At 45.1% G+C, this 243,793-nt stretch overlaps 12 protein-coding genes across 28 annotated transcripts; 8 read left to right on the forward strand and 4 right to left on the reverse strand.

The window, feature by feature from the left end:
* Positions 1-13,295: 13,295 nt before the first annotated feature.
* On the forward strand, positions 13,296-50,328 carry gipr (gastric inhibitory polypeptide receptor). Its single transcript, XM_088627403.1, has 14 exons — positions 13,296-13,853; positions 34,987-35,156; positions 36,379-36,475; positions 37,435-37,542; positions 38,166-38,281; positions 40,251-40,357; positions 40,688-40,835; positions 41,378-41,537; positions 42,045-42,105; positions 42,299-42,368; positions 43,661-43,749; positions 45,783-45,921; positions 46,697-46,738; positions 47,614-50,328. Exons 2-14 carry the CDS (start codon positions 35,097-35,099, stop codon positions 47,962-47,964), a joined length of 1,548 nt encoding a protein of 515 aa, XP_088483529.1. The 5' UTR covers positions 13,296-13,853; positions 34,987-35,096; the 3' UTR covers positions 47,965-50,328.
* A 2,905-nt stretch (positions 50,329-53,233) lies between these two features.
* LOC148672071 (cytochrome P450 2M1-like) lies at positions 53,234-94,510 on the reverse strand. The gene is made up of 10 exons (XM_088627408.1): positions 94,382-94,510; positions 64,501-64,762; positions 61,213-61,375; positions 60,697-60,846; positions 58,052-58,212; positions 57,475-57,651; positions 55,828-55,969; positions 55,121-55,308; positions 54,521-54,662; positions 53,234-53,784 (listed from the first exon to the last, which is right to left on the reverse strand). Exons 1-10 carry the CDS (start codon positions 94,417-94,419, stop codon positions 53,600-53,602), a joined length of 1,608 nt encoding a protein of 535 aa, XP_088483534.1. The 5' UTR covers positions 94,420-94,510; the 3' UTR covers positions 53,234-53,599.
* clip3 (CAP-GLY domain containing linker protein 3) lies at positions 70,599-105,358 on the forward strand. 4 transcript variants are annotated; one of them, XM_088627404.1, is made up of 16 exons: positions 70,599-71,093; positions 76,895-77,044; positions 79,113-79,252; positions 89,483-89,576; positions 90,799-90,960; positions 91,426-91,533; positions 91,987-92,058; positions 94,405-94,523; positions 94,941-95,177; positions 96,741-96,876; positions 97,311-97,457; positions 97,775-97,909; positions 99,173-99,296; positions 100,096-100,160; positions 101,003-101,075; positions 101,563-105,358. In XM_088627404.1, the coding sequence occupies exons 2-16, from the start codon at positions 76,915-76,917 to the stop codon at positions 101,615-101,617; spliced, it is 1,797 nt and encodes a 598-aa protein (XP_088483530.1). In that variant the 5' UTR covers positions 70,599-71,093; positions 76,895-76,914; the 3' UTR covers positions 101,618-105,358. The 4 variants fall into 4 exon arrangements, with proteins under 4 accessions (XP_088483530.1, XP_088483531.1, XP_088483532.1 ...); XM_088627405.1 differs by lacking the exon at positions 91,987-92,058; XM_088627406.1 differs by lacking the exon at positions 91,426-91,533 and having other exon boundaries at positions 70,600-71,093.
* Positions 105,359-105,984: 626 nt separating this feature from the next.
* On the reverse strand, positions 105,985-108,383 carry dharma. Its single transcript, XM_088627409.1, has 3 exons — positions 107,553-108,383; positions 107,162-107,325; positions 105,985-106,837 (listed from the first exon to the last, which is right to left on the reverse strand). Exons 1-3 carry the CDS (start codon positions 107,851-107,853, stop codon positions 106,682-106,684), a joined length of 621 nt encoding a protein of 206 aa, XP_088483535.1. The 5' UTR covers positions 107,854-108,383; the 3' UTR covers positions 105,985-106,681.
* Positions 108,384-109,737: 1,354 nt separating this feature from the next.
* alkbh6 (alkB homolog 6, nucleotide demethylase) lies at positions 109,738-117,315 on the forward strand. Of its 3 annotated transcripts, none has more exons than XM_088627422.1 (7): positions 109,778-109,854; positions 110,472-110,545; positions 111,618-111,686; positions 112,253-112,313; positions 115,039-115,190; positions 115,300-115,404; positions 116,277-117,315. In XM_088627422.1, the coding sequence occupies exons 2-7, from the start codon at positions 110,489-110,491 to the stop codon at positions 116,547-116,549; spliced, it is 717 nt and encodes a 238-aa protein (XP_088483548.1). In that variant the 5' UTR covers positions 109,778-109,854; positions 110,472-110,488; the 3' UTR covers positions 116,550-117,315. The 3 variants fall into 3 exon arrangements, with proteins under 3 accessions (XP_088483546.1, XP_088483548.1, XP_088483545.1); XM_088627419.1 differs by having other exon boundaries at positions 109,853-109,891; XM_088627420.1 differs by lacking the exon at positions 111,618-111,686 and having other exon boundaries at positions 109,738-109,854.
* A 2,769-nt stretch (positions 117,316-120,084) lies between these two features.
* Positions 120,085-140,082, forward strand: LOC148672075 (uncharacterized). 7 transcript variants are annotated; one of them, XM_088627416.1, is made up of 13 exons: positions 120,087-120,444; positions 131,860-132,194; positions 132,649-132,799; positions 133,173-133,355; positions 133,829-133,966; positions 134,693-134,887; positions 135,358-135,601; positions 135,885-135,988; positions 136,071-136,146; positions 136,381-136,571; positions 136,995-137,183; positions 137,573-137,631; positions 138,702-139,075. In XM_088627416.1, the coding sequence occupies exons 2-13, from the start codon at positions 131,881-131,883 to the stop codon at positions 138,934-138,936; spliced, it is 2,079 nt and encodes a 692-aa protein (XP_088483542.1). In that variant the 5' UTR covers positions 120,087-120,444; positions 131,860-131,880; the 3' UTR covers positions 138,937-139,075. The 7 variants fall into 7 exon arrangements, with proteins under 7 accessions (XP_088483544.1, XP_088483542.1, XP_088483543.1 ...); XM_088627417.1 differs by having other exon boundaries at positions 137,576-137,631; XM_088627414.1 differs by having other exon boundaries at positions 120,088-120,444; positions 137,573-137,637.
* Positions 140,083-144,687: 4,605 nt separating this feature from the next.
* On the forward strand, positions 144,688-155,055 carry LOC148672076 (uncharacterized). Its single transcript, XM_088627410.1, has 2 exons — positions 144,688-147,935; positions 151,356-155,055. Exon 2 carries the CDS (start codon positions 151,541-151,543, stop codon positions 154,295-154,297), a length of 2,757 nt encoding a protein of 918 aa, XP_088483536.1. The 5' UTR covers positions 144,688-147,935; positions 151,356-151,540; the 3' UTR covers positions 154,298-155,055.
* A 2,783-nt stretch (positions 155,056-157,838) lies between these two features.
* tmem87a (transmembrane protein 87A) lies at positions 157,839-174,395 on the reverse strand. Its single transcript, XM_088627423.1, has 21 exons — positions 174,177-174,395; positions 172,484-172,556; positions 172,011-172,102; positions 171,290-171,409; positions 171,015-171,071; positions 170,139-170,189; positions 169,614-169,703; positions 169,049-169,157; positions 168,735-168,796; positions 167,815-167,998; positions 166,741-166,840; positions 166,040-166,133; positions 165,609-165,680; positions 163,054-163,162; positions 162,374-162,432; positions 161,625-161,728; positions 160,888-160,958; positions 160,387-160,448; positions 159,628-159,680; positions 159,170-159,200; positions 157,839-158,154 (listed from the first exon to the last, which is right to left on the reverse strand). Exons 1-21 carry the CDS (start codon positions 174,309-174,311, stop codon positions 158,113-158,115), a joined length of 1,770 nt encoding a protein of 589 aa, XP_088483549.1. The 5' UTR covers positions 174,312-174,395; the 3' UTR covers positions 157,839-158,112.
* Positions 174,396-177,712: 3,317 nt separating this feature from the next.
* On the forward strand, positions 177,713-191,096 carry capns1b (calpain, small subunit 1 b). The gene is made up of 11 exons (XM_088627431.1): positions 177,713-177,868; positions 182,326-182,423; positions 183,031-183,067; positions 183,336-183,428; positions 185,696-185,753; positions 186,114-186,178; positions 186,357-186,425; positions 187,483-187,561; positions 189,741-189,857; positions 190,538-190,596; positions 190,876-191,096. The coding sequence occupies exons 2-11, from the start codon at positions 182,377-182,379 to the stop codon at positions 190,900-190,902; spliced, it is 651 nt and encodes a 216-aa protein (XP_088483557.1). The 5' UTR covers positions 177,713-177,868; positions 182,326-182,376; the 3' UTR covers positions 190,903-191,096.
* Positions 191,097-194,684: 3,588 nt separating this feature from the next.
* On the forward strand, positions 194,685-216,351 carry LOC148672079 (synaptosomal-associated protein 25). 2 transcript variants are annotated; one of them, XM_088627433.1, is made up of 8 exons: positions 194,685-194,848; positions 204,223-204,300; positions 206,459-206,500; positions 207,507-207,555; positions 209,093-209,204; positions 212,241-212,378; positions 212,817-212,961; positions 213,787-216,351. In XM_088627433.1, exons 2-8 carry the CDS (start codon positions 204,229-204,231, stop codon positions 213,850-213,852), a joined length of 624 nt encoding a protein of 207 aa, XP_088483559.1. In that variant the 5' UTR covers positions 194,685-194,848; positions 204,223-204,228; the 3' UTR covers positions 213,853-216,351. The 2 variants fall into 2 exon arrangements, with proteins under 2 accessions (XP_088483559.1, XP_088483558.1); XM_088627432.1 differs by lacking the exon at positions 209,093-209,204 and adding an exon at positions 208,194-208,311 and having other exon boundaries at positions 194,688-194,848.
* An 816-nt stretch (positions 216,352-217,167) lies between these two features.
* LOC148672080 (uncharacterized) lies at positions 217,168-223,769 on the forward strand. 2 transcript variants are annotated; one of them, XM_088627429.1, is made up of 5 exons: positions 217,168-217,357; positions 218,932-219,125; positions 219,682-220,239; positions 220,841-220,894; positions 221,262-223,769. In XM_088627429.1, the coding sequence occupies exons 2-5, from the start codon at positions 218,990-218,992 to the stop codon at positions 221,699-221,701; spliced, it is 1,188 nt and encodes a 395-aa protein (XP_088483555.1). In that variant the 5' UTR covers positions 217,168-217,357; positions 218,932-218,989; the 3' UTR covers positions 221,702-223,769. The 2 variants fall into 2 exon arrangements, with proteins under 2 accessions (XP_088483555.1, XP_088483556.1); XM_088627430.1 differs by lacking the exon at positions 217,168-217,357 and adding an exon at positions 217,385-217,795.
* A 2,824-nt stretch (positions 223,770-226,593) lies between these two features.
* On the reverse strand, positions 226,594-242,584 carry klc3 (kinesin light chain 3). 4 transcript variants are annotated; one of them, XM_088627427.1, is made up of 15 exons: positions 242,032-242,268; positions 241,405-241,531; positions 238,506-238,573; positions 238,079-238,360; positions 237,586-237,816; positions 237,370-237,445; positions 236,807-237,032; positions 236,160-236,247; positions 235,685-235,786; positions 235,370-235,543; positions 234,812-234,911; positions 234,348-234,397; positions 234,077-234,207; positions 230,306-230,372; positions 226,594-229,965 (listed from the first exon to the last, which is right to left on the reverse strand). In XM_088627427.1, the coding sequence occupies exons 4-15, from the start codon at positions 238,295-238,297 to the stop codon at positions 229,879-229,881; spliced, it is 1,551 nt and encodes a 516-aa protein (XP_088483553.1). In that variant the 5' UTR covers positions 238,298-238,360; positions 238,506-238,573; positions 241,405-241,531; positions 242,032-242,268; the 3' UTR covers positions 226,594-229,878. The 4 variants fall into 4 exon arrangements, with proteins under 4 accessions (XP_088483553.1, XP_088483551.1, XP_088483550.1 ...); XM_088627425.1 differs by lacking the exons at positions 241,405-241,531; positions 242,032-242,268 and adding an exon at positions 242,275-242,584; XM_088627424.1 differs by lacking the exon at positions 241,405-241,531.
* Positions 242,585-243,793: the final 1,209 nt, after the last annotated feature.

A 243,793-nucleotide genomic window follows, 5' to 3' on the forward strand; every position in this document is an offset into this window, starting at 1 on the left:
TGAACTGAAAGTCAGCTGTCTCTTGATCAGGACAGGTGGACAGGTGAACTGAAAGTCAGCTGTGTCTTGGTCAGGACAGGTGGACAGGTAAACCGAAAGTCAGCTGTCTCTTGATCTGGATTAACTAAAGTGTATTTAGCTCGCAAGCCAAAACCCTCCTGCTACTGCTGGCAATATCATCTCTGTTTCCTGTGGAGCCGCTGAACTTTTGACAGGGTGCACTATGCATCTAGAAGCACACACTGGACTCTGAAACTGCTTCATTTTACATTTATATTTTGCTGGAAACAGGATAAAGGACAGTTTGTGATACAGGTGAACTATAAAAACAATACACTGCAATTAAGCTGACAGTACAGATTGTATCTCCTCTGTAAAGCAAACACGTGCTTGTTAATGCAGTTTCCTCGGAAGGACATTTCAGTGCACAGCAAGGATCAAGTAAGATAAGATCACTTTATTGGCCATATACAATTTCTTGAATTAGGAATTAGTCTTTTCGCATACCCCAACTTGTTCTCAATGAGACACACAGACAGGGAGAGAAGCTTGGGGTCAGAGTGCAGGGTCAGCCATTTATATGGTGCCCCTGGAGCAGTTGGGGTTAAGGGTTTTGCTCAGGGACCCAACAGAGTAGGATTCCTCTGCCGGGCACAGGATATGAACCGGCAACCTTCCAGCCACAGGCGCAGATCCTGAGCCACAGAGCCACCGCCAAGATGCAGTGGTGACATACTCAGCACTGTACAGGTATTGTGCAATGTGCCATTTGTGACGGGGAGATACCTCACCCAGGTTGGAGAGTGGAGAGATCCTGCAGAGTTCTGAGTTCTAGCTAATACAGAAGAGCAAAATCACCATTCCAGCTGGCACAACAATTGTGCAATGCCCTTTCAAGAGTCTGATTCACTTACTGTATTACATGCAAATAATGTCAATTGTGTTGTGCCAAGTCTCATTTCTATTAAAATAAACAGTTCCATGGGGCTTTTTTATTTTTTATTAAAAAATAATTATTTCAACTTATTCATAGTGTATTTTGCTTGCACTGCCACAAAAGTGCTCATTACCAGCTGCCTAATGATCCTTCATCTCTTCCCTTACAGTTTGGAGAAAATATTTACCTTGGTTTATCAGGCCACCAGATTCTTCCTTGAACCAGGTTTCAGTTCTGTAATAACCTTCAACACAGCTGAAAACCAGAAAAGGCTGGTGCTGCATTTTCTTCAAGTAGGACCCCAAAAGCAGACAAACCTTTTCTTTGACAAAGCATTAAACTACAGATGCTGGAGATGGTGCTTCAAAGCAGACTTGCTGTGAACCAAAAATAACAATTAAATTGTGGCTACATGTACATTATATATTTTATGTGAAATACCTCATTATTGTTTTTTTAATCTGATTTGAAAATCAATTTAATTTACTGTATGCAATTCAACTCTGAACTTTCGTGTTTCAAAGATCAACTGGGAAACAAAAGATATGTTAGCATACATTATGTTTAAGGAAAATCAAACTTTTAAGTGCTATTAGTCAAATACATTCAGGACATGCTACAGGTCATGTCATTACAGGCCAGACTACAGTCTCAGAAGGACATCCCATAAAATGTAGAATTCTCAGAACCTGCAGTGAACATCAGAAACTAAGATGAAATAAGGTATTTATTTAAAAACAGAGAGCTGTTTGCAAGCCCAGGTTATTCCTGTGGTCACTTGAAAAAAGCTTTTATTAATATTCAGAATTACATATCCTCTTCCATCACAGTTTTGAGCATTGCATAATCATTCTAAACTTTCCCATCCTCTATATCCTTCAAACTTAAACTGATTAAGAGACGGAAAATTAGAAGGTTTTTTTTTGACAAACTGCAGATCTCCTCACTGCCATTTGCTTTTGGCTTAGATCCATTAAGATCAAGATTAAAAAAGTTAAAAGCTTAACTTTAAAAGCCCAGTGTTAAAATTATGAGGTGGTGTAATGTTACACAATGACATACCAAATGCACAGCATCTGTCTTAGATGGGAAATCATTTCTAAAGAGCTGAAGAAAAATTGAGTCTTTCTTCACTTCTAATCACTTCTCTGTTAATCGAGCATATTTGAACCCCTGAATCTGAAAGATCATGAGAGACACACCTCTGAGTGCCAGATGCACACAGGCTAAATGGGCATCAGATCTGCTATACCACAAGACAGCGCCCCCTAGTGCTATAAACCCACTTGGGACCAGGGATCGTTTCAGCTGGGACTTTCCAGGTTTGAAACTCTGCGTTTGCACTTTTAAATAAAAAAAAACGGATTACACCCAAAGAAAAGCCTGAGTATTACAGTCTCCTTTCCTTCAAATATAACTGTCATATAAATGTAACGTAGTGTTGACGACCACAGGTAGTTTATAAGGAGGCTGTAATTCTCCGGCTCTTTTGTGAGGGCTGATGCTTCAGCTTAAGGTGTACAAGGGTTTAATATACGGTCAATCAATGATCACTTTTCTATTGATTGAGGTTCTCTAGAATGACAATAAAACATCCACAGACATAACACATCTGTGATGTTATAACCCTACTGTAGCTTAACAATTACAGAAAATTGATTATTAGCAGGAAAATGATTAAATACTTAGGTATACAATGTCAAACATTATCAAAGCTTCTTCTGCAGCGGGCTGGGCTGGTTTAACAATGACGAAAGGGTGTCGCTTCACCATCGGAATTTTCTCTCATGGAAAAAGACCTGAGCGAAAACCAGCCAGGCCTTGTGTCCCAGTTTGGGTCTTTCGGTCTGGCTGCTGCTGCGTTTCGCTGGCACCTGTCCCATTCTTGCTCTAAAACCGTTCCCTGGAGAACCGTTTCAAGCCCAGAAACCCGGAGCACTGGAGTTTTGATGGCCATCAAAAACTGCCCTGTCCTTAAAAAGGGATGCTGTTTTAATACTTGGACTGTGAGTCACAAGCACCAGGAGTGTGTTTACAGGGGTTTACAAGACGCAGTGCCCTTGCTCACTTGTGACAACCCAACAGTATTAAACAGTTTAAATAAGCAGCCTCAGCTCTAGAAAAATCTCTGGTTTTGATTATAGAGGAGGATAAAACCTCCAGTAGCCTCAAGTAATCTTGCATATTTAGTAACAAAGCAATATAGAGGCACGGTTTAAACCGCTGTGAAACGTGATGTGTGCTGTATGTTTTCATCACGTGAATACAGAGGTGTATATACTGTACACTTCTGCCATGTTTAATCGAACAATTAATCTCCAATATTCAAAAAGAAGAATGGCATATCCAGCCCAGGTCTAATGTCTCCAGGTTGTGGGAAGAGTTCCAAACACAGAAACAAAATTGACTTTTACTGGGGACCTGTGTCCTAGTTTTGTAACCTGAATTTCAGTCCTGCAACCACAAGATGCCGATATAGTCTCTTCAGTAAGCTACCAATTGAGCAATAACTAACAGTCATCCTATCTCAGTGCTTTAATTTTTTCAGATACTCTTACTACTACCAATTACAGTATGTACCCTATTGCCTTATCATGATTAAAAGTGTGGTGTCATTGTTATATTGCACTTTTAAGTTTAAGTATCATTCCGCACTAATAGTATGTCACTATAGTATACTATAGTCACATATAGTATGGACATAAATTTCTTTCAGCATTCATGGAACTGATATACTGTATACAGCATACATTTCAGCCTGTTTGTGACAAACTAGGAAATAATTATTTTAACATTCAAACACTATTAGTGATGATGTGATTAATATGATATGTACAATGCAATATACAGTATGTTTTATTTTGAGGCAATTTCAGGAAGATAGGTATATTAAATCATATTAGAATAAAAACATACTTTGTGTTCAACCCAGTGATTTCAAGTATGGCAGACATAGTCACTTACGGAGAGCCCTTGATTTTATATCCTTCTGAGTCAATAACTGTGCGACCCACATCTGGGACTCTTTTCCAGGCATTTTCTGCTGCCACTTTTTACCTGTTCTGACTTCATTTTTTCTTTAACATGTGAAATACATGTTCAATTGTATTTCTATCTGGAGATTGACATTGTCAATCCTAACTTAATTGGCAAATCTCAGCCAACGTTTCTGGCCAGTCTTAAGATTTTCCACTTTTTATCAGCATAAAGTCTAGTGAAACAATGTAATACTATTCTTTTGTAAAGAGCTGTAAAAAGCATTTAAAACTGTACACATCTACACAATACACAGTACTTGTTTTCAGCTTTTCTATTGAATGGTAAGGCCAACTAGACTATTCCCTACAGCTCTAATGGTCTGATCTAATCACAGATCTGTGCTAACAATAGATAAATAGAAATAGAAAAAGGCATTTTCTTTATAAACAAAGTAATAGATATTAAGATGAATTCCTGCAAGCTTAAAAAGCACTTGATAACCCTAAACAGCTGTATGTCTGTTCACTGTTCATCGCATTTAGATAAAAATACTTAAGGAAGGAAAAGAAAGCTGGTTTTGTTTTCCACCCAGCCATTGGTATATTAATATGGCTGCATTCTCCTCAGCATTCAGTTACTATAGATACTACTGACTTCTGCCTTATCTTAAGACACTCTCTCATGTTTCACAGCCTCTCTGTGTATGTTAAGGTTGTTCGGCTGGAAAAGAAGTTTTCTACTTGTTTTCAAATGAAGTAAATACTTGCAGATAATATGGCTTCTACCCAGATTTCATTCTTCAAAACAATTTCTGTTTAAAACGGCCTGCCCTTGACTGTTCAGGTAGGCCCCACCAGCCACTGGTGGGAGAGGAAAACACGGAGCTGCACCTAACCTCAGAGAGCTCGAACGGCGTTTTCCCTTCTGCCTGTCTGAGCATTCGAAACACAGAGACCCAGTCCAGTACAGAGGAACCAATATCAAAATGTCAAGCATGAGGGATGGTGTTGACCATGAATGAAATAAGACCTGTTGTGTTAACCCGCTCGGCCGTGGGAAGAAGGACAAGGAAGATACACAGAAGGAGATGGGGAGGAGGGGTGAAGAAAGGCAGATGCGAGAGAAGGCTAACTGTGGTATTTATCACTTGTCAGGAAGAAACATCATGGAGGATTATGAGTTAGAGGGGCAGATGTGAGGGAGACTGAACTTGTATTAGAAACTCCATGTAAAATGTGACACATCACGTTGTGTAGCGCTTCACCCAGGGGTAATAATCATGGAGGCAGAGCTCGTGAGACAGACAATGTGCAAGCAAAAGACCGAACCTAGTGAACAGAAAGGCATGCGTTATCGCTGAAATGGGAGTGTTTATTTACAAGGGACCGCAGGCGCTGTGAAAGCCCTGTAAACTACAGCAGGAATGTAAAAATACCATGAAATATTTCCCAAGAAAAACACCCGCAGGAGCATGTAAACTTCTTTTCTCTTCTGGTCATCCTTTGCAATCACACTCCATTACAGGAAAACTTGCAATAGCAAAGAGAAATTCTACAGCGAAGCAATCCCAAAAATATTTAGCTGCTATTATGAGCCAACGTAAATTCTCCTAGCTCACATCAAATGTACTGTCAATAGCTCAGATAAAGTGGGTAAAGAGAAGCAAACAGATCTGTTAGAAGATCCCTGCACTGTCATACAAAGCAGAGAAACTGCCAGTTCAAGGTCTTTATCACCCATTATGCTGCCCTTTACTGTATGACCACACTTCTTTTGATGCCAAACACAATTCCCATTCATCCTGGAAGAAAAAGGCTTCATTTCATCAGCATCTTTTCTTGTTTCCAATGTTTGGGGAAATTTACTTCTAGAAAAGAAATTCATTACAGTTATGAGTAACAAGTTACAGTTGCAAGTATTGATACGGTCAACCTAATGAACGTCTTCAGGACCAAGAGTGTGAAGGTAAAAGTGCATTAAAAACTGAGAATGGGAGTCATGTTTTAACACAAAGGGTTGTAGGAGCATGGAACGAGCTGCCCATTGTTGTTGCTGAATGTTTATACCTTGACGTCTTTCAGGAAATGGCAGGATGGCTTCTTCCCATCGATCGTCCAATAGCTGGACGGCCTACATCATGTCCAGCCTGTCGTCTGTTCTTGCTGTTTCATGCACAATTGCTGCACTCAGTAAAGGCACGGGCTCCTCACCTGGTACTGCAGGACACTCAGCCCACGTGACTGCCTGGTACAGGACAAAAACAGCAGCAGCTGTGTCTCTGGAGAGACGGGCAATTAGAGGTAATGAGCCTGAACCTGAAATTTCCATCTTTAAGACTGCTTAGCAAGAGCATGCAATACCAGACTGCTACGAGGAATTTCACTTCTGACCAACCTTAAGTTGAAAGATACACTTAAAAATAATTTAACATTGATGAATCATTTAAGAAGGCTGATCATGATGTCTTGCATTTTCACTATATTCACCTTTTGTGACTGCAGAACCCAAACCCCTCCACCTAGTCGTGTCTCCGCTAAGAGATCTGCAAAAAAAAGCTCTTTAAAAAATACTTAACAGTGCACTTACAGAATAGGCTCAGTAACCCAATATCTGTCTTCAAGGGATTTGATAGATATGTAGAGCAATATATTTAATGTAATGTAAGAAGCAGGTGTCATAACCTGAGATAAGAGTTTCTGTGTTACTATTCTATGTATTTTACAAGTCATTATTATGCAAAACTGTTATAGCGACTTTGCTGTTTTAAGACTCAGTGCTGAAGCATTCGAAAATGATTCTGTTGGGAAGTTGAGAGAGCAAGAAAGGACCCTGGCATTCAGAACTGGAGAAAGTCCAGGAGCCTGGAAGATTTCTATATAAGAAAGGAGAATTTGTTGAACCAGGTATTTACAGGCCATAAAAGACATTGAAGCTCATTTTCAAAGACATACTAGAATTATATCTGTACATCAATGTTCTTATTGGGGACAGTCAACATGGGTTTCACACAGGTGAAGATTTTGGTTAATGAATGTTACATAGTGTACAACATATCAATCATATACAGAAAACCCAGTCTGAGGGATAACCTGATTCTGCTTTGTATCACAGAACAAAATGCAAAATCCCAAATCCCAAACAAGATTTATTCCTGATCTGATTATCCCACCCCTGCAGGTTTTAACAACATAAAGCTTCTACATTCTTTCAAGCGCTTTCATACAATCCTGGAGGAATCTCCTTGATATTCCGTGATAACAAGGAAGGTGTGGCTTCCTCAAATAGTGCTGTACTCTCGGCTGTAACGGTTTCAAAAACACTCTAAGCCACCATTTTACGTGTAGAGCTGTTTTTGCTGATTATAAAGCTAAATGGATCAGTTTACATTTCAGTTTTAGTTGAATAAAATCAGTTTATATTTAAGCTTTTACTCCTCCATTTTCAATGAGAACAAACTCATGAAAAGGATATGTGCCCAGAGAGCTGCATCTTGGTCGATACATCGAAACTGGATTCGATGATTCCAGCCAATATTGAATGTCTACTAGAGTACGGATGAAATTAGGCATTGTCTGTGTTGCTTTGCATCAGCTGGCTTTGTGCCTTGCGGCCTGTTGCTTTCTTTTGTGTGATCAAACATTAACTTTACAGGAAGGATGGCATTTTTAAAAGCAAGACGACAGGGTTTATTTCTACATAACCAACAAAGGCAATTAAAGAAAATAAAACATTCAGGAGTTCGCATTCTTCATATTTTAGCTGATACACAAAGAAAGCTTCCTTCCTGTAAAACAGCAGTTACCACTGTCCACTGCAAGGCATGACAAATCAAAGATTATTTGATTAGATTCAAAAATGAAAGGAAACTCAATCATCCTCTGTAGTCTTTTCAAGGCTCATTCCATACCCAGATTAGACAAAAGTCAGGGTTTAAGCACATGAACGTAATTGTATTTACAGTCAGCCTGTCTCAGTCCATATCTACCTATTTTCTCAACTTAATGAGAAACTAAAATGTCTCTTAGTATGTGCTTGAACATGACTGCAGACATGGTTCATGCAGACTAGACATGCAGACTAGTGTATGTCTATTTATCTGGTTATGTTATTTGTGCAAGTAGAATTGTAAATGTAACTGCAATGAAAACATGCCATCTCTTTAGAATAACATATCTAACAGCCTATCTTAGGAGTGGTTTCAACCATACTATAGCCATTATTCCATCAGTGTTGTTTTTGTTACTACCTTTTAGGGAACTAGGTATAAAAATAAAAATAATAATAATAATAAAAATGGCTCACAGGGCTCATGATCATCTCAGCCTGAAAGGTGCTCGCTCTCATTGCATGTTGAGCTCTACCACACAAAACCTTGTGAGTTCAGTCTTGGTCACCAGAAAACTGCGAGTAAGGATCTCCAAGCGGTTCATGCGTTCAGCTGGGCTCTTGTGACTGTGTGTGAGACAGTGATTCCTCCAGCTTCCTGCCTGTGCTCCTGTAATCCCTCCTAACGTTCATACTCCTGGTGAAAGACTCTGCCCAACCTGACATGTGACTTCCAGCTGGCTTCCCTTCTCAGATCCTTTGGCAGGACGCAACGCAAACAGTGTTGGGACTGTGTGTATTTTGGGAGGATGGGGGGGGGGAGGGGGGTTCGTCAGATGGAAACAATAACAAACCAGTCAATAATGGTTTCCGCAGTAACGCAAAAACCACCTTGAAAGGGAGGGAGGTTGGCAGTGATGAGGAAGGAATACTGGAGTAGACAATAAATACGGTATGAAGACATATTGTAAATCAGCTGTTTCGCCGTTTTTCCCGGCGTGTCTGGTCTCACAGACGACTTGCTGCTCACGCCCACCGGTGCTGGTGAAACAAGCGCAGGCGACTCTCACTCTCGCACAGAAGCCCGTTCCCATGCTCAGTTCCGTTCCTGCGGCACGGTGAGAAACCCGGGGGAGCGTCAGGCCCGGAGACTGGAGGCTGGTCCCAGGGCAGCCCTCCGCACAGAGGGAAGCACATCTCCAGTGCCACCGGCAGGGCCAAATCTAGTGACTGGAGAGCTTCCAAGACACACTGTGGGGCCGCGCAGTGGAAACCCCAGCTAGGGTAAGGTGAGCCTTGCCACACTACACACATGTTTTCATGATCAGTGCTGGATTCTGGGGGCCAAGCCCGCTTTAGGACGAGTGAGAATTTCCTCCTATGAGCACTTTTATTTTTCGGAGACTTTTGCCTGCCAGTACTGTACACAGTATATGGCACCGTTCAGTGTTTGTATTCCAAAACTAAGGTAGTTTGAGCAAAACCGCTTCGCAGAGGTTAACACTGTAGTCAACATTCAAGGGTTCTCATAGCCCTAACCCTACACTGGTCTAAAATGAATGCTGGTTTCTGTACCATTATACAGCACATTCAACACATAGTACAACAGGCCCTGCCCCTGAGGATGAATTAAATGAAGAGAATAGAAGTGCAGAAAAATAAATTGAAAAAAATGTTTGTTTAACACCAAATACTCCTCTTGGGGTTTTATGATGGAGTGTTTGAAATCAAGCTCTTTGATTTAATTCCACATGATAAGGTGCCACTGGGCTGCTTATAGAAGATAAAATTCCCAGTAAGAGCTGGCTTCTTACTGAACACTCGGGACACAGGTGTAACATTTAACAATTTAACGGGAAATGGGATGGCGCAGTGATACAAAGCCCTGCGCAATTCAGAAGGAGATACTGCAGTTTCCAGGTTGAGAACTAGTTTCATCTCCGATTTCCTTCTATTCATTTGCTTCAACCTTTATTACAGCTAAAATTCAAATTGATTTCTCACGCTTAACAGCGTCTTTCAGAGGAGTTGGGATGAGATTCCTGTTGAATGGGCTTTGAAGGAAGATGGAAAAAAAATGAAAGTGTCCCTAGATGGGTTTATTGGAAATACATGAGCTTTGAAACGCACGTTTTAAATTGATGTAATTCATTTATTAAGACCCCAGGGTGAACTAACTGAATTAGCAGAAAGGTAATGCAATAATCCCACTTCTGTGTATTTAGCAGTGATTTGCACAGTTCTTTTTCCACCCAGTTACGAGGAACTGCCCAAACAGAAACAGGTTGTTGATTGATGGTTGAGAGCTCCCCAGAAGGCATTAAAAAGCTGCAAGATCATTGAAAGAAAACCTATAAACCTCCAATGGCAGTGATCTGAAGTTATCAGAGACAACAGGTATTCACCTCTCGTCATTACTTTGGTTGCAAATTCTCTGGAGACCCAGTGTGTCTAGGGGTTTTCTAGTTTTCTGGTTTTCCAGGTACCTGAAAAGATAGAAGCTGTTAAACATGTCCAATTCAGCTAATAAAGGTAATAAATGATATTCAGCTGAACTGACAACCTCTAGACACCAGCCTGCAGGACCAGATTTGGGGATATACATGTGTATAAAGACAGATATTTGTGATATTTGCTTTCCCTCCCACAGGTATGTCAGTTGGACCTCAGGCTAATCTTTTCATAATTGCCTTCGCGTTTCTTTCATCTAACTGGGTATGATAAGTTATAACATTACTATGTTATCTTTAAATCACTACTTCCTGTTCCACCCTTGTTGAGCACTCTCAGGGAGGAAGTCCTTTCCATTAGAACCTGACAGCATTTTCTAGACTGCCCAGCTGTTAGAGCCAGACAGAGCCTGGCAATGTTAGGACACAACCTGGGAGACCATGAATTCAGACACCATGCCCCACCGCCAGCGAGGTTCACATGCGATGGTCTGGGCCCTACAGAGCCACACTTGCTATGGATGGTAACCTGATGGCACAGCACTACGCTGGTCGGGTCCTGGGACCTCAGCAATGCAGACAAGGCTGAGTAAATAGTTTAATAACAGAATTGTTTGCATTTATAGAAGGGACACTGCTGTAAGGGGTGATGTACGACTGCAGCCCAAAGAGACATTAAACGTTGGTCCTGACTTTATTAAAGATAAAGTAGGTGTTCAAAAGAGTAGGTGTCATTCCTGGTGTCCTGACTAAATTCCACTCCATTCCACTGTGGCCTGTGGTCGGGGCTCATCCCAGCGGGACACCACATGTCTTCATGCTGATCCTGTAACCACAGATTCCTTGTAAGATAACAAGGTGACCGTTAAGCTGAAGTAAATAAATATCAAACAATTAACTCTGTACACATTGCTTCCAAGATGATAAAGCACACAGTCAAATGGCTCAGTGGGTAACACATGGCACTACAGTTTTGTTTTTTTTTTAAATCAGGCACCACAGATAAGGATGCATTATCCATTGTCTTTTTAATAAAAACCCTGAACTGATAATGTTCAGGGACTTGACATTTAACTAGCACTCAGTCATGAGAGGATGAGTGACAGAAAACCATATCGCTCTGGATTTGCACAGCTGACAGCCAGCAGAGCTCTTGACAAATGCAAAACGCTGCCTTGTTCACCACACCACAGCATTGTATGCAGTTCGGCTTGCGCTGCGACATACATCTGCCATTAATCACAGAGAGCCGTCGCCAACTCAAACACCATTAACTTTTTCAGGGAACTCCAACCCCCCTTCCTGCTGACCCTAACCTGAAGCAGAGGGAAAACATCAGTCACGTGGAAGCACTTCACTTAAAGTACTCCTTGCATTTGTCCACATTCAAACTCTCACCTAGTGCTGCAGAAGTGATACTGAGTGTACAGTGCCCTTAACGTTTAAACACACACTTACTGTATACACTGCTGTGCAGAAGTCCTAGAGATTTTACACTGTTTGTCTCTTGTAAAATGGTGGCATAACATCTTCACACAAAAGCACAATTCTGTGGGCATCTTGTACCAACGTTTAAGACCTGCTGTTGCAAGCTAACAGTTAGCTGGAAATTCCCACGGCCTCTGCTTGGTCACTGAGTGCAGGACCCCTGGGAGCATTTCTTCTTGACGGGGAACGAGCTGGGGCTCCAGGCTGGAGGCAGCTGTGGACAGTGCCTGCTGTGTGTGTCCCCACCTGTCGGACAACAGCAGCACAGGAATGAGAAGGACTTCAGGGGCCATAAATCACCATCCAGCGCCTTTTTCCCCCCCCACCCAATCTGTACAAATAGGCTATTCTGGCCACCTGTCTCTTGAGCCCTTTAGAATAGCCTATCTAGCAGCACTCTAACAAACAATTGGAGAATGAACATGCAGGAACATTGTCTAAGACCTCTAAGACCAGGTACAAGGATGCTTCCATGGAGATCCCAGAATCCGTTTCTGGTGATCGTCCTTTGGCACAGGATCGTTAGGCAACGGTGAAGTTATCAGAAAACTCATCTGACTTTGGAATTCTTTGCTTTGTTCTAGGTCCTGCAAAAAACCTGGACAAACTACAGCCAGTATTTTATTTCTTTAAACCATACTAACTATACAGCGGAAGTCCTCACTGGTTGTGGAGACTGCTCTCTAGTTCTTGAAGTGTTTCATCAAGTATGTTCTCTCTGAAAACAAATGATGTATCCAAAGTAAGGCAGTAAACTGAAATCTACAGAAATCTGATGACCCATTTCTCACATCCACTTTATTTTAAATGTTATTTCCATTCTGTTTGTGCATCTAAATATTTGTACATTTTTATAAGAACAAAATCTTGAGATGTCAAAGTCAAATGTCTTGAATTGTGGAAACGGCTGAAAAGATCATTGCAGCCTCCCTCCCTTCCATTCCTGTCATCTGTCACAAACGCTGCTCCCACAGAGCCTCCAGTACAGTAGATGACCCCTCCTACCCTCTGGGAAAAGATATCCCAGTGTACAGGCCAGCTCCACCAGACTCCCTGACAGCTTCTTCCCCCAGGCTGTCAGGCTCAACACCCTGGAATCTACTTGTACCCACCCCGATTCCAGAAACAGGGTTTAAATCCTCCCAGTGCGTTGTGTATATTGTACTATGTATTTACCTTGTCATTTGCACTATTGTGTACCCTGTCTACATCAGTGTCCTGTTTGCATTTGCACCGCGGACCAGGAGGAACGATATTTTGTTCCACTGTATACTTGTACAGTATATGGCTGGCATGACAAATAAACCTGAACTTGATCTCGAAAAGACACCCACAAACTTTCATTAAACCTTGAACAATTATTTACTCTAGACAGAAATCCTACACTGTGACAGAGCCACTGTAGACAGAAAATGTCTTCAGCTTTTAGTTTCAGAAATGGTTCTTGCAAAAAGTAAAAGTTATTTTTCACCTTTCAAGGACTCCTGATGCTACAATAAAAGCAGTAGATGTGCACTCACTTACAGGACATGGAACAGCAAACACACCAACTTCCTAAAGAAAGCTTTTGATCATTTTAAATAATAAATAAATATGCATTGTAGCATAAAGAATATACATAATCACATTAAAACTCTCCTATCTGGTAAGTGAACTGTTTAAATGGAGCCAACATTTAGTGTTAACCACGAATGGGCTAACCTCAGCTGATCAGGTTAGACAACATGATGCAGAACACAAGGGTGAACCAATTCAGAGCGAAGGCGGTCTTCAAAATGAAAAGGAGAGAGAGCTGGCAAGCTTTTATAAGCCCGGCTCGCGTCGGGCCGCTCGGGGGAAAGAGCTCGAGGTGCGCGCTGCAGCTTTAAGAGCCTCCCGCGGCCGCTCGGGGATGCTGCGCGCGCTCCAGGTGGCGGGGTGCTTCCCCCGTGCAGATGTGCGCGAGCGAGAGCACGCGAGGCAGTGCACCGGCGGGTCCCGAGCGCCTCGCTGAAGCAGCGCCCCCCGGGCTTTCCGCTTGAACGACACGGACTGCGGCCCCCGGCGCCGGCTGATACATTTCTTCAGAGTGCGGAGCTTTTTTTTCCCCACCCCTACCTCGGACGCCTGTCCTGTCGCAGACTCCGGGCATCTTCCTACGCGGTGCGCGATGTGAGAGCCGGATTCTCCTCACGGTAAGCAAACCTGGACAGTGAATTAATGAGCAAAACACGAACTGGGCACAGCGCGGGTAATTGTATACCAGCGGGCATACGATCAAACGAGGTCATGAGAGAGTTTGCAACTACAGCTCCACGCGTGTTAAAATGAAATATTCATGCTTTCCCTTTCATTTCAACGCGTCAACGAAATCTGTTGCCGTTTGGTGAAGAATTTCAATGCTGTAACAATTAGCCATTGAGTTCAGAAACAAGAAGGTCTCCGCACGCAGTTTTACGTAACAAATCAGACATACCTGTAAGCGATCATTCGTTTAAACACGTGGATTAAAACATTTATTTTTTTTCAGCGAGAAGGAAAAAGGTATATGTACGCAACACAAATGATGTTATCCAGATATGTGCCGCGCTAGGCTTCCCCTTTAAGGAGAAATTAGCTCTTCACGAGAAAACAGAACTCGGGTACTGTACACAAATGTGTCGTAGCAAATAATCAACTTCAGAAGAATGTGTGAGATTTTATGGGTCGATATAATTCTGCTCAGCAGAACTAATAAAACGAACTAGTGTCAGTAGTCAATGTTTGTTTAAAACGAAGACTTTGTACTCAATGCTTGTTCCTCTCAGAAGTTATTTTAGGCCTCCTACACTCTTACATGTGTCATTTACAAAAATAAGCTTTTTAAAAATGTTGTCTTGTATTCAAATAGGTAAAAGACGTTGCTTCTGGGTTATAGTACACCCTAGACATTTGTTTAAATGGTACGTCAGTCTACGTTAAATGCTTAATCAATTTAGTTCAAGTTATAACTAAAGAGGTTTCAAGTCAATACATCCAAATAAGACGTGTTCAAAGCCGAGAACCGAGAAAACAGCGCTGTCACACTCTCTCCTGGTTACTGTCCCATCATCAGATGCTCAGATAAACTCTTGCCAGAAGGAACACAGGTTGAACAGTCAGAACTCCACTCTCCATCATAAGACCCCGCCAGAACCGCTCGGAATTCCGACACCTCTACTGAAACACCCGATCCTGACGAACCGAGGTCCGATTGCAAAAGTACCCGACCTAAAACGTTAAAAACGTAAGAACACGTACAGAAAGGGAGACGGGAGCTCATGAGAGATTATTCTGTCCAGAGAGAAGCCAGGGTGCCGGCTCAGGAATGCGTCCGAGCTTCCGCAGAAGTAAACACGCGCGGACTGTTATTCTGCGCGAAACGCGCCTCTGCGTAGTTTCCACCTGCGCCTGCTAACTCTGAAGAAGCCCAGCGCCCGACTTCGTCACCGGCTCTCCGGGTGTTCATGACTTCAGCCAGGTCCCTGTGCGCTCGTCTCTGTTCCAGCGTCAGGCGGTTCAGCTCCAGCCTGCCCGTGGGAGTGAGGACAACCCCTGATCCCAGGAATGTTTCTGCTCGCTCTCCTCTGGACTCGCTCCAGGGCAGCGCCATCTCTTTTCTACCTCGGTGACCCGAATCGTACACAGGGCTCTGAAAGGTATTCCTAGCGCATTGGCCAATTTAAGCACCGCTTGACCTGGGATTTTAGCCGTGTCCCTCCACCTTCTCCTAGGAGATACAGTCGCCCTCTGTTCCCACACTTAACTGAATTCCAGGCATTCCCACCCACCTGCACGTTTCCTTCCAGCCGAGCTTAATAATGACTTAATTAAAGCTTAATTGTGAGGTTAATGAAGCTGCTTGACTGGAACATTTGCAAGTTTGTTTTTTTACTCGAATTTGTAATGTTACCTAACATTTTGAAATGCAAGAGTTAAAAGGAACCTCCCCCCCAAACAAGTCCAAGAGCTGAAAACAGTTCGAGCCCCAGATTCCAGTGAGTTTTAAGATTAGGCGGATTTAGGGGGCAGGCTGGCTGGAACAGAAGGCTGTAGGTGTGAGAGAGTGAGCCCCCGGACCCGAGGTCACTCGGCCCGGGTCTCCGGGTCTGGAGCGCAGGTCTGACAGGAGGAACCCACTGGGGGATTCTCACTCAGATCAACCCGGTCTGCTCGGGAGAGCAGCCGAGCAATCTTTAAGTCATAAAAACTATGACACTTTAAAATAGCGCCGTCTGCTTCGAAAACGTTAACGTTTGTCGTGTTCACGATGTTTGTTTCGGCTGCGCAGGGTTTTGGTGATCGAGTAGCATGTGTTTGCACTGCCCCGATTCTCATGTGTTAATCTGTTTCTTTCCAAAAGCCCTCAGACTGTGTCAAGGATAGAAAAAAACAAGAGCTCGAAGGTGTTTTTTCGTTGTCTGAATTTTCTTTCAGGCTAGAAACGGACGATCTCTCGTTACTTTCGTCTGCTTATGTTCCGCACAATGTTTTAAAAAAAAACTAAAGAAATTACTCTTCAAAGTTCCATGATCTCAAATCCAGGTGTTCATTTATGAAATCGCAGAAAAATGCGTATGGGGAGCGTCGGTAACATATTGAAATTAATGTTTTAAAGTTATGATATGATGTGACCGCTTCCACAGTGGTGTTCTCTGTATCGTGTATCGGATCCACCGAAGGCGACGTCGTGGAAGCGGTTCTATGAGTTATAACCGAATGTGATGCTGCACCTCAAAGCAAAGCGCACATCCTGACCGGTCCAGCGAGACTTCTTTTACCTGACCGTTACAACTCGGTTATTCAAAACGAGCGACTTGAGCTGCAAATACGCATTTTAAGAAACGGGGAGAGGAGAATTCAGTTTTAGTTCGGCGAGGAAATTGTCCTTATTCTTCGGAAAATCTTTTATTTCCGAATTGCCTAAACTGTCTTCAAAGCCCAGTTTATCAATATAAAAACGATTAATAAATGTCCGCGAGTCATAAATAGCACAGTAACACCATCTCTGAGCAATAAACTGCCCCGGCTGAACCTCGCGTTTCTGGCACGTACTGTACAGTACTCCGCAGGGAGTAATTCAGTCCCTGCGGGATTTGCGTGGTCGAGCTCTCGCGTACACTTGTTCAAACGAGCTTTCAGGCTCACAAGAAGTGAGAGTGCGCTTGTGGACCCAGTGAAAATGCCGAGATCAAAGGGGATCGAGCATTTTTCCTTTTAATGCCGCAGACCTACTGTATGTGCAGAACAGTAGACTGGAATGATGTGTTTATGAACGGAAACGCATTGCTGCCATCAAGAGGAAAAAAGTATTTCACGTGTATCTCGTAATTACGAGAAAAGATATCTCGTAAATACATGAAAATGATCGTGAATTATCTCGTTATTACGACATAATAAATTATCGCGTCATTACGAGACACGAATCATCCAGTTATTAGGAGATTGTAAAGGAGCTATTAAAAAGATAGTACACTATCGAGTAAAGGCACAGTTACCTATACAGTAAAGCACCTTGCAGCTTGGTTACAAGTACTGTATTACAGCTGCACAGGTACAGTAATTAAACAGTTAGAGCAAGTAATGATGTAACTGAAAACGGGTGGAGTAAAAACCTGAAGACATCAGGCTCCCCAGCAGCTCAGTCCGAGACACAGCTCGGCGCGTTAAGCTGCGTCTGTCTGTCTTCACGCGCTCATCACCACCGAAACCCGTTCAACAAGCCAGCCATTCGCCCACTGCGGTCCCTCCTGCTAATTCCAAACGTGGCCCATCACAGGCCCAGCAGGTTTCAGACAACGGGGAGACAGACACCCCGACCTTCTCTGGACCCTGAACGTCAGCCTTTTCCACCAAGGGGATCTTTAACGGAGCAGGATACTGTACTGCACCTAGATGACGGGCGGATTGTACGAGGGGAACCATCGTGTACAAGAGGGCAGTTCCTGTACTCTGTGTCTGATCTTTCACCACCCTTTCCCAGGACGCCCTTCATCACTCTTCATCACTGTTCCAGCACCTTTTATGCGTCAGGTTTGGGACTTTTCCTGTTGGTATGGACTAAGAGGCCACTGCTGCCTTGAGCCAGTTGAGGATAGACGTCCTTCTTCATCACAATATTTTTCATCACAACGTAGTTTTCTCACAGTATTTTTCCTAGAATTCAGTTGGAGTGCCAGTGCTCTTATCATTCCCTTTACCACCCACCAAAATTAAGATACAAAATGTGTTTTGATAGGGAACGTTCTGAGCTGTGATTTGATTATCGGTGGAGGAAAAAGGGGGTTTATTTGTTCCCAAACGAGAGCCAGTGTCCTTATTTTCTTCCGCTCATTAAGCCTGATCCTGTGACCATTCTGGATACCTGGATACCAGCTGTTGTTTAACACTTAATCACTTCGCTATTTATCATCGCTGAGCGGCCACAGCACGGAGCCACATTCAAAGTGAACCGAAGTCCCACAGGGTTTTTGCATAGCAAAACATTTCAGTGTCAAGCGGTGATTAATCTTCTGTTTGCTTGAAATAAGCCAGTAGGCCAAGAGGAATGGACAGAATGGGCTGTGTCTCCAGAGCCAGCACTGTTCTCAACACGCGCTGTTTATTGAACAGCTATCTCTGCAGGTGGAAATTTTCTTTCCACATATAGACCATTGTGCATTTTCTTATGAAAGCATTATCCTTTTTACTGACGTGTACTGCAGCAGTTTTACATGATTATTTTGAATAATACACGCACAGCCACATCTCACATTCAAAATCACCTTAATATTAGAAACACACAAAGGTTATTTAACAAATGCCTTGTTTAATTAATATTGACAAGAGTAATATTTTACAAGAGTTCCCCAATCTGTAGAAATTGGTGATTCAGGCAGATTAAAAGACTAGGTCTCTCAAGGATCAGGATTAGAGACCTTTCTTGCTTTGGATAATACCAGGCAAAAACTCTCATGTTAAGCACAGGAACAGATTGTCTTCAGTTTGTAATAAGAGGCAGGAGTGTTGATTATTATGGGTAGTGCAGTCTCCCTAGAGCTGCACTGCTACAAATGAATAATGCACATATAAACACGATGGGTTAATTCTTATAAATAATATTAATAATAAGAATAATAATTAGTCTGTACCAGCTTCCAAAATCTCATAAAAGACACAGAATCTTTGCCATTTGTGTTGTACAGTTCTATAAAATATTATGCAAGGCTTTGAGTTACTGTGCTGTTATTTTAGCTTTGTATTTAATGCGAACATGGATGCTTCAGCTGCCCTCATCCAGAATTTTACTGTGGAAATTCACAGTAAAAGCTAGTATATGACATTAGGAATGGCAAAATACAGTACAATCTACACCGTGGTAAAACTAACGAACTCAAGTTAGAGCAATGGAACATGGGAACCATGGTTAAGTTTGAGAAGGGTTTTCACACTGCACGTCCCAATATTCACAGCACTGCTAAAATAGGATCGGCGTGTTTCCCGCTGTGCTTGTGGCACAAGTCAATGCAAACTGCCCGTCAATAAAATATCTGTGCAGATTGTGCAGGAGCCCGCAACTCGTGAAACGTCAAGACATTTCCAACTGTGAGACAGTCCTGCTGAGCTCTGCTAAGCTTTCCTGCTCAGGAACACAAATGCTTGCAAATTACAGCATGTGTGCTGCACGTTAACACGAGCTTTTCTTCCTTGCACTCTGTAGTGCAGACCTGGCCTCACAATGTGGTCAGAGATGCACACTGCTGTGCATTTGTGTGCAGAACAGTTTGTCTTGTAGAGGGGAAGACTTGCTGTACTGCCCTGGAGTCCCCTCTCAAATGCATTTGGCGACAGGCACGCCAGTACCTCCTATCATGTCAGCAGCTGCAGTAAGACAAGCCCTTACCCCTCACCTTCTCTCTCTTCATGGGCCTGGCCCATGTGGTGTTAAAAGACAGCTATGTGCTGGGGGAGTGATGATCCATTCACCATTACATGCTCAAGTCACAAAAGCTGCAGGAAACTAAGCAAACGGGAACAACACCCTCTTTCAGCTTGTCAGTGGGCTGGTGTTTAAAAACAAGAGGCTCGGCCTGGCGGGGAACCGGTAATGACCCACAGCCTCAGTCCCCAGCTGCTGTGATGTATCTTTTAACACCCAGTTCTACCTTCGGTTTGTGTGGAAATAAGACCATAATGGGAGCAGCCTCTGGTGTTGCGCTTGTGGCATGGAAGCAGCTGGGGACTGGACCCTCTGGACAGTGCTGGAGACACAGAGGGTTTTCCTTTCGGAGAGGATGCTTGGTTTTCTGAGTGCGTGGGCCTGTAAAATATGTAGACAATCCCCAGGTCTGCCACTATTATGAAAAAGTAATACTGTATAATCTTATCTAGCAGCACACATACTGTAGATAACCGCTTTGATGTAGTGTTATTTTTGGCACATGTTTGGGTCACACTGCAGTGGATGAATACATTGGAGAAACGTTCCCTTACTAAATATAACATACCGGTGTACTTTCACCATTGCTTTACTGTTCGTCAGGCCTTCTCTTTGCTTAATGACACCGGACCATGGGAATATTGTCATGGTTGACCCACTGAGCAAACGGGAAGATGTGCCCTATGCGGTACCGTAGGGGGTCTAGAGATGAGGGAGAAGTTCCCAGAGGGAATGAGGGCTAGGCGAGAGGCGAGGTCAGTAACAAAAGGTCGGCAAGTAGGTTTCCAATCCAGGAGAGGGTAGGGCAGAAGGCGTAGTCAAAAGGCACTTCCGTGATTCAAGAGGTGAAGGTCAACGAGAAGGCTTCCAATCCAAAAGGGCAAGCCCTTTACCAGGCGAAGAGCAGAGGGTCCTGGAGGGTTTAATTATTGTGTGTGGAAGAAGATTGATGGAGCGCTGATTGATGGAGTGTCGTGGTTGGCTGATTGACAGGAGTGGTGTCGTTTGGCAGAAGTGCTCAGAGCTGGGGTGTGATTAGTGCGGGTGCGTTTCCGTGTGAGAACGTGGTAGGCAGAGGGCGTGACAAATATGGTAAAATACTGTCGAAGAAGCCGTTTGCTATTGTACACTGCAGTAACCTGTCCAATTAGACGTTTATCGTTTGTCACTGTGTCCAGATATGCATTGTAAACACTGAGTGCCACACACAAGAAATTGAGATTTTGGTTCACAACTCTGAATCTCAGTTTTCACAGAACAATGTTAGTCTTCAGCAGTCAAAGATTTAATAAACATTCTTTTTTTGCTGTTCTCAGTTTTCCAAAAAGTTAAACTGCATGCTACTGCAATCTCTCATTCTATAAATGGCCAGAGCACTTTGTCGAAATTCTTGTCGAAAGTCTGAAGGTCAGCAAAAGCTGAGCGGTGAATATAGAATTTCTGGAACAGAAAGCACAGCAACAGAGGGAGATTACTTGTCTTTGCATTTATGCAGTTTATATATCTCAGACGTATTCAATTACTGAAACACTCCCAGCATGCAACTGCATTTTTACACTTTCATCCTCTCCTGTCTAATCTTTTCTTTTGGCATAGATATGAAATCTTTGGGCTGATCTTCACCCACTCATACATTATCGCGGCATCCCTGCGTCTTCTCACTAACCCTGAAAGTCAGGGATTTTAACCAAATCCTGCCATCCTCCCACACAGCTAAATCAATGGAAATCTACACAAAGCGAGGCAGGTTGACTCATTCACTGACTCGCACTGGGCTGATGTGGGATGCTTCAGCTGAAACCGAGAAATCAACGAGAAATGCAGGAGAGAGCCAGCATGATCTTTTTCTCCTTCCTAGCAAGCCACCTTCTTCCATCCCTGTTAAATATCTGCTTGCTTTTGAGCTACGCAAAAATGAAACTTGCAAACAAATGAGCAGGCTGCACATTACCTCGTAGTATTTTGTGTTTCTGCAGCGTGGAAGTCAAACTCCTCTTCTGAAACAGTTTGATTGTGGAACTGCCAAGATGCTGAAGGGTTTAGGAAGAAGTTGAGGTCCTGGGAATTCCTGATGAGACTCAGGATTGATGCTGGCGGTAATGCAAGCAGTAAAACAGCAGACCGTTCAGAGAAAAGTGCAGCTCAAGCTTACAGAGAACTGCCCAGATTCAACCTCCAGATGTTGTCCCTGTGTAAAACACACCCATGCTTGTGAAGTGTGATTCATGGGAAAAGCAGTTGGTATAAAACAGCTACTTGAAGATGGTGTTGGGTTTTCCATCAGAACAAGGCTGGTCAGCAAATTCACACATCTCCCAGCGGGAGTGAACGGCAGACTCTCTTTGACTCTCCACTGCCTGGGATTTGCACGCATCATGACCACCCCAGGCGTGATCAAGATCAAATTCACCGAAGACCTGGAGTCTCTTACTGCAGAGATTATGAAAGATTGCAAACCCATCAATCACCCTTGGTGACCTGACTGATGGACATGGAGTAGATCAGGTGCTACTGGAGAAAAATGAATTTAGGAAATGTGCTGAATGCAGCCTCTTTATCAGCAAAGCACAGCAAGAGGTCCTAGAGGAACCTGTGGTCCAAGCACTGGCATCGCATTGGTTACATCATCACCAAGACAGGAGGTGGACAAGATGTCAGACTGTCAAAGGTCAGGGGAAGAGCAGACTGCTGGACGGTCCACTGGCTCATATTCTGCAAGGTGACTATCTGGAGCATCAGTAGATGAACACATGGCAGAAAACTACCTAGAACCTCAATCTCTCCAAATTAAAGCAGGAATTTGTTGGACTGCATAACCAATTAGTAACAATTGAGGTGACCTCCAATAACACTGAAGAAAGCTGGCAGTCCTCTCCACCACATCCAGTTCCTTCTGCACATAAACCTGAAGACCGGCTAGATGAAAATGTACTTTTAATGGAAAAAGATGGGCCAAAAAAGATAAAAAACAGAACATTTCATTTTCCTGGAAACACCATAAAAGATCATGTCTGCAGGAAGAGAAGAATAATAATATTTAAATTATTCGCAGGTCATGGAGTGAACACTGGTGTCTAGTCCCCTCGTCTCCTGTAAACACTCCCTACTTGCAGAATCTGGTATTAAAGACAGAACAATATAAATTAAGAGCTTCTTGGCTCGTGCTTCAATTTTCCAGGTTCTTATCTTGCACTTTGCTCCTACTCTCCTAATTTTAGGACACTCCACCCTTTCTCTTTGTTACCATTTTTAACTGATCTTTAAACAAGGAAAGAGCTTGATTGGAGTGTCCCTCTGACTGCCCACCCTGGTATAGAACACTCAAGTACTGTTGTGCAAACGGACATGGTGAAGGACCAAACCAGCAAGACTTTGGCCTGGTTTGGTATTTATGCAGAAACTGGACATGCTTCTGGTAAACCATGAGGAGAACATAGCCAACGGCTCAAAGCCTAGAGTAGCTGCAGTATATATTGCTTTAAATCCTTTCTCCTCGCTCAGATGACAAAACACCACTACGTCTCACAGACACCTGGGACATCAGGAATTAGATTTCCCATCTATCCTCCCCTAAACCAGGCTCTTCAAGCTCAATTCATTTTTATCCTCCTGATAAGTGCTAAACGAGATCTTTAAGGAAGCTTGATCTGATATTTAATGTTTTCTTTATTTCATAACTGTGGTCTTGTGAAGTATAGATTGAAGAATACAATCTGTCAGAATTTGTCAAAAGCACATACATGAGAATTATTATGGAGGAGAAACCTGTATTTTATTTAGGAATGACACTGAATATGCTGACAATGAGTGTGGAACATCAATTTTCTAATCCTGAAGGGCAGCATGCACATTTGAGCAATTTTACAGTACTTGTCTTTTTTTGTCACTTGTTTCCTGTTATCACAGTCTTGCTTCTTGGTTCTTTTTGCATTCGTGTTTCTGAGAAAGCAGATGGACAGGCCATCACTGATACCTGAAGAAAACAACACTGATCTGCATTGATTTTTCTAGGTGCTTAGGTTGTTAAAACAGCTTTGTAACGAGCGGCTCAGTATTTTATACCCTGTCATAGAAATTTAGTGAAAGGTACGCTATTTACATCACAGTTTTGTTTATCTTCTTCCTGTTAAGTGATTTGTTAGCATCCAGTGGTCAATCCAACCTAAAGGCTGATGGGTACTTAAGTTTGTGCACCAAGATGTGAGCTCCTATACAGTTAGAAAACAAGTCTGAACTCCCCAGAATTGGATAATAAATTAAACAATAAAATGTTGCAAAAGGAAACATTTTTTGTTGAAGGCACCGAGATTTAGCCAACTTATTGGGTTCCTAATTTTCTGAAAATTTCTGAAAAAGTGCCCCCTAATCAACAGTTCCTATAGGAGAGTTTGCAGTGAAAGTCCGAGAGGAGGACAAGACCCCAGTTCGACCGGTCAGCTGCTCCCTGATTAACAAGCTTTGCTCCAGCTTTCCTGACGATCTCTGCTCCACCAGCCCAGTCCTCACGCCCCTCCCAGCAGCCCCTGGGCTCCTCTCCCCTGGGGCACCAGACCATCTCCAGCCACGCCACACCAGTTAAAGCCCAGGTTAAACTCTAAGCCTCCTCAGTGACTCTATGGGGCCTGTCTGCAACTCATAAATAAAGCATTGGCAGTTGCTAAACCTACAGAAGAAACAGAGCAATCAGTTGCTGTATTCAATTTCAAGGGAATAAAAACAGAAAAAGACCATTTTTGCCAACTGTCAAACAATACAGCTGATCTCTTCAGAGTAGGCTGACAATGGTAGACACAAAAGATGACCTACTTTTAACAAGTCTCTAAACAAGTTGACCATCTCAACTTCTACAGCTCTTCAGATTAATAAAAATCTACGTCATAATCAGTCTCTTGTCATTTAGTTTGTTCAGGTGACAGAAGGCACTGCGTGTTTACATAATCTCATCTTTTAACACATCAGAAATTGTCAGTGCACAGAGATGCTATGTGCACATAGGTTTAAAGTCTTAGTGTACATTTCAACAGTGCTTAATAAATCTGATAGTACTGAAAGTTGATTATTCTGAAACAACTGCCTAGAGAAATAAATGCTGTAAGAAGGGCTCCTTCAGCTGAAGGAGATGGGAAAATAATTCCAGCTACCCTGGAAGTCAACACAAGCCTGCACAAAATCCAGAAAGTATTGAAAGGGGGATAACTCAAAGTTCAAAGCTTGCTAACACAACTCCAGAAGATGTCCTCAAGGCAGCAGCATCTTTGCTCACTGAATCCTCAATCATCTAGTTTTGGCAACTAAAGTCCTCAAGAGAAGAACAGGAGGAAGAAAATAAACTTCAATGACAGTTCTGGTAGGTGGAGGCTTCAGTACAATGAGACCTCCAATCAGATAGGTCTCCATGCCATTACATCAAAGTCACGTTCTGTCAAGATACAGTATGTGTGGAAGCTGGTGTGTAACACCTTTCTCACACACAGGCATCTTCCACCCCCAGCACATTGTCCAAGTGCTTTGGTAATCAGCTAATGGTGGAGGGAGCAGGATCATGATGTCAGGTTCCATAAGAATGTACAGCCTGGCATGGCATGGAGTGGGCTGTCACAAGAAGGTCCTCAAGCACTTGCTTTCTTCCCCGGTAGCTGGATTTGAAGCTGGACTGTTTTTCGGATCTGCTCTGCTTACCCTAAACATAGCCTGCCCCAATACTTGTGTTTGGACAGCTGCATCCAGAGGGATCACCTGTCTGCAGTTTAAAACACAAACCAGAGTATTATAATTCAGGACCAGGAACATCAAGACCCTGAAGAATGGTCCAGACAATGACTCTCCAGAATGCTGCAGCAAAATGTGTGACCCGAGAGTTCCAACGATATGACTTTGACATTACTACCCTGAATGAAGCCTTACAAGCCAGAGAGGGGGAACTTAAAGAATATTTGGCTGGCTGTACATTCTTATGGAACAGAAAATCAGAGAAACAAATGTATGGGGTAGGATTGGACATCAAGTAAGAAATCATAATTTCCCTTTGTAGCTTCCCTTTTCAAATTCAAGCAAATCATGACACTTCTCTTATTTACAGGGAATACACCTGTTTGCTTTGGACATATTCCCCTAATCTAGACCCAGACAATGAAACAGAAGAAGATTTCTATGTCAAGAGTGACAAATTCTTTGTGGGATCCCCAAGACGTCAATGCCTTTAGTATGGTATGAGATGGAACCACTGATAAGTAAGGAGCTGGAAGTATCAGCTCCAACTAGAATCCTTCTGAGTTGATAATCATAAAAACAACCATGATGCACACAATTAAATCATGAAGTGAAAACTGAAATGAAAATCTGGAGAATTTGTGAACTCTTTACACAAAGCACGGTGTGAGCACAGGCAAAATGTTAAAAATCCATGCTGGTCAACCCAATCAATCAGTCTCTGACAGCATGACAGCTTGAAAACCCTTCTCTTGATCAAAAGCAGGGTCTGTTATGTAAAGCTTTTATGTCTAACACACATTGCTAAAGGAATGTGGTACTGCTTAATAAGAAAATTGACTATTTTAGGGGGATATTTTTTGTTTTGTTTGGAGGAGCATTTGTTTGAGAATAATGCTTTTTTGTTGTCCTTGGCTGTTTCTTTTCTTTATTTTTCCTGGGAGGTTCATTGAGCAACACACTGGATGTCACAACACATAGAATCAGCAAGGAGGCAGCTTGACTCTTGTATAATATTTTGGGCTGCTTATCTGGTGAAGGAAATCTGCCCACGATACTCAAGTTCATTCAAATGGAGTGCCCACATGGATTACAGCCAGAAAGGAAGAACTGGAAAAAAACACCTTTCATCCTAATGAATACTGCAGTATATCTCTGCTGTGTTAAATGTAGTGCCATACTCCATCTGTCTAGTAACTAGGTCCAGTAGTGCTTCAGCCCCACTGACCATGATCTAGCCAACACCAGCAATTCTGCGTGGCAGGTTCTTAAAAGTAACCTTGATCTGCCTAGAACCAAGATAAGCAGGGACCCAAATAAAATTAAAGAAATCCAATCAGTAGAAATAATCGGCATTAGAGCAGCAAAGCAGCCAGCATGCACTCAGATATGCAGCTGTGGCAGCAGGGGGGTAGATTTACGGGAGGAGCAAACCCAGAAAGTGTGTGTGTGTTTGCACAGAGGTTCTGCAGGGGGATCCGGAACAAACTGTCCTTTCACCCTTTAGAGCAGAGTTCCTGATATCCTTCCAGGCGCATCTGGATACAGCACTCGGATCAGGCAGTTAAAAGAAATGAGCAAGGTGTGCCGAATGGCAGGGCTACAGGATTCCTGAGTGGCACCACGTGTTTGGTCCCACAATTAGCGACGATGGGGCCGAGATGTCAGCATGCATGCAGTACGCCTATTCGTGGACAGGTTTTCTACATACTGTACAGTATATGCACGTGCAGGAATACCCCTGTAAGCAGCGTATTCCAAAGCAGAACTTGTCCAAGACTGGTACTGGAAGTTTCCTGACCACATCCATCGATGAAAGAATTATGATACATGATCCATCGGGTGGGAAGCCTAAGTGCCAAAGTGAAGGATAATGGAAATGTGTGCATAGAGTACATTCATCTCTAGCCACTGCAGCAGCAGGGTTGTGACCACTGACAGTGTTGCAGTGTTGTGAAGACTTACAAAACACTAGAAATAAATCCTTGCATTTATACAGAGCTTTTCAACCCAAAGGATTGAGCGCTATTAGATGCAGGGACCATCTACCAGGAGACACACAGCAGCCACTCTGCACCAGCAGCCCCATATCACAGCAGATGCACTCGGGGTGCTAGAGGAGGAGAAACAAACTGCTTCACCAGTTCAGTTCAGGGGAACATTTACTGTAGGGAGACCAGGCAGTGTTCACAGTGGAATGGAGTGGAATTTAGTCAGGACACCAGGAATGACACCTATTCTTTTGAACAGGGCCCTGGGATCTTTAATAAAGTCAGGACCAAGGTTTAATGTGGGCTGCAGTAGTACATCACCCCTTACAGCAGTGTCCCTTCTATAAATGCAAACAATCCTATTATTAAACTATTTACTCAGCCTTGTCTTTTGAAGTATTCGTGCCATCTGTTCCCAAGTTGAGCTTGTGGGCTGACCGTGTCCCTGACGCTCTCTGATGGAGCACATAGTGGGCAGTTCACTGAGGCAGAATTAATTCATTATTGGTTCAATTTCCCTAGTTTGCTTTGAATGGACTTAAATTAATGCCATGTTTTTAACAAGGTATTTACATTGAATTGGAGCATCCGTGTGAAAGGTGATGGGAATGACTGTTGGGGCTCAGAGAAAAGGTGATCTACAGTAATTAAACACTGCAATGATTTTTGCAACATCAAACCTCCATCGCCCACATGACAGTAGTGAAAATAGCTGTCATGTCTGCCTGCCCCAACCATTGTTTTCACCATTGAGGTGTGCGCTGAGGAACATGTAAACATGCACAATTGTGTCCTTATCTGAATCACAATATGTCTTCTTATTGGCTAATCCTGAACCGGGAAACACGAACCACAGGGTCACAAGAAGAAACCATGTGGAAGTACACTTTTTTTACCCAGAGAGCTGTGAGAGTAAGGACCAAGCTACCCAGTCATGTTGTTGAAGTGTATACCCTGGCAAACCGATGTCAAACTGCGTCCCCCAGCGCAAGCAAGTCAAAAGATAAACAATATTGTTAGGTCACTGGTTTTGCGTCTTACTGTAAACCCTCTGCTGTTCACCACTTTCCATGTAACCACAAAAACCCTTTCATATGAAATATTATAAAAAAAACACCCAATTATTCCACAGCACCTCCATGGCCACCACACAACCAACAGGTCCTGCTTGATGCCAAAGGCCCAGTAGGCCAGATACAGATGTCTCATCCTGCTGCATTTTATGCCTGGGTTATTGCTGCAGTTGTATCATAAGTACCAGTGCTGCTCCTTGCATCCAGAAGAGGAACTTCTGCATATATTTCAGCACTATGAGCATTCTCGGCTGAGTGCCAGGGGAGGGGCTCTGGACACTTGGGAGAACTGAGGTTACCAGCCAAATTAAAAACCAATTATTTGGGGTGATCACTAGAGATTTACACGAGAAAGGAGATAAAAGACAAGTTTCATGTTCTGATAATAAAAACAGAGCAGTACATTTTTATTACTCTGCAAAACAAAATTTGAAAGCAATCAATTTCCTTCAAGACAAGTAAAGTACCAAGTTAGAAAACATGACTGGCATAGAAACAGAAACAGAAAGAGCTGTAGAGGGACAAATATAGAGTAATGGAAGACTGAAATGTATTTCCTGTAGACCTCTGGTGACAGGCTTTAGTTAATCAAAAGTTTATTATGTCAGAGTGATTGCTTGTTGTACTGTGTGACTTTCTCCTCTCCAGTAAAAGTCTCCCTGGGCTTTGCAAGGAGCTCAGTATTGCAGCTTCTACTTACTTGTCAAGATTCATCTCCAGTGATGTTTGCCAACAGCATTTCCATGTTCCTACTGTATGCCCTCAAATCCATCACCTCTGTCCTGTGTGCATGTTTAGCCATGGTTTATATACTGTACTACACACACTCCTCTTAATATAGAGGAAAACACCCAAGACAGTTAATGTTGCAGCTGTCCTCACACCTGAAGAAGGCTCCACAGCTGAAACGTGTTTTCAGCAGGAATAAACCCGTTACCTGTTCCTTTGCAGTCTACGCATGCTGAAGCAGCTCCCTACTTGAACTAATGTTACAGCTGCTGACAATCCATGCCAAGTAACTCTTCAAACACTACAATATGTGAGATTGTGTTGTGCCTTCTTGTGGTTCTTGTGGTTCGGTTTCTTCTCATGATAAAACCTTGATGCACCTCAATTATGTTGTGGACGTTGCAGCAACAACAGGTTTCCAGCACCTTCTTCTGCACTCAGTCTGGAGTTACATTGCAGTTTGCATATCGATTAGATAAGAGATCACTTTATTGGCCACATACAATTTCTTGTATTAGGAATTTGTCTTTTCGCAGACCCCAGCTTGCTCTCCATGAGACGCACAGACAGGGAGAGAAGCTTGGGGTCAGAGCGCAGGGTCAGCCATTGTACAGCACCCCTGGAGCAGTTGGGGTTAAGGGTCTTGCTCAGGGGCCCAACAGAGTAGGATTCCTTTGCCGGCCACAGGTGCAGATCCTTAGCCACAAAGCCACTTCACCACCGATTGCTCCGTTCACTAACTTACAACCTGCAGTCACAAGCACATTAGTAAAAATTGTTTCCTCTTCTAGATCATATTATGCTATAGATTGTTATTCATTTAAAAGAAAAAAAAATGAAAATGATCATTTGCACTGGGCTCAATTCATTAAGTCAGTTATGATCCTCTTACCAAAACTCACTAGTATCTGTCAGTTATTAACACTGGAGAAGTGCTGTATGATGTAATGTTGTAGCTGCTGTTTGGTTTGTGGGAGAACCCAATCGCATAGCCGTGCACACAAGGACAAACAAACCATGTTACACAATCACAGTGCTGGATGCCACTGACTGCTTATCACTTCTGGGGACCACCTTTTAAAACTCCTCAACAATCTACACCAAGACCAAACTGGATTTTCCATGATTTCTACATAAATCGGTGTGATTCATTTACAATTGGGTAACTTGTTATTTAAGATGTAAAACACTTTATAGTTAGGACTGGGAATTACCGTTTGCACAGAGTTTAAAAGGAGGTTGAGATGTTGCTGTAGGCTCTGGACAATCTACTGTATTAGGGATTTCATATTGTCCCAGCTATCCTTCTGAAATGAATGCGCTGAAAATGTAGCCAAATCAAAAGGGTTCTGTAATATACAGCATGAGCTAATCATTCATGTCTGTTTTAATGTCGTGCTCACTACAGGGATTTCTATGTAAAGGCAGTCATATCTCTGCCACCTCCTCTTTTTCTCATGCTCGGATGCTCCTGGATTTCTGACATTTCTGTTGGCTCCAAACAGTGGGGGTGGGTCCTTTTTACAAAAACTCTGTAAAGAGCCGAAACACATGAACTAAACACAGCAGATAACCACACTGCTCACTTTTGTGTGTATTTATACGAAGCCTTTATCCAATACGATATCTATTTGTACCGCTGAGGGGAACAATCTGGGCGAAGCGTCTTTGCTCCAGGATACAGCAGCAGGAATCTGACCCCACAGGCTCCCAGTTACAAGCCCAGAGGCCTGAGGTTTCAAGACGTCACGTAGACTCTGGAGAATCTGAACAAAGCTGACAAAGTTCTGAAAGTCCGTCAACGTTTGCATTTTTTCTTTCTCATATACTGCAGAGGCTCGTAGGAGCGAGAAGCACGTCAACACAGAGATATGGCGCAGCGCTGCGTGCAGGAAGAGCTGTGGCTGAGCTGTCTTTGGTTCAGCTTGTCTTTTCATCGTCCCGCCCCAACGCACGGTGCAGAGCCGCCACCAGTTCCAGCTTCCACGTTTCCGCTTCACAGCCGCCTGTTAATCTCGCAGAGCTGCTCTTGCTGTGACGCAAGCTGACCTTCCTTTCCTCTCACACCGTCGGAGGTGAAGACTTTATCAATCGGCTAGATCAGATCGCCAATTTGCATTTTCAGCAAAAGAGCCTGAATCCACAAACCACAAGCGCCTGTCTGCAGCCTGCCGCGGTCTGCTCTCACGGTCTTGACAGCGGATCAGCGTGTCCAGCTGCAGTTTCCTCAAGATGAGCACTTCAAAACAGGCAGTCCGTTCGCCGAGTAGCTCAGAAACCGCTGACTGGGGGTAATAGAAAACAACAGAAGCTGGGGTACAGTACAGAGTTCGGTTTACACCTCCCATCCTAAAACTGCTGCAGCTAAACGGACATCTCACTTGTGCTTGATGAGTTTAATTAACTGGAAAAAAAACAATTCCGCTTTTTTTCTGTTGTATGTTTGAGAACAACAGCATGTCCTGTGCCGGCCCTTCTAGATCCACTCACTTCCATTTTTCTTTTGTTCTTCTTAAATCTGGAGGCACCAGATCAAACAGGTCATTTGACTCTCTTGCATACTGTAACTAGTGGGGCTGAAGGACACCTACGCGCCCCACTGGAGGTGCAAGGCTGTGCCATCCAGCGCTCCTGACATGCATGAGCCCCACAGCACGTGCAGCAGAGCCAGGCCAGTCTCGAGCTGCCACTGCCCTGGCTCAAACTGTGCTCCAGTGACAGCACTACACTGAATCAAACCAGCAGCCCCCCTCTGTGACCAGGCCTGGGAGACACTGAAACACTGTGTCAGGTCACGTGAGGGGGCCCTGTTCTTCCTTGCATGTCTCTTTGCATCCCGCAGTCTAATCACAGGTCTGTTCACGTATGACTGGGAGAGACTGATTTCAAATCACATCTCTCTTACTCTTTTGTAAGAAGAAGGGTATACATGTGCCCTGTGTCAGAGAACTCTGACAGTGGCCTTTGCATTGTTAATGCTGGCTCTAAGAAGACTTTTGCCTGGAATCTCCATGCGATCAATTTCAGGATTTACTGAAACAATGACTGTCATGGGAAGGCAAACGTATGACAACATATAACTGTTGTCTTGTTAAGAAACGTCTCTCAGTGATTATTTTGACTTTTGGACGACAGGTATTTTCAATTATTTTTCATGTTTCAGAAATTAAAAAGCTTGTTTTTCAGAGCATGCCAACACACACTCACACTAAGAAATACTTCTGTTTCATCCAGGTTGCTTTCTGTTTTGTCGATGACAGAGCATGATTCACTGATAACTGATACTCAAATGCCAAGGTACTGCCTATGAGAGGCAAACACACGATTGCAGTAACACTCAGATATTGCACAACATATCAATTTGACTTGGTTTCTTGATAGATTATCATCCTCTCTATCCTCAGAGAGAACAGCAGAAACCTATATGACTGTTTAAATAACAATTTGGTGGGTCGCCATCAGGATCAGCATATGCTTTTGAAGATATCACAATTTTCTACATTGTTTCATAATTTCAAACATTTAACAGATAAAAGCAAAAACGATCTACATCAGATGGCAAAATGTACAGCAATTATCCCAAGTGAAGAACAGAGCAGTGTTTGTCCAAGGAGTTACAGTAAAGGGTTTTGGCCACAGAACAATGCTGCTGTGCCAGGTGATTAAATTGCCCGTAAAATGTCTTTTGACTGCCTACTAAATTTCCCACTCTATTGATTTGTCTTCTTATTCATGAGATTTGGTTTCCTGCCCGTCTGGCTCTCAGCAGAGGAATGATGTGCTGCAATTTCTGATATTCTATAGTTTTTCATTTGTATTGAACCTTCCTACTGATCAATAACTGTTTAAAAAGGGCCCAGGACTCGGAATAATAAAATCATTTTTGATGCAGTGCCCACCAGTAAAACCTCTGTTCTTCTTCCTTAAATTCAGTACAACCTCCTTATTGTGTGACAAATACATAACCATGCCAATGTGGTATGCGGGCTGTGGTATTGTGGTCGGAATGTATCCTTTGAAACACCATTTTCAGCAAGCGCAGATATGAACGTGAGCCGTTCCTACACCATTCTGAAACAAAACAGACACCTTGCTTGGGTGGGAATCTGGATCTCAGCTGATCGTACAGCCTTTAGTTTTCAGGTCGTAGTACACGGGAGCTTGAAATAGGAAGGTTTTTGGGCAGCCATGTGGGAATTGGATCTCATCTGCAGTAGAAGGGCAGTTCTAGACTCCAAAGTTTCAAAGACAGGTCCTAATGAGATTCTCTAAAGCTGAAGCATTCTTTAAAGCTGAATTCTCTAAATAAGTAATTCTGTATCTTACAATCTATAGTTATAACGCATCTGAGGTTTAAGGAACTGACACACTTCACTGTTTGGTGAAAGGGGTGTGAAAACAGATTTTGAGGCCCACTCAGTCTGCAGCCAAGGCTAAGAGCCACTGGCCACTGACCACTGGTCACTGGTCACTGGTCAGTCGTATTGTTGTCATTTAAAAGCAGCAAGAGTCCAGAACCACAACCTCTGGACCAGAGAGACCCACCCATGACCAGTCCGAGACCGCAATACCACCATACCTCAGACAAGACAAGACCTTGTTCATTTTCCTCATTGTCGCGAAGGCGAAGGACTTCCACTGAACTTCCATCACATTCAGGTCACCGGTTCGGTATCTAGAAATCTGCATCCTCTTTCAAAACACACGTATGATGTGGGAATCTCTCCTCCCCCCGCAGGGGCTCATGATGTGTCCGTGTGTGCTATACAGATTACTATACTATACAGAGATACAGATACTGACTCTCCAACTTGAAATTTCTTATTATTTTCCCCTAGAGAAATTTGTTCAACACAACACAACACAACATAACAAGCACTGTCAACAAAGGGGCTTCTGTCCTGAAAGTCTCAGGTTTAATAAAATACATAAGATACCATGCAGGATAATAACAAGAGGGATTTGCAGCCCTGTAGTTTAGTGAGGTCCTATGATACTGTTGTGGAAATCAAGCTGGGTGTGGGGGGGGAACAGGGAGTCTGTAGCTTTTGCAGGTCTCTTTAAAGCACCACCAGCTGGAGAACTGGGAGGAGTTACTAAATTGGTCCAATTAAGCCAATAACAAGCTGATGCAGTTCGTTAAACGCCCAGCTGTACCGAAAGCTTCCAGAACCGGGACTGGAGAATCTCTCTTACAGCAGATGTGGCTTCAGGCTCCCACATGTGCAGTCTTCTTTTTCGTTACCATGGTCACCATGGAAATTGATCTTTCTGAAGACCTTTGAACTACAGTCCTTTTCACGCCCCCCCAAAAAATCTGACACACTGTACTGCCTTGAGTGCACATAACAAAGGTCATCTTAACAGTTAACATACTTATCCAGTAAGAACCTGTGACTTCAGAGTGCGAGACACCTGACACTGTGAAATCTGTCCGGAGTATTCTCCACTCGTGACACGCCCTTTTCAAAACGTCTTCCCCACTCGTTTGGATTTCCTTTTATGACAGAATAGACATGATCCAGCTTGTTCAGCCTCACATAAATACAACAGCACACCGAACGGCACATCAGGCTAAATCAAGCAGCAGTCAACCGAGATGAATGTCTGAGGGGAAAGCCCTGCATCTGATTTTACTTGTAACGGTGATTTTTGTCTTTCAGATTAAGATTCATGTGCTTTTCCGAGATGAGGTTCACTTTCCGGCTGCTGACATTACAGAATGAGCAGCAGCAGGGTGATGAAATCTCAGGGTCTCTTGTTTTTAACGTAGCTGAAATCGCAGAGTCCTGCATCGTCCTGAGACCTCACACGTCCATCGCCTGAGCTGGGGAGGGTCTGCAGGGACTGGCATCGCCCGCCTCACGCCTGTCCCTCGGGTCTCTTGCAGCTGGGCGAGCTGGAGATGGAGCCCCGACTGGCCAGCTGGCCAGGGCTGTGGCCGCAGTGACCGGTCCGGCGAGGCAGTAGCCCCGAGGACCCCTGGCAGGAGTCTCAGCGATGTGTGGCGCCTTGGCCGCCTTCCTCCTCCTCACCGTCTCGGTCCTCTGGAGAACGGAGGTCAGCCCTTCCCTCTCTCTCTCCCGCTTCGTCTTTACTTTGGACACGTGCTGCTTTGGCCTTCACACAGCAAACGCAGGTCTGCGGTCAGTGTAATTCCTGGTTTAGTGCTCCGTGCTGCAGGCCGTCGAGGGAATGAGGCCAACAGCTGTACCACAGCTCTTTCCTGGACCTGGGCCAGCCGATTTCTCTTAAACTACCATCAGCTGGGAAGAGCGTTAAACTCATTCAAATAAGCAAATAGCTCAGTTCTGTAATTCATAGCTCAGCTACAATGTGAGCTGAAGAGCCTTTCACTGTGGACAAGGACTGTGCTCCCTGCTCTCACAGCAAACAGGAGCTGTGCCTCCAGCCCTGGTTTATTGCTGAGCCAGCTCCCCACCTGTGTTACAGGACAAGGTCACTTTTGGGCCACAGAGAAACAGCTTCAGGGAGCGATCACTTCAAAGCAGCTCATGCCATGCTGTTGAAGCCGATAGCCTGGCTTCTTTTAAGAAACGGCAGAATTCAGTGGCAACTGAATTCCACTTAAGGATTCATGTTAGTTGCATCTTAGGACCCTGAAGACCAAAGTATATGTGATTTCAAGGCTTATACAGTATGTGGGCGGTTGTTCTTATTTTTCTGAAATGAAAAACCTCGTGATTGTCTGGGGTGAAAAATATAAGCATTGTTTTTCTCTTACACAGACAGCTGTTGAAATTTATTGGAAAGGGGCTTCAGTCAGTATAGAAGAATCCCATGGGATCACTCATTGCTGGGCATTCTTTAGCTAGAGATCTATATAAACTCCTGACTTGAAGACCTCTTCAGTTTTTCATTGCACGGCAAAACCTCAAGGCAGTTATGAATTATCTGATCAACATGGAACGTCTCCGAATAAAATCAGAAACGATAAGAAATTAAGGAAAGATTAACAACCTCTTCTAACCTGTATCTCTTTTTAATTATGTTGTTGTTAATGTGTTTATTTTAAACTGTCATCAGCTGCTTAAATATCTCCAGTTCCATACTCCCACATCCCTTTGTGTAAAGATGTGCTTCAATCCTCTTGGAAAGGAAACAAGTATTAGATAAGAATCAAACCTCCGACCTCTTTGAGCTCAAGGTACTGACATAAACCTTGACTATAGACAGGACACACACTGCACTGAGCATCTTCTGACCGCCTCGGATGACAGACAGTACTGATAATACATCTGTTGTTTTTTGTGTTTCATAGTTCGCTTCAGGGAAGACCATGAAAGACACAGTGGAGGAATGGAACGCGTACAGGAACGAGTGTCTCAGCAAGATGAGAAGTGACCCCAGCCCCCAAGGTGCTCCCCAGAAACAGCTCCCAAGATCTTTCCCTGAGATGTGTAGGACATCTGGCATACACTAGCAGTGTAGCAGGAATACTGATGTACCCCATGTACACACAGGTCTCTATTTGAAATGAGTTCATTCTGGAAGCTCACAGAGCAGTGTAGAAGTATGCTTCCCTCCATGCTGTAGAAGCCAATAACTTGGTTTCTTTTAAGAAAGGGCTGGATGAGATCTGGGGAGTAATTAGCTACTAACTACTAAATGGGCTGTTGGAATTACTGGGTCTTGATTCTTTTGGGTTTTCGTTCCACTGGCAAACTGGAACCTATTTGTGTCAAACCTGTCTGTGCCCCCACAATTCATCCTTCACTATTTCCTCCTGCCAAGAGCAATTTGCTCATGTGTGTCAGGTGGGTGAGATCTTCCTCTTTTTTTGGCCACCAATTTTAAACCATTCTCCAAGCTTTGCCTTCTTGGGAAGTCTATGAGCCAGCTCTTGCACTGAAAGTAAATATTATATTTTTTATAGAAACACAATGCTAAGAAGCAAAAGAAATGCTAACATTGCCCAGTGAACCATTGAGATCTGATTTACAATTGTGTAGTTTTGGTCACTACATCATAAAACAGATACTGCTGTTCTGGAATCAGTGCAGAGAAGAGCAATCAGACACATTCCTGGGCTTCAAAGACTGTGTTACACTGACAGGCTGAAGGAGCTGAAAGTTCAGCAGAGATCATTACGAGGAGACCCAATACAAATACTCAAAATCCACAAAGATAAAGTCAACCCAGCAAAAACATTCAAATGAACAGTGAACCACGAAGCAGAGGGTACCAGTCGAAACCAAGAGTAAGAGTACAGTATTAAACAGAGAACAGGAGACACTGAAGCTGAAGATAAGGTTCAATAAGCTTTTTACTTCTTTAACTGGAGGTTTAAAATCTGTTTTTTTTTTTTTATCCACAGGCCTGGTCTGTAAGCGTATGTTTGATATGTATGCCTGCTGGACGGATGGATTGCCAAATACAACAGTCAAAGTGCCCTGTCCGTGGTACCTCCCGTGGTATGAACAAGGTATTATATCTGTGTCAGTAGGAATATGTTTGGATGTAAGAATTCCTCAGAAATGTTTGTCAGCCAGAAGCGGCAGATTAAATTTGTGGAGGTGAGCTGTGCTGGGCCATGCTTTTGTATCCAAGCCCTGAAAACTGATGAGAGTAACGTTAAAGTGGAATAACAAAGCGAAAGCATGTGACTGCGTGCTTAGGGTGGCAGCGTGGAGTAGTGATTAGTGCTCCACTCCACAGCCAGACGTTGGTGAGCTTAAATCACAGGTGAGGACAAAAGCTCTGCTGATACTACACACAGATTGTGCCAACAAACAGGAGTGTACAAATCGGAACCAAACTAACAAGTAAAAAAGATGAAATAGACATTGTCCTTGTAATCTTCAGATAAAAGCATCTGCCAATTAAAATACTAGTATACAGTAACAAGCGTATTCTGCCTGGAATAGCAGGCTTTCACTAAGAAGGAAATAATTTCATCCCACATTCCTGAGCACAGGTATCCCCCAAAAGTAATAATACCACCTTTTGTTAGAGTATTTGCTGTGTTACTAGAAGACTAACTAACGTGCCTGAGATGTTCACTGTGCGATGGTGGTGGGAGACTGAGCTCACTCTGCTCTCCTCCAGTCCAGAGTGGCTTTGTGCTGCGTGAGTGTGGGCCGGATGGGCAGTGGCTCACCAACAACACCAGCGCCACCTGGAGGGACCATTCCCAGTGTGACTGGGCTGACAGCCTGCAGCAGGTAAGCAGGGAGTTCTCAAAGGATGATCCGAAAACAGGGAGACATTGAATTCATCCCAGAATATTTTCCCTCCCCGTATCTATAAGAATACGATATTATACTCTGAACAAGCAATCCATTTGATTTCGTCTGCTGGTTTTGTGAAATCTTCACTAAGGCAAAGTTATCATTTACTAAAGTGATCGCATAAGAGGCGACACTTCAACCACCCAAATTGCAAGAGCAAAACAAGAAGAACCTTAAAAAAACACCGTACCAGTAAGGGCAGTCCTGGCTAAATTGTGCTCTGGGCTTGCACAATCTAGTCTAGTTCTTTCTAGCTAGGTCTTACTAAATTCAACTGGTGAGACAATGTCAGACTTCTCAGACTGATTTTTATTTAAAGGACACCTCAAAGACAAACAACAAGTAGCTGTAACATTTTATTTGGGCGATAAAAAAAATCTAATTTCTATTGAATATGCACCAGACCAAAAGTAATACGTTCCAAACCAATCAAGTGAAAAATGGCAAAGAATGGCACCAGTGCCCAGAGTCACACATGCAGCTGCTTAGCAACACAACACACTTCCTATCCACAGTTCAGAGGAGGGCAGCAGTGCAATCTCTCTATACCCTGTTCTCCTCTATACCACGGGTCTCCAACCTTAATCCGGGAGTCCCCCACTCCAGTCAGACTTACTGGTCACCATGTGTCACGGTGTTTGGGTTAGGAACACTTGTTCTACCAATCAAGCAAGTCATCGGCTAAGAGAGTTCCTCCAATGAAGGGAGCTATGGAGTGGTTAAGGTTCTGCTGGTTTCTGTCTGAAATAATCTCCGAATGACTCAATTAAAAAAGTGTCCGTTTAACCAATTGCAGTTAAAATGTTCCAGGTCTTCACAAACTGATGATTTAATGATGACCTTAAAACTAGATGGGCAGGAGCTTTTCAGGAGCAGGGCTGGTCACCCTGCTGCACGTCCCAGGATTCAGGACCCTGCAGCCTGAAAAACATGTACTGGTCTTCCTGAACGCCAGGCGCGCACAGTTCAGTTCAGCTCCTTCATTAACGTCTATCTGTCACTCACACCTGTGCTTCTCTTATTGCCCATTCATTCCAGCAAGGTACTATTCAAATAATCGTAAATTAACCTTAGAGAATTTCACACACACGCACGTGGGCGGAGCGATGGCTCTGTGGCTCAGGATCTGTGCCTGTGACTGGAAGGTTGCTGGTTCAAATCCCGCGGCCGGCAGAGGAATCCTACTCCGTTGGGCCCCTGAGCAAGGCCCTTAACCCCAACTGCTCCAGGGGCGCCGTACAATGGCAGACCCTGCGCTCTGACCCCAAGCTTCTCTCCCTGTCTGTGTGTCTGTGTCTCCATGGAGAAAATCTGGGGTATGTGAAAAGACGAATTCCTAATGCAAGAAATTGTATAGGGCTAATAAAGAAACATTATTATTATTATTATTATTATTATTAACACACACACACACACACACACACACACGCGCACACACACATTGTCTGAAACTGTATAATGCCTCTATTTCTTTTTACTTTGTTTTATGGATTCCAATGGATTTATGAATTAAGTTTCATACTGCAGTGGCCTTACATTTAAACACTGAATGTACTACGAAAATCCAGACTTGTTACCCAGACCAAGAGGTTTCTCTTTCTGTACTTTTCTCCTTTCTTCCTTTTTGGCCCAGCAACCGTGCTGTGAAAAGCAGAAACGGCCTTTTAAGACAGTGGTGATAAATCATGTGAGGACAGAGCAGTTCTCACAAACCTAAACAAAAACCGCCAGAGCCCTGGAAATATTTCTTCCAACCTCTTGTGAAGCAGGCGAGCAAAATTAACATTGCAATGTATTTGAGACCAGAACCACCGGATCATAGGAAGACAAAAAGGACAAAAACCAATCAGCAACAAGAACATGTGGGTAGGCACTGACCTGTGCTGTGTGCTCTGCCCCACAGGAGAAGCAGATGGTGATCTTGGCCTACTTCAAAGTGATGTACACTGTGGGCTACTCGCTCTCCCTCGCTGGCCTGACTCTCGCGTTTACCATCCTGCTCATCTTCAGGTGAGCTCTCTGCCCTCCGACTGCTCTCCTACACTCGAGCCTGGAGAGGGAGCTGTTGAGCTACCCCCCTCAGTTCTGTGCTGTTACTGCTGATGTCTCTGGCCAAGGAGCACATAAGAGAACGAACGGTCAAGTAGGTGGTAGTAGTAGTAGTAGTAGTAGCTGCGTCAACATGCGTAGGCTGCAAAAGAACAAGTAAAAGGTTTATTCTGTGACGAAAAGAGAAGATTTTTTTAAATCATAAACCGTCACATTAGCCAGGTCTTACAAATTACGTGGCCTCGATCCCATTTTGCCCCCTTGCGGAAGACCCTGTGGCATGTGTTTCAGGAAGCTGCGATGCACTCGGAACTACATCCACACCAACCTCTTCGCTTCCTTCATCCTTCGGGCCGTCTCCATCCTGACGCGGGACGCCCTGCTCATGAGGGAGGCCAGGGAATTCGGGGACAATCGCGATTTCGTGCTGAGCGACCAGGTAAACCACACACACACACGTGCACAAACACACACTCTCCTTAGCATAGCAGAGGTGCACAAAATCACATCCTCCTGTAACAAGTCAGAGTGCGGCAGACTTTGAGAGGCACAGCAACTTTTTAACTTGAAGGCCCCAGGTGCGAGGTGCAGTTCGTCTGGGACCCTGCAGGGGCAGTAGAGCAGTCCGAATCCACAATGAGTGATACTGCATGTTCCTGGAACAACCTGCTAGGAAACCAGGTTTCCAGCAGGGAACGTCTGAATATCCTTCCTGCTGGAATGTTTCCAGTTGCATGTCCTTGTTCTGCTGATGTAATCCTCTGGGAACCCCTCTACAGGGGCTTCTACTGAGACAGCCTTGTGCACCTGATTCTGACCAAACGAGTCCCAGAAATCGAGAGACAGCAGGACTCGAAAAAACAATCTGCCATTTGTCCTCTATTCCATGGTGAATGGCAGAGGACCGAAGCTGGACTGGACTGGGAAAATCCTGTGAATTGAAACATCCTCAGACTGATAGTCTCTCTCTCCCGCCTGCAGGCTCTCTCTGGCTGTCGGGTGGCCCAGGTCCTCATGCAGTACTGTGTGGGGGCTAATTATTGCTGGCTGTTAGTGGAAGGGCTCTATTTGCACAACCTGCTGGTGCTCATGGTCTTCTCCGAGAACAGCTACTTCTGCGGATACCTGGTCATCGGCTGGGGTCAGTATGCCTGTCTGGGTGACGGGACTGATGCCTGATGGGACTGAGGGGGTAGGACATATGGGATATACAGTGGGCACCTCTGGCTCACAGGTTCTGTGGATTTTTGAGGTACACTAGGCACAAAGAGCAATTAAATTATAAAACATGATCGCAGGTAAGAAATCGTGGTCCAAGGAATGAAGAAAGACCAACTACTTAAAGTTAGTAAGCTATCAATATTTGAACTTCGTGTCTCCCTTACTGCTGTAGCTCTGGTCCTCAGCTTGTTGTGCTGGTGTGACTGGTGTGCTCTGGGTACAGCCCTGCTCTGTCACAGCTGCTTACAGGCTGAAAGCACACACACAGCACCACTTCCTGGACATCCTGCTGTGCCAGAAGACCAGGCCCTGTCACATGGGAGAATCTGTCTGGGCTTTAAGGGGGGATGTCACCTCTGTAACATGCCCAGTGCCCCTGCCCACTGTTACACGGTCACCTCGTGATCACTGGTGTCTCTCTGCGCAGGAACCCCAGTGCTGTTTGTGGTGCCCTGGACTGTTGTCCGATATCTGTATGAAAACAAAAAGTAAGTAGCACGCTATATGTTACAGGAAGAGACATGTATGCATATATAAATACAGTACAGAAACCTTATTATCATACAATATTAAAGAGTTCATTATGTAGGCTCCTCTGACCTTATGCACCTTCTTAGTTCCTAATATTGAAAGCAGTTGACAAGAAATGAAGTAGAGATTAATTCTACTTTGGTCTTCAAGATGCTGGGAGATGAATGAAAACATGGCCTACTGGTGGATTATTCGCTCCCCGATACTGTTCTCTATTTTGGTAAGTCTTGTACAAGAAGGTCTTCTTTAGTGTTTTTAAAACTCAGTTTTGTTTTAAGAAGTGCTGGAAGTACTGTTTTTTTATTCATGATATGACTTTTTAATCAAATCCTACAATTTACCGTGCTTTTCTGCTCCCTAACTGCATTCCCCTCCTGATTTCTAGTCTCTGTGTAATTCTGATCCCCGCGGTTAGTGGTCACTCCAATGAGAATGAATTACTCCACTGCGATTCTCCGTTCACTGCCAGCTAGCCAGGCGCAGTTTTAAAGTGGGTGTCACTTTTACATTCGGGGGTTTGCAAGTTTGCAAGACAAAGAATACTTTTTATTTTAACTGAAGACCTGAACTGCAGGAAGAAGATATTTTCTTAAACACGTTTGTTTGCCTATTTTGGTGGACAAGCGAGTTTAAAAAAAGGCACCAGCTGTTAAGCTTTTAAACCTGGAGATCAATCAATCTTCGTGTTTTTATGCTACAAAACTATTTCAAGGGGAAAGCTTTCTCACAGTAAAAAGACCCAGATTAAACCGAGGCTGCTGCTTGCCTACCAGCTGCAGATGCTGAACATGTCTCTTCATGACAGCTGCCTCTGCACCAGGGACTTGTAGTGGCTGCTCAGCTGGAAGCTGGACCTCAGTGCTGGGTTGGAATTTGCGCCTGCCAGCTGGTTAGATGTCTTGATCTAACCCAGGCCTTCATTATAATCGTGTGAAACTGTATCAAGCTGACTGAGTTTTTATTGTGAAACAGTGGATTTCCAGTTTGTTGCTTCCAGATGTTAATGCGCTCGTGTTAGGCGGTTTGTGTCACATGGCAGTGCTGAGGAACGTCAAGAAAAAATGTGTGCATGGTTAATGTGAGGTTACTGTGAGCAGCAACACGTATTATTTGAAGGTCCTCTGAAAAGTTGAGCTAGCTCAGAGTGAATTGCTCAAATCCATTTTGTTCACTATTATTACTTTGATTGCAAATACATGACTGTGTTTTGTACTATGCCTTTCAGTATTTATTGATTTCTTACTATTGCTATCTCACATTTTTTCAACCACTGTAATTCTAAATGTATACAAATTATCATACACCATTAGAAACACAATAGTGCTCTTGTGACTGTTAGAACTGTTGCCAGGTAACTGTCCTTACACCCTGTTAGTTTATTGATTACCAAGCTTATTGACAATACATTATGATATTGACTTATTTCCCTGCTTCAGTTTATTGCTGCATCAAAGAATTCTCCTAGTATCTGTGTGCATTCGTGAACTCATCATTGGTGTTCCTTTATTCCAGATCAACTTTTTCATTTTCATTCGTATCATAAAAATCCTTGTCTCCAAACTGACGGCACATCAGATGAGGTATACAGATTACAAATTCAGGTAAGGGTAGTCTGCTTGAATTTTTGTCACTTCAAAATTCACATGGACGGACATCTAACCAAAGCAGTGCACGTCCTGTTCTACAAAAGCTGATGTCCGACAATGATCTCATGCCCTCTGTAAAGTTCACTGTCAAGCTAAACACATAGATAACAAGGATCAATAAAAAAATCAACTCAGCCTTTTAGAATGTGTTCCATCAGCTTTGTAGAAGAATCAAGACTGTTGTAGTTGCCAGTAAACACAACAGATCTGCTGTTCAAACAAGACTTTGGCAGGGTTGCCAAGCCAGGAGCTCAGGAAACTCTTTGAAGAAAGAATACTTTTCAAATATAAGCTATTCTTTGTGTATGACTGTTGTTTTATTTATGATCACTTGTAAATTTGTGAATACTGTTTTATTTGGCTTATACAGTATGTATCTTTTAACTCAAGCCCCTAGAGCAGAAAACATCATATCATAAAAATGAATCATATGATGTTTATCTGTTTATGGTTTTTTCATTTAGGTTAACAACGTCAATGAGAAGAAAGATGAGAATGAGATCTGTTGTTTTGTGTTCAAGGGCTGCTGAGTCTTTTGGTCTTTATTTCTGTGTGTATTGATCAATAATTTGTACACTGGTTCCAGTTATTAACAGAAAAGGGAGTTCTGTAGCTGTACAAAGCCTGCAGGAATCCTGTGCATTTGAAGTAGAAGAAAAATGTAGAGAAAAAATGTTCACAGATCACCCATACAAAATACAGTACTGTTGCCTAGGAAAATTAGTCAAAAGAGGTTCGTTTTCTAATTGATTAAGTTAAATGTACTGCTGTTAATTCACACAAACTAGTCAGCAACTAATTAATAACTTGTATGTTAGTAAAAAGGTGATGGTCATTGCCTAAGACAAGCTTTTTATTCCTTTCATAATAAAATGTGACTTTGCATTTTATTGTGTGCAAGAGCCTTTTTCTTCTTCAGAGCACCTTATACTGCCACTGAGAAAAGAGTCTAAGCAACAGCATCACATATACCCTCACCTTTTGTTTTAGCCTGACAAAAGTGGCAGTGATTCAGTATCATCAGAGTTTCGCAGTACATTCCTCTTCCTTCTGACTGTCCTCCCAGCTCAACTGCTATAACCCCCTGCAAAGTCCCTGAAGAGCTGAAGAGGACTTAGAGTTTTGCTCTGCCAAGTCAGTGCTCGTTTCTCACATCAGTAAAGGGCTAACAACGCTGTATTCGAGCTCATTTTTACCACAAAGTTCTGGTGTTCAGCGAGCACAGAAAACACACTGTTCAATTTAAGAGCCCGTCAGGAGCTGCATGCCTAAAACAAGTCAGTACATCTGAGAAGGGGAGATCAAGGGAGAGTAAGGAGAATTTGTTTCAGAAACAAATGGAGATTTATGCTATGTGCTTCTTTGTTTCAATAGAATTCTTTGTTCTAAATGAATTTCTTTGACCGCCCCCCTCAGGAGAAGGTATAATGTATCAGACGTGCATCATGCAGTTGTCGCTGCTGAGTGTGATGAAAATAATGCCAGGGAAATGTCTATGAGCTGCTCCCCAGGGTATGGTTAACAGTCCCAGTCTGAGACACAAGTCCTCAGGAGACTCAAAGTACAGTGTCAAAGAAACAGTACAAATGTCTGCTCCCCATCAGAACTGGAGACCTGGTGGAGAAATGTTGCTTTCTTCCAGGCTGGCAATGAACTACTAATTGCATCCCAAAGCCAGACTTTCATCCTCATGGCTGTTGCTAGTTGGAATTTAGAGTCTGTGTTCTAGAAAGAGAGGGCAGCTGTTGTCTTGTGAGATTTCAAGAATTTCTTATAAAATGTTAGCTTGGTAAACCCTGAAAAATTCAGCATGGAGAAATGGGATAAACAACGAAGCCAATCCTGTAGGAAACCACAGCAGTTCAAAGCAAATGCATGACACTGGTTTGGTAAACGCAGGGGTAAAAGATGCAAATATGCTGTACCTGCACATTGTGATCAGGGGATGTCTGAACTGACAGCTGTTCTTGCTCTGGTTTTGTGGGCAGGCTGGCCAAGTCCACCCTGACTCTCATACCTCTCCTGGGCATTCACGAGGTGGTGTTCGCCTTCATCACGGAGGAGCAGGCCGCGGGCACACTGCGCAACGTGAAGCTCTTCTTCGAGCTCTTCTTCAATTCGTTCCAGGTGACTGGTCTCATTGCTGCTCACTGCCCTGTCCAGACCCTTCGCTATAGACTTAGCACATCTGCCTCCAACACAGGCTGGCTCTTCAAACAGGACTACAAAGCGGACATACCTGTACATAAAGGCCTCCATTGCACAGCAGACCAATCAGAGTCATGTTTTACAGGCTACACAGCCTTTGTAAATGACAAAGCAATGTGCTGGATGTTGCTAACACTTGAGCAAATTTCCACACACATCCATGCAAAGTTAAAGAACACTCACTTTGTTGCTTTTCAGTGCCACTTGTGCTCAATGCCCAGAAACATGTCAGTAAAACCTGAAATGTATAAAATTGCTCTTTCCAGGAAATATTGCCTCTTCCTCCCTGCAAGGAGAAGCCCTGTTCTGATAGTACACTTGTGCGTAAATAGATACCTCTTCTGGTCTGTTGAATAGACGCTCATGACTGCTTTTTATATTTCTGTTCTGTTTCTGTTTGGTAGTATGCCAACAGTAGATACCAGTTAGCCTTTATAAAAAAACAGACTTGTAGAAAGATACACAAGTGAGAATCCCATTGCAGATTCCTTTTCCAGCAAATGTGCATGGAGCATTAACTGTAGATTTACAAATACAATAGAACAAATCTTACAATGTGTACAGTATGTCCCTTTCCGATGGGCCATTCGCCTCAGTTCTCTTTCCTCCTTCGTTTCCATAACTGTAACTGAACCTTGCACCTAATGCATAGCTGCTGGAGTCTTCACTGGTTTTTCCTTTTCTTGTTTGACAGGGTCTGCTTGTTGCTGTCTTGTACTGCTTTGTGAACAAGGAGGTAGGCAGACAAAAAAGGATTTCAAATAAAGATTTTCTGGTTTCATTTCTTCTGTTTTTTATTAAAATCAAGATGCACAAGTTATCTTCCCACCTGATTGACCTATCATCAGCCACATTTGTATTCCAGTTTTCCTTACATTAAGTACTGCTCCTTCTATTTACATTAAATATGGATGTTGTTGTGCTATGAATTGTGAAAATCCATAATTGAACACATAACTCCTCTGAGAGAAAGCATAAAGCAAAATAATTAGTTTCCTGATGATGTATGATTTTTATAACCACATAGCGAGTGTCTGTTTTTTTTTTCGTAAAACCAGTGGCAGTTTAACTGAAGTTCCTGTGTTGTGCTAACATTGCAAACAAAGTTGGAATTATTATTCATTTCCATTAAAGTGGAACTGTGATTAAGCTAAAACTAGAAGGAAAGTGTGCAAAATTGTGGGTGCATTGTATCATTTTTAATAGAAGATACACAAGTAATATTTTAAAATGTGGCTGTGGATATTAACGTGCAATGGGAGAGCATTGTGCAGAAACTAAAACTGAGCAAACTCAGTACTGATTAACAAAAAGTAGTCTCATATTTAAATATTTCAACTAAAACCACATATTTAAATGCAAATGTATTAAAAATCAGGAAATCGATATTAAATATCCAGCACCTAGTGTCTGGCGTTATTTGACAGCCTATAGTTTATATAACTTGAACTGCTTTTTCAGCGGGAGGCAATTAGTGTCTTCCCTGTAATGCGCTGTCACACAACACATTTTTTCAGCTTCAGAAAGATCTGTCTACAGCTAATCTGACATCTAATGCTACAGCTCTGTCCATTCCTTTGCTCCCCCCTCCTGCCCCGTGCCTGCCCACAGGTGCAGTCGGAAATCAAGAAGAAGTGGCAGAGATGGAAGCTGGGAATGAGCCTGCTGGAGGAGTACCGCCTCACCTGCAGCAACATGCCACAGGGGGGCGCCGGCAACAGCACAGGCAGGTGCCACTGCCACCTCAAGCCGCCAGGCCAGGGGGCAGCACACTGCAACGCCGGCTGCACCTGCTCTTCAGACAGCTCCTCCTGCAACCAGCATCTCCACCCCAGTGCCAAGATGGGCAAGTCTTACTGCTACTTTTCTGCCCACAAGCAGGCGCCCAGCAACCTGAACTGTAGCCCACAGGACAATGGCGGGGAAGGCGTTCTGGCTATGTACACAGAGAGCTACTGCTGAAAGGAAGTGGAGTCTAGATAAGATGGGCTTGATCTTCGTCTCACTTGCAGTAGGACTGTGCATTTCAGTTGAGTCTGATCATGCAGAAACCCAGTTCATAGGCAATGTATCACACAGCCCCTGAGAACCAGGAGTCCAGAGAGTGTGGGGGAAGGACTCTATGGAGACGTTGATCAGGGCTGAGGAGCGTGTTTTATCCCAGTTTTGGATTAGGACACCTCAGAACCTTTTTTCTACCTCTTGCACTATGTTCTTTACAAGACAAATGGGTTCCACTTTGCTAAGCGTGGATGCTCCACAACGGAAGAGCTTAAGGTATTGCTTGCAACTGCCAAGACATGGGAGAGTGTAAATCCAAGGAGATCAACTTACTTCAGCAAACGCCGAGTGCAGCAGGGAACTGCTCTTGAAGAAGGCTCCCTGATGAAGGGATACTGCAACAGTGCGGACAGGGTTTTGTCCAATGCTCTCAAAGAACAAGATATTAGCCACCTTAATCAGATCTGGGACACAGAGCTAAAATGAACTGCAATTATTAAACGGCCATGGAAAGACACAAGAAAGGGCATACGGGCACAGTGCCTGAGAGTTCAGAGAACGCAAGACACCCTTGGCAGAAGGTGCATGTGGGGCTGGCCACGCCCAGCGCTGCATCACAGCCCCTTCGGCTCGAACCCCTGAGCTGCTGAGTGGCCAAGTGCAGTGATGTGGGAGGCTGAAGGTACTGTAGCAAAGCAAAGCTGTCAGGAAAGAGTTCATGACAACAGGAGATTCGGCGGGTGGAATCCCAACTTCCATTTCTACACCTTAAAAACAATGTTCAAAAGAAAAACGAAAATAAAGATCTGCAACATTAAGTCTCTGCTCCATTGGTCTTTGATTCTCTGGCTTGAAACTACTTTTTACTTGGAGCCTCAGATTTTAATGCCCCAAGGGCTACAGAGGTGCTGCACCCAACCGTGCCTGCAAATTCTCCAGCCCTGGGGCTCTTGGTGACGGCACCTATCACTACTGCCGAACAGTCCACGTTGTATCCCCAGGAACAATGCATTCTGTCATAGCTCACGGTCTCCGAGAAATTCACTGAAGGGATCGCTGTTCATGCCATTGCCAAGCTCTACGGAGGAGATATTACTAAATGAAGCACAGAAGAGATTATTTAACGTATCCTTGGGAAAGGATTTAGTTGCATGGGCAAGAAATAGATATGAAATCAAATTTATGTCTCCAGAACTACTAAAATCTGAAATAGTTGAGGAGGTTCACCTCCTTTACAGGTATTTGGATTTCGAGTGAAGGGGAATTATAGGCATTGTTGTGGTTTCAATCAAATGTTCTCTTATAAAACTGTCCATGGATTAACTCCCCAGTCAGCGCAGTGTGTACATCAGAAGCCCATGTCTTTTTTCTTGTACAAGTCCAACTGTTGCTTCAGAGGTGGATTACTGTATGAACGTGGCACCATCCTTTATGCACTGCAAGTTCCCACTCAGCTGTAAAACATCACACAACTCCACTGAAAGCACTAGAAGTGATCCTTTGACTTTACTCCAGAATATGAAAAAAGTCTGTAAGTACTGTACTGTATTCCATCTAAAAACATGTACATCTGAGTTTATTTAAGGAAAATTGGAGACAGGACCCAATTTGAACCCCTGAAGGAGGTTCCACTCTTTCAAGAAAGGTTTGGCGGAAGAGAATAATATTCCTCATTCTTCTCCAGTCGTATTGCTGGTCCTTCAGTTGGGATTGGAAGATCGTCAATGTTCCTCCTTCCCCAGGGCTATATCACTTTATCCGCCTCCAGAGCATCACTGAACACTCCACACCAAAACCGCGGCACGTGGATCAGTCACGTGACAACCCGGGCAGTCGGGATGACCCCTCGTGTTATTTCATTGTCTCAGGATCATGTGGGGACGCAGACTCTGCCATCCTGGAGACTGTGAAGCACTGGAACTTTGTTTGGCCACGTTTATTTGCTTTTCAGATCCTACTTGAAGCACAACAGAAAAATGTTACATTTTGTTACAAAAACTTACATTTACTGTGATGATTGCAGACAAGGATCAGAAAAGCATCAGGTCAGGCCGCAATCCTCGTCTTCTGACAGTTACTGCGGCAAAGGAGCGCCCCCTAGCGGCGCTAAAAAGCCATAAGGCCAGCTAAAGGCCAAAGTAAAGCGAACACTGTGAGCTTTATGTCGTAAAACCAAATTGAAATTTTAAGTATTTTATTGAAATTTGAAATGTTATGCTTTTGTGATTTTATCTTTTTATATTTTGGCATTCGTTTGTGTTTCAAATGCAGAACTGTTAAATATTTTCTTTGCTTCATTAAATAAATCTTATTGCCAAAGTAAAAGTGCCCGGTTTGAGCCTTTAATAAATTGACAGGATGGTTTTGTATAGAAATCGATATGATATTGATTAAATTGATATGAATAAGATATGGTAGCACATCGTACTTCCGAGGCCTACTCATGTGCAGCTCAGCATGTTAAACATTAATTTCCCTTTTTAAAAACATAATCACTTTTCCTTTTTAAAAAAAGTACTTCTCACACTCAGTGAGAATATTTAAAAAAAGCATTTTACTAGAGCACCAGTCGCTCATTAAAAATCACTTCCTTCTTTTGACATTAAATTTCTAGAGAGACGCAAGAATAATAAACTTGCGATTAATCTAAACGCATCGGCATCGTTCACATCATGTTTAAATAGGCAGAGCTGTGCGCAGCCCATAGATACAGCAGTTCTAACTCAAGGTCACGACATGCAGCAGTTAAGTGCAATGGAGTGCAGAGCAGAGGAACAGCTATGGGTGTTCCGAAAAAGCACCACAAAACATTTTTCAGGGGGGGTTAATAAATTCATAACTGGAAGGCAGTGGGTTCAGATGAGGGTTGTGACCAAGCTACATTAGGGCACCCCTAGATCGCATCGCAGGTGGGGCTCTGCTGTCAGCACCCTGAGACGGACACGTCACCCATTAAAACACCCAGCTCTATAAATGGGGACAAAAGCATAAATCAAATAAATTAACGAGTACTAGTCATTTGAACTAGCCACAGATTACTATTAATACGCTCAGGAAGATGCCTTATTTCAAAAGCAACAGACACATTCAACATAAGACTTTCCCCTCATCATTCGTTACTTCATAGGTTTTCAGTCCTCTGGGTTTTGCACCAGCTGAGTTCCTTACCTCACACTCATTTATTTCCATCTTACATTTTGAAAGTAGCTTTTAAATCTTAAAAAGTTGAAGGCTACTTGCAAATGGTGCAGTATCAGCCCTGTACTAATCAGCACTCTGGAGGGCTGCGCTATGTGAGGTGTGTTGGACTTGAGCACAAGGGAAATTGCTCAAAGTGTGTTTGATACATGATTATTCCCACACGTGTATGTACTTGTCACCTATTAAAAGCATTTTTAGACAGAAATTAGGTAGGAAATTCTCAATTAGTAAGCTGAGGAGAGGGCGCATTATTTTTGCTGACGTTGTTGGAAGCCATGTACTTAACAAGAGTATTCCTGAAACCAAGGTGAGTTTGAAAAAAAGTCTAAACCAGCAAGCAGATCAGTTATAGGCATCAATTATATTTGTATACAATTATCAGTGCAGTTCACTAGTTGTTTTGTTTTGTATATAAAAGCTATCATTAAGAACTCTAGTAGAGAACTAAACTATGCCTAAATAGGGGGTCTCTGCATACGCTGGAGAATGCTGCACTATGTGCAATACCTAAATATGTTCAGCTTGTTTGTGTGAGATTATAAATCGCACATTGAACTTCTTGTTCAATTGAAGACTTGCTAGTTTACCTCCTAAGCTTTTTTCATGATAGACTTAAAAAAAGGCCTAAATTTTATTCATTGTCTGCCTTTAGTCCAACATCTATCATTTGGATTCATGATAAACATACAGGCATAAAACTGACTCTAACATAAAACATAAAAAATCTAAATGTTATACAGAGACTGAAATTGTGTTTGTCTGGAGCTCAGAGGTACAATGAAAGGACTGGTGATATATCGCAAAAAAACATCTCAGAGGAGAACAACAAACGCATTTGCAAAATCCTAAATATCTCAGGATGTCAGATGACAGAATGCTATGGTTTTCATCATCATCATCATCATCATCATCTTATAAGGATGCAGCAGACTCGAGAGATTATAATTAAAAAAATTATAAAACAATTACAGATTGTTAGATTCTAATGCAGTTTGTACTTTGTAACATCATCGATGTGCTGATAGCTCGAAACCCTACACAAGTGGACAGAAGGGGGAAAGAAAGCTCGTCCTTTCTTTTCTTTACTCTCATTTTGTTTATGCAAATATTGCTGAAATGAGAACTTACAAAAGCAGAGTTCCCCAGGGCTGGTCTTGTAGGCTCACACACCTGTTGGTTTTTGTTCTAGTCGAGCTCCCAGTTACACAACTGATTGATTCTTTAATTGACTAAATAGACTTCATTTGAAATCTTTGTGTTTAGTTCCTCAACATGTAGGAGGGTATGTAGTGCATTTCATAAGTCAAATAAAGTCAAATAAAATCCCAGCTGAAGAATTTAAGTAGAAAAAAACAGATGTTTCAGTCGAGCAATTTGTTAGTTCAATTAAACCTTCAATTAGAGCAGGTCATTAAGCCAGGATGGAATGAAAATTAGAAGGAAAGTTGGCCCCCAGTACCAGGATGGGGATCTCCTGCTGAACAGCTTCATACTTCCCACGATGATAAAACCCCACAAAGAGAGCAGCGAAGAAAACGCACAGCCGAAAACCTGAACGAGCAGCGTTCCGGCAGGCGTGAGCGTGGGGCGGGAGCAGGCATGTACAGGTCCTTTACAGACATGTGCACCGCCACGTCTTGTCCTTTGGCTCAGCTGAAGTGGGTGTCCCGTTCTTGTCACCTTTACACATGTCCGGCCTTCTACAGAGACATAAACTGATGTTTGGAACGGGGGCTTGCTCCCTGCACTCCATGCATTAACTTGAAATTCTAGGATCTCCGGGACATGAATTTGGGAGAACTGTGGATACTGCTCATGGGTGAGCATCCCATTGTAATGAACCTTTAGTTCCAACCAAGCAAATTCCTTCATTCCTGAAAACAAAGCTTACAATACTCAGCCAGATCTTGAATTATCTACTGTGTACTTTGGTTTCTGATGTTTTTACACATGTTAATTTATGTATTATTTGTTATGGGTTGCACTGTTACCATTATATATTTACTTTTTTGTAAAATCAAAAAACAACTTGTTTTTATTCATATTTGTGTAGTATTTATTGGTATTACTACTTCACTTTAAGTACATAATTAATTCTTGTTTTGCTCTCAGTATTATTTCCACTTTTTTGTGTGATTAATGTCACCACGTACACTAAACAATAGTAACTTGTATTTATTGGGGGACAGTTTCATAAGAAGAATGGTTAGTTTTTATAACATGATAGTGTGGGTGACACTTGTTTTTCTGTGATATTACTCCTGCAGTAAATGTTCTTGACTCGGAAAGGGCTCAAACCCAGGCTCGTTCAGGGAATTCTGGGAATGTGTGTGTTGGGAGAGAGGGTGTGTCAGCAGCCCACGGCGTGAGTGTGCTGCTGACACACTGAGCTCCACTAAGCCCTGAGCCTGGCGTAGCACTGGTAGGTGCGTGGCATCCTCCCGAAGCTGCAGTACTGGGGGTTGGTTTCGATCTGCTCCGGGGGCTCCATGCCGGTGAAGGTGAACTTCTGGAGAAGGGATGTGAAGAACAGGAAGAGCTCCATTCGAGCCAGTCCCTCCCCGAGACAGACGCGCTTCCCTGAGTCCGAGAGAGACACAAAACAGGGTCAAAACTCAACCACAGCTTCTGCTGTCACGCCTGAAATATAGAACCTCCTACATAATCCTGAAGGACCTTACTGTGTTGTCCAGCTGTCTTGGACAACAACGCTTTAGTGACTGCTCCTCCAGCTACCTGCTTTCCTTTTAACATCTGAAAAGGATTTGGCTTCCTGCTGGATGCCTTTCCCTCTTTTTCCCCTTTTCCTATCCAGGTAGATCTGGGAGACGCTCTTGAGCTCCATCTTGAAAGAATATTCTTTCCAACACTGTGGAAGCCCAAAAGCAGTTAAAGGACCACAGTGCTCTCAATCCATTCACCGCTAAGGTGCACCTATAATATGTAATTATGCACCAATAGTTCACTACACTCCCCCCTGCTGTCCAACAGTGCCCTGGGACCTTCAATGATCACAGGGGGTCATGACCTCTTTTTAAATACATTTAACAGGTCAGTGTTGGATCATCCTAGAGCAATGGTTTTGAGCAGGTTCTCTTAGAAACAGATGTACTACACTTCTGATGTTACTTTAGTCCTTGTGCTTAATCATGTCATGGAATTAAACACCTTCACCTGTGCGAGTGCTGTCTACACAGTCACACCCAGCCATGTGGCAGACTAATTCTGCAACCACTTAATTTAGGGTGTTCATAGGAGCACATAGGAAGATCTGTCCTTAGTCATGGCTCTGTGAAGTGAAATTGTAAAAACCTACCGAGTCCAAATGCAAGGAAGGCATCATTCTTTTTAAAGCTTCCCTTCTCGTCCAGGAAGTTCTCAGGGTCAAAGGTATCTGGGTGTTTCCACAGTTCGGGGTCAGACAACACCGAAGACAGAAGAGGAATGACCATTGTGCCCTGAACAAACACACATTCAGTTAATACACTGACATCATGCCCTGGACAAGCACACATTCAATAAACACAACACCACAGCAGGAAAAATAAACTAATTTAGGAGACTCTGCACCTTAAACTAACAACCACCAGAGGTTAGCTGTCCTCTGTACTGTAAGTGTTCTGGAAAATACCTGAAGTGCCCTGTCTATTACAATTGCATGTTTGAAACTCAGAAACCCTGAGAATAAACTGGAGAGTGGTGACAAATCTCCTAAACTCAGGAGCAGTAATAATCCAAATATTGTGCAGCACCCTGGGGAAAAATCTGTTAAAAACTTATTTCCTTAGCGCACCACAGTCAGCAAAGCAGTTTTTACATAACTAGGAATAGCAACTCCTGAATTCAGAATTCAGAAATCCTGCTTCAGAGTTCCAGTAGAGGGCCGGAGTTAACAGGCACATTTCGCGAAGGTCACCTGGGGAATGGTATAGCCTTTGAACTCAGTGTCTTTTAGCACTTTGTGGGGGACAGCGGTAGGCGAGAGATCCAAGGAGCGCTGGATTTCGTGGACAACGGCGTCAGTGTAAGGCATGTTCTGTCTGTCCTGGGCCGTGGGGCTACGCAGGGGGCCAATCACCTCATCGATCTCCTTCTGAATCCGCGCTTCAGGAAATGATACAGAAACATTAGATAGGATGTTCGCGAGACTGGGGTTCAAGCCTGCAATATTTGGAATACAGCTTTAGTATTATTTATTGTAACGAAACAGGCAAAGATATTTCAAGCATTCAGTAGTCCTTTTCAAAAGATCTTGAAATACATTTTAATAGAACACTTTAAAGCCCTTTTAAACAAAGAGTTGTGGGAGTACGGGATAAAGTGCCCATCCAAGTTGCTGAAGTTTTAAATTTAAATAAATTAATGCATGACTCCAAAGTTCCCTCTGTCCCTTTGCGTTTGAGCTAATTTTAAATCAGCAATGACACCAGTCAATCTCAATTGCAAAAAGGTAAATATGATACATCTATTGCAGTTAGAAGAAAATTCACTCCCTGCTGTGAGATGGCACATTGACACAGCTCAGTTGAACAACATTCCAAAGTAGATGGATAGGAAATTCAGGATTTTAGCAATATTAACCAATTTTCTGACAAAATATTCTCAATCAGCAGAGCAGGGTACCTTGAACATTGGGATACTTCTGCATGAGGAGAAGGGTGTGTCTCAGTGTGGAGGAGGTGGTCTCAGTCCCAGCAGAGAACAGATTCCACACGCTGCTCGTCAAGTTGTCATAGTTAAATGTAGAGTTCGGATTGTGCTTCTCCTGTTAAATAATTAGATTCTTAACGAAGTAAAATAATGCACACGAGCTCACAAAGAAAAAAACAAAGGAAGAGGGGGATGATCATGAAATATATTTCAAAAGGGAGAAAAAGGCCTCTGGCAGCAATGTCATCGTGCTTCCACAAGGGGAATGTAACGCAGCTGTATTTCCACAAAAACACAAACACAGTTAAAGCGTATCCCAGTCTCTGCACAACCACAAACAACTGATATGGCTCCAGAGAAGAATATCATCAAGGCTACATAACATTTCAGAGGGATCCACATCACCAGTGACAGCGCAGCCCTTTCAGTGCACAGACCATTACAGCAGCGATCAATAGATGGCACTGGTAACTACAGCCCAAACCTTCAACAGTGTAGCCCTACTGCACTTAAAGACCTACACTTTAACAGGTCATGTGGTGATGTTCTGGTTTTGAACTAATGTTGTACTGATGAGATTTAATTGCTTTCAACAAAGTTACACAAATTGAGAAAACAGGTTGCAAGATCAAGTAACCTAACGTCATCTATATGACCCCCCCCCCCCCAACCTCCTCTTCGCAGACCTCATGGGGAAAATTAGAATGGAAGCTATCCAATAGCGTGGCAGCTCTTTCTCAGACCTGTATTGTTCATACAGAGGGAGTTTTGTCAAGATTCAGTCCTCAAATCCCAGCATCCAGCATTCACTGGCACACATAGACCAGCAGAGCAAACCCTTCTCTGAGACAGATGTGACAGTGGAACACCCCTCCTACTCCACGGCGTGTGGGAATGCGCAGCTACCACACCGGAGGCTAATCAGGGCTGTGCTTTAAGATCCCCACGTGCCCGCAGACAGTGTTCAGCTTAGAATCGAATGTGTTCCCAAGCCGGCTACATAAAACTTGCGCTGATCTAAAGGACGATCTATTCTCCTTGTTCAGAAAGGATTCTCTTCTATACCGGAGAACAGAAACTTCCGCAGACGACTACAACACTGACACACCGCACAGAAATAACAAGCACTCTGCCGGTACTCAGGCAGCACCCTATCAGATCCGACACGATCACACAGAGCAGAACTGAGGAGCAGATTCCTTGCAGAGAACAGGAAGCAAGTCATTCCCAAAGGAATTCCCAAGCACCAGCAGGGAATGCCCCATGACTACACCTCCCTGTAACAGACGTGTAAGCACCAGCTGGACCACACAATGATACTGGGTGGCTCTGTGGTGTGGGATCACCCTGAGCCATCAGGGTTAGAAAACGTGCCTACCAGCAAACTGGACAATCAAAACACTTTCTCAACACAAAATGGAGATATCTACCCCAGTGTCAAGGCTGAATCCCTGACTGGTTTGGGAGGAATGACAGGTCCCAAGCCATTCTCTCCAGTTGTTTTGAATGACAATCATTCCCAATGGCATTCTTTTCACATTGCACCTCCTGCACCCCCCCTCAGTTCACAGTTCATTTGTTTGCTGCACCACTCTGGAGCTTCAGTGTGGAATACTGTACCTCCTGCATCTTGACCAGAAAGGCTTCTATGTAGTCTCGGGGCTCGTCTGCGTTCAGGTCGCCGAGGCGACGGAGGGCCTCCTCTCTGATGAGCTCTCTGAGCCTCCGGACCCCCCCGAGCGCCAGGTGATGAGGGCCTGGCAGGCGTTCGAAGACCCGGGGAAACATGTTGTACAGCTGCCAAGGAGAAGGATTGGCTGCAGTTACATTTATGAAACAGAAGACCATGGAGGATCCCTTCTAACTGGTCTGACAAGCTTCAGATAACAAATGAGTTCATGACATATTACTGTCGGCCTCACATGTGTCTTAGTGCAGTTTAAAATAAAACAAATTGGTCATATTAAAATGTACTGACATTTAATATGGGCTACTTGCTCTGATAAGTCTCTGATGAATATTTAATAATAATATTCTATTATGAACACAAAGGTATTTTGGTTTCCCTTTCTTATTAAATACTGTTTGTCGTTTGTGATAGCACAGCAGTAGAATAATGGGAAAAAAAGATTGAAACAGTGGAAAGCTGCTGAAAAAGCAAAAGAGCTTCTGACAGCTTGACAGATGACAAATGTACCTGCCCTCTGGAGCTGCTCAGGAAAGTGAAATAGTTGTCAATGACATTCAGAAGACTCTTGAACTGGCTGTCATGGTAGTCGAACCTCTTTCCAAAAACAATGGAGCAAACTACATTGGATACAGCGTTGCACAGCAGGAATTTAGGGTTGAAAGCTGAATCTGTAAAAACAGGAGAGGCGTCGAAGAACATTACACATTCTCAGGCTAAAAGGGATGTCCTACACCAACAGGCTGAAACACCTGATGTCTACATGGAGATCTGATCACAGTCTTCAAAATCATCAAAGGCACAGAACTCACAGAGGGCTCAACAGGAAACTACAGGGAAGTGCATTTTGAATTGTGAGCAGGAGGCACTTCTTTACAGAAGAGTTGTGGGAGTGTGAAACAAGCTACCCAGCCATGTTGTTGAAGCAGATACCGGGTTTCTTTCAGGAAACAGCTGAATAAGATCCCGGGATCAATTAACTATCAAATGTGTTGGATAGGCTGAATTACCTCTCGTCTCCAACAATTCTTGTGTTCTGCCTGTACAGCTACAAGTGATGATAACTCTCCTGAGAACTGAATTCCATTCTGTTTTTTTTTTGTGTAGGCGAATTTCTTAAATAGACTCAAAAGGGGTATAAAAAAGTACTATCATTGTCTTAGATTTAAAGGTTTGCTTTAAATCTAAAATGCATCTAAAATATTTTAACAATTGTTTGACACATTATTTTTATTTTTGAAAACGAAGCTAGTATAATTATAGCACAGCGGTGTGGTGGCTAGCATTGTTGTCTTGCATCGCTGGGGCCCTGGGTTCAATTCTGGACCTGAGGGACCTGAGGTACAGTACTATCTCTGTAGAGTTTGTATGTTATCACTGTGTTCGTGTGGGTTTCCTCTGGGTGCTCTGGTTTCCTCCCACAGTCCAACGACATACTGGTAAGTTAATTGGCTTCTGGAAAAGGTAGCCCCAGTATGAATGTGTGTATGTTTACTGTATGTCTGCCATGCAATGGACTACCCACGGTGTCCTACCCAGGGTGCACCCTGCTTTTACCCGTTGCTTGCCCCAGTTCCCCCACAACCCTTAACTGAATGAAACAGAAAATGCATCGATGGAAGTGAATATGAGTCTCTCTACTAGCTCTGCTGTGTAGGGTGGCAGTTTATACAGAACGCCAGAGGAATGTCATGCAGGAGGGGCTGCACTTCAGTGGTGGATGAAATGGATCCAGTCCTGTTTTTTAAAGTGCTTTGGGAACTTTCATAATTAAAAATACTACAGGGAATTGTAGGGAATAATATTTATCTTTATTGAATAGCATCCCAAGAAGCTTCTTTTTTCTGTTCACTTTTTCTGTCCATCTAGTGGCGACTTGCTTTTGAGTGCTATCGCAGACGGAAAAGTTCATGTGCTCTGGAATATAAAAAACGCTCCACAGCCTACCATGTATTTTGTTTTGTTCATTTAGAGGACACTGCTGCAGAGCATTTTGGGAAATGTCAGAATCGAGAAATGGAATTACTCTGGTATGTAAAGAACAATTGTTAACGGTTGTGTGCGACAGGAGAATAGCTATTCGATAGAATATACTATACATGTTTTGACTAAGAAATGGTATATCATTTCAGGTGTCAAATCTGAAATCTGAATCTGATTTGAGGTGTCAAATCAATTATATACAAATCAAAATCTGCTGTCAGTTTTGTGCAAGTAACTGGAACAGCTTTAATATGGTCCAGAGACAACTATCAAAATGTTAAATGTCAAAATGTTAACACCTAATTTAAAATAAGCTAAACATGAACTCATGTTATTGAGAGAATTTCAACATGATCAGAATAAACATTATTAAGAGTGAAAATGAAAACGATGGTTAACACTGGGATGGGAGACCAGAAGGAATACTAGTATACAGAAACACTGTACTATAGAAGGTTCTGTCCTTCGGATGACATGATAGAGATTGCTTGGCTATGAATGATCCCAGGGTGCTGTTCAAAAGAATAGGGGCATTACCCCGGTACCTTGGCCATCCCCACTCTGGGCTGGACAGTCTGGCTTACTTCAAGTTTCTCCTTAATTCAACTCAGCAATTAATTCATTATATTGTATAAATACTAAGAGCTTTTCCATCCATTGGAACAAAAGGCACTATATAAATGGAAGTAAATATTTGTATTAGAAGTCTGTTGTTTTAGGAACAAAGCAACATTAATGTGTATCATAATTTGGCACCCAAGCAATGTTTTCTTTGCTACTGTAGTTCTGGATTTTTAAGTGCAAGTCATCATGTATTCTATACAAAGAGTACACCAGGCTGCCTTGGCGTGTTTTTGTACAGAATGAATCTCGACAATGGACCGATATTCATTTAATCGTTTACTGTGAATTAAGACTTCTTAGACTACACATATTACTGCTATCTTACACGTGCAGAAGCATGGTTCTGTACCTCCTGGAATCCTGCTGTTTGTTTAGAAACAGAAACTGTTCGTTTTCAGTTTCCTTAACTGTTGCGCGAATGTCTGAAAGCAAAATACCTCTGAAGACAAGAAGACAAGAAGACCAAAGCTGTCTGCACCGTCTGCTTTTACAGAAAACTGTTCTTATGATTATCATGTCAATTTATGACAAAAACGTCACCCAAATACCCCCGTGCTCTGCAAAGGCATCGACAAGGCACTTGGCTTCCTCTTGGATGCGCTCCTCAATGCTGCGCCGCCCCATCCCAAAGTTTTTCAGCGTCATGATGGAAAATCTTCTGAGCTCCTTCCATCTGTCCCCACTGCTCACCAGCAGCCCTGGAACAGCAGAGACACAAAGACTGACATGTGTTGCTGCTGGGGGTTCTCCGATGATCTTACTTAGAACTTCATGAAAGATTTCTTCTGCTGCTCTGTAGAAATTGTGAAAAACACCAAGCCTAGTAAAAAGACTTAACTTGCACAATGTATTTAACTCCAATTGCTCCTGCCCAAACTGCTGGCACCTCGACAATAAAAATATTACACCAGAACTGTTGGTTAGTAGCCCTGTAGCCCACCCAAGGCAAGGTGACCAACTAACAGTAGAGACTCTGGGATACATTTGGCCTGGTGAGCTTTTCATCCGGCATCAAGAGAATTTTTTTCCTAGTGTTGTTGCCCCCGCCAAAAACCGAGACTCACCATATCCGTCCGTCACCTTCTGTAGTATAGGGTAGTTGGCTCGGCCACTGAACTCCTCGCCCTGACTGACGAAGGCGTCCCTCAGGGTCCTGTAGCCGGACAGCACCACCACTGGCTTGCTGCCCAGCCACACTGTGAACACCGGGCCGTACTGCTGGCTCAGCTGGGGGAAGAAACAAGCCGTCACCACGGGAACCGGCCCTTCGGCACCAGCGGGTCTACTGTCTCTGTAAACGTCATTCATAAATGACCAGCCTTTTTTAGGTCCAGCATGAGAAGACTCCGTACTACAACTCCAATACAAATACATACACAGACAGTGAGGTGGAGGATAAAGGTAAAATTTATTTTTAAACCCACAAATTGCGTTTGAATCTTTCCAAATTAACTTACATATGTTCTAAACATTGTAAGGCACAGCACAGATACACTGCCTGGTAGATATTGTTTCATCTCAGTTGTGTAACAGTAATAACATTTTTGCGAATTAATTAAGACTTAGAAGTTCAGAAATTGAAAAAAAAAGCGTTAAGAGCTAGCATTAACTGTAGTCTTAAAGTCTTACAAACGCTGGAACAAGGTGGGTTCCCTGTGTAGAATAGGGTGTCCAATGGAAGGACTGCAATGACTATGGTCGTCCGCTAGAGGCCGCCAAAAACCTAAATAGACGCTTTTAAAATGAGTTACACTCAGTTACGGAAAGGTTTATATTTCCATTAAAGGTACATGTAATTATGGGATTACTTCATTAAAAATGGTGTCTCCTTGTGGCAGTGGTCATTGGGAAGTAACTAGAGTGTGAGCAGACTGAAATGGTGAAAGTTTTAAGTGGAGTCCAAAATGTAGTGTTTGTTTATAAGTTAATTGTTAAAAGACTTACAGTGAAAGCAAGTATTAAGATAATCTTTTAAAAGCATTTGGCTTTATAGTATTGTGCTAAAACCTTTAAATAAACCCAGAAAAGCTCCTGGAACCTAACACAGCTCCCCTTGGCGTTTGATTTGTAAATGTCCTCTGAGCCACACTAGCAAAAGTGGGGATGTTTCTAAATTGATGAAAACTCAAGAGTGCTCCCTGAATTTTTACCAATGAATGAATTAAGAGTGACATGAAAGGCCAACAGGGATTTTGCTCTAAAGAAGACTGACCACTGTGAATATGGGCATTAAAAAGAGTTTGGATTTTGCAGTTCATAAAATATTCATCTTTATATAATAAAAACTATTTTCATTGCTGTCCCTCTTGTTGTCACATAGAAGCATTCACTCTGGTGATGGCAGCCCAGGTCAGCAGCCCAGGGGCTGCCAGCTGGCACAAGCTTTGCATCACCAAAATCTGTGTCAAGTCGGTGACCAGAAAGTGGTTTCTTCACATTTACCAGCTACATGAGATATTATCTTGGAAACACCTGAGAAATACTGTAATGCTGCGAATTATACACACGTCTGAGTTTAAAAAACAATTAAAAAAATATTAAACCAAGCTATCAGATGTTTCATTCCTATGTTGTACAAGGACAAAAATTCTTTAACTGAGTTCTTAACAGTTCCACAGGAAGACGACATCAGTGTGAAAACTCCGGCTTTGCCCCTCTGTAATCGCTCACCACCCACCACCGTCACAGCACCTTGCTCAGGGCACCTTATTTGCACATTCTGGTGTTATTACAGGTTAAAGCAAAAGACAGTCTGAAAAGTCTAAAGTCTAAATGTTCAGGTGGGCAGCTGTGTCAGCTTGTGTAGGCTGCAAAGGAACAAGTAATAGGTTTATTCCATGCTGAAAAGAGAAGAAAGAAAACACAACGTTTCGGCCGTGAAGTCTAAATGTACTGTATTTACTAATAAAAGCTTTCCCTGAAACTCCACCAACTCTAGAGAAATTCACTATTTAAACAATCACCATAATCTATTTATAACAATGTATCTCAATAAAAAAGTAATGACAATAGCATTTAAACTCTTTACATACAATACCGAACAATATGACTTCCATTCATCTGCTCTCAACAGTATAGTACCCATTTGACGCTACAACAACGCACTTTTACATTGTGATGCAAACATTAAAGTATATAAAGCAGCATTATACTGAACAATTTGGGGAGCTTGAACAAGACAGTTTATTTAAACATATTTCCTTTCAATCCATGTATAGAAAATGGTGTAAAATGTTTGAATGGTGAGTTGAATGTGTTAACATGCAACACAGGAACCCATCATTCTGCTTTGCACCTAAAATTTACATTTATATCTTTCATCATTTTTTTGTTGATTTTCATTCTGTAATTCATCTACACAGGAGACATGGTAGCTCAGACAGCAGGGGTGTCCGGCTCCTGACCGGAAGGTCCCGGGATCAATCCCAGGTAGGGGCAAGCGATGGAGCTCTTATTCCTTCCAGACGGCTCCCAGGTCACTCAGCCTGCTGAATGAGTACCGAGTGTTAATCCTTCTGGGGGTAACAGGCTGGCCGGAGTGTGATGCCGACCACATCACCTCCAGCGTCAGATGGCCAAGAAAAATGGAGGCATTGCCCCACATTCCCCCATGGGCCTTTATGGCCTGAAAAGGGGACCTAACCTACCTATAGTACCTAATCTACACATTTCCTAACTGCTTCATCCTACCAACAGGCACAAGGCAGGGTAAACTCTGGATGAGACCCCATGGCAGGGCACACAGACACTCACACCAGGACCTGTTTTCAAAGAAGCAGCTGCATGCAGATAGCACCCCAGATCCCCAACTGAACCCAGGACCCCAGTGCTGTGAGGCAGCAATGCTAACCACCCCTCATTCCTTAACAATTGTACTAAATTCTACTACAAGAGAAAAAATGTGTTGTATTTATTCTCAATCAGTACCAAACCTCCAAAACGCAGAGCTAAAACATTACTAATGTGCATTTATAGAATTAAAAACCCATCTATAGAGCTGTGACTTGACTCATGGTACAGTATATATTCAGGGACTACAGTCTATGCAGGGGACACGGAGCAGATTCACAAACAAACATGCAAATCCCTCTAGTAAAGTCCACAGTCTGTTCTGCAAATTGTAAAATAGTAATATAACAACCATACAGAATTTTTCGGCTTGCTAGATGTTTTGGAATGTAAAGTTTTAAGTTAGGCATTAACAGCAGCTTTATATAACATTTAATAGCATAAATCTTAAGCTATACAGTAACTAAGCCTTTTGACAATCAAGGTGTAAACACCCCCAGGTTCTGCCCACGGTCTGTCAGAGCCTCCTGTGTGTGCTGTGTGCTCCAGCAGTGGCCACTCACCTTAAGGTAGGACTTGTAGGGCTGCTTCAGGTCCACATGCAGCAGGCTGCCCACGAAGGGCCATGGAGCTGGCCCCGGGGGCAGCCTGCTCGGCTGGCTTTGCTTGCTGCGGCTCCTCCAGAGAAGTGCAAGGAACAACAAACTCAGCAGCAGAGTGAGGATGTTGCTCCCGAGGAAGGAGAAGAGTTCCATTCTCTTCAGCTGCAGTGACACCTCAGCACTGCACTGTGTGCTGATAGCAGGCACTGGCGGCAGCGCAGGTCTGTGAATTTTGAAACACAGTATACAGAATGAAAGTGGATATGTACTGTGCCAGGGAGGGAGGCACGCCTGGTAGCAGGCTCTCAGGTGACACAGGGAATAATTAAGCTCTGGGGGAAATATGAGCAAACTGCAAAAACAACAAAACTGGAACACACCTGTGAGCAGCAGCTGAGGCACGCTGTCAGAGCTCACGACGGTCGTGTCTCGCATGTGAAATTCTCCTCACAAGGCTGTTTAGATACCTTCCTATATTATTTCTATGTTATACCTTCTATACTTGTTACTGGACAGACGCCAGGGTATCGGCTTCAGGAACAGTACTCTTTAATTAGGACAGACTTTATTGCTCAATTACTATGATGCAAGCTAAATTTAATACATTGATTAAGCTTTAAGCTTAGTAAAGTTAATGGTTCTATTTTTAGATTATATTCAAGAAAATATTAATCATCATATATATTGCCATGTTACTTAAAGGTCTATTATACATCAAAGATAGGTTTTATAGGTGTAAAAACTAGTAAATCAAGCCAGTGATTTGGTTTAGAAATGTATTCTGAATAATACAATCGTTCACACCTGAAAAATATCTAGCTCAAATTATACATTATATACAATATTGTAATCAACATGTGGCTAATCATCATAAAAAACACAACTAGTAAACTTCAGCTACAAATTTAACCATATATGTATAATAGTCCTCTAAACTTATCCGTATAATAGAACCGTATAATAGAACCATTTATGTATAATGAACATATAATCATAAATGTATAATTGACGTATAAAGATATACGTTTATTAGAATTTCATTCTAGACGAATTACGGACCACTTTTATACGTCTAATTTATGCGTTTAATGGACGTATATTCTACATCTTTTGCCCACTGGCAGGGTATCGGCTTCACGAACATGTTCCAGAAAACCACAACCCTTCGGGTAAAGAAGTGTGTTAGGAATTAGTAGTGAGGACCCTATGCAGAAAACCAGGGCAAACTCCCAAAGGCGTAGTCGAAAGAACAATCGAGGTCAGAAAGCCCTAGGTAAACTAGCCGGTGCTGAAGTACAAATGACCAGAGCCGTAATCCTTAGGGAACCGAGAGTCGAAACCAGAATGAGAGCAAAAGTACCAAAACCGAAACCAGGTTGCAGTTTAGCACGGTAGTTTCTGGAGATCATCTCCAGCTCTGAGTTCAATTGCAGCGAAAAAACAAGCGGAACAAAGCTGGAGTTCAGTTGAATTTGAGCTTAACCCGGTTCCCAGGGCTCGGCGTTGTTGTTGTACTAATTAGCCCGAACTGCAGGGGACTGTGCATCAGAACATTTTCACAACTGAAATTTAAATAAAATGTAAACTCCACCTCAAAAGTACTAAAAGAGGGAGTATTATTGGACCTTTTGACTTATGAATATGAAATTAACCCAGGATGACTAATAAATGTATTACTGTATAAATAAATGTACTTTTTACAAAATTCCTCTTACATAGTACAACAAAATATCAAAATCCTTAATATAAAATCTTAGTATTCTAAATTTCCAGAGAATTGTCATGACGTGAATTGAATGTGCTCTGTCTGGCGATCTCTGGCGCAAAGGTTAGTGATTAACGAGTGGGTCAGGGAAGACGTAGATTACGAAGGATTTAACATGCTACTTTAGTAAAGATGGGTTTTGGGAAACACTCGTAAGTTAACGATAGATCTTAAGTTTACGATGTTCTTAACACTACGATGCTTTCCTGAAACTCACCCCTCTCTGTTCTCAATTGCAACGAACACAAAGCTGCTGCCCTCTAGAGATGACTAAAGTAGCGGACTAAGTTAAACCACCTCTTCAAATGGTTTAAACTTTAAGCGACTAAGTACCGTAATTAGAAGCACTAGAAGGCTCCCGAATGTCATGGAACTAATATCGTCACTACAAATTGCATTTATACATCCGTCGCTTAGAAAATTATTGCAATATTTAACTCAAATTGCTTAACACTCATACCACATTTTTATATCTCATATTTATTAATAATGAAGTTGAATAATAAGTGTGTATTAACAGAAGTGTAATTTACTAATAATAACATTTAATGTCAATCATTATTATTAGCTGTGAATTTTAAGATATCCTAGGGAGTAAAGAGAACAGAACTTAAGCAATAGTTATATAAACGGAGCGTGAGCCTTTAATGTGTTAAAGTATATGGGAGTCAACTGAATAGGGATGTTTCCCGAAAGCATCATAATGGTAAGAACGTCGTAAACCTGATCTTAAGATCTATCGTAAACTTACGAGTGTTTCCCAAAACCCATCCCAAAACCCACCAAAAAGATCGCCAGACAGAGCACATTCAATTCACGTCATAACAATTCTCTGGAAATTTAGAATACTAAGATTTTATATTAAGGATTTTTATATTTTGTTGTACTATATAAGAGGTAATTTGAAAAAAGAACATTTATACAGTAATAAATGTATTAGTCATCTTGGGTAAATTTCATATTCATAAGTCAAATGTTTTGATAATACTCCCTCTTTTAGTACTTTTGAGGTGGGGTATAAATTTTATTTAAATTCCATAAAGAATGTGAAAAATGCCAAAGCAAGGAAAACATTTGATATGTAAAAATATAACTTGGTTACATAAATATTTACCTCATTACCACTGGCAGTTAATTGTTTTTTATTCTGTTTATGTTTTCTTTTATCTGTATTTTCTCCTCTACTTGTATTTGTATGGGAGCGGCGAAAGCACATGCCCAGAGAACCCCAATCCGTTACAATACACTTAATTAAAAAAATAAAAAATGCTAAGTTTTATACTTGACTAGATATGATTTTCATGATGAAATGCAGCAATGCATTATGTAAGTTAAATCATTGGGCCGAACATGTATTTATAATGTAGGGCCATGCAGGGCGCTTTAGCCATGTGCACACAAGGCGGGCTGAGAACAGCACCTGGGGACTACCGGACTATATAGTGGGACGGAGGCTGGGATACAGTCTCTTCCCTTCGTGTTTGTGTGTGTTAGTGTAGGTGCAGCACTGTAACCCCTGTACCTGTGTGTGTACCTTTCCCGATTTGAGTTAATAAATGTGTTGTTCAGCCCCATTCCCTGAGTCCCATGCCTACTCCATTCCATACCGAAACCCGCGGTCGATACAATATTCAAAGTTTGAATACCGTTTTATGTTCTGTCGTGATTGTTGACAGCAAAGCTTAGACCTACTTGTTTTTAAATTTGATTATAGGTCCTTTATTTGTTGAGTGACACATGCCAAGCTTAGTAGTTAATTTTTCCAGATGTCATGTTAATAAGACCAATTCAAATGGAGTTCCAATACACCCAACAACTATAAATAACAACAGTATTTTCTCATGAAACACTGTGATTCTTAACAACGGCAACGCGCCAAAACAATCTTGCTTTAAATCAAAGACGTCGTACAGGACGCATACACTGTCCACGCAGTTAAACTTGGTTTTCTTTTACGGCATCTCATTTATTTTCTTTTCTCTTAGAAACAATAAGTGTCCCATTTTGTGCCTATCTATATGCTTTCGCTTAAATGGTTGTTAAATTATGATGTCATGTTTACTTCATATTCCTTTTCACAACTTTATTTCATCCCACTGAAGGACCAAAACCGACACCATATAATGGAAGTATTGTCAATCGATTGTTTTTCAATCAACTTGTGATGCTTTTTGCTAAGCGACTTCAGGGGCGGGGCTAACAAAGAAGTACTTTATACTCGCTCGTAAAATGATCGATTAAGAGGGGTTTTGGGAAACGCACGAAAAAGTAGCACATACGTTACGTATGTACATCGTAAAAGTGGTCGTTAGTCTCTAAGATTCAACGTTTTCGGGAAACTCATCATTCCAGTGATTTATTGAAAGAAGATGAGGCAGCTAGCATTAGCAAGAGAACGAAAGCAGTAGCAAGTGCAGCGATGCCTGTGTCATGAACAGTTCTTTCCAGGCCCTATGCAGACGACACAATCCGGAATAGTGAGAAAACACCGGGAGAAAAGTCATGCAGGAGACGGGAATGGAGACAGGGGACATGTCCTAGGTGTGCAGGTGTCCAGGGGAAGTGAGTCTGGGGCAAACAATCCCAGACGAAATCCAAACAGGAAACCAAAACAAAAGCTTAAATCCATGGCCAGGCGATTCATCCAGGGGATTAAAAACCAGGAACCGCATCGGGACCAGCAGGGGGGATCAGGAACAGAAAGTTAAAACCATAACGGAGCCAGACGCAGCAGGACCTGGGCTCTCACGAAACAGAATTCAATGAAGAGACTCGAATGACGTCTGCGTCTGGCTTTTAAGGGGGAACCGAAGAGGGGCTGGAATAAGGAACAGGTGCGGGTAATGGGGCCAAACAAGGAAGGGCTGGAGCACCCTTAAGAGGAGCAGTAGCGATCGTGACAGCCTGTCCAACAGACATTTGAAAATTGCAGAAAATTTGCCAAGGACAGTGCGAGGGCTAGGGCAGTCACAGACAAAATCATGGAGTTTGTCACTTGATGACCAGCCCTTCTCGACTGTGGAGGATCAAGGATTCCGTCAACTAATTGGGCGCTTGGAACCCCGTTACACTCTCCCAGGCCGTGCCGGCCCTGTATGATGTTGTTGCACACACATACTGTACACAACCTGATCGAAGCTGACGTCAGAGACATTAGCTTCACAACGGACACATGGACTTCTGACAATAGTCTGATGAGTATGCTAAACTTTACAGGGTTTTAGTTTTCTTGCCCTCATTACACACCAGCTGTGGATTATAGTGTGAACTTGTTTTAAAATGCAAAAAAGTAAAATTACCAATTATCAGTATCCGTATCGGCTACAACAAACTTATTGTCGGTTATCGATATCCGTATCGGCTACAACAAACTTATTATCGGTGATTTAATTTAAATTTCAGCCCTTTAATACGTAAAATAAAACATGAGCTGGCTGGCTGGAGAGAGATCTAGAGTGGAAGTTAATAAAATGAATATTCTACCGCGATTATATCTTTTTCAGTCTCTTCCTCTGGAAATCCCATCAGAGCAGTTTAATGAATGGGATACAATGATTCATGATTCATCTGGAATGAAAGGAAGCCAAGAATTAAATTAGAAACGGTACAACTGACCAAGGAGAAAGGTGGTTTAGGCCAGCCTTGCCTAAAGTCATACTACCAAGCAGCTCATCTTAGAACACTAATCTGCTGGTGTGATAGATATTGTACTGCAAAATGGAAGGAGATGTAGTCTTTGATTATAGGTGAATTTCCAATACAGACGGTCCTGGGAGATAGATCATTGGTAGAAACTATATATAAAACAGCTATACCCTGGGCAATTTTACCAATTAAAACTTGACTTAAGATAATAAAAGCCTACGACTTGGAGAGAGAGGTTAAAATATTAAGGTGGATAGCTTTCGATTTAGGATTTGGGCTACGAAAGGGATTACGACAATATGTACTATGATTAAGCACGATCATTTGAAAAACTTTGAAGATCAATCACAACAATGCAATATGGAAAAAAATATTTTAACAGATGTCTGGAAATCAGACATTATATAAACAGCAGGACAAAGCAACCACAAAAAAAGGAAGACAATAAAGTGCTTGATAATTTTAGAGCTGCTTTTCAGCATGGTAATTTGGAAAAAAATAATATCAAAGGTGTACCCAATATTACAGTAAGCAACCCACACAAACCACTCCTAACTTTCACTAATTACCTGTGATTAAACTCAAAGGATATACAACTACTGCCAAATTTGGTATATTTAATCCGTGGAGATTAAAGTCACAATGTCATCCAATACACTTAACCGAACATTCATCATCCCGTTAAGTCTTTTAAAAAATAACATTGAATGTGACTGATCTAAACTTGCCAAGCTAATTCCCTTAAGCTCCTGGCACCTCTGAAGAAAATTGAACCAGAAGAGGGCTCAATTAATTTAAAACTGCAGCTTTTGATTGTGGGCGGGTAGCTTTTTAAGGCGATTTTTCCAGGAAAGAGCCCCGCTTGCTCTCCCCAGCAGCCTGAGATTCCTTCTAGAAAGTGCAGCCCGCGACGCTGATGAGTGGCAGGCGCCGGTGAATGGAGCGCGCTGCGGTCCCTGGGTGAGTCAGGCTGACGCAGGCGGAGAGGGGAAGGGGAGACAGGAGACGGGCGACGGGCGCAGCAGCATCTACACAGCGCATCAGCGCCCCTTCTCACACGGGCACAGGACCAGCTCCCGCTGCGAGAGGAGAAGAGGAAAAACCACCAACACCAACAACAACAACAACAGGGGCTCGCCATTTGGTAAGTCTCGAAGAGGTTTGGTTTTTTTTTTAAATAAAAGATGTCGCACGATGACTGACTGGTTCGTGGCTGCTATCGTGATGTGAAATAAAACGCACTGCAAACAGGCTCGTCTTTTGCACGGGAATGTTTTCTGTTCTGGAGAAAGGGCAGGGCGATGGCTTCCTGCGCTTCCCAGCGAGCGAGGATGCTCCTGCTCCGTGTCGCTCGCGGAGGCAGAACAATAGGACGATGGAGAAGCGGAAGGCGCAGATGCACAGGATCTGGTGAAAGACGCCAGACAGAGGAGACCCCGTCTTTACCCGTCTTTTCTGAATTAATATACGCGATGCAGACGGGGAAAAAAGCCGTTTCAATTAAAAAAAAAATACTTAAACGATCACGTGACGTGTTCTAGAGGGATTTCGGAGCCTCGTATATTGATAAAATAGTGAATAACGACGTGTAGTTTTTAGCATTAAAGCACTAACGATAATGTGTCCGTTTTCCAATTTAACATTTCAGCTTCAGATGATGTTTTGTACACTGCAAATATATATTTTCCAGCGATTTGATTGTTCCAGCGACAATCAATTGGTTTCAGTCTGTAAAACAGTGTACTCTAATACCCCTCGAATACACTGCTCTATTTTGTTCATATTGTAAAGGATGTTTTTTACAATCTGCATTAGCTGACACAGCCGATGTCAGGTGCTTTCTCCTTTAAAACATTTTTGACGTTTACGTGGGATCGAAAGTCGCCCACAAGGTGGGGATTTAAGAATGTGACGTTTAAGAAAAAACAGGTGCGTATTTTTACATTTTGAGGAAGAGGCCAAGCTAACTTTATTCTGCATGGAAAGAAAAATGGTCTCGTATAATTTGTAATTAATTTGCAATTTAACCTCGCTGAGTTCGGGGTTTTGTTGTTTGTTGATGTCGTGCAATATAATTTTTAGTAAATCAATAATTCTATATTAGCATATTGTTTTTAAAAGACATTAGAGTAGTGCAGCTAACATTGCCTTTCCGCATTTTCTATCTCAAATGTTCTTTGATAGGGCGCAAAACGCTGATTGATAAACGTCATTTGCATGACTGTGAAGGTTAATAAACATTCATTCTTGGAAAGAAGAACATAATGCATCTAGAAAATTTTACCAACTCAACACACATGGCGTGAATGATTCTCTGCAAAACTATAGAAGACTAAAGTATTCCAGAAACAACAGATGTAACTGAAAGATTGAGAAACCAAGGGGTTTACAAGACTGCTTAAGTAAAAAGAGTAGAAAAATAACAATTGATTCATTCCCAATGACCAAGTAATGGCAACATTAAAACAGTACAATGTGTAACATATACAGTACAAATATGTACAGATCTTTTTCATACAAGGAGCGAATCCAAGCAGAAACTGTCAAGTGCTTGTGTAATCCCTTCATTGATCTTGCCTACCCATTTCATTTGCACTGTTACACACAAGCGCAACTTTTCAAATTCATTTATCCCTCTTGCACCTAGTGAAATGGAATAAACAAGTAATTTTGGGAGTGTACTATTTAACTGCTTTAAATTTTTACTGTAGACAGAACATTTTATGGTGTATAATGGGTATAATGGTAAATTAACAAGTAATAGGTTTCTTCTTTTTTCAGCATGGAATAAACCTATTACTTGTTCCTTTGCAGCCTACACAGCTACCCACCTGAACTAATGTTAAATTAGTTTGGTTGTGTTATCCCTTATTTAGAATCATCTCTCTTTAATGCATGACTTGTGGACTTCTGCCACAAAGACGTCAGAAACTTGGTATGAGTCCATCGGTTTCTTGGTGTTGTATGGAGGCCGGTCCAGGCTCCCGTGAAGCGTAGTTCAGGACCCTATGCAGACGGTATAATCCGGAAGTAAGTGGAGAAGGACAACAGGGAAGAGATGTAGAGGATCAAGACGGGTTGACAGACAGGGGGGCGTGACAGTGGTGATCCAGTGCTCGGGGGGCGTAGCAAAGGCAAACTGATCCCGACAGTCCAAGGGGGAAATCCGGGGGGCAGTCCAGAGTCCAGGAACCAGGGATCCATCCAAGACGAGACAAACAAGGTTAAAACCTGGAACGGTATCCGGAACAGGGACGGGAAATAAAACCAGGGTAATGAGGCCAGGCGCTCCGAGCCCCGGACCCAGACGGTCAGGATGCCGTGATGAAGCCTGTGCCGTTGGGTCTCTCCTGGACCCGCCGGTAGGTGGGCTTCCGGGCGTCCATCTCCCAATGCTGAGTCAGGAATAGCGGGAGCTATAGGCTTAAATAAAGACGGACAAACAGGGGACAGGTGCACGTAATAAACTAAAACATGAAAGGGTCAGAGCACCCTTAAGAAGAGGGATGAGGATCGTGACAGGTCTGAGTGCCTCCAGCATTTCAGTGTAGTGCCTCCCTTTGCCCCAGTGAGATTCTCTTCCCTCTGATGGTCGGAACATCACGTCTAAAATAGTCTTTTCAAAATACGGGTGAAAGCCTGACCAGTCATAAAGGTGGATGTATCAAGTTTGTGACTAAATTAGCTAAGAGAGACAGAAGACCCAGCCAGGTTTTGCACACTTTAAATTAGCTTTTTATGAACTCAGCCATCTTCCTTGCAGAGAAAAAGATCAATGCTATATCATAACACTGCCAGGTCAATATGCAAATCACAGGTCAAAAACAGTTGATGAAAATGCTGAGGCCTTTGTTGTATCTAAATAGGGAATTCCATTCTCTATCATATTGTAACACAAAGCACAGCTTTAAAGCTGTAAATTTAAAGGTTGCATCAAAACAAGCATTCTCAAGGAAAGGTGGATCTTCTAGATCGTAAAAAGTATTAAATCAATAAAAGTGACTGACAAAGACAACACATTTGTAGGGTAAAGGAACAAACACAAGACAGCTGTTGGAGTTTGAAACGTAGGCTACAGTTTACACAGATTCAAAAGACCAGTCAGCCCACCTGGCCTGTTTGGTAGTACTACTGTACGTTGTACTGTACAATAATGTAGGGGAGTGAGGAAAGCCGGTGGGGGGAGGATGGTGCTGTATTTCTGCCTTTCCACTCTTTTATCAAAGAAACATGACTAAATGGGAAAGAGACACTTGGCTTCCCCTGCAAAAATGATTCATTCACACTAATACATAGTGTGAAAAATACTAATGTTATCAAGTGCTGATGGAAACAAGCACAGCTGCTCCCTGGGGCATGTTGTGCTTTTGGGCCAAGCATGTGCTGAGCTTTTCAACAGCTATGGTACCTGGTGTTCCTCAAAATCACTTCAGCATCATGTCAACAGATTCGCAGAGCCTTGCGTTTTGTTTTGATCCTCACAAAAGACTGGCCCTTGTGAAAACCAATCAGGAATAACAGACTGCTGTAGAGGTTTGGGGAGTTTTGATTATTGTATGATGCCACAATATTTTTCTTGTACTTTTGAGCCTGTGGTTATGCGCAGCATACTGCCCAGTTGAACACCATGACCCGGTCTCTCCTTTCTTAGTCTTAATACCAAGGTCAGTCTAAACCACTGAAAATGTAAATATTTGTTAGACAATCAGTGTATCAGTGACTGCCAGAAATCAAAAGCCAACCTGTCTAATCTGCAACTGATGTGGTTCAGGTTAAAACAACAAATTACTGTAGACTCAGGGAACTTTGTAGTCTGCAACACTACAAGGATGTGAAGGACAGCGCAACTCAACTGCTGTGTTGGCTATGTAAATACATCAATGAACCCCTCTACTCAAAATAAGATAAGCACTGTACACACAGTATGTCTGATTTTGGTAGGGTCAGTCAATTTTTACTTGTTGTTTTATCATACTGTTGACGTTTGGCACAGAATTAGTTTTGAGGTATGGGCCAGGGTAGTGTCCCCTTGTAACCTTGGCCCCTGTGTTCCTCTGAACTATTTCAGTTGTATTTAAGGGCAGGTAGCAAGGTACTTCAGGTAAATTCTCTGTTTTATACTGTAAATGGGTCTCTTGGACTTCACAGTAAATAAGACGAAAATTCATGCTCCCCTCAACCTCATAACATACCATTTCACTATTCTTAATGCTCCATAAGTCTTAAATCAGAAGTTTGTATAAATAAAAGTTGTATAAATACAAGATGAAGTTGAACAACTATGAAAATGTCATCATACTAACATTAAAATGTAATAGATTTAAAACTATAAATTAAACAAACACATTGAGAAGTAATTTTACATGCTGCATATGTGAGATCCGTTTTAGTATGAATAATTTTGACAGGTCTGCTCCTTCAGCAGATGACAGTATCTCCTATTTCTGGCATAATGTTATACAAGAAGCACCATGTTTCTCTGCCCCACAAAACACAGCATAGCATACAGTGATCATCAAATTCATAAAAACATGAATAGAAAGGGTGCATTTCTATTCCCTTGCCCTTTGCTTGATATTAAGCAGCAGTTCCCAGTCCTGGTCCTGGTGACCCACACACCTGCTGGTTTTCATCCCAGCCCACCTTCATTAGATCACTGAAGCCTTAATTTATCTAGGAAGTTGCTTTGTTTGAATAATACTCTAGTCACAAGTTTGGAAATTAATTTCACTTACAAAACAAATGGTTAAAGCTCAAGCATGTTTAAGAGCTTTAACTCTATCTTACTATTATTAAGTCAATGAAAGGTTTGACTGTGTAACTAAGGGTCTGAATGGAACAAAAACCAGCAGGAGTGTGGGTCACCAGGACCAGGATTGGGAACCACTGGTGTAGAGTATCAATCACTTTAAGATCAACGCATCGCCATTTCATCACGAAAAAATAATGCTGAAACTACAATGTGTTATGTTTATATGTTTCAACATGTTTAGCGGGTTGTTAGAATGCAGCTCTGCCTGGTTTGGACACGAGCAAGACAGGGCTCTTCCCAGGAGTACAGGGTACAAGGAGAGACGAACACATGACTCGCGTCCTTCCGACCGCCATGAGGGTCCGTCAACTGCAGTCCCAGTTTCTCAGACTGGTTATTAAATCTTGGTAACAAAAGAAAGTCATTGACTGTATAGAAAAAAATTACAAATTTCCAATTAAGCACAAAACCTTGAACTTTGTGAAAGTATGGAAAGTCGCCATGTTATCGCAAACCTGTCAAAGGAGTTCCCATGAACTGTGATGTAATGCAGGCCCTTCCTCCTCACTAGTCACTGTAATGATGGAATGCATTGTATGAGCCAATAAGTACAGGTTGTGTAGCAGACCTTTCACTGCAGAAATGTTCCCATGTGATCTGCATGCAGATTTAACAAGTAGTATTTGTTGGCAAAACAGTCTCGAAGTCGAGAGCAATATTTCTATTGGATTAAAAGAGATGTATTCACAAGGCTGCATCTTTACAATGTAGAGGGGCCGCACCACATCACCGGAAGGTGTGTTGCCTTGTGAATTGCAGATTGTGGAGCTGCACATACCTGGAAATTTCATCTTATTTTTTAATGAAAATAGGAGGTTTTAGAAGTCACTGTGTACAATTTACTTTTATTGTGGTTTGAAATGCCCTCATCAATGCTTATTCTTTCTAACCCCGAAATATAAAAATAGTGTATCAGCTCGGCTTTAACAAAGGCAGCTATGAAACCTAGCAGGTGTAGCTTTGCTGGGGGAGGTAACTGGAGCACCTTGCAGAACACCATTATGGCCAGGGAGAACATACACACTCCACGCAGACAGACTGAACCCAGGGCCCTGAAACTGTGAGACAGCAATGCTGACGGCCATGCCCCCATGTCACTCAACTTGTCTCTCACATCGTTTTGTATTTCTCAGCCTGGGAGGACTCTGCCAGGATGACAAAGGAGGACACTGCCGAAGTGGGGGATGCCCAACCTACCTTGGAGTTTCAGAGTCCCGTTTCGGAGATAAGGAAAAGGCCCATGGTCCACCCCTCAGCTCCGGCTCCTCTTCCAAAAGACTACGGTAAACTACACGTTTCTTTCTTAAGACTATTTAGTTGGAGACAAGTTGGCCTGCTTGTGTATGTCGGTAAATCAAAGATGATGCACAGTTTCTTATGTTAAATTTGCTTCAGCTAGACTACAGGGGTCCACATGGTATTAATACATTTAGAATTGATTGATTGATTTAGAATTGACAAATATTTTGTTATAACTACCGAGTTTGGAATAGCTAATTGCATGTCTTTTCACAGTTCTGCTCACAACCATCAAGCTGTGAATACACACAGGAGAGACCAAAGAAGTGTATTGGCTATTTGTATGTTGTGTAATTTAAGATTAAGACCACTTTATTGGCCATATACAATTTTGTGTATTAGAAATTCATCTTTTCGCAGACCCCAGCTTGCTCTCCATGAGACACACAGACAGGGAGAGAAGCTGGGGGTCAGAGCGCAGGGTCAGCCATTGTACAGCGCCCCTGGAGCAGTTGGGGTTAAGGGCCTTGCTCAGGGGCCCAACAGAGTAGGATTCCTCTGCCGACCACGGGATTTGAACCAACAACCTTCCAGCTAGAGGGGCAGATCCTGAGCCACAGAGCCACACCAGCCTCAGAGCCACCACCATTTAAAAAAAAATGATGTAGGAATCATTTTGTATGCAGAGTTCAAGGGGTATCCTGAGCAGTATTTACGAAGTGTTTCTGCCATTATGAGCGTGGGCACCTGTGTGAAGTTTGCATGGTCTTCCTGCGTCCTCCTGGAGCTCTAGCTTCCTCCTACCTCCCAAACACATTCTTTGACTGTGCTAAACTGCCTGTTCTTGAGGAGCAGTTCCGACCCTCCCTTCTTAATCCACCCTGGCTGGAGCAGGTCTACTACAATACAGATGCCAATATTTGGGATAAGAGGAAAAATAAGTTGTTTTTTTAAAACCCTGTTATTCTGGTGTCTTTATCCCGTATGTTTTGTTATGGATCCAATCCAAAATTGCACAATCTTTATGTGATGCACCTGAGCTATAAAAGCCAGGCTAGGTATTGATGTGCCTTTTCATGTCTTAGTGTGAATAAATGGAACTTTTGTGAATCAGCTATAAGTGAAGTCAACAGCTGCTGGGAGCAGCCTGTCTTTATTTATGTGTTTTTTAATTCCACTTGGTTATGATTTACTCTGTCGCTGCTGTCTGCACTACACTGGGTTTATCAGGGGCTCGATTGTTCAATAGACTATGACAGACAGCAGAGGGGTATTGATCTCAAAGTGGGCAATATCCACCTCCCACTTGGCCAAGACTTCTACAGCAAGATGAATTGTGATGGCATGCCTCTGTGCTGTAAATATACCCCCTCTAGCAATGGGAACTATGTTTTCGGCCACAGACAGGCTCGTGTGCCTTTTGCATCGGTTGAAACCTTCCTGCAGCCCAGGAGCAGCAAACATACAACTGAACAACAAAAGAAAATGATAAACAAAAAGGACACATGTACTGTATGGACTAAAAACATCTGACTGTGATCTCATCCTCTAGCTCATTTGCTCTTCTGTCAGCCATTTTACAGGAGAACACAGCCTCTCTTCTGGGTCTTTTAGGAAGGAGAGAACACGGAAATGAGCAAACAGCACATTCTGCAACAAGAAAAATAAATACTTGAGAAACCAACTAGGGTAAAACCAGAAAATGCACACAACATCATGTGTGCATTTGGATTTTTTGGCAAAAAACATAAAATAAGCAACTACGCTGATATCAAATTCAATAATTAAAAACGACTACCCACAAAGTGGAGCAGCTATTTTGTACTATCCATACATACAAAAATCAGATTATGATTAAATTATGGTTAATCAAACACACATGGCTTTATAAACACATATGGCATGCAGTGCAGTGTTCACAAATTGTGATAAAAACAAATTATTCTGTCAAGCAATGCTTGGGTCCTGCCTAAATGTAAACTAAACCATGCTTCCACAGAATCTCTACGCTCACTGCTTGATCATGTGACTCTGACCCTGTGTACTGCAACAGTTTGTTCCAAATCCTTCTGAGCCAATTCTGACCTCCTCCCCTGGGGTTCCTTTCTTCAGCCTTTACTTTCTTCGATCCGAATGACCCGGCCTGCCAGGAAATCCTGTACGATCCCCGGACCACGATCCCCGAGCTGTTTGCCATCATCAGACAATGGGTGCCACAGGTGCAGCACAAGATTGACATCATTGGGAACGAGGTGAGTGACAGCTGGCACACTTCCTAAGTGCTCTGCATCCTAACCTGCTTCCAGTCCGTGCTGAATAAGAGCTGCTTAGTTCTGCTTTGTGCGCCCTTGTCTACCAAATCAGGCAAAAAGCTATGGAGAATGAAACCGCTCCGATTCCGTAGCTGTCTGAGCCTCATTAGATGCACAGAACCTACACAGCTATGTCATAAGAGCACAACTGCAGGGGATTTTAGAAATGTGGGTACATAAGGACTTTATTAGTCACATACAGTACATTAAAAACAAAGCAAAAAAGCTCTGGCCCATACAGCCATGTGTAAATGCCATCACTGCGCTGTTTGTTTTCTTAGCATTTTTCTTTGAGAGATGGAGAGCACCCTCCTCTTCTCAACTCTGTTGTGCTGTAAGCCAGTCTGTAAGAGTGTTACTTAGCTCAAAAAACAAACAGATAATCAATGCCTGTGTGTCCTGTCTGCTGCTCATACCAAAGGGCTTTGTGGTCAGTGGAGTGGATATATCAAAGCTGCAAGTTCCCCTGTGGAATGTGACTGACGCAAGCTGGCTGTGGGCACAACACTGCAGGAACAGGCTATCCTCCTGGTGTCTTTAGCTTAATTGTTCAACCATGGTCATGGTCTTTTCTCAAAAACCAATAAGGTTGTATCTTTCTCTACTGCCACATACATACAGTACATTAACTGGAAATAATCTAGAAATGGGCAGCCCAGCGATTAAGCCTGTGTCACACACAGAATTAATGATTTTCTTGGCTGTCCTTCATCAAGGACGTGAAAAAGGAATCACTGGATTCATGCTACTTTTCAGCACAATAACCTCCTTGATATCATTCTGGAGAAAATAGCAAGAACCTTCATGCACTTCACTGCAAGCGCAGATCAGAGCATTATAGTGGATCCTCTGTGGGGTCTGTAGTAGAACACTGGCAACAGGACAAACACCACCCATCAAAAATCCAAAATTGCTGGATTTGCCTAGAGCACAGTATTAAGTCGAAAAATGAACTTGCCGGATTCTTGGTTCAGATTAGAGGAATAAAGCAGTTTAATTCTTAAATTTGATATGCTCTCTGATTTGTTTTTGTAAAACTGAAAGGAAAACAGCTGGAATCTGGCTGGTCTACATTTTACACACATTGAAGCTTTAGTGCATTTGTCTTGTGTATGGTTCACAAGCTCTTTATTCTTTACTGATTATTCCTTATTGGCCAGACTGAATAATGTATAAGTGTTGCCAGGTTTGTCCATCTTTCTTTGAACCCTGGTTACCATACCAGAAGATCAGTTATGCACATAACTGATGAAGTTTTGGATCAGAACCATGAGCTGAATCTTCCTTTCCAACACACCTAGTCATGCAAGACTGAAGTAACTACTTCATTCTTCCAAGAATACACAGTATGCCTAAATATACGACTAAATAGAGTAAAGCCGATTCATACATTTTCCCAGACCTTTTGTCCCAGCTGTTCTAAATCATACTCATTTCTGACACTGTTGCTCAGTTATATGTATCGTATAACAATCTCCTTTTTGCATTTTGCCTCCCACATCCCTTCTCCATCCCATACCCTGACCTGTGCATCTCCCATAGGTTAAATCCTCTCTTTGCATGGTGGTCCTGGCTTCCTCATTCTATATCCAAGCAGTTTAAGCCAAATGTCATGACAGATATCCTCAAACACATCTAATTCTTGGGTGTCATTCCTTGTGGAATTATCTTTGTGCCATGACTACTTCTTTAATAATGACAGGCAGCTGTACTTTGAGGCTTTTTGTGATTTGAATTAATCTTAATGCTACGAAGGATATATTAAACTCTCACCGATGCACACTGGCCATAGACTGATCCTGCTCACCTCCTTACACCCATGATGCAATAATGGTATGTGAAGGAACATTTTTTAGTTCTTTAACAAAACCTGCAGTTTATCATTATAAACAGTTATTGGCTGAGTGGAGCATGTACAGCTGTATGCAAAAGTTTGGGCACCCCAGGCCAAATTACATGTTAAGTGTATTTTCCAAGTAAAAAGAATTTAACACAACCTCTGCAGCGAACAAACTTAAACTTGACAAATTTTAATCCACAGTTACTATTTATTTGCTGAATTCAACAGATTGAAAAAATAAAACCGTAAATATGGCATATGTGCAAAAGTTTGAGCACCCTATCAGTAAGTACTTAGTATTACCCCCTTTGGCAGAAATCACAGCCTAGAAATGTTTCTTGTAGCCAGCTAACAGTCTTGTGTTAACAGTTTTGTGTAATGCTTTAAGTTGAAAATTGAGGTGGATTTTGTTTATGATAAAGAGGATAAACTGGGATTATCAACAAATTGTAAATACGACGTTTACATTGGCATTACTAATTTTTCACTTGAGTGTATGGAGGATTGTCAGCTGTCACTGAGAGCAGTTCATTAAATGTATTTTTTTATTCACAATCAGACAAATGCAACATAAATTGTTATCTTTGTCTTCTAAGTATATTAATACACTTTCAGCATAGCTTTCTCCCCATTTAGATTTATTTTTCTTGGTATTTTGGGATCAAACGTGGAAAGATTAGATTAGTAATCATTTTAGAAAAGTGTAATCTATACTAAAAAGCTGTATTTATTTAATACCACTCGATACTTATATTAATGGAGTTTAGTTGATACTGTTTAAACTTTTAATTATTTTAAATTGTATTACAGCATTGTACACATGCTTAAAAGAGGAGAAAACGCAAGCCTTCTTCAGGTGTGAGGGTCTTCTGCTCAGAATGAAACGCTAAAATGTAATGTAGGCTCTGAATGGGTTCAATTATGATTTGGGCTTGATTAAGATCGCTGCCTTTCATCCAAAATCCTGCTTGAATCCTTCTAAACTAAAAATTAGACACGAGAAGGGGCTCTGGTGAAATTTCTCTTTTTTTCTTCGAAAAATATCTTACCCGCTGCAAACCGGGCACAGAAGGATTAAAAGAAGCCAGACAGGCAGGGGGAAGAGTGAGTTCTAAATAAAGAGGTATCCAGGTAACAGTGAAGGTAACAGCCGCAGACGTGGCCTACTTAGCCCGCCAGGGTTACCCTACGCTCCAGGCGTTCCTCTGGGCCCTGGCGCCGACTGAGGTGCAGCGCCACGTGATGCTGGTCGCGCTGGTCCTCCTGGAGCAGGCCCTGGCTCTGGCTGAGCAGGCTGATGCCGTATTCGAGGAGACCAGTGGGCACCAACGGAGGGGCAGCAGGTGGGTGGTTGCCTTGACTTGGGCCAGCGAGAGTTGGTGGGGCAGGGGGAATGAATCAGTCTCGCGGTAGGCAGGGCGGGAGGTGTCCGGGGTGTGTGGGATGACCGGAGCGGGAAGCGGAGGTGGCAGCGGCGTGCGTCGCCTGGGCCTGCCGGAGCCGCAGGTGTCGGGGCGAGCGTGCCAGAGCTGACTCCCAGTATGGTGAGATAAGCTTGCCCCTACCCGGTCTGTAAGGCACTCTGTGCACTGTGGGAGGCCTTGGAGGCGAGGGACGGGGTGCTGCGCCGGGGGTGGCAGGTGCCCTCCAGCGACGAGGTCACTGCTTGGCGGCCTCCGGCTGGCCGTGCACCGCTTGGAGAACTGCCCCAGGGAGCGACTGCGACACCACAAACTGCCACCTGACCTCGCCGCTGGAGGGTACCCGCCACCCCCGGCGCAGCACCCCGTCCCTCACGCCCAAGTCAAGGCAGCCACCCACCTGCTGCAACCAGTCCAACCCCAGGATACAGTACACACGGACTGGGGCAAGGTAGAAGGGGTGTTTCACCCTCGCAGCCCCAAAGTCCCAGCAGGGGGCGCTCACCCTCCGGTCCATGTGGGTCTTAATGCCCCACTATAGTGACGGGGACACTATACTGTAAACAGGCGCCGTCCTCCAGATGAGACGTAAAACTGAGGTCCTGACTCTCTGTGGTCATTAAAAATCCCAGGGCGTTTCTCGAAAAGAGTAGGGGTGTAACCCCGGCGTCCTGGCCAAATTTCCCATTGGTCCTTACCAATCATGGCCTCCTAATAATCCCCATCTATGAATTGGCTACATTACTCTGCTCTCCTCCCCACTGAGAGCTGGTGTGTGGGGAGCGTTCTGGCGCACTATGGCTGCCGTCACATCATCCAGGTGGGGCTGCACACTGGTGGTGGTGGAGGGGATCCCCATTACCTGTAAAGCGCTTTGAGTGGAGTGTCCAGAAAAGCGCTGTATAAGTGTAAGCAATTATTATTATTATAATTATTATTATTAAAGTGCACGGTGAGCGCCCTGGGGGTCCGGCTGCCTCGGTGCCGGCAGGACAGGGTGATGGTCGAACCGGTGTCGACGAGGGCCTGGCAGGGTCTGCCCTCGTCAGGCAGGGAAGGAATAAGCCAACTCTTCCTACAGCAGGCAGGGTGAAGCGCTCCATGCTTAGAATAGCAATATTATGGACAATCAATTGACAATAAACATAGAAAAGCACATATTAAATTTGGGAAATTCGGTTTCAAAAGTCCTCATATCAACGATGCCTATACTGTGTTCCTCTACAGTATGCTTATCTATTGTAATGCATTCGCCTCTCTCTTAGGCTGTGCAAACGATCTTTTAGATTTTTATAGAGAAATAGAGGCTGTACAGTATGCGTTACAATATAAACATTTACTGTCAACCTTTAAATCAACAATTAATTTAAAGACGATCTGTCAGAGCGCAATGAAACCTATTACTCGATTCTTATGGAGTTTTTATTTTTAAATAAATTTTAGCAAAGTCATGTATTTTAAAAATCTTAAGATTTCTTTATTTATGTCTTTATTTAGTGGTTTCATTAGTGACAAAGGCTAAACTTTCTTGGAAAAATGTCTTTTATGTAAACCATGTTTGCTATTAATTCATTTAGGGCTAGAATATGTTCATTGTCTTCCAATAAAGAAGGTTTCCTTTCGCTGTAGTCAGGTTGACATTAGAAGCTTGCCACGCCAGAAGCTTGTTACACCAATGCATTAGCATGTTAAAGCGATTTAATTGAGGAGCCTAGCTTTCTTAACTAGTAAGTACTGTACTTCCTTTGTTTTGGAGGGGAGGAGGTGTCTTTCGCTGGAAATCTCACCCCCTTCTACTTTGAAAATACCTGTGAAACTGGTTTAATTCGTCACAGCCAGCACTCCCGCTGGCCGCCCACGTGTTATGCTCTTTGTTAATGTCTAAGCCGGAACACATCATTATATCTCATTTTGTATTTCTTTTTTAAAAAAAAATTTGCCCAGCCTAACAGTATTGTTGTTATTGTTTTTATCCTGCAAAGCGCTTTGAGGAGCCAGCTTTAAAGGCGCCATATACAATAAAGTTCATTATTATTACTATTGTTAATTTGCTGGATAGAGAGGTGAACATTATTACGCAGAAGACAAAGATAGCGATTTACGTTGCATTGTGCATTGTGCTGCTGTAATACAGTTTTAAATAATTAAAAGTCTAAACAGTATCAGCTTTATTTATGGGTTTTAAATAAAGGCGATTTAAACGCGATTTAAATCAATATAAATGTTTATATTGTAACGCCTAGGTGACTATTCATTGTTATTAAAATGACTTAAATTCGATCATGTTGTGATATTTAGAATTATAAATTTGTTTGGTGCGAGTGAAGGTTTATTTAATCTTTGAGCCAGGGAAACGTTTTATTTTTTCAGAGAAATGTTTGTTAAAAAAAGTCATGTGGGAGTCATGAACCTAACCCACAGCGCCACCGGTGAGGTCACATGAGGACTGTTGAAAAAGCGCTACAAAACATTATGTAACAATTCTTGTGTTGCGGTACATGAGTATAATTATATCGTTATTAATTTCTTTAGATACGCGATTCCATATTATATTCCCTTTTAATCAAATTCTAAAAGTATGCTTGTTGACTCCGGTATCACGTTAAAGACTTCGATGCTTAAAATGTTTAGGGAGAAATGGAATACTGGTGTGTATGTTTTCTTTAAAGTACCGAGACCAGCCATATACTGTATGTTTATGTTCCAAAATTAATGGGTGCCCCTGTCGGTCAACCAATCACGTACCGCGGTATTTTGCATCGTGACACGCGAGGCCGTAGCCAATTACCTCCGGTACGTGTCTGTGCCGCGCACTTTGAATGGCTGCATCTGTAGATTAAGGCCTAACGAGTCAATTAATTTCTGAGACCTTACAAAAAAATAACACTAGTGCACATGCCACATTTACTGTTTTATTTTTTTCAATCTGTTAAATGTAGCAAATAAATAGTAACTGCATTAAAATTTGCAGAAATATGTCAAGTTTAAGTTTGTTCGCTGCAGAGGCTGTGTTAACTTCTTTTCACTTAGAAAATATACAAAACATGTAATTTGGCCTGGGGTACCCAAACATTTGCATACAACTGTATGATTTCTTTCTATATAGTGGATTTGAAGTTTTTTATAACTTGGTAGCATGAAAATTGCCTCTGCAAATCAGTGTATACAAAAAAGAAATTTGAAGATAAACATAAGGGTTTAGATTTTTGCACTTTCAAAAGCCCTGCTTGACTATAACTTGTTTCATCTTGACTGTACTGACAGCTACAAGTGACTGTGTACAAGTGACAGTTCACAGTTACAATTGTAACCGAATTCCTTCAATACCTATCCTCCGTTATCCCAAATCCAAGAAACAGGAATGGCAGTTCCACTTTTCGACAGAACCATTAGGATGGTAGCTATTATCTTCTCGGTGTGTTAACACATTATTCACTAGGAATGACAACAGGAATTAGGTGTATTAAAAGATTAATTGAGTATTTTAAGTTACAATAATTTGGTTTAACCAGCTTGGCTGAGGGCTGACCTCCTGGCCTGAAGATGAGGAGGCTGGAACCCCCCTGCTAAGAGAAGAGTGACCAAGTGGCAGACACAGGTGGAGATGGGATATAAAAGATTAATGTGAGGGAGAGAAGGGAGTTAGTAATTAATTATGTTTAACTGAAGAAAGGACATCATTAATATTGACAAATTACTGACAGCTGAGAATGACTGAACTTGGCTGTTGTCATCCCTCCCAAACCCTTGTTACAAACTCCATTTAGAAAAATCCCTAGGATGATTCCTACAAACCCTGCTGGCCACACACCCTGCTCACTCATTCTGATCTATCTAAATTTTACTCTGTCTGCTGTCCCAGGATAGCAGAAGCTCTGAATCAAAGTATATCTTGCACAGACTGGAAAGACTTCTTTAAAAAGGTGCAAAGGCAAGTTTTTGCCTTTGTTCTAGCAATGGGCCAAAGGGGAGAGACACTACAGCTGTATTATACTGTATATACAGTACAATCAAAGCTGGAGACTCAGAATGATCAAAACACAGTGTAAACAATTGGAACGAGGAGTATGGAGGCAGATGGTAGAAGCACTTCAGACTCTCCATATTAAAAAAGGAATTGTGTGCAAACAGGGGCACGTGCAGGAATTTAGAAAGTAAAGTGCCATTTTCAATCAGAGCTGTGATCAGAACTAAGGAGTTATGGAGAGGTGGCTTTCCCAGGGTGGTGCCTCCCAAGTGCTGTATTGATCACTGCAGGCAGTAAATTCGCTCTGTTGTCAGTTGTTATTCCTCAGTGTTCCCAGGAGCCAGAATACCACCAAGGATTGACTGTCGCAGTAATAAGCCTTTTCAATTAGGCTGGCTGGCCTGCATTAGCAGAGGCAGTAAATTAAACCATTGTCTGATCTGTGTAAGTGTCATCTGCTCCTTCGCGAAAGACCATGTTGATCTGACGGGATTTAGCTCTCCAAATGCTCTTGCTGTTGCTCCCAGGACAGGTGAAGTTTTTAAGATCAGTCTCCATTTTAGCTGCTAATATAGATTGTGTAGTAGGGTATTCTAGTACTGTCTTTGATTCAAGAAGTTAGAGGTGCTTGAACCTCCTTGGGATTCAGAATGAGCCCTGCTGTAAATTCAGAAATGAACATGAGGGGGCAGATCTAATAATAATAATAATAAAAATAATAATAAACTTTGTTTTTATTATTTACAGAATGACAACAACAATAAAAAAATACACAAGATATGCACAATGAGAGGAGACAGTAGACAGGGGTATTGAATACAGTAGGAGCAGAGGGGTAAAGAATGGAACCAGTTAAGTACAGGCTCTTCTAAAGAAGGTTTTGAGTCCAGATTTGAAGGAGTTTAGAGAAGGTGACTCTCTGATATCTTTGGGGAGAGAGTTCCAGAGTTTTGGGGCGCAGCAGGAGAAGGTCCTGTCACCCATAGAGTGTAAACGGGCTTGAGGGACATATAGGAGACCAGAATTAGAAGAGCGAAGGTTGTGAGGTTGGGAGTAGGGTGATAATAGTTCACACAGGTACTGAGGTGCCAAGCCATGCAGAGCCTTATAGGTGAGCATGAGAAATTTGAAGTCCATACAAAATTTGACAGGAAACCAGTGCAAGGACTCCATGATAGGAGTAATGTGCTCACTTTCATTCCACCTGGTCAGGATTCTGGCTGCCAAATTAACATCAAATGTAGTCTAGCGATAATTCTGAGGTGAAAGAAAGATGTTTTGACAATATGTTGCACATCAAATATCACCCCCAGGTTTTTCCATTTAGACTGAAGTTCAAATACAGTGCCATCCACAGAAAGGGTTACAGCACTGGCTTTACAAAGCCAATTGTATAACAACTCAGGGTTTCAAATTTAGCCTGTGCAAAAGATCATGAAACACAGCTACCACAGCTAAATGGTTTGAGAAATGTAACCATCATTAAATCTGAGATAAAACAACTCCTCTGTTTTTGGACTCCTTTAAATTGCAGTTTTTCCTATTGTTACCCCATGAAATGAAAAGACTTACGAATCTGGCTGAGTAAACATATTTTTCTGTGTTATTTCACGTGTTACCGAGCCAGGGATACCTGTGGTATGTTCAAAGTCTACTGATGAATAAGCATTGCATACTGTATACAAAGGCAGTTTGATCACTTTAAAGAAAATAAATGCCTGAGTTTAAACACTCCAGTGTTTAGGCGTCAGTTGCCAACATTGTTTACGCTTCCAGTACACAGTGACATTTTAAATGATTATCTTATCATATTAACCTAGTCAATTGACCTGCATTGCAAATTGGGATTTAGAAATTATGTAACTTCACTTGCCTTGCCTTTTCCTTTAATAAATATTTGTTTTTAAAAGTAAAATATTAAGTTCTTTAAAAATCTAAATTTCTCAGTTTTTATCTGATATTTTATTCTACTTGGGTGCATGCCAAGGAAGGTAAAGGTTTAAAGCATCTTGTACAATTCTGGTTTTGTCATCCATACAGTATGTCACACATCTGTTGTATGCATATGAGCAAGGCAATCCAGTGTCCTTCCTGTAAAAGCCCATAGAAGGAAATATTGTGAAACACTTAACAACATTTTTAGAAGGCTTTCATATGGTTGTATCTTCATTCCACGATGTGTCCCCTGCAGGCCCTGATTTAGATGTTCAATAAAAAATAAATCTGGATACCACAGGAGCACAACTGTTGTAGGAATACTAGGCAATTCCAATATACAATGTCTCTGCAATGTCTTAACATGGTGTGCAGTATTATAATCATTTGACACCCTAGCTCAGGCGTCGCAGACCTGTAACTCAAAATCATTCCATGGTGACCCCAAAGTAGTTTGTGCATAACTGCACAGAAGTGTGAAAACCGGCCACTCAATCATAAAGCAAAGATGCCGTAGAAAAAAATCACTTCTGCTCAGTGTTAGGTTTTGGTGCTGTAAGATCACCCGTGGGAGGGTCACCAACAACAGATATTTCCGAAACGATATTCTTAAAATACTTGACATATACCTGGGCAAGATGGCCACAAGGAAAAGTCCCCTGACTCGTTTACAGAAACACACACAAGAGAAAGTGTGTAGTTCGGCTGTAGTATGGGTGTAGTATAAGTATGGGTTGAATTTTCCGCATTTGCAATACGTTTTGACTACAATGCACGCATTTAGGGTGCTACTGTGCAAACGTTTTTGTCAAGGAGTTGTCACAAGCTGCGAACTGTACAGGTGGTGGCCTCTGCACGTTTCCACCTTTGTCATGGTGATGGCTGCCCCTAGTGGATTTCTATAAATACTCGTTTGAGAGCATGCCCAGTGTAAACGGGCCCGTTTTGCTCAGTAGAGAGGCGGGTTGGACTCACTCTCAATGGCCCTTGTCTATGTCTCACCTCAGATCTTGAAGAGGGGTTGTCATGTCAATGACAGAGATGGGCTGACAGATATGACCCTGCTGCACTACACCTGCAAAGCTGGAGCTCATGGAGTAGGTAAGTGGCAGAGAGAGGGAAAAGGAAAATCTACCACTTGCCTTCTGTTGACGTATAGCATTAATTTTTATCCTTTATACATTAAGGGAAAATATTTATTAGCATGTGTAAAATTCTGTATGATATAGTATTATCATTGGTATCAAATATATCACAAATGTCTAGTTAGACAAGGATGGAAATAAAATCACAGTGAGTGTGCTTTCATCAGTAAATCATTAACTGCCCTGATATGGACAGTCTCCATGAAGTCGTAAATCTATAGCCAGGCTGAAAAGTTCTATCATGTTTGTAATCAGGTGAATAACTTTGTAGTTGAAAGCCACTGATCCAAGATCCAGGAATGAGAAAGGGGCCTACAATTTTATGGTATGTATCTTTAAGAAAGAAATAATTTAATAAGGAATAATGAGGGCGGAAAGGTAAACATTTGGAGTTACTGGGAAGTGAAGAACATGATATAAGATAGAAAGTGGGGTCTAAAGGGCACCAGGCAGGTTTACTCTCTAAGACAATCTTTGCAAATTTCACAGGCATCCTTAATGTACAGGTACATGGACAGGGTGGAAGAGACCAAAGAAACCTGATAAGAATAAAGACTATACTGGAAAGGCACAGTGCTGAGAGTCAATGTGAGCATTAAGATTCTCAAAACCCAAATTCACCCTCCATTTTGAAACCACGAAAAAAGCAAGGAAAGAGAACTAATTCAAAAGACATTATCCTACTGCCGGTGTCCAATGTAAAAGTATGTCTTCTAGTGGCTTTAAGAAGTTTAAAAGCTAGATACTGTATTCAGATGACTTGACATCAGTAACAAGCAGGGATTTAAGACAGTACTGACAGGGTACACAAGTCATTCTGCCACCCTGAGAATGACTATGCCACAGATTAACTGAAGCATGAGTCACTGATTTCCTTAAAAGTGCATTTTTGAACAGTTTAAGCACTATATTTTTATTTTGTGGCTTTAAAAAACATATCTTGGTCACAGTCCATCTAAGCGACACAAACCAGGTTTGAACCCATGACATACGATCATGGAGTTGCACCTAACATCAGCAATTCCTCATGCTGTCTGTAGCAGAGCTGGCGTTGAATACCGTGCTGATGCAGCTCTCTCTGATGGCCAAGCCAGAAATCAGTGGTTGGTTCAGATCAAGGGAAAAGGACAGCAGGGTGAATTTCCACCCTGTCTGATTTCTCATGTGCTGTTCAACAGGTGATCCTGCAGCAGCACTTCGGCTGTCAAACCAGCTGATAGCCCTGGGAGCTGACGTGAGTCTTCGCAGCCGCTGGACCAACATGAACGCGCTCCATTATGCAGCCTACTTCGATGTGCCCGAGCTCATTCGGATCCTGCTTAAGGCAGCCAAGCCTAAAGGTACACTACAGAAAAGGGGCGCCTCTCATCTCAGCCAATGCATTGCAATCAGAGTAATGTAATGAATCATAAACAATCAGACGTAATAATATCAATATAGTTTATATACAGATCCGCAACTAACGAGAGCATTTATGGGCAAAATCTGTGTTTAGCTGATCCAGCTGACTGCTGTTCACATTACAGCTACAGACCAAAACTAATGTGCTGTTACATAACTTGCTTGTATGACGGAGCATAACATGACTATTTTTCTTTTAAAAAGCCTTACTTTGTGTGCTTTGTAATGCTGTAGGAATAATGTTCTTAAAGTCACTGACTTGAAATGCTACATGAAAGCTCAAGTGTGTCTTCACCTATACGCAGTGTATCTCCAGTGTTGGGTTCCTGTGATATCTTTCCCCTGAAACTGGATTTGACAGAGGAAATCTAAAGAAAAATACCTCATGTATTTATTGAATGCAGAATTGCTGGGGAACAAAAGACTTCAAAACAAGTTCAGGTTCCAAGCAGCAGCAGAAGAAGATCCACTTATGGTTTGTGCTTCACAGGAAGCTGAGGTTGAAAACAAAGGTAAATGACTGTCATTCCACACTCAGGATTTCTAGTCATGTTTAAAATCGTGAACAAATTCATCTGCACTATAAAAACAAAGACAGTACTTCTGTCGCAACAGATACAGAGATATAAGATGGCAAGGCAGGGAGTTCATTATGACACCAATAATTCTGTGTGCTCTAATCACTTTAACGATCAGTCTTGCCTCAAACATGCATCTTCCAAATGGACTTTGTTCCAATGGATGAAACAAATCTGGCAACGTGTTGCAACAAAATTCACGGTTGGGTACTCTTGTTCACAAAATGGGTGAAGTACACCTTGTTAAGATTCTTTTGTGATTCCTTGGCCTCTTAATGAAAGTTCTTTATCATTTATCCCATCCCTTAATAAGAAAAGACACTAGACAACCTCTCCACTGGACCATAGGTTAACTGAGCTCTTCCCATTTTCCATTTTTTATTTTAGATGTAGTGCCGGAGGCTGCAACCAGAGGAAGCTCCAATCTATTGCAGAAACACCCGCCACCCTATGCTCACGGTCAGATGCCCACTTTAAAACATTCAGAACCTCCTCTTTTCCTTCCCCCTAGACAGGCTGCAAAGAACCTGTAGCATTTTGAACTGATAGCAGCATGTGCAACACTGTTAAAGAGACACATTCAGGGTTGTGGGGAGTAGGGGAGGTCTACTGGTTAAAGCCTGGAACTTGTTGATTACAATTGACTGAAAACAATTTGCAATACAGAGAACAGGTTCTGTCTGATCATACAGACAACTAAAAAGTTTGAATGTTTTGTGAAACCCAAACAATCGCAATGAGCATTATGAAGTGAGATTACATATGTTACAGCCTGGTAATCCAGGTGCAGCACTGTACCCTGTGTGGTCCCTTCTACTAGTACAGAGCTTAGGACATAGGTTACTCAGACTGTGAGTGCCATTGTGGACTGTAGCACTGTGAACCATTGCTCAGATTGCTTTCATCTCCCTTTCCACATAAAACCAGACTTTCGCTGAGAGTTTTTTTGTACTGACTCAAAATGTTTTTTTCTAAGAAAACAGTTTGTACAACAGATTAATCTAATGTAGACCAAACTGAAACAGACATTCAGACAAAAGAGATGCTGCTCTCTTGATTCAACTGCGATGTGAATGGTTACTTCAGACAGGTGTGGGCAGAGATACCTGAAATTCCAGGATATTACATTCTTAATCCCCACGTCGAAAAACGAACTGCTGAACAGGTTTATAATCAGATTAGTGATGATTAAAGTACTGTTAAAAAGGGACTACAGTACCAAAACCTGTCAAGCAGAGGCTCAAATTATTTTCAGCTTTTTTGAAGTCTTGTGCATGAAACAATATATTCTGAAATGATGTGGTCTTAATCCACTGCATTGTAGCTTCAGGAAATTAATGGGCTTTGGTTTCAGGGTACCAGATCCAGTTACACACATCACTCAACATGCCCTCATCCTGTTGCAGTAGAGAACAAGAAAAACAAGATGTACTGATTTTAAATGATTAAATGTTTTTAGGTCACTTAGATGACTTGATTATTCATGACTGGCCGAGTGAATGTTACATAGACACTAAAACCTCAGTAGTGAGACAGCTGATTGGGCAGGTGATGAGGTGACATAATCTTCTAAATAGCAATCCTATTGAAAGATTGGTGGCATTAATATGTCCCGCTTAGCAAGAGCACAACACTTTTTTGTCTTTGTCATATTATGTTGCCTCTTCTAGACATGTCCATAATAGTTCTGAAAGTGATAATAAAAAGGTCTATATAGTCAACCATGATGGATGTTAGTGACTGTGGTGCACACGTGCAGAATGATACATTAACTATTTTGTACAAATCACCAATTAACATCCAAGTGTGACTGTCTGGGCAGGATCGTTTAATCACTAATGAAGTTGCATGTATGATTGATGGCAGCCAGCCACAATACACTGAGCTACACTGACTGGTCCAGGGACCTGACTTATTGCCCTTCCAGAAAGCTCACCCTGATGTGACGTCATTCCAGCAGGACGTCCTCCTGCTGCTCATGTAACCATGACCTTCTTGCAAAATGAGAATGTGACTCACCTGTCTTGAGACCTTCTGAATATTTGAGGAATGCTGTGCATCAAGCTTGACCAGCATTCCTTTGAGAGGAATGATTGAAAACACTCACAACACTTACAACCTGGTGCAAAGCGAGATTCACAGATTTACAGCTCACAGTGCTTCCAACACTACTAGCATGTGACATTCTCTTGATAATTAATCAACTGCAATCAGCATGATGAATTTACTTGTTATGCCCATTTAATAAAATATTAGTAGACCTTTTTTGTAATTTGGGAATGTGCTGCAGTTATAGGTGATTTTCTTTTGATGCTCAGTATATTGAATGCATCGTTAAGTGGTTTGGCAGTCAGTGCTGTGAATATGAAAAACGTGAACAGATCCCTTCAGATCCCAGAATGGGTTGAGAGCAAAAGGGATGCAGTGTCAGTACACTGCCACCGCTTCAATACCACGGCTAGGATGACAACCCTGCACTAGACTGGAACCTCATCCCTAAGTAAAGGCTAAGACTGCTGTGCTGAAAAACCCTCCTAAGGACACCAAACTAAGAACACTTCAAGCACGACTGACCTCTCACAGTAATCTTGTGTTCTACAGCTTTCCAAATGAAATGCATTCCTCTTTGTGAAATAATAAGCAGAGATCTGTACCACACATAATTCACTCTGAATCATTTAAAGCCACTGATGGATTGATGTTTGCCTGTATGCCCTATTTCAGCACAGGATGGGGTGCGGCTTTGGAGTTTCAAAAGATTTGGTGCAGGCACACCACTGACCTTAGCTTGAATTGTCTCCACAGTGCTGAACTCCACATGCAGCGATTTCTACCATGGCACAGCACTGCACATTGCAGCTTCAAACCTGTGTCTGGGCGCGGTGAAGTGTCTTCTGGAGCACGGGGCGAACCCCACTGTCAGGGTAAGGCGAGGGCCATCCCCCTGCACTTTCTGGGCTCCCTCGAGGCTGCTGGGATTCACCCTGCAATGTGGGAGGAGAAAGAAAAAAAAAACGTTTTTTCACTAATATTGCATCTCCAAGCTGCAAACTCCAAACAGCAAGGATGTCAGATAGATTGGATTGAAATTTATATATCAGCAGCTAATAACACCACCACTATAAAAAGAAAATGTTCCTTCCATACAGATATAAGCACCCCCAAATCTGGTGTCTAATCCTGGTGCATTGGTGCCAACTCGGTTTTGTGCTCGGAATGTATCACATTATTTTCTTTGCCATGACTGCTAACATGTAAGTATTTAAGAGGGCTGAACTGTTTATGTCCGCAAGATCAGGGTGTTTTCAAGAGCCATCTCCTTTTCTCTCACTCCTATACAGAACAGCAAGGGCCAGGGCCCTGCGGACGTGGTGCCCGACCCCATGGACATGAGCCTGGACAAGGCAGAAGCAGCCATGGTGGCCAAAGAGCTGAAGCAGCTTCTGCTGGACGCCGTGCCCCTGAGCTGCAACCTTCCCAGGGTCACCCTGCCGAACTATGACAACATCCCTGGGAACCTGATGCTAACTTCCCTGGGGCTGAAGCTGGGGGAACGAGTCATGCTCGATGACACAAAGGTATGGCAAGGGACAAGCTGGGGTAGCCCAGCTCTCCTTAAAGCAGCTGACATCTACTGGGCTGAGTGGTGGGACTGTGGCTCAGGATCTGCCCCTCTAGCTGGAAGGTTGCCGGTTCAAATCCTGTGGCCGGCAGAGGAATCCTTCTCTGTTGGGCCCCTGAGCAAGGCCCTTAACCCAAGCTGCTCCAGGGGTGCTGTACAATGGCTGACCCTGTGCTCTAACCCCAAGCTTCTCTCCCTGTCTGTGTGTCTCATGGAGAGCAAGCTGGGGAATGTGAAAAAACAAATTCCTACTGCAAGAAATTGTATATGGCAAATAAAGTGATCCTATCTATCTTTTCTTTTGACTGTCCTTCGGATGAGATATTAAACCGAGGTTCTGACTGCTAGGTCATTAAAGATGTCAAGGTGCTGTTCAAAAGAGGACGAGAGTTAAACCTGTGCCCTGGCTAAACTCTACTCTGGAGTTTTATAACCTTGCCTCCCTCAAGTACTCTTTTAATTCAGCTGGTAATGAAGTAGTCCCCAACTATATGTGAAGCATTTTCAGGACAGTGTACTTTGAGATGAAAGGAACTATATGTAAATGGAAGGAATGGTATATTTATTCTGCAGTAAGAATTTAAGTGTGAACCTGAATCTACTTTTCACTCTAACAAACTGAGCTCTAATATATGCACCTATTTTTACATGTTTTTGGAAACTTGCATTTAATAAGTTTGTATACAAAGTTACTTATTTTCAAAAACTACAGTATGTCCCCACCTATAAACCTATAGCTTCCCCAAAACCTGTGCAATGATGTCTCTCCTGTTCTGCTGGGAAGGGGGTGGTTTACACTGGGTGTTAGTTTTTTGCGATTAAAACACTTTATGTTAGTGATTCTCATGTTACCTTAGAAAACACCTGGACAGCTCAGACACCTTTTGTCTTTTAAAACACACACTACACAGAAAGTGCCCTTGCAAAGCTGAAAATAACAGATACTGCATACTGAAAGCAAAGTTCAGAGTATATAAATAAACAGAGATTAATTGGTATTATTGCCAGTTTGGTTAGAGTGCTTAAACTTTCTGTGTTAAGTGAATTCTAGAAACACTGTACTTTTCCCTCTAATTCAAAATAAAAATTGTCCTTCACCTTAAATCTTAGTTGAACTGCATGTTTCATCAGCATAAAAAGAGGTGGATAACAGATATAGAAAGTACTGTATGCTTGTGAGTTGAACTTTTAATCATTCCTGTTAGATATCATGTACCACAGTGAAAACCCAGGTGGGTAACTGCGTCAGCATGCGTAGGCTGCAAAGGAACAAGTAATAGGTTTATTCCTGCTGAAAAAAAGAAGAAAGAAAACACAACGTTTCGGCCGTGGAGCTTTTTTCACAGCCGAAACGTTGTGTTTTCTTTCTTCTTTTTTTCAGCATGGAATAAACCTATTACTTGTTCCTATTCTGGTAAAATTCTGGTCCCCTCTGAGCTGAGCTGATCGAGTGAAAAAGATCATGGTTTTTCAAGAATGCCTTTCTTTCATGCCTTCTAAAAGTCAGTTCCTCTTCTAGACTGGCACACTCCGTTTCTGTGGCACAACAGAGTTCGCCAGTGGACAGTGGGTCGGGGTGGAGCTGGACGAGCCGGAGGGCAAGAATGACGGGAGTGTGGGTGGTGTGCGCTACTTCATATGTCCCCCAAAACTAGGTACTCCTCTTCCTCTCCTGTCTCCTTTCATTGCATTCAGGATCAGGACCTTTATGAGTGTAGAATAAGAGACACAGACAAGTTGGAAGTTTAAATGTACTGTTAAAGACAAATTCTGCACAGAATCTCTTTGGGGTGAAGTCAATGACAGGTCTTCAGAATCCTCAAACCTCCTTTGAGTCCCTTGCATCTGGAAAAGCGCTGGCAATGCTGCTTTGGATATTTCATCCACCAAAAATAGACATGTTGATTTGTGATACTTGCAGAAATGTGTGTACATTGGTACATGCACATACAAAAGCAGGGTGTGCTTCCCCTCTTGTTCTTTCTTCTTTTTCAGAGGGAAAGGACTCTGTAGTTGGGCTAATTATATTGGGCTCCTTTATTCAGTTTTTTTTACATGCATGTATTTGTGTTACCTTCTTACTATCCAGGTATTTTTGCACCAGTATCAAAAATCACCAAAGCCCTGGATCAGACCCCCTCGTCAGTCACCTCCACCCCAAAAACTCCCCGCATGGACTTTTCACGAGTTACCAACAAGAACAAGAAGGAGAAGAAGGAGAAAGACAGAGAGAAAGGTGCGTGTGAAAAATCACAGGGTGTCGGGAGACACCATTTCCTGGACGAACTAAGTGCACTTCCTGATGTTACTGTACTTGTCAAGTGCCACCCCTGGCTCCAGCCCTTGTGAAATAAAAGGTGTTTGGAAACTGTGATAAAATCCCCAGTTTGACACCTGCAGTGTACAAGAGGCCAGGAACAATGTAGACAGATCCAGTAATTCTTCTTTGCTAGATCTTTTTAGCAGCAGTTGCTTGTTTACTGAAGGCAGAAAAATGCTGACTTTAAAAGCAGCACATGTTCAGTTTGTTGTTGTGCCGCATTGTCTTTTCAGCTCTGCGAAAGAAATCTCTGTCAGTGGGGAGTTTGGACCCCGATGGTGTGAAGATCGAACTCGGCGATCAGGTCCTAGTGGCTGGACAGAAACAGGGGATCATTCGCTTCTACGGAAAGACAGACTTTGCTCCAGGTACAGCACATTTCTTTATTCTCAATCCATCCACTTGAAAGCTCCCAGGACTTGAAATATATCCAACCTCCACAGTCTGCACACTCCAGGCACATGTTCAGATTCGAGGGTGTATTTAAGCACTGGGTTAGGGTTATTTAAAAGGTTAGAGCACTCTGCTGCAGCTGGAAAAAGGTCTCCTATTCATTCAGAAATACTGTGTCCTGCTAGAACCAGTGTAGTGATTCACCCCCGACTCCTGGAGATGTTATGTAAACCCACGTCTTTCATGTACACAGGCGTCTGAGGAACCATCCGAGTCTTATGTGACACTTAGGGCCCCAGGGGTACCGTGGGTAGACAACGTCAGATTTTCTCTCTGGCAACCTCATTTCCGCCTGCTGTGCAGCTTGTCATCCCCATTACATGCCTGCATGGAGCCTGCTTATGTAAGACAACAGTGCTCTGGTCAGGCAGGATGCCAGGCTCGCCCTTAAGGAGTTAAGGGCAATTAAGGCGGCTTCTGCTAGCCATGGTTGAATTCCCCTTGTGCTTCAAAGTAATATTCATATTATTTTAATCAAATAAGTCAGTTGAGAACAATTTGACCTGGCTCAGTATTAAACAGAAGTCAGAGCAATGGTAGAAAGAAAAGACAAAAGAACAAATTCTAAGTAACATACCTAACATACCAGGGCAGTGTTAACAAGTGCAGATGCCGAAAGAAAAGATTTAATCTTAAATAAGAAGAGGCTCAGAACTCATTTCTGTTGCCTTTTCTTCCAAGAGAGAGACAAGATCTACAACAGTTACTAGAGTTACTACAACACAGGGTGTTGAGTCAGGTGCTCTCAATTCCTAATTCATCCAAGGATCACAGTTTTCTTTGGAAAGGAGGGTAGGGACCCACAATTTGACTTAGTAATTCAGTCCTCCACTTTCTCTAGATCCGTTCCCCCATTGCCCTTGTGGTTATCTATTTTATTTATTTATCCTGTATTGTTCTTATTTTATCACACCTTTCTTATTTTTTCTTCTTCAAGCATAAATTGACATTTATGTTGCTTTACTGTATTACTGTAGATTCCTTTACAACTGAGAGTATAAATCTTAATTTTACATAAGATTTTATTTTTACACTTGGTTTGTAAAGCACTTTGAGCAGCTATTTGTATGAAACGTGCTCTATAAATAAAGTGTATTATTATTACTTTATTATTTCTGGAAAGCTCTTGTCCACACTGTCACAGATCAGTGCCCTTACCCCTTTCCCTGTTCACCCAGGTTACTGGTTTGGTGTGGAGCTGGACAAGCCTACAGGAAAACACGATGGGTCTGTGTTTGGGGTGCGATATTTCAACTGCCTGCCGAAGCATGGCGTCTTTGCCCCCCCGTCCCGTGTGCAGAGGTAAAGGGTAACAAAGTGCTCTTCCACGCTGCCGACTGAAAGCTGGTGCAGTTCTTTCTGCACCCAATTATTTCTCTCCTGCAGTCCTCCTGCAGACTCCTGTGCAATCCAGTGTGCATTAGCGCCACCTTCCTTTTGAATTGGTATTTAAAAGTTAAAAATAACCCCTTACTTAAAAATAAAGATTCAGTAAATTTACTAATATGTATTCTAAGCTAACAAGGTTACATTTCAGGTACTTTTGCAGTGTTTCAAATTCTCTTGATTAAAATGCTTTTAGTTCACGTTGTGTTCTAGGAGTTCTTAATTCTTGTGACTCGAGTAGAAAATTATTTCAAGGCTATGATGATGAATTCCTTAAACAAATAAAGTGCTTTTTATCCTGATGTATACCAAAGCATTTTAGATATTCAAAGTAAAGAGGAGAAGTATTTTATGATTTTAATTAAGATGGAGCTTTATGTGGGTTGGATTGTATAAGAATGGTGTAATTACATTAGGACTCAATGGTTAACTGGTTTTAACACTAGAATAAACCTGTCCATGGGGAAGTGTGCCACCTACTTGTCCATCAACACCAATTACAGCAGCACCCTTGTTTTCCTTAAGGGCTCTTTGCTTACCACCATAAGTGAGAGGTCACTGACACGCTTCACTCACTGTTGTATTACATAAAACACAGCATCTGCTTATTCAGTATGTCAGAGGAGACAATACAACCTGAACACGTCGCTAAGATGTAATAAGAGGAGGAATGAAACTGTGCTGAAATTGCTTAATGCTGCTTTTTATGTTTTAGGATTGGTGGGCCCAAAGACTCACAGAGCGACAGTACACTTGTGAAGAAGGTGCACCAGGTCACTAGTAAGTATGCCAATGAGCAACATGGCAGCTCTCTTGCAAGTGTTAAAAAAAAAACTGCAAAGTGATTTTCTCAACATGAATCTCCTTTATCTGCACTAAACTATTAACAGTTGTTTTGTGCTTTCCGTCTGATTTGTAATACTTGACTACAATGTTACAATGTATCATTGTAGTTTTAAGAAGGAAGAAAGATAACAACAAAATTAGGAAAGACTCTCTGACTGAGCTATAGGTTTCCTCACAGAAAAGTATTAAATTAACTTTGTAGATTTACCAGAGTAAAAATTAATAAGCACACTTCTCTATGACCACCTCTCATGCCACACAAATCAGACAACCAGCACCTGATTCCAGTATGGGCGCCCTTACCCAACACTCACACACCTTCTCAGAATGCAGTGCAACTTTCTATGGAGCAAATATGAGAGTCACTGAGAAGGGGCAGAATGTCCTTTGGTGCTGGTATGAAATGTGTCTGCCTTACATACACAACAAAAACAGTCCTGACTTGTTCCAAGCAGCTCTTTAACTTGAAAGGCCCTGCAACATGACATGAGCCGAACCACTTGCTGATGTTTTAGCTTTTTAAGTTTCCCTGCCTTAGACAAACATTTAAGAAAAGGATTGTTTTGGCAGAATATTTCCTATAAACGACAAGAACAAGCTCCTGCAATCATATTTCCTTGTTCAGAGGCAGGGCTTGGTGATGGCAGGGAGCTCTTTGGAAAGGAAAGTTTCAGGTTTTCTGTTTTATGAAAACTCCATATATTTTTGAGTTCCTTCTTTTCCCATTTTTGCTTGTATTCTTTCCAAAATTGTTCTTCTCTTCCTGTTTATTCCAGTGTCCCAGCCCAAACGTAACTTTGCCGCAGTGAGGACACCCAAGGACATCACTTCAGAGAGCTCTATATCCAGGTATTGTTTGTAGGAATGTGATTCCACCGTTTTGAAGGTTTCAGCTTGTTTTCTACAGTTATAAGAAGGACTCAACTTTCCTAGTCATTCTCCAGCTGTTCATTATGAAGTGATCTGTTTCAGTCTCTGTTGTACTGCAGTGACAAAATTAGTTCTCATTCTCCCTGGCCATACAACAACTCTTTGTAATATAAGTCTTTCTTCAGAGCTACATAAATTCTGACTTGTATTTGATAACGGTATTTAAAACACTAAGACATGTGTTCAGTGCACTCAACAGCAAAAATGTATTTTCTAATGATTACATGGAAGCTTCAGCAACATCCAGTATCTGTAAAGCAGCTTTGCTGTTCACATTTAAACAAAAGCAAGACGCAAATACAGGAAATGGAGTTCTGAATGCAGCCATAGTGCCTGTCTTTGCAGCAGGAGAGACCAGACTGCAATGCCGGTGCTGATCTCTTCTCTCTTCTGCTGCCTTTTCCAGACTGCTGTTCTGTTGCTGGTTTCCCTGGATGCTCCGTGCGGAGATGCAGTCCTAACTGCTTGCTGTCCTCACATCCATAGGTCAACTGCTCTCTTCCTCTCAGCACCTCTTTCATTTCCGCTTTTCTCTGAGAAACCAACCAGACTGCTGCCATAATTACTACAGTAGAGAAGAAAATACCCATGGTCGCAGTCCTATAGCAAACCTAGTGCCTTGTACCTTAACTAACGTCCCGCATCCCGTTTGTTACACTAACAAAAAAGACAAAAAACTCTATACCTGTATATGATGTTTTAGTTTTATAAGTTACCTGTTCTTGACATTTCCTCTCCAGTGTTGTCTCTTAAAGTCCCTGATTGCATAACAATTTGCCAAATTAATTTATGATGTTGAAAAGCAAGCAGGACCCCAAAAAGTCTTACTCGAGGCCATGTTGGGAGTACCAGGGTCTTACTGTCCCCATCATGTGCTGCTATATATTTTTTTTTTGCTGCTAACTCTATTTCACCTGTGTTTATCATTTTATTCAGTTTTTCCACTTTCGCATGTACAGAACGTGTTAGAGAAATGTATGGTGTAAAATTATCATTTAATATTTAGGCTGCATTAATGCTTTATTAGTATTTATTTCTTTTTATGCATGTCCAAACACGGGGTGATACCCCACTAACAATAATCAATACAAATTCTGTTATTAGTACAGATATTAGCACAGGCTGAACAAACTGTGTATGCAACATCTCCATTTAGCACCTGTTAGCCCACGTTAGCAGATTGTGAGAGGGGAAGTCCCCTGGTGGGAGTTCTGTGCACCATCTCCCTTCTTCCTAGCTGGGTGGTCTTCTCTCGGGTCTTAAGCCAAAAGTGTTATACACATGAGTCGGGGGAATGGGATAGTCCCTGTGTCGTTTCAATCTGAGTGAATGTGGCAGCTACCATGACTGTATTGGCAAACTGATTAACTTAGCAAAGGAGACGTCCATTTCCCAAAATCAAACATATACTGTATGTAACTGTCTCCTTGGAGACCAACCTGGACCACTGCCTAATTTGCAAAGCAAGAATGCCTTGGAGATGGAGGCCCGTCACTCCAGGGCCCCAGACAACTATCTTACTGCATGAGATCAGAAGCCGCCTTACTGCGCAAACAGAGCTACAGTTCGTTCAGAACAATATGATCTAGAGTACAGAAAGGCAGTAGAGTGAAAATCAGACAGTCAGTTGCTAGAAATGTAGCCTGTAGCCAGACCTAACGCTAGGCCACACTAGGCTGATAAGAGGGAGGAATGAGAAGTTACTTTGTGGACTGAATTAAGACAGAAATTCTGAGAGGCCAGACTGTACAAATCCAGAGTGGAATTTATTTAGCCCTAGTCTTATGAACAGTGCTAGGAGATCTTTCATGACCGAGTAGTCAGTGCCTTGGTTTAAGGTTGTATTCAAAGAGCAGTACCTCCTACAGCACAGTGTTCCCTGTCATCAATCTAGGCCATTTGTCCAGTGGAAGAGCACCACCTACTGGTCCACCCCAACACCACTCACAGCTGGAATTGTAGTTGTATATATAGAAATTTCAGCCAACCTCAGTTCATCTTCCTGTATCATGCTTACATATTTTGTCCATATATGGTCATACAAATGCCACAAAAGCCAAAAAAAAATCAGACAATGAACATAACTTAAAAACATCAAATGTTTCATCACCAAGGCTTTGCCTAATAGCTCTTCCTTGGTTCTAACCACAGATCACACTTAATGGACTTCAGTTTCAAAAAGCTGAAAACAAAAACATCTTAAAGACACCTTACTTACAGAATCTAGTGGGCACATGATTATGGAAAATTACAAATTTACAAAACAAGTCAAACTGCAGCAGCTTTCAAGCACGTTAAGGCACAGGAGTCGCAGTGGAGCTCAGGGCGAGGGCAGCAGGTTGGAAACGTGAGTTTCCTTCCAGTTTCCAAACACAACCATAATATTACACGAATACACGTCACTGAAAAACTGCACAGCGCTTTTCACCATAATATAAAGTCGATTACTACTAAAAATAGCTACCGTTAAAAAGAAAAAAAAACACATGAAATTGAATCGGACTTGATTTGAAAGTTTGTTTGTGTTTGTTTTTGCTTTCCTTCATAACGAGAAGATACAGATATACTTTCTTTTCACCTGAGCGGACGTTAGATAGTCAACGGTAAGAATAGTACCGCTGAAGTAACATCTACTTTCACCGCCCAAGTGGTTTTTTTTTTGCGTGTCTCAGTAAACAGACTTCGCAGACTTGAAGTAACACACGCCTGAAATTTAGGAAACTTAACACTTCAGAACAAAATGTCGTGTCTTACCGCAATATTGTTAACTGCTACAGGATACACGGAGGCTGGCGGCGCTGCTCTCCCGCAACGGCTAAACTGGCAGCTTCGCGTAACACAGCCAAAACACAGAAACAGACATCTCAACCCTCTGAAACCGCTTTTCTTCACACTACCTGAGAGGAGACTTTACGTTAATTCTTCTCCGATAAAAGTGTTAAAATCGATCAACGTCCAGCCGTTAAATTCCGTTTTTTCTCTCTCTCTCTCGCGCGACCAGACCCTGCCCCGCCTTCACACACGTGCATGGATTTTGCCTCGCGGAGTAGCCAAATCCCCCTCGTGCCAAACTTCTGCCGGTTGACGTCACTCAGCCCCGCCCGCACAGCTCAGCCAATGATGATTGACGATTCCGTCACCGAAGTCCCACCACTTGTCGCGAGAACTAAATTCGAGACGAGTAAACTACCGAGACAGTGAACGACCTGCTGCACAGCTTGCTTATCATGCCGCAGTGATGGGCGTTTGTGACTGTAGGAGAAAACAATATTGTAAACAAAACTATAAACATTTTTCAGTCCACTACCTTCAAAAGACCAGCGAACACGTTTTAGTCACGTTTCATGTTGTTTAATATGCGGAGAGGATAAACCCGCTAGTTGCAGCTAAGTGTGCGTCTCGCCGCGCTACCCCGCCGTGTTAATTTTGCTGCCTGTGACCTACGGTTTCGTTACCCCGCTCGGAAGCCCCTGTAAATCATAAAACGAGCGCTTTGCGGGCTGCCGTTTTCAATCCTTGCATTTCACTGCAGTAAAATCGAACGGAAATAAGTGAACGGACGTTCATGTAAATAGATCATTTTTCTCTGCACTTCAAGTGGTTTGTCTTTCGGTTGTTCGTATCCTAACTGCAGACAGCTTAGACTGCGCCGGAACTGACGATACAAACATGTAACACAAACTGTCGATGCTTCTCCGTGTATGTAGTGGAACACTCTCCTTGCGTTATACAGCGACGACTGTAAGTCTTGTTCTGTTGAGGAGATAGAATAGACCTGTCTTTGTGCTCTGAAAGTGACTTCCGTTACCATAAACCACCGTAACGTGTGCGGTATCTGACTACCGTTTGCTTAGTCGGTAATACGGACTTGAACTTTTATTTTCTTTAGTGAAATGTTTTAGCTGTTTCACAAAGTGTACTTTTTATGTTATTTTATTATCTCCAAGGAGATGGCAGACTTCCATGTTTGTTTTCTCATTCTCAGCTCTCACTGTTAAATAGACAGATTGTGGGGATTGTACAACCAATACTGATGTCTTTGACTTTATTAAGGAATTGTAAACTGTTGCATGCTCTTTCAGCTTTTTTTTTAAAGATTGTTTTATTTTTATTTTAAAAGTTGTATTTTAGCATGGAGATATTCATTAATACTAATACCACTACTATGACAAATAAAAATAATTTGATGTGTTTTATAAGTCCACCTGTCCTCAACTCATTTTCTCTTCCTTGTTTTGACCTCACAGGAATATGGAAATAGCTTAAGGATACCACATTCGGAATACTTCTGCTTAGTTCTGAAAGATATGTGCAGTGCAACAATCAAATTGATCTGCATATGCATGTGAAATACTACCAAGGCCATCATTTTGTAAATATGAATGAAGAGATTGGACAACAGAGCCTGCTATTGCTCAATATACACTCTGCATTAGCACAGATACAGTGTTTACCTTCAATACACTATTGGGACTCAATTGAGGCAGGGGCCGGATGTCTTCTGCTTTTTATTCCGACATGAGTAGCCAATTAAACAATTAAACCCAATTATTTTCCTACACAGACAGATATAGGATTTTACCGTTGGTTACTCAAGCCTTTCGCTTTGTTAAAAGCACAGCGAGCTGGGAGGCTATTGGGAACCTGGTTAGAGGAACTGCAGCTCTGTGGTTAACTGTCTGGACAGACCCACTGTGCAACGGAGAGCTCAGGTAGACCAAAAACACCAACTCCAGGAGCTCCAGGAGCTGATCCAGCGGGGGACTGGAGACCTAGTTCTTCTTCAAAGACCACCTGTTCAAAGCACAGCTGGGGCACTTACAGTAGGTCTTGGTATAAAGAAAATAACTTTAATACAACAACACATTTATGGTATGCACTTTTTTTAAAAAAAATGCTTTTACACCTTTGGAAAACACAGTACACAACAACCACAATGGCCACGTGAGAGAAAGAATAAATACAGTTATTTTATGCTCAGAGATCATGCTCAGCATTAGATACAAAAATTCAAGTGGACGGTTCTGAAGGTAAATGGACTGGCAGGCGCAGCACAAAAACTGCTTTCTGTTCTTATTTTGAAAAAAAATGTTTAAAATCCTTGTAAGAGTCAGAACATTACCCTTGCACAATGAAAGAAGCCAGAACAAGCCAGAATATACCAATTTCTTAAATGTTCGTAGTACAATAGTACTCCCACACATGTCTAATTTATGTTTTTTGGGTACTTTTTGTCAAGTAAATGCTCTTTGTCAAGAACTCCGTTTTATTTTAAGTCCACGAGCTAAATTTAACCACGCAAATTTTGCATGGTTGCCTTTTTTTTTTACTTATTCTATTGATAGCTGCCAATTCGCAAAAGGCGCCGCAGAATTTTTCATTGAAAAAAATATGTTCTGCATAAGAACCTTGCGTTTCCGAATACCATTACTCCTTTTTGCCCTGCCTGTGTGGACATTGCTATGGCCACAAGCAGCCCGATTCCTCTTGGGTCGAGTCCACAGCGGTGTCTCTGAGCACCTTCTTTAAGTCTGAGAGAGTCCCGGATGGTTCTCCTTGTCGGACCGCAGACCAGGAGGCCCGGGGGGGCTCTGTGCCGACGCTGCCCCCGCCGGCTCGCCGCTGGGTTTCTGGCTGTGCCCCTGTCTCTTCTTTCTGGCGCGACGATTCTTGAACCAGACCTAAAGGCGGAAGACAAGTCGCGCGTCAGACGCTGCCCTGCCCTTCCTGACACTGCAGCGGGTGTCTTGCCGTCGGCCGCGTCACTGCGGTGACACGGGACAGCCCAGCCGGACTGCGCCTGGAAAAACGGCGCGCTGTTTGAAACGTGCGCAGGCCTGGGCTTCCCCGGTTACCGGTTAAGAGTTTTGAAAAGTCGCGATGCGTATCTAATAAACATCATTAAAACACCACGAATGGGTTATTAAAAACGACAGTCTACAGATAATGTAAAAAAGCCCTTCGTGAAAAAAACCTAAGCGGTTCGCAGAGTTGGTTTTCCTCACCCGCACAGCTTCTTCCGAAAGGCCCAGTCGCCTCGCCAGCTCCTCCCGCTCCTGCGGGCTGGGGTAGTCGGCCCGACCGAAGACGCGCTCCAGCTGCTCGGTCTGGCTGCGGGTGAACACCGTGCGCCACCGCCGCCGCTGCTTGCCGCCGCCGAGGTCGCCGTCTGAGGAGGGAGAGAGGACAGAGGTCAACGGTTGCACACCCGAGTGGTTTGCACGGAGAAAGCGCCGTCGGTCTTGCATTCATTGCTAACATGTGCCCTGTTTTCGTGCACGATTTAAGCTTTTTCACGGGAGACCGCCCTGTTTTGTGAACACGGGTCTAGCCGGTTGAAGATTATTGGATTGTAAGGCGTGTATGAATCACCACGGTGGCCGTGCCGCCTCTTACCGGCTGGGCCAGCTGTCGCGCCGGAGTCCGGCAGCGCGTAGCTCCACGATCCGTATCCCGCGTAGCTCCCGCAGTGGCACACGCTGTAGCCCGATCCATATGGGCACCCACGCTGGAAAGAAGAGAGGGGGAGACCCGAGTCGTACCAGCGAGGGTACCCGCCGCCGGTAGCGGGACCTGGACCGAGCCCGGGACCGGCCGCGCGCTGCAGAGCTGGCGGGCAGCACGTGCCGCCGGGGGCCGCAGGCGCCGGAGACAGAATATTGTCGATGGTGAAGCCGAAAGACCGGATGATTTCCATGTTAGCCAACGTCGTTTAGCGCAAAATAAATCAATGTGGGTTAAAATAAATGAGTCCTCGGTTGCTCAACAAAGTAATCGGCCTGTCGTCCGTTTTGTCCTTAAAATGCGTGGTCTTGCGTCGTTTCGCACCCGATGTTTACGGCTCATCTAAAGCACAAATTGAGGAAAATCGCGATTTATCGTTCGCCCTGTCCTCTTGGAAGCAGTTCTGAAGAGAACTTCACCCCTCGTCTGAATTTGTACCCTCCCAGCCGGGCTGCGATCATGCAGTACACAAATAATCAGACACCTGATTGAATCCCATTACCACGCCTGTGGCGGTGCGGCAGGTCAATGTCCCAGCTAACGCGTCTGGGGGACTGGGAAGCGCTCATCGCCGAACGACGCCGCACGGAACGGAAGCGTATTTGAAGTGTCTGGTCCAAACACCAAACACACTTTTATTCCGAGATAAAAGATAAAAGAGAACGTCCGTGTTTGCAGATTTAAGAGACCTCCTCTCGGATAGATTAAAAAAGCGTTCGAGTTTGTCGTTCAGTATGACTCTTACAAGGTGTAAACGTTTTGTGACGCACAGCCCCCTCGACACGTCTGTGAGGCTTGAGGACAACGGCTGCAACACACCTGGAAAGGGTTGTGGGTTCAGAAAGACACTTGTGAAGTGTGTTTCTTTCTTAGGCAAAAGAAAAAATCGAATTACATACTTCAATACAGCTGAACGCAGCAGTGACCAGGGCCCAGACAAATACATTTTCACTATCAGGTGATGCAGAGTTTACTGTAAGATCATTTTTCAACAGCGTATATATGAGTCCCATCATACAGTATGTGTATGTAGCAACATTTGTCATTCACTGATTGCACAGTTCTGTTGTCTGATATGTGTTATTGTTATTGCACAAAAAGAATCAGGTCTGAGCTAGTGACCGGCTGACATTTATTTGCCCTGAGATCTGGCAGACACTTATTTGTGAACTACTTATCTTGTGGCCACAGTCTATCTGGCAGCAAGTCTCAGCAGCAGCTTATCTCAAATGTATCACTGCCCTGGAATCAGTCCTGAAAAGAGTGTCCAGCATCATTTCCTGTTCTGCATCTTTTTGAGTCTTGAACAGAGAGGATTGTGTGGGTCCCTGATCCTGTTATCAAAATCCTCAAAGACAAGTCAATGGACACAGGAACAAGTAATTGGTTTATTCCCTGCTGAAAAGAGAAGAGTGAAAACACAACGTTTGGGCTGTGAAGCCTTCTTCAGAGGGACACACGGGGACACAGGGACTCATGGACACAGTCAAGCCAGTGAATCACAACCATGGGGCACAAAAGAACAATATGGGATGTGCATTTAGAAGAGAAAATAGGAGATTATTTTTACACAAAGTGTTGTGGCAGTAGTGTGGAGCCCAGCCATAACAGTCACACATGGAGCTGAATCATGGTCTCTTTTTATACAGGTCAATATCATATGGGTTGCCACGGCCCAACTGGGAAAAGTGGCTAAACCAGGGTTTCCCAGTTCTGATCCTGGAGGAACCCAAAGCTACTGGTTTAACTGAAGTATTAATTGACTCAATAAAATAATTAATTACAACTGTTTGCTTTCAGCTCTTAAATTTTTTTGACGTTACCTTTTAGGGATTACATTTCGTTAAAAAAAATACCAGTCGCAAACATTCAGTCAGGCCACTCGTTAGTTTAGCTAAGGCTTTGATTTAGATTTTTAAATTGGGCTTGAACGCACACCAGCAGGTCTGAAGACCTCTAGCACAACGATCAGGGTAATTGCATTTCAAGCGTTATACCGTAAACGACCACCGGGGGGGGCAGTGTTCCAGACCTGCAGAGCTTGCTGTTGGGGCGGTGCTGTTTGCGCTAAGCGCCGCCTTCTCCGCAAATCTCAATTGGTTAGCAGCAGGACTTCGTCCGCTCCGATTGGCTGGCGCTGCTGTCTGTCTCGCACACCCGGAAGTGCGTGGTGCTCCGCCGTACAGTAACGCAGGTAGAACTGTATAAGCATTTAGTTTCTCACGATTAATGTAAATGCGTGTAAATTGTCATTTATTTCTATCTTAATCGTTTTTTTCTGTTTAGGAAATTATCATTTTCTGCTTTCTTCACATATCCTTGATTTCGTGGTCGCGCTCATATCTGGGTCCTGATCTATAGCCGGGGGATTTTTCAATAAATTAGGTTTTATAAAATACTCAGGTGTCTGAATAGTTTCGCAAGGCATGTCTCCGGATTTATTATTCACGGCGACACAATTACACTTCTTCATTATACAGCAGTGTTTAGTTTTCCGAAGCACTATGACACAGAAGAGTTGTGGTGACGCTAAGCGAGGTTGGAGGGCATATCGCAGATTGAAAATTTGTTCAAGACATTTTACGTTTCATTAACGATGCGAGGAATGTCCCTTTCTGCTTCGAGTCACCCCAAACAAACTAGCATTAGATATTTAAATGACTTGGTGCTGCACACATCTGTCACCGAAACTGAAAATAGGCTGTTGACCTCACCTGGAATGGTGTTAAAAAACAACAACAAATTGAACTGAACACATTGTAAAAATATTTTTACGTGTGTTGCTGTTTACTAAACGTGTTTGATTGGCAGATGCCGGCGGCAGCATCATGGAAGAGCCCCAGTCTCATGTCCTGAAGGAGCTGGAGTCGTACACTGTGAAGGAGGTAGGAGGATTCGCCAGGCTTTTTCAGTCAATATCTTTCGCCCCCGACACAGGAACCAGGTTGGGAATTTTCAGAGCCCCTTCTGTCGGGCCAGATGGCTCTGATATTAACTCGATATGGAGACCTCCTTCGGCGCTTGAGCAAACTCACAGTAACATCAAGAACACGCGCATTTCGAAGGCGATCGACATTAATCTTCCCACATTTAATTCTGATATATATATATGCAAATCCAATATCCCCCACCGGAGCTGAGAGTGCGTAGGAAGAGATGACGCTTTTAATTTCTGCATAAAATTTCCACGGTCCATCTTGCCGACACTTATTTCAGTAATAATTCTAGCGGTGTATCCTCATCTTGAATAAGTGCAGGGCTGTAAGTATACGAATAACAGAGAAAGGTAGCCACGAAGCGGCAGTGTTGTATCACACTTGACCCGACCTGACTGTTTTTCTACGGGGGAAGCAATTTTGAATGGTTTGACAACGACCATAAACTATGCTTTTATTTTAGGTGAAAAATAGTGTTTAACACCAAAACTTACCGTAGCTGTTTAAATCTCTTTAAGGAGCAGTAACCCCCAACAAGAACACACCAAGACATACCGCAGCACAGGTTCTGCATGTTACATTCACAAATGACTGTGTTTCCAGAACTGCGTCAAGTATTGTATTTTTGCCATCAAAGGGCTAGTGATGGGGTGAGGTTGGACGTCAGTAGCTCACAGAGCCCCTTGCCTGTTAGAAGCCTGGAAACACGGGCGGAGGTGCGAGTGATCTGGGAGGCGAGGTTGTGTCTGAGGTCATGAAATGCTCGTTTCTTCACCTGTGGTGTCTAGGGGCCACTTCTCCCAGGCCCATGAAGCGCCAGTACTACCACATCAGGCTTTTAGCAGAATTACTTGAATCATTTCTAATCAGTAATAACAATTACTGGTCATCTTACAGGTTTTAACTTTGTTATGCAACAAATCTCAGGCACTTTGATTTGTTACTGTCAGCGGAGGCTTGTAGACGAAAACCTTCGCATGTTTATCTGTAACACTTATTGTCCTTTTTTCTTTGATCTCAGGCCCCTCCGACTGTTTACTATGTCCCTGGGTTTATAACGGAAACGGAGGAGGCCTACCTCTTGCAGCAGGTCAGATGCGAGGGCGTTGGTTGACTGAAATGATGCACTGAGCGCAGTCAGTCACCTTTCGAAAGAGCCCAGACAGCTTGTACAGCTCTACAACAATGACTTGATAAGAGAATAAACAGGGCAGAATGTAAAAGCTTGGATTATCCTGTTGCAAAAACTAAAAATAAAGATTTTTAATGCTCCCAGTACTAGACTTCATACAAAGAAAAAAAAAAAGGGGAACCGTTTAAAGATGGAAAATATCAACTGAGAGCAACTCGGATATTTCTCACCACTCACTCTGCAAGCCTCTAATGAAAATAAAAGCTCTCTGATGAGCTGCAACTCTTAGGATAACTTGTCAAGTTGAAATGACATCTTTAAGCTAAAAAGAAGTATGTGATGTTGAGCTTTCTATTCCCTGCTGTGATATAGTGTAGCAGAACACATATTTGCTTGCAACCAAATTTGGAAATAGTTTTGTTCTCTCTGGATTGGAAAGGAGCTGTTATCTACACTGGTATTGCTCTGTGGTAGTCCAGGGTATCTGAAAATGTGATGCCCACTCTTATCTTTCTGCTCCTTAGGTATACAAAGCCCCCAAACCCAAATGGACCCAACTGTCGGGCAGACGGCTGCAGAACTGGGGTATCGTATCACAGTGAAACACTTCTGAATTTCCAGAGAAACGTCTCTCCATGGGACTTTGGAATGAGCTATTCTACAAATCCCTTTTTATTCGAAAATACGGCTATTTTAGCCTCTTGGTTGTATAAATGGGTACAGTGTTAATGACAAGGAACATCTGACAGCCGGGTCAATCAGATGTGATTGATAAGTGTGATGGATTAGTTGGTACAGCAGTTCAAGTTATTGCGATCAGGTTTCTGAAAACTCTGATCGTTGTGAATTAATTATTGTTAAATGTCAAGCCTGGTTGATTTTCACCCCTATCAGGTTATTAATAACATTGAAAGTTGTTAGAATAGTAGAAAATAGTCAAGAAAGCCTCTGAGAAAAGTGTTGATGCTCTTAACATACATTTAACGTGACTCCTCATTTAATCTTCAATCGATTTTAATTCTAGATTTTTGCACGAAGTACATGTTCTCTCTTTAGCTGTGTACCGTTAAAAGGTCACTCCTGCACATTTCACCAAGATAATATGCAAACCAGAGTAAACCGCGCCTACAGGACCGAGTACAGAAATCATCTGTGAAGGCCAAGATAGCAGACAGAGCAGTGGCCAGTCCTGCTTTCTCTCATGTCTTGGGTCCTGGGTTCAATTCTGGACTAGAGTGACTACTGTGTGGAGTTTGCAGGTTCTACATGTCTTTGGGTTTTCACTGATTCCCTTGGATCCTTTAAATCCTTTAATTCTTATCGGTTAATGGGCCCTGTGTGTGGGCCCTGCAGGGAACCAGTGTCCTGTCCAGGGTGTGTGTGGGCCCTGCGGTGGACCGGTGTCCCATCTGGGGCGTGTGTGGGCCCTGCGGTGGACCGGTTTCCCCTCCAGGGTGTGTGTGGCCCTGCGGTGGACTTGTGCCCCCTGTAGGTTGCTGTACCTCCTTGCACCCTGTGCCTCATCATGCAGATAATGGATGGCCAGGAAGGCCAATATCCAAGCATATCTGGGATCTGTCCAAATGTCATTACAGCATTTGCTTTCACCTTAGAATTTAATGACGACATACTGGTCATTTACTTTGATGTGTTTAAGATGTCTTTTCAATGAAATGTCTAAAAAGACCTGTGCGAATTGAAATTTCTAAAGATTAATTTAAGTAGCAAAGATCTGTGTGGCAGACAGGACGTGGCTCATCAAAATTCCTGTCTACTAGGGCATCCATCCATTCACCACCAAAAGGAAAAGTCCTGGAATGACATGAAAGCGTCTGTCTGTGACTGGTGACTGACGCACTCTTAATTTGGATTCACAGGTGTGACTCAGATACACATGTCCTTTATGGTAATTTAGGTTGAATGTGTATTGCCCCAGGGCACTCTCAAACTTTAGTTGAGCATGGTACAATAGGGGCAGTTCATGCACAGGAATCCTGTCTGGGGGAGCTGGTGAAAGAAGCTTTTGTTTTCTTAGGAAATGCCTTTTGGAAAAGACAGTTGCCACTTTGTTACTGTGTGTATTTAATCATGATCCGGTGTCCAAGCCTTAAGTTTTAGAAGACATCAAAAAGAGTAAGCAGGACACTTTCCAACCTTAAATGGTTTCCCCTTAGAGTCTGGTTGTGATGTTAACACTGTGTTACAGAGAGTGCAGAGAAATTTCCTGTTTCACATCTGTTCTCCTTACTTAAGATGGACTTTTGCAAAGTGCTCAGAGTTCCGCCTTATTCAGAAGATCGTATTCCTGTGCTATTTTTAATAGTCTTTCTTTTATACAGCTTAATCGCCACAGTAGTCATTGTGGTGATTAATATGAGCTTTCTCTTGAAGCAGATTTTAATGGAGTCGATTCAAAGCACCTTCACCAGAACCTGATGAGCTCTTATCTGTAGGTTTGCATAGTGAAGGGCTTAAAAAAAGATATAGTGCAGACAAATCTGCCTTTTCTATATCTTGGATTCTTTTCAAATGAAAGATGTGATTCTTAACAATGTCAAGACATCTTTGCAACACTGCTGTCCTAAATCAAGTCTCGGCTACTGCTCCCCAGCTTTTAGAACATAACAGACCTCTGGGGTTTATTGAACACTTTTACCCAAACTAGTTCACAAGTTACCCAAAAAAACATCTTCCAAAGATCCAAATATGGAACTAAAAGCATCAGCCTTCCATTTGTGTTTTTAAATCATTGCAGTTTGATTTACCCCTTAAACTTACAATGTTTATTTTAAATTTTGCATTGAAAATGTCTTTTATTAACCGGATTCCTTCTATAAGCCAACTAGAGGCCACTGATTTGCAACATGTGAGAAAGGAAGCTCACATAAAGATGAGTCTTTGAGACTTTGAATAGGAAAGTAATAAGAGCTGCAGTTTCTTGTGTATAAGGCAAGGCCCTATGCTGGATAAGGGTCTGTTGTAACTCCTATGCCGAGATAGACAATTTAAGTTAATATTAAAAACCTGTTGCTTTTTTGCATCATACATGAGCCTGCTGTGCAGTGGGAGTCTTATTTTTATTCTGATGGAACACATCCCAGACAGGAAGGAAAATCTGTTCCCTGTTTTCACACAAAGGGTTGTGGGTGTCTGGAACAAGCTGCAAAGCCATGTTGTAAAAGCCAGAACCCCGACTGCTTTCAGGAAACAATGACAAGATCCAGGGATCAAAGATCTACTAGCAACCAAACAAGCCTGATGTGCCGAACGTCCTGCTCTGGTTGGTAATCCTTCTCCTGTTGTGATCCAGGAGGGCTGCCTCATCCGAAGGGAATGCTGGTGGAAGAACTTCCCGACTGGCTGAAAACGTACGCCAATAAAATCTCCGCCCTTGGGGCATTTTCCAGAAAGACGGCCAACCACGTCCTGGTGAACGAATACAAACCAGGAGAAGGGATAATGGTAATGTGCAGAGCTCATTTGCCAAACCAACACGTTGGTGTGCTAGAAAAATGGGTTCATGTGGGGTGACGGGGTGCTAATGTGCACCTATCTGTTTTTTTCCTTCCAGCCTCATGAAGATGGACCCCTCTACTTCCCCACAGTGACAACCATCAGCCTGGGATCCCACACTCTCCTGGATTTCTACCGGCCCATTAGCACAGCGCAGGAGCAGGTCAGTGCCAACAGGGGGAGCCATAGGCCATATGCACTGCCACAGGCAAGTCATGCATATCCAGTTTACAGTGCACCGAAGAATAAGTTCAAGTTTATTGTCATTATACTCACACAGGTATATGGTCTAACGAAATGCTATTTAGCTAGCTCTCAGATGGTAAGTAGTACAAAAAAACAACAACTATACAATCATATAAGAAAAGAAAGACGGAGACAACAGGCAGTGTGCAAAAACAACAGTAACAGGTAATGTGCAAAACAACATCAGTTGTGCAAAATCATACATCAACAGAATGAAATAAAGGATAGAAAATTATGGGGAGTGAACTTCTTGACGTGAGGTGGAGGTAGATTTCAGTGTGTGTTTGAGTTTTGATGAAGAGAGAAGGCACTGTGAGGATTCAGATCGTAGGTAAGAGAGGCTGGGAGTAAAAACTGTCTCTGAGTCTGGTGGTCCCGGCCCGAATGCTCCAGTACCGTTTTCCAGATGGTAGAGGGTCAAACAGTCTGTAGCTGGGTTGTGTGGGGTCTTTGATGATGCTTAGAGCTTGCCTCAAGCACCATCTGTGATAAATTCCAGTAGCGTTATTGGAATAATAATGGTGCTGATAAACAAGGTGTGTGTAATTAAACTGGGGAGGCCATGCATGGGAAAATCAGACTGCATCCTTTACAAGATTGTTTTGTGGATTTAAAGCGTTCAAAGACTTTTTTTAGGATTTCTATTTCTAAGACCAAAAAGCTTGATATGGGCTTGGCATCCTTAAAGTAAGCAGAATCCAACAGGGATGTTGGCAGCACAGCAGGGAATGGGGGTAACAGGACAGGAACAGCCAGGGGGCTCGGCTGACTCTGCGTTGCTCCCCCCAGGAGGGAGTCCCGCAGACGGAGGAGAACCGCTACCTCCTGTCCCTGCTGGTGGAGCCGCGGAGCCTGCTGGTCCTGCGGGACGACATGTACACGCGCTTCCTGCACGGCGTCCGCGGCGTGGCGCGGGACACCGTCACCGAGAGCGTGGCCAACCTGCGGGCCGTGTCGGCCGAGCTGGGGGACAGCCTGAGCAGGGGGACCCGGGTCTCTCTGACCATCCGGCACGTTCCCAGAGTGCTCAAGACGGGCCTGCTGCTGGGGAGGAGGAAATGACACCGGCGCAGCACCCCCAACACTCGTGCGCTGGACAGGGTCCTGCAACGGGGGGGCAGTTTCATGGAGGCCGAGACAGACGGGTGACCTTCTGGCTGAAGCGGACAGTCGGTTCCACACACGGACTGCAGCGAGAGCCGCAGTGGAAACAGAGGAGCGACGAGTGGAGCCCAACACCGACAAGAACCGACAAGCCTGCCGAACAGAAAGCTTAGAAAAACCTGAACTCAGATTTCTTGGCCTTGACCGCTGAAGCAGTGCTGAAACATGTCCTGTTAGATTTATGGTTTTGGTTAAGTAATAATGATCCAGACGGGCAGTAAATGGTGCAGTCTGTACAGAGCTTCTTCTCTCTGTCAATCCCTCAGTAATCCACTTGGACTGGGAGTTTAAATCTGGACCTCGAGTATCAGCCTGCTGGAGTGTATACACACGGCTGCCAGGCTGGAAAATGAAAACTGCGCAAGAGCTGAGGCGTGTTCTAACTAACAGTCTTGACACTGAGACTACATGGGTGTGGCACAACACCAAGAACAAAATGGAGCAGACACAAACACTGCAGTATATGTTTGCTCGTCCTTACACATCAACTGATCGTTCAAAAGTGCAAAAGTGTTGTGAGAAATCTTGACAGTGCCCCATTACATCTGTGGAGTGCTTGCTTTAATGTATCCAAGCCATGTAGGTTGCCTACAGACTGCCTTGGCTCCTGGGGGTCTGTTCTGCCTTTAATAAAAGAAGTGGTCACACTGTTTCCATTAACAAATTTTACACTTAGCCCTCATTTCCTTTTGTCCTTTTTGATTACAGAAACCTAAAAAAAAACTGAATTTAGAAAGTTTTAACATAGTGTTACAATTCCATTATCTGTCTGTCATCATCAATTCTGTCATTTTAAGGTTCAGTTCTTTAACTGATTTCACAAAGCCACAGTACATGCAAGACTTGCCCTATACTGCAATTCACATATCAATCTCAAGTCCACAGAGACAGTGCATCTGGTAAGGTTTTACAGTGACAGACATTGCATTTTACAATTCTCTGCCTTCACTAATAGTAAATACAGTAAGTGTTAATCTATTTACTCTGCGTATTTAACAATCATTTATCTTAGGATTTGGGAGTTGCATTTTGTTGTGCTTTTGGCAATTTAAGAAAGGGTGTGAATACTTTTGTAGCTCCATGAGAGTTGACTTCACTCGGTATTGAATTACAAACAGAATTTGGAGTATATATAGAGTAAGAGATCAGTACAGATATATACAGTAACTTTAAGACTGCTTACTCCAGTGTATAAAGATAGATGTAATGAATGATACACTCATACATTAACACCCTTTGTTTTCTATAGTCCTGGCAAATAGAAGAGATGGTTTCTCATCTGCGATGCAGAACTTTGCAGGCACAGCCTTTCTGGAGTACACAGCAGAGCAAGGCAGGGACGCTCTGCAGTATCGTGCCCCCGGCGCTGATGAACGCCGTTATCCGAGGAAGCTTTGCTGCTCGTTAGTGTTTTCCCTCGCACAGCCTCTACACTTCATCTCAAAGGAAATTGCTGTTTTTTTTTAATTCTAACTTTTGTTAACAGCCAGACATTAGTGACTTCACCACCCGCCCCCTCCTTTAACACCCGTAAGACAAAATATTTGCCTCAGCTGCATGTTTAATGTGGTTTCTCCGTCAGGAATTATGCCGGCCCTAAGGGTCCGGCGCTATTCCTACATCCCAGCGATCCCACTGCAGCCGGAACAGTGCGACACTACTATGGGAGGCGGCCTGACATGTTGGGATCTTGTTGCACACAAGGCCATCGCTCTGAAGGATGGAGTGTGCACAGAAGGAACACAGGGGTGAGGTACAAAATCCATCCACCTTCTAACGGCTTCTTCCAATTCAGACTTGTGGTGAGCCAGCGCCTATCTCTGTGAGCAACAGACGAGGCAGGTACACCCTGGACAGAACACGTAGGCACAACACGCTCACAACTTTCCCAGGAGCCAATTCACCTACCAGCATGGCTTTGGACTGCCCACACAAACCTGGGGGGGACATGCAAACTCCACACAGACAGCGCCCATGGTCTCGAACCCAGGGCCCCAGCTCGGCAAGGCAGCACTGCTCACCGATGCACCACCCTGCCGCCTACAGTAGAAAATAGAAAGTTAAAATAAAGTGTGAATCCGAAACCCTGAGCTAAGCTTTGGCATTCCCCCACCCTCCTGGAGAGCATGACTGAATTTCTAACCCCCAGGGCTGCGTCGGTGACATTTTTTCAGCAGAAACTCCCCTGGCTGAGATCCTCCTACAAGCTTCTGGCTAAAGGGAAGGTCGCTGCACGATGAAGGTTCGGGAAGAAAGCAGACGGGCTACAGCAGAGCAAACAAACCGCAGCTGAAAGGGGAAAAAGTGTAGAAGGAGCCATTTCCTTGTGGGGTGCCGCTCAGGGGCTGATGGAAGATGAGCTCAAGGGTCACGCCGATGAAAGTCGGCTCTTTAGCTGGCCAGTCAGTAAAATCAGTAAAAAGAAAGAACATTAAGGGAGATGAACGCTTTCAGTCCCACACTTTTCCTGGTCCGTCACTAGCGTTGGCATTGATCAAGTCATTCAAGTAGTAGCTGCGTCAGGGGGACACCTGACGAAGGCCCCACAGACGAAACATTGTGTTTCTTTTCTTCTCTTTTCAGCAGGGAATAAACCCCTACCTGCTCCTTTGATAAAGTCAGCCCACTACACTAGATCCCCTCAGCATCAATAGTGTAAGGCCAGTCCCGTAGATCCCCTCAGGGTCAATAGTGTAACTCCAGCCCTGTAGATCCCCTCAGGATCAATAGTGTAAGGCCAGCCCTGTAGATCCCCCCAGGATCAATAGTGTAAGCCACCTGGAAACTGGACAGGTGTGTATTGAAAACTGAGGAACAGGAGGCCCCCTTTAGCAGCCTGGAACTAGCTGCACACACATGTGGGAGCTGGTAACCCTGGCGCCCTGTGGAAGTGCCTGGATGGGACCTCAGCTCAATTCGCTGCTAAACCCTAAACCAGCTGGGCGGGTGGACAGGAAGCCTGGCTGTGATCCCTAAACATTCTCCTGTGCTGAAGTACTATTTGATTAAACAATGAGACTCTGCTTTGCCAAATAAATAATGCACACAATGCCAAAGAGCAGCTCCCTGTTAACTGTGCACTCCTCCTCTTGTAGTCTTCACACAGAATTGATTTAAAGACAGCGACGCAAGGGTGTCGTTTTTAAGTTTGCGATTTTTGTTTACTGTTTATAAATCCTGAAGAATACAAGCAATATTTAGAGTTTTTTTTTCCAGATAAAGTCTCGGAGCTAATAATGCTGAAATTATAGTAACAGTGAAACTTTTTGGCTACTACGAACGGAGTCGTGAAAAATAAAGGGAATAAGTCAGTTTAAAGGAAAAGGCGATCCTTTCCACCTGGGCAGTGTTCATGCAGTGGCGCAGTGAAACGACCGTCTGAGCCCTCGCACCCCGGCGCTAGCGCCGAAGGTGTGGCCTCTGACGGGAAGGAGCATCAGATTACCTGTAGCCTCGAAACGCAGGCAAGCCGCCGAGAGTGCAGTGTTTGCTCACCTGTGGCGCTACTCAGAGCGACAGGTTGGTTTCTGGTCAGCACCACCCAGCCTCCTGCTTCTTTGGTGAGATCCCGACAGTTGGCTGGAAACGGAAGAAACGCCGGTCACCGATTTTCCGTCTGCAAGCAAGCCGGTGCGGAAGTCTCTTTATTAGTGTTACATATATACACATTGGGAAAGGTATTATGAGAAATGGACTGATCGGGTAGTGTACTGACCTCCCGTTACTGAGTTCCCCAACAAAGAGATATACAACAATTCTCTCCCTGGCTCTGGTATGAAGAGACAACAGGAGCGTAAGTTTTCAAGAGTTTAACTGTTTTTGTGTGTGTGTGTCTGTGACAGAGGTTTCTTCTAGCGTGTAGTTTCGTTTCTGTTGCATCTCGGGTGGCTTGTGCGTTTGCAGACTCGCACCCTCGCCACTCCTGTGCCGGTGAAATAGTTTGCATTTGTAACAACGTTTCCAAGTGGAGCAAAGACGACACCGGACGCGACACGCTTGAGATTGAGACTGACCTAACGTGGCATCTTGGGGAACACAATCCCGTCGCTGATCTGCGATCTATCTGATAGGACGGAAGCGAACTGATTGTGAGACACCTGCTCCAAAACACTCCGCTTGAGGACACAGGGCAGTCTGCCGGCCTCCGTCCGGACTGGGGCCACGAAGGTCACGTCGTGTCCAGTTAGTGTGAGGGGGGGCTTCAAGCGGTTCATGTCTCCGATCATAGCGAAGAGTTAAAAGTCATTTCGCTTTACAGCTGGTGGCGCTTTTCTCTGATTTACCGTTTGCGTACCGTCACCGCTGGTTTTACCTACAGTAGTGACTCAGAAATGAAATCGCGATTTCTGATCGCGATCAAGGAAGATGCCCACCATATGACTGGGAGACAAAGCCGAGGCTGGGACTGTAAGAGAGTGTTTATCAAGAGAGCTCGGGTCACGAATCTGCACCAATTTTTAAGGTTTATGGCGCAGGATACAAAAGTAGTTTTCTTTTTCTCCGTGCTAGTCTGTCAGCGGTCATGTGATGGTGACGAGAGGCAGGGCCATGAGCGTGTGAGGGCCTCTAGTAAACAGTGTGTAAGCAGCCCTTGGGCCGACACTCGAGGCGTTGCTTAAGAACCGGTTTTTCCTTCGTTTCGCATTAAGGTTATGCCAATAAGTTAAATGAATCACAAGTTACTTTAGGGACGCGCTTTGTCACACCCGCAGGGTAGGGTATCTGGAATAAAAATACAGAAGTGTGTTGTGGAATCTCAAGCCAAGCCCATAGTATAGAGGTCTTCTTGAGGTGTTGGATTAACAGAGTACTATGAGTTGAGTTCGATATTGTGGGGTTTGTTTTCATGGCTTTCACAGTCTCATTTACGTTCCAAATGATGAGCCACATTGTTCTGGCACCCCCAAAAAACCTTCTACATCAGATTTTACTACAGAAACCCCCCGTAAACGCGAAACAGCGTCGGAATATCTCCAGAAATGCAAATGAGTCTCCGAGGGGCCAAACAGAAACACTCCTGTTCTTGGGTTTTAAACTTCAGTGTCTGGGTTTAGAATATTCCCCTGAAGGCGTAGAATTGTTTTAATTTGTCCCGGGGGGCTCGTCCTGTGTGCATGAGAAGTCACTTGTTTCTCTGCTTCACCTGTGGAACCGGCCTGCCTTAACGCTGACGTCTTGTTTTGCTCTTTAACAAAGATGTGGAATCCATCGTACTTCCTCAACCTCTGCTCCCTGATTCAAAGCCGCTCCAAGCTCTCTTATCAACAGGCTGCGGATAAATAATCTCTTTCTTGCCAGTCCCTGCCCCTGGACAGGAGGTAACTGCTGCTAGTAGGGTAACAGCCCCAGGTGTCAGAAACATGAGCTGCTGCCAAGCTGTGCTGCAGTATTGATAGCCCCAGTGAGGGTCTAGTACTGGAGGCTCTTGCCATGCTGGTATTCACACACTGCTTGTCCCCTTTTTTGCAGAGGACAGAATCACGAAATTGAAATTGCAGGGGGAACTGTCCTGGGAAAGCTGAAATAAAGGGTAGACTGGTGTCAAGGCATTAAGGGTCTCCTGGAGCAGAGGGTGACATCCAGCTGTGTGAGAAAAATAAGAACGCGTGTGTTGTGAATGAGCTCAGGTTTATTTTTATTTGTGCTCTAAAACACCTGCGGTCTTGCAGGTAGTACAAGCACTAGAGACAATAAGGGTTAAACAAATGGATAATTAAATGAAAGTACGCTGAGTGGCAGAGGTTTCTGGAATGTTTAATTTAAGGATGATTTTGTGTTTCAGAAACTCCAAAAAGAGAACATAGCCGAGCTTGTACAGCATAATCAGGGCACAGTTCACATCTTTGTGAACCTCGGTAATGTCTGGGTTCTTAGCCTGTATACTGTTCCAGGTCACTTGTATTAGAGATCCTATTATTGAAAAGGTCACAATGTTACAGGAAGGTCTATGGGGAAAAATCTATTACCTTGCAGTAAAATTAAATATTAACAAGTAATACAAATAATTTGATTCACTTTGTATAGGAACTGTTTTTTTTTCCTTTTTTATTACAAAAAAAACCCTCTAGAATCACAGTGTTTCTTTCAATCCTAATGACAGCTGCTGAGCTGTTGATAAAGAAGACTTCTGTGCCTGTCGTGAGTGGTTTCCATAAGAAAGGACTGGCACTGGCATAGGCTAACTTTCTTGTCCTTGTCCTTTGCTGAACATCTCTGCTTATTTATCCTCATCCTGATCCGAGCAGGCAGTACAGAGCCCTGTTTACTGCTTCTGTCGCGGCGTTTTTCCAGGAAGTCGGTGCTCCGGGACACTGCCATCAGGGACAGCTTGCTACGAATAAGTCGGGTCCCAGCGCGATGCTTTTCGTCCGTACAGCAGCTGTCAGTTGATTGAAAACAAGATGGCTGCTGCTGGGACTGCACATTTGCAGCGAGATGTGCTGCAGCAGAAAACAGAATAGCTTCCCCTCTGGACAGGGATAAAAATACCCAGAATGAAAACTGAGGAGTAGGAGCTCAATTCGGTCTCTGTTGTCATCTGCAGAAATGACAGATCAGGTATATTTGATTGGATAACGCTGGATTTAAAGGGAGATTTCCTGGGTTTAAGCAGGGCAAATGTTAATGCAGCAGACATCAGACTGAGCCACATCAATATTGATACGCTTATCTGGAAAGACTGTGCTGGTCTTTTTTTCTTAACACTATGTTACATGGCTTCACAGTGCGCCTTTTTATCAGAACCTTATCAACTTGAAAAAAAGTTCAGATGAAAAGTCCGGCCTTTGTTGTTTGAGGTTGTCAAGTGAAGTGATTTATGTCTAAACTGTTTCTTTAAAGATCTTTTAGGTGATATTTCAGTGATCCTGGTTATTTGCCAGATATTCATTTAATAGCTTAGATTTAAATGTGATATGCATATGAATAATAAAGGTTTTGCTGTAGTAATTCCACCATGCATTCCCTAATGGAGATAACTGAATACTTGATATTTATCAACGGCTTATAGAGATTGCTTCCCTGCAGCTGTCTTAATGCTTGTGGGATTTTTGATTACAGAGCCTTGCTGTATTAAAAAGAGATCTCTGTCCATCAGGTACATCTGCCCCAAGTCTAAATGTGTTTGTGCTTGATTCATTTTGCTCTTGGTGTTGTCTCACAAATATAACTCGGACCTGCAAATAAAAATACTCTAGTCAAATCTGGTAGTGATCTGTAAGTGTTTCTCTGTGCTGTCACACTGGGTTTACAAATCTACCATAAAGACCTGCACATGGTGTTGCAATTTGTAAGACTATGTGGGCAGGAGAAACCTTCCAGACTGGAAAATAAAGCTTAAATGCAGTAAATGTAAACCCAGACCGCAGCCTTTCCATTCTCAGTCTGCTGGTTCAGAGCTGTGATGTATAAAAACAGGCCGGCGCTCGTATAAAAATAAGGACGAAAGAGTCGGGCACCGTACAGAGCCAAGCGCTGAAGCTACAGGAGCGATAAACGGCAAGCGCCTGCAGTGTGGCCGAGTGTGTGGACGTGCGGAGTGTGCTCATCTTGCCAGCGGCCTGGGTGCCACGTCCAGAGGCTGGCACCAGAGCTGCTGTGTTTTCGTCTGGTTTCTTGTTTCTCGTTGTTCTGTTGCAGCAGATCGCTGTGAGGACAGACGACAGGTTTGTTTTTTTTGTAATCTCACACCAGGAAGAAAAAAAAAAACAGCCCTGCAAATGAGACATGGCCTACAGCCCAGTTTCGGACTCACGCTTGAGTCACAAAACAAAATGGCTACAGTGTTTTTTTGTTGTTCTTTATTTAACCAGGCAATCGACAGTAAATTCACATTTACAGCCACGATCAGTACACTGCAGGGCGTTTACTGGGGCGCTCTGTGTGGCTCCTCGAGGCCCCTCAGGGATGGGTGATGGGACTGGAGCCCTGAGCTCACTCACTCCTTGTGCCAACACAGTGCTCCTCCCTGTGGGCTGCCTGCCACCCCCTGGGGGGGCTAAGCAATCGTCAGCGTGTCACCAGCGTGACCTCGGGGGACTCCTGTGAGCCGCCTTGTTTGTCACGACACGGGGCTGGAGCAGAACGAGCAGAATGATCTTCCTCGAACCTGTGCATTTCCCCAGGGCTCCGTCTGTCAGGGAAACGGATCAAGGAGTGAGCAACAAACACCAGGGCTGCAGCTAATTGTTTTTTTCATGAGAGTTTTGGGTGGTATGCTTAATTCAGTGTAACTGCAGTTGTTTTGTCATTTTAGTGCATTGTTAGGATTGTCTGCCTGTTAATTAGGTATGCAGTTTTCTAATGATGATTTTAATCTTGACATAATAACCTATTAAAAAAATCAAATAAATAATGGCATGGCTTTCAGTGCAGACTCCCGTAAGAAGTCTTGAATGGCTTTAAAAAAGCCTGTGTATTTAACACCCAGGAGTTAAGAAGTTAAAAGTAACATTAAAAATAAATGTCAAGGAACTGTCGTAGCCCTTGCAGTTCTCTCATTTTGCCAGCACCCGGCTCCCTCCAAGCGCCAGTCCTGCTGCAGTGAGATTCAGAAGGAGCTCGTCTAAGCTGGTCACCTAGAAGGGAACAGCGAAACAGTCAAGCTAAGAAAAACTTCACCTGTCTGCCTGCTGTAAGAAACATGCGCACACGCAGATGCGCAGACAGGCGCACATGCAGGTGCACGCACACAGCTGTGCCCACAAGCAGGCGCACACGGAGGCAAACGCACACGCAGGCACGGGCCCACGCGCACACACATGCACACACACACACTGGCACACTTTAACCCAGCCAGCACCTCCACCTGGAGAGGAGAGGAAAGTCAAGGCTCCATTCGACCCTCGGTGGCAAACTGCCTGCCTAAACAGTTTAACATCCAGAGCAAGAGGCACTGTCTAGCCCAGTTTGTTGGGGGTGTACGGAACGGGCTGCCCAGCCTTGTGGAAGCCAGGACCCTTGCTGCTTTAAGTAAATGGCTCGATGAGACTCCTCAGATCAACCAGACTCGATGGGCTTGTGACCTTTCCTTTGTTCTTAGGCCGACTAAGGACAAGGCAGTTTCTCCACAGTGGAACTGAAAGGCCAAAATGTCGTCTGCTATACCGCCTCTCCCCCCTCCCTCCCTGTCTCCCAGGCGCGGAGGTGCTGAGGAAGGAGGCTTTGCTCCTTTCTGCCCTGTGCCCCTCTCTTCTGGAGAGAAGAGTGGCTGCAGGTGGGACAGTGCTCACAGCACAGGAGAGGCAGGAGACGCCGCCGGACGGGGGTGCGGGTCGCACACTGTGCTGCGCTCTGTGGAGGGAGTCTCCGCTCCTCAGCCGGCAGCAGATCGGGTGTCGGGGCCGAGTTCTCCCCGCGCTGTCGGCGAGCGAGAGGCAGAAAGGTGTGTTTGCTAGATTTTGGGTGCTTTTGTTCTCCCCATGACAACAGCCTCTCTCACTCCGCTGGAGCAGAGGGACGGGGCCAGCCTGTCTCCAGCGTGTCCCGGAGCGAACAGGGAAGACGGGAATCTCTCCTGACAGCAGCAGAGAGCCCTTCAGGCAGGAGCAGCAGGGGGCTGGGGGGGGGCAGTGTTTATCTTCCTCGCTGGGAAAAAAAGATGTTGTTTTAATGCGACCAGCTTTGTGTGATCTCGACAGCGTGGACTTGCTGTTGATTTATTAATACCCCAGGCGCCTGACACGGGTCCTGAAGGACCGAAGGGGTCACCTTGTTTTGGTAACAAGTTGGCGTTGCCTTTAATTGGATTACTGCATGCCTCGCTTGATGACCCCAACAATTGTACAGCTCGAAGCTTTAAAGATATCTTTACAACAGGCTGGACATACACCAGGGCTCCTTCTGCAGAGAGCAGTCGTCTCATGTAGGCTGGAGTCCTTGTAGGGCCGATGAGGGAACTGTTACACAAGACAAACCAGAGGACAGGCTGGAAGCAGTGGTCAGTTAGAAGATTTATAAATATTCAGCGGATACAGTGACTGCCCACAGAAGGATGGAGAGACCTCTGTGTGCCGTTTGAAAGTCGCAGGGACGAGGCCTGACCCAGGAGACAGCGTGCAGGACGTGTGTTCTGTGCTCCCTGGAATTGCCCAGTGAAGCGCTGTGATTCTCTCTCCCGCATCAGTTCCTCCCGTTTTTTCTTATCTGAATAAAGTTGGGGCGTTGTGACGTGCACCTCCCAGCCCGTCTCGAATAGCAGTCAAAGTAATCACAGGTAGAGCAAGTCCCACAAACACTGAATGTTTGCAGGAGCCCATAGCTGAAGACCACAACAGACCCGGGAGGCCAACGGCACCCCTGTAAGCCAGCGGCAAGCCTGTTGCAGGAACGGATCACACATCACTTGTTTTTTCTAACTCATTTCCCTCCAGGGGGAGGGAGAGCCCTTCCAAGACGGGACCATTATGAGTTTTCCATCCTGAAGCCCTTTTGTGAGCTCACTAAACACGGCAGTTAAACAGGCAGCAGAGCTGCAAACAGAAAGTCAGTTAAGTTAGAAGGAACAAGCATTTAAAGTCACTCTGTAGTTTAATTGCACATTTTCAAGGCCCCCGGCTACACAGAAACACTAAGTGGTGGTATTTTTCATGGATTCTGCAGATCTACTGGGCTATCTAGTACAGGAGCATTAGTAATGCTACTTCTCCTTTCAGAGTTCCCTGTAACATACTACAGCGAAAGGAGAACCACAACAATGACACCAGAGGGAAATCATGGTAAATCCTACAGTGGCAGAGTAGGACAGGATACAGTTTTGGGATATTGCAGGAACTACCAGCTCACTTCTCCACAGTGCAGTGGTCACACTGCATCGTCCTTCACTCATATCAAGCTGTTTCAATGTGTCAGTATTGAAACAGCATCAATGAACTTGCCAGTCGACCCAGACTGTGCGTAAGTGTATTTTTAACAGCCTTACCTCCAGATAAGCAGACGTTCTAAGATCAATGTTCACATACTGTAGTCTCTTATAGTTGGAAGTCTCATTTATTTTTGTGATAGGCGACTCTTTTCTGTGTGTGTATTTATAAATAGCTTTACCACTTATAACCTAAAAGTGGAGGACAAATATTAGTTCAGTGCCTGGAGAAGATGGGCAGAGCTGTGTTTGTTCCTAGATTCCCAGGAACTGCTTTATTGCTGGGCTGCAGTCCAGGGCCATGAATCAAACAGGCTGGCCAAGAATAGGCAAGGCACCTTACTTTGATGTAATCGAAAGCTCATTTTAACAGAACTAAAGTGGTCCTGCTTGTCTCAAAGCTCACTGCTCACTGCCAAACACACTGTTTGTGCTAATCCAATTGCCATTCATCTGTACCCAGAGAGACTAAAGTCGTAGACACTTTGTTAATATCTACAGGCTACTTGGTAAGAGACAATGATCAACAAATGAGTATCTTACAATTGTTCTTGTCCCAGTTTCTTACTTTTTTATCCTTTAATGATTTTCCTGAGGCAGAATTAAAAATGTCAATTAAGTATAAACTATTTGACTGTTCATGTCTGAAACTATCTAGGTCACCTCTTTTCAATGTGACACCACTTCATAGAATTATAACTTTGGAAATATATTTCAGGATGGGCTCCTTTTATTCTTATTCCAACAAGCTTTAAGCATAGTTTTGCCTCATGCCTTTTCTTATTTCTGTAAAAGGGAAATTGAGAAAGGCCCCTTTCTTAACCAGATATCAGAACGTGCAGTGGTGGGACTCATCACATACTGCCACACCAGCAGGGGGCTGTCCTTCCTCTTGTGTCCCCTTTCCAAACCAATAGTCCAGTATGATGGCAGTACTGCAGGAGGTGGAGGTCTTTGTTAAAAGACATTAAACTGAGGTTCTGACTGCTTCACCATGACAGGTCCCAGAGCACTATTCATGAGAGTAGGACTGTTAACTGTGGTGTCCTGGCTAAATTCCACTCTGGGACTGTATAATTTGGCCATCCTAAAGTTCCCTTAATCTAACTGGTGAAGCAGTTTCTCACTTTCTCTGATCTGATCTGCTTCCAAGACACAACATACTAACGCAGTGTCTGTTACAGGCCATCTCTTCATTTCTCCCACATAAAACATCCAAATAATCACCTCTCTGATTCTGATTCAGTCTGTTGTGTTTTCTTGTAAAGGCTCTGTGTCTCAGGCTCAAGCCATCTCAAGAAAAATAATTTTTCTGAGGAGCCAAAATGAAACCTGACCCAATTTTAAGTACAGGATCCAGGTCAGTATGTCACACGCAATGAATAAAGCTGGAAACTTGATATGTCCATATACTCCTGCTGAAACCCGTCTCCTGTTTCACTCAGATTGCTGAAGATCTGTGCGCAGGCAGCTTTGTCTTGCCATGCTGAAGAAACTTAAAGCCCTGCAGCAAAGAATACATTTGCACAGTATTATTTTTAAACAATGATTGAAATTCTTCACAGTATTATGTTATCTATCCACCCCTTTATTCCCAAAAAGACAGAAAGGAACCTTTCCTTACATTCAACAAAAAGCAACAGTGAGACAGCAAAGGATTTTTTTTACTTTCCTTGGGTATAATTATATAGATGTATAAACACCTTGGGTATATATGATCCATACTCGTTATTGAGAATGTACAGGCGTGTTCTCTGCTGGTGTTTTTTTTTCAAATTGCTGCATATTGCATATCTGCATTGTCGTCAAACTTTCTCAGACTCGAGCTGCTTCCATGCTTGTTTGATAGTCAGAATTGTGCCCTTGTGTGTGAAGCATATGTTATACTGAAATGTGGAAAGGAATTGCAACTGGTATCAACCCTGTACCATTTCCTGAGATTCAGGGCTCCCCTCATTGTCTGTTGTCTGAAGTGTATCCAAATAAATTGTCTTTTCACAGACCCCAGCTTGCTCTCCATGGGACACACAGACAGGGAGAGAAGCCTGGGGTCAGAGCACAGGGTCAGCCATTTATACTGCGCCCCTGGAGCAGCGGGGGTGAAGGGCCTTGCTCAGGGGCCCAACGGAGTAGGACTCCTCTGCCGGCCACGGGATACGAACCGGAAACCTTCCAGCCACAGGCGCGGATCCTGAGCCACAGAGCTTCCACACCGCCCTCAAAAAGCATTAGCTGACCCCGACGTGATTTGAACACGCGGCCTTCGGATCTGGAGTCGGACGCGCTAGCGTTTAATACGTTGACACCCCCAGCTGTTCTGTCGGCAGCAAGAGTGAGCAAGAACAGGAGAGGCTGTTTAAAGTTCTGTGTGCTAAAACTGCTGGAATCAATACCCTTGAAGCAGGGTATCTTTGAAAGTCAGGACTGATGTGCAGAAGCAGTGAAAGGTCTAAACGAGTAATCGGATGTACAGTATTAAAGACATCAGCAGGCGCTGGGGATTTAGAGCTCAGCGGGAAGGAGGGAGAACCAGCAAGCACAGGCGTTCCCTAGGGCTTTGGATCAGAAACACTGTGTACAAGCACCGGCTCCTGAAGAGCAGTGAGAAGCTATTTAATTGGTCCAAATAAGCCAGTATTGAGCAGATTTAAGTTTTTAAGAGCTGAGATGGAATAAAGGCTGCTGGCAACCAGCAGTCTAGGACCAGGACTGCCCAACCCTGCTCTAGTTCAAGACCAGGACCTGGGCAGGAGATGCCCAGTTTAAACTACACTCAAAACCTCCATTTTCTAACCAACAGTATAATAGGGATAGACATCCCTATTACACAGGGACACAGGGAAAGACAATGTACTGGGCCTGGAAACTAAGCAGAGAAACTAAGCTGAGATCTGGAAGGATTTAAACAAAGAGTTACGGTCAGTATAATGGTGATTCTTGGGGAAAAAAGGAGCTGAATTCCCCTAATTGTAAATTTTCCTCTAAGCAACTGGCTGCTGTTGTGGTGTACAACACATATGTTTATGACAGGCACTAAAACCTTATTAACAGTGTTTGCCTCACCTGCCTGCCACCAATTTCTCAATACACTGTTCTGTCTGTCAGGCTGATAAGACTTTTATTACTGGGCTCTGTGACCTTTGGAGCCCAGTGTTTAGCGAGAGAGGGAGAGCTGGGAGGGAAGGGGACAGTAGAGGGGCTGTTGGTTAAATTGGCTTTGCCAGGAGCACTGGACAGGGTCAGTAGTGGCTAAACCCGTCTCTTATGGTGAACAAGTCTCCTTGCCTAGTGAGCAAACAATCACTTCTCCATCCTTGTAATTTACTGACAAAGTAACGTTATTGGAGGGGGGTTGACTTCAAGGGCATGTCGTATTAGATCACGACATACAAAGTATCTGTGTGTTGTCTCCAGAAACACCTTATGAGCCACTGATTACGTGGAGGTTGACAGGCACTCTGTTGCCTGGGGAGCAGGAAAAAAGCCATTGTAAAACTGGGCTGTTTGAAAAGGGTTTCCCCTACTGGGAGCTAAAGGAAAAAAAAACCTCTGTACAGCTCCTAGAATCTCCTCTGCAGATGTACAGCCACTCAATTAACACATTGTGACAGTCTGCCTCTGCAAGTTCAGGCAATCCTCTGTACCACTAATATATTCTGAATTCTTCTGCAATACAAGTCACAGGCTACGAATCACTGACTGAGCCTTTTTTCCTGATGGGGTCTAACCAGATGAGATTTTTGTGCGGCGCTGCCGTAATTGTGGCTTGAATTATGATGTCTAATTACAGGTTGAGCAGTAAATCTCAGAGTCGGGCCCTCTTATCTTTCCAACACAGGACTCTGCTGATCAAGTTCTGGAGGTTCTCCGATGTTTCCACCAGATTTTTAATCTAGCATGATTACAATTAATGTTTTTTTTACAAACATAAAAGTCAGTTTCCTAATTTATGGAAGCCGTGTACCACAACCAAGATAAGAGCACTGGAGTTTACTGAATACACGACTAGGTCAGAGAAAGCCACCGTGATCCCAGATCGCTCCTTTAATTACAGCTGTTTTATATCTCTGAGAGGACTCCTCCATGTAGATTTCTCTCTCCTTCTAAGATCTTCTGTCTAACTTAGTCAAATGTTATACGTTTGTGGTTAGAATTGATTCCAGCTTGATAGTTTTATACTGGAAAACTGTCAGCCGCAGCAAGAAGGAACACATAGCGTTCCAGCCTGTGCTGTGCCTGACCTTGCAATGACTGAAGCCGGACTGACGTCTTTCCCAGGTGTCAATGGGGTGATTCTCTGTGGCCCCTCCAGACCGCTTGGCCAACGGCTCTTCGTCTCCCATCCTGCAGGTTGTCCTCTGTGATGCCAAGATGCCCGGAGATTCCCCAGTGGGAGGAACAGGGAGCTCTGGTGGCCAACTCAACCCTCTTGGCCTCCGCAGCCTGGAGGCCCTAGGCTGCCGCTGGCATGAGGAGGACCAGCGAGAGGCCCTTGACGGACACGAGGCCCCCGATGGCCAGGCCCGCCGTGGGGAACTGGACCCGGAGCCGACTCCTGAAGTCAGCCAGTACCTCATCCCACTGGAGATGAATGGAAACCACCTATATCCAGCACCTCCGCTGGTGATGGGGTGCCAAAATACCCACTGCCATGTTTGCAACACCTCCTTGGAAATGCATATCCAGTGAGTATGGTTGTGCTCATGCTTTTCTTTCTTCTCGAAGAAGAGACCAACGTACTGGGGCTGGAAACTAGGCAAGGCTGAAATCTGGGAGGACTGAAACGAAGAGTTATGGGCACAGAGAGAAAAGCATCCAAGCTGTGCAATTGATATTTGTCCTCTGGAGTCTTTCAGTCATTTTTTGGTTTCTCACAACATGTGCCTGCAAGCGAGCAGGTAAGCATGACATAAAGGACAGGTGATCTCTCGGATTATTGCGCTGTGTGCTAGTGTGTACAGTAGCATCGGTGACTTCTGCGAGCACTCTAATGAAAGGTGAGGGTCATTGGGTCTTCCAGTCCAATTTAAACTTTCAATCTTAGTTGTAGTCCGGTGTGTATATAAGCCGTGTAGTAGCACTTGTTTCACAAAGCCAGGGTCCTTGTTGAATCCAGCATTGTGTGTCTGTGTATCTGAGGCTGGAGCAGGGCTGGAGGCTGTGGCAGCAGTTCCTGAAGGCCCACTCACACTTCGGCGACTGGCTGCGATTGGCTGAGAGCTCTGCCGCCAACCCCAACTCCGCCCAGGTCCCGTACATCACTGCCAAGGAGGAGCTGAGGAAGTTTGAGGTGAGGCGAAAGCATCCGGGCCAGCTAAGATTAGCCTCTTCCTTTCCAGGCCTGCACATTAGGGCTCAGAAATAAAAACTCGCATCTCTCTCACCTGGAGACAATTCTTCCAGTCCTCATGCAGGTGAAAGCAACACTAAATACCATCAAAGAACAGAGTTTGATATCCCTGCATTTTAGAGCCACAGGCTGGTTTCTTGCTGGGAATGTCCTTGGTTTGCAATGCAGCTTTAATTAAGCTGTCAAAGGCTAAAGCTAATGAAGACATGTGACCCAAAACCTTGGCTTGTCAGGCAGGGTTCTCCTAAGCCTAATTGTGCGAAGCGTGTCTCAGCTGCGGTGTGTTCCAGTGAGGTGTTGTCTTTGGCGCCAGGGCTTGCAGAGGGAGGTGAGAGCTCGTCTGTCTCAGCTGCAGTCCATGAACATGCAGTACCGGTGCCTGGCGAGGGTCTACGGCTGTGAGGTGGGCACAAAACTGCAGCTCCTCTTCCAGGACAGCAGCCAGCGCTGGGACCTCCTCAGCAGGACCGTGGACAACGTGTGCCGCAGGCTCAAGGTTGACTCTTCAAGCCCCTCTCCAGAAACACCCCCTCGGGGAACCACTTGTTTGCACAACACCAATGCAGAATGCAACATCTAGGCTTCGGGGACGGTGCAAACTGAGAAACATCCTGAGCATGGCAAGAAACAAACCCACAGCACTGCCCAGCTCTTTGGTGTGGTGAGATGTGTTCACACTGTAGGCAATACAACTATGCTAATAGCCCAAGGCAATGAGACAGTGGAACCAGATGATGAGAAGCAAGTTAATGCACAACTGCTAAATCACAGGGGAAGCATGCACCTTACAAAAGCTATATCAGGACAACAACACGAAACCCACAAGATAGAGACAACTGGTAAAAACACCTGTACTAATTCATTACGCGGAAGAATGGGAGATGTTTCCTCCCCCCATGAAACAGAACAGCTAATGGATGGGACTGCCAGTGCACTGGTGAATGTGTTGTATCTTCTGGTCTTCTGCAGCACTTTGTCAACCAGCGGGAGGAGTTTGAAAGCGAGAGAGAGGACATCGCCATCTGGCTGGCAGAGCTGAACCTCCGGCTGACTGAAGTGGAGCACTTCTCTGGGAACAACAGCTCGGAAAAGATGAAGGAGCTGCAGGTGAGAGGGAGGGAGAGATGCAGGAGGGGAGGAGAGATGCAGGAGCTGCAGGTGAGAAGGAGGGAGAGATGGAGGAGAGATGCAGGAGAGATGAGGAGAGGGGAGGAGAGATGAAGGAGAGATGGGGAGAGGGGAGGAGAGATGAAGGAGGGATGGGGGAGAGATGAAGGAGGGATGGGGGAGAGGGGAGGAGAGATGAAGGAGGGATGGGGGAGAGATGAAGGAGGGATGGGGGAGAGGGGAGGAGAGATGGGGAGAGGGGAGATGAAGGAGCGATGGGGAGAGGGGAGGAGAGATGGGGAGAGGGGAGGAGAGATGAAGGAGAGATGGGGGGGAGGGGAGGAGAGATGAAGGAGGGATGGGGGAGAGGGGAGGAGAGATGGGGGGGAGGGGAGGAGAGATGAAGGAGGGATGGGGGAGAGGGGAGGAGAGATGGGGAGAGGGGAGGAGAGATGAAGGAGAAATGGGGGAGAGGGGAGGAGGGATGGGGGAGAGGGGAGGAGAGATGAAGGAGGGATGGGGGAGAGGGGAGGAGAGATGAAGGAGAGATGGGGGAGAGATGAAGGAGAGATGGGGGAGAGATGAAGGAGGGATGGGGGAGAGATGAAGGAGGGATGGGGAGAGGGGAGGAGCTACAGTGACATACAATCAGAGGCCCGCGGCGGTGACGCTGTGTGTTGAGCTCGCTCCTCACTGGGCTGACTGGCGGGAGGTGTGTGCGCGCAGACCTTCCAGGTGCTGGTTGGGGAGAACGCGGAGCGGCTGACCGGCCTGCTGGAGTGGGGCGAGAGGCTGATCCAGCGCAGTGAGCCTGGCGACGCCGAGGAGATCGAGGAGGAGCTGCAGGAGCTGCTGCTGTACTGCGCCCGGGTCTTCGACGGGGTGGCGCGGCTGCACACGCGTCTGCTCAGCATGCGACTGGTGAGCTCTGGCACTCCCCTCCTGCAGAACTCCAGGGCGGCTCATTTCCCATCAGCACCACTTGAGCGAATTACTGGCTTTATTGGAGTAAACACGCTCTGTTTCTGGTCTTTCAGCCATTGAGCGTTTTAGGTTACCTAGAACACCTCCAGGTCTGTAATGATCTGTGCTGATCCTGAACACAGGGATGGTCAGCTGTCTTCCTGCACCAGCATCCTGCAGCTTTCAGGGGTGAAGTTTAATGCGACACCCATTTCAGACCTGAGTGGTTGTTTTGATAAGCCATGTACAATTAAATTGCCCCCTTGGGATGAATGAAGTATTTGGAGTTGGAATAAAGTCCTGATGTCTGTCTCCTGAATGCAGGGCTGGGCTCAGGAGTGAGCGTTGCGAACTCCTGCGCTGTGTGCTCAGCGGTGTTCAGGTGTGCTGGGTCCTCCCTCACTCCCGTCCTACCTTCCGTCCCCCAGGTGTTCGAGGAGGACTTGCTGTTGGACCAGCACTCCGGCTCCGACTCGGAGGCGCAGTGGGAAGACGAGGGGATTTACGACCGGAGCAGCGTGTCGGATCCTCAGCGCTCCCTCTCCCCTGCCGCAGGCCTGGGTCCCGGCTCCAGCCTGGACTCCCTGGCCCTGGAGTGGGACCCCTCCGTGGACGTGGGGGGGTCCGGTTCCCACGACGACGCCGACTCCTCCTACTTCAGCGTCATCACGGGTAAGCCACGCGCCTCCCCGGAGAGGATAGGAGAACTGACTCCGGCTGCTAAACTTCCAATTTCCCAGATTTCTTACGAGTAAAGCTTGCAGATCCTCCCTAGTGCCCCATCCAGGGCTGGCGGCAAACATATTTCTCTTCTGTCCCTGTATCACTCCCACACCCCTGCCTGCTGACCCTGCTGGGGCAGGCAGGCAGGTTTCGGGAGAGGTGAAAAACATTGGTCTTGACTGGTGGCTTCAAATTAAAATGTATGAAAGTCAGACATCATTTTGTTTCACAGGGCTGCCCCATAAGGAAGACAGCTTGTCCAAGGACACGTGTGCCAACAGAAGGAGTTTCCTGAGTTCGCTGGGGTCGCAGTCTGACGTGATCACCGCAGACGTGGTGAGGCCCCCGGGTTCATGTAATGAGCTAGCTCTGGATGGAGATAAGAGGCTCATGGTTTGTTCCCCTGTGTTTGCTTCAGGGCACAGAATGCGATGTGGGATACGAGGGCTCGAGACGGCCTGGCCCCTCTGCACTGCCAGGCAGCCTGGAGTCAGGTAAGGCACTGGGCCTGCGGGACGCACACACACACCTGCACACCACAGCCATGCGCAGCGCTGTCTGCAGCTCAGCCTGGAGCGACAGGGCCCTGCCATTAGAAAATGAGCACCTCAAACTCAGTGCGTTTGTCTTATCACAGAGCATTCCTCCTCATCCTTTTGCCTCAGCTTCATTCAATACCTTCGCACACCTGAGTAGAATTCATTCGAACATTCCGGTGTGTTTTTCAGGTGAAGACAGTCCTCACCACATTTCTGGGCCACGTTTGACGTCCAGTGGACACCTGGCTGAGCCTGTGACCTTTGACCCAGAGCGCATCAGTGCGTGGCTGGGGCAGACGGAGTCACCTCTGCGTCAGGCCCCCAGAGCACTGGAGGTGCCGGCTCACGGTGAAGCCCTGGAGACTGACGACACTCGGAAGGTACTGACTGTATAAATCGCCTGTCCAAAGATGACCTGTGTAGATGATTGTTTTACTCTGCAATCAAAAACTCTGGACAGGGCTAAACACAGAAGTGCAGTTCACCTGACAGAACCCTGTTGAGTGCTTAGCTTAGTGGTCAGCCTTGGGTTTCATTTCAAATGATCTCTGAACTGTGGTTCAACACTGTACAGCTCCTTTTGTTTAGAAATGGATGGTTTGGGGGTGCCTCATAAGACCTGCTGGTGTGCACCAGCGCTCCACGTTCTGCGCCCATTATCTCCCGAAAATCCACCTCATTGGAGCGGAGAGGGAGTGTTAATCACTACTGCTATCAGAGCTGTAGAAGCCTGGAGACTTCACTGTCGGGGGCTCTGTGGCGTAGCTGCGTGAACAGTGACTCTGTCTATATCCCTGTGCCAGTGCTTCAGGCTGCCTCAGGAGGGGATGCCATGTGTCCCAGGAAATGCCTCTCCTCTTCACCTCACTTCCGGTCCTGCTGGGGAGGAGCGGAGCGCCCGGAGTCGGACACAAGGGAAGGTGTCGGACGCGAACGGCCCCGCACCGTGGAGCAGACGCAGGAGACACCCAGACGTGCACCCGGGCATGCAGGTTAAACATTCGCTCGTTTACGTGTTTGTTTCAAGCCCTAGTGTGGACAGCCCTGGTGCTCCCAGCTGTATAGCTGGGTAATGCCTTTACTAGGGTGACTAGCACCCCATCTCTGGAGGACTCAGGTAATCGGGTACTCTCTTCTCCCAGTTCAACAGAAACCAGACTAAGGGAAGGTCTAGACTTGAGTGCTGACCCAGAGCAGACATGGCTGTAGTATAGAGAAATGCCACATTCATTTATATCAGACCTGAGGCGCACTGGTGACATCCAGTCTTCCCACAATACCGTAGCGCCTGTAGTGGAAATGTCATCTTACACCCAGAGATATCCACCCCCACCCTCGGCCACTCCCCACCTTGTCTTTCTTTCACCTCTTCTGTTTGCAGCAGGTCCAGGACAAGAGCATCAACTGCCCTGGCATCCCCGAAGTCAAAATCAACATCGATACCGAGTAAGAGCTTTGTTACCTCCTGGAATTCAATCAGACCAGCTTAGCTGGAACAAGAGAATCGGATCCTCTTCCTTTCCTCCTGCTGCCTTTCAGCAGACAGCTCAAGGCTTTATTCCTGAAACTAACTTGTAAAGGGCATTTCTAGATATAGAGTTAGAGAATCAGTAAGATTACGGTATTAAACTGTTAACAGGGATTCTGAGTTTTCATATTTCCCCCTACGTCAGTAAAGTGCTATTTTTGTACTGTGAAACAACAAAACTGTCATTTATAATGTTCATTTTTCAGAAACAAGGAGAACACAGGAGGAACGTAGTGCAAACTGAAGCACATGATTAGAATGGCAAACATAAAAATTGCTAAAAACAGCTTTATGTCTTTTATAAAAATTTGTGTACATAACTAAAAAATATATTTTAACAAAATTTGGCACTCACAACGTGACGCATGCTGTTTGACAGTGAACGCGCCTCTTAGTTGTAGCTAATTTTCAACCACATTCCTACAATAAAGGAGAAAATACAGAGCAGAACAAATTCTAACCCAGAAGTTCAGCTGGGTGCTGTGAATGACGTGAGTCCCCTCCTTTATATCCTGAAAATCACTTTGGGATCCTTTGGAATAAAAACACTCTACAAATGGAAGCAGATTTTACTTTTCTTTATTCATCCGTCTGGGTTACTGCAACCACAGTACACTGCAGCCTGGATGGGGTGCCAGACAATTGCTGGGCACAAGCACACAGGGACAATCTGGGGGCGCTAAATAACCCAGCGGGCTGCAGAAGAAACCAGAACACCCCGAGAGTACCTGCACAGACCCGGGGGAACATGCAAGCTCCGCACAGAGTCCTCCGCACGGGTCTGCGTTGGGCCCCATGTCTGAAGACAGGAGAGGCAGCTACACTATCTGCCACACCACTGTGCTGCTCACTGTTGCTTCATAATGATTAAACACCCACTGTGTGATCACTGTGTCATACAGTACTGTATGTGCTGTAATATATTCACATTGCACAAGTGTGCCTCTGCCTGACGCCGTCTCCCTGTGTTTTGCCTCTGCAGAGCGGAGTGCGTCCCACAGAGCAGGACCGGTCGAGCTGCCCGGCGGCGCCACGCCCCCGTGCTCCTGCGCTTGGCCAAGGCCGCCCTCTTCCTCTTCCTCTCGCTGGCCCTCGTCCTGGCCCTCCTGCGCCAGCTCCCGGCCGGCGCCAGCGACCCCCGCTGCCATCGCGCCAACACCTTCGCCCGCTCCCTGCGGCTCATGCTGCACTACGTCAACGGCCCGCCCCCCACGTGAAGGAGCCTCGAACCCGTCTCCAGGTTTACACGGCGCGTGGAGGACGATGGCGATGCCTGCGAGCTGACATGCCTTTCAGGGCTGTGGAAATGAAGGAACTGTCTTCCTTTCACGGAGACATGGAAAGTCCCATTAAGAAAAGCAAGGACATTAATGAAAGGTAAATATTTTTCAGGAACACGTTAAGAAAACGGCTGCATGCACCTTGTGGCTCTACACTTCAAATACTGTTTTCTTGTAACCAGATTTGTCTATTTTCGGAGTAGGTAGTCTAAAGAGACCACTTCACTGGTTACTGTAGCAGTGTAGAATTCTGAGGGTCACCTTTGAGATGAGATGAGACAGTTCTTTTGCACTGTGATCTACAGAAGAATGTGCCTTGAACTCTGTGCTTTATGTTGTGAGCCTCTGTTAGAGTGTTTGTCTTGAGAACAGGATTTGCAACACAATCTGACTGAAACCTGTCTTGTGATAAATACTTCCATTCCATCGCACACACTTCTCACACAGACACCTGGGCTGTGTTTCGACTCACGGCCTCCAGCTGTGTGCTGGAGATGCTACATTTTAAACCATCCACATGTGCTGGATGAGAAGTCATCCTCAAAATCATTGCATGATTGTGATCCTTTGTTTTTGTGTGCTCAGAGAAAACCAACATCACAGATGGAATTTTGTACAATAAAATTTAGTAGTGCAGAAAGTATGTGAGTTTTTATACGAAGGGAGGTCTGTCCTGTCAGCATCAGTCTTACGCAGGTAGGTTGTTCTATTATCTTCGTTCCTCTGACACCGGTCTCCTGTCTGTCTCCCATGTCTGTCTACACTCTATTGGTGACATAGACTTCTCCTGCTGCACCCCAAAACTCTGGAATTCTCTCCTCAGGGATATCAGAGAGTGAATTAGAGTCCGGACTCTAAACCTTTCTCTTCAGGCTTTTACTTAATTAACATCTGTGTCTTCTCCACTTTCTCAAGACTATGCATCTTCTGCTGCAGTTCTAACTGTTTGTGTTTCTTATATGTGCTTATTTTGAATTTCGCTATCCTAAAAACAGTTTTTAACCCTTTTTTACACCTACTATAAAGTGCTTTAAGATGTTACTTTTAAAGTTGCTATATAAATAAAGATGATGATGATGATGATCTATCTATTATTATTATTATTATTATTATTATTATTATTATTATTATTATTATTCTGTTAGAAAATGGATGGATACATTGTTATTTGTGACATGCCTCAAAGATGCAAAACTTTCAAAGGAGATCTATGAACATTATTCTGGAGAATTGTAAACAGTACTATTTTGTGTCTGAACAAATTAATCTCATCTCATATTGATCTTGAATAATGTGCTGCCACCAGTATACAGTCTATACAGAGAACACCTGAATGAATACTTTGATAGTTATTTGTATTTTAGCATTTTCTAGATTTCGCAACTGATGGTCAAGAACGAACATTTTCTCCAAATATGTTATAGCTGCCTCTGTGATGGAAAACAACAGAATTTTGTGTCATTTTTCCATATGTTAGCTGTAGGGCACTTGACCAGTTTGCAGATACCTAAGGCACCCTGAGAGCTGTAGACAGACAGTTTAATTTCCCCCAGATCTGCACAAAGAATCCAGACCAGCAGAGAAATGAGCTCAACAAAATGAAATCATTGCCGGTCTCCCCAGCCTTCATCCATCACCTCTTGCCCAGATCCTGCTGAGCCCATGACCTAATGAAGGGAGAAAGCTAAGCGAAGGCAGAGAAAGAGCTCTTGATCACGTGTGTAGACGCCTCCGTGCCTGCTATGTCGCGTCTCTGGGGGCCTCGCTGGCTGGAGCGAATCTAATTTACGGCAGCCTGGAAGACGGACGCAGAAGGCTGGCAGGAAGATGGAGGTGCTGTGAGATTTGATCCCGGCCAGAGATTTATGAATGAGCATGCCTTTAGATGACTGGGGGGGGGAAAGAATAGATCTTCATATTTTCCGTCAGCTAGGGGAATCGATCACCAGCGTCGGGAGCAGGAGCACGTGGGCGCTCTGACGGAGAAATTAATGTGCCCTCGGCAGCGGAGGACACTGGAATATAAGAGCGCAGAAATGGGAGTGGAGAGAGTTTAATGGGAAAACGATGTGTGACCACCAGCCTGACGAGGGACGCGGCGGGCAGACCTGGGGCTCGCACCAAACTTTCGCAGCCAGGTGCCTAACCCACCTCTTGTTAGCTTGCTCTTTAACTCAGCGGCTCGACTCTCAAAGCTACAGCTCGGCGTGAAGGCTCTTTTATGAAGGCAGCTCATCTCGAGAGGCTGCTCTCCGCAGTCTGGGATCCATTACACCCGGCGCAGGAAGGCTTTCTGTCAGTGCTGTATCCCGGTGGAGCGCTGACCTCTGACTACCTCCTTCGATGGCTGTATTCTGAGGCGGAGAAAAAGGATTCCTGAATACATGTTACGAGCGCAAGAGAACCCCACAGAAACACCTGTCTTGGCGTCTGCCCAAGACTGCATACACAGAATAGTAAATTAATATTCAACTCCGCTTCTTGGTCAAATTTATCTGCTGCGTCCAATTCCCTGAAGAGAAATGTGGTGTAAATGAAAGAATCCCCCGAGTGTCTGCAGCGTGTCTCCCCTGCCCGTCCTGCACGCCGGAGAGGCTGATAGCATTCTGGAGCTAATGAGGCCTGTTAGATGGACTGTGAAGCACAGGGACCAGATTCTCTCCCTGCGGCTCCAAATCAATCACGTTGATCAGGACTGACGGGTTGCTACCTTCCTGAGTTTAAACACTGCAAGCCAAATCACTGAAGGTATCGCAAACCTCACAGCAGCATCACCAGGGACTGCAACGGAAAATTCACTGTTTCCCTGCAAGCCTGCCTGTTATTAACTCCCAGTGTTATTAAGAAGAAAGTATTAAGGCCTGCTATTATTACACCCACATCCGCTTGGGACCTGTGAGGAGTCCGCGGCTGGGGTCTCCAAGCCCGGTCCTGGAGCGTAATTGTCACGGAGCGTCTTTCAGGACCCTGTGCAGACAGCCCAATCCGGAGGGGAGTGAGCAGACACAGGGGGGAGACGAGGAACTGGGCTGGTAGACGAACAGGGGGGCGTGACGAAGGCGCTCGGTGCTCAGGAGGGCGTGGTCCAGGCAAACAGTCCAAAGGGTGTTCGTAGGGAAATCCGTGGGGAGGCTAAAGTCCAGAGCTGGGTGGTCCATCCATGACAAATGGAGTTAAAAGCCGGAGCGGGATCTGGCGAAGGCGCTCCCAGCCCCGGACCCAGCTGGTCGGGACGCCGGGGAAAAGGCCTGCCTTCGGACAACCCGGAAAACAGGCAAGCCTTGTGGCATCCATCTTCCAAAGCTGAGCCCGGAACAGTGGGAGCGTCTGGCTTTTAAAGGGGAGGCTGGAACAGGAGGCAGGTGCAGGAGATCAGGTCAAATGCGAAAGAGCCGGAGCCCCCCTTCAGGGGGAGGGATTAGAATCGTGACAATGATGTCAGGTTTGGATCAGGTCAAGAAATAATTTGCTTCATGAAAGGAAGCCTGATCCTTGTGGACATAAGGGTATTGTTTTGTTTCATAAGAGTTCAAAAATGAATTGGAGCTACCACACTGCCTGCGTGATTACACTGCACGTGGGGTTGACCCCAGACCCACACTATACCGCACTCTGGTCACACAGCCAGATTGCCAGTGGATTTATTCTCCTAAAAGCAAACCGCCTTCCTCGCAGCAGCAGCACTGCCAGCTCTGAATCTGGATCGCTCCACTGCAGCCTCTTTCGTAATTATCTTAATTATTTCATCACCAGCTGGACCCATCCGACTCTGAGGCACCTGCTGTGTTAAAGAGGAACTGCAGTCCCAGTTTCCCACAATGTTTATGGAATATCAGCCACAAAATAAATTCATAATCGTGAGCTTTGTGAAAGTACTGTAAGTTGCCATGTTGTTGCAAACTCGTATTCTAGTTCCCACGAATTGCGATGTGAAATGACCCTTCCCGCTCACTAGTCACTGTAATGACTAACGTACTGTGATGGACGAGCAGACATTGAGCCGCAGAAAGTTTCCGTTGTGATCTGCATGAGGAGGTATTTATTGCCAAAACTCTCGAAGTCGAGAGTAATATTTCTATGTGATTAAAAGAGCTGTATTCACAGGCCTGCTTGTTTAGGATGTAATAGGGCTACTTCACACCACTGGAAGTTTTGTTGCCTCGTTCTGAAGCGCAGAACATGGCAGTGTGTATCCAGGATATTTTTGTGATGTAAACTGGAGATGCAACAAGTTACTGTGTGGATTTAACTTTCGTTGGGGTTTGAAATGCACTCATCAATGCTGATTCTTTCCAAAGTGAAATATGAACGTAGCTCGGCAGTGGAGTAAAGGCGAAAGGCGCTGGGTGACTGGACGTGGCCCCTGGGCTGGGGGGTCCATTAAGACTGCAGAACTCTCTTGCACAGCTGCGAATCAGAGGGTATGTTCTGCTCCACGCGACAGGGAGTTTCTACTTCGCTAGCCAGTGTAATATCGCGAGCAAGATTAGCTTTAGCACCTAAAGGGTGAGAGAAAAAGAAATACAGAAATGATCTCTCGGTTCTCTCTCGCTCGTCTCCTCAGCACGCACAATAAAAAGATCTTCCCTGTGCAGTGTGGCTGTAAATCTAATTATGCAGATTAATGTCCCATGGAAAGTGTCATTACCTAAATGAACTCAGAGAGGACGAGTTTCAGCACATCAAGCCCTTGATTTCAGTCTAAATGCTAATAGGCATATCTGAAAATATATAGACAGAGCTCTGCCATTTGAGTGTGAGCATTTGAAAGGCCCAGAACAGTGGAACCACGCAGTTTTCTCACTGCACATTCATGACCATGGGATCAACTTCACTCTCCTGCATCAGGCCATACACCACACACAAGCCTGCCATGCACATATAACAAACACACATTCTCAATATCAAATTATTAAACAGTAGACCCCTGCATTGCAACTTATACAAATATCCATATTGTGGTGTACTGTAGGTACAAGATGGTATTTATTTGCATCTTCTTTTTGAGACATTGGCATTTGCCTGTTCAACGTCATACTATTATTCTTCAATGTATTGCAGTGCTCTGGGGCGTTATGTAAGTTATCTACGTCCCTGACATAAAAAGGAGAAGATCCAGCCTCTGGCCCTTCCAAAAGCTGTTTTCAAGCTTATAAGCAGCAGAAGAGCTTGCTATTTGTTGGGGTGTCATTTGGTGGAGTTTGCATCTGTTACAGCTCCTGCTTCATTAGCAAAGCAAGGTTCATCTGCTGTATCACCTGGTGGCAGAGAAAATAATTGCATGTATTCAGGAATTTGATCTTAAGGCGACTATTAATTTTTTAATTATATATGATGTACTACCTATGGAGTACTAATACAGTTTGGATTTATATGTTAAGAATGTTTTTTATTTAATTTAAGTTAAAAGAATTGAAACTAAACACGGTGAAATGGCATTTCGCCATTACGCTGCTCACAGCTGGAACCAGCTCCCGAAGGATCTTAGATATGCCCCAACCTTCGCCATTTTTAAATCTAAATCTTAGTTTTATTGTGTTTTTTCATTATTTCTTTTATGATATTTATTTAATTTTCTGTTTTTTATGGTTTGTATTCGTATAAAGCACTTTGAACTACCTGTGTGTACAGAAATGTGCTGTAGAAATAAATTTGCCTCGCCTTCCCTCACCTTCTCTTTCAGTTCCTCACTCCACTCCTGATTGAGCTTGAAGAATCCCTGCAGCTTTAAGGAGTCTGTAACAAAGGTTCAGGAGGGATGACGACAACCAAGTTCAATCAGACTTGACTGTCGTTAATTAGCATCACTCCTGATGTCACTTCCTCTCCTAAAACACTGTAAATACCTGCGTGATCCCCTTCTCTCCCTCACACATCCCTCCTCCACCCCATCTCCCCCTCTGCTGCTGCCCCTCGGTCACTCCTCTCTCTGCGGGGGGTCCTCTGGGCAGGAGGTTGGCCCTCCGCCAAGCGGGTTCAGCCACAATGTCACTCCCCCATCCTTCCACGATGCTTTATTCCTGGGTGTTGTCATTCCGAGTGAATCTGCATGAACACTAGTCCTTGGTGTGTCTCCTGGGGTTCCTCCGTGCTGTGATGAGGGACGTCGGTCAGGGCTTCACGACCCCGATGCTGGCCCTGCTGGCGCCTGTCGCAGCGCGAAGCTGCGGAAATTCCTCAGGGCAGCCCGAGCCCCGGACCACCCTGCAAAACAGGCAGCAGAGCGCAGGGCTGAGAGATCTGCGCCCCCCCTTAGAAATCCTCCTCCCATTCATGGCAGGTGCGCAGGGAGAGGGAGCTTCCCACATGCCATTGCTGTCTGAGTGCTGTCCGACAGCCTGGGGGGCCGGCTGGGCTGTGTGTCACCCCTCTGGATCACGCACACCCCAGAGGACAGCGAGACTGAGTCACGCGGCCCCCGCTTTGGGCAGGCAGGCGCCTGACAACAGGCGATGAAGATGGGTCTGTGCCGGAGAAGATGGGGAGAAGGAGGCTGATGTACTTCAACAGGGGTGTGAAATCGGAGATAAATGCGTCTGTTCAGTAAATCCCACACTGCATTGCAAACACAGACTGCTGCCACCCAGATGTCGAAGCCGCCCCTCACCGCAGCACAAAGAGGTCTTACTGAGGGGGCCGCCGGGCCGTGGCTGCCGTCTCCTCTCGGCGGCTGCGCTCCGTGTCCGAGCTCCTGTGCCTCGCGGACGAGAGGTGACACACAGCCCAGCCGTCTGCGCAGGGAGGGAGACGAGCAGCGGGGGGGGGCAGCCTGCGCCCCCGGAGTGGCGAGTGGCCCTCAGAGGGACCCTTGTCAGACGCAGGCAGCCCCTGCACGTCACAAGGCATACAGCTGTGGCAGGGCGCGGGGGGGTAACAGAGCATTGGCTTTCCTTTTGGAGGGTGAGGCTGCGGACCCTGCTGACCCTGGTAAGAGTGTGTGGCATCCTGGCACCCTCTCTCTGCAGCCGTACCGCAGTGATATCGCCCACTCCCAGTCTCCCTCCTTATCTGTGTCTCGCTGCAGGCTGGCTGTGCTTCTAGCGGGGTACACCAAGGTAAACTCAGTAAGGAGCAGCCTGGGCACGTCTGCGAAGAGTTTCGTTCTGCACGTGTGCATCAACCCAGAACGAAAGAGAAGAAGCAGAAACGTAAAAAGACTCGGTCAAAAGGCTCTTGGGCTAAGGTTGCTGTAATGAAACAATGCATAAAGTGCACCGCTGGAAGAAGACGAAATCAAGTTTAATCCCCGTGATTTAATCACGGAGATGCGCCCACCCCACCGCACAGGGCACAAACCAAGGACACTCCTCACGAGCGCTGGGCAGCAGTGGAGTTCTGAAAGCACCCCCCGTTAGCAGCCCAGGGGGTATGCTTTAAAAGCAAAGACTTCATGTGAATTTTATTTAGGAGCTGGGGGGAGTAACTGGAGGGGGATAGGAGTGGGCCGAGCCTCCCAGGTCCCCAAGCCCACACTGGTGGGCACAAGTGGGCACGCTGACAGGCTTCACGTGTGCCCCTGCACGAGCCCCTGTCTGCTGTGCTTGAGCCCAAGAACAATGTGGAAGGATTCCTGGATACACTGATGAAATATTAATCACAAAAGCAATACTTTCAAACGCGCCGCACAATTTATTTTGTCCACAAGGCAAAATCTGCCCTGATATTGAAAAAACTAAGCAAAGAGGAACTGACAGAGTAAATTTGATTTTTTTTCATCACTTGCTGCATCTTTTCCTCTTTCTCTGTCATTGGCCCCCAAGCTACAGAAGACGGGTTTATCATTTCTGCCAAGACAAGTTTTTATCATGATTTTTGTTGTAGACACCGGGACCTCTGCAGCATGTCAACTCTCACATAGTTCTCTTGGTTTGCAAAGTAGATGTTTATACACATAAAACCAATCCCTGCAGCATCGCGTCAAGGAAACTGTTTGAAAGAGAAAGTCTGATCACAGCACAGAACCTAATGCTACTGGCAATTAAATGCAACAGCTTCAAAAGTAGTAATATAAATAACAAAGTGGCATGGTACTGTAATCATGCTTTCAGTATAACATTTGTAGAGAAAACACATTCTTTTTGCAGAGTGTTCTTCATTAAAATGTGACAAATTAAAGATGATAATACAGCAGCGATTAAAAGGTAACACAGCACAATGAGGTAAAGGCCTCTGTTTTGTTGAAATAATTTAATAGCTTTGCAAAGGGGTCACAGATTTGTGGAACAGAAATGAGGTTCTAAGGATTGGAGATGTGGGAGAAATCAGTTTTGCTCTCCTAGGACAAACTAATGGAAACTACCATTTTTTTCATTTTTAAGGATTTTAAAAAATCGTTTTGCGATAAAAAAATAAATCACCTGAGAAAAGTGTATTAACGTGAAGAGGTTTATATACTTTCGTAAACAGAACTTGAAAAAACACGAAGCACGAAGCTCAGTCTCTAGGTTTCGAAGCCTCTGCGTGTGATGTCATGTGTGCTGTGGGGCGACTAATTCCTCTTCGCTGGAATGAAAACCGCGCTGCCTGTCCCCAGAGCGCTGGCAGATGTCACATGGGCGGCAGACGAGCGGGGTGCACGTAGCTAGACTGGAACAACAACCCGCCTGGATGGAGCAGCGGGAGGCTGGTCGGGCTCTTGCGCGGAGGCAGGACGCCGCGGCTCCCAGCTCCGAGCGCAGATGAGAGCTCGCGAGGGAGGACCACCCCAGCCCAGCCGCCCCGAGCTCGCTGGGGCTGGTTGCTAGGGGCAACCGGGAGAGACGGACCGCCCGCACGTGCGGAGCCCCCCCCCCCCAGGCTCTCCGAGCAAAAACTCTCTGTCCTGAAGTGGCACAGCGGCCAGGCGCGGCGAAGCGGCTCCTCCTTCCGTTCAGGGCGAAGACGCGCACCATCCCCAGCGCAGCAGGCTTCGGGAGGGACTCGCTCCGCAGACAGAAGTGAGTGCATGCTTCTTATTCGATTACTGGGATGGATTGGGATTAGCAGCTGTGTTCGTATTGCTCTTTTAATGCTGTGCAATCGCAAGACAACTGTTTTGGCCCCCTTGTGAGGCTGCGTGCTCCTTGTTCCCAGCACGTTTGCGCTGTTCCCCAATTTCTTTAGCAATCGAAAAACAGACTTAAAGGAGTTGAAGAGCCGGAATTACGCAGACGGGGTTCAAACCCAGTGTTTCAAGAACAATGCTGTTTCTGTATAGATATTCCTTACTCTGCTTTCTGCCTGTGCTTGATCATGACTAGAAACATATTTTAATTTATTTGTATTCGTTTATTTTCAAGTAGATGTGTACAGGTATGAGTATACAGTATACAGTATAAATATATGGATACAGACTTTCCTTGGACGATAGACCTTAGAATTACCTGAGGATGTGAGTGGATAATGATGCGGAATTTATAAAACGATAAATTACCCGTGTGTTTAATGGGCGTCCTGTGGATTGCAGGAGGGTGTTGCTTGATTTCTGAAGTGTCAGTCGGGTGCAGACCAGAACGGACTGAACAGGCTTCTGAGTGATACTGGAGATATTTGCTGCAGGTTTTAATTCCTTCATTGTGACCCAGCGGACACACGGCTCTCGCAGGGTATAGCTGAGGTATCTCAACGCGTCCAGCGCTGGTAGGAGTGAGGGTCTTGTTGCCTCTTGCCTGCCGAGATGCGAGAGAGCACATACTGAGCTGCAGGTTAATTGCAGGTCTGCCCACTCTCAAATGCACTAATTAAAATTAGCCAGGTGTAAATTAAGCTTGGGTCAACTTCGCTCTGACACGAATTACTCTGCACTGGAAATTCATGGGATCCGCGCGCCCGATATTAAATTGAGCTAATTAAACCATCTGTCACTCAAGACGCAGCCTTTCGACAAAAGCAGACTCGCGATTTTTTTGTTGTCTCGAGGTGCTCTCATCTTGATGCTTCTGGGGCAAAAGAGCTCCCAGAGACCCGGCGTTGTACCGATGAAAACAGCGCGGCGGGCGGGACAAGGGGTCGCGCAAACCTGGCAGCTGTGACCCTGCCGTCTCAGCCTGCAGACAGTCTGTTGCTTTGCTGAAATAAGATTCCTTTTGTCTCACGGGCTTCTGCGACCGCCATCATTCCTCTCCCTCGTGTCGTTGTGCGAGACCCCCGAAAAAGAGCGGCTCTTAGCACGACCGAACGATTTCCAGGCGCAGCTTGATCGCCGATGTCTGCCTCCCGGGCACCCTTGGGGGCGAAACCAAAAAGGAGTGTGGGACGATTTACATCTATGTTCCTAGTTATAGCTTTGATTTCAGAAAACGTTTTTTTATCGTAATTGTATTGTAATTCTAACGTATTACAACCCCCCAAATTGTGAATTTGAACAGAGAATGCTTTTACGCCCGCTTCAACGTAAGGGCCTGTATAGGAACATTATATAGAGATTTTGTCCATCATTTAAAGCTGATTTTAAAGTATCGTTATGAACTGGTGAAATCTCCTAGAGGAGACCTTTTCAACTTGTCTTCCCTGTGGTATAGTCTCCAATACACAATGTAAATGAAATTAAGTTTGATGTTCCAATTAATGTTTCAGTACAAAAATGCCCGTGGCGTTTAATTTGCGCATTGAGATTCAAAGCTAAATATTGCGTTACAAACACACCCTTGATTGAAAAAAACAAATAAAATGCTGTTGCTGTTATCACAACAAAGCAGCGCAGTCGCCGCATGAACACAATTTAACAATTTTCTTCAAGGCTGTTGCCCAGATGAAGCTGCTGGAACAGCAGATGTCTTTATTGCATTGTAATATGCAACGTTAATGGACATCCAGGGGCACATTTATCTGCGAGACATATTTACTTTAATTTGCTGTGCAAACGGGAGAAGAGAATTACTTGTTCTCCCTGTAGACATCAATGCACCGCCGTGCGGTGGGATAGGTTTATTTTGCAGGTACTGAGAGGTGTGGCTGCAGCAGAGGAGAATTAAATGCTACTGGAAACCGTTGTAAAATGCCAGTGGGTCCACCTGCCTGCCCCGTGCCCCGTGCCACGCGCCCCGCGCCCCGCGCGCTGGCAGCAGGCGTTTCGGACCAGAGAGCGATTTCAATTACCGACCCGTCTCCGCGCGGGCCCTGTGCTCCACGTCACAATGGAAAGAAGACCAGCCCCCCCCTCAAAATCCAGCAAATGAAAGCTTCGTTCTACATGTTTTTTTAAAAAAAAATTCAGCCTGAAAGCGTCCAGTTCAGACGGCTAGTGGCTCATTAAACCGCAATCAGCGCAGCTGTCGGGGATGTACGAGCGCTACCACACCCCCACACCCGGGATCAGTCTCTGGCAGCCGCTTCGAATCCAAAAAGCTGCAGCTCACAAATGATTGAAGCTGCGTGCATTAAAAAAACAAATACTGGACCCCAGGAACTCGTGAAGCCACGTTAGACTGCTGCAGGGGGTGAAATCTGTTTTAGTGTCTGATTTTGAATTGACCTTGACCTTAGATTTCCAAATCCATAGACCCCTGGGTTTTGTCTGTCTCTTGAGTCAGAAGCCTCCAGGCCAAGGGCTTCAGACCTTCCCAGGGAATGGTCTCTTTCCCTGGCAACCAGTCTATTTCTGCCTCCCATTTGCTTTTTATCCTGAGCTACATAAACCCTCCTATGTCTCCTTTTTTGCGTTCCATCAACAAATGTATTGCAGTTCACTGTCTCCTAGGCGGTCCTGCGCAAGCCAGCTTTGTGATTTGCTGTTTCCACAAAGCCCAGATAAACGCAATGGAACAGTGCTGTTTGCTCAGGAAATCACACAAGGGCTGTGCTCCATGGCAGCCTTTTCAGCGCAGCATGGAGATGGGGGTGTCATGCCTTACACCAAGACTCTTCAGAGATACAGACATGTTTGATAGCAACCATCTCCTCACAGATTCCACACGCGCACGAGCTGTTTTCAGGATGAAAAATGTCACGAAATGGGGAGACATATTAAAAAGAAATGTACAGATGTGCACATAATTACACGTGCATAATAAGGTTGATTTATGAGCTCATTATTCTCTGTTATGTTCTAACCTGTCATTCGTTTTTCATCTTTTATGAAGAGAATACTTGTTTCATCAATGCGCACCGATTCCTTCAACATCCACTACACGGCACTGCAGAATTCTAAGAGTTACGTTATGAAATGCTGAAGATCAGCTGATGCGACATTGTTAATCCCTTAAAGCTGATATTGATCTCTAAGCATTTAGACTTCCAACTGTTTTGCTGTGTAAATGACAAATGCCAGCAGCATTGAAACATGACTGTGTATCTCTCAGACACTCTCTCCACACTGCACCGCCGGGCTCGTGGCAGACTGATTTACTGTGCTGAGTGCTGTTTCCTTCTTCCTCCAGATTGGGAACAAGCGCCTGAATGGAGAGGGGGATTCAACCCATCCGACTTCTCTGCTCTCTGAAGGGGAACTGGAGGGATACAACGGTGCCGCCGGCTCATGATTAATAAACTGATTTTAAGTTGATCAGGGAAGGAAAAAAAAAACACCAGGCAAGAGGCTTTTCAAAGTTCGAGGACGAAAAGCATGGCAGCAGCTAGGAGGGACAGTCGGGCTGCGGGGGAAGGCACTGAGCTCCCCCCGGCGGAGACGAGGAGCTCCGAACCCGGCTCAGGACAGACGGAGGTGCAGCAGTGCTCAGAGCTGCCACGGGACAGTGGGAAAGCACAGCCGTCTTCATCCGGGACCGAAAGGCTCTTCGGCTCGCTGTGGAAGAGCAGGGGGCTGGGCAAAGTGATGAGTGGCAGGAAGAAGAGGGACAATCCCGTGGGGGCCGGGGAGGCAGGCAGAGGGGACCTGGACCGCGAGCAGGAGGCAGTAAGGCCTGCAGCTCAGTGCCAGCGCGCAGCAGCGGAGGAGTGCCTGCTGTCCCCAGGCCCTGCAGCACCGGGTCCCAGCGAGTTTGACAGCTCGATTCAAGAGGCAGAGGACAAGCACACCAAGAGGCAAGAGGCAGAGGAGGCTTCTGTGGAGCCCAAGCCGTTGAGCCCAGAGGAAGATGCCAAGCCGAAGAAGATGGAGAGATCCGGTGTCCGAGATTTCATCCGGAGACCCGTCTCCAAAATGTTATCGCACAAAAGCACAGACAAGAGGGATCAAGCAGTTGCCAAGGATGGTGGTGCTGGAGCCCAGGAAGATTCTGACAAGACGCGGTCAAGGTCTCTAGACCGGCTGCTGGACTCGGAAGTCTCTGCTGCCTGCACAGACCGGGCCGCTGGACCACACGCAGAAGGGGAAACGCCCAAGGCAGTTCCACACGGAACTGGGCACATGAGACGATGGCACTCCTTCAAGAAGCTGATGGTTCCGAAAACTCTCAAAAGGGCCACAGACAGTGGAGCAGAGCAGGACCCTGATGCAAAAACCTCGGATGTATCAGAAACACAAGACAGGTCAGACCTTGCAGTGCAGAAGAGACGGAGGATGAAGAGATCATGGACGTTCCAAGGGCTCAAGAAAGATCAGTCTTTCTTCAGCAGCCACAACCAAAATGTGCTCAGCAAATACGCAGCAGAAGGTCATACAGAGGCCTGTCAAAGCGAACCGGCAACATCTGGTGACCCCAGGGCTTTAAAAACTATGGGGGAAGAAATATGCACCGAGGAAAATGATCCGGACCAAGCGGAAGAGAAGGGGACAGGCACACACAGCCACACGAAATCAATAGACCAGCAAGCCCATGAAGCCTGGGTATCATTTAAAAAACTAGTGATCCTGAAATCAAAGAGAGCCCCAGATGCCACAAATGAGGAAGGAGATGCAGGGACTCCTGCAACAGATGAGCGGGTTGGGCAAGATCTGAACAGGTCAGAAAGGCAGCCTTCAAAAAGGGCCGCTGCCTCTAGAGCTGCGTCCTTGAAAAAATTCATACTCCGCAAAGGGAAGAGCAAAAGCATGGATCTAGGGGACACTCCGGGGAGTCCGAAAGGAGAACAGGACAAGAGCATCAGCTTCACACCTGCAGAAGCTATAGATGAGCAAGGAATGCAAAACCGAAGCACCACAAGCAAAGCCAGCTCTATAAGTCTAAGTTATGTGGACATGAAACCTACCCACTGCAGTACTGATCAGGAAGAGGATGTAGAATCGGCACCACGTGGAAGCACGTCTGAAAATCCAGTCTCCACAGACAGGGAAGATAGCCATGGAGAGGTTGTGACCAAGAAGACAGCTGCTGATGCAGAAGACACTACTCAAGAGCACGCACAGGACTATACAGACAGGTCACACACTCAAGACCCAAAACTAAAATCCAACACCACAGAACCAACCTTACACAGTGGATCTAAGGAGGCAATGAGAACAAACAATTCTGAAAGCAAAACCCCAGCAACCCTTGTGTTAAAACTGGCTTCTAATGAAGAACCTGACAGCTCAGAAAAGGAAGCTTGTGAAAGTCTGCAAGACACATTACCAGATGGCTCACAGGAAAGTGAGAGGGGGGGCATGGCAACTGAGAGGACAGAAGTGAGAAGTTCTCATCAGGCAGGTGAGAGAACCGAAGAAAAGGCCGACGATTTTTCTGTGGCCGACACAGACGATGCGACACTCGACCGGGCACCGGACACTGAGGGTGGACTCGACGATCTGGAATCTCTGGAAAGAGCTAAAACTGTTCCCCGAGGACCGCATCAAGCACAAGGAGAATCGGAGGAAACCAAAACATTTTCACGTACTGCTGCCAGCTCGAACGAGGGCCTTTGCTCAGATGACACCACAGCAAAGACACAAATGAAGCTGGGAGGCCAAATCCCTTCTCCCGCTTGCCCAGCTGTCCAAACCAGCAGTCCAGAAGCAGAACAAACGACACCTGCGGAGGAGGAGGACTCTGTAAAAACCCCAGAAGAGGAGCAAACAGCTGGAGGGGCCTGCTGTTCTTCAGAGAGCCCTCAACCAGCCCGCTCTGTGCTTGAGGAGCCACAGATCACAGAGGGTCTAAATGACCAGAAGCTGTCAGGCGACCAAGATACCGGCTCCTGTGACACACTGCAGCATGGGGGTGAGGTCAACCGCAATGGAAATCCACTTCCTGGCCTCCGAGTGACCCAGCCTGACGTCACTGACCCGCAGGAGGAGCAGAAAAGGATGTTTTACGAAGCAGCAGCTGCCATCGTCCAGACCGTGGTGAGCGCGGCCACCGAGCAGATCGTCAAGGAGCAGGACCTTCTGGACAATGGGCTTAAAGGCCCCTCCCCCAGCAATAATGACAGCTGCAGCTACCAGGATCTGGATCAGCAGCACTGCAGCGAAGCAGAACTGCTCCCAAACCCTTCTGTCTCCTAATCCTTACGTTTAGGAGAAAGACAACTCAAAATCTTCAGAAAACTAGGTGGACGTTCGTGTTTTTTTGAGTGATGTGTGTAAAGTGTATTAGTTGACAATATGAGTAATTATTAGTACTACTACAACAGGAGCAGCACAAGTAATAATAGGTTTATCACTATACTACATCTGCTCCTACTGTACTGTAATTAATGGTAATTATTGTAATGCTTTACTTTAAACCATCCTAAATAATCCTTTTCAGATTTTATTTTGGAAGACATTTTATTTTTTAATAATAAATGAAAAAAATAGGATCTGGTCAATGAAGTAGGCATTAAATGCAATTGGTTGTCCGTACAGTTAGAAGAGAAGCCGTTTGCATTTTCAGAAACAATAAGGAATACAGTAATATGCATTGAGTTTCTCTTAATGGTATTATGCAATACTGAAAGTAAATACATCTTCACAAGCAATAATGAGAATCGGTATCCAAGTCTTAAGAGGCAAGAGCCTTGAACCGGAAAAAGCAAAGAAAAGCATTACTTAGTATTAACCTTGTTCATTAATATCAAAGACGACGCAAATTGTTTCTAATTATTTAAGATAAAAGACTTCATAGTCATCACTCCTACTGTACATCGCAAGTCTTTACATGGTTAAGACGAGGAGCATCTATGACTCAACCTGCCTCACAAGGCATTTCTGGAGCAGCAATATGAAAATTCACATCAACTGTGCATTTGTGTCCAAAAAAATAAATCATTTCAAAAACAAAATGTTGCCGAGTTGTTGCTGAGAAATGTTCAGTTAACAGGAACAGAATTTTGCTTCGTTTTCCTCTTAAAATCCTGACTGGTTCATTGACAAGCATCTCGGTCAAGGAGAGAGGCAACAGAAGGACATACTGTAGCAACATGTTACCCGAGAGAGGGGACAGCATTCATGTGTGAACAGACCATGCACAGACACTCCCTTTGCATGCCTCCCCAGCACATACTGTATCTCCAGCCACAACAGAAAGTAATTTAGCCCGTGAGTGCACAATATTCCCCATGAACATCCATATATTTAATATTCTGTACATTACAATAAACAAGCAATCATTAACAGAAGCACAGCTGGAGAATGAAAGCTTCATTTCACTTGTTTTAAAAGATGGATAATGGGCTTAACAATCATGTTAAAATTTGAAAACACCATAGCTATTCAAGGAAAACCATTTTGTAAATGAAAATGTGGTTTGCACTTTCCCAAAATACCTTTAATGTCATTTTAACTGGCCTTTTTATGAGACTAAAAATGAAAAATCCTTCATCCATGTAATTTGCTAAGAACATAATCAGATCAGGGTATCTGCTGCACTTTGACCACCTGAACACATCAACACAAGCAGCTCTAAATGAACCTGCCAGTGACTGGGTGCGTACAAAAAAATATTTAGTTGCATGGTTCTGGCATGCAAAATGATGTTTGCATGAAATGGCTGATTTGCATTGTTTGTGCAAATGAGAGTGAAACCAGAACGCACTGGATGTTCCTTGCCTGGATCGAGGATATTCGACGTGTAATCTCTCACCTCTGCTTTCAGCCAGGTCTGACCCCGTTAAGGGCACTGCAGGTGAACGAAGGAAAGCAAATCGCTCATTTTGAACACGATTCTTACAAGATCCAAAACAAAACACAGTACAGCTGCATGTCTGTTTAACACTCATCACCTTCATTACCAAATCTGGTACCAAACGGAAGTCTGAACTACTTTGATTGAGGGCGATGGGTAACATCACAGATAGAGCGAGATCGAGTGTGCAGTTTTAAAGGACATTCCTGTACAAATTGTCCTACATGCACAAGAGGGTCCGGAATCTAAACAGAAGCCTATACAGAATCTCTTACTTCACCCAAGCAAAGTGAAACGATTGTGTGTAATCCTGGCATTCGAAAACAAGCCTTCATTTTGAACCTGTGAAATAAGAGCAACTGGTAGCTCAGTAGCACAGCAGTCATTCATTCCTTGAGGAGTTTTCACATGCTTGCAGTGTTTGATGGGTTTTCTCCAGGTCAACCACTCATTGACCAGACAAGTGAAGGTTAAGGCAGTAACAGTCAGTAGACAATTTATACTGGTCCTAAAGTTTGCATCACGTACAGCCTGGCCAGGATGTTTGTATCATGTTCACAAGTAGCCCTACAGCATTACCCATGACAATGCAATTGGTTAAATTGGGAGCAAACACTTTGAACACAGGTTCTTTGAGCATGATGGAAGGACTTGCTTTCAGGAAGGAGAAAGAGGGAGAGTCTCTGCTTTGAGAAGAATAACAGAATAACAGGTTGACATTAGGAGGGCCGTTTGCAACAGTGGCTAGGAGGGAAAGACTGTATGCGCGATATATCCGTTTTTGGCACCAGATACATTTTGTATTTCTGAACCTGCTCTCAGTGTTACTGCTCCCGGACAGCAATAAACATCAGGATCTGAACGTCTTAAACTTATTCCTTAATTTTGCTGTCCTGCAGCCCTTCTAACAGTTAGCTATAGATTGCTAGATGGGCACTCGTTCTGTATACTGTTCTGTATACGTACAGTATACTGCATGTGTGTACAGCCCATGACAGACTCATACCATCCAGGATGGAGGGCAGCCTTGTGCCCTGAATATGCCATGATCCTCAGAGAGGGGGATCTCCAACCCCAGTCCTGGGAAATCTCAACCCAGCAGGTTTTGTGGGTCATGTTGAGACAATTCCATGATGACCAATAAAACAGATGAATTGAAAATATTTAAAGATTTGAGACTGGAATCTAAGTAACCTTCAGACCTCAAGGACCTCTTAATTATTCTCCGTTACGGTACTTAGTTCATCAATGGCCCTCGCGTTTTCCCAATCCTGAAAATCTGGGGCTTCCCGGGACCAGGGTTGGAGACCCCAGCTGTGGATCAATGCAGCTACGGATAAATGAATGATGGAAATAAAAACACATGGAAGGGCTAATCTATCCTAGCATCTCACCTAGCCATTTCCTCAAAGCTGCCAGCATCAGCCTCAGCAATGCAGAATGGGTTGCTCGCTCCAGACTCAGCGCTAATAAGGGTCTCCTGTTCTCAGTCCTACCACCCTCTTAAATTTCCACATTTCCTTGTGTGATGCAGGTTCCTCACTTCAAAGGACAAATCTATCTCCTCCAATGGAGAAAGAAGAAAACACTGAAGGTTACTGTACAGAATGAAAGACGTCTATTTTCAACTGCTTTTTAAACCACAAAAAATGATCTCCAATATTTTCCATGCGCAAGGCAATTCTGTGTGGATTCACTTGAACAAGTACATAGATTTCTTTTAATTAACAACTCTAGTTTAAGAGGCAAAAAAACATCTTAAACCAGACAAGCAGACAGCAGTAGAAATACCATCATCAGACAGCAGAATTTCTTTGATTAGAAATTAAGTAAAATGCTCAAAGAAATGCTCTCGCTTTTAAAAATGTTTTATTGTATGAATTATAATGTGGCTAAAGTTGAATCTTTTTGTCAGAATAATACTGAGAAGAGAGAAATATATTTTCAGACAAGGGTATGGCATTTATTTATCTGAATTCCAGATATGTAAACAGGAAAGTGAACTCATACATTTGCAGTAACTGCATCCTGAAGTCCAACAACAGTTTGGAAGTACAGTATAAATAAAAATATCCAATACAAAGAAAATAAAAGCATCTCATTCTTCACATGTTTGTTACTTTCATCTCAGCGAATTTACAAATATTTGAGAGTAAAATCAGACCAACATAAAATAATTGTACACACTATTATTTACAATAAATACAACAGGCTTTTATTCCATCTTGGACATTTCAAATTTTGTGGTCATGTTTTCCTACAAAAAAGAAACATTAGAAACATTAGAATAAAAATCAAATCACTGTATAATCAAATGTTCTGTGATACTGTATTAATTTATACATGATTAATTATCACTAATTTCCTTCTGACACAACCTAAAATTTACAGAACTGAGAGAATTACAGACATCTGCAAAGTTATCTGTGTTTTCAATTTTTTGTTAAGGATGAGTAATAGGTGGTAAAAATGTACACGACTCATCTTTCACAGAAATAGTCCAGGCAACAACGGGGATGTGAGACATCCAGGGAACTGAGAAATGAGGATCATTTTAAAGTGTTTTATGACCGAATGGGCCAGACACAGACACACAGTAACAATCCTTCCGGTGTAAAATTCGGATGCAGGTTAATGTTTAACCTGCATCCTCATTAAGAGTCAACACATGCAAATTTAACGAAGGCACCACTGCGGTGTTGTGTCTTTTTAACTCCCTCCCACTAAAACTTTTATCGTATTCACTGCTGTAGTCATTTTTATTTGGAACATCAAGGCGGTCTTAGGATTAATAAATAATTTAATTAACAAAACGTTTTGTATGCGGTCTGTGCCATAACACTGGGCAACAGAACAAGTAAAATAAGGAGCTGAATCTTTCCAGGGCAACAACATTTCTCTGGATAATACTCCATGAAGCTTGGACTTGGAGCTTGGAGCTCTGACACTAAGACTGATTGTACCGTCTTAATATACAGTAAAAACTGTTGGACAGGACCTTCATTCTCCTTCTACACTTGTTCACACGCCCTGGTCTCCAAACGAACATTGGCAATCATCATTTATATAATTGGTAGATAAGGTTAATGAGAATTTAAAAATATATATATATATGCAGAAGAATCAATAAAAAACATGCACACATTTATCACAATAATTTAATGTCCCGCTGTACTGTTAATCCTTCTAAGACCGAGACCCGTTCTACACGTGAATAGTGCCCCCTTGTGGACACGTGAGGCCTATAAAGAGGAACAAATCAGGTCTCTTACCTCATCTGAGTCCAGCAAGGGCGGTAGAGCTCTGCAAGACAAGGATCATTGTTTTATTTGAAAAGGGGGCAGGAACGTTGCAAAAAGCCAAGAAGTGAAAGATAACAGAAACCGCTCTGAACACCGGAAGCTCACTGTCTTGCTAGCTTTGCCTCGCACTACATTAAATGTTGCAAACTATTTACACATCAACGCCGACAGACCTTTGTGGGAAAAAATGAAAAAAAATTAACAGGGAAAGTCTCACTTCCAGCAGTCACTGGTTTGTGCAGATGTGCGCTAGTCTTGACAACAGAATACTGAATTGTAACCCAAACTCATTCACACTCCACTTTCCCCGCCCTGCGCCTTACACCATGAACCCCAGCACTAATTCTGCTTTGACCACTCTTCCTGACCGACGCTCAGCGCCGCCCTCCCTGCCGAGACGGGCGAGCTGCTGCGAGCCCTGTACTTACACATCTGCCATGGACGAGGGAATGTTCTCCTCGACCCATTTCAAATCTTCATCCTGTCGGGGAAAAGAAAATAACTGGATCATTTCAGTTCCCTGACTCCCCTCGCTTAGCAGGGCAGTGACACTGCTTGTTGACTCTTAGGCAAAAAATCCTCATATGACTCCAATTCAGTTTTTGAAACAACTGTTGGTTTGGCGGCTTGTGTTGTCTCAAGCTCCTGTTTAATTACGCTCTTCACCTGTTCTACAGGGTCTTTTAAAACCTGCACACAAACTTTTCACAAGTCCAGAGTCCAGTTGTTACCACTGCTTCATATTGCTGCCCAAGTTCTGCAGAATGTTGCTAAATAAAATGCACACTGTAAACAAGTTGTGACTCATCCATCTCGGTATTTCTGAAAGCACAAGGTTTAAAAAAGAAAGTGACTACAACCTTAATGATGAGTAAGCTTGCCCACTGCTTTACATAGTTCACAACAATACTGTGCAGGGTACAGCACCACTGTCCCCAGATCCCTTGTTTAAAAACTATTACAAAGCAGAGGCTAGCTCGTTTCCCGATTTCCATTTCTATAATGATACGGCATTAAAAAAATCCACGATTTGTAATGAAGTCACAGTTTATGTGAGCCATTCTTGGCCACGCCTGCGCATGCTGAGTCAAAGGTTGTGCATGATGTAGACACAGGCAGCACAGTGCGTGAATCCTGAGCTCTCTTTTCCACAAGAGACCTGACACGCGCACAGAGAGTCTGCTCACCACTTTGTTCGTCCTGGCCGTTCCGTTGGTCTCCGATTTCATTCCTCTCATTTTCACACCCTCTGGAAAATAAGCAGGAGAAACAACTGCACGTGAATTAAAATTAAATTAAAGAAGGTAAGAAATTCACCACCTTATACTGCTCCGCCCCACGCATTCCAACAGGAGAGTCAAAGAAGATCACTTCTGCAGTCCTGTTTTTTCATGGTTAGATTTTCAATTCAAACAGCCAAATCAAGATGGTTGCTCTGAAAAGCAGAGCCACTTTCAGCTGACGGGAGTCAAAATCCCTCCAGCACATGTGATGCAAAAAAATCCAACCACACCCCACAACAACCCCCCCTCTTTGACACCCCTCTCAAGGCCACAGGAAATGGTTTGTCAGCTGTTTGGCCAAATCATGGAAAACCTTGCTGCTGACTAGGTTGGTTATCTACTGAAGCAGCAGACATAACCCTGAGAACAGAGCTCTTCTCTCCTGGAGGACAACACGATTCTTACCGAACGCTTCGTTCATCAGCTGCTCTTTCTCTTCTTCACTCATCTCGTCAACCAGAGGGCTGAAGGCGTATCTGAAAGCACAACAAACAATCTCTCAAACTTCAGAGAAACCATAGTGTGAGCCATCTTGGGGCTCTCGTCATAAATAAAATATATACCACGCTGCTGTAGAATTCTCAATTCTTCTCTGGTGTCCATCTTTAAGTGCTGCATTTGTAAATCTTTCTGAACTGTTAAGATTTTCTTGTTTCAAGTGGGGGGGAAAAAACAAATTTAATTTTAACATTTAGCACTCGAGATCGAGATGTCACTGAAAATGTGACAGTTAAGAAAAAACTCTGCTACCCTTTCTCTAATAAATGATACCCTATTGCTGATATTAAAAAAAAAACACACTGTTAGTATGGGGTCTTTTTCTATGTGAAACTGGGAAGGAAAACAATGTTAATTTTTTTTCCCAATTCAAAGACAAAAAGCTTGCTCAGATTAAAGGGTGTGGTTATAAGCCTTATTCTCCACCCCACTCCCAACACCCTTCATTCCCAAACACACAGGCGTGGACGCTGTGCGAGTGTTGCGGCAGCACAGCCAGGAGAACGAAGCAGAACCAGTTCTCCCACTGGAGAGCCCTTTCCGCTTCCTTCCTCCCTCCCAGAACTCCAGCCCCCCACAGGAGCCGCGCGGGTGGAGCGGGAAAGCGCGAGCCCCCGACCCCGAGGTGGCCCGGCTCTGCTCACCTCTGGTTGTTGGCCGACGGCCTCCAGAGGAACATGATGACCAGCAGAACGATGGAGAAGAGGAACCTCCAGAAGGCGTCGTCAATCCACAGCTCCCCCCAGTCCTGCCCAGGGACACAGAGGAGTTACAGCCGAGCTCCAGCTGCGTGCGCTCAGTCACATCCAACACCCTCGCAACACGCCTGCCACTCCAGGGCGCAGAGGTGGGGGGCCGGGCGCGAAGAGAGGGACGGGATTAGGAGGAGTGGACAAGAAATGAACCACTCATTCTTAAAGCAAATTCCAGATGTGGCACAAGGGTAACTAACCACAACTACAAGCAAATGAAATATTCGGCCCTTACTCAAAGCCTGCGGGATTTCCAACAGAAGCTAAAAATTCATAAGCAGGGCCATGATAACAAGAATCGCTTGTGTAAAAAAAACCAAAACAAAATATCTACTGTCCTGGTAGCAATGATGGGATTCTACAGAAAGATCTCTGCCCTCACACTTATGCCTATGCCTTCACAACCTCTGGGGAAATGCTCTCCAGTGGATATACATTCTCCAGGGTCATCCCGATTAATCTCATCACAGCGGAGACACTCTACAGAGCACTGGACTAAAACAGCCACCCATTCTTTAAAACAAACTCGTACTAATAGACTAAGTACTAAAAAGAGGATTTTTTTTATCAGTCATCTCAGCAGTCTGAGTGATGGAGATAAGTGAGATAAAGGTCTTCGTAATACAGCCTCTGTCACTCACCGACTGGCACTGGGTGAACCTGAAGGTCTTTGTTGTCCAGATGATGAAAATGACAGAGGCTAGTGGGAAGAAAGATATGAAAAAGATTTGAGGATCATTCTTTCTAGAAATGAATCTGCACAATGGAGTATGGGAATCAAAATGAAAAACCATCATCAAGATAAAGATTTGTTCAGAGATTTTGTCAGCACTCCCAGTGTCAAAGAGGTCAGTAAGATAGTCCCAAGACAAATCACAAGTTTTCTTGACTGATACGAGTTAAAGGATGTTAATTCTACAGGTCAAGTGATACGATAAGGTCCAGATTTTGTAGTTCAGACTTTATGGTTTAAAGTGACTTACACTTAGATCCCAAACCTAAGATATACAGTATGAGGCTCACGGGCCATGAGGAGAGAAGGATGCATTTTTATTGCAATAAACTGAAGCAAAGTGTTCTAGCCAATAATAGCATCTGTCACAATTGGTTTAATGTTCTAAATATTATAACTGATAAAAATGTGCATTTCTCTAAATTGCTTGTAAAAAGCAATAAACTGTATGCTTCAGCTTTAAAACACAAAAGAAGAATCGAGAGCATGTGGTTTAACTGGAGTGTGCAGTAAAACCTCGTGATCAAATCTGACGAGCCGGCAGTGCAGTGTGAAGAACAAAACAACCTCGGCACCCAGAAGCCTCACCGATGACGGCGAATATCAAGGTGTTGGTGAAATGGCGATAGAGGGAGAGCTTCACCACGTTCCTCCGCAGTCGCAGCAGCTTCATAGTCTGGGCCAGGCTGATGAAGATGTGTCTCTTTGTCAAGGAACCTCCCGAGGCCACCAGTAAAGACACCCCCTCTCACCCTGCTGCTGAGAACTGCCACAGCCATGCCCATCGGGAGAGCACTCGTGTAGCAGGACCAAGAACAGAGCACCTACCCACTGCGGCAAAAACAGTGCTGAACTACTAGAGACCAAGGAGATCGGGAGAAGTACTCCCCATAATAGTAGATTATATTATCCAAAATATAATAGGTAATTATTCACATACCTGGCTGACAAGTTTATCCAAAGCAATTTGCATTTACAACCATTTACTTAGCTGGATGTTTCAACGGAACAGTTTGGATGAAGAATCTTGTGCAAGGGTACAACAGTGTCTTTTTTGGCTTTGACAGTGTCTCACCTGGGACTTGAACCAACAACCAGTCCAAAACTCTAATTACAGCTCCACATATGACTTGCTAAACATACAGGTGTATATACAGGTGTATATACAGGTGTATATACAGCAGGCAGAAAAGCAGAACCTTTTTTGCATGCATACATGTTCTCTTCTAGAGAACTTTGGATGTTCCTGAAAGATCTAAGCAACAAACTAAAAAGAGAGCAGCCGGGGATGAAAATCAGATTCCCAGGGCACAGCAGTCCAGCCCACTTCCAGATTCACCATCTGTAGGCTCCTGGACACACTGCACTCAAAAAGCCCAAAATCTGTACTTTATTTATTTAAAATACGTACACTTTTAAAAATGCTATTTCAAACCCCTGCCTGTCTGGTCAAAACAAGAAAACAAACCAGAAATCTGCAGCAGCTGGTTGCTTCACATGCAAACACCCACAGCTTATATGATCCACTGGTGATCAAAGAATTCTGCTCTGCTGCACTCCTCAACCTCCCAGCAACACTCCTTTACGGCCCATCAGCCATTTTTTCTTAGCTTTGACTCACATTAGCTGAAAGACTGTTAAGCCACACTTTAATATCAGAATAGTCTGAGGTGCACGGGGGAAAGGACAGGAGTGAGAGGGGGCAGGAATCAATACATAAGGACCCATATACATCAGCAGCAAGTTAGTGCAGGGCAGAGGCGATAAGAGAGAATGAGAGATGCAAGACAGGATATCCACCAGCAGAGGGCAGAGTCGAGCACAGCCAAGGGAATGGCAGCCAACAGCACCAGATCATCCTGAGCCTGAAGAGGACAGAGATAGAGACAGACAGATAGAGAGGAAGACAGGACTGTCACACAGTAACTATAATAGTGTGCAATTTTATCATGCACACATGCTTATTAAATATATTTTGTACAAATTTCCATTTGGCAACAAATTTGAGACAAATCTAACTTCAAACTCCAGTCGTCATGCACATCGACAATGGATGCTCCAGTTCTGGCTCTCGATCAAACAGTGGGCTCACCCCAGAGCACACCTCTTGCCAACATATCTTGGATGTGCCTCGCAGTCTTTCTGACATGACTAAATGACCTGGATTCAACCCCTGTGTAATTAAAATGTAAGCAAGAGCAAACAGTGGCTCTCAATGAAAATTACTTGATTGCTCCCATCTGTCAGATTTCCTTACAGTACCAAAGAAAGCCTGTCGCAGAAAGCATGGATTCAAATGTCCTGATCCTAACACAACAGGACACAAAAGAGACAGACCTACTGATAATCCATTACGATCATGGTGTTCTATATTGCTCTGTTTATCATCTACAGTATCTTTTGCAAATCAAACTCATGTTATCTTCTGCACCTGAGAGGGCAAGGGATGCTGAAAATAAAATGCCATGCAGTTGGCGAGTTCTGACGCAGCAAAACACTTCCAGTTCAGTGTTCTTCAGTGTCACACAGAGAGCCCGACACGTTGCTTTTGTTCAGCTGCCTTGCAGTGCCAGCATAAGACAGAGCTAAAGCTTCCAAGTCAAAGCAAAAAAAGAGAGGGAAACCATTCAGCCCATCTAGTGTGTGTTGGGTTTTAGAAGTTACCTCACCCAGCATGTTGTCAAGGTAACCTTCTGTCCATTTTAAGCTAAAAAAAAAAGTTGTGAATCACCTCTGTACCATTCATGCATGAACAGCAGAACCAGCTCGAAGTGCATGCCAGCTGCTGCTGCTCCACATAGTGATCTGGGCCTGATGATCCTGCAACTTGTCCTGGGCAACACTATTGCTGAAACCCACAGTCTTGAGCCAGCCACTGACAGCATGGTCACTCATTAGTTAGAAAACACTGGCTTTTACCTCATTAAGACCAGGAGCCTTGAACCACCAACTTTCATCAAGGTTTTGCTAATATAAGAACTACCAATAAGCAACCAAAGTACAAATACTCCTGATAATGACATGTGCATGAGCCTGTGACATAAGAATAATGCACAGTGTAATAACACCATACAGCACTATTGCAGATTTGTCTTATCTTCTGAATGGGCTGAGACCCAGATACTGCGTTACCAAAAGGATATCCACCACACAATACAGGAGTCAGTAACGGCCAGCACTATGTCACACAGAAGCCTGCTTGTCCCATCTTGATCCTGCAGAAAGGACAATTTATCAGAATGGGAGCACAGGGTAGCAGCATGGACACAGAAAAACTCTTCCCCCTGTAAATTCACAGGCCTGCAGGAGGAAGTCTGAGGCACTAAAAAAAAAAAACCAGCACCGTCAGAGATCCGCTTAATTTTGTTATTGACACTGTAATTAAACATGAAAGTTCCAGCCCCATATGTACAAACATATTCTAGTCTAAGGCAAATATCACTCCAGATACTTCCTGGTCAGCTCCAAAATTCCTGCTAACAAGTACCGTTTCATAGATCTCCAGACATAATCACTGCAAAAAAAAAAAAAGAGGGGGTTTAAATGGCTACAGGGAGTGGGGTTTCTGACTCACCGAGTTGACCCGAAGGATGCCCTCCACGATGGAGAAGATGAGGTAGAGCAGCCCCACGCCCACCACCCTGTGCAGCAGAGCCCCCAGCCGCGGCCTGCAGGGAGAAGCGCTTTGTAGCAGGTTTTGCAGAAGGACATTAAAAGAGAACAGGTCTGTCCTCTTAGTGGTCTTCTGAGCAGATCTGAGAAAGGCCCCACCCTCCAATAGAACCTCAGATTCTTAAATCGCCCGAATTCACTAGGGCAGGGGTTAGCCCCAGACTCCTACTGGATTTCAGTCCAGCTAAGCTTCATCACCTAACCGAAGCCTGTAACTGAATTAATAAGCTGCTTGACATCTGCAAGTACCCTTTCAACTCAAAAGTCGGGGATTTGATTTGAATTAGAAAATGCCATCGTGAAAAGGCTGCCTCCAGCAGACTGAAGACCTAAACTGTGAGTAAGTCCATTACAAATTAAACGGTGTAACTGACCACCTGGCTGGAACAAAACCTGACAGGTGGGGGGAGGGCCTGGGACTGGGACTACGCCCTTAGTGAAAAACGAAGGCAACAGGACATCACTTCAAGAAATTAAAGTATGCAACTGCTTATGAATTTTAATGTTACTTTTTGCCACACATGAGCACTGTCCTCTCCTTGTCCACCAAAGCTCAATTGTTTGAGCTTCTTCCGTTATTCAGCCACGGGCAAAGACACTCACTTGACAATTCCATATCCGAGGCTGGCGATGATGACCAGGACACGAGCAAGGGTCCGCTTCACAGCCGAGAGGACCTCGGCGAACACCACCGCCCCCTGAACTACAGGGAGAAGCAGATGGTAAGAAGAGCGAGCCAGGAACGCAGCAGGGCCACAGCCCGGCAGATCTTACAGGTCACGGTAAGCCTCCCACTATCTAGAGAAAGGAGAAGTTGAAGCCCTTTCCACCTGACTAATAAAGCAATTCAATATGTGAACTGGATCATTAAGAGCACAAAAAACAGGAATCTCCCAGCCCTCCCAGACTGGAAACGGGCCCCCCCATAAAATCTTTCAAGCAATGGCTGCCACGTCCTGGTCTCAGAGGGCCGGCGGGTCCTCTGGTTGTTTCATTTCTCGTGAAAGCAGCAGCACCTAAAGAGCTGGGAGATGTTAAACTCGATGAGTCTGTATTTAGCTGAGGTAGGTTAGGAGCAGAGCAGGAATGAAAACCTGCAGGTGCACAAGCACTCTAGGAACAGGATTAAACCACCCCGACTTTAAGCGTCTGAAATTCCAGAGACGGTTAAAGAAGGTTTTTGGTATCTTTCTCAAAAAAACCTGTTCATCACTTTCACAACACGCCTCGCAGGTGTTTCCTGTTCAAGGACAGGACAGGTGTGTCACGGCAATTGTTGGCTTTGCCTACACCGATTTAACATTGTGCTGAACACAAAGGTGCTGTCTTGTCCTGCCCTGGAGCTATCCAATCACAGCACGCGATGATGAGGACTGCACAGCACTGTGACATCGTGAAGAGAGCAAACTGGGGCGAGGAGACCAGCAGCAAAGGTACCCGAACGAGTTTAACTGCTTCAGCCCTCACATGTCCCATCAAGAGATCTACTAGAAAAAATGGCAAGCACTTCTACAATAGCACTTTATGTAGCACGAAAGCACTGTCACATCCCCTGTAGATTTTATGTTAAAACTGTGAACCCAAGCATCATCATCACAAGTCCACCCCTGGACATTCTCAGCAGCCCACCCTGTATCACACAGACCTGTCCAGACCAAGTGCCCCGCGGCTGCACACCTGAGAGGCCGTCGTATCGGATGCTCTGGAACTCGGCGTAGTAGACGGCCTTCTCCAGCATTCCCAGGAAGATGACCCCGCCGATCCAGAACTGGATCCGCAGCAGGTCCCTCCAGTAACAGGCGGACAGCCCGAGCCACAGCACGCCGAACAGCACGTAGATGATGCACATCACCATGTAGAACTGCACCAGAGAGGAGACGGCATTCACATCCGCGCCTGCTCAGCGAGACCGCGACTTCCTGCAACACAGAACTGGTCCACTGGACCACTGCAACTAATCCAATCATCATAATATACAATCTCCCATTGCGCCCATTTCAGGTTATTACACAAATGAGTTACAAAGATACTCAGGTTCTGTTGATTTCAAAATAAAGGGACACAGATTTATTTTAACAGAGTCAAATTATTGTATTTTATCAGCAAAAAGTAGAAAGCACTGGCCGTCACGATGAAACACAGTAATTCAGTAAAAGACGGGGAGAAAAGAGTGGGGGGAGGTATAATTGTATAAAACTGTAAAAAAGCACAACAAAACAAAAAACTCAATTTAAATTAAGCAGATTTTTTTGTCTGAAAGAAAAGTCCTCCAGACCAAGTGTCTTTGAAACTGCCTTTAACTTGATCTCATTCTGCAGTCTGTACAAGTGCAGTAACACAACTCTTTTTTTCTCTTCCTTCCTTGTGTCCCTTTCCCTCAGACATCTCCTGCTCCGAGACCCACCTCCAACCTGCACTACCTTCTGCAGATTCCAAACCTACCTGCTTGATGGCGGATTCGCCATCTGCACAGACTCCACCATTTGCCACGGGCAGGTGGAATAAAAGCTTTTATTTGTGTTCAGGTCTAAGGCTTCAAAAGAGAAGGGGCACTGTCCCGGGACACGAGAGGAACACAGGAGTGGCGCTGGACTTACAATCATGAGAGGCCATTCGGAAGCAGAGATGTACTCGTGTGGCCCTTTCATCTGGACCTCCACTGCGGGAAACACAGTGAGGACAGAGTCAGGTCAAGGTGCAGGGCTCCTGGCCGCCGCTCATACAAACAAGGACATCGCAGATGTTAGGCAAAAGAGAAGGCTGCCATTAAACGGAGGCCCACGTCTTAAAATTCACACACTAAAAAACGTATGACATTACGATGTTCTTCTGTTGCCAAGTTGCGTAACCATCGTATTTACAGTGGGAGCTCTAGGGCTGCAGGCACTTAAAGGTCAGGTCAGGCTCTTACACTGCAGGCTCCAGGTGCTGCCCTCCTCTGCTGGCTTCTTGGCGGGGCTGATCTGGACGATGAACATGTACGGACCGTCCTCCCACGCTTTGGCCACAGCGTTCAGTGGCTGGGAACGAAACACAGGAAGAAAAAAGGAATGCGGCTGAAATCCCAAGCGCTAAACTGAGAGCTGCACGTGCCGGAGTCCACTCCAAACATACACAGAGCCATCCGAGCAACGAAAAAAGGAAGCCCTAGCTGAAAAAACGTTGATAAGGTAGCATTAAAAGTTCTCCCAAAATAGCTATTCAAGACGTTTTTGTATTTTCCTTCCCATGACGCAATGATTCCTGTGCTGTGCGGACGGAATGAGGATCCCTGCCAACGTCTCCCGAATTGTCACTCTACGAATCGATGTCAAGAAACACAAAGGTCCCGTTTGTGAATCAACGCGTTTGTTTTAACATTTCAACGCTGGGCTAAGTGGCTACGTGTAATAAGGAGCATGTCAGGCAGAGAGCCCCTCTGTCCTTGCTGAATGCTGTGCTCGTGCTACGAGCGGAGAAGACGGCAGACCACTCACCACATCCGAGACTGCTGAGGTGGTCTTCACCTGACCTTTAACCTCTCCCTCCTCCTTGACTGAGGGCTTTTTTGTTGTAAGGGCTTCACCCTGCAGAAATGAAAGAACATGCTAAAACTGGATCATTTATCAGTTCAATTCAATTTTTATATAGCGCCTTTCACAACCAGGTTGCCCCAAGGCGCTTCACAAAGCAAGTGACCATACATGTTGTGAATACAAAACAGAAAAGACCAGAAGACAACGGAGGGGAGGAACCCAAAACGCCTTAGTAAGGAGAAAAAAAACCTCTAGGGGTCCAAGGTCAAGGTCATCTGGCTGCCCAACCCCTTTGGGCATGCTTACATCATACAATTAAAAAAGGAATAAATAAATAAGGATTCATATCCCCAAGTTCTGTGGACCTGTGGAGATTTTGCAAAGGCCAGATATAAACCTGGTTGATCTCTCCTGAACCAGTTCCACTGTGTAAATTTAACGTTAGCTTGACTCAAGCAATGAAAGGCCACAGGGTGGAGACCATACCTTCTCAGACACAGCACTTCGCTTCCTCTTCCCCTGGTTGCCTGTGCTGGTCTGCAAGACATTTTGCAAGAGATTACTTCAGAAACAGAAACGATCTAATTGAACGTCTCGGAATTTCTCGCACCCTGAGCAGGACAGATTCATGCCCCCTTCATCTAAACCCTCCTAGACTGGACTCTGGGGAACCCCTACTGCACGTGAGGCCATTCCTTTATTTTGGGAAGATCTAAACATGTACATTTTAAACAGGGTTTTCCAGAATGGACTGACTGTTATTTTGTCATATTCAGAGATGGTCCAAGTGGTGCCAGCCTCACTCCCGATGAGCACTCCTATCACACACGGGCTCCTCGGCCAGGAGTGGTCTGGGATGCCACACTCTCCAGCTCTGAATCCACGAGTATTTCATCAGTGTGTGTGTCAGGGAGGGCACCTTAAGGACAACGTGTGAAGCAATAATTAACATAGCTTTTATTTAGAATTCTTTCTTTAACCAGGGATGTCACACAGAAACAGAACCTCATTCTCAGAAGACAGAGAAGGGAGAAAAAAATCAATCTAAAATAAAAACGGGATGAGGCAGTGTTAAGACGATCCAGGGACAACTGTGTCCGGAGAGATGACGTATCCAGAGTCACGATGGACACTACAGAAGAACTGTTTCTGGAAAACAGTAGCAGAATTCTAAAAGGGCTGGCACATGTCAAAATTATTTTTACATGGGGAAAGGAGAGCCCTGTATGCACAAAGGACAGTGACATGAAAGTGCACTGTGACAAAAGAATGCAGTCCCACAGCTCCCCTTGGTTTGCAGCACTGTGCAAGTCAACGTCAGGCAACTGAAAAAAAAGACAAGCAGAACTCGTTCTCTCTCACCTCTTCCACCTCTGGTTTCCTCAGCTGCTTCGGCGTATCGAAGTGCCTCACGGTCAGCTTCAGGGACAACCAGCACAAGGGAAAAGGCAGAGTTGAAAAACACATCCTGCATTTTATTGCTTTATCCAGCCCTGCTTATGCAATAAAAAGAAACACAGCAGCTCATACTTGAGCTCATTAAGGCAGCAGTTTTGCGAGCTGTTAGAACCGTGTGGCCGGGAGCCGAGATACTAGACAGGAGGAGGAGGAGGAGGAGGAAGGACAGCACGTCGCACCTCGTTCCGCGCGGTGTGCAGCACGCACTCCTGTGTGTCGTAGGAGTGGAAGACATAGAAGCCGCCGCCCCCATCGGGAACCTCGCTGTCCGACTTGAAGTACGACCCCACCTGCGAGTTCTGGGGGAGCAGCCAAACCACAAACAGCAGTAAGAAACCGTGAGCCCCGAGTGTCAGCTCAGCGCGCCGCTCGGGTGGACATCCGCAGCAGTTCGCACACACCCCTCTGAATGGTACGGCCCAACTTAAAACAATTAAAAGCATGAAACCACTTTGCCAGTTTCCTGAAGAGGAACGAATTCATGGTTTATCCGGATCTTATTATTCCTCTCTCTACCACAGTCACATCACATGCTTTTCTTCACAAACATTGACCTTTTGTTTTATTTGTACAACATTAAGCTGTTAAACTTACAACATCCATATTTTATTGCTCTCTGACACCTCCTAAAAGTAAAACGATGTTGATTTATCCACTGCAAAAAATTATATTTCACACACACAACAGGCCAAAGTACAAGAGTGCAGCAGACTGTAATATTTTGGGGTTGATGACAGAGCCTATCCTGTTGAGCCTGAAACAATTTGTTCTGTTTACGCAATTCTCCGTGACATCCTCATCGCTACAATCTATCATTCCCAGCATGCACACAGAAACAGCACGCTCCAAATGAACACCTTCCAGAGAGGTCAGGGACTTCAAATCCATCAAGGAACTTACATCCAGAGCAAACACCTCATCGTAGCAGCGGGAGCTGCGCAGGTACCACGAGATGGTGAAGTTCACAGCAGGGTTGCAGTTCTCCGCCAGCCCTGCAGAAACAAGCAGCACATGTGTCTCAGGGCTCCCAGCTGGAAACCTGTACAGACACCACGTGAGGCTCGATATTCTTCTACAGCAGAATGAAAACAGGCCAATCATAAGACCATCTATAGCAGGCGGAGCCGGGCCTTGAGAGCCCCAGACCCTTCTGGGTTCAGTGCACTCACGAGCTCCGGTGCTGTGCTGATCTGGTCACCTTGCTCAGGTCTTGAACCAAGTGCGAAGAGAACAGCACTGCAAAGCCCACAGCCCGGGCTCTCAGGACGCGGGGCTGCACGACCCTGCTTGGGACCCTCAGAGCCACAAGGCTAAGCACACATCAACAGAACAGCACCCCAGCGATCCAGCGCCGCAGCAGAACTGATACTTACATTGCAGGTATACTATGGAGTTGTTAAACAGTGTCTTTTTGAAAATGAATTTGTCCTGCTGATTAATGGAATTCTGAAAGAGACAAAAGTTGAAAGAGACTTAGGTTCTGCGATATTCTAGCCAGAAACATGTTTATCCTGTTCTGACAAAACCCTAAAATGCACTACAGCACACACTGAAACATCACACTTTATCCATGAGCTCCTTTATTGTATTGACAATTTGGCTAAACGGAGATAAATAGGTAACGCATGACACTTATTAATAAGCGGTCATTTGAAAGATCATAATGCTCATGGACATAAAATGATCTCGACTAATGAGATAGTGGTTGTGTTTTTGACACAACCATCCAGGTGGGGCTGCACACTGGTGGTGGTGGAGGGGATCCCCGTTACCTGTAAAGCGCTTTGAGTGGAGTGTCCAGAAAAGCACTATATAAATGTAAGCAATTATTATTATTAGACAACTGAGTCGTCCCGATTAAAAGGGGCAGGGTGAGGGTGACCGGGTTTTGTGAAGTTCAGAAAGCTGAACAATTGTTCTCTGTACTGACAAGTGAAAACAAACAACAACAAAAAAATTGATTTTTTCAGTTGTAGTTGTATATTATTTTGCATGATAAGTCATGTCTGTGACCTATACCTCATGCTGGAGGGCCCCAGTCAAGCACGGTTTAGGAATAGCCATTAAATAATCGATTTCTAAAGGTCTGGAACACCTAGACTGTGGCCAATTAAATAGTTGGTTATTTTAGGGATCTTTTTTATCACAATTCAGAATTTCCTTCAGTCCAGGAGTTCCCCTCACTGCAACTTTACTTAGACTCACTGCTTAACTCCTTAAATAAGTTATCCTAATCTTGAAATAACAAGTGACTTAGAGAGACCAATCAGAATACCTGGACTGGAGCTCCCCAGGATGACTGTAACCACAGACCAGTACTGCTCTAAAACTGAGAGCACACCTCAGCCATAAAACAATGTCACTCTGCTTTTGAGGTTAGGGGCTAAACAGTTTTAAACCACAACAGCAAAAACCCAGGACTGGCTCACATTACAGAATTACTTTACTGTTATGTGGGCATCTTTCACCTTTTTATTGTTCAACTCTAATTAAATTTTCAACAAGGAAGCGTAACTTCTGCAGTTGCACGCAGTCGGGTTAACGTCTTTAGCTTAGGAGAAACATTTGAACAGTTCTAATAACAATCTTGTGAGTTACAGTAGGCATGTGTTACAATGAAGCGTGTCTTTTTCAGTACCAGAGCTAAAAACACCCGGCCAAAGGCGACTGACAGAATGAGGACCTCATTCCTCGAGGGTATTAAAATGAAATTTGAGTAACTGGTTTGCAAATATATAGAAATAATACGCGCTGCTGGCGTTGAAAAAGGGTTCGTGTGAGCGAACAAGGAAATGGGTCTGAGCGAACCGCGGCGTGCTGTCGCGCTTACTAAGGAATTTACCGATTGTCCTGCAGTTTCTGGTAGAAATAAATTAAGACCATTGTAAAAAAATAAAAATACAAGCCCCTGCGGGCCAGCCAGGGAAAACGTCTACAGAGAGACGAAATCCCCTGTCAACACAGCACAACTTCAAGACCCGCAGAACAAGCCTGACATCACAATAAAGACAGTCTTCTCCCTGGCCGCTCGCACTGCGCAGACACAGGGGAAGCGAAGCGACTTACGCTGTCCACGTTCACGATCCACTTTCCCGGCTCCGACACCGCATGTAGAGGCTGTGCAAGGTGCAGGAGGAGATATACGTGTAACAATTTCTTTAAGCCCCTGGAAGGCAGCGCCGTGGCTCTGAAAGCCGCCATTTTTACCAGGAAACAGCTGCGCTACCGACCTCCTGCGACTGGAAACGAGCAGCCGGTGAAGGCATTTTCTTATGTCGTCACCGGGAGGGAGGAGGCGGGGAAGACGTACAGAATGAGGCTTTTGGTTTTGTCCGTCCCATTTCGTGAGAGAAAAACCGACAGTTTTATCACGTTACATTGCGAGACGGAGCTGAGCTTTTCATCCGAGCCAGTTAAAATTCATCCTCATGTCTGGGGACATATGTATTGGAGGACACCCAGGGCCTGAGTAGCATTACTTAACATGGTGTAACGCCCTGCTCCCTTTGGGTATTTAAACCCACACTGACAAACTTCATGTCCACGATTTGGCAGCCAGAATCCTGACCTGGTCACATTACTCCTGTCCTGGAGTCCTTGCACTGGCTTCCTGTGAGGTTTTGTGTCAACCTCAGGATCCTCATCCTATAAGGCTCTACATGGCTCGGTATCTCAGTACCTGTCTGACTCTTGCTCCCCTCCTTGCAACCTTCTACAACTGTCTCCTGTCTGTCCCCCAAGCCCGCCTACACTCTGGGGGTGACAGGGCCTTCTCCTGCTGCGCCCCAAAGCTCTGGAATTCAATCCTTAAGGATATCAGAGTGTCACCTTCCGGGAGCTTGATCAAATCCAGAGTCAAAACCTTCTTCTTGAGAACTGGTCCTATCTGCTCCTTTCCTTTCCTGCTGTACTGCAAACCCTTATTGCAGTTGTGTCATGCTGCTGTCTCCTCTCCTTGTGTGTTTTTTTCTTACAGTAAAGGGCTTTGAGAAGCACATTTAAAGGTGCTGTATAAATAAAGTTTATTATCATCAAGAACATGGAGAGGATATGGGAGGAAGCCAGTCTGACCCACCTAGTCTGGTTGCTAGTAGATCCAAGGGTCTCATGCAGCCTTATATTGAGCAAGGCCTTATATACCAGCTTCGACACCATGTCTGTGTGGCGTGTTCCACACCCCTGCAACTTTCCGTGTAAAGAATCGCCTTCTGTTCTCGGTTCGAAACATCCACACCATTCAGTCTTAAAATAATAATGATTTCTTACACGTATATAGCGCTTTTACAGCTTCTACAATTGTGACCTTAGAGTTCATGTTCGAAAGGATTCGAAAGGGGGTGGATGAAGTCTGTCGTCTTTGTAGAAACAAGTCTAAACATGTGGCATGCGCTTTGCTTGCTCTTTTTGTCACGGATGTCTGAAAACGAGACGAACCGTGGAGAGCAGGAGAGCGGAATTAGACCCATATGCGTAGTGGCGGAACGGGAAAAAGGCCCGGGCTCGTTAGACCAAAGAGCTCAGGAGTGCCGTATAGAAACCAATGCCCTCAGGCAGTGGACGTGGGGCGACCTGGTGCCAAGCGGGTCTCAAGACATCCGAACGTCAATGCTGAGCCAGGGCAGAGTGCCAGACCCGGAAATAAAACACCGGAAGGACAGCAAATAACCGGAAATGAGAGAGAGGACAGAGAAGGAGCGCCCTCTGGCTACAGAGGGCGTGACACTTTCACACACAGCGCAGAAACATACAGTAGGGCGCTCCAGACTACAGCGTGAGCGGTGACCACTTGTACGCTGTAAACCGCAGGAATTCAGCTCGTTTTCCTCATCTGAACCAGCCGCTTCTCACAGTATCTGCTGTCCCCTCCAGAACAGTTCAATACGCACAAAGTCTGCTTTCATACCGCTCCCAGGCGTTCTGTACTGAAGGGACATTTGTAAACCCACATTACACGAAAAGCTTCAGGGAAGTTTTATTAGTCTGTCCATCGGAGGAGTGGGCTGACATCTGAGGTCTTGGGTAGAGCACCGTAGAGACTTAACGCGAATTTAGTTCTTTTTTGTTTAGAAAATGGCTGCTCTTTTCTATAGTTCTCCGCTCTTTTTTATCCATAAGCGTGTTTTGCGTTTTTTTTTATGAAGAAGAAGAGCAGAAATTGAAAAGTTAGAAAAAGGAAATGTTAAATGGGTTACATATTTTCATAAACGTCTGCGAATTTTCCAACGATCTAAGAAACAAATTCACAGGTCATTAACACAGGGTTGCAGTAAAACCGTTATCCTTTCCCGACCTATAAGCTAAACAGACACAAGACCGTCTGTTTCAGAGCTCGTTTTACTACAAACGCAATTTACATGTTTCTCAGTTTCCAACAACACTTGAGTACGCGTTTACTTTAAATATCCCGAGGTTTAAACTAGTTTGCCACTGCCTCCCCTAGCCGGATCAAGGGCGCTACACAGTGGCTATGGCTATACAGCAGCTGTAGTAGAGGAGTTGTCATTCCTCTCCCGTTTCCAGGTGATGAAGAGTTTGGCTTTGTGCTGCGTGTTGACTTCTTCGTGTCAGTGGGGGGGCACAATAGACTTGAGAGAACTCCCTTTTTAACTGTTGCTTTCCCGGAGTCACTTTGAGTAAGACGATCTGCTTATTGTGTTGAGGTACAGAGCAGTAAAGCCCAAGAGGCTCAAGGCGAGCTGTGTCTTAGTGTGTCTGTTTGCACAGTCCCTCCTGGAGCAGTTAATCACCGGTCTGTCTAGTTCTTAGTACTCTGTGCTACAGTATATTCTTATTCTTAATCTTGTTGTTGCACGTGTTAGATAAGTAATAAGTTAACTAATTGTTGCTTTATGTCTGCTACTTTACATAGTAAATACACAAACACTGTATATTTTTGGGCGGGTGTGGCGGTGCGACTTGGTTTTGTCAAGACTGAGCTCCAGGAATGTGAAACTCGCTGGTCGGTTCGCGTAAATACCACGCATACTATAAAGCAGGCACCAGCGCTAGGAATTGGGAGTGTTCTGGTCTTGCTCTTTGCTCAGGGCATTAAAGACCTGCGTGACTTTTCTGATGTATTAAAATACGGTGCTGTCCTGTACAGTTTGCTCAGTATGAAACAGATGTGCTGTTTTGAGCTGTGCAAGCACAGGGACATACAGAGCCGGTCCTGAAGAGTGTAAACCGTGTTCGTGACTGACATAATGAGAGAACTTAAAAAGTGTTTTTAAACCACCAACACTGTGATTTCTTATTTCAGATGACATTAAATGTAATTCATGAACTGTTTTTATTTTTGAAAGTTTTGTTTTGCTTGGGAGGAGGTCCAGCTGTGTAATATCACATCAGTTACACAGAAACAACGGGATGGTTTCAGCTTCTCGTTCGCCAGTATCGTTGAAATATCGTTTCTTCTGGGGGGGTTAGGGATCTGAACTGCATGAGCTGTTATCGGTTATTTGTAGAATAGGTACACTATTTTAAAATTCTAATCTAAATCAGAATTCTTCACAGCCAGTCGTCTTCAGGAGCCTACGGTGCTGTATGTAGAGATACAGTTGTGGGTCCTGTGCGCTACAGTCCGGAATGTAGGACCCGGGGACGCTTGTAGCTGTCGGGACTGGGTGTGGATCTCCGAGAAGAGAGAGAGAGGGGGGCTGGTTGTGGGGCCGGTTTTCATATTCTTCGGTGGCGTGAGTCACTTTAAAAACGCCCGTCTGCTCGACAGTCCGCTCCGGCGTCTCCTATCAACGCTCCCGGTAAGTGCTTCCCCACAGGCCGCCTGGGTTGAGCGTATCTCCCCCTCCTCTGCCCGGTCGGGATCCGGAGCGCACCGAGAGATTTGGTGTTGCGTGTGACAGCTGCACTGCGTCGGGCGGGCGAGAGGACTGGGCTTGTGAAACTTTTTCACCAATATCAGCAGGCCCCTGCGTGCTCAGAAGGGTCCTGATAAGCGCTTCTTAAACACGAAACATCGCTTTTTACATCCGATTGCAGATAGAAACGTGTTAAACTGTGTTCCGCTTTGTCGCTTGTTAAATCTTTTCGGGTTTCAGTAAAGGAGACTGCACGGCTTCCTGTAATGGGAACTCAAGGCCATATGCAGAACATTTGCATGGGCTTTGTGAAGCTTATTTCTGGAAGCAGCCATTTATTTGGAGCTGCGTGACGGCAGGTTTTTCCTACTAGGTGTTTATATTGTGTCCATCTGTGACGATACCTCGGCGCAAGGTCTCTACGGTGTGTGTGTGTGCACCCTTTCGGTGCGCTGCCTTGAATTCTCCCAGGTTCACTTCAACTGTGTGTTGTAAGTGTGCCGCCGAGAAGACGCTGTAGACTTTACCGCAGCCTCACAAGAGCGAGGTGAAAGAGAGTAGAGACGTTACAGGGCTTCATATAGTAATTGCATCGCAATGCAAATTAGAATACACAGTGGTTACATTCTCATTTTTCCGATGCATATAATTGTTTGTTGTTGTTTTTTAATTTGCGTATTTACCTTAGATAGACCGTCGGAAACGTACATACTGTAATGGGAAATATCGATTAGTACCGCACCTCGCCTTTCAGTTGTTTTACAATAACCCTTGGCACGCGATTAAGAGATAACTATATTTTATATATTGTGCACTAATAGACATTTTCAATCAGCGTTTCAATGCGCAACTACACATTAAACATTTTTTTCCTGACATAAGCTTAAAGAATGCATATGGTTAAGTATCAACTTTAAAGCCAAACCGCATTTGAAAGCCCAGAGTCGCCCCCGGACTCTCTCTGTTTGCTCTGGGACCTACAGTAGGGCCTACACCTCACTGAGTGACTGAAGTGGGTGTGTCAGCTGCCACAAAGAATTGCTGTAGGGCGTTCGTGCTGTTCTGCGTATTGACAACAGGAAACACAGTGGCTTCTGGGCTCTTTGGTTAAGAGAACGAAGTAAGGAGAACGAGAGAGTTGTTGTTGCTAGTAGATAATTAATCAGACAATACCATCTAGCTGTTGCCAGAAAGAACTGATGGTGTCGGCTTTGGCAGTGTCCCCGTGCGGTCATCCTGTTTCTGTCCCAGAATGCTTTGTGTAAAGAAGTGGCTCCTGTCCTCAGTTCTAAACACCTTCCCTAGTTTTAAACATATCTTCCCTGCAGTTTCCGCCTGTGTCCTCTGGTTTGTGTTTTCCATGTGGATTTGGAAGAAGACCATGGGGGGACTTGGCTAAAGCTCTTGAGAGGCTTTTGAATTCTTGAATCACGTCTCTCATGGGTTTTCTCAGTCCAGGACTAAAAAAAGACAGCTCTCTTAGTCTGTCGGCAGAGGACATTCCACTAAGCCCAGGAATGTACCTGGAGGGTGGAGTAATCACACAACTACACCCTGAAGTTTGGGGCATGCGTATGTCTTTCTTCCTGTTGAATAGGTGTGGAAGGAATGTCCAGACGTTGGGGAAACTTTGCTTCTAGGCCAATGTATAGGATAACACTTCTTGCATGTGTTTTTTTATCATTTGTATGTCCATCTTATAAAAGTGGTTAATGACTTGGTGATTTTCTGTGAAAGTGCCAATTTTTCTGTGAATTGTTCAGCTATTTTGTGGCCAGTATAGGGTGACTGTCCAGTAGAGTGTTGCTGTTGTTGGAGAGTTGCAGACCTTGTTGTACCAGAGAGATTTCCTGTATTTTTTTGCAAGTGGAGACGGGCTAGGTGTGAGGCCTGAGGGGAGGGCTGGTCATATGACTTGCCTATGAATGAGTCACTGAGGAGATCCGGAAGAACAGTGTGGAAATGTACAGCTTGTGGAAGTCAACAAGGGTGGGAATAAATCCAGGCTGTTTACTTGGGAGAGAGGAAGCCAGCACAAGCAGGGCATTGAGCTCTCGGCTAGAAGTTCTGCATGATATACTAAGAAATAGCATCACAGAAACTGCAAATGCATAGACCTTTTTATTGTCACTATCATGCCCTGAAAAAACACATTTTATTAGGTTCTTGTTCTTTCATCTTCAGATAATATGAGAAGGGAATATATGGACCACTGAGTGGAGGTCCCAATGTCAGGACTACTTCAGATCTCTGGCAATCATTGATGGACACACAGTAGCATGAAGTTATTCATGCTACTGTATGAAGTACCAGTAGTTGCTGTGAGGATACCTGACATAGACAAATATTTCAATTGATTTGGGATCACACCTCCATTGTCACCTGCCAGCATAATCTTTTAAGTGAACATAAGCACTATACCCTGTTATTAAGAGCACAATTCTGTCCTGTATAAATTGGATCGCCTGCCATGTGCTGCAGACAGCTCATAATTTAAAGTGCTCTTTAGGTATGGGGACCAATTGTATGTTTTCTCAAACCTACAGAATTTTTACAGAGATTTGTGCCACTACAATGACTAAAAAAAGGCATCTGTGATTCTGTAGAAAACGATTATACAGGTATAGTACAGTGCTCAATGCGAGCTGTAGAATCCCATGAAATTACACCCAGCAAATTAATGATTGATATTTTTCTTAAATGTTTCAATTAGTCAACTCAAATCTTAGAAGCACAGCTGAAAATAGACTCCCCTTGTACAGGAGCGTGGGCCGTGCAGGTTTTACAAATCACAGGTTCTTCTTCGGAGCCTGGCTGACAACAAGGGTAGGATCATTCCTGCTGGTTACTGTATTTAGAACTGGTACAATTTGTACAGTGGCTTGCGAAGCTGAAGACCTGGAGAGGAACGGAAGGCCGAAACCTCAAAATTTCCAGAAGATACCTGACTTCAAATTCAACATTCCAGCGTGTGGCACGTGTTTCTAGTAGTTGTTCAAAAGTGAGATGTTTATGCTGGGAGCAAGAGTCTAGTCTGCATGATGAGAAACTGTCTGAGTTTTAGAAAACTACACATGTTCCAAAGGCACAGCAGTAGCTCAGACAGCTTGCTGCATGGGCTCCAGGGTCTGAAACAGACAAGAAGAACCTTTCTCTTTCTCTTTCTCAGAGATTGCCAATAAAACTCCTGAGGTCTTGGACTTCCGTGAATGGTCTGAAGATTATTTTCCTCTGATTTCTTGATCCAAAATACAAACCTGAAGCACAGTATATGTACAGTAAACAAATGTGTTAGGCCACGACAACTGAGCTATCAGTTGGAAAGGTGAATCGGAGACCCAGTCACTACCAGCTAGACGGGATATTTATTGTGCTACACCTTTGCTCGGTGTGTTTAGGGGTCCGCAGTATGTTTGAGGAAGGTACGACTGTTCACCTGGAATACTTGAGAGGTGTGTGTTGAGGCTACTTTCTTTCTTGTACAGGCCAGTTTATTCCAGGCTTACAGACTTCCTAGTGCAGGTAGGTATTGTACAGTTCCGGCTTACAGTTGACTAGTCAGTTTGAATAGTGAAACGCAAACGAGAGGACACAAATGGGGAAGTGCGTAGAAACTGAGAGGAGCAGGGGCTTCGCTTACATACAGTGTTGTGGGCGTCTGAGACAAATTCCTCGCTACACTATAGTATAAAGACTGTATGAGATCCAGGATCGATGAGCTAGTAGAAACCAAACAAGCTACATGGGCTAAATGGTCTCTCATTTATCTTCGTGCGCCTTGGTGTTGGTAATCTTCCCCAAATCTTTGCTCTTGCACAGGTTTCTAGTTAAATAATGAGTTGAATCTGTACAAATGGAAAGCAGAGTTTTTTACTCCTGAGTGTTATGCAGATTCAAAAAAGGGGACTGTTTTCTCTTATTACAGTCTCAGTAGTACTTCAGGTCACCAGGAGCTGTTTTATAAGACCAATGGCAAAGTAAATGTATCGCGTTTTTCATTTCCGTTGGGATCTTTTTCCAGGTACAGGTACACAAGGGGCAATTGTGAAGCAAATGGTCAACAGTGCTAAGAAAGTATTTTAATTAGGAAAAAATGAAACGGGTCTAGCCGAGTAATTAAAGATTGTGGACAGAGGTTTACTGCAGGGAATGAACAGCTGTCGGCTCTGAGTTATTTCAGAAGACAGCAGAGTCGATAAAGCAGAACAAGGTGTTTCCTTCATATGATACACTTGCACTGGTCAGGACTGCTAGAGATGCATATTCTTTTCTCTTTGCTCTGCAAGTTGGTAAATGCTAAGGCTTCATTTAACAAGCAAAACTTTGCACTTTTACTGGACACATTTCTAGGAAAAAGATGCTAACCTGCTCCATCTCTTTTTTTATTTATTTGTTCCCAGGTGTCCTCCTCCTGTGACTCTCTCCCAGTCTCCTTCCTTCAGCTCATCAAGATGTTTCTTGCTAAAAGGCTAATTGGTGGCCTCATAGATGTCGTGGGGTAAGAAGCGCCTTTCACACCATCTAATTTTTCAGGGGCTCGTTCAAATACCAACTGCAGCATCCTGAAACTGAGGCTCGCAGCTACGGGCACCTTAACGTGTAATTGTGAGCTGTGTTGACACAGTCTGATCACAGCTCTGCTTTCCCCTGGGGCTCCCAGGTGCCTCAGCCAGTGAAGCTGCTCGCGTAAGGGGGCAGATTCACCCCTGTGTTGGCACGCAGCACCAGAGTCGGAACATTGACACTCTCTCGAAGTGGCGAGTACAGCAGAGGCTGGGTCAGGCTAGAGTAGGCCAGGACCTAGAGTAGGCCAGGAGCTGGTGGTGGTGAAGTCTGTGACCAGCCATTTCATTCCAGCACATGGCACTCATGGATTCAATTCCACATTGAGAGTCTATTAAAAAGGTAAATAATAGGTCATTTAAAGTTTATTAAAAAAATAAATGTAACAGAAAAAAAATCTCAAACTTTTTTTTTCTTTCAAGATTCAGTAAAAATACAATTTTTGAGAGTAAGAACTTCTGTCCTCTCAAGAGATGACATGCAGTAGGGTGTTCTAAAGCAAGAATAAAGAACTCATTTGTATTTGTTTCATTTTTTTACAGGAACATTGACCCCAACCAGTTCCTGCCCTCAGATCCGGTGAGTGAGAGGCAGATACTTTGCGTACTTTATTTAAATGATCGTTATGAGACCTTCAGAAGGAATAACTTCTGGGGATAGTTTAGGAGCACGTTTGAATTGCGGACAGAAAGGGCGTGGCATATTGGCTGAGGTTCGAGCAGGTCGGTTGAGTTGGTGCTGGCGAGGTGTGCCGTCTGACCCTGACCCTGACCCTGACCCTGACCCTGACCCTGACCCTGACCCTGACCCTGACCCTGACCCCGTCTCTCTTGCTCTCTGTGCGCAGCCGCCCCCCCGCCGGCCCATGGCGTACGCCGAGCAGAATGAGAGTGATGAGGAGCGCCAGTTCAGGAAGGTCTTCCAGCAGCTCGCCGGAGATGTAAGGGCTCCAGCTCTCTCTCTTCCACACCACTCATGATTTTCTCTTGCCTGTGGCTCTCCAGCAGTCCGCATGTCTTAACTGATTTGTTCATCTACATAACTAATGAGGCGAAACAGTATACACGTTTGTGGTTGTATTGAAATTTTGGAATGTGAGCAGAATGCTTGAATATTGCCACTGCAGGCCAACGGCCAAGGAAAACAAATGTTTATACAGTATGTCCCATGAAACAGCCTCATGCGGCAACCCCCAGGCAAACATGGTCAAAGAACTGCAAGCCATTTCTTTATAAATGTGTAGATAACATACACATGGACTGCACTGGTCCTGGAAGGCTGATTTCCTCGGTCACTTCTAAGCGCAGCCTCCCAAAGAACGGGAAAGGCTGTTAAATAGATTTCATGAAGCTGCAGTAGGTCATTAAGAGCTGAGATGGAACAAAAACCTGGAAGCCTAGGATTGTCTATCCCTGCTATAGGTATAGACTTATATTGACGCTTCTATCTCATACCGTTACAGGATTGTGAACCTTTCAAGAAATTACAGAATTTATCCTTACTTGCCTAATGAACCCAGTTGCTGATTGCAGAATATGACTGTTGATTATGGATAATCCTGGAGAAGAGACTTGCAGTGGAGGTACCAAGGCTGACCAGCCGCTGGTATAGACATACATACAGCAGAATAAGTAGTTTTATGGCAGGAGTGAAGGAGAGAACGTACTCAAAGTGTAATCGCACTGCTCTGCTAAAACCTTTAGCTTGTTGGATACAATCAGGAGTTACAAAATATGTATGTTCTGGACATACCTGTAGATTTACTCAAAGAATCCAGAAGTGTTGTCTACTATTACAAGATTTCTAGCCAATTTTTATATCAAGGAGCAAAATCAGTTCAGCTTGTTCAGTTTGTGGAGTCTTTTATTACTAAAATACTAAAAAACTCCAGCTCCCAGGTCACTTCATCAGAAACAACTGCAAATGAGCTGTTGCTGTACTACATCTTGGCCAGTTCCTTATAGTCTGCCCACCTGCTGGTGAACAGTGCAGCAGGGTTCCACTGCAGTGTGGTACAGCTGCTCCTAGGAACTGCTGAGCTACCCCGTCCTGTTTTGGCTGAGCCTTCAGCTTCCGGAGCTTCCTGACTCATTTCATGGGAGTGAGTAAGGGGATAGACATTTGTGCATGTGCTTCTCCTTCGGAGAGAAGGGGAGGGGTGGGGTGGTGACTCAAGTAGGGTGTGAGTAAGCACCCTTTACAATCCAGTGGCACTCCATTACACAACATGCTTTGCAGAAACCGGTCTCTCATAATTATGGCCTTTTCTCCTCTAGGCTCCTGGGGCTTGAGTGCAGTAGGTGTGGATGATTAGATTTGTGGAGTGTCTTTATTTTCTTTGTATGGCTCCTTTTCATTTTTACAGTGTGTTAGCAACACCTGGTGGCATCCGATTATGCAACTCATTTTTGAAGAGGTTTGGCGAAATGCACTTTCTCATGTTGCGGAACTTCTTTTTGAAATTGAGGTCAACGATTCTGTCTACTGCAGCCTTTCATCCAAAAGCCGTTAATGGATCTTTCATCCTTTGAGTTATGAAATGGCTTACAGCTAGAAGACAAATATGTTTCATTTACTAAGCCAATAACAGTTTTATGGAATTATAATAAGGAAAGTGCCAATTCAAGCATGCCGAGCTGTTGTATGATACAAATTCTCTTCTTATTCAAGTTTACTGCATAGGAGATCTTGTTTTCTCTATTTATTCACAGGTTTCAATATTCTAAAAGTATTTGAAAGTTTTAGCTGTTTTGAACCAGATCTGTTCTTTCTTTCTAAATGTAGCTGGCTCATTTTAAATTTGAGCTTTTCATCTGGTATAAAATGTCATAAAATGGTGTGCAGTTACTGTCTAGAGTCTATGAGCTAAGTGGAGAAAGGTGACAGTTAAAAATGACTCTCTATCATCAAATAACATACATCCCCTTTGTATGCATAGTGTTTCTGTGACTATGCTATAAATATCAGCTTAATGCGTGTTAGTCTGCATCAGTCCCTGCATATATCACTTGACCAAGGTGAGAGATATGTTACTGTCTCCTTTGTTTTATGCTTGAAGTTTTTCTACAATTGCTTTAACTCTCCAACATGACTGCTTGCTTCACCATAGCAGTACCTGTAGCTTCTATGGCTGTTTTCCATGCACATTTAAGAAACTGAGTATTTGGTGTGGTGGATAAATATTATTTGTATTATTTTTCTTTGCAGGACATGGAGGTGAGCCCTAACGAGCTGATGAACATACTCAACAAGATCATCTCCAGACGTAAGTCTTTGTTTTCCATTCAGGTTAGACCAGGGTAGGTTGGAGAGAAGCTACACCCTGTCCTGTCCGAGTGTGTTTAACTTCCAGAACGCGTTAGAGGGTCTAATCCACTTCAAACCTCTTAAAGAGGTTCATGTGCATGCATGAAGTTTCTTGCCTTATGGTCTCTATATAACATGTTTTGTTTTCATCACAACTGTTAAGAGCTTAGCGATCAAGCCATCTGTCTGGTTGCCACCATGAGGTTTAGAATTCCTATTTACACCAGATCAACTTCCCTGGGAGAGATGGCAATGAGGAGGCGACAGGTCTGTGTGGGGCTCAGCTGGGTGACAGGGATGCTTGATTCTCTATTTTCAGATGGAGATCTCAAGACGGATGGCTTCAGCATCGAGTCCTGCAGGAGCATGGTGGCTGTGATGGATGTATCCTTACAGCATTGCCTCGATTTAAGCTCTCAAAATAGAGGGAGGCGGGTTGTTTAAAAAACAAAAAAATATGGTCACCTTAGGATTTAGTTTTCTAAAGACGGTAGTCTTTTTACCAGCTTGTGGTATTTTTGTATGCAGCTGCAAACTTGGGTTCCTTAACCCCGATTTCCAGAGCGATTCTTCAGGCAAACTGGGCTTCCATGAGTTCAAGCACCTGTGGAACAACATCAAGAAGTGGCAGGTGATGGCCGCACTGCAGGGGGCGCTCTACCGGTGTTGTGTATATTTGCTGCAGGAGGATAAGCACGCGTACGCAAATCCTTTAGAGCCCCGGCGAAATAAAATCCGCTGCCATGCAATCATGCAGCAAGGACAAAAACGGCAGACATTCCCATCTGGCAGCTTGACCTTGAGTCATGCAGGAGGATTGTTCGTCTTATCTCTGACACTCTGTGCAGTAATGCTGGATGCCTCGAGTACCCACTGAGTGACACATGCATTCTACACACAGCTCAATTTCAGTGCAGAGATGGTCATTCAAGAAATGAGGCACAGACGTGTTGTGATTACAGTCACAGGCGTATCACCCTGCAGCTCACACCTGGCCACCTACTGAAGCCCAGCAGGAGTGAGCCTGGTCAGTACCTGGATGGGAGACCTCCAGGGGAAAAAACTAAGGTAGCTGCTGGAAGATGTGTTAGTGGTGCCAGCAGGGGGCGCTCATCCTGCAGTCCATGTGGGTCCTAATGCCCCAGTATAGTGACGGGGACACTATACTGTAAAAAGGCGCCGTCCTTCGGATGAGACATAAAACCGAGGTCCTGACTGTTGGGATTAAAAATCCCAGGGCGTTTCTTGAAAAGAGCAGGGGTGTTACCCCAGTGTCCTGGCCTAATTTCCCATTGTCCCTTACCAGTCATGGCCTCCTTATAATCCCCCTCTATAAAACTGGCTTCATCACTCTGCTCTCCTCCCCACTGAGAGCTGATGTATGGTGGGTGTCCAGGTGGGGGTACACACTGGTTGTGGTGGAGGGGATCCCCATTACCTGTAAAGGTGTCCAGAAAAGTGCTGAAATGACCTGAAACCTGAAATGACCACACACTCACAGAACTGCAGCTGTGTTCACATTGATGCTGCCAAGCCACTGCAGATCTTTAACACTTGTGCTCCACACAACCCTAAAAATCCTCTGTGAAGGAAACGGTCACAGACAACAGTGCTGACCAACCGTCTTGCGTGTGAAAGATGTTGTTCTCCCCTGCTTCCTCACTGAGGTAGATGTCATGTTTTTACAGGCAATCTACAAGCAGTATGATGCTGACAGATCCGGTCTCATCGGTGCTAATGAGCTTCCCGCGGCTTTCAAAGCCGCAGGTAAGGGCTGACACGGCATGAAGCCTCCCGTTTCCTTGTGGGGAAAAAATGATGGCTATTTCAAGCTGCTGCATCACCTGCATTTTAGGAATCATCCAGCGGCCATATCACTCTGCAACTCACAACTGGCAGCCCACTGGAGCTCAGCTGGTGTGAGCCTGGTCAGTACCTGGATGGGAGACTCCTGGGAAAGCTGAGGCTGCTGCTGGAAGAGGTGTTAGTGGGGCCAGCAGGGGGCGCTCACCCTGCGGTCTGTGTGGGTCCTAATGCCCCAGTATAGTGATGGGAACACTATACTGTAAACAGGCGCCGTCCTTCGGATGAGACGTAAAACCGAGGTCCTGACTCTCTGTGGTCATTAAAAATCCCAGGGCTCTTCTCGAAAAGAGTAGGGGTGTAACCCCGGTGTCCTGGCCAAATTTCCAATTGGCCCTTACTAATCATGGCCTCCTAATAATCCCCCTCTATGAACTGGCTACATTACTCTGCTCTCCTCCCCACTGAGAGCTGGTGTGTGGGGAGCATTCTGGCGCACTATGGCTGCTGGCGCATCATCCAGGTGGGGGTACACACTGGTGGTGGTGGAGGGGATCCCCATTACCTGTTAAGTGCTTTGAGTGGAGTGTCCAGCAAAGCACTATGTAAATTATTATTATTATTATTATTATTATTATTATTAATTATTACTTTTTGAAGCATAAAAAAGGATGAGTAGGAGGATGGGGTACAGGAGGCCAGTGAGAACTTTGTTTCATTTAACATAATCTCCTTCCAGGACATTGTTGTGTGGCACTTCTCATGTGCTGTTAGTGTTATTGCCTTGGGTCATGTACTTGTCCTTACTTACCTGAATAAAGCTTTGCAAACTATGCAAAAGCGCTTTGGGATATAAGGCAGTATACAAATGCAAGTTATTGCTATTAAATTGTCTTCAATAAGTGCCTCTGCATCACGAGGGCATCAGTAATACTGAAGGAATCCTTAATGAGGACAATGTCTGATAAGTATGACAACAACACAGTGTATTCATTTTAACAAGGGAAGCTCTATAATCTGGGCAGCGGGTGCTGTCTCAATAATCAATTGATTGTCTGAGGCACACTGCTGTGCAGAAGAAGTTTGCATTTTTCTGCTCTTTTAAGAAAAAGCACAATTCTATGGTGGTTTTGTACTTATACTTTAGCAATTGTGCTTAAAGCTAAGCTCATCCTGATCTGTATTTTGTGCTGCAAAATACATCTTTCTAACTTTGTGAATATGTCAAGTGGAATGATGTTACCCGAGAGTGAGTCAGTGAGATATGATTGGTGAAAGTAATGGATTAGGTATTCTGTCACCTAATATTTATTGTTCTTGCCTAGTTTACCCTGAGTTGTTCTGCTCAGGTTTCTGAATATTCGGACATTGCCAATTTGAGTTTTGTTTTTACTAAGTGCATTAATAAAAATCCAAACAGTTGAAATAGCATAAAACACTATAAGATGTTTTGGGCTAATAGTTAAGGCTATAGAACGTTCTAACTTCACTAACTCCAGCTGTGTGGAGAATATGCACTATATGTTAACAAAAAAAGTAGCCTTAAACTGAATTGTTAATCAAATGCAAATCTGGTTTCTTGCTAATTCTTTCTTCTTGTCCTGTTTATAAATGAAATATTTAACTTTTGAAAAGAATGTTAGCTTCAAATGTTCCAAATGTAACTTCTGAAGTGATAAAACAATGAGGTTCTGCATTACGATTTGCAGTAACAAACGAAAAGCAGCGCAGATCGGGACACAGAAATTGAGGGGAGAACTGACAAGGGGAAATCTACCCCTTTTACTGCAGCTCCCCTGTTGTAACTCCTGGTTGTGCCCGAGATGGCTAAGACCTGTACAGAGGTGTGGATGTAGAGCTGAGCTGATCTTCGTTCTTCTTCCGTTTGCAAAGGCTGGGCAATCCTTGCACATGACTCTAAACCCGCAGCTGAGAATGAGCTTGTGCAAAAAGAGGAATAGCTGTGCTGAAACGCTGAACCTGCAGCTGCAGCATCCCCCCAGCCCTCCTGTTACTCCTCGGTTTGAAAGGAAACCGCTGCGTCTCTGTTCTGCACGAGAAGGGAAACCAGGGCTCGCCGGGGAAGCCCTGATGAGTTCGTCGCTAACGAGCTGTCCCCTGTCCCCTCCCCCCCCGCACGCAGGCTTCCCTCTCAACGACCAGCTCTTCCAGATGATCACCCGCCGCTACAGCGACGACAACGGGAACATGGACTTCGACAACTACATCGGCTGTCTGGTGCGGCTGGACGCCATGTGCCGTGAGTACCGAGGCCTCTCTCCGCCGGGCGCCGCACGGCCAGGCCCGGGGCAGAACCGCACAGGACTCCAGCTGCTCCAGAGTTGCTCAGGCTAGAGAGAAGGAACCCATGACATATTCCTCGTCCAGGATGGCAGCATTCTGCTGAGGACTCCTCCATTGCGCAAGACTGCAGAGGGAGTGTAATTCATGAACACTGGCCACTGAACCCGTCGTTCTCACCTGATCAAAGGCACTGAAGAGAGTTTGACAGTACGATGCACGGTATCTCTTTGCCGCTGTCTTGTGACTGTGTTTTGTTTTCCCATGCTCTGGGTTGGCAGTTGCTCTCAACACCTGGAATCCAGCAGTTTTTTTTTTTGGTATCTCCTTAAGTCATTAACAGCCCTGCCCCTGGCAGAAGGGTGAAACTCATTTACATTAGGTTTGACAGAGCAAGTGGTCCATTCTCCACAGCCATCAGCTACTGGAGATTCAAAAAGACCCAGAAAAGCAGCTGGATATATTTCAATGTACAGTTCGTGAAGGACCTGTCTAGGAGGAGGGGTGAATACACTTCTTAAACATTAGAAAAACCCAGGAGATGCTTCGTGGCGTTTTTTTCTGTTGCTTTTATTTTACCATTTCAGCAAAGTGTGCCGTTTGGAGATTTTAAATAATGTTACCATTTTGTAATTTCAGGTGCATTCAAAACCCTGGACAAGGATGATAATGGAATCATTAAAGTCAATATTCAGGAGGTAAATATGCTATGTCAGTGACCGGTGATACAGTATGCCCTTGATATTGACCTTGTTACTCTTCAAATTCCTTCAGCTTCACTTTCCACTGTTCAAGGTATTTTCAAGCAGTTTTTCTCGTCAATGTCAATGTTGTCCTGCATGTCCACAAAGAACACCTGCAAACACAGAGAATATGAGCGGACAGTAAAACTCCAACAGCACAAATTTCTTTATGAAGTCTCTGTACCAGAAGATGGTGTGCGCAGAGCTAACATCTGTTTTTTTTCCCATTTTCAGTGGCTGCAGCTGACAATGTATTCTTGAACAGCGATGCAGATACAGTGCCTACACAGAAAGAAGCCATAGAACCAACCCACCCTCTGCGTAACTGCCCTGTGCCACATTACAACCTGCAATGTGCTTAACACCAGCTCCTGGCCCTCTCACCTGTACTGTGCATGTATACTCATACCTAGTGGCAGATGTAGTTTAAAACCATTAAAGCTTTTTTTTTCTTATTTTAACTGGCTTATTTGGAGGAGGTCCAGAAACATTAGAGACGTTGTGTTTTGTAAATGATGACATTGTTTTGAAAATAGATTTAGTGGAGGGTTTCCAGTTTTTTTTTTAACTTAAAGCTTTATGAGCTCTTTACAGCAGGGGGTGTCGAACTCCTTCTTGGAAGGCCCGGTGCTTTGTTCTAGTGGACGTAGTGGATTCAGGTGTGTAATTAGACCATTTCCAACATGGCCCCAGAGTGTCTACAAAGTTTTATAGGTAATTGAGCTTTGAATGGAGTGAACGTTTTATCAACTGTAAAAGACCTTAAACATCCTATACTGTACGTGTTAAGTAAAAAATAATTAAGGTGTTTGATTGATAACTTAGGTTGGAACAAAACCCCAAAGACACTAGGCCCTCCAGGACCTGAGTCTGACACCCCTGTACACTCCTGCTGTCCAGACATGCCTGTGTGTCCTGTCTCATTCCTGTGCTGTTCGCTACAGAGAGTACCTCCTGAAATGGCTTTTGTTCTGATCTGGGCAGTTGCAGTGCTCAGTTCTAGCAGTAGGTGGCCACCTTGCACAAGAGCAGCAACTGTTCTGGATTTCAGCTGCTTGAGCATTGGCTGTTCTTCTAACTCCGTCCAGTAGAGAGAGAAGTTTTGTAAAATACCTTTTTTTTCCAATTATTATTTTACATTAAGTGTAAGAGGAGTCTCAGTTATTAAAAAAGGATGATTATCAGTTGCTACCCTTCCAGTTTCTTTAGCCCAGTGGTGTACTGCTCCAGACCGAGAGGTTCCACTTCTGTTGTGAATTGCTTCCCCGGCCTGGTCGTAGCTTAAGGGCACCAGTTTCTGGTTTGACAGGTGATGATTTGAAGTGGCTCTAGCCCTCGAAGACTGGAGCTGTGCCCTGTGCTTTCCTTACTTGCAGCGGGTCCTGGTCCTGGTGACCCACACACCTGCTGGGTTTCATCCCAGCCCACCTTCATTAGATCACTGAAGCCTTAATTGATCTAGGAAGTTGCTTTGTTGAGATAGTATACTCTAGTGACAGGTTTGGAAATTAATTTCACAAAATGAATGTTTGGAGCTCGTGTTGAATGTAGAGCTCAAGCATGTTGAAGAGCTGGGGATTGATTTGCGAATTGGGTAAAAGGTGGACAGTAGCCCTTTCACTGTTACCCACAAATACACCCATATGTTAGACCTTATTCTAACATAACTATTATAAAAAAGTCTGCAAAGGAACAGGTAACGGGTTTATTCCAGGCTGAATAGAAAGGAAATGCAGCATTTTGGCTGTGGAGCCTTCTTCAGGTATATACATCTTCAGATAAATGTAAAAAAAAAGTACATCATTTCTATGACCTTTCACCAACAGATTGAAACTAGTTTAAACTTCCAAGTGCTAAACTAGATATGTTACTAAAATTAAAACTAAAGTGTCAGTTACAGAGGTGTAGTGGTGCTGCCCCTCAGTGCCGGGGGGCCTGGGTTTGATTTCTGATGCTGTCTGCGTGGAGTCTCTATGTTCTCCCCGTGTTCACATGTGCTCTGGTGGGTACTGGTGTGTTAATTGGCTGCTGGGAATTTTGGCTCTGGTGCGAGTGCGTGGGTGTTTGTGTCCGTGTGTGTGACCCGTGATGGACTGGTGTCCCGACCGTGGTGTGCCCTGCCTTGAGCCCGTTGCTTGCTGGGATAGGCTCCGGGTCTGCCTGGGGCCCTGATTTGGATAAAGCGGTCAGAAAACGTGTGGATGGAGTGAGGAATAAGGAGCGGGCTAGACAGAACCAACTACAAACAGAGCTGAGCGGCACTTCGGATCCCTGCCCGACACCAGCTGCCCGGCGGCCGTGATCTCCACGCCAGTTCGCAGTTTTCCGTCTCCGGGAAACAAAACCGGAAAGAATCTGCGTTTTACGAGTATCGATATCGATATCAGAAAGGTGTGCCGAACAGGTGAACGCGAAGTGGACAGCAGTAGCGATGGACTGTTTTCCATGAATGGCAGAACTCCGTGAGAGCAGCAGGTACAGGTTAGAGTCGCAGGCGCGCATGAAGCCGCGCACACGCAGCGAAGAGGGACTTTCCGCACAGCACAGCTGTCACCGAGCGGCGCCGGAGCCGTTTCTGGTGTCGTAAAGGTCACCTTTTAAGCGAGCACCGATCAGAAAACCCTTTACCCATTGAAGACGAGGCACTGCCCACTTCAGTTTGTAAATGCAGCGGCTGTTTGGCGGTCTACGTGACTCTGGAAGACCAGGACCACGTCTGACGACAGTTCCTGTTTCAATAAGACCCAAAAGCAGACAGCGCTATTAGCTCAGTTCCAGTCCTTGACGGCGTGATGCTCGGCTGTTCAGGAAAAGATAAGGACCTATATTAAAACAGACTCTGGGCTCTGATTGCTGTCTAATCTCCTGAATCCTAAGAGTTCAATTCTTTCCATGTTGAGTCATGATTGATGACGCGCGTTCACACACACTTCGGGCCGCCGTTTCCAATGAGCCTTTTTATGTCTTTTGTGTCAGTCCAGGAGCAGACAGGAAAAGTTGCTTTATATATATTTCAAATACTCTCCATATATACACTGTAACGTGCAAACAGTTAATAACTTGTGATTGCCAAAGCATGTGAAAAATATTCAGCGTTAAAAATAATGCGACAGAATGAAAAAACGAAAAATGTTTATAGTGTAATCTTTCATTTGTTATCTCCAGCGACTTCTGCCATCGCAGGACTGGCCACGCCTTTGAACTGAAGACCACGTGAAACTTTTTTTGTTACAGCTTACAGCTGTAAATTATATTAATTCTATCATTTCAATGCGTGAATAAGAACTATACCGGAGGTTTCTCCAAGGGTAAAATTCGGTTCGGATGGTTTGTACGTGTTGATTATAGCAAATTAGTTTTCTTCACACGATGGAGAGCAGGGCGTGACCACAAACTCTCGACTAGCTGCTACAGAGCTGCAGGTTCAAATCCCCGCAGGTGGGACACAGGTGTTCTACCCGTGAGCAAAACACTTCAGTCAAATATCAACAGGAGCAGCTGTAAATAACAGAACGCCGCGTTACAAAAACATTTCAGCCCAACATATCACTTAAAATCATCTGAACGCGTGGTTGCCGATTTTTTAACATTACTTTATTAACCCTTTACAATTTCTTGCATTAGGAATTATCTTTTCGCATACCCCAGCTTGCTCTCCATGAGACACACAGACACACAGATAGGGAGAGAGCCTGGGATTTAACAGTGCTGCAGCCCACTCGGGCTTTACCAGGGTGCAAACACAGTATCCTTTTACAGGCCCTGTAAAGCCCTGAGCGGGACTTCAATTATCGACAAGACAGCTGCCCACTCAGCTGCACGGGTTTGACCCACAGCCTTGGCACACCGCACGTCCGCGAAACCATCAGGCCGGCCCCCCGGCCAGCTCGGCCACACGCCGCAGGTGACGCTCGCAGGTGCGAGTTGCCGGGGCAACCTGCCTCCGAGCGCTTCGTGGGCCGGACCCCGCCCGGGAGGAGGGGCTGGAGCTCACTGGGGCGAGCCTATAGCGCTCGGCCCCACCCCCACCTCTGGGCTGACTGCCACCGCAGCCGTTCCAATCGTAGACGCGTCTGCGGCACCTGCAGGAAGCGAGGTCGGAGACTGCACGCTGGCGGAGGCGCAGAGGCGGCGAGCAAATACAGGTGGCTGAGCCCTTTCTCGTCTCCAGCCTCACAGGGACTAGGAAAACAGCCCGCATCCACAGGTAAGAACGTCATGCCGGCAGTTAACTTGTAAAACACAAGTTTCTTCCCTAACTTTGTTTTTGTTTCCGGTAACTGAAAGCGAACTTTTCGTTAAATAATTTCTGAAATGACTGGCCAGCACGGGGTCAGATAACGTACACAGATCCCGGTTGCCTCTCAGGTTAGAACGAGTGAAAGAGGCAACCCGTCCCCTTTCACCTGTGTTTTTAACTCTGGATTCGTGCTCGAGGTGAATTCTGGAAGTCGCTTCGCTGGAGCTGTTTGGGGGCGTTATGAGATGGGAGAAGGAGCCGAGCGCTGGTTGTGCTCGAAGCAGATGTACTGGCTGCACTGGTCGCATTTTCGTGTTTTCCTGCGGAGAGACGGTTCGGCCGGATAGATATTCGCGTGCTTGTCATATGCGAATATTTCAAGTAACATTGTCTCAGTTCAGGGTGGATTGATAAAACTTGCCAATAACCAAGTTGTTTTGATCATTGTTGTTGTTGTTGTTGTTGGCCGTAAACTGGACTGCATGTTTGTTACTCCTAAAAGATTAGAATTTGCGCTGTTTCCAGCGGCTGTTCTCCTAGTGTCCCCGGACCGGCGCAGACTCCACAGCTGGGCATTGGTCGATACAGCTGTGGTCGCCGATTGATCCCGGGGATAACTCGGATTGAGTTAGCCGGGCATGGAAACCCGTCTGAACAACATGTTCAAAATCGCCTAAACCAACGGCGAGCGCATTTCAGATAATTGAGTTACCTTTTCCTATAATTAATTTTATGGTTGAGACGGACATCCTAAGCGGTTTACTTGTGTATCCATTCAGAGAGCTGGGCATTTTGCAGGCGCTTCTGAGTGAAGTACCTCGGCCCGAGTACAGTGAGCAGCAGCGTCTTGTCTGGCACTGGAGCACGCCGGCTTGCAGCTGGGAGTCCTGAGCCTCAGCCCTGCCTGCTGCACCCCACATCATGATCAAGCATATTAAGGAGCAGGAGTAACCTAGGAGGAGCACCACATCTAAAAATCGATTCTGTGAAGTGTAAAAGAAAAGACGTAGTAGAAAAACGCTTGTCATTAGGGGTGAAGTTCAGAGATTTTAAATGAACAAGTAAAGGTTTTTTCTTTACTGTTGAAGACGCCATAAGAAAGCTCCACCGCTAAAACATTGTGCTTCTTTTGATCTCTTCTTAGCAAGGAATAAACCTTAAATGCTAAATGCTTGCTGATCCAGCTCCCTACTTGAGATTTTAAATGGCTCATCACCATCAGTGTGAACAACCAGCACCTCATAGTTCACACGTGAGCAACCTTTAAAAGGTCAACTGGTTCAGAATTTCGAACAAACGATCATCAGCATTAAAATAAACAAAACGCCTAATTTGATTATTCACGATCACGATGATCTTTTGCCGGGGGGGCATTTCCCACCGATGAAGTCATTTTGAAACCCAGCACATGCCAAGTCATCTCCTCCAGCCTTCCCAGCAACAGCATGTGACCCCTGATGAAAACAGATCGCAACGAGGAGACTCCTGAGTTTCTACATTAGAAGTAAGAAACTTCCTTCTGCATAGATAAAAGGGCAGTGTAGTGGAACAGACTGGCTGTGGGTTCGAGACCCTGACGCGGGCAGTGCTGATGTGCCCTGAGTGAGGTGCTTCGCCCCAGGAGCTCCATAGCTGTATAGCTTTGCTGGAGGGGCGCCCCAGAAGCGGTCAAGGCCATTCTCTGTGCGTTAAGGTCTTCACCTGCCCTTCGCATGGGAGCCTCTGGGGCAGCGAATGTCCATGCCTGCCTTTCAACATTGCAGTGCCTGCGAAATGTTAAATTAATGGCAAACAGATGTCTGAATGTGCTTTAGGAAACCATCCAGGAAAATCTCACCAGACTGAGTGTCAGTTAAGTGCTGCTGTGCCCAACAGAGAGCCCTGTCAGGGAGAATGTGGTGTCCCACAGCCTGCACAGTTCTCTTCTGTGGGGCGGAGGATAAGGTGGTCTGGCAGCTCCATGTAGGTGTTTGTGTAAAAACACATCTGTGCACATTTCCCTGTCTTGCGAGTCTCCTTGTAAATGGCAGGCTTTCCGAGAGGGATGTTTCTGCTGAAGCGGATGTGTGGTGCCCAGTTCCCCAGTCTTAGAGAACAGAAAGCAAGCGTGCAGCAGATGCTTTGGCTGTCTCCGCAGTGCTGCGGGATACTGTGTTGGGAAAAGAGAAATAAACGTGCACTGCGCTGTCCTAAAACACACAGGGCTTAGACTGATGCAGGTGCTAATTCCAGGCAGAGGCAGACCTGTACCTCAACAGCAGTCTAATGCGCAGCGTTAATGGGTTGTAAATGGGTTGAAATGGAGAAGTATGGTGACAAAGTGCTGCACACTTCTTCTGAATAAAGAGCATGGTCTTCATGAATAATGCATTTCAGCAACAGATGTTTGCTATTGAAGTACTGCCCTGCTCGCTCTTTAAACAGTCCCAGCTGGGAGCTTTATTGCTTTTGTGTAGACTTTTTCTTTATAATCGTCAGCAGAGCAGTCCATTGTAGCCGGGGTCTCAAAATAAGTTCTACCTTATAGCGATGTCCTAAAGCAATTCTGAGTTCTGCAGCATTTTCTGGAGCCGCTGAGGCGGTGAGACAAGAGCAGTGGCTGTAATCCCTTGTCTATGTTCACACTGCCCTTCGTCTCAATTGCTGCCCACTGTTGTGAACTGCTCTTGTGGAGCAAGGACTTCGACTCAGGAGACGGGTGTTTCACAAGGAAATAAAAAAGAAGCTCAGGGTGTGATGGATTGTTTACTCAGATAAATATAGTCTTTTGATCCTTTCTGTTAAATATTGTGAACAGGGCTTAAGATAAAAGTGGCACATCACTCCTGCCATGTGATGATGTATTAATCTTATTTTCCAGTCACACTGTGCAATATTTAAAATCCCCACCTGTGTATCTTCAGATTTAGCGCGTGGTCTTTCCCTCTCCGTCGGACAGTCCGAAAGGGTAGAGTGTTTGAACAGCAGCACAGGTGCAGATTCCCTGCGAGAAAACGGAATGCAGAAAGTGTAAAGAAATTCAGGAAAGCCAGGTGAATGTTTGTTGCTGCGAAGTGGCTTTTTAATGGAAGCTATTTATAATGGCACTGCTCTGCTCCCTGCTGGAACTGCAGGAATCTCATTGTGCTGGAGCTAATTCCTCGCCATGGGTATTTTTAACAGGGGTGGAGGGGGGGTTATGTATTCACTTCACAAACATATGAAGTCAGCAGTTACCCCAACGCTCTCTAAAAAAGCCATTTTCCTAGTTTTATTCCAGTCGGATTGTTCAGACGTCAGTGGAGAGGTATACTGTAGGTGCAGTACGTTCGCCCATCCTTTCGTATTCTGCTGGGCTAGAGCATGACCCGACAGGCACAGGGCCCAGCTGTGGCTACACCCCGGACAGGGTGCCAGTCTGTCACAGGGCACCCAGGGCACGCTTAAAGGACACGATTCAGAGGTGCTAATGGGAGGGAGCCAGAGAACCTGGGGAAAACCCATGCAATCGTGCGGAATACAGAGCCGGAGCCGAACCCAGAACCCTGGCGCTGTGAGGTGCTGGTGCTGCCCGTGTGCCATGCGGATGAGTAAAGATCTGCCGTGCTTGGCCTTACTGTGTGGCCGGGCTCTTGGGCCCATGGCTGTGAGAGCAGTAATGATGGTCTGCCCGCTGGGCGCCGTGCCAGCAGGCTGCAGGGTGTCGGGAACTCGCAGCTCCTGGAGAACATCTCCTCTCTGCAAGGAGCACCTCCTGCCAGCCGGGCCCCTGCGAGGGAGACAGTCTGCGCCCAGCGGGGCTGCTGGGTGTCAATACGAGGCCATGCAGAGACGCCCGCAGGGAGCTTCCCTGGCCCACGAGGCAGACACTCATTAGCTCACTCCTTTTCAAGAGCTCCTCTTTGTGACAGCAAATTTACACCTGGTGAAGGCGATTCTCACTTCACCCTGAACAAAGAGGGGAAAAAAATGAATTGACTGCACCGAAGATGTACTGTAGATCAGCATACTGTATGCCAAAAGACAAGTGTTAGTTGCAATATTTCAACATGACATTGAAAACAGTAAGTGGTGGGGCTCAGAGGAACTCTTTTTATTGTGCAAATCCAGCCCCAGAATCCACTTGCTTTGATTGAAAATGGACAATCAACAGATATTTTTTTAATTGAGTAGAGGTTTATGGTTTGGTTTATGGAGTGTGTACTCATTGTAAGATGTCTGTTGTGGACTAAAGTTTATTTTGGTAGAAAAAAAAATCAACATAATACAACAAATGATTCATTACAGTAGTAGGTACATGTATGACGAATCACGGGCTCTAAAGATACAATTTAAAGCAAGTCAAACAAAGGCAGTTCAATGCTATTTAAATTAGCCAAGTTGCAGGAATACACGCACTATCCAGAAGATTGGAAGATGTAGTCTGAAAGGGTGAGTTTGACATGGTGCTGTATTGTCAGAAATGCAACCGGTCTGCTCCCGAGCTGAACCCCTCTCTGCAGCCCCACAGCTGAAAGACAAGGCTTGTGTCAGCCCAGCTCCGGACAGCCTGCCTTTCACCTCGTTCTTGTTCCACGCTGAATCGCATCACTATTGGGGGAAATCAGAAGTTGTGCGAAATCGGTCAGTGACAGTGATCCCATACAAGGACACACAGCGGGGTCTGGGTTCTGGACTTTCTGAAGCACAGCAGTGCGGGGCCAGAGGCTGATGTTTATGCTGTGGGAATGACAGTATGGTTGTAGGAACTCTCAGGCGATTCCACAGATATTACAGTTCTGAGACTCTTTGGGCATCACGTTGGGAGTGCTGGAAAGCTGGATTTAACTGAAGAGTGATCTGCAGCCTGCTGTCCAGTTAAATTTGCATGGAGGAAAAGAAGTGGTCAGAAGCTCCTTCCCCCGGACATACCCTGTGGTCTTCTGAGAGGCCCTGAAATCGCCTTTAATATTTTACGAATAGGAGCAGAGAAAAATGCACTTCACAGACTGATGCGCTCTTGTAAAAGATAATTACATACCTTTCACTCCGCCTAATCAGGCGTTTGAAATCTTCAAATGCTGAGCATCCCCTAGGTGCCAATTTCCTTGCCTCTCAAGCTGTGATTCAGCATGTGTTTCGTGTTTGAAATCTTTATTCATTTTTTAAGGACAGAAATAATGATAATTACAATTATTATTGTGAGGACAGGTTATTCAAGCCCTTTGACATCTTGGAAGCAAATTGCAATGTGAAAATGCCTTTTGTGTTTTTTCTGCTATGACAGCTGTGGGAGTGTTATTTCAGCATGTCTGTCAAGCAGATGTTAATGTGTGGGGGAAAAAAAGAGCAGTGACATTCAGAAAACAAACTGTGGTAAAACTCATAAAGGATTCAAATGTAGCCACAACATTTTAACCTGAACGTGTCAATGGACAGTCAGTGTTGCTGCTAGTATGTGCTGTGGCAGAGCTGAAAACACAGGTCAGCTTTCCCTCATCAGCTGTCTGCGGAAAATAAATTAAAATCTTGAATGGAAATAAAGCAAGAAGGCTTTATTTGCTGTTCTTGTTGGTATAACCTGAACTCCATCCATTCTTCCTTTCATGTTCTGGTGCCTTTTTAAGTCACCTTGCTTATGTAATAAAGTACTTTAGAAATTCAGCAAAATAATGTAATTACACTTATGAATTGGGCCTCAGGGAGCACATTCCCATACTGTAATTCCATCCGCTAGAGGGCACTATAACAGATCAGCATGACATGGTGCTCCAGCACAGCCTTCCCGGTATGAATAAATCCATGCAGAATCCCAGAGCCTATCCCAGAAGCACAGGCGATGAAGGGAATATATCTGTCCATCACAAGCAGTGCACACACTCACAAGGACAATTACAGACCCCGACTGGCCAGTTCCCAATGGCAGTTCAAGAGAGAGCCCACACGGACACATGGGGGTACAGGCAAACGTCAGACAGGAGCCACCCCAGTCTGGAATCAAACCTTGAACCCAAGGCTCCCGAGGCAGCTGCTCTCACCACAGAGGTACCAATCCATCCACTTCAGCGCCCCCGGTGTAATATTGAAGTCATGGGAATGGCAGACAATATCAGATATCGTTTCAGCTTGATTAAAAACTGAGAGCGGTTTGGAACTCGTGTTTTCTGCATTTCTGATGTTTTCCTAAAGCCGTTTAGAAAGGCTTTAGGAAAACTAGCCTCTCCAAACGCGTGGCCCTGGGAGGGTTTTAGCAGGCCTTTTTGTGATCGCGTGCTCTGCCCCCACCGTCACCTGATGCTGAGCAAACTGGCCCCTCAGCCAGCAGCTCTGCTGCTCTTTCATTAAAACTGCTGTTTACTCAGGCCCTCGCACATCCTGTAGGTGCATTATGTCTCTTCAAAGAGAGAGAAAGAAGGAGATTACTGGGGCCTGGGGTTAAAACAGCCCTTTATACTCTGAAGGCTGCAGATATAATTGGGGAAATAATATAATAATAATCAACTTTATTTTATATAGCGCCTTTAAAGGTGGCTTCTCAAAGTGCTTATTATGTACCTTTGGTGGTTTAGTGCAATACAGCAGCTTGAAGAAAACATCAAGCACAACAGGCAGCATGAATAGATGTTTGTTCGTTTACAATCTGATGTGAACAGCCCTTCAGGAGGTTGACGTTGTATACACTGGGTGAGCAATCAAAGTAGGAAAACCGGGAATTGGTGTCATTATTTTTGGGATGCCAATTTAAAGGAAGTGGGGTTGTGCAGATCTAAAGTAAGTTTCCAATGTGAGTACTGAGACCTCTTCTGTAGAACAGATAACTAGTTGGAAGAACTAAGGGCTTTGATCTAGTGTGACCTTTCACGAAGTGGAACATTTGGTTGCAATATCATTTGTTTCCTGTTTAAATGAATGACTTTTTTTTCTCTCAGTCTTCTCTCTTTCTGCTCCTGTCTTTGTCTCTCTCTTGAGCTCTCAGCACAGGATCAGCATGTTGCCTGGGTGAAGTGGTAATTAGTGTATAATTATAACCTCGCTGTAGTCCAATGCACTGCCAGTGCTCGATTGTATCGAGAAAGAGGAGAGTGTGCTTCTGTGTGGGAGTACGTGGGCATGTGTATTGTGTACGTGAGTGTGTGTGTACCTGTGTATTGTATGTGTCCATACTGTACAGTATGTGTAGGTGTGAGTGTTTGAGTTTCTTTTGTAGAGTCTGGGTTTCATAAATAAGAATATAGTCCTAATAAATGTTCAAAGTGCTGTACCAAAACTTACATGCAGTAACGTACTACATACTTGGAGTATATCATTTTGCAATCAAGATGTAAAGATGAGAGCGGCATGATGAACACAGATTAAACTCGGGGAAACAAGAGTAAATGCATGAATTACAACAGGTAAAAGTCGCACTGCAAAAACAGTTCACATATTTACTGTGGTAAACACTCTTAGGGAACAACTGATGAAGAGTGAAGAATACAGTGCACTCCAGGTGCTGTGAATTCAGCAATAGAACCTAATCAAGTACAACTCTGCTGACTAGTTTTATAACTGTATTAAATATGCAATTTTCTGCCAGTAGTTTATTTTTAGCAGCGTGCATACCTGCATTACTTGATGGTAGAATCTACATTGATTCAGGTTTGAATTCCTCAGGTAGGGAACAGAGGGGCCACAGTAATAGGTGTTTTGAAAGGAACTGAGCATGTGATATTCTCACTGGAAATGCGTGTGATCGCTGCAGGAGATGAGAACTGGACCCCGAGGAGTCTCCAGTATCGGGAATCGTTCACCCAGCACAAATCACGCACCATGTCTGAGAAACCTCCTGTTAAAACAAAGCAGAGAGCAGAGCTGAATACAACTGCGGTGGTAACAGAAATTTTGTTCTCTTGTGCCTTTTAAAGTCAGCTGACTTATTTAAATAACTATATATAAATAAATTACACTAATGAACTGGGCCTCAGGTTCTCGCTAGGCGGTGCTGTGCCAGCTCTGCAAGATTTGCATTATTGCATTTATTAAGGCCATAGAGATCGAATCCCCGAAACTTCTCCAATGCGCAGTCTTTCCTGTTGGATTAAATCCTACAGGTAATACCATAAGTACCCTGTGCAGCTATGTTGCATATCATGGCCAAACGTGCTTGTTTTATAAATGCATGCTGGAGATGGTGGGGAGGTCACGCCTTGGAGCTCTGCACCGGTCACCACTAACACGCCCCGGGACAGGAGTCCTCTGTTTCTCTCAGTGCACATGAATCACGAGCAGGGAAGCAGGCTGCCAACAGAGGTGTTAATGAATCAGTGCAAGTTCCAGCGAGGCCTTTGCAGTGAGCAATTTGCAGCTGTGTTCTGTGTTTTTGACAGCAAAATTTTCTGTGTTTCTTTTCTCTTTTTTTTTAACTCATCCTAAGCCTCCATGAAGCTCTTGGCATTCCCTGCTTTCCCAGCTCTCACTGGGTCTGTGAGTGGGAGGCATGGATAATACAGAGGCAGTAACAGCCAAGCAGATACGAAGTGGGGGCCTTTTTACTTCCTTTAATATACACAACTAGGCAGTAATTATCCCTCATCGTTCAAGTCGTTATTGGGCTATAATTTGCAATAGCTCTTTTCTTTTCATAAAAATTCATTTGACGAATAATAAAAATGCATATGAATGGCAAAATAATAGATTTGGATCTCGTGTGTGTTGATTAAACATTATGCTTGGATAAGCAGAGGTTTTCTGATGCTTCTTGTCCAACTCGTTGAGCAAGATAGAAGTGATTTTGATGCCATGGCTGAGACTACCAGTATGCTAATAACACCCCTAGTTAATACTTTTCTTCCAGAATTTAAATTCAACTGCATATTTCACTATTTAGACTCATAAAAACGGGATGATACCAGGAGGTCAAGCAATCTTTTTGTAATATTGCTTCCAAAGGTTTGTTTTTTTTAAATAATAGAAAACATGGTAAGACATTATTATTATTATATTAATTCTCATTAGCAAAGATACAAATAATTCAAATTATTTTTTTGAGATCAAATTTGTTTACTTGTTTTTCTTGACTGCTCTTTGAAAGTTAACTTCCTGGAGGCTGTGGGGTTGTGACATTATGTCTCAGAATTCATAGCTTGTGAAAGAAGTGTGATATATAGGCTACAAATGCATTTCAGTAAATTTTAATTGTATACTAAAAATTAATTCCCATTTTATGCAGTGCAATTAGCTAACTTTGGTTCAGAAAGTGTTATTTAATAGGAATTGGTAATGCTTCTTCCTAACAGCTAGCTAATAGTCTTGAGGAGCTCAGACGAGCACCTGACAGGACTAACTGAGTGTGGCTTCCAGGGCTTGGTGAGTAAGGAAACCCCCTCTCGGTCTGTCTGTCTCAGGGCAGGATGGCCGCAGACACAGCCATGCAGACAGAGCTGGAGGAGCTGCAGAGACGGGCCAATCAGGTGACAGACGAGGTAAGTGCTGGACTGGGGGGGCTGCTTTCACATGACCTGACCGGCGACCTCATCCTGCAGCTCACCTCCACGGGCCCAGCTCATCTCCGCGGCTGTGGCTCGGTGACGCGTTGCCCTCTGTGCATCAGGGACATGAAAGAGCAAAACGGTTTCTCAGAAATTGCCAATACAGGGCTTTTGTTTGTGATTTTCCACAATCTGTTTTATTCCCAGAATCCCAAAGAAATCCCTTAATGCTCATAAACTTCCGTTTGAGATAATGTCTCTGTTATTGCACTTAATGGTTACAGGAAAGATGGCCTGAAAGATTGCAGTGCCCTTTATTAATAACCCCTGCTTTTCTCTTGATTTCCTGTTTGGACTGCAAACCTTTTGATTTCCATCTTCCAACGCTCAAGGAGTGAAGAGGTAGTTGATGTTGTTGCCTGGTTGCCGTAGTTCTCTGCAGGATCCGACATCAGGTGCTGAGTCAGGTCCCCTGTTATACCAGGAGTAACAGGCGATGGCTGCGTCTCACCGACTGGGCTACAGTTGCAGTGACATCACCACACTCCCAATTCCCTCCTGTTTTTCCTCCTGTCTGGGGTTACTGGCGTTCATCCCTATCGCTGATGACACTCGCTAGTATCACCAGGCCCAGGGGAGTTTTCAGCTTTAAACCACACTAATGAAATACAGGTCATCTGAAAGTAGAATAAAAAAGAGGTACAGCTTGTCCGTTAAATGAAATTCCCCACTCGGAGACAAAGCTTTCAATGCAAATGATATTTTGAACACGGATATTGACTGAAGTGTTTTTAGGCCACGTGAGGTCAATGGGACCAGGTTAGATTTTTATCCTTTCATGGGTCAACCTTTGTGTAAGGCAGGGGGAGAAGTAAAACTAACACTAACGTTTTATCTTGTTCCATGTAAATCAAATTACAAACGTGAAAATCGATGCAGTATTAAAATGAGTTTAATAAACCTTTTGTGCCTTGTGCCATAATATTGTGCCACAGGACAATTACTGTAAATAAAAAAGCCACTGAATCTTTGCAGTGCAACACATTTCTCTATAAATACCCCATGACAGAACAATTGCATGTACTGACTTACTGTAACTAAATAGGAGTGTCTAAGATTTTTTGGCCAGAAATTTTATACCCCTCCCACTTAAGAAGTGATGATGTAAATTATTTTAGTGTTCTTTCATAAATGTAAAGAAGAACCTAGTCTGGACTATTGATTGAGAATTTTCAAAACTACTCTGAAACTAAAAAAACAAAATCCATCAAAAATCATTCATCACTGTTAATGTAGCTGGTGAGTTTAAAAAGACTTCACCTTTTGTGAGAGTTTAACTGAGGTTTCAAACAAGGTTCAGGAGGAGTGGAGACTTCCAGAAATCAGGGACATCAACCTTGCTTTCCTGACACCTGAATAAATTGACTTTTAGTCAATAAAGTGACTAAATGAATTTACAGTAGCCAGTTCAGCTTGAAGGCTTCAGTATTTAAGGCTGTCTTCATTTTGTTTTCTGGCCTAGAGATGTATCTGATCAAAAGAAATAAAAGTTCCTATACAGTTAGAAAACAAGTCTAAACACAAAGCTGAACCAGAAAACAAAGTGCAGTAGAAAAAGTTGTATTTGGGAATATGTATGAAATAGACCGCATTAAGCTTTTGGTCAACTTGTTGTGTTCCTAATTTTCTGAATTCCTGTCTCATCATCAGTGCAGGGAAGTGCCCCCTAATCAACAGTTCCTATAGGAGAGTTTGCAGTGAAAGTCCGAGAGGAGGACAAGACCCCAGTTCAACCGGTCAGCTGCTCCCTGATTAACCAGCTTCGCTCCAGCTTTCCTGACGATCTCTGCTCCACCAGCCCAGTCCTCACGCCCCTCCCAGCAGCCCCTGGGCTCCTCTCCCCTGGGGCACCAGACCATCTCCAGCCACGCCAGTTTAGGCCCAAACTCTAGAACACCTCAGTCCCTCCACAGGGCTTTCATTAAAGCTAGATCTCTCTTTACAGTGCGTGTGTCATGGGCTTTTATGATGTTGACACTGATATCTTGTATTTCTATGTTCTCAATTTCCACCGTTCTTCTGCTCTCATATCCGCAAGCAGTCTCCGCTGTTTTTCCAGCAGATGATTAACAATCCTTTCGTTCCTCCCCAGTCTCTGGAAAGCACTCGACGGATGCTGCAGCTGGTGGAAGAGGTAAGACGGTCTTGGCAATGGAGCTCCCCAGGAAATCTTCCTTTGCCTGAAGTGATCTGTTCCCCCAAATTATCGAGGACGGGGGCTTCATGTGACCCCGTTCTTAACGTTGTCAGTATTACGTATTCTTATTCCTCTGGAACGGCAAAGAGAGAGAGAGAGATACACAAAGAGATATTTCAGCTGCCTGGTTTCTTCCAAAATAAAATGGAAAAAACAACAGTTTTTTCATTTTATTTTCATCCTCTTTTCATGCAGAGAAAAAAAAATCAAATACAGTAATAAAAGCTCGAGGGACTATACCATTTTTTCCTCTTTTGCTCAGATTCTTGCATATTTCCGTCGAGGTCAGTGGGATTGTTGTTTATTGCTGCCCATGTCTGCCACTTGAACCAGAAATATGTTTAGGAGCTGCAGCTCTATTTTTACAACTTGTCCTATCCATTAGACGCGTTTGCTGGCAGGCACAGCTGAAAGGGAAGAGCCCATACTGTTTTCCATAATGGCCTGCCCACAAAGAGAGGTAGATGCATCAAGCTGCTAGCTACACTTTCAAGAGCTGCACCGTTCCTGTGCACGAGCCGTCGAAGCGTGATGTGGGCGCACGCAAGACTGCTTCCGACCCTGAGTGATCTCCCTCTGATGGGAACAATGGAGCCCAGACAAGCCCACAGTCCCGGCCTTCTTTCTGAGAAGGCCATCACTGCACTTACACCACACTCCTCTTGGGGCACACATTAGGAGGAGCCATCCCCTGCCTGCCCTGACACACCACGCTGTCCATGGGATCTCTCTCAGCTCCCCTCTTTTACAGTGTGCAGTGATTTTAGAGAACTAAGCTTCACTGAAACACACTGTCCAGACAAAGCAGCCTGATTGTTCGACAGTGCAGCTGTATTGTGAAATACAGTTATGGGCACTTATGCCCTCACTCGACCTTTATGTTACCAGGCTGGGTATGTTCAGCGTTTTAATGTTAAGAACATTTTTTTTTTTTCCTCACCAGAGCAAAGATGCAGGGATCCGAACTCTGGTCATGCTGGATGAGCAAGGAGGTACCGTTGTCTCGTTTAGACACCCTGTCTTCTGTCACTCTGGGGAACTTAAATTCAACACGCGCCCCTAGGATTACACTAGACTCTGTCTCTTAACACTACTGCATTGTAACATATAAAATCACTGCTTTAGAAGGGCTTTCTCTCCCACAGTTTACCCTACTACATTTTTGTAGAATTTTTCTAGGTTTACCATGGTTTTAGCCTGCTAGGCCCCCCATTTTCTGTTCTTATCTTTTATTTCCTGTGGTTAATGTCTTTACATTTTTACCACACATTTTACATTGCATTACATTTACATTGCTTTTACCATAGCATGACATGGTAAACCCTTTATTTGCCCCTGGAAAGAAGGCAAATAATGTGGAGGCTTGCTGTGACAGCTTTGTGCTTTGAGGTCTGTTGTAATCTGTTCTTGCTTTAATAGTATCCTTCCCATGAACTTAAATATTTGTTCGTTTAAGCAGACAGGTTGGATCAGATGTGACCAAACTCCTTTCCTTTTCAGTGCCCTATGAAGTTTCAGTTTCCCTATGAAGACTCTTAAAGCTAGGAACCAATCCCCTTCTTCGAACTACAACCCTAAACGCATGTCTGTGTCTTTTGTGTGTGTGTGTGATTCTGCCCCCTTGTGGCAGAGCAACTGGATCGCATTGACGAGGGCATGGATCAGATCAACCAGGACATGAAGGAGGCAGAGAAAAACCTCACAGACATGGCAAAGTGCTGCGGGCTGTGTGTCTGCCCATGTGCCAAGTAGGTACACCTGGCCACTGGCAGTGCCCACTGCTAACCAGTGGGGGACCTCCGGTCAGGTCTCGGTGGCCAGCAGGCAGCACTCTGGTCCTTGGAAAAGCCGCAGTGCTGCAGCTCTGTTGTGGCTTCTCAGTGGAAACTGCGGGGCAGTAACTGTGTGATTAGATGTTTGCTGTGCAGCTGATTTTAATTGAAGACATCCAGATAGTGCTTTAAAAATATGTGGATTTAAAAAAAAACTTTTAAATCCCTTGGGAGCCCAGAAGGAAGACCACATGCTGTGAGAGAAGCACACAATGTACAGGAAAATGGACTGAATAATCTGTTGCCAGTTTTCAAATGTTCTTTATTTTGCAAACCCTGCTCCCACATAGCCAATTTACTAATGACTGGTGATGGATCCTATAGCACTGTTGTAGTTTTCATTGTAACCGTGGACATGGGTATGGTGTTACCAATTGAATGAAACTGAACCGCAATGCCCTAACCACAATCCATGATCCATAGGTATACAATCTGGCCTATTTTAGATCCTTGTATTTTAAGGATTTGTACATTGTTTGGCTCAAACTTCACATGGTTAGATGCACAATCTTAGGACAAAGCTGTTGTTTACCCTACACCTTTTACCTTCAGTAAGAAAGGACTTCTAATCACACAGCTGCTCCTTTGCTTCTCTGGGTACAGTAGCAGTGTTGTTGAACCTGAGTGCCTTCGTGGTCTGTGGTTGTGCTTTGTAGAGAAAACTGTGTATTTCCCTCCCCCACCTCCCACTGTTCAGAGCAACTGGAGCACATTGAGGAGGGCATGGATCAGATCAACCAGGACATGAAGGAGGCTGAGAAAAACCTCACAGACCTGGGCAAATGCTGTGGTCTGTGTTCCTGTGAGAAGTAGGTGCAGGGTCGTGGGCCCTTCTAAACATGTCTGAGCGCATGCCTGCCTGTGTGCTTGCTGGTCGGGAGTAGACGGACACCGACTTCATGAGACCTGCTTATGTTCATGCCCACCCTTCCCGCCAGGGTGACCTGCACCCTCCCTACACCGTCCGTCAAAGGGAATGAGCAGAGGGCTCTGCATGCAGACTCTCCAAAACAGACAACCAGTGTTTTTACAACGGAGCCAAACTGCAAAAACTACACATGAATTCTACACCACAAGACAAACTGAAGCTGTAGTAGAGCAGTGCCATTCCCTGCACATTCAAACCTGCAGCTCTTTCTGGAGTGAAAGGGAGTTAAAACATTGGTTGTCTGCTTTTAAACCGCGATAGTTTTAAAACGGGTCGTTCACAAAGCATTTACGGCACTTTCCATCGTCGTATTGTAAAAAAAAAAGACAGTCGCAGCTTCTCAGGAACCCCTTACACGTTGTACAAGACCTGCACGTTTGCAGCCTGTATCTCCAACGATTTTGATTTACTTGAAATGTCACGGTCAAGGTTTATTGAACAGCCTAGCAAGTGGTAATTAAGACCAGTCATCTTAGAATTAAAAATTTACAACTCCATAGATCTCTGGGCTTGTCAAAATCTAAAAGAATAATCTAACGCCTGATTAATACCTCAAGCTGGAATGTGTCACTGTCTGACTGGAGAGACATTTTTAACTGCAGGTTTCCACTCCTAGTTTAGATCAGGAGAGTTTAAGACTCCCTTCTGCAGAAGGAAAGACTTGCTCTCCTCCACAAAACAACCAATCCAGGCACAGGTTGGGTACGCATTCTAGATTAGCAAAGGCTGAACTGGAGAGCCTGAGGTGGTTCCCTGTCCTGGACTGTTGCCCACTCTGCAGGTTTCCCCCACTCAGCTCCTAGGTGAGTCACACTAAGTGGAGCCATATAACATCTCCCCTGTTGAGGTGCTGGTGACTTAAAAGCACGCGGAAGCGAGAGGCACACCTTGCCTAAGGATGAACGGTACTTGGACCTGACTCATACAGGATCATTACGAGGCAGTGAAAGAAATTGGACTGGTTCCTAATTGACCACACAGCAAGCACGACGCCGACCAGCCATTTCTCTCCCTAAGAAAAGGGCGTGGCCATGTCTCTACAGCCACAGGCTGCGAAAGCACACCTGGCCCGTGTATCCGAGCTCTTCGTGCGGCCCAGTCTCCAGAAACACACGTGGGCGACCGGTGAGGTGAAGAAGGGGGCCTGCTCCTGTAGATTGTCCATACAAGGTACCTGGACAGACGCAGTTTGTTGGAGCAAATCACGCCCTTCCGAAACCCAGTGGGGAAAAACATCACCCCTCTCACTGCAAGCTGGATGAGTAAGATCAAGGGTGAGGAAAGCCTGTGAGACATCTTTAATGCAATTTTAAAATACTGTAAGAGGGGGTCTTGAACAGCGAGAGAAACGACAAGATGAGGAATCAATTGGACTAAATAAAGACACACTGGAGAAAAGGAAAAACTGCTCTTTCTTTTAAAAAAAGCTCACATTGGTGGGGTGGTAAATGCTTTGTGAATAGAACCTAAGCTCACAGGGGAAGCATTCCTGCTTCTGTCTCCACGAATCAGGATTCAGGCTCATGATTTTCTACAGCTGTCCCTTGGGCACAAATGCGTCAGGGGCATGTGCTCGTTCAGTTGAATGATCTACAGTTCAGTGGACCGTACTCTGGTTGGTTGAAAGCTGGAAGCTGGGGAAGGGGTCTGTTGTAGGTTTTTTTGGTGGGAGAGGAGACTTCCACCTGGTATATTTGCATGTTGTGTGTTTATTTGGCGTGTCAGACTTGTCTTACTGTAATGCGCACGCGGTGAACTGAAAAGAGAAATGGAGAGGGGTATTACGAAAACTTCATGCAGAAGTAAACGCCTTTGTAGCTGCCAGAAGGTCCTGTTGAATATATAGTACTGAAAGAGGCAAGGCTCAGTATTCTCAGTTGTCCTGTTCCTTATGTAAAGTTTGTCATTCACAGGCAGACCATAAAAATAGGTCAATGAAAAACTGAAAGCATGACCCTTACTTGTGTACTCGGCTACAGTATGTACTGTGTACTGGCTGCGATGACAGTAATCTCTGTGGCGTTTCCTTCTGCTGCTGCCTCAGAGCTTTTTGACCACCTGATAGCTCTCACAAAGCACTTGTAATGTGTTTTATTGTCCCCTTATTCTTTCCAAAATGTAAAAAAAAGGACTGAAACTGAAATTAGCTGGGGCATTTCTCATTGCTTTCAACTTTGGCATCTCAGAAATATCATCGTACTTTAACATGTTCATGAGAAGCTATGTAATCAGTACTAAAGAAACGACTGCCACAAATTGGCACAAATCATTTTAAGTCCAGAACTGGTCATGTCTAAAACAAGCTCATAAACTCCAGGATTTGATTTGCCAAGCTATGTACATGTAAGAGCTGTTTGCCACATTTAATCTTTTGAAACCGATCCAAATCAGTTGAAATGATCCCCACTTTCACATGCTGTAAGTGTAATTTGTTCACGTGTGCGTTGTCATGTTTTTGTACTGTCCAATTTTGAAACCAGTAGCATCCATTTCTAGTAAAAAAAAATTATTTGATCATATAAATGCCAAAGGTGGCAAAGTGTCAAAGCAGTGAGGACAGTGGCATTCCTGTAATAGAAATGCTGGTTTATTTGCAGTGACAGCACAAGTACAGTATGTGCACAATGACCTCCTGCTCTCTGATTTACTCTTACTGAAGTGCACAGAGATGACCATCGAAACCAATTCTGTCAAAATGTAAATCCCGCCTTGCAAAACCTACCCAAAAGCGTTGCAATGCAATCGTCAAACCTTTCACTAGCTTGGAAAAACCAGGCAGAAGGAATGGCAGCTGCTCTCCCTAGCGCTGAGCACAGACATGGTGGCAGCGGGGATGCCCTGGAGCCTCCGGAGAATGTGAGTGGCGAAAGGGGGCAGAGCAGGCTGTGACGTCTCCCTCCTCTCTCTGGGCTGTCAGGCTGAAGAATTTCGAAGCCAGCGGGGCGTACAAGAAGGTGTGGGGCAACAACCAAGACGGCGTGGTGTCCAGCCAGCCCTCCTCCCGTGTGGTGGACGAGAGAGAAAGGATGACCATGAGCGGGGGCCACATCCGCAGGTACTGCTGGCCAGCTCCCCTTTGAGAGCTCCTTCAAAAAATCCACACAACCGCCTTCTTCATCCATGCCTTCTGCTAAGGACAGGGTGCATGAGGGGGCCACACCGCGGCTGGGACAGAGATCAAGACCAGTCAAAGCAGCCGGAATGTCCTTTAGGGCTGGGAGAACCCCAGAGCTGGAGGGCGAATCATGCAAACTCCACGCTGAAGGTGCTCCAGGCCAGAATCAACCCGGACTTACGATCTGTGAGGAAGCAGCTGTGGTACTACCCCACTCACGGTTTGAGCTGCTGAATTGATCTAAGGAAACATATGTTCCCATGAACATGCGCAGAGTCCTGTACTGTACAGTGCCCTCAGCTGCAAGGCCTCCCCACACATTTCTCATTCTTCCTGCAACGCCAAGCGCCTCCTCTCCTCTCGCCCCCTCTCGCACAGGGTGACAAACGATGCTCGCGAGGACGAGATGGACGAGAACTTGGAGCAGGTGGGCAGCATCCTGGGAAACCTCCGCAGCATGGCGCTGGACATGGGCAACGAGATCGACACGCAGAACACGCAGATTGACCGCATCATGGAGAAGGTCAGTGAGAGAGACACAGGCACCCGTGTGGTGCATGGAACAGAGCCCAGTTTCCTTGATCTAAACGAGATGCACACCTCTGGAGCTGAATGATAGATTATTATGACAAAGACGGCAATAGACAATTTCAGGGATGTTTACGATTCCCAGTCAATATCCACTGTGGCAATGGATTTTAGATTAGACTCATACTGTAATAAAGTCAGTTATAACCCTGACATTGATCTAGAGCATTGTGAACACTACCCAATAATCTTACAAACACTTAAACAATTGTTTTTAATTCTAATAATGCTAATATGCAATAATTCTACAAGATTTGTACAAGATCACTTTATTAGCCATATACAATTTCTTGTATTAGGAATCTCTTTTCACATACCCCAGCTTGCTCTCCATGAGACACACAGACAGGGAGAGAAGCTTGGGGTCAGAGCACAGAGTCAGCCATTGTACAGCACCCCTGGAGCAGTTGGGGTTAAGGGCCTTGCTCAGGGGCCCAAGAGAGTAAAATTCCTCTGCCGGCCGCGGGATACGAACCGGCAACCTTCCAGCCACAGGCGCGGATCCTGAGCCAGAGAGCCAGCATACCGCCAAATAATTTACGGTATAATACATGAGTATATGTAGGATATGATTTCATCCCACTATGTGCAAAGGTGTTTACAATCTGAAACAGTCTGTGTATTTTAAATATAAAATATAAAAGTTGCTAATTGTCCACAAGATTGCACCAAGGATAATTAACGACCAATCATCGGTCTAAGTCTTATTAATCATAATGGCAGCTGATGTGCAGTTCTCTTTTATTCAATGTTTTCACAGGCCATCGTCAACAATTCCCGGATCACAGAAGCCAACCAGCGAGCCACCAAGCTGATATCCGGATAAGAGCAGGGCAAAGAGAAGGAACAGCAGTGAGAAGAGGACGAGCGCGTCTCCACACTGACACACACACGCACACGCACACACACAGGAACACGCACAGGCTCCACTGCCTTTCGAACAGTCCCACGAGAAGAAAACCTTTCAAGGAGTCACGTGGCCCACTGTCCCGGACACAGGAGGGCCAGGGATCACCCCCCTGCCTTCGCAGCCCTGTCCCCCTGAGGGCAGGCGTGTGAACCCCTCCCACTGGACATCACCCAGATTCTGCCGCAGACGCTGAACGCTGTGTGTTTGTAGGTGTTGTGTACAGTCACTGAAAATGGTCGTCTGTTTATATGTATATTTCTAAACTGTAGTAACTCCTGTTAGTACCAGACTACAGTATAGTCACGTATTAATCTTATGTTAAGAAGGAGAGGGAAAACTTCATACATGTTAACTAACACTGATTCTTTGTGAAGTATAGTCTGCTACAGTATATCTGCTTTCCTGACACAACCATTCAGGATTTACTTTTTCATCCATCCTTCCTAAGTATTTAAGTTTATAAAGTGCAACCTGAGACAAAATGAATATAAATGGGACGCTGTCTGTGCTCAGGGAATTACGGTTTCCTGCTAGAGTATATAGGTATATATAGAATATTGTACCCTACACAGAAAAACAGCATGCCAATCCATATATTTAAATATTATTAAAACATTTATTCTCAATATCTAAAACACACGGGGAAACGGTTGGTTTGCTCTGGCCCGAATGTGAGCGCTCTCGGGTGTAGAGAATTCTTCGACAGATCAGTTGTGGTGTGTCGATTTATTTTTCTCTGCCAGAAATGATCAACCATTTCGCTTCCTCCCCCAAGACTGCCGCCCATCTTTTTTTCGTCCCAGAGAATAAATCTTTTATGGAATGCCCTCCAGTGGCCAGAGGTTGTGATCGATTTCTTATTTTAGTCCCAATATTAAACTAATGTGCGTGACATACACGACAGGAAGAGATTCGCGTTTGATTGCGTTTAAGGTCGGGGCGAATCACTTCTTATGTAGAACGCAATAATAGATTATATATTTATACTATAACACGAGTTACTGTGTCCCGTTATTCAGGGAACAAAACATGTGCAAGTCCTGGGACGCCCGAGTAAATGCGGTCTGTCACGACGGGTACAGAAAAACCGAGGAGCGGGTTTCTGTTTAATTGTGTTGGAGTGGACATGTGCGCCACCTCAAGTGTAAAGACGGGAACACATCATGTTGTAGCCGCCGTGTCCGACTCCTTTTGGAAGACGGTTTTTCTGTGTTTCTCGGAAGCTCTAGAAACTGTCTCGGTGTTGTGCGTGTTTCTGGTGCATGGCTCCCGTGCGCCCACTCGCGCAGAGACGTGTATTTGTGCGCCAGCTCGGGCCGTGGGAGGGTGGGAACAGGCACAGCACGACTCATCACCCCGCCGTCCATCCTCCCACTGGGATGCCACGGCGTTTTAGCTGAGGCAGAAAAAGATTTCTTTTCGTGGTGCAGAACAAGCTGCAGGGAAACAGCCCCATAGGGGGCACTGTTGTCCTCGATGTCTCGTGTGTGGCAGTCGCCCTGAGCAACCGGCGACAGCCTCAAGCCACGCGATGAAATCCCTCCTTTGAGTATTGTAAGAACTAACAAAGAAAACGATCACAAGAGTATGAGCGGAGTGGGTTAGCATGCGGGATGGCTAAGTACCCGACCCTGTCCGAACCCTTCTCCCCTCCTGCGTGTGTCGCGCAGTTAACAACACGGTCTTTATCGCACAGGAGACACATCGGGCCTCGCTTCGCCCATCCTCACGAAAACCCTGCTCTGGAAAGACCAGGCCGCTGTGGCTTGTAACACCGTGCACCTCAGGCAGCGCCTGCACCGCAGTATGCGTCCGATGGCTGTTCCGAGATGCTCTGTCACTAAAACATTGCTGTGTTTGCACGTCTGTTATCCAGCCACCTGCTCTGCGGGGTGACCGAGCTCCGCATCCCTCACGCTGTTCAGATTTCCGCACCGGGCTTTGTTCTCCCGTCTCTGAACGGGCCGCCAGCCCCAGCTGTGTTTGCACGGCTTCGTCATGTGCCGCATGTCTGTTATTAAACGGTGGGTTGTGAGCGTGGCAAAACCTTCGCTTGGCTTTCCTGTTGTCGTTCACTGTGAGCTGGGGCCCAGCAGAGCGAGAGGCCATGTGCTCAGCGGTGTGTGTGTGGTCGCGCAGGGAGGCGGGCCAGGCCGTCTCTCGCCTCTCGCCCTGAACTAGATCGTGTCGTCCGGTCCCTGATGGTTTCAGTTCCTGTCCTGAAGCTTATACATCCCCCTCGATAACCGGGAACCGTGCGGTCGGGCTATGTAAAAATAAGCTGCAATGGCCCCTCTGTCCGAATCTCACGCTATGGATGTGGTCACTTGTATTACAATGCATCCCAGTCTGGTCCTGATTTTGTGTTGTTCTACAGATATACGAATCATTCAATAATAAATCCTCAAATCATAAGTGACTTCGTTATATCTAAATCTATCAACTATTGCTGTACTGTAATTTTATTATTATTATTTGACTACATTTTTTTTTTCTTCGCGCCCAGGCCAAAATACTAAATCCATTTACTGCTTTTCATCCCACAAGCGCTTTACGTATAAAGAGGAGTCTGTATTCCTCCCCCGCACAGCAGACTTGTTTCTGCAGTGCAACGGCTAGGCCGTGTATTGGTGAAGCGAACGCTTCCTTTTTCAGGGGACTCCTGTGACGATTTCGTTAAACAGCGCCTCTGCGGCTCCTGAAAACACGCTCAGCCGAGGCGCACCGCGCGCCCCCTGGTGGTCCGCCCCGGAATTAACTCCCAAGCGCACAATGTCTTGCTAATAACTCTGCGCTCATGGCCGTGCACAACGGAGGCACGGACTGGACATTTACAGCCCGTGTACGTGAATTACGATCTTGCCACGATCTTTCAGTGGAAAAAAAAAACAACGCAAAACATGAGACACACCTCGGCAACTCTTCTCCAGGGTGTAATCATGTGCAATCCACATGTAACAATAATAAATGGCAATATGTGTTTTGGAACTTACATTTTATTAAAATAAAATCTATATTTTTTATCGGGAAACATAACGAAAAATATCATGCTTTTCATTGATTCGGTATTCTGGATTTAATTATGCTGTTGCGAGCCGACAAATACAAAATAACCAAACCAGCCTATGAATCAGTGTATTTTCTGATAGAACTACCGATTTTTTTCTGAGACTGATAGAACCACCGAATTTCCTTGTGCTTCACGCAATTTGGGGAAAACTGCGTAAGACAGACGTCCGGGCTTTGTGCCAAAGGCGTATTCTGGTATAAGTTCGTAGACCCTGCGCTCCTGTCTCCGAGTGAAAAACCACAAGCGCCTCGCTGAGTCTGCGCAACGCAGGCGCTCCGCGGCTGTACGAACTTTCAGGATAAACGAGCCACTGCCAGGCTAGGAAAAAGAAGAGGTTACAGCGCAAAACCGGTAATTTCCGAAAGGGTCTTATACGCGGAAGGTGCCGCGGGGGTTGACTACGAGTGGGGTGCACGACAGCCAAGGGGCTGGGGCGACCCGCCTCCAACTCGCCGTCGGTCCGCCTGTGCGCTGAAAGACGAGTTCAGACTGAGACGGATTAGAAAAAAAAAAACACGCGGAAAAGCGGGCAGTGCCGGGTGGCAAAGCGGGGGGGGACGAAGCAGAGCTTATAACGGCGGCGGGACGCCTATCTTGCGCGGAGCACACGTGTGAAGTGTCGGTAGCCGCGTTCCTGCGAGGCTCGGAGACGAGTCTTTGTGTGCGGAGCTGAGGTCGGAGGCGCTAGTCAGGACACGCAGACGCAGACGCGAGCCGCTCTGTGGTGCGGCTGTTTAGCACGGGGAAATGCGCATCGGAGAGGAAGACGAGCACAGCAGAGCGCAGCAGGTGCCCTAAATGGTTAACTTAAAGACAGAGGCCGCGGAATGGCACAGCCCCGAGCGCTCAGCTACGAGATCGAGGAGGGCGCTGAGTATTCAGCCTGCTGATCGTGCTATAAAAGAAACGTTTAAAAATAAAATTTCGGATACTTATAAACCTGTCGAAGAGCGACTTATCGTTTTTATATGCATGTAAATGTTCTATTAAATGAATCATTGCAAGTCCCGGCTTCACTGCTGGAGGACAGGAGGGTTCAGGCTGCGCTGGCGAGCTCGGTGTTGAATTATTTGTGCGCTTTTGTTTGCGAGGATAAATTCTGGCGCTCGGAATCAAGATACTTTACCGCTGGCAAAACTGACTCGGTTTCTCCACACCGTGCAATACCAAAAGCAGTACTGAAATGTGGAGGTTGGTCAATTTAGAAAAAAAACTTAAATACTCAATTATCGCTTTTGTTGCTCAACATTTGACTTCCTTTTTTTCTTTTAATCAGCAATGAAGGGGCACTAACGATTTTCTGCGCCTTTAGCTCAGCAGATACAAACTTACTGCAACTAACTCATTAAGTGTGCTTTTATTCAAGTAATGACAAGTATCAATTAAAAATGTACATAAACTAACTTAATGGTCAACATATTACAGGATATCTCCCACACAAACCTCCCTATTTACCCAGGCTGTATTAATTCAATTTAAACGCTTGGATTACCATCCTGTATCCTGATCTTTTCAGATCTCTGAGCTGAGCAAGGCTGGGCTGGGCTGGGCAGGTGTCATGCTGTGCGTTAGATGTTAAATCGAGGTCTTGACTACATGCTGTCGTTTTCCAAGGGCACTGTAAGTAAGAGTAGGAGTATTAACCCCAGGATCCTGGCTGAACCCCACTCTGAGTTTGGACAGTCTGTCCTCCCCCTGGTCTGTGTGCGGCGGGGCTGCTCTTCAGTGGGGGGGGTGAAGAGTCTCCTCCTACATGAAAAGTGCTTTGACACCCCGCAGGATAGCAGACGCTATAAATACATTTAAAAAAGGGTTTCATCTTGGAAAGTGCAACAAAAACCGAAATGTGTGTCACTGGCCTGTCTATAGCATGGGTTCACCCCTCCGGGATCAGCTGTATAAAAAGGGGGGTCTTTGCCCCACAGGTGGGCAGCAGACGGGGTGAGGAGGAGGGCCCGCCGGCCCGCGGGACACAGCGCCAGCATGTCCTCCTTCCACCAGGGCTCCGGTAACCGGGGCGCGAGCGTGCTGCACTTCAAGAAGAGGAAGTCCCGCTTTTCCTACCGGGAGATCCAGGTCCTGCTGGAGGAAGTGAGGAAGAACCGCAATATCGTCATCGGTAAGCGCGCCCTGGCTGCCCTTTCCCTCTCAGCAGCTGGTGCCCACAAAGGGCACTGCTCACCCTGCGCTCTGCGTGGGTCCTAACGCCCCGGTATAGTGACGGGGACACTCCGGTGTAAAAAAAGGCGCCGGCCTTTTAGATGAGACATAAAACTGACATCCTAACTCTTTGTGGTCATTAAAAATCCCAGGGCGTTTCTCGAAAAGAGTAGGGGTGTAACCCCGGTGTCCTGGCCAAATTTCCCTCTGGCCTTTACCAGTCATGGCCTCCTAATAACCCCCATCTCTGAACTGGCTCCATCACTCTGCTCTCCTCCCACTGAGAGCTGGTGTGTGGGGAGCGGACTGGATTATCATCCAGGTGGGGCTGCACACTGGTGCTGGAGTGGAGTGTCCAGAAAAGTGCTATATAGGTGTAAGGATTATCGAATTATTTTAAGGGAAGAGAAAACAAGGCAGTGGAAGGAGAAGTGGAGTAGCTGTATTTTCTGGTCAGATTTTGGAGGATGGTGTGGTGTTTGGAGAGTGGCCAGCCTGTTCTTGCGCGTTCGCAGGCAAGTTCAACCGCGGCGTGTCGACGGAGGTGAAGAAGCGCACCTGGGCGGACATCACGGCCCGCATCAACGAGGTCAGCCAGTGCCCCCGCGAGATCATCGAGGTCATCAAGAAGTGGTCCGACCTCAAGTGCGACACCAAGCGGAAGGTGGCGGCCCTTCGCGCGGGCGGCCCGGTGACGGGGGGCAGGGCCCGGCTGTCGCGCGAGCTCACGCCCGTGGAGAGCGTGGTGCACCAGATCCTGCAGCTGGCCAGCCTGCGCGCGCCGCTGCCCCTCGAGGCCGGGCCCTACCTGGGCCTGGGCGTCCGGCTCGGCCACAGCGACCGCCAGGGCCCGGCCAGGGCGGAGCAGGAGGGGGAGCCGGACGAGGAGGAGGAAGTCGTGGTGGGCATGCCCTCCTCCTCCTCCTCCTCCGCCCCGTTGGCGGGGCCCGGGAACTGCATTCCTCCGGCCCCCCAGGCCCTGCCCATCCCTGTGTCCCTGCCCATGAGGGCTCAGGCTGCGGCCCATAAGGAAGAGCTGGCAGAGCCCACTCCAGTGTACTGCATTGCATCCCGTGAGTCGTCCTCTAACTTCAGCCTTTTTTCTGTCTTGCTGTGAGGTATTGCACTGAGGTCCTGGCTGTGTGTTCGCTGGAGAGCCCACAGTCCGGCTCGGGATGGCATGGATGCCAACCCTTATGCCCTGGCTGATGTGCGGCTCCGGGTTCCAATAACTTGAGGCAGAGACGCTGACAGTGTGTTTCACTCGGCACAGTTTTGGTCACCTTGTTATAAAAAAATATACTGCTAGTCTATGAGAGAGTGTCAACCCTGAGGTTTTTTCAGAAGGAGCAGTGAAACACTAACCAAAGGACATTGCAGGGGAATGCCCTTATAACCAGTTACAGGAGACACTTGTTTACACAATCAGTTGTGGGAGTGTGTAACAAGCTTTCCAGCCAAGCAGTTAGTCATTACCTTGGCTGGATCAGTGAGCTGCTATTGTCAGGCAGGCTTTGTGGGTCAAATGGCTCCTCTTCCTTGTAACTTTTTTTATATTCTCACGTTTCCTCTTAATCCTACATCTCCAGTGAACTCCTTAGTCAGACAAAGAGTGTTGGAGCCTTTTGTTTTGACCTGTTGAAAACATACTGCTTTTCCCTGTTTGCCATACAGATGAGGAACCCACGTCATCACCCTACGAGCTGCAGTATGAAATAAGTGTCGACGGTAAGACCTTTCTGACCACCTGGAATTCCGGCTCCGTTCGGCATCTGCATCTGGTGCAGAATTTAGCTCACTTTTCCTCATGGGCGTTGTCTCTTACCAGACGTGCCGGTATTTTAAAGTTACTGGTGTATGCCAAGGTGAAAAAGGAGTAACATGTATTAAAACATAAAAGACAAGAAGAGATGAAGAAGCATGTTAAAGAATGACAGAACATGAGAAGCTGTGGCAATAGAATATACTGTAAATGCAGAATTACCTGCAGATTTACAGTGGTAAACGTTCTTGATGGTTCCTAAACGTGCCATTTCTAAACTTAATGGTTAAACCTGGTTTACAAACTTTTAAACTTGTATCAATGACATTGCAGACCATGACGTGGAGTCGATTGATTCGGAAGAGGAGCACAGAGACGACTCCAGGCCTCCCTTCCTCCCCAGCGGGCCGCATTCTGCCCCGGCCGAGGACGACCCCCTCCTGGAGAGGGGGCTGCGGCACAGGGCTGGCGGGCCCCCGGCCCCCGCCGCCCCCCCGCCGGCCGCGCAGACCCCCCTGACCGCGCGCGAGAAGATGGTGCACAACGCCGCGCTCAGCGTCCGGGAGCAGCGCACCACCAACGAGCTGCTGGAGACCATCTCCCGCTCGCTGGAGCTGCTGTCCGAGTCCGTGCAGCAGCTGGCGGAGACGCAGCAGGACTTTGTGCGCGACTCCCTGCAGGTGCAGCGGGAGACCGTGCAGGTGCTTCGCGACTTCACCGCAGGCGCCCTGGCGCTCATGCACGACAAGCTCAACGGGCGCCCCGCGCCCTAGCCCGGTCTGCCACCCCTAAGGACTGTCCGCGGGCGCTTAGTGGAGAAAGAGGATTTCGTTGTTGCACAAGCATAAGGTGGCCGTCTGGCCTGCCTGAGCTGAAATGCAGCCCAGGATTCTAAAGAATCATTTCAGGACACTTGGTAGTAACTGGAAAAAAATGCATAACACATTTTAGATCCAAAAATAGTGTCGGAGAGCTGGAACCACTGCTGCTTCATGAGCCCCTCCAGCCCCTGCACTGAGACTGAGCCCACTCACTAGGACTGATGAGCGGTGTGTCTGGACTGCCTGCTGTGCTGAAGTGTGCTGGAAATGGTTCCACACAGAACTGTCATGTGTTGAAATTTCTTTGTGGGGGGGAGGGGGGAGTCATGTTCTTCCAAAATAACGACCGTGCGCCTTCCACGCCTACGTTTTTTTTCTGAAGTTTTGTACAGTCCGAAACCCCATGTCCAAACACGTGCCCTCCGTGATCTCTTGAAACCTCGCCATCGCTGGTCCCGGTGCCTGTGCTGTCAGAGCACGTTGGAGAAGGCAGACGTGGGCATTGATTTGTGTAGCATCTGCACCCAGAAAGTGTCTTCTGTCTCACCACGGTTTGTCGCAGCTTTTTAAGTGAAGTAAAATGAAGTGAAAAACATTTGAACCCGCAGGAATATTTATGCTTTTAGGATCTCATGGGAAATAACGCTGGCATTCAGTAATAGTATTGGGAAGAAAAGAACAGCAGACACATCCAAGCTCAGGTTACTGGGAATTACTGGGAAACACTCCATTCTTTATGGTAAAATGTTTTTCAAACAAAAATCTAAACCCGTAGTTGGGGAAATGCTCACACGCATTTTTCATGTTTGAAATGTAGCGTAACAAATATTGCTAACGTGGACATGGCATTATGAAACAAAGATAAACTTGCACAGATTGACATTTTTGAGTTGCAGCTGAAAATCTAAATCATGTAAGAGAAACCTAAAGCAGGAGCTACATACATTTTTATAAGAGTTTAGATTAAAAGGAAATTCAGACATTTGTTGACGTGTGCTTTAGGTGTGTAGATTCTCAGCTTACTCTTCTTCAGGAATGAGACCGTTAGTTAGCTTGTTTGTATTTTACTGTTTCAGACAGGATGACTGGCAATTCCTGTATACTGTATGACGTTGCTCTGTGATGCCTCACAGCTGCAGGCTCTGAGATTCAGTGGAGGGACTTGGGCATCTGTCAGTATTTTTAGAAGTGTGCAGGTTCTTCCCATGTTGGCCTGAGCTTTCTGCCAAAGATATGGTGAAAAGTTAACGGGCCATATTTAATCACTCATTCAGTGAGGAAGGGAGCTGAGTGTCCCCACCTCATAATTCTGTGCTCTGCTCGGGTGCTGGTCTGGTGGAGCTGGGGTTGCACGGAGAGATGCTCTGACCAGCCTCTCAGCTGCCAGTGGGTCGCGTGGTCCCGGCTCGGCCCAGTAGATTCAGATCCCTGTGCCAGCAGTGCAGGAGTGGGTCCGAGCGGTCTGAGCTCTCTCCTGGCAGTCTGCAGTGGTCAGGCTATAGTCATTGTCAGGGCAGGCTTGGGGCTGTGCAGTCCTACCGGGGGATGACACCGTTTCCATCCTATTTGTCTTCTGTATGGCCTGATTTAAAGAATCACCATATTTCTTTCTCCGACCTGTGAAGCCCTGGCTTGTCTGAAGACACCTAGGTAATGATCATGCTCGCATTCCTCTGGAATTGGAGTTGGGCATTCCTGGTGCACACTCTGTGTTCTGTCCAAGAAATTGCCAAAGATCTCTGTCTTGGTATTTTGCCTTAAATGTTCTCCTAATAATAATAATACTCTTCAGAAGTGATCTCACACTTTTCAGATTGTAAAACAGGCAGCCTAGTCCTTTGACATGACATTGAATATTTATTTATTTTTTGCTACGTGAGTCAAGCTTAAAACTACTAACGACTGTTTTCCCGGTGGTAACAGTTTCACGAGCTGTACATGCAAAACTGCTGGTTGTGTTTTTAACTCTTTTTTTTTTTTTTAATGTGTGAAAACATAAAACTGAAAGTTCCAACACTGATCTGGATGATAATTCTTTCAGCCTCTGGTGCTTAGTGTATTTCGCCTTGCAGTTTATGTTTGACTTACTGTCAAGTTATCCTAAATGTCTTCTGTCCAGTGTTTAAAGAGCAGCCAAGAACCTATAATCCTTACATTACATACAGTACTTTTCACAGAAACGGTGAAAACGACACACCTTTAACCCGGGGATGCTCACTGACATTGTGTTCTACTTCATGTACATACAGTACACCTGCTCTCTTAGCTTAATTCTTTTGAACAAAGTGGACTGTGACAATACTGTAGTTCAGTTGGGGAGCTGCAGCAGCATGCGTAGGGTGCAAAGGAGCAAGGAGCCTTTTCTCTTTTCAGCATGGAGTGAACCTTCACTTGTTCCTTTGTGACAGTATTGCTCTGATATTAAAGTCAGTGCTAGTTTGTATGGGACAATATTACTGCATGTATCTTGCGAGATATTAATATTGTAGGCGATATTATTCACGAATTAATTAACGCAGTTATTTCGTATAAGCTTAAACGTCATGTCGTTTCAATCAAAAAGGTTTCTCGTTTAAACGCACAAACATTGTTTTTTCCTCCCTGGCTCTAATAAGCTTCTGTACATTTCTAAGCAGACTGCTGTGAATAAGATTTGTCCGTGTCTCAGTCGGCGACCGGCCAGTCTGCGAAGGGCGTTTTCTAGCATCACCAGCTGCGCAAAGCTGCGCAGTTCCAGAGCCTGACTGCGCACCTGCCGCACGAGCACCAGTGCAAGAACCGTGAGCTGCGGCGACTGCACGGGCCGGGCGCACTTCCCCGGAGTCACCACAAGGGGGCGCTTTCCCCAACACCTCTTATTCATCGTTATTTTAGGTTTTATTGTCGGTGACATTTTTTGTCGTGTGTTCTGCTTTATGCTCCCTTTAAATAAACGTTTCGTGTAACACTTAGAAATTGAATAATGAATAATTAAATCACGCAACTCTTCTGTTTCTCAATCTGGCTTCTCCGGGGCTAGAAGTTTTCCCTGCCCTTAACTACCCAACTGGACCCGTTATTTGGACAAGTTGACGCTTTTTATTGACCCCAAAAACTGGACAGCAGCCCTGACCGTGGTTTTTGTGTGTTGTGTATAGATACACAGGGCGTCGGCTCTTTAGGAATCATTCAGCCCGCGTACCTTGTCTCATCGCTGGCTCCTCTCCTTCACAGACAGGCGTGGGATGTGTGTCCAGAGACCCGCTGCGCGCTGCGGCGGTGGTCAGCGTGCCGTGTCCACCAGTCGGGCCTGCTCTGCGCCACGCGTGGTCCCCGAGTGTGCCTTGACCCCCTTGGCAGCTCGGCCACACCCACGCAGACCGGCGGGATGGGCTTGACCTGGCCTCGGTCAGAAAGAGACTAGTGAGACGTTAGGGACCGCGTCCGCGGCGTGACCCACTTCCACACGGGTGTTTCTGCACCAGTGGAGGCGGGCCCCGGGGTAATTCTCCTGGGGTTTTCATCCGTGTGAGCGCGAACAGACCCGCTCCTTCCCGGCGCTCAGGAGCCCTACCGGTGGGTCTCTCCCGTTGGCGGCGAGACGAGACCGTGTTGAGGAAAAGGCTCAGATGTGAGCAAAAACTTTGCTTTTTTTTTTGTATTGACCCATTACTTTTAAAATAAAGTGATCTAATAATCAATCAAAGTTTATGTATCAAATGCACAACAATATAGCGTGCAGCAGTATTGTTGGGCATTTGACAAACTATGAACACAAACAATAAGCACTCTCAGAAAAAGGCCTTGATGTTTTGTTGCTTTTCCCCCGAGACACTGTAACGCGCCTCTCCGCAGCACTGCGGCGCCGCTTTCATGTTCGAACCTGATGTACTGTAATTCGGGGAAATGTTAAAGTTTCGGAGCACTGCCGCTCATCCACTTTTTTCATGTTTAGTCTTTTAGGGCCGCTGTATATTGTACTGTCATCTCAGGAGGCACAGCAACAAAAATAAACCCAATAACAATTGCACTCCCAGTCTTCCTGAAACAACTGCCTCTATGCTGAAGATTTTTCTGTTCTTGGCATTTTTTCCAGAGTCTCAACAGTCTTCCTGTTGCTGTTGGCTTTTTTGGGGAGAGTGTCGAAGAGAACAGCCACATTTCGATCATAGGGGGAAAAAGCGCGAAGTGGCTGACGGGATCTGTAGTTCTCCCTCACAATTTCCTGTCGCCGCGGGCCAAATTACTCTCCGATACAGGAAATCCCCGGATTGCGCAATCATGTCAGTGAGGGGTGCAGAGATGATGTCTGAAATCCTGGAGAATAGGGACTTGTATTTCTTGCAGTTAGCAGGCCCTCGTGGCTTTGCAATAACTGCTATCCTGACAACAATTAAAAATGAAGATAAAATACCAACAATAAAGGACAGGAATACAAGAACAAATATACCTGCATTAGTGTCGGGGAAACTCTTACAGATTCCTTATAAGTATCTGATGCAATACTGCATAATACCAACATGAATGTAATCGTTCATAATCCCAGTTTGTATCCGAGTGTTTCTTTGCGGTTTATGTACACTATTCCCAGCCTGAAAGAAACTCCCAGGGATCTCCAGTGCTTCCTTATAAGAGACTCGTAAGCAGTACTGCAATGTCTTCCACTGCATGCCACAAGTAAGAACACAGTGGCGTTTGTCTGATCCTTCAGCCCAGATGCCCCCAGAGGTTGGTTTTTCTCTGGTTTATAACCACGAACAGATTTGAACACTGTCACAGTACTTATCTTAAACTATATCTGACAAAATTTCAAATACACAGATCCACACATTGGATTCAGTTAGACACTTTTCAAACCAGATAGATTTTTTGGAAACAGCTGTACTTTAATTTTACATCTCTGTCATACAGCTATTTAGTTTTTCCTATAAATACACATGAAACACAAGTAACAGTTCCCAGTAGTACAGGCTGAACAGAGCAATGATTAACTCAAGTTAACAATCATGTGTAGCATTAAGAAACCACAGCAAAATGACACGGAGACACATCATCCTGGCGCAGGCAGTTGGTTGTGGATGGATACAGGTTTGAGAGTGCAAGACTGCTGTCCTGTTAACTGTGAAAGCTTACATGTACAACAATTAATACAGGGATGAAAACTTCTTACATTTATTTTAAACAACGTGTTGACATTGACTCAATATCTTTGGACTCTCATATGGCTATTTTTTTGGAGCAGAAAGCTTTGATGGTCATATTTTTACAGGTGCTTGCCAGATGTTGAAAAATCATTACACCCACAAAACAATCAGTTTATCACATTTATCCGAGGTTAGTGTTAGGTAACCTGGGATCAATCAGATCAGTCTGATCAGTCAGGGAATTAAGCCTCTCAGGTCTGCCAGAGCCCCACTTTTCTGCCAGGCTGTCTTACTTATCCAGTAACTACAGCTGCAAAATCACCATCTGGGCACGCTAAGATGAGGGATCTTGTCTGCAGTTAGAGAGTCTCTGCGTACCTCCCTTTGAGGAGATACAGACTGCATCTACTCTCGAACAGCAGCTGAAGAATTGACAGGTTAATTCTAACAATTCCTGCCTTTAAAGCACTGGCCAGCATGTCTGAAAAAGATTGTATTTGGATAAGGGAAGGAGCCCAGATGGTCTTTTAAAGAAAATGCATCACTTCCTACCCTCCACGCAGCTACACTGCACCCTTCTTGTGCCTTAAGAGAGACACACGGCTCATTCAGCTTCCCGACAAATGCAGAACAGATGAAGAACTAATTGGTTTGGATTCAGGGTAAAATCAGATTACAAGAGCTGTTAATGAAACTGGAAAGAGAAATCCAACTAGTCAATCAAACAGATATTCTGAGGAACAAAATGTCAGAAGTGATCGATCCTGGTAGAATCCAAAGATAAGACCCCCCACACAACTGCCTGATCTAATCTGTTTTGCTTCAACTCTCAGTTATAACCTAGATTACAGCCGGATTACAGTGAAAAACTGCAAGTGCTCTAGTGCACACAGGGAAGGCCACAGGCTGTTAACTAAGGATATAATGAACAATCTGTTATTCAGCACACAGACAGCACTATCTACCCACAGTTTATGTATTATTGTGTTATTGTTAACACATTCTATTTCTCCTATACACTTTTCAGCATTTTTTTTCATATTAAAGTACCATCTGTCAGAGGAACCATCTAAACTTAATCTTAATTTTAAAAAAATTACTGAATAACTGAATAAAAGTTTAAAAAGCTACTTCACAGCTCTCCAGGAGCTTGGAAGGGAAGCTTATTTAAGTTGCACAAACCTGAAAAGACCAAAGGAAAAAATCCATACCTTCAGCTGGTGTCAATCTTGTATACAGTGCATCTCCATTTCACTTGCACTCTTTAAGATCTGTTTACTTTCTGAGCCAACATTTGTTCTATTCCTTCTTTGTGCATCATTTCTGAGCTTCCCCTGTTCACTTCCTGGCATGATGGAATCATTTTCAGACATTACTACCTTTTGCTGGAATAGCGAGGCAGACATTCAAAGCAGCAATGACATCAGAAACCAGCATCATGATAAAATATCTAACAAAAAATAACTTACCCAATGTACAAATAAAATATTAGAATGTTTTTGTTCCCCACCCTTTTCCTGTCTTCATTTCAGACTTAAAAATGTGTTACTCTCAGACAATAATCACCATATTATGTTTACAGAGGATAAAATGTGCTTTTTACAAAAGTAGCCCTTCCATTGACAGGCTGGAATGGTCATGAACAGGACAGAAATACCATCAAGTCTGGCATAAACATACTGCAAAATGTCATAGTAATATTAGGAATAACAACTTGATTTGAGCTTTAATGCATTTTTGATTTTAAAAGATCGAGAGAATATGTTCATGTCAGCCAGTGTTCAGAAGTAATTCTCTGTATTTCAGTCCCTCCATCATTAAGTCCTGGTGGGAGTCTGTCCCGGAGCTCGGCTTTGGGAGTGGAGGAAATGGGGAGAAACACGCCCACACACACTCCCAGGCCAGAGTGACACCCCTGGACACGGGCTGAGAGGCAGCAGCCGCGTGGTCCTGTGCCTCAGTCTTTAGTGTCGGCAGAAGTTGAAACCGTCTTGAGGAATCAAAGACATGCAGAGCTGGTGCTTGCCTGCGCCCTGAGACAGTTGCACTGCGGAGAGACGGCGCAGGGACAGACTGGACACGAGGGAGCTGGTCAGGCGGGGGGGTCGGACTGGACACGAGGGAGCTGGTCAGGCGGGGGGGTCGGACTGGACACGAGGGAGCTGGTCAGGCGGGGGGGGGTCAGACAGGAGGGAGCTGGTCAGGCGGGGGGGGGGTCGGACAGGAGGGAGCTGGTCAGGTGGGGGGGTCAGACACGAGGGAGCTGGTCAGGCGGGGGGGTCAGACACGAGGGAGCTGGTCAGGCGGGGGGGGGTCGGACAGGAGGGAGCTGGTCAGGTGGGGGGGTCAGACACGAGGGAGCTGGTCAGGTGGGGGGGTCAGACACGAGGGAGCTGGTCAGGCGGGGGGGTCAGACACGAGGGAGCTGGTCAGGCGGGGGGGTCAGACAGGAGGGAGCTGGTCAGGTGGGGGGGTCAGACACGAGGGAGCTGGTCAGGCGGGGGGGTCGGACACGAGGGAGCTGGTCAGGCGGGGGGGGGTCAGACAGGAGGGAGCTGGTCAGGCGGGGGGGTCAGACAGGAGGGAGCTGGTCAGGCGGGGGGGTCAGACAGGAGGGAGCTGGTCAGGCGGGGGGGGGTCAGACAGGAGGGAGCTGGTCAGGCGGGGGGGTCGGACACGAGGGAGCTGGTCAGGCGGGGGGGGGTCAGACAGGAGGGAGCTGGTCAGGCGGGGGGGTCAGACAGGAGGGAGCTGGTCAGGTGGGGGGGTCAGACAGGAGGGAGCTGGTCAGGCGGGGGGGTCAGACACGAGGGAGCTGGTCAGGCGGGGGGGGGGTCAGACAGGAGGGAGCTGGTCAGGCGGGGGGGGGTCGGACAGGAGGGAGCTGGTCAGGCGGGGGGGTCAGACACGAGGGAGCTGGTCAGGCGGGGGGTCAGACAGGAGGGAGCTGGTCAGGCGGGGGGGGTCAGACAGGAGGGAGCTGGTCAGGCGGGGGAATATGCTGTGTTAACTGGTTCCACTCAGAGACCCTCGGCGAGCTAAGCTTTGGGTGCTGGAGCTGAGACCTCGTGAATCTGTCAGACCGCTGGGACTCTGCAGCCACAGGGGGGAGAGAGAGTGAGAGAGGGAAATCACACAGGACCTGCTAACACCTTGCCCTTCGGCTCAGTTAACAGCAAATACTATATATAAAAAATGCAATTTGTTCTAAAATGAAAATCTTGTTTTCAGGTGTTACTGAATATGCAGAAAGCAAATACCTGCAAGAACAAACCACCTAGACAAGGTAGTCTCAACACCAGTGACAGGGTTTCCTTCACTAGGCTAACAACAACAGAAAGGAGACATGACAGGCTAGCGGTTTTGCAAGGGCACTACCGAGACACACATCGCACACTAGTGCAGCTCCAGGTCCAGACGAGCTCTGTCTTACCTGAGTCGACTCGCGAGGCTCCCTCACGCCCACATTCAGCACATTGAGAGAATTGGCTCTTTTCATCCTGCAGAGGGAGAGGCGGCTTATAATAATAATAATAATAATAATAATAATAATAATAATAATAATAATAATAATAATAGCTTACACTTTATATAGCGCTTTTCTGGGCACTCCACTCAAAGCGCTTTACAGGTAATGGGGATCCCCTCCACCCCCACCAGTGTGCAGCCCCACCTGGATGATGCAACGGCAGCCATAGCGCGCCAGAACGCTCCCCACACACCAGCTCTCAGTGGGGAGGAGAGCAGAGTGATGAAGCCAGCTCAGAAAGGGGGATTATTAGGAGGCCAGCTTAGAGTGACCGAGCACCGGACACCACTGGACGACACTCTCAGCATCCCCTCCCACACTGCAGTCTGCTCTTGTCCCACCAGCCCAGCTGCCTCAGCAAGGAAAGGAAAACTCAGTCCACTCTGCACACCACTTTTATTACAAGTATCTAGTTTTCTGGATTAAAAAAAAAATGAGGGTTTAGAGATTTTTCCCCCCCGTGTCAAACATGACCAGTATGCACACCAACCCCTCTGAGCTGCTGTTGAGGAGCTTGCTTAGCAGCTGTTCCAAAGCCACAGGGCTCCAATCACACCTGCTGGCAACAGTGGGTCCTTCCCTCCCCCACTAGCCCCGGAGATATTCCTCTGTGCTTCCCTCATTAAGGCACAACTCCCATCCCGCACACACAGAAAAACTACATTCCGTTTCAGATCTGGAGGAAGCGGAGTCCGTGGCCAGTAGTGACAACAAGGAATCCCTCAAGTTTAGGAAAAAAACATTTGCATAAAAAAATAATCCTGCTGAAGTGTTAAAGTCTCCTACTGTTTACTGTCCCTGTTCTATCCACCCCACATTTGTCAGGGCAGCAAGCATTACAAAATGCTTCTAGAAAGACTGTTAATGTCTTTATCACATCACTTCCAGTGACCTCTGATCCAGTTCAGGCTCACAGTGGCCCACAGCCGATCCCGGGAAACACTGGGCCCAGGACACACACCCATCGCAGGGCACACACAGACACAAACACCCAGACACTCACGCCAGGGCCAGTTTTCCCAGACACCAGGAGTACCTGGAGGAAACCTACGCAAACACAGGGAGAACATGCAAACTCCACACAGATAGCACCCCAGGAGTTGAACCCGGGCCCCAGCACTTCAAGGCATCACTGAGTGACCATGTTGCCCAGACCATGAATATACTGTGGCATATTTTACAGGACGTTTATCATTTTATAGTACAATATAACGCAAAACACATTACTTCTGGCATAATCTAAAGTTCTGCCTGAGTGTCTCAGAGTGCTTTTTGAATAAACACCCGAGTGTTCCACTAACAGTAGCCTTAGGAAATCATGGAAGAGCACATAAAAGAAAAGGCTGATGTTTGAGGCCCACAACACGGACCCTGCAGCTGGGTCCTGGACTTCCTGACAGACAGGCCCCAAGTGGTGAGGATTGGGAACAAAACCTCATCCTCTCAGATCCTCCACACAGGGGCCCCCAGGGCTGCTGCCTGAGCCCACAGCTGTATTCTCTATTTACACATGACTGTGTGGCTAGATTTATCAGCCACCGCATCATCAAGTCTGCTGATGACACCGCAGTAATCGGTCTTATCAGCAACATTGATGAAACCGCCTACAGGAGTGAAGTAGCAGAACAGGAGTGAAGTAGCAGACCGCTGCCGTGGTAGAATTCTGGCCATCACAGAGGACAGTCACCACCCCGGGCATGAGCTCTTCACCCCACTGCCCTCAGGCAAGAGATATAAGAGCATACGGACACTTACCACTAGATTCTTCAATAGCTTCTATCCACAAGCAGTGAGACTGGCGAAAACATTTAGCCATCCCCCTCGGACCACACCTACACCATCACCATCTACCTCATTGTAATTTATTTATTGTACGTCTCCAGTCATTGTTTACACGTCTGTATTGTTTACATTCAAACTGTCTGCATGTTTACTTGCACATTGTCTATTGTTTGTTTGTACATTGTCTTGATGCACTGTTTGCACTTTGTTTTGTTTTTTTTTACACTTGTTTTACAATTGAGAGACTTTCTGTAAGTAAGAATTCCATTGTACCAGCACCGGTTACATATGGCAATAAAGTTCAAGTCAAGTCAAGAACTGGTGGAGTGGTGCCACAACAACAACCTCACACTTAACATCGGCAGAACAAAAGAGATTATAGTGGACTCCAGGAGGCACGGAGGAAGAAACACACCCATAATCATTCAGGGGGCTCCAGTCGAAACTGTCACCACCTTCAGGTTCCTCGGCCTCCAGATCACTGAGAGGCTGAGCTGGTCAGAGACCACTGCTGCCATCCTCACTGAAGCCCACCAGCACCTTCACTTCACTTCCTGAGACAGTTAAGGAAGTGGGGGATGAGCAAGACAACACACCGATTTGTACCGTAATACCATTGAGTGTCCTGACCGGTGGTATTATGGTGTGGTATGGTGGAGCCACAGTACAGGACAGAAAAGTCATACAGAGGGGTCCGCGCAGACCGAGCTACCCTCCATCGACCGGATACATCTCGAGCGCTGCCACAGCTGGGCTCGAGCTATACTTCAGGACCCAGTTCACCCTGGCCACAACCTGTTTTCACCTCTGGGTTCTGGTAGGAGGAATTGCAGTATCAGAACACTGACCAATAGATTCAAAAACAATCTCTTCCCCCAGGCAGTCCGCATCTTAAACAGCTCAAATTAGCACCTGCACTTTAAGGTACTGCACTGTTTGCACTATGCCCTGTCTTGGCTCTATTATAATGTCTATTGTCTAAATGTATTGTCCATGTCTGTTTGTCATTTGTGCCTGTTTTTTCTCCTACTGTTACTGGGTACAGCTGAAACGAGTAAGCATTCCAATACATGTGTTGTATATGGCAAATAAAAATCTCGAATCTTGAATCCTTTCTTTCCAAGGATGATTGTGTCCAAGTGCTGTGTCCAAGAGTTACCCAACAGAGATCAAACCTCCAACACTCCCTACTTACATAAAATGTGTCCCCTCACAGCTAAAAGATTATTTTAGTTACCAAACAGCCTCTCAACAAAAACCATTTGTGCCTTTTTGCAGGAGGGTTTGTCAACTTAGATAATTGCCCCCCTGATACATTTTCGTCAGTTTTTGCTCACTTCAGCAGAGATGGGGCTGAGAGAGGCCAAACTTCACAGCTCTCTGGCAAACTCACACAGGCCTCTCTAATTTGACAAACAACTAACACATGCTACTGGCGGATTTTCTGCTTATAACGTGACAGCTTAGCAGTTCTACAATCCAGGGCAACAAACCAGCCTTTGTTCTCCGAGATGTATTTTGTTTACAGTTTAACAGTGTTGGTGTTAATTTTTCCAATCCCAGCTGTCATCCCACCTCATCTAATAACACCCCCCTACGACCTGTAAAGAGATCAATTGCGAACAGGAGCTGAAAAATCTGCTTCCCTCATGTGCCTGGCAAAAATTCGTGCTTTCAACATTATCAACTCGCGCGTGATCCCCAAGCCCGGGCAGTGCAGTGTTTGAGCATGCTCTGTTTCAGGCTTGGTGGCGTGCCGCAGTCCCAGTCATCTGCTACTTAAAGACAGCGCGATCGCACACGACGGCGCTCTGTGCGTGAGACGCAGCGTGGCAGCTCGGGTTCAGAAGGGCTCAAGCCCCAAGCCCCAGAGCGGTACTGCCCTTCGCGTACCCGGGATTGCGGGGGCTGCTGTCCTGTGCGCCCACGCCCTTCAGCTTGCGGACCAGCTTCTCGCTGCTCCTGCGGATGGACTCGCGAAGCTTCGTGAACGAGCCGCTGCGCTTGAGACTGCCCAGACCGTCCTGCACAGAGAGAGAGAGAGCCAGCTGCGTCTCCACTATCCACATCAGTTCCTACCCTTCCTCTGGAAGGGGACAGAGTCGTCCTGCTCCTGTTAGCGCTCCAGCCTCCTTCTGAATGCCACGGACAAACAGGCCCTCACCTGTCGAGAGCTCCCGTCTCCTGTGTGGAACCACATGGGCCTCCCATCACCTGGGAGACACAAACCAAGCAAAGGAGGCAAAATGAGAGGCTCAGATTTCTTACTGCTTACAGGGAAATTAATTAAATTCTCTCTGCACAGAAATTAAATCCACTGAGGGCCCGCCGAAGGAACACCAGGCTCGAGAAATTTGAAGCCTGTTACACTAGTTTTATTAAAGCTACACAAAAAGATGTCTGAAGTTCAATTAAATCTAAATTGCTTTTCTGCTGTGTCAGTAGAATCTGCCCAGGAACCTACAGCTCCTCAAACTGGAATGGACTAAACTCATATGCCGATATCCTAGCTTCTTTTAAGAAACTGCTGGATCGCATCCTTCGATAAATTAGCTTATAACTACCAAACAGACAAGAGGGGCTGAACGTCCCCCTTGCGTTTGTACCTGTTCTTAGGTACCAAGTTACCTTCTACTGATCCAAACTCCTTCTCGTGGGCTCGCGTCAAGATCTCCTTGTACAGAGCCTCTGCCTGTCGGTACTTCCCCTGCTTCAGGTAACAGGAGGCCTGCGGCACAGAGCACAGACAGAGAAACACCCACTGCTCAGCCAGCGTGCAGTCACACCTGACCAGCCCCTCAGTGCCCATCTACAGGGAGACTGAACCTCCCTGCATTCAGCCTGTCACAACAGAGTTCCTACACGGCGTTTACAGAACTACACTTCCACTTGTGCATTAAAACTGAGGCAGCTATGTCCATCTGTGTTCTGAGTCCAGTACCCAAACCACAACGCTTACCCAACAGTGCCACATATACAGTCTATAAATATCTCAGAGCACACGAACAGCAGGCCTCAAAGACTGAAATCCAAATCACCCACAAAAAAACAGTTTCACTTCTGAATGGGGCACATTCATGTACAAACGCAAAGGGGCTCGTCTTGGCTGATTAGAAGAACTGCCTTCGCCCGGGATACTGGAGCTCGGACAGAACCCAGCCTGGAGCCGGGACCCCAGGAACGCACCAGGTTGTTCTTGGTCTTGGCCACGTTGGCATCATCCGGGCCCAGGCGGCTCTGGTAGATGTGCAGGGCCCTCTCGTAGTACTGCTCCACCTCCTGGTACTTGCCCTGGTTCTGACACAGCAGCGCCAGGTTATTCAGCTGCTTGGCGACGTCAGGGTGGTCTGTGCCCAGAACCTTCAGGGGGGGAGGGGGTGCAGAGTCAGTCGGCTACGGGTCAACTGAGCACAAGAGTGCAGATCAACCACAGATTCGACCACAGCTGCCATCTGCCCACACACACACACACGGACTCTGGACACTCCCAGTGGGTCTCACCTTCTCCCTGATCTCCAGCGCTCTCTTACACAGCGGCTCGGCCTCCTTGTACTTCCCTCTCTTCCCATACAGCACTGCCAGGTTGTTCAGAGTGGCTGCCACCTGCAGAGACACACAGGCAGGGGGCGAAGCTGAGGCGCACAGGGCAGCACACGGACGCGCAAGGAGAAAGAGGTCCCGGCGCACTAAAAACCAAAGACACCAAAAACAGAACAAACAACAAACGGGCAAAGAAAACCACAAACATCAATCAAAAAGGGAAAAAAATAAACTCCACACCCAGAAAAGTGAAATGAAATTTAGAAACAGCCTACAGCAGAACAGAGAAGACATGTCCCAGCAGGAAGGCCTCCCCTGCAGAGCCCAGCACAGCGACTAAGATTCCTTATATGGTTCCAAATGGACGGAGAGCCCTTAAACACGTGTCGACCCCGGTTCCAGGCAGAGCACGAAGCGGGCAAGGTTCTGTACTGACCGCAGGGTGGTCCACGCCCAGGGTCTGCTCCCGGATGGCCAGCGCGTCGTTCAGCAGGTTCGCTGCCTCCTTGTACTTGTTCTGGTCTCTGCGGGGAGAGGGAGAGCAGACCTGCACGGTCACCGGGACAGAGAACAGAGCCAGAGCTCAACTGACCGATCCCTGGGCAGCACAGCTACCGGACAATCCTAAATGTGCTGGGACCCCTCGAGACAGGGCAGGAGTGTTATCATCCTCCCAAACTGAGTTCACCAGGTGAGTGCCAGCCTGTTACTAGACTGGAATGATAATGCTGTCCGCTGACAGTTAAACAGCATAATCATGGCTTCCATTGTGAACTTGTATTAGAGCTCTCCAGCTGTGGGTATGCTAAATTAGACACTGCTGAACCCTGCACTGTGCTCTGTCGTATGGTAGAAAGTTGAGTAAAAAACTCTTTGAGATGCTGCTCATGATAAAAAAGACTAAACACACTAAATCTAAACCGATTTTACCGACTTGTCATTTGGTTTACAGTGGTATTCTTCCAACAAGCACTGCCTTTACCACAGATGTTACAGCAGCTTACAAAACCTCTGAACAAATATTCCACAGGAAATTAAAAACAGCCTCACCTGGACGCCACTGCAAGCCCAAACCATGCTCACCTGTACACCAGGGCCAGGATGTTGAGCATGGTGGCCACGTCGGGGTGGTTGTGGCCGGAGGACTTCTCCAGGTCCTCCAGCGCCTGCTTGCACAGCGGCACGGCCACCTCGTAGCGGCCCTGGGAGGCGTACTGGATCACCAGGTTGTGGAGGGTCCGCAGGCGCGCCGGGATCTCGTAGCCCCCCTGCTGGGCCGCGGCCTCCCCGCTGCTGTGCTGCTGGGAGACTGGGGGGCACAGGGCAAGCTCTGTGAGCTGGGGGGGGGGCGGGGAGCTCGGCACTGCTGTGGCTCAGCTCACCTGAACATCTCTGGCAAGGAGCAGTGAAACATCTCAGCATCTCACACACGCAGATGGGACCACGGGCAATACCAGCAGTCAGCAGAGGGCACTGCATGGACATACTGTGCCCATCATACAGTATGTACTCAACATGGCTTGCGTATGGAAGGCCATGACAAACAGCTGCACGAAGCTGTTTAATGTGCGCTGTTGCTGCCCACAGCAAGGTGTCCCTAATTGGTTCATCTGCATGTGCACCAACCCTGACTGCCACCAACTTACTCTGGGATGGTTCCTCCTCGTCGGTGGGAAAGAGGTCGTCCAATGAGTCTTTGCTGGAGGCAGTTTCCTTTTCGTCCTGCAGGGGGCAACAGAGAACAGCAAAGGGCATCCCTGTTATACTGAAGCGCAGGGCCAGACGGAGGTGCTCGCATTCCCATTTCAAAACAGGAGGCTTCAGAGCATCCTGCACTCCTCCCGGGGGTTAAAGGGCCGTACCGGCGGGGGCTCTTCCTGGTCGTACTTCTTGATGCTGCTCATGAACTGCAAGTGCCGGTTCTGCTCCTCCAGGGCCACCACCTCCTGCTCCCTCTCCTGCAGGCGCTGCTGGGTGCCCGCCAGCTCGTCCCGCAGCCACTGGTTCTCCTGGCACAGCCGGCGCACCTGCGCCCGCAGCTTCTGCTTCTCCGCCTCCAGGCAGCTCAGGTGGGCCGACAGGGCCATCATCACCTGCGGGGCGGCCGGGGGAGGGAGGGAGGGGAGCAAAGCACTGGAATCAGAACCCGGGAATTTCAGGACACAGAACGCATAAAAACATCAAGATACTGTTTACAAAAGAGCAAAAAGATACAGGAATTCCACCAGTCCACTTCAGGCCCCTGCTCAAACTCGAGAGTAAGTAACCAGGAGTTTCCCTTGATGGATGAGCCCTTGACAGACACCGTTTCCGCACAGAGCCTGCGCCACCCGGCCCCCAGGAAGCCTCCTCTACCTGTGCTTCGTCCAGGCCCAGCTCGATCCGCTCCAGCGACTCCCGCACGAGGCCGCTCTTCTCCAGCTCCAGGCCGCCGCTCTCCCCCGCTGGCCGGCGGCTCAGCGCCTCCTGCAGGCTGGTCAGGAGCGTGTGGTTCTCCCCGCGCAGGGCCTCCAGCCCCGCGATCACCTGCCGCGTGCTGGACAGGATCTCCTCCCCCGACACCGCCGCCGACATGGCGCCCCGCGGTCAGGAGGTGCAGGAGAGAGCTCAGACCCCCCTTCGTGTAGAAGCTGGCTCCTGTTCAGGATTTACACATAAACCACCCTGATAATTCATACTGAGCCGTCTTATCAGACTTACAGCTCATGGAATCTGGAACTGTTTATTGCTTCTATTAGTGGAAAAAGAACGCAGGCCTGATCGAACTCCAGATCGCTCCTACCTTGGTCAGTGTGGAAAGTCTCCTCTCACTGTAGAGTATCTCCAAGCTGCACTGTCAGCAGCCTCCACCTGGAAGAGATGCGAGACACCCTCAAGAGCAAGGAGAATAGGCACTCGCATTCAGCACAAAAACGCCTCTTCATTCAGGTAGTAGTATTTTGTGGTGCTGCCTGTTGTCTTATGTAAAGCAGCCAGGCTGTTACACGTTGTGTTGAACAAGATCAGCTGCCCCAGAGGATTAGAGCCCAGTCTTAGTTGACAATAATAATAATAATAATTGCTTACACTTATATAGCGCTTTTCTGGACACTCCACTCAAAGCGCTTTACAGGTAATGGGGACTCCCCTCCACCACCACCAATGTGCAGCATCCACCTGGATGATGCGACGGCAGCCATAGTGCGCCAGAACGCTCACCACACATCAGCTATCAGTGGGGAGGAGAGCAGAGTAATGTAGCCAATTCATAGAGGGGGATTATTAGGAGGCCATGATTAGTAAGGGCCAATTGGAAATTTGGCCAGGACACCGGGGTTAGGGTTAGGGTTAGGGTTAGGGTTAGTGCACAGACAAAGTGCACAGACTTGCAGGGTTGGGGTTGTGTGGGGCATTTTGTGCAGGGTCAGGTGAGGACAGCAGCATGAGTACTCAACAGACACACATGCAGAAAGCTGACAGCATTGCTAAACCTGTTATTGGACAAACAGCAATGTCACAATGTCTGCCTGTGCTACTTCTAACACATTAGGGCTCCATGCTTCAAAATGTCCTCAAAGCCATAAGAGGGCGCCATTGGCCACGAACAACACTGACTGTAAATGCTTCACACGTCTGATGAATTGAGCGCAACACAGAAATGGAGAGGGGACATCAAACCAATACTGCAGTCCAAACAAAAACAAAAACGTGGAAAACTGACAGGTTCAAAGACAAACTGGCCACATTTTGTAAGAAATCAAACTATTTCCATTTCCATTTGCCTGTGTAAGGCTAGAGCTAGTGAGGTGGGTGCAATGAGAGATTAGATTTAAAAAAAACCTTACTAATGGTACAGAGACTTAAATGATTAATCATTATTAATATAATTCTAAGTAACTAGTAAATTAGCTGTGAACTTCCATTGAAGATCTACACAAAATATGCCTCTGATCTCATCTTAGAAACAATGTCCAACTACATACAGTATGAGTGCATTAGGACTTTCCCCTCAACTGGATGTTGAACGACTGGATGTTGAACAGTGTCATACAGGCAGAAGACAGGGGATGCAAAAGTGAAAAAAACGTGAAGCACATACAAGAACTCCCGTTGACAAGATTTTCCTGTTTACAGGCTCAATGCAAACGCTAATTAGACACAGGCCAGTTAATAAAACCTGCTGCTCAAGAAGAGAGGGCTGGATAACAAGAAATCAAGGAGACGTTCGTCCCTCTGTCTCAGGTGCGTGCCTGAAGGGCCCCAGCAGGAAACAAAGCGCTCGGCACGAGTCCTCTCTGGCAAGAGGGATTTGAATGACAATGACAGGCTCTTTGAAAAGGTGCCTTAAACTGCAGCACTCAGAGGTATCCGAGCACAGGCAAAGTTATGCAAAATGCTTGCTGGTATCACACCCTCAGAGTACCGAGCTCCGAGAGCCAACTGCACAGGACTTGTTTCCAAACACAAACTCAAGAACATTACCGGGCTGAGGAATACCGCTTTCCTGATCTGATCTGAGTCCCTGTGGGGGGGGCAGCCCGGATGAGGACAACAGGGCCAGATGCCCTTCGTCAGTGCTCTCTCTTGTGCAAAGCTGGTCTGCACAAGTACAGCCCCAGACAAGGAATTCAACAGCAACATCAGCTGCCAGCCCCTGAACAAAGGCTGTACAATTGCCTATTGCAATGAATACGAAGAGCTCCGAACCTTTTGTCAACCGGCCCCAAGAGAAAGGAGTGGTGGGGAGAAGCTGCACACAGGACAGAGCCCAGAGCCACAGACACATATTCACTCCTCTGCTCTGTACTCGTGAAAACAGAAGCTCTAAATTTCAGTAGTCTGAGGTGGCTTGAATTTCCAGGTGCAAGTGAGTTCAATGGCTTTTTTCCCTTCCGCTTAGCACAGCAAATCACTCGCTTTACAAACAGAAAATCAAATCCCAAGATGAAAAACAAAGATGTACCTGAATACCCTGATTGAGAAAAGAGTCCCGAATATTCTGCTCACCAACAGGGTCTGTGTGGGTCGTAATGCCCCAGTATAGTGATGGGGACTCTACAGAGTTCAGATGAGACATAAAACCAAGGTCTTGACTCTCTGTGGTCATTAAAAATCCCAGGGCTTTTCTTGAAAAGAGTAGGGGTGTAACCCAAGCGTCCTGGCCATATTTCTCCCTGGCCTTTACCCATCATGACCTCCTAATAATCCCCATCTATGAACTGGCTTCATTACTCTCCACTCCTCCCCGCTGAGAGCTGGTGTGTGGGGAGCGTACTGGTGCACTATGGCTGCCATTGCATCATTCAGATGGGGCTGCACACTGGGGCTGGTGGAGGGGATCCCCATGACCTGTAAAGTGCTTTGAGTGGAGTGTCCAGAAAAGCGCTATATAAGTGTAAGCAATTATTAATTATTAATTAATACCAACTACTGAATCATTTCAAGTGCCCCTTCAATATTAACATCCTCCCTTTTCCACTAAGATCTGCAGTCACTGTAAGTTTTTTGCTCCACCAGGCTTTGGCTAAAAGAAACGCACAGCTCGTCTGCGTCTCCTTGAACAAGGTCAGCAGAAGTCAGTTTCGTTAGTCTTCCCTCTGACTCGTTGTCAGAGAGCCCCTTACTCCTGGGAAGGATTGAGGAAACCTGGAGCCCGTCCTGAGTGACGCACACACAGGGACAAGGTAGAGGTCCAGTTTTACCTGTCCTGTGTGTCTTGTGAAGGTGAGAGGGTTCCAGAGCATCCGGAGAAAACCCACACTGACTCAGGGAGAATAGGCAAGCTCCACACGGAAGGAATCAAACCCAGGCCAAAGATCTGCCTCACAGCTCCTCAAAAAGAGCACAATACTAACACCAGAGCAAATCATATTTTTATTGTTCTTACACATTTCCTTAACCCGAACTCCCAACATTGTCACAATCTGTTGCTTTTTCTTGTTTTCACACACAGATATATAAATCTTACTTTTCAAATACTGGACAGAATCTTATTCTCGGATATAAAAGCCTAGTGAGAATCCAACCGTATAGACGTGAATAGAAGCACATCTAAGCAAGATGTAAACACACTCTTTGTAAATGCTTTTGGACGCCAGTAGATCAACTGTAGATTATCCTGTAAATTACATCATACCTTATCAAATGCAAACTCACATTAGGAGGAGGGAGGATCACTGTCAGATACGAACACAATTCATTGCATGAGAGCATTCAACTTTAGCGCTTCTAGTCACGACAGCAAGGAAACTAAGCAGACGCGAGGAGCTGTCAGTTCGACACACAATTACGGGAATCGATACGAACATCTTGTCAGACGTAATATTTACCTGTAACTAATCCTGGTCTCCCCCGGTACTCCGAGTGTTTACGCTCATGGGATCGTTTAAGGAATGGAGCTTTATTTTGCATTGAAATTACCATAAAAATAACACAACCTCATTACGAAATAGACTTGCAATAGGACCGGAACGTTGACGGGCGTCGACAGCTGTTATATTGCGTGGAAATAATCCTGGCAGTCATTCACCTGTTTTTTTGCGGCTCAGACTGTATTATTCTAGCAAGCTTACCTGACATGAGCATACCCATCATGCACAACGGCTGCTGAAGATGCCATCTTGGTAGAGGAGGGCCATCTGTTGCTGTATTAAAAGGATGAAGGAAGGGGGGGTTTGAATGTATCATTACGTGTATAAACTCAAACCTATGGCTAATTAATGTCACAGTTTCTGTTTTTATAGCAAGTTATTACAGAGAGTGGAATATTTGCTTCATAGTACTCTAAACGTGTATGAACAATAGTTTTAGGGGCTCAACTGTATCTTGGTTAAGAATTCCTTCTAAATTACTTCTTCGGCTAGCGAGTCTAGGCGTCGCCATATTTGTGAAGGGGAGCACAGTCTTATTGCAGGAAAGAATACCACCTAATCTCATGTAGCAGCTGTCACAAGTAATACTGCTTAAAAAATAAACTCACTGAGTAAATATATAAAATTAACATTTTTAACACCTGCAGCATGATTTACTCCACAACCCCAGAATAATACTTGACTGAATAATAATACAAATGAAGCCCTGGATTTTTATCGGGAGATAAATTACGGGTTAATACGGTAACTCGCTGAGCAAGACGAGTGACCCAAATCTGCTTCATGGCTGAAGGCAGAACAGAGAGCGCCTGGCCGAGCCGAGCCGTGCTGATGGGTGAATGACGTCACCAGAGAGCGCAACGGCGTGCTTAAGACGTCAACAAGAAACACACACCGCGATATAATGGCCCTCAGCCCCAGCTTGTATTTACAAGACAGAACGGTCCTGCAGGAAGTACGCAGGGAAGATGTCACGACATTGTTTCCACGGAAAAATAATTCCCTAGACAGGGGTATTCCGGCAGAAACCTCAGAAGTCTGAAGAAGCAGGATTTTGTTTATTGTTATTTGTTTATACTCGCTAATCCTTTTGAGGGTGACATGCCAACTTCCACCACAAGGAGGCGACAGTGTTTATTTGTCTTGAACAGCGAGTGATAAGACATCCAGCGATCACTTATCTTCGTCTGAATGTTTGAAGTTGAGATAAGCGGCAATTACCTTGCCCGCTATATCAAGACAGTGATGTTTTGGCGAGATAAATCTCTCAAAACACACGTTAAATAATGAGAGAATATACATGGAATGTGTGCAAATACAAATCTGCATGCACACAGAAACGCCAAAACGAAACGCCGAACCACAGCTAGCAATAAAATGATCAAAAAGCAACAACAAAAAAAAGCACTGAATTCTGAAATCAGGTCCAGTTTTGCAGCAGATCACCCAGCACGATTGTAATCTAGCAGGATCAGTTAACCCCTGCTAACCTGATCCTGGCTGATCTCAGAAGCTCAGCCAGGCCTGACTGGGTCAGTACTGCCCTGAGATGGGAGAACTCAAGGGCAGAGATTCTTAACCACAGCCCTGAGGGTCACAGATACCCCAGGCCCTTAATCACTGGCCCCAGCATGTAATGGGTCATCTTGCTTGTTTTTCTTTTTTTTCTGCACTCCATCCTTATTTCCAAGAACATCAGCACACAAAACTTTATGCAGTC

The sequence above is a fragment of the Lepisosteus platostomus genome, chromosome 4 (genome assembly GCF_059453375.1).
Source record: "Lepisosteus platostomus isolate fLepPlt1 chromosome 4, fLepPlt1.hap1, whole genome shotgun sequence".
NCBI classification, from domain to species: Eukaryota; Metazoa; Chordata; class Actinopteri; order Semionotiformes; family Lepisosteidae; genus Lepisosteus; species Lepisosteus platostomus.

Coding starts and splice junctions, on each gene's coding strand:
- gipr (XM_088627403.1), top strand. CDS start 35,097: ATGTGTGGCGCCTTGGCCGCCTTCCTCCTCCTCACCGTCTCGGTCCTC. Junction 42,106..42,298: donor TATCTGTATGAAAACAAAAA/GTAAGTAGCACG, acceptor TTGGTCTTCAAG/ATGCTGGGAGATGAATGAAA. Junction 42,369..43,660: donor CGATACTGTTCTCTATTTTG/GTAAGTCTTGTA, acceptor CCTTTATTCCAG/ATCAACTTTTTCATTTTCAT.
- clip3 (XM_088627404.1), top strand. CDS start 76,915: ATGACAAAGGAGGACACTGCCGAAGTGGGGGATGCCCAACCTACCTTG. Junction 90,961..91,425: donor TAAGGCAGCCAAGCCTAAAG/GTACACTACAGA, acceptor TATTGAATGCAG/AATTGCTGGGGAACAAAAGA. Junction 99,297..100,095: donor CCCCCGTCCCGTGTGCAGAG/GTAAAGGGTAAC, acceptor TTTATGTTTTAG/GATTGGTGGGCCCAAAGACT.
- LOC148672071 (XM_088627408.1), bottom strand. CDS start 94,419: ATGTGGAGTTCAGCACTGTGGAGACAATTCAAGCTAAG. Junction 57,652..58,051: donor TGAGCAGCTCCAGAGGGCAG/GTACATTTGTCA, acceptor TCTCCTTGGCAG/CTGTACAACATGTTTCCCCG. Junction 53,785..54,520: donor CTTCCTTGCATTTGGACTCG/GTAGGTTTTTAC, acceptor TCTCGGACTCAG/GGAAGCGCGTCTGTCTCGGG.
- dharma (XM_088627409.1), bottom strand. CDS start 107,853: ATGGAAATCATCCGGTCTTTCGGCTTCACCATCGACAATATTCTGTCT. Junction 107,326..107,552: donor CGCGACAGCTGGCCCAGCCG/GTAAGAGGCGGC, acceptor CTCCCTCCTCAG/ACGGCGACCTCGGCGGCGGC. Junction 106,838..107,161: donor TTTCGGAAGAAGCTGTGCGG/GTGAGGAAAACC, acceptor TTCCGCCTTTAG/GTCTGGTTCAAGAATCGTCG.
- alkbh6 (XM_088627422.1), top strand. CDS start 110,489: ATGGAAGAGCCCCAGTCTCATGTCCTGAAGGAGCTGGAGTCGTACACT. Junction 110,546..111,617: donor AGTCGTACACTGTGAAGGAG/GTAGGAGGATTC, acceptor CTTTGATCTCAG/GCCCCTCCGACTGTTTACTA. Junction 111,687..112,252: donor AGGCCTACCTCTTGCAGCAG/GTCAGATGCGAG, acceptor TCTGCTCCTTAG/GTATACAAAGCCCCCAAACC.
- LOC148672075 (XM_088627412.1), top strand. CDS start 131,881: ATGCCCGGAGATTCCCCAGTGGGAGGAACAGGGAGCTCTGGTGGCCAA. Junction 132,800..133,172: donor AGGAGCTGAGGAAGTTTGAG/GTGAGGCGAAAG, acceptor CTTTGGCGCCAG/GGCTTGCAGAGGGAGGTGAG. Junction 133,356..133,828: donor ACGTGTGCCGCAGGCTCAAG/GTTGACTCTTCA, acceptor GGTCTTCTGCAG/CACTTTGTCAACCAGCGGGA.
- LOC148672076 (XM_088627410.1), top strand. CDS start 151,541: ATGGCAGCAGCTAGGAGGGACAGTCGGGCTGCGGGGGAAGGCACTGAG.
- tmem87a (XM_088627423.1), bottom strand. CDS start 174,311: ATGGCGGCTTTCAGAGCCACGGCGCTGCCTTCCAGGGGCTTAAAGAAA. Junction 163,163..165,608: donor ACTCCTGTATTGTGTGGTGG/ATATCCTTTTGG, acceptor ACAAAGAGACAC/ATCTTCATCAGCCTGGCCCA. Junction 162,433..163,053: donor CTTGATATTCGCCGTCATCG/GTGAGGCTTCTG, acceptor TCTTCCCACTAG/CCTCTGTCATTTTCATCATC.
- capns1b (XM_088627431.1), top strand. CDS start 182,377: ATGTTTCTTGCTAAAAGGCTAATTGGTGGCCTCATAGATGTCGTGGG. Junction 183,068..183,335: donor AGTTCCTGCCCTCAGATCCG/GTGAGTGAGAGG, acceptor CTCTGTGCGCAG/CCGCCCCCCCGCCGGCCCAT. Junction 183,429..185,695: donor TCCAGCAGCTCGCCGGAGAT/GTAAGGGCTCCA, acceptor TTTTCTTTGCAG/GACATGGAGGTGAGCCCTAA.
- LOC148672079 (XM_088627432.1), top strand. CDS start 204,229: ATGGCCGCAGACACAGCCATGCAGACAGAGCTGGAGGAGCTGCAGAGA. Junction 212,379..212,816: donor AGCGGGGGCCACATCCGCAG/GTACTGCTGGCC, acceptor CCTCTCGCACAG/GGTGACAAACGATGCTCGCG. Junction 212,962..213,786: donor TTGACCGCATCATGGAGAAG/GTCAGTGAGAGA, acceptor ATGTTTTCACAG/GCCATCGTCAACAATTCCCG.
- LOC148672080 (XM_088627429.1), top strand. CDS start 218,990: ATGTCCTCCTTCCACCAGGGCTCCGGTAACCGGGGCGCGAGCGTGCTG. Junction 219,126..219,681: donor GAACCGCAATATCGTCATCG/GTAAGCGCGCCC, acceptor GCGCGTTCGCAG/GCAAGTTCAACCGCGGCGTG. Junction 220,895..221,261: donor GTATGAAATAAGTGTCGACG/GTAAGACCTTTC, acceptor ATGACATTGCAG/ACCATGACGTGGAGTCGATT.
- klc3 (XM_088627425.1), bottom strand. CDS start 238,297: ATGTCGGCGGCGGTGTCGGGGGAGGAGATCCTGTCCAGCACGCGGCAG. Junction 234,208..234,347: donor GAGACGGGAGCTCTCGACAG/GTGAGGGCCTGT, acceptor CTCTCTGTGCAG/GACGGTCTGGGCAGTCTCAA. Junction 230,373..234,076: donor AGCAGCCCCCGCAATCCCGG/GTACGCGAAGGG, acceptor CTCCCTCTGCAG/GATGAAAAGAGCCAATTCTC.